Genomic DNA, 258764 nt, shown 5'->3' on the forward strand with positions numbered 1-258764 from the left:
AAGGGGTGGAAAATCATTGGGATCAGGCAACTTACAGCTCTTGGTACCCACAGGCCAGCTCTATGGTACCAGCCTGGCCCATCGTCTGACAGTGGGTCCCCTCCCCGAGACACCATTGCCATCCAACACGTGATGCGTGGCCACAGATCCCACAGAGAGCAGCTCATTCCTGTGCACTCCTGCTTGGGGTTGGGCTGCTCCTGTCCCCATGTCCTCTTCTCCCTGCTGGCTGCTGCCAACCAACATACAGAGAAAGCTTCGGAAGGAGGCAGCCGGTCTCCTGGCCATGCCATTGGCACGGGGTGGGAAGGACACGCAACACTTCCAACGCCGCTCAAACCACTGTGCCTGGCCTGGCAATGGCTCGTGAGCAAATGCTCACGAAGCAAAGCTTCTCAGGTCACCCCCAAACATCCAGCTGTCACCCCCAAACGTCCAGCTGCCACTCATGCTGCCGCCGCTGGGATTACACAGGAGCATCGTCCTGATGCTCGAAGGCCCAGGAGAACGGGATTTAACAACCCTGGTGCTGTCGATGTAGGGGGAGTTGTGCTGAGGGGACCTGGAGACCACAGAGCAGATCCTCAGGGTCTCATTCACAGCCTCCCTCCACGCACGGGCTGTGAACGGAGCAGCAGCTCTTGCACTGGGGCAGTGTTGTAGACCCCCATCCCTGTGCTACTGCTGGGCTGTGGTGGACACAACCAAAATGACCCCTGTGCAGCCCCTGTGCTGGCTGCACCCTCTGCCCCGCACCTCAGCCTTGTGCAGCGCGGCCAGGGCGTCCCCAGGCCACCCATGCCCTCTAGGTCCCTGCTCTGCCACACTCTGGGCTGCGGAGAGGGCAGGGACCCCCTTCCCTGGGGAGTGACGAGGCCTTCCCGTGCCCACCTGCCCGCTGCGGTCCGAAGGGCAGCACTGCGCTGAAAGGGCGAAAGCGGGATGCGTTGGGCAGGGACGATGGTGGGATGTGTTGAGCAGCAGAGCGGGGCACGTGGTGTCAGGGCACGATGGGGACGTCTCACCTACCTGCTCTGCCGGCGGGAGGGGAAGGAGCCGAGAGCGCCGTCTCCTCCGCGGGGAGAGGGAACCCCACGTGCTCGGCCGGCGCTGCCCCCACACGAAGCAATGTGGGCGGCCGCCGGGGACGCGCTCATCCGTAGAGGTGAAAGGGAGCAGCAGGCTGGAGAACCGGCATTTTCAGGAGCTTTTCTTCCCTCTCAGCAGAGACGAAGCAGCGCCCTCGTTTCATCTATCACTCCAGCGCTGCTGCACAAGCCGTAGGCACCGTGTTATGTCCTTGAGACACAGACCGATGCCATCTGGGCAAAATGCCACAAGGTCCCTGGAGAGCGGGGAGTATCGCGCTGCATCTGAGAGCCGTGCAGAGCACCGAGCACGCTGCCGCGATCAACAAATATTAACTGCTTTGTGGCTGGGGCGAAGCGTGGGAGCAGGGGGGAGCGTGGGAGGACGGCCGGGCTGGGAGATGCGGGTCTTCAGCGAGGGCAGCTCCCATGTGTGGGCTGGGGGCAGGACACGGAGCAACAACGCGCCTTGGGGCTGTGGGATGCATGTGCTCGGAGGGCTCTGTAGCCTCTTCGGCATGAGGAACGCTCAGGGATGCTGTGCCCTGTAGGGTTTCAGAGCTCCTGCGAGCCCACCCAGGCTCTCTGGGTGGCCTGAGATCCCCTCCCCACAGGCAGTGGCCATGGGACCACCACGGAGGAGAAGTCACCCATGCGACATGAACCGGCTCCGATCCCCGCCAGCTGGCTGAGGGTCTGGCAAAGCCGAGCGAACGGGGCCACAGTGAAAGCCAGGACCCGGGTGAGCTGTGGGATCATCCTGCGCTCCCTCCTGTGCACCAGCACAAAGCACCCCAGATCAGCTCCAGGTCACAGCAACCGCACGTTCAGCCTCTCCAGGGCCAACCCTTGGTCACCGCTGGCATCCACCGAGGAGCCGCAGTCGCCGAATGGGGAGACCAGAGGTGAAAAGGCCTCTGCCACTGAGCCACCAAGGCACCTTTCACCACACTGCCACAGTGGTGCCGGGCACAGACCCCCCTCACCGGCTCCCACCATCACAGCTGAGCTCAGATGTCCGTCTGTCCATCTGGAGACCCTGCTCCAGCATCTTCCCAAGGCAGGGGTGCTCCTCGGTGAACTCAGCATGCAGATGATTCACTGCAGCCCAGGAAAGAACCACCGCCTTTAATTAAAATGCACATCCAGTTAATTGCTGATAATTATGTATTTCCCTCTCCAATACAAGCTCTAGCAAAGCTTTTTGCTGAGGAAAGCAAAGAATAAGGCTTTGTTTCCTGAGTTTTTTAAACTGAAAAAGCCCAATTCGTCTTAACGTGACACCGAAAGCGAGTAAAACAGCGCTGGCTGCAGCACACGCTCACGGAGTGTAGCTCGGCCATCACATACTGAGGAGATTCAATTATCTGCAGAACATGTCCCAAAGGCATTTAGATAATTGCAAACATAAGTACAAAATCTGCCACTAATTATTAAAGAAATACCAAATAAGGAGACCAAATGATATAAAAGTCGCGGTGTTGGGTACAGAATGCACTCAGCTACACTGGAAGGGCCGGTGTTGGCCCAGGGGTGACGCTGGGGAAGCCCAGATCCTGCTGGGGACAACATCCCTGGCATCCCTGGCAACATCCCCAGCATCACCGGCTGGGTCTGTCCCGAACAGCAGGATGGTGAAACATCAGCAATAGGTGGAACATCACAGGTCTTGGGAGCCAGTGTTTCCAGCAGCAAAGACAGTTCAGATGCTGTTTAACACGGCTTTACCAAAAAATAAAAGTAAAAATATACACTCCCTCCCTGAAAGGAACAAAACCCAAGACCACACTATGATTTGAAATGAGAACGTGTCTGCTCATAACAGAGCTGGGTATTGGCAACAGTTGTGGACTGCACTTCACCCCTTGAAGTTCAGCTTTCTTCCCACCGGACTCCTCAATTCAGACATTTCACCACAGACTCATTGGATTGGAAGGGACCTTAAAGCCCATCCAGTTCCACCCACTGCCACGGGCAGGGACACCTCCCACTGGATCAGGGGCTCCAAGCCCCATCCAACCTGGCCTTGAACACCTCCAGGGATGGGGCAGCCACCACTGCTCTGGGCAACCTGGGTCAGGGCCTCCCTATCCTCACAGCAAAACATTTCTCCCTAAGGTTTCATCTCAATCTCCCCTCTTTCAGCTGAAAACCATTCCCCCTCACCCTATCCCTGGCCTCCCTGACCAAAAGCCCCTCCTCAGCTTTTCTGGAGCCCCTTTCAGCACCGGAAGCTGCTCTAAGGTCTCCCCAGAGCCTTCTCTTCTCCAGGCTGAAGAACCCCAACTCTCTCAGCCTCTCCTCGTACGGGAGGTGCTCCAGCCCTCAGATCATCTCTGTGGCCTCCTCTGGACTCGCCCCAACAGCTCCATGTCCTCCCTGTGCTGAGAACTCCAGAACTGGACAAGGGGATCAGGTAGGGTCTCACCAGAGCAGAGCAGAGCAGAGGGGCAGAATCCCCTCCTGTGCTCGGCTAGTTATACTTCCCACATTTAGGAAGCATAAGAGCCTTTGGGATCTGTTTTCCTTCCACCTCACAAACTCCTCCAGGCCACCAGGGTCTGACTGGCTGCAGGACCTGGTCAGCCAAGACCTTCAGCCCTGCCAGGTTCCAAAACAAAGTCCTAAAGGTACGTTTGGAAGCAGCAAAAAAACCCCACTCTGCCCGCTTCGCTGCCAGCCCACTGTACAGCCAGGAGAGCCATCCCTTAGCATGGAGCCGCGCGCCTGGCCAGGGAAGGAGCAGGAGCACTAGTGCTGATGCTCCACATGCCGCCAAGCCGAGGGGCTTGGAAGGCAGCCCAAGTTTGAGGGCTCCTGAAGGGAAAGCAGCTTCTCTGTGACAGCGTTTTGGCAAAAACACTGTTATTTAAATACAACAGTTTCTTCAGTCAAAGTAAATAATAATTAAGTAAATCCAATTAAAATCAACACTCCAAAGTATTCTCAGAAGAGCCCAAGCGTTGGACTCTACTCAGGGAAGCGCAAGCTTCTCTCAGAGCCGGAGGAATCTGGTGCCAGGGATGTGGCCGATGGCTGCCAGCACAGGGATGGGCATGGGGGCACAGGGTGGCGCTGCGAGTGGACAGGATGGGGGTACCCCTGCCTTCCCTTTGGCTCTGCTTCCAAGTGCAGTTTGCTCCTGACCCTCAGGGTCAAGGACACAAACTCTCAAGAGCAGCCTGAGGGTAACGGGCAGCCGGCGGCTCAGGGTGCAGCCCAGCCCTAGCACTCAGCTCCGGGGCTTCAGAGAATCATAGAATCACCAGGTTGGAAAGGACCCTCTGGATCATCAAGTCCAACCATGGACTTCCACGCCTCCACGGGGCTGGAGGGGTCCCCACCTGCCCAGATCAGGATCAGCTCGGGGACATCTACAGCACTCAGCTAAATCAGCCGGGAGGAAAGCCAGATGGACCCGTGTGCGTCCATCCCTGCTGGCTCGGGGCTGCAGAGCAGCGCAGGGACTGCTGCAAGAGTGCGTCTATGAGGCGCTCAGCGCCGAGCAGGATGGATGCCGCACAGAACATAATTATATCTCTGCCGCGACTACTTTTTCTCGATGTCCTCATTTCCACGCCATCCTTAAAGCAGCGCTGAGTGTTTTCATCTGCGATGCAGAGCATCTCATTTGTGCCGGCATCCTTTTGTAGAAAGGGCTCTCGCCTTTGATCAGGGTAATAATAATGATAATGAAAATAATGAAATCAAGCTCTTTTTGAGAATGTCCTTAAAAAGCCCAGCATTTTGGAGAGATGCCAGGGCGCTCCCAGTGCGGCACGTGGAGCAGGGCTGCGGGCAGGGAGCCTCCTGCCTCCTTCAGTCTCTGCTTTGGTTCTCAGCTTGCAAAAAATTGATGAAGGCTGCTGGCTTGGGAAGTGCAGACGTCAGAGATGCTCGCAGACATCTCTATTTATTTCCCTGCTTAAACATCACAATGTGTCTATGCTGATGGCAACACTGAAAAAAAAACCAAACCAAATTCCAGCTCCAACAGACCCAAAGCGAGGAGCCACGGGGTGATGCAGGGGCTGATGAGCGGGCAGGGAGTACCAAGGGTGGGGGCGAGCCTTGAGCAGCAGCCGGGGAGGGCAGGGACCACTCGTGTGAAGGCAGCTCACCCTTACACCTTGCCTGCTCCGATCAACAGTCAGCCAGCATGACAAACAACTGCAGCTGTCATTAGCTGAAAACAAGGCAAATCTGCATATGCTTAATCTTAATTAGGCAAACTTGGCAAGGAGCCCTTGCTCATTGCTATCAAACAACCATTTTGCTCACAAAAGGGTGACAAAAGCCCAGGCGTGCGTGCGTGCACACACAAAACATGGGTGGAAAACCCGCCTGTAAGAGCCCCGTCCTGCCCCGGCCCCGCGGAGGGGCGATGGTGGGAAGTTGTGCAGCCAGAGCTGTCCCAACCACCAGCGTGAATGCGACGCATGATAGCCGAGCCGATAGAAATGGAAGCCGTGCCATTCCACCACCGACTGTGTCATTGCTAATTATCCAACCCTGATTTACCTCCCGAAGAAGCAGGTGTTGCCGTGGAGGCATTTCCACTCGAGGAGGAGGAGGGGACATTCGGAGGGACCTGTCGTGGTGGGCTCTGCACAGCCTGGCCCCAGATTACAGCTGGGAATTTGTGAGTGAAGCCCTCCCTGCGTGGGGAGGGAAAGCAGATCACGGGCTCAGCAGTGAGTGCGTTCGACCCTCATGCCCAGTGGCAACAACGCTGGCACCAGGCATCCCCCACAGTTCAGCAAATGCAACAAAAGCCCCAGAGTCCTCTGGGCACCTCATCCTCATCACCATCGTCCTCCTCCAAAACCCTCCCATCACCTCCCCTGCCCAGAAGAGCCTGGCTCGACCCAACGTGGCACGATTTGCATTGCACAGATAATGAAGGCAGTGTGATGAGTTTGGAACAGCACCAGCAGCCCCCACTCACCGTGGAGCCGGGACCGCCTACAAGGGCATCGCCGTTCGCCTGGCACCGGCACTGCCAGCACACAGGCACCGTGCAACCCACACACCAGCCCGGGGTGGGGCACTGCCCATGCATCCATTGCACGCACCGAGCCGAGGAGGACGAAAGCTGCATGAGCCCATGTGCAAAACACCAGCGCCAGGTCGGTGCCCTGAGTCCACAAACCCTTACCCGGGAGCCGGCGAGTGGCAGAGTGCACAGAGGCAACCACACCGTGTCCTCACCACACGCCAAGCAGGGAGATGCTCACCAGTGGAAGGAAGCCAAGCGGCCAAGATGGATAAAAGGCATTGGTGCACAGCATCTGGGTAAAAACAAGATGTAAATTTAGGGCAGGAATGGGAAAATGTATTTCCTGCAAAGAAAGACTGATGGAAAACAAAGAAGATGCCCCAGAGTGGAGCTGGGGGAGAATCCCCTGAGATGGACCGACTGAACCTGAGACCTGGGCTCTGCACCTCCACTGCCCCACATTCCTGTTTGCCTTTCCAGCCCTGGCTGGGTGGGAAGGGGGTGCCGGGCCAGTGCTGTTGCCTTGTTCACTGGTTCGGGTTTGTGCCGGGGCAGGACCAACAGCCCCAGGCACTGAACGGTGCCAGGGAAGCGGGGAGGCACTGGGGTGGCTGCAGGTCAGTGCCAGGAGAGCCACAACGTCATCAAAGAATGATAGAATGCGTTGGGCTGGAAGGTCATCCAGTTCCAACACCCATTATTTCGCAAAAAAAAACCAATGAAGCAGGTTTTGGACAAAACCAAGCCTGTTATTGTTCAAACTGGTGCCCCCTGGCCAAGGCAGTGAAAGCACCTGCTCTGCAGCCTCGTTTCGTGCTTTATCCATTCACAGCTTATTCTACACAGAAGGGAATTAAAGTGAGGCTGAGAATCATCAAAACATTTCACTTTTAATTGAAATTGCCTCCAAGATTATGCATTAGGGAGGCTGGAGGAAGACTTTACACCCAAGCAAACGACTCTGCCTGCTGTCTTTAAGGAAACACCAGCACATGCCCGGCTGCAGGCAGAGCGCGCAGAGATGCTGGCAGAGCCTCACCAACTGCTTTAGTTCAGCAAAAAGCACAGGGGTCTGCGTGGTGAAAGCAGGAACCTCTCAGTGCTTTAAATAACTGTAATTAATATATTCAATGCGAGTGGTATAAAAAACTGCGTGGTGACAGAGACGGAGGAGCCCGTGGCTTCCCCTGTTTGGCATCCAGAGAGAAATCCACCCGCAGACATTTAAAACATTAAATGTATTTTGGAAGAGATGACGACTGCTGTGTGATTCTATTCTGCCCTCATGTGTAAAGCAATTTTCAGCTAGAGAGGAGCAGATAAAGCTAAACGCAAGAGCATGTTGTACAGAGCCCAGCCTGGCTGCAGGGACCGCAGATGCGGTAGAAAACAAACAAGAGATAAGGAAGAGGTTTTATCTTCATAAAATATTTCCTGCCAGATTACATTGACATATAATTTGAGCACTCCGATGGCGTCTGTGTGATAGAAAGCGAGAGGTGAAATGGAAAACAAGATGTGAAATCCATAACTGGAAGAAAAGAGTTTGTCCTTTCTGAGGTTAAAGGCATGAAGTGCCGGCCCCTCTCAGGACAGTGGGGGAATGGGGGCTTCTGAGCTCTTTCTCCTGGTTTACCTGTATTCGATTCTCTGACATTATCACAAAAGATTTCATCAATATCATTGCTGAAAATTGTGTTACAAAAAAGAATGTTAAACCAGGACCACCCATCTCCATGCCTCCAGACACCGGCTCTGCTCCTTGATGCTACCCCAGCCGCACCTCCCTGGAGCTGGGAGCACAGCCCCCTGGAGCCCAGCTCCTCCATGCAAGACCCGGATTGATCACCTTTGAGCTGGAGAGCAGGTGAATTTGTCCTGAGCTTTACTGTGTGTTTCTGGAATGAGTTAATTATTTGTCAGCCCTGGGCAGAGTCCAGCACAGATCCCCTGCCCCAGCTGCACCACGACCCTCGCTGCCATCACACAGCAGAGCAGCTGGGCAAGGGCGAAGCAAGGGCAAAGTGAGGGTGATGCGGGGGCGATGCTCCCAAAGCCGGCAGAGCCCTAACAGCTTCCACCACCCCTCCCCACCGAGCACTGCTCGCCCTTTTTAATTAGGGAGCCTCCTGCCCCGAAAGCCACGCTCCCCCACCAGCTCACCCGGCATCCCCCAGCCCAGTGGGACTCCTGAAAGCTCCAGGTCTTGATTAGCTCTTCCTTTTAATTAGTCTCATTCAGAGGTATTGCCTCCTTCAACCTTGGGCTGCCTTTGCTTTCTCTCCCTGCCCTGTTAACCAAACCTGGGGACAGCAGCTGCCTCCCCTGCGATGGTGACCTTTCCTGCCAGGTCCCGTCCTCAACAGCCCCCAGAGCCGTCCTGGGGTGCCATCAACTCCCAGACCCTGCTCCGCGCCCCCCCAACCTGCTCCCAGAGCCGTTCTAGCCCAGAGCTGCCCCATCTCCGGATGGGTTTGCACACAGAACAGCCTGACGGCTGCTGGAGCCGGGATGAGCAGAGAGCCAGGCTCACAACAGGATTATGATGAGAGTTGGGGTTGTTCAGCCTGGAGGAGACTCTGAAGAGACCTTAAAGCAGCTTCCAGTACTGAAAGGGACTCCAGGAAAGCTGGGGAGGGGCTTTTGATCAGGGAGTGTAGGGGGAGGACAAGGGGAATGGTTTTCAGCTGAAAGACAGGAGATTGAGATGAGATCTTAGGGAGAACATCGGGGTTCTGTGGCTCAGACCCTTGAAAGCGGGTCTTTCTCCTTTCTCAGCGTCAGGGCTGCTTCACAGCTCACGAGGGCCCATGGACCAACAGCACAAAGCAGCAGCGCGAGCACCATGGAGCCTCTCCATGCCCCTCACTAACTGTGGCGACCTGAGATTTTGCACCTTACTAGTTCTTTTTCTGTGATCCCGTCAGCCATGGATTCAAGCTACCGGCTTCATCCTTCATTCTGGCACAGAGCAGATGCCCAACACTGCCATGCTGGCCTGGGGGTTCTCTGCAGACAGACACTGTGACCCCCTTTGTGGAACGGGCCACACTCTCTGTGGCAGATGGCCCAGCAGCAGAACGTGTTCCTTCTGTGACAACTTCAACTACCAACCCGGCATCTGCCTCACATCCGAACGAGGCAGCCAGCACCCCCCTCCCTCTGCCAGCTGCCTCCCCTCACCGAGGTTAAAGCCACCTTTGCTGCATTTCACCACCTGATATCAAATGCGTTTGATACACCCCTGCTCAGAAACCCTGTTCGCATCCCTTCATCCGATGGCAGACGCCACAGAGAAACCTCAGCAGCTCGGTCTGGACTGCAGCCGGATTATCTCCTCGGGCTGGAGCAGACCTGCGTTCCAGGCGTCTGCAGCCCAAAAACTGGGAAAAAAACAATCATAAAACTCCATGTGAAGAGTAAACCGAATTCACAGGAGACTGACAAATCATCGGTGATGCTGCAGTGCTCTGACATGGGAGTTGAACTGGGCGTTAGGACAGCCGTCGATTACAGCTTTTTCAGCACAAGATTATTTAAAAATACAGTTTTGCCTGGTTTTATGGACCTATTCCATAAAGAAACATCCAAAATGTTACTTCTAGCCAAGCTTACCCATTATTCTGAACCTTGATAAGAAAGCAGAATTAATATATTCCAGCTCTGGTCACACCACCTCACCGAGTCCTGAGTTCTCTGTATGAGGCCAAAGTCATTAACAGAGCAGGTGTAAAACACATTGCTTGTCTCCCACAGCCCCCACCACACAGACAGGGCATCCCAGCCTCCCCGCAGCCCCCAGACATCACCAGTACCCCGGAGACTGGAGCTTCCCAGACCACACCTGGGCAATGCTGGATGTGCACCTTTAATGACCATCGCAAACACGTGCCTTTTGATTCTGGTAAGCAAGAACCTGAGTGGCTTCCTGGGAAAGCCTGCTCTGCTTGTGCAGAAACACCCCAAACCCTCCAGGAATGCCTTGACACGGAAAGGCACGGTCTGCTGCAAGCGCAACCCAGTACTAATCCTGGTTTGTTCTTTTAACCATCAGAAGAGTGGCATGCCCAGTCGCAACCCAGCATTTACGATGGGAGCACCCACCAGAACACGAGGCGAGCGACGGCTTCATGGCGCCTGTGCTGTTGAGCACCCAGCGACAGCGCCTAAACATCACCACTTTGAACAGAATGGTCTCAGCAGGAAGCCCTGAAATGCCGCTTCTATTTACAGCGCTTCCCCACAGAACCTTCTGGAGCGATCCCACGGCCTGTCATACGAGGGCTTCCATTGCTGAGCCCAGGAGATGCCAGCACCACCCACAGCCACCTTGGATATATTACAGCCATCTTAAAGTTCTCATAGATTCAAAGGTTGGAAAAGACCTCTGCGACCATCAAGCCCAACTGCCAGCCCAACACCACCGTGCTTGCTCAGCCCAGCTGATGATGGTTCCCTTTCACGGTTCAGAGCAGTATGAAGAAGAAGCTTGCCTTTCCGGTGGGCTTTCCTCTGCACCCTCACCTGCCCAAGCCCACACCGCATGGAAGGGTTGGTTCTGCATCACCGGACACCTCTGTATTGCAATAGTAGTAATCATCTTCTGTACAAACCCCACAAACGCCCTGGAGATGAGCAGTGCTCAGAGGAAACAGAGGTAACAGGGTATCTTACTGCATCTGGGAATCACGGAATCACTTGGTTGGAAAAGACCTTTAGGATCACCCGAGTCCAACTGTCCCTGCCCACTACTGAACCACCCTGAGCATCTTGTCCGCCCAGCTTTTGAACCCCTCCAGGGACAGGGACTCCACCCCCGCCCTGGGCAGCCTCTGCCAGTGCCCGAGAACCCTTTTGGTGAAGAAATTGTTCCCGATGACCAACTTGAACCTGCCCTGGTGCAACTCCAGACCATTAATGTTTGCTGGCAAATGGTAACAGCTTCCTAAACGAACCAAACAAGGTGGAAACGCGACAGCTATATATATACTGATATTTTAGAGCAGCTGGTACGGGCTGTCAACAGCAGCTGCGTTTTTAGGGCCATATACCACTTTTACAACATCGACCCAAGCCCTCTGGGCACATGAAGACGTGCCATCTTGGCAGCACTTCCCCGTGTCACAGCCCTGCAGGACACAGGGTCTCGCCAGGCTTTTCAGGACAAAGCCCACTAACCTGCTATTTTCCACACGTACTTTGCGCTGGTAGCTTTTTTCTGCCACTGCTCTGTTCTCTGTCACCACTGGAAATCTCATCACATTGGATAGTTTACTGAAAACTGGTTTTATTGTAATCAAAAAGTGACATAACAGGGCTGTAACGTATTCTGCCAACCATTCTGCTGATATTGTATAACTGATACCAGCTGCTTCTGCAGGCAATTAAAAAAAAACTCAAATGTGAAGATCTTCACAGTACAGTAAACTCCACCCAAACTAATTACCGGTGGGTAAAAATAAGATGCCCCAGCAAAACCTTTCATGTTACATGGTCACAACTCACAATTCTGTACAAAATGTTCACTTTTTATAAAGCTCTGATGTAAAAATCAAATAATCAAGCAGCAATATTTTAAGTGCAGCGCAGGGTCTTTCATGTCATTATTTACAACGCTTGAATTCGTTTACATTTTAACAAAATTTAATACAGATGACTTAGGAATTAAGTCATTTTTAATTATCTGCCGTCCTATGTAGTGGCAGATTTCACTTTTTGGTCATCTTTCTCCTTATCTTTGCTCTTCTTCGATTTTTTCTTCTTGTGTTTGTGTTTTTGGCTCTTTTCCAATTCTGTTTCATTTCCGATGTGTTTCTTATGTTTCTTGTGTTTCTTATGCTTCTTGTGCTTCTTTTTCTCTTTTTTCTTTTTCTTTTTCTTGCTGTCCTGGCTCTCTCCTGAGCTGGCACTGCTGCTGTGGCTCCGGGTCTGGCTCTCGGACGGGCTCTGACTGCGGCTGTGGCTCACGCTGGGGCTGCTCTGGCTTTGACTCCTGCTCGCTTCGGGCTGGTCAGCTGCGGCAGCAGGCACTGCAGTCTCCTCTTTCGCCTTCTCCACAGCTTTCTCCTTCGGTTCTTTAGGAGTCTTGCCCACAGCCTCCTCCTCTTTTGCTGATACATTACTCTCGCTGTCACTTTCATTGTAGTCAGGTACGAACGCAGCCTCATCTGTCTCTCGAGTCAGATCAGAAGAGAGCCGTGAGGAGCTGCTTACCTGCGGCTTGGGCTTGACAATGCTCTTATCGCTTTGCCCAGTTACATTCTCTTTCTCATTTTTTACATCTGGTGACTCTTGTCTCAAAGGTGGTTTGTTACCAGCTGGCTCTTTCTCTTTATTGCTCTTCACTTCTGGGATAAGCTTCTCTTTTTCCTTCTCCTTCTCTTTTTCTTTCTCCTTTTCTTTCTCTTTTTCCTTTTCCTTTTCTTTTTCCTTTTCTTTTTCTTTTTCCTTTTCTTTTTCTTTCTCCTTTTCTTTCTCTTTTTCCTTCTCCTTTTCTTTTTCCTTTTCTTTCTCCTTTTCTTTTTCTTTCTCCTTTTCTTTCTCTTTCTCCTTTTCTTTCTCCTTTTCTTTTTCTTTTTCTTTCTCCTTTTCTTTTTCTTTCTCTTTATCTTTCTCTTTTTCTTTGTCCTTATCTTTTCCTGTATTTTTATCTAGAGGTTTGTGTTCCTCCAATGTACGCTTGGAATCGTGAGCAGCTTTGTGATCAGACTGCTTCCGCTCACGTGAAGGACTGTAGCTGCTCCTTTTGGCATCTCCAGCACCCTTTTTGGACGGATCTGTTCGTTCCTCTCTTGGCTTACTCTTCTGTACCGATGTAGATTCTCTGTTTCGTGAAGGGGAGTCTTTTCTCCTTGCTAATTCACTCTTATCATCTCGACGCTTGGAACTAGAATGATCTCTGTTGCCATCATGGTCAGACGACTTCTTGTCGCGGTTTGGAGTGAAGTCTTTTACAGTGGATCCGCGGCCAACATCGTGTTTCTCTGAAGATCTGCTGTCTTTGGAAGACTGAGAAGTACTTTTTCCATTTCCTTGCTCAGCTGCACGTTCCGAGTGGTCTTTTTCTACCTGAACACTGCTCTTCCTCTTCTCAGAAGTGTCCTTGTCTGACAAAGAATGATCCCGGTCTTTGGTTTTTCCTTTTTCACTCAGCATTGAGCTTTTTGAACTTTTTGCATCATGCTGGGAGCTTTCACAACTCGCCTCTTTTGTAGTTTTCTGTGTTTTCTCCAAAGGCTCCGTCTCTTTTTCAATATGTTTTACTGGGTTTGGTGGCTTAGCGCTCACATTTTTTACAACGCTAGCAGGTTTTCCTATGCTTGTGGGCACCTGGGTGGATTTAATGTCTTCCTCTTCAGACTCAAAGTCGTCTTTATCCCACTTCGACTGAGGGACCTGGATCATAATAATCACATCTTCAGCTGGGGCTGTTATATCGTTATTATATTCCTCCATGGTCTTAATGACAGTTCGTTTGGTATCTGTTTTTTCTGGCTTTTCTTCCATCTTTCGAACAGGGCTTCCTCCAGTAGAACTGGTGCTAAGAGGGGAAAAAAGTGTACATGAATACCATATGACAAACTCACCGCCACCTTCTGTAACACTTTATAAAGTGTCTTTTGTTTCAATTCTAAATCTTCAGCATTTTCTCAAAAGATGTTTGATTATGGGAACAGACATGTCCCAGGCTTCTACTTAGTATGGTTTAAACACTTTTTAGAATATCAAGGCACTATCTTAAGTCTCCAGTTTTGAGTTTGCTCAGTCCTGCTCCTGTGTGCACTGAAACCTAAGAACAGCTCCACACTAAATCCCTTTTTTCTCCCCACGTCACACAATGGAATATAGAAGAGAGATCACCAAGGTGAGCGCCAAAGAAGTCAGCACTGAGCAGGGAACAGTGTAGCCATGTCAGCGTGGCACCGTGCTCAAAGCCAACAGCAGTACAACGGAGTGGCAACCATGCTGCTATTTCTGCAAGGGATAATTTCAGGTCATACTGACAAAAACTGATCATTACAGTACCTTGCAATTTTTAAAATGCAAAATACTGCATGGTATTTTGCTTGCCCTTAGCAGCAAGTGGGATTGGAAGGAACACACAAAGGGGACACCTCAGAGAGTCAACATGCAATGAATAAGAAGAAGGGAAGAAAAGTCTCAGCAGTAAGGGTGAAACCCATCACCCATGAGCTGACCTTATCGCCTCTCTGTGCAGTGCAGACCGCTCATTCTCTTTAATGCAATTTGATTTTGATTCAAGCACAGTTTAGAAACATAGAAGCATGGAATGGTTTGGTTGGAAGGGACCTCAAAGCCTGTCCAGTTCAAACCTCCTGCCCTGGGCATGGACACCTCCCACCGGATCCAGTTGCTCAAAGGCCATTCCAGCCTGGCCTTGAACACCTCCAGGGAGAGGGCAGCCACAAATTCTCTGGGTAACCCGTGCCAAGTTTAACAGAGAAGATCACAGGTTATTCCCTCGCTTGGCACAAGTTTAACTGTTCCCTTCACTGATCAACATAAAAAAATCCACCACTTTGTTTGGAGGAGGAGGAAAGACAGAACAGGAAAAGCAATGCTGCGGTACCTGGTGTAGTCGACGAGAGTTGAACTGGATCCATCAGCTGCTGTCACTTTTCTTCTTGCTTTTCCCTTTGCTTTGTCTTGTTTGACTTTGCTGCTGCTCGGCTCTGGTTTCTCAGAAGGCTCTTTAGCAGCTGGCACGTTCTCTCCACTCACGATCTTCTTGCCAGTTTCTCGGTTCAGTTTAATCTTTTTTGCAGGGTTGTTAAGAGCAGATTTGTCCTTTTCGGGAGTTCTCTCTCCTTTTTCACCATCAGGCTCAGTCTTCCCCTTTGGCGATGTTTTTGATTCAGCAGTTTCTGGTTTAGAGGCCTTTATGGAAGTGCCTTCATGTTCTTTATCGGCCTTTTCATCTGCTTTTCTTTTTCTTTTTTCAGGTTTGGCATCAGAAGGTTTGCTTTTGTCAGCAGGTTTTTTTGACTTGTCCTCTTTGTTGGAGGTCTTCTCTGACTTGGTTTCTTTTGGATGGTCTTTCTTTGCCTTTTCCTCCTTGGCTGGTCTGGTTTCTCCGTGATCTTTTGTCACTTTTGGGTGAGCTTTCCGTGGGGTACCAAGAGCCTTCTCCTCCTTTTGAGAGGAGGATGTTTTAACACTGTCTGTCTTTGGCAGCTCTTCCTTCACTTTTTTCACAGGAGGTTCTGTTCGAGGAGACTTTTCACGATCAGCGTCCACCTTCTCTTGTGAAGCTTTAGCTGGTTTTACTACATTGTCTTTCTTGGGAGCAACAGCCGCTTCTGTTTTCCGCTTTGTCTTGTCAACTTTTGCTTTTGGTTTCTCTTTCTCTTTTTTCTCCTTTTCAGACACTGGTTTGAAAGCAATCGAATCGGCTTCCATAGGCTCATCTCTCACAGGGGTGGCATCATCTCTGCTTGGAACCATGAAGAGAGAGTCCGTTTTAGCATCTTCAGTTGTAACTGGCTCTCTTGGTTTTCTCGCACCTTCTAACAACTCGGTGCTGGGAAATCCTTCATTCTCATCCCCTTTCCTTCTCTTCCGGTGTTTTTTATGCTTATTTCCTTTGCCATCTCCCAGTGGGTTTTCCACCTCCTTCTCTTTTGATTTTGTAGGGTCCTTGATGCCATGGCTCTCTCTTCCAGAAGGTTTTTCAGGATAGCTTCCAGCTACACTACGATTTCTGTGGCTCTGCCCACCAGGATAATCTTCTCTGCGTCCCCGAGCATATGGCGAAGTCTCTCGTCTGGTCCCGGGGGGAACAAATCTATCTGGAGAGAAGTTCTCTCTATTTACCGGAGGTCGGGCACCAACAGCATAGCCCTTGTAAAACTTTTCATACCATTCTCTATAGTTCCGTTCCCACTCCCTGTACCTTTCCTTTTCAAAAGGGTCTCTAAAGTCAACAGATCTGCCATAGTAAGCTTTCATGTCGTATGGTGGAACTTCTCTATATCTGTTAAAATACTCCCTCTCTCCTTCGCCTTGAGGTACAGTCCGCTTAGTGGGAGACTGGCCTCTAAATACGGGAGACCTTGACCGTGAATGGTATCGTCTGTATGGGGGCGACCTGGACCGTGACCGGTGATAACCATGCGACCTCGACCTAGAGCGATAGTTACGACTCTTCCCTTTGCCTCTTCTTGGGTACGGCGGTGACCGTGAGTAGGAGCGAGAATGGGAACGACTAAACGATCGAGAGTAGGAGCGAGAGCGGGAAGAACCTGATCTTGACTTTGAGTAGGTATAGGAACTTCTAGAGTAGGATGAAGCACTATAGGGAGACTTTGACCTTAAAAAAAAAACACAACACAAAAACAAATAAATGAAGTTAATTCAAAACAGTCAGTCTCCCCAGTTTTTTCCTCCCAAATTTGGTTTGTTTTTTTTTTTCCTCTCCATACGCTTACGTCAAAGCTTCTCTCAGCTGCTGACATAACACTACTGCAAATTGAAGAACCTCATAACACGTAAAGGTTTCTGCTTACAAGACAGAACGGCTGCTGCTTTGTTAGTGTAAAAACATACAGGAAGGTAAGTGCCTTTCCACTCACTTCTATCACATGAAGCACCACTCTATTGATTGATCGAAGGTGGTGCACACTGGCCTCTGCTGGTACCTGAACGCACACGTTTTTCACTACTCAGCAACTACATGCAGTGCAAATCATTTCTGTTGCAGTAAGATGCAAAAAGAGCAAGTCTCAACACTACAGTGCGGTATCAAACAGCAAGAAAACACAATTTAGCCTCAAGACAGCAAAGCTCTATTTTAAACTGCCAGCTTAGCCTTTTTAGCTTCACTACTGATCTGGCAATCTCTACAGGATGCAAAACACTTGTACTGCAATCTTACATTCAGGACTGTTTAATCAACTCTTCCAGCCTGATATCCTAGCAGATTTTGCCCAAACCTTGAACCCAGCCTCGAACCAAGGCTGGTGACCGCATTTCAGGAAGAATCCTATCTAAAAACTTCTAACTGCAGCCTCCAGTGATACGACTCAACACCACTACTCTGGAAAAGACACTGCCAGCTTTACTACTAATTGAGAGCTACTCGGACTCCTGCCCAAGGGATCTTTTGTGGTAGAAAGCATCAGCTGCTTTGAGTATTTTCTCCACAAGATTTTCTTTGATTATTTCTTACAGAGCCATTTCATGTTAATCTGCACATGCTCATTAGCACCATTCTGCCGCTCAAAGCCCTTAATCAATTTACTATTTCCTTAAAATGAAGGCTGACCTTTTAATTGCTAAGGAAAATTTAACAATGTCAACAAAACACTAGCAAGAGCCACCAGTCTGCAGTCCAGATTATAATCTCGCTATGTATCCACACAAGACAAACAACAGAGGAAGTGAATTTCTCTCACGTCTCCTCCTCAGTGCTGCGAGGTATTGGTTACAATCAGAAGAGGGAGATGCAGAACATCCAGCACCTGCCTCTATCCCGGTTCCAGCCTCCTGCTGGCTCTCGGGAGGGGAAGGTGCCATTACAGACAAGCTTCAGCAGAGACGCCCGCTCCTTAATAACGGCTGCCAAACCCTAACTATCCATCAGCTGTCATCCCTGCCCTATTTGAGCTGGTAACCTAAGCACAGAACTCCTGTTCCTGCTAATCCCTGGAATCATCCAATCCATCTAACGATAGAGAGGTGGAGTGGAACTCCTCCTGATTCTTCTAGACAATCTGCTTCTCCGTTACGGACATGTAAAGCAGTTACCTGGAAAACGAACGCCTACGCTCCTTTTGAATCTTTTTATATTCCATCAATTCCTTAGCAAAATCATTTGTAAACTCATCAAGTTTGGACTTTTTCTTTTCCCTGTTAAAATAAGTTTGACCTTTATTACAATTATAGTTTGACCTTTATTACAAAAAGACATCAAGAAACAAAACATGGCCAATATGAGATAATGTATACTGCATGCAAATGTGAAAGGTGAACATCCTATTTAAGCAAAAACAGTTCAGAATTCCTACAAGTTTTAGGAAAGCTTTAGAATTACATTTGTCTTTGTTTAGTTTTGCACGTTTACCATCTGCAACGAAATGGCATATTGGGAAAAACACTACGTCATTTTTGCTTATGTCAGATGCACTTTAGTGTAACTGCAGTCCGATACGCTACCACAACACAAGAATGAACAACAACGCAGGGTCACTGAGCCAAATACTTACTCCTCTTTAAGTCTCCGCTGTTCTCGGTAAAACTCCTCCCTAGATAAGGGAGGAGCCTGTGTCGTTGGGATGGTATTTGAATGAGCCGCTGGTACTGCTGTTGGGACCCAAGCTGATGAGATGTTTGCAGGAGCTGGGGGGTATCCTGGAGGGGGGACAGCGTACCCAGCAGATGGAGGCTGGCCCGGTGGAAACTGAGGAGGAAACTGTGGTGGTGGCACCCCCGGTGGAAGAGGAAGTGCGTGGGGTGGTGGAGGGTACAAGGGAGGTGGAGGCACAGGCACAAAGACTGGTGCTGATGCTGGTAGTGATGGGGCCTGGCTCCTTTGGGAACGTTCACTATGCAGGCGTCCTCGATTTGAACTAAAGAAACCCAAAAACACGTGTCACTTTGTTACACTCCGCCCTGATTTTAAGGACGAAAGCCAACGAAGTGGGAACATGGAGCAAGCACTTCTTGTTCTCAAGTGTTTCTCTCCTTGCTTTCTGTTCATTTGAGACTACGCGCATTTCTTGATCCTCAAACTTGCCTTCCACATCCTCACCCCAACAGCTCCCTCTGTCTTCTCTCCTCATCCTCAGCTTCGCGACTGTGGGTGGGGGCTGCTCAGGTGTACAAGAAGCTCCCATCTCCCACGTGCCAAGTGCCCACCGCTCCTCTGCCCCTCCTCGATACCCTTCACACTGCAACACTTCTGACGTCAGAGCACTGCACAAACATTAACTCATCTTCTCTCCAACTTCTTTGAACTCCTCCCACAGACACTTCCTGTGTCTTTGACTCACGATGATGCATTTGGCCTGTTTTGGCCACTGAACTATTATTTTCTTGCTTACTGAACTTGAGATTTTAGACCATCTGTGGGATTGATCCTGTGTTTTATTTTTAACATTTTATAAACACAACATACCCTTACAATCCATCTCAAACAAAAGGGAAGCTAACTTGACGCTGTAATAATTCCAAATTGTCATAAAACAACAGTGCTGACTTTTCCAATAATTTGCTCAATCAGCACCAACTTGGTAGCTAACAAAAGAAATACAGAGGCTGATTTCTATGGGGAAATCTATTTCTCCAGTCCTATTCAGCTGGTAATCAAAAGGGTGGCTTTCCATCCCATCTTTTAATTATACTTAATTTTTATATGTAATTATGATTTCCTCAAAAAGTGTTCATTTTTCAGAGTCCTCTTTTCAATTAGGTACTGGAGTTTTATTTATAATAACATTACTGTCAGCACAGATCTCCTCCATCAAAGCTATTTCAAATTAAGCCATTTAAAAATTAATTACCGCTTGTATTCTCCGCAACTATCTGTGCATACTTCCTTTAGTATAAATCTGCTGTTGTATCAGTGATGTCTTATGGCCTGATTTAACTGGGTACAAGTATTAACGTATTGAATTTCTACAGAATACTTACAGTTCCCAGCCTGGTCTGCCTCCCAGTGAGCGAATTGCCCCGGCTCTCATTGGGTGACCTTTTGGAGTGGGGAAAAAGAGTAAGAAAAAGAACCCATTTAGTTTCATAGAATCATAGAAGGGCTTGGGTTGGAAGGGACCTCCAAGCCCATCCAGTTCAAACCCCCTGCCACGGGCAGGGACACCTCCCACTGGATCAGGTTGCTCCAAGCCCCATCCAGTCTGGCCTTGAATCCCTCCAGGGATGGGGCAGCTACGACTTCTCTGAGCAACCTGAGAAGCCCTCATCATGAACAATTTCTTGCTAATGTCTAATCTAAATCTTGCCGCTTCCAATTCAGAACTATTTCCCCTCATCCTATCACTACAGGTCCTTATAAAAAGCCCCTCTCCAACTTTCTTGTGGCCCTATTCAGGTACTGGGAAGCGGCTACGTGGCCTCCTCTGGACCCATTCCAACAGAAAGAATCCTTCTTATGTTGGGGATTCCAGAACTGGACACAGGACTCCAAGTGGAGTCTCACCAGAGCAGAGATATCTTCAGTTTCTCTGAAGATAACTTCTTAGAAAAAATTCTGGAGCTGCAGTCACTCACCAGTCGTGGGTATAGATTGTCCTTGAGGGCCCAGGAGACTCGGCAATGCTGGCTGTCTTAGGACAGGAACCTGATAGCCCTTGAGAAGAAACGCAAATGGTTAGAAAACAGAAAATAATACACAAGAATCATTGCGTATATTGAGACAAAATTTACCTTCTCTTCCAACAAGCTGCTGATAGACAGCGAGGCAGACTTGGTAATCTCAGCAGACATCAAAGCAGGAGGCAAAACAGTATCGGGATCACTACAACGAAAACCAGGGGATCTGTTACTCAAATATTGCTCCCAAAAACTATTTGAAATAACGTCCAAGGTGAGGTAATGCTGACTACCGTAAACAGAAAAAAACAATTAGAAATAATCTTCCCCAGATTCACAAACGTGAAGTTGGCTGACGCCAGATGAAGCACTGACAAGAGGTCACTTTGGCCTACACTGCCATTTAAAGAGGAAGCTGACAGGGAGAATACTGTGTCACACCATCGGCACGTGAAAAGACTAGAGCACATCTAACGACACACTGAACCTCAAGTTTGGAAGACACAAGAACTGAAATATATTAAATCTCCTTTCAGTGCAAGCTTGTAGGCTGCCAAAGAGGTTCTTGGGAACTGTGATCCTTCGAATTTACAGAATTTTAATGTTTATGATGCATTACTGTAGGAAAAAGTAACGTGAAAACACCTGTCAGTTTTACCTATAATCATGCTTTTACGCTGTTCATGGAAATTATTTCTTCAAGGCTAAAGGGAACTGAATGCACTCAAGGTCTGACAGAACAAAGCAGTTCCTTTAGGAACTTTAGGAATTGCCAGCCATCGAAAAATCAAAGGGTCTTGGGGAAAAAAAAGCCCTCTTTCAGGGTCATCCTGTCCTGAATGGCCAATAGGGGAACCAGCCAAGAAATACTTCTGAGAAAACTCCTACATGAGGCACCTTCTAACTTATCAAAATGTCCTTGTTCGAACCCAAACCCCTAGAACTTCCACAATTATCTGGAACTGGCACTAATGATACATAAACCACTGGCTGAGAAGCTCCAGAAGAACAGTCCAACTTAAGCAGTTTGTTGTCTTTTATATTCACACTGATTTACAGATTTACTCACCGAAAAGGTCCGTCTGGCTTTTCACGGAGAGACAGGGACATCGCTGGAGGGAGATCAGAGACAACAACAGAAGAAGGATTTACTGGCAGCCCAGCTGCCATAGGTGATTGACCAGGGCCCAGCGATGACAAAGCAGAACGAGAAGCCAGAGAAGCTAAGGGTATCATGAGTGGATCCTGCTGCCTGGAAATGGCTGGCCGGAGCAGAGGCTGCAGGTTGCGTGTTATTGTTTGTCTCATGAGGGGTGGTGGAGGTGGTGGCGGCGGTGGTGGTGGTGGCTGCTGCTGCTGTTGCTGTTGCTGCTGAACCTGCTTACGGAGTCTTTTTGTGTAGCCGGTTTCATTTTTGAAGTTGTTCACAGCCTACAAGCAGAGAAACATTTCCAGAAGGTAATACAAACCTCAGTAGATTTGCAAACAAAAGCGTCCACAGAGAAAAATTACTTGTGCATTCCTGCAAGTGCCATCAATCCTACAATAAATCAACACACAGATACACAAACATCACATTAAACACTGATATTGATGAATGCTAACCCAGAGTATCTGTATTTGAAGTACTTCGGTGTTAACACCTCATGTGAAAGCAAGGCAAGCACGTTAAACAAAAGTGTGACCTGAATTTGCCAGACTGTCTCTAAAGAGCTGTAAGCTTCTCTAACAACAGATAATGTATTTGAAAAGGAATTTAGCTTTATTCAATTTGGCCTTAAAGAGATGTAAATTAGCATTTTCTTCCCTTTCAGCTTCTCAAAAATAGACTTTTCTCACAGTTCTGACATAAAAGTCATCCTGTTACCTGGCGCAGGAATTTGTTGGCAATTAATGCATCGGGAGAAACATCTGTCTGATGACACGTGGGGCACGTATGTTCCTCAGATTCCAGTAATGCTGTTCTAATACCTGTGAAGGATTACAATCATCAAGAGTTTTAGCCACACCAAGGGAATTATCTGGGTTCTCATCAGTTATAAAAACATGCACGAGTGAGTGTTGCCTTGAACTGAGAGCATGAAGCTCTAAGTGTTCAACAGGGGAAAATACTTCCAGTATTCAGCAAACAATAATATGGTTTTGTCATTTCACAGCTGTAAGATTTGAAGATGCAGAGCAGGCTGTGTCTTGATGTTTCAACTATTCTCTCTTCCACTGTCTAGCACAGTGAGAAGCCAACAACGCCAAAGGTAATGAATAAAGCATGTTTCAAAAGATCATGAGTAGGTTTGAGTTCTGGAGGCTGTACCTAAGCTGCTGGTGGAGAAGAACGTGGATTAAGTGCCTCCCTATCCATTTACTGCAGACCACTGTAAACCCTCAGAGCTGGATATACAACTTTGTATGAGAGAAAGGGCAGCAGGCAAACCAAATGCATTCAAATCTAATGCTGTAATCACCTGCACAATTATGAACATCGTCCTTCCGCACCTAACCAGGATTTAACCAGATGTGGAAAGCGGGAGAGAAGCTTCCTGCCTCTTTTTTTCCCCTTTATACAAGGAAAAGTCCTTTCCCATTCAGGGTACACTTAAGGACTAAATAGACCTGGTAACAAAGCAATTCCCTCATCTCCAATTTCTGCTATCAGCAGCTGAGATTTGGTGTTTTGAATTAACTAATGCAGGACTAACACTTACATTCATCACAGTAACTGTTTCCACAGCACGGAATAACAACGGCATCGGTCATTATATCTTTACAAATGAGACACAACAACTCATCTGGAATAGGATCATCTTCTTCCGAGGAGGAGGATGGATCCTCTGGTAAAAAAGGAGGCTTTTCCTTCTTTCCTATAGCATAAGCTTCCCTAGAAGGAGCGTAGGGAAGGAAAAAGAAAAGTTAAAGATGGATAATGGGAATTTTTTCCAAGCTTAGGATTTTATCAAAGGAAGAAAATAGATGGAATTCTTTTCACTCCACATTAGCCTTTTGAAACAAAGGCAGTTGGCTTCAACTATTCTTCTATAGCCACAGCACTAGAAGACAGAGGGGGAAACAATCTTCCTTCTGCAGAACTCTCCCATTCACTGTATAAACTACGAAATAAGCTCAGACTAGAAAACGATTTTTTTTTGAAGCTAGAATTCAGATGAAATGAATCCCACCTCTCCTTCACCAGAGGATAAACATACATTGCAGACTCAGGACGAAGCGAGTCTGCAAGCAATTACAGCTATAAGTGAAAGAAGTCTATGTTACAGCTTCTACAAAAGGAGATCCAGGACAGAAAATCAGAAGCGCTACCAAGCGCATTTGAAAACAGCCACTGTTCTCAGCACACAGTAGCATTTTCTTAAGTTTAAAGCCACAGGAAACCTTCAGCCACTTCACACATGGAATTTGCTAAGTGTCAGAGGGGGAGAAAGTCTCAGCCCAACAACTACTAGTTTAATTTTGCAAGAAGCCTTTGAAACAAACAGAAGCGAAAGGAGCTTTCAAAGAGAGCGATTCCAGCTACAAACACTACCGACATGCTTTGCAGAAATACAGATTTTCAGCATACCGCGAGTTTAACCAGGTCCCAAGGGTGTGAACAACAGGCCCGCCCTATTTTGATGAGAAAGCATCACATTCCAGGCTAAGATATAACAACAGTACTTCCTCCCCCTAATTACAGACACGAGCCAGCGTGGTTGCACTGCCACTCAGACATCTGTGCACAGCTTCTCTCATTCAAGTTTTGGCCAGCCTGGTTAATTCTACACTTACGCATCAATAGTTGGTATTGCGTATTTTCCTGTGTTGGTCAGCATCGCACCCTTTGTATTGGGATCTTTCACCTCCATCATGAAACTCCTTGGAATTCCCGTGCTCTTTTTAATTCTGGGAACGGACTCAAAATTTTTGTCCTGTTAAGAAAGGTAGACAGATCTTGTCTTAAAACCCACACTTAGAATGAGATTTCAGTGATTGTTTTAAATAGAAAAAGCCTGTAATCCTCTCCTTCTACCTACCGTAAAGGTTACTTGACTAAAACACTTCTTTCCCTAAAGGAATACTGCCAGAATGTCCCAAGGCTTTTGAGTTTTGAACTCAATCGACTTTCTTTGGCTGCAGGTTCCCCAAGGGTGAAACATCCCTTAGGTCACCATGCACTCAGAACACAGACACAACCTGCCACAGCGCAGTTCAGAGTGAGAGTTCAGCTCAGCACACAGAATCACTCACTGGAGAACTACAGAATCATGGGATGATTTGGGTTGGAAGGGACCTCAAAGCCCATCCAGTTCCACATCCCTGCCATGGGCAGGGACACTTCCTACTGGGTCAGGGGGCTCAAAGGCCCATCCAGCCTGTTCTGGAACACCTCCAGGGAGGGGGAATCCCAGACACCATCCACAGATGAAGGCCAAGTTCATGCCTTGCACACATACATTCAGTGACTATTGTTCATTCACACTCAGATGTGTGCAATTAAACCACATAAACATTCAGCAGATGGGGTCAACAGAAACATTTCCTTCTTTTATGACATCCTAAAAACTGTGAACTATCATAAAAAAAGAGTTAAAAACAGAAAAAAAAATCCTTTTTTAATGCCTATGACCTAGAAAAAAGAAAGCTTTATTATTATTTCCACATTTCCCTTGAATTTGGAGGGCTTTGCCACACTGCAGCATAACCTCTGTATTTCAGCCCAAGAGAAACAACCCTTCATGCAAATATTAATGCATTCGTTACATAATCACTAATGTAAAAGCATTTAAAACTAAGCAATATGACCCATCTCCCACAATCTTACCCCATTTGTCGGGCAGTTCTTTATGTAGTGGCCAGGTTTGCCGCAACGAAAGCACGTGTACGATGGGGGAGGTGGACCCAAGGGTTTCTTCATGTAACTAAAGGGGTTTGGGGAAGAGAAGAAAGAGGTACACATGTGTCTCTCGTTAAAACAAACACCTCTACAAATTGTTCATCATCTTCAAAGAACAAATTTGATATGATCAACACTTACTTGACTGGATCATATTCATGGCCAGACTGTGTCATCATAGCTTTTATTTTATCCTCCTCGGAAGCATTGGCTTCAGCCAGATTGGCAGTCTGTTTAACAGGTAATTATTTGACACACACATTAGAAACACATTTAAGCCCACACAGCCAAAGACAACACCACTCATCCAATCCTGTAAAGAGCAGCACAGCGCTAGCAGCTGTTTTCATGCAACCTCAGCTTATATAAAACATATTTGACCTGAAGATGTTCTGGGGAGTCCTTACGCCATTACATGATGTTTATGTGCCTGTTCACCTACTTGAAAAGAGCATTCTTGGGCACTCAAAACCTTAGGCTCTGTTTGTACCTTGCAGAAAGACTTGTGTAACCAATCCAATTTTCTTCAAAGTGAGCTGAAGCTACGTGTAAAATAAAATAGAATATCCAGTACTTTTAAACTGTTAAGCTCCAGGAGAAACCCACTGCACATCGAACTGAGAAACAGGTAGGCAAGTATCACTATTTACATTTTGCAGCATTAAAAGGACACACAACTGAAGAGTTGGGGAAGATGTTTTTGCTTGCTGAAAAAGCAGTTTCTGTCAGAGCAGCATTAAAAGGAACCAAGTTTTTTACAATTTCTCAGCAACGAAAGATTCTTTTCAGTGGGTATTTGACCACCGTGTGTTGCAGGCAGTCCAAATCGCATGTTTCCCCCACGAATTTCTTCGTATCTAGTAATTTAACTACAGTCAGCAAAACCTTTGTTTTTTTCCAGTTGATTGTGTCCTTTTAACATGCAAAGTGCAACATAAACCTTACGCAGAACTAGATCTTCCAATTAGTGAAGCCAGCTGATTTTTTCAGGTAGCATTTGTTAAAAAGTTTAATTACACACTAGTCCAGATACAAGCAGGGTCTAAGGGAGTGACTGTAACTTATTCAGACCTTCAAGCACCTATCATTCAGATCAATCACCCGTGTTTTTGTTTTTATATGCATTCATTCACAAAAGCAACCAACTAGTTTCAACATTTTATTAAATGGTTGTTTCATATACACAGGTTTTTCTCAACAGTAACAGCATCCGGATTGACAGCTATAAAATAATTGCCAGTAACATTTACAGAAAGCTTTACAGATATTCGACTAATTTGTTTGAACCCAAACGGTTTACAGCGCACACCCAAACCCCGCAAAACATTAGTAGGAATAGACCAAAATTCAAATATGGCGTTTAATACATCAGAATAATAAACCAGAAAACTGTTAACACATTGCCTCCATGCTAAGCCATTTGGCACTGAAGAGGTCAGAGGACGTAACAGTTTTGAGCTGCTTTACGTTATCTTCCTGCATTTTCTGAAATAGTTAACCTTTCTCAAAAGCTGAATCGTGTACAACACTCACACAGCTTTTCACACCTTAGAGCAGAGCTTCACATGAGTTTACAGACCCGAGGATACGGTTAGGGACAGCACTAATGGAGACCAATGCCTTCCGGTGTCTGCCTTCCAAACTATTTTTTTCCCTTCCCCCCTCCCTCCAAGTGTACCCAATTTAATTTCTGCAGCGAGAGGGGGAAGGAGTTACCACTGGGGAGAGATTTCTCTTTCTCGGAAATGAACTCCAGGCTTAAATTCAGCAACTCCCCCTACCTACTCTTCATTGAGCCCTGCCTTCTCTGATCTTTGTCAGAATTTAGCATGCTAGCCCTCTACCTTGTCACGCAGTGCGATCACTAGTGCTTTCCCAGACAAAAGTACACATTGTTGAGCAAAAAAACGCAAGCAGTTCCACAGCAAAACATGGCATTACAACAGTTCCAGCAGGTCACATCTGCTACTGTGCCACACATACACATTGGTATATTCCTATGAACAATGAGGAACAGTTACACAATTTACAGTCTGCGTTCAAACAAATTAGGTTGTGGTGTCCACTACGTGTGCTACAAGTTATGAGGCTGTGCAGCATTCCAAGAATGGATCTAGAACTATAATGACTAGGAATTCAAAGAGCCATGCAATTGTCCATGGTACAGAAACGCTTCTAGTTTGGCTGTTCAAACCCCCCTGGAATGTCCGTAACTTACAGCCAATTAAATTCTTCTGTAAAAATTGTGTTAGTTTCCACTGCAAAATTAACGAAACGTATGAAAAACGGTAAACAGCTTCTGAAGGGCTTCTTCTTTGTGTCTTGAGGATGAGTAACACCGCAACATTATGTTGAGGCTGATAAGGTACTCCCCTTCTATCTTCCCAAACTGGGAACTACTCTTTACAGGATAGTATCAAAATATACACACAGTTTCAAGTGAAATAAATACTTTGAATTATTAAAAATTAAAGTTTTGATCAAATTACAACAGTTATCCAGCTATAGGTCACAGTATAAGACTTAAAAATAGGAAGCAAACACTTGTTTAAGTATTTGACAAGAATATATATATATATATACCTTAGTAAGCTGGGCCAGAGAAATAGATGCAGAAGAGTCATCAATCTGTTCACAAAAAATTAAACACATATTCAAGTTCTTCAATCAAAACATAGCAATAGTTAACCTCTACTGTAGTCTGAAAGTCTGCAATACACCCTCCTAATGTCACTGAAAGACACTTCCAGACTAGTGTAATTTGTATTGGTCCAAAACAAAGCCCAAACCCAGGACAGCTTAAGAGGGTGCCTGCGTGGTTAATGAGAAGAGACTGAAATAACCAAACCCACCCGACACCAACTTATTGCCTCAGAATATCTCAGGGAGGGAGCCTTCCCAAATTCTCAGAAGCTGAAGGGGGGAAAGGAAGCTGCCAATTTTCAGCTAAAAAGGATGTTAAACAAAAACATTTCAGTTTATTTGAGAAGGATACATCACTACAGGAACCTTATTTTCAGTGGGGTTTGTGAACTCATCAGTTAACAGCTCGTGATTTATAAACACACACGGTTATGCTTTTTTAAACTCAATAGCTGCCTGGGAGAATAAAGCGCAGGCACCTCAGCCCCAAAACAGGAGCTGTGCCTCGTCGGCAATAAGTTTCAAAATTTCCAAGTCGCCATACCCAAAACCCCAAATAAAAGCAGCAATCTAAACTATCAGCCATATAATGAAAGGAACCCACCACTCTTGTCTAGAAAAAATCAACTGCTGAAATGATTTAACTACAGGCGTTTATCATGATGGAACAGCTATCAAAACCGAGAAAACTGAACTCCTGTATTATACTAGCCTGCGCTATCCCAATCAGTTGGGTAAGTGTAAGAATTTAACACTTTCCTGGCTATTAGACCACAAACACCTTTCAACAGCAGCCCAGTACTAAATGAACAAAAGCAAGAAAGTGTAAAGCCTACTCTTGATGATGAAAACATGGATTCGGAGCTCAATCCTGTACGTTTTCCCTCCACTGTGACTGCACTCCTCCCTGCCAGCTACACCAGGACAGCTTGCCGGAATGTAGTCCTCGGGCCACAGGTTAGCGATGGGCTGCAGCATTCACAGAAAACTTGCACTGAAGGGCAGCTTTTCCACAAGTCACAAGGATAACTCCTATCGTGTTCCTTTTCCAGTATATGGAATTCTATCATGCCATAAGCAGCAGTTACGCTTGCACTAGAAACACATAATCATGGAGTCGCTGCTCATTGTGTCTTAGTCTGTTCAAAAACATAGCATAAAATTTCGCAACCTAAACGGAACAGCTCTCCTCAAGAGGCCACTAAATTGACTGGTAGAGAGATTAAAACCCTTCCTTAGACAAAGCTCCTGTCCTTCACTAGCTAATGTAGTGGAAGAGTTCAAGGGAGCAGTTTTAGCACACCTGGGGCAAAAAAACCAACTACTTGCAGAAGAAGATTCTTCACTCCAACTCATCATCCATTCTCTATTGTCTGTGTTTAGGGAAGCCCGCACAATATTTCTGTGCTACTAACTGAAAATCTGTGGCTAGAGAAGAACCCAGATCAGGAAAAAGACCCTCTCTCTTGCAAAGCTTACCAGAAGGTTCAACTTGCCCATCCCTGAAGGTGTTCAAGGCCAGGTTGGATGGGGTTTTGAGCAGCCTGATCCAGCGGAAACTTCTGAAGCTTCATGCTCCACGTGACACACTTATGTGTGGAAAACCAGGTCTGTGCTCTTTCAGGGTGCACAACCACCATAATTTTGTGGATTTTCAGAAGCAAACAAGAATTCAGGGAAGCTCTCTACTGGAGTCTGGCATTAAACAGTCCAGTACTGACCAATAACTGAAATCTAACAGCTAATAAACGCTTTGTTAGGTCTTGCATTATTTTAGGAAACAGTTGTTATATGGCCTGCAGGCACCAGTCCTGTTTCTTAAAGGAAGTGACAGCCTCCTTTCCACTGAAGAGTTATCAAAAGCAGCAAACAGAATTACTGCACCACTCCATACACCTGCCCAAAGGCCATCCCCCAATGATCCCCAGTCTTGGGTCTTTTTTCCTTTAAATTTCTACTGAAGAATCTCCTGCCAGTCTCTCCAATCAATCAGTCCAGTAGCAACAACTCCATGAAACATGTACACAACCCTAAAATAAGACTGTAGAAGAAATTAAAAGAACCAACCCCTAAACCCAGAATCAACAGGTGATGCATTAACTCCCATTCCACATATAAAACTGAACAGATGCTAACATAATATAAGCGGGAAAGGGAACAGAAAACAGGAGGAAGAGGCCGATCTCGCTGCTGGAGTGCTACATTGAAGTTATTGTGGCTTTCTAAGACCTGATAGCCTGGCTAAACTGAAAATGCATCCAGGAAGGATCACAGTTGTGCCTGATGGTGCTCAGACAAGAGGCCTGACTTGTCTGCCCTTCTGCAGCCTCTACAAACACCACTGAAAGATGGTGCAGGCAATGAACTGGTAACACTACAACAAGAGATTCGCTTCCTTGCCTTGGCTGTGGAAACAGCAGCACACATGCGCAAGTGTGGAATGATGGCTACCATAAGAGCAAGGTAATGGGGAGACAGAGAATAAACCTCTGTGCACTCTTAACTAATGTTAATTTTGCTGCTTTACTGTTCGCCAATAACTGGCAAGCTTGCCAGGGATTTTTCCTGCCACCCTACGATCCAGGTTCTGTTTTGAAATACAGAAATATATGTATATAATAAAACCCACAAACAAGCCCCCTCACACTTTAGGCCAAGCCCCCAGTTAGCTTTAAGAACAAAGCTCACAGTACCTCCAACACAAGAAACACCTGAGGCTGCAGAGCTGCTATAGTGAGAGGGTACTTGTCCAGAGAGGAGGAAGGCTGCAGCCCTCCCTATGGTACCCACAACCCAAATCAGGTATGGCCAGAGCGAGAAGGAGGGGAATGGTTTTACTCTGCCTTTTGTTCACGGTAACCATTTCTAACTATCACAAAGGCTTCCCTCCCACTCCAGGACTTTTCCTTCTCTGAGACATCTATGTTAGCTTATGGTAAGCTGCTGCTTAGCAATGCAGTACAGACATGCCAGGGAACACACGAGGCTAAAGAACGTTAACTTTATTTATGAACATGTGATTTGGGTTCATACACATGCTAGTAAACAAAAAGAAAAAGAACTGTTTTTCAAGAAATAAAAACCCAGCTGAATTAGATCAAACACTAGCAACGTGGTTTACAGGAATGCATTACATTAACTGCTAGGGTCACTGGGCCAGTTCAACTAACTCAGACTCACAATGAGAGGTATTCAGCTCCAGAAAGGAATTCCAATCAATCAGCAACAGAATTACGGATGCAGGTTTAGACTTAGTGGTTTAGACCTACACACAAAATGTGTTCAATTTAGAGTTGATTGTCTACCACCCCCCGAGAATCAGAGTCTGTATTCATCCCTGAACACGGCCCCATGGTTCATGAATTTCTAGATTCTGTTATCCTAAAGCTCCTCAAAGCTCAGAGCCAATGATCCAGGGTTAGTGTAATGCCTTGCACCAGCCTAGTGAAGAAAACGCAGTTATACTTAAAAAAAGATGAAAAACAAAAAACACCGAATAGCAATTTTGGTACCATAAGGGCTATTTTGAATTGCGCAGTTACACACAGCATTCGACCCGAGTGGCAAATCAAGATCTAGACCATAACCAGGCACATATTTCTGTGTGTCACTCATTTATATTCTAGCAGCAGAATGACAGTGTTTGCAAACCCGAAGGGAAACGCTGCCCCTTTTCCCAACGCCAATCCAAAGCGGTGGTAAACTAAAGACAGGCTCAGCCTTTGGGGGCAGATAAAGCAGCAGCCAACCCTGAAGTCACCCATGTCCAAAAATGCAGGCAGAAGTTACAAAAAAATGACATGGATCGTACCCACAAATGCAGCAGGCTCTGACCTTGTGCCAAAATTTGTATGCTGGGTTTTAGATACTTTAATTTGCAAACTATCAACTAAACTGCTTCATCAGATAAGGCAGACAGATCAAATGCAAACTTTAGAACACCACGTGTAGCAATGGTATTTAAATTCATGTCAACCTCTTAAAGACATTTATGTATCAGAGGGGCCCAAACAATATCACTTTAATTACACAGTGTTAGGGACAAACACCGAAGAATTTAAGGACACGAAGAAGAATCATTTGGCTGCACAGAACTGTCCTCAAACGTAGGGGAGATAGTGGTCTCAGTATTTGTTTGAACCCCCAAAGTAAGGAACAGCACCAAGTTTAACAATAACGGTTTCTCTGGTTTTTGACAACATTTTCAAAAACCATAAGGCAAAAAAAGTATTTAAAACCAAAAGCTAAGTGATACAATGTGAAAATGGCAAAAAATACACTCCAAACAATTTTTATTGCAAGAAACAAAAAGCACACAACAACCTATACAAACATACAGATTACTGGCTATAGACAGACAGATGGCACCGTGTCCGGCTGTGCATACCTCGAACCTACGTGATCTGAAAGCGATCGTACATTGTCTGTACAACACAGAGTCATACAGGGGATATTCTAGCAGATTCAATATGAAATACAACACGTTACTATGCACAAATACCAATATTCACATCAGAACTGTGCATTACTCAGTTTTTACTGTGCTGAATCAAATACATTGTATTTACAACATACGCTATGTTTTACTGGAAAATATATTAAGTTAAGGTTTGGCAAATTAATAAAAGGCTACATTGTTTAGCATTAAGTGCAGTGTGTAGAAAAAAGTGTGAGATTGTGTTTTTACATACTGCTTTTGATGTTCCACTCACTGGCTCAGTTCGACTTCTAGAAGAAGAAATAAAGGTGATTAGAATTTAAAATCAAGCACTTGTACCCAACATACAGCAGCGAAAACAGATTATAAACCCAAGCAGCAAAACATTATGTTCTGATAGTCTATGAATAGGGAAATTTATTCGTACAGAAACTGTTCTCTCTTGGTGCACTGACTGCAACTGGAAAAAAAACCCCAAACATCACATTTCCGCTTTGTCACAAACACTCAGATACAGAACACAACACTGCAAGAGGAAGCCCCCAGGTATTTTCTCTCTGCTATGTATCAAAAATACGAACTCTGTACCAAAATTTTGTGTTCTTAAACAATCAACCATCAAAATATAAAGGTTGCTTTACCCAACCTGTACAACCCTCCTACTACAAATAGCTACCAGGTACTTTAGTTTCCGACAAGAGCGATGGTGTAGAAACTTCAAAGTGCAAGTCTACTTCAGTGAAAAACCTCGGTCATCTACCAAAGAAACACCAAAATGGCAAGCACAGAGCCTGTAGAACAGTGGTTCTTTGTGGGAGCCCAAGTACCGTGACCAGGTATCTACTGCACTGAGCCACGAGAGTGTCAAATACTGAGCATGTTACATATGCTATATTGACTAAAAATAGTAGTAGAAATGTCACCTGAGAGCAGTTTCTAGGATTTTGTGCGATTTAGGAGTCCTGTGACAAAAAAAAAGGTCTTAATTGCCAGAATTTGCTTTAGATAATCTTGAAAATGCTACAATATTTTAGGAAGTATGCATTACATTTGAAAACTTGCTGAGATTCCACATACTCATGGATCTGTATCTGCATGCTACTCATCATGAACCAGACATGCAACCATTGATGTAGTTAAACAGTTCAGGCACCACCCAGGTGCCCCATAAGAACAGGCTATTCCAAGGCTGCTGTGGAATTCAGGTACAAATAGGCTTGTGCGCCTTGCCAATGCTATAAAGGCACCAAGCTCGCACTCATAGCCACATGCCTCCTGAAGGCAAGGAAGTACCACGACACCACTTAAGAGTGCCACGCAATGGCTTCTTCACCCCCTCAGCCTGAAGAACGTACTGCAAGGCAGGGAACACATTTCTGAAGGACTCTGTCATTAGAGCTCTCATTCAGAATTCCCCAGCATTAGCCCCTCTACCAACTGTTCTCGCGGCACTTCCAGCAAGAGGAACACAAAGCTGATCTGCCCGGTTCATTTTTAACCTCAGAAGAGCAGTGCTGTCCTTTCTGTACCCCCCCCCCCCCCCCCCCCGAGTCCCCAGGGCATTCCTGTGAGCTTTGATGCTGCAGTATCAATCCCCTCATTTAAGGGCAGCACTAGAGAACCAGGAGAAGTGACATCCAAACAGAAGATGTGCTGACATGACAGCACTACGCATACACATTTAAATTAACCCCTAAACAAAGCCATGTTCATAAGCACAATGCTACAGCATTCAGAATTATGGGGCAGTGTGTGAAAGCACTGCAGCAACTACTGAAGGAACGGGCCCAATGTTTACACACAGAGCTAAGTAAGTTCCAGTTTTGGCTTGAATATGCTTCATGGGTACCAAGATGCTGCTGTACTGTTTGTTCCAGAAATGCTGTAACTCATCAGTACACTTTATTTTTTGAAAAACAACATGAGAAAGACATGGCAAAACCACAGGCTAACAATATCTCCTAACTGTGGTGGAGAGGCATGTCTAAGGCAGCTGGAAAACAGGACCATTCCAGCAATGCCAGTGTAGCAAATACAGAACCAGTCTATACAAATACATAAATGCCAGCAATAACCCTATAGCCAGGACTGCACTTGGATATCTCTTATTTTGATCAATACATCTAACTCTGTCCTCCGTAGATCTTTGGAATGAAGATTTAGAACGTGGAGAACAGACACGTTCTAGATTTAGAACGTGGAGAACAGCTTAGGGTAAAACCGGACTGAGAAAGATCACCAGAAACATTTGGTAATGTGCTCTACTGCTTACTCAGTTTCAAGTTCAGAAACTGTTAGCTCTTCCTTCATCCTGCTGGCACAAATGGCAATACACTTAAGAAAGTATTTCTTTTTCTCTTGTCTTAAACTGATGTTGCCTTTAGGAAACTCAGAGGACTTGCTTAGAACGGAGCTTCCTGTCTGCACGGTTTGCCAGCTGGCGACCCTTGCTCCTTTCTCTCTAGGCAGTACAGAAATCCCCAGCATTGGGGTGCAGGAATACCTGCCACATCCCACCCCAAAGGCAAGAAACAGGCAAACACTGAGAATCAGGCTCTTCTGAGAGGGGAGCGAATGACAAGGTCACACTACAATGCCCTCTGTCTGTACTGCAAACACAATAAAAGCAAACACAAATTATAACGAATCTCTCCACGGACAGGAAGCAGGATCCGTAGTCTGGGTCTCGGAACAACCAACCCAAGAACAAACCCAGGAGAATCATCTCAAAAGTTACTACTGCTGGAGTTTTGCACCTCCTTTCCCAGCAGGCCTAAAAACCTAAGTCAAACCTAACCCTGTTTCACAATAGAAACATTAAAACCTACCCCTTGTCAACTAAAACTGACAATAGCTTCACAAGAAAGGGAATCTGAATGCCTCTGTAAACCAGTACCCACAACAAAAATTACCACAGGGAAACCCCTCAAAATGAAACCAATGCTTTAGGGATACTTACATAACATAAGTTTTGCTGGTAGCTTTAACTCCTCCAATAGGGATTCTTCTAACAATTACTGAAGAATTCTTCGGAATCAGAGCAGTATCATCCGTGTATTCTGAAAACACCACCAATATAGAAAAAAATCAGTCAAGTCATAGGAAGATATATTAATATGCAACTATATAGCACTGTGGAGACTCCTTGTACAGATATAAAAAGCTAAACTGTACGGGTAACATTGGACTTTTATTGTCCAAACAAACCAATGGCACATTGCCAGAAATCCTCAGGTTTGATAATCAAACACAAGCAAAAATATCCTTTGATTTTTTTTTTGAAACAGTTTGAATTCCAACACAAAAACGGTCTCATAGACCACGGAAGAACAATCTGCCAGAGCTTCATTTGCGTTTTCTTCTGTTGATCTACGGAACCAACAGATCTTTGGAGAACAAATCGCCTCACCTGCACAAGCCAGACTTGCCCCACATCAGAACAGGCCCTGGGCCAAAGCATGAGCATCCTGTGCCACAGCTCCACAGCTGTGAGCTAAGCCCGATTCACCCATGCTGCCAGTGCTCAGGGCTGGCAGAACACAGAAGAGAGCCTGCCACCTCAGTCAAGTTCTTGGAGCTTGATCTGTCAACCACCACACTGTTCAGCTGCTCAGGACTTTACACTGAAACGGAAATGGAACTGGCAGCACTAAAATTGGTATCGCAGAGATCTGGGGGATTGTTACTGAGGTTGCTTTCACAAGCAGGGCAGAACTGACTCAAACTGAAGGGGCATCTCCCCCCCTAAGCTCATCATCTCTTTCAAATTCACCAAAGGGATGTGAACTCTTTTGATTTGCTTTTTGTAGAGACTCAAACAAAATTACTGATGCGGACAGCCTTTAAAAATCATTAGGGAACAGTGTGTGTCTGAAGCTCCCCACGCTTTGCAGTGGCTCACCCCACATTAGGCTTCTGAAGAGGAGGAAAGCTTTCCAACCTTTTGCATAAGGCCCAAACAAAGAAACCAACTACCTGAGACACTTGGACTGAGTAAGCTTAAAACACAAAGCTGTCTCCAGGAGAATGAGTTTTATGTTGACTTGCACAAGCTGGATACAACTGAATATTTTAAAGCTTTATCAGCAGCTGTTCCCTGTGATCTGCCTACAGTTTGAAATATTAAAAACCTTTACCTTCGCAGATGCTGTCTATCTAGTGAAGTTCCGTCAGGGAGTTTTGCTCACTGACCACACACAAAACTGGAATATTTAACTGGAATATTTTTAGTTTTAATAACTGCATGTATGATTAGTTTTAATGTCACATATATGATCTGAACAAGTTACTGATAAAAGGCCCTATTCTCTTTATGTCTCACTCTAATCCACTAGTTTGAGCCTGACCGCACTGCAAAGCATGGCTTGGAGCAGTATCTGGACAAGTTGCTTCATCCAGATAACAGACAGAAGCTTATCAGAACAGATGCCATCAGAAGCCAAGCCTACATGCAAGATGACAAAGGGAAGTCTTTACTAGGCTTAGATGCCTCACTAACCAGCTATCCTGCTACTGGGGAAGGATCTGCAGAGCAGGAGATTACAATGACTGAATGACCCAGACTGTCTCTCCCAGAAGACAGGCTAACTCCCAAGGACACATTTTCTTCCTGGCACTTCAAAAGATGCTTTCTCATTATGTGACTTTTAACTGTTCTGATCAACACCACTCGCACACTTTGTGACAAATCACTGGTGTGGCTGGTACTGAAAGTGCTGCCTGGAAACACACTGAGTAACAGACTGGGCTGCTACTTCGGGATTTTCAGCTTCCACCAGCATCAGTATCAATGATCTCATCTACAACAAGCATGTCATCATTTCTTGAGTGAGATGGTTCAGTAGGCCAAACGCTCATGGAACTGTCACTGGCATCATTATTATACAGTACTGCACTCCCAAAGAGTGCTCTATGCTGCTCTGAAAGGAGGAGTCAATCAAATCCAACACGCTCACAATCATTAATCTGATCACACAGACTGCCTGATGCCTTCGTGCCTTACTGACACGGCTTGCCATTCTAGCATGACTGGGAAAGGCAACATGGAAATGAGCCAAAGGGAGAAGAACCCAGCTGGGAGTACAGCCCCCGAGGTCCCAAGCCTGCCAGTGATGAAGTCAAAGACTCCAAGACAGCATGTACTACCAAGGGCTTTTGAGCAGGTATGTGGCTTGCCCTCAGCTCAGCCAGGGAAACAAGGAACTCCATAGGCTTTCCGACAGCTCTGCATAACAATGCTGTTGCGAGCCCACCAATATACCCTGAGGTGAAACCAATGTAACCCCCACACTGGCCGCTACAACACAAACCGGCAGAGTGAGGGGTAAGGTTTAAAAGCTGCTGAGATGCCTTCTCTGACACGCTGAGTTTGCACAGCATTGGAGACATTCCAGCAGATAGATAAGTCATCAGCTGGGAGGCCAAGGGATTTCATTCAGAGTTACCGTGCGTTTGTTCTGCAGGCATTGCACCCTGGCATCAGAAACAGTCAAGTGCCCCCTGCAATGCTGAACCACACTAAGCCCTGAGTTCAAGAGACAGGCTTGTAAGAGCAACATTCTCCTTTAATGCTATGACCAGTTCAGAGCAATACTCTCACGTTTATAGTTTTGCATTTAGCCAGACACGCAGAACAGCACGTTCTCCCAGTGCTGTGTCAGACTGCCACAGGGCAGGAATGAGCACTCAAACCCAAGTTCTGGAGTTTGCAGCTCTGCAACTGTGCTGTGAGAACCCTTATTATAAAAGGCAGGTCTAGAAATTTAGACCAGTTCAAAAGGAGGCAAATTTAAATCTTGAGTACAGGTTTTTTGAAGGGAATTTTGCCTCCACAGAACATGCCCCTATAGCAAGCAGGGAAAAAGACACCCCCGCCCCTTTTAAAACATGTCCCAACTATCCATTTTGCCTTCTCAGCATCTTAAAGAGTCTGTCATATAATTTTTTTCCCCACTGATATTTAAAATCCAGTTTACTTTCAGCTTGTATTAGCATTGCTTCCATTAGCAGATTTCCATCAGGAAAAGTGACAGTTACTGCTGTAAAAGATAGACAAGTCTGACCAAGCAGGCCATCGTCCATCCCTCAAGCTTCCCTTTGTGCTTCCCAAGATCATTTTAACATCCAGCCTGGCCTCCAGCCCAGACAGTTAGAAAGCTCCATACTTTACATCCCCAGATAAGGAATCCAAACACTCTGCTTGGGCAGAATATCCTGGTCTAGAGTTTTCTTTTATCTTTGGAAGGTGAGTTTAAGCATCTACATCCAATTAATAAGCACTAAAATTCATGGTTATGCATAGAAACCAACAATCTGACAGATCTATATACACACTGAAATGTCTTTTCCAGCTTTCCCCTGAAAACCACTGAGGCATTTCTGTGTTTTCACATGGCGAACATTCTTAGGAAACTTCAGTAGGCATCTGTGTCACTCATATTAATTTAATATTTTATAATCCTTTTACAAAGGTGCAAGTGCAGCACAACCGACCTAGAGGAGAATCCTGGCCCTGTTTAACAAGGGTGATGCTCTTTAAAGTATAAAAGTTTCCTTCTTTAATCTCCCCCTTAGGCAACACCACATTTAAGTGGATGAAGAAAATACCTTTTCTTCCCTGGATTCTGATTATGCATGAAAACAAAGCAACACACTTGATAAAACTGGTGTCACATACATCTGACTGACACTTTATGGGGTAACGTGTTCGTGAGCATCATTTTGCCTTCTAAAAACTTCACTTTCTGCTCCTCACCGATACACCAGAATCCATGTACCTGGCCTACTCCAGAACATTTTTCCCTTCGGAGACAACAATCCGGCTCCCTTGCAGTTTACTGCCCATTAACATCCCGGTTTCAAGGCTCTGGTTCACACAGACCCCGCCACCAGAGCAATGACGTCAACCAGCTGGCCACTCTGCCTGGCAGCATTAAAGCTGAAAGTACAGCAGCAACTGCGGATAAAACTCAAGGACCCTTCCACAGCAAAGCAGATTAAACATTTTTCCAAAGCTTTTGACAGTTTGATTCAATACTACTAGAAAAATCCAAAACTTCTGAAATGTCTCTGCCTGTGTGGAACCCTAAGCCCTGGACACGATGTTATTAAGCTCTTCCCAGACACCATCCTGAAAACACTCTGAATGCCTGCAAATAAACAGCAAGCTCTCTCCAACCACTTTAAAGGCAAGGGCTGGCGTTACAGTTACCGCAGCGCGCACACTCTGCTGAAGTTTTAATACATGAAACAGGAAGTGGAAAACACACTTCAAAGAGAAGGCTGGTGTGTGTGTCACAGAATCACATGGAGAAAAAAATGTTTGAAGAATGAAAACACTGTACAACTCTTTTTTTATTTCTGGAAAGTCACATCCCAAAGTCTTTAATCACATGCAAACTTATTAAGACAGCAGATTGTACCACACTAAGCAACATGAAACTGTTATCATCAGTGGGAACCAAGCACTATTTACTAGATTTAAAAGCATTCGACTTCTTAGGTATATTCACCATTAACCTGCCACAAAACTTCAGTGTTGCCCTGTTAACACACAGGACCAACGAAAAGAAAAAGGTTAGAAGTGAACGATGCTCAACAGCAGGGGAATGACAATCTTCTGTGTGGAAAATAAGTTACATTGACAAGAAATTCCAAAGTATCATTTTGATACTGGGAACACCCACACGCAAGGTAGCTTTAATGGGTCTGCAGGTAATACAACTCTGATACACTCTAAATACAAAATGCTGCTGGGGAGTGATTTCTGCAATGGGCACAAAACCAGTTTTGCAATAGGGTAAAAGAAGTTGAATACAATAAAGTCACAAAACCCACTTTTTTTCCTTATATCTGTTCTGTTTCACCACTTTCAGCTTTCTCTACCAGATTCCCAAGAAATTCAGCAAGTTTGTTATAAGAAATAATGCCACATTTCTTTATCATTTTACTAGAAGAATTCCAGGAGGGTCAAACTTTAGCACACATTGTGCACTGCACATCAACCATAGTCTGTGCTACGAGGACAGGCTGAAGGAACTGCGGTTCTTCAGCCTGAAGAAGAGAACGCTGCTCTAGAAGAAACCATAGAGTACAGAGAGGGGCTCCAGGAAAGCTGGGGAGGCGCTCTTGATTAGGGAGTGCAGGGATAGGACGAGATGGAACGGTTTTAAGTTGAAAGAGGTTTAAGGTCAAGTTTTAAGAAGAAATAATTTTATGTGAAGGTGTGGAGGTCCTGGCCCAGGTTGCCCAGAGCAGTAGTGGCTGCCCCATCCCTGGAGGTGTTCAAGGCCAGGCTGGATGGGACTTGGAAGCAACCGGATCCTGTGGGATGTGGCTGGATCCAGGCAGGTGGAACTGGATGGGCTTTGGGGTCCCTTCCAACCCAAACCATTCAGTGATTCGGGCACTGCAGCCAGAGCTCCGCACCTTCCCCCCGCCCCACCCCGTGCCGAGCCGCCTCCCGGCCCCCCGCACCTTCTTTGGTCTGCGCGTTGGTGATCTGCAGGTCGCAGTCAGCCGCCTTCAGCTTCTCGCGGCCCATGATCTGGCGCTTCAGGTCGCACAGCGAGATGTGGAGCCCGTCGAACGTGACCGTGTCATAGTTGAGCTTCGACGAGAACTTGTAATGCACGCACGACATGGCCGGGCCCGGGCGGGGCCGACCCCGCGGCGCCCGGGGACGCGGCCTCGGCGCGGGGCAGGCCCGGGCGACGCAAGGGAAGCCCGAAGGCCGCTCGGAGGCGGCGGGGAGGCGCTCGGCGGCGGTGGGGAAGCGCTCGGAGGCGCGGGCGGCGCGGGGGAGGCGCGGACGGCGCGGGGAAGGGCCCGCGGGCGCTGAGGAAGCGCCGGGAAGGCCCGCGCGGCGCTCAGAGGCGGCGGCGCTGCGCCATGGCCAGGCCGCGCCGAGGCCTCAGGGCTCCACGGCCGCAAGGCCCCGGCCCCGGCCTTCACCGAGCGAGCTGGGCCGCGGCAGGCGCTGCCGGTCACGGCTCGGCCCCGGCTCGGCCCCGCGCGGTGCAGGCCCCGCCGCTCGCGATGGCGACTCGGCCCGAGGGGTTTCCCGGCCGCCAACCGCACGGGCCGCGCGCACGCGTAGCGCCCGCGTCACGTGACAAGGTGCCCGGCACAAAGCGCCTCGCGTCACGTGGGAGCGGCCGCCTCGCCCCTCCCCTCCTCCTCCCCCCGCGACACAGCGGCCCCTGGCGGCGAGGCGGCACCGCGCACTCCCCGAGCTGTCACGGGTCGTGCCGCGCCGCGTCCTTTCCCCCCTGGCTGCCACTACCCCGTGTCCTGTCCCCTCCCAGGCTGTCACCCCCAGGTCCTCTCCCCCCAGGGTGTCACTGCCCTGTATCCTGTCCCCCCCTGGCTGCCACCACCCCGTATCCCGTCTCCCCCGGGCTGTCTCCCCATGGGCTGTCACCCTGGGCTGTCACCCCAGGCTGTCATTGCCCATGTCCTGTCCCACCCAGGCTGTCTCCCCCGGGCTGTCCCCCCCGTGTCCTGTCCCCATCGAGCTGTCCTGTGTCCTGTCCCTTCCAGGCTGCTACCACCCTGGGTCCTGCCCCTCCCCGGGCTATCCTCCTGGGCTATCACTGCCCAAGTCATGTCACGCTGGGCTCTCACCCCAGGCTGTCATTGCCCCATGTCCTGTCCCCCCCAGGCTGTCCCCCCCAAGCTGCCACCACCCTGTGTCCTGTCCCCCCATGTCCTGTCCTGCTGGGCTGTCCCCCTGGGCTTCCACCCCCATGCTATCATACCATGTGCATTTCTCTCTGAATCCTCATTTTCCCTTTCCCAATTATTTGCCCACTAATACACCACAGAAAATTAAATTATGCAATTAGTATTAGTCACCGTCTTATGGATTTCATATTTTTATTAATGCCATGCTTAAACTGTTTGAAGTTCTATACCAGTTGTACATTACATTTGTCAGTAAACAGTTTCAAACTTGCAAAGCACAATCTTTCACTTTGAAAATATTTATTGCTGATCATAGAATCATAGAACAGTTTGGTTTGGAAGGGACCTTAAAGATCATCTAGTTCCAAACCCCTGCCATGGGCAGGGACACCTCCCACTGGATCAGGCTGCCCAACGCCCCATCCAACCTGGCCTGGAACACCTCCAGGGATGGGGCAGCCACAGCTTCCCTGGGCAACCTGTGCCAGTGTCTCACCACTCTCATGGTGAAGAAAATCTTCCTAATGTCCAGTCTAAATCTGCCCCTCTCTGGTTTATACCCGTTCCCCCTCGTCCTATCCCCACAAGCCTTTATGAATAGCCCCTCTCCAGCTTTCCTGTAGCCCCTTCAGGTACTGAAGGTCACTATAAGATCTCCTCTGAGCCTTCTTTTCTCCAGGCTGAACAACTCCAACTCTCTCAGCCTGTCCTCGGATGGGAGGTGCTCCAGCTGCAGCTCATATCCCCGCAGTGGCCGATGGCTCTGTGCCTCCCAGCTCCCCGCAGCCCTGCCCACGGATCGTCGGGCTCCTGCACCCAGCAGAACCTGCTCACGTGCTCCCCGCAGCATCCCAGCCAAAGTGGACTGACGTGGTGACGGCCGGAGCTGGGACCAAGTGAGCTAACACTGACCGACAACAGCAGGATCAGCAATGCTCTCATGAGCAGATGAGAAGCAGGATCAGAGGAATAACCTCTGGTGGGAGGGTGGTGGAATCAGTTAAAGACAATAATCTGGGCAGTAGCCACCAGCTGCATCCAGAGAAGGACGTGGGGCCGGATCCTGACTGCCCAGGAATGGTGCTGTATCCTTACCGAGACACATTCCTCTTAGAGAACAGGTCTGACACCTGTGAAACGCTGTTTACCACACTCCACAGAAGCGCTCACGTCACAGCAAACCCTGTGTTGCAGCACATGAGGAAGAATTCTCTGTTGCCCAAGTTTGTAACGTTAAAAAACAAATCAGGAACCTCCTGGGGAGGTCATGAAATGCCCCAGGGCTGTTAGGGGCAGCTGGGTTGCATTCTGAAAGTCACCCAAGACAGAGAGGCTCAGTACTCTCTACACATCTGTTGGCAGCCAGACTATTCTTGAAGCTTTAAGTTACTTGTGCAACTTTTGACTCTTCTGCTTTCAAATGTATCCAGGAGCAAATTGTTCTCAAAGTTCTGCAAAACAACCTAAAGTGCAGGTTACCCAAGCACTGTCGCCACTCTTTCAGGTTACGCTCATGCAGTGGCTAAAAAAGAACAATAAAATGGAACTATTTGCTTTAAAATGTGGTTTCAGTCGTTTCCATTACAGCTTATTAGGAGCTGTGTAGGGAACTTAATCTCATTTACCACTTTATTAATTTAGAAACAGTTGATCTGTGTGCAGTTCCGCTGAGCCAGCCCTACCACTGGCTGTGCCATCAGTAGGCTCCAGAGTCACCGTGGCACCAAGCAAACAGCCAGTCCCAGCTGGCAGTGCCATCAGTAGGCTCCAGAGTCACCGTGGCACCGAGCAAACAGCCAGTCCCAGCTGGCAGTGCCATCAGTAGGCTCCAGAGTCACCATGGCACCAAAGCAAACAGCCACCCCTACCACTGGCAGTGCCATCAGTAGGCTCCAGAGTCACCGTGGCACCAAAGCAAACAGCCAGTCCCAGCTGGCAGTGCCATCAGTAGGCTCCAGAGTCACCATGGCACCAAAGCAAACAGCCACCCCTACCACTGGCAGTGCCATCAGTAGGCTCCAGAGTCACCGTGGCACCAAAGCAAACAGCCACCCCTACCACTGGCAGTGCCATCAGTAGGCTCCAGAGTCACCGTGGCACCGAGCAAACAGCCACCCCTACCACTGGCAGTGCCATCAGTAGGCTCCAGAGTCACCGTGGCACCAAGCAAACAGCCACCCCTACCACTGGCTCTGCCATCAGTAGGCTCCAGAGTCACCGTGGCACCAAAGCAAACAGCCACCCCTACCACTGGCAGTGCCATCAGTAGGCTCCAGAGTCACCGTGGCACCAAGCAAACAGCCAGTCCCAGCTGGCAGTGCCATCAGTAGGCTCCAGAGTTACCGTGGAGAATGAGGAGCGGTTCGCGGAGCCGGTGCTCCTGCAGGGTCCCAAGCCTGGGCAGCAGGAGTTCCTGGAAGGCAACTTTGGAAAGAGGGGACACTTTGCAGGTTTGTTTTCCTAAGGACACGGACTTCCCTCCCATCGGCCCCCGCCGGCCACTAGAGGTCATTTTAGCACCAGGATAGGGACCGGGGAGGCGGAAGGGAGCAGCCCCGGTGTCTCGGGGCTCAGCATCATCTCAGGGTCAGCGCTCTTTAACGCCTTCACCAAGGACCTGGATGCAGGATGCGGAGGTTTAATGACGAGGTTTGCAGATGACACGGAACTGGGGGAGCTGTTGTCACTCCTGAGGGCAGAGAGGATCTGGACAGACGGGAGAGCCGGGCAGTCGCCAACTGCACGGGCTTTAACGAGGGCAAGTGTCGGAATTTGCACCTTGGACACAGTAACCCTGGCTGAACAGACAGACCGTGGAGCGAGAGGCTGAAGAGCGGCCCTGCGGAAAAGGATCAGGGGTTCTGCTCGATGGCGAGTTGACCATGAGCCCCCAGTGCCCTGGAGCCAAGAGGAATGGGGTCCTGGAGTCATCCAGCACGGGCAAGGGAGGGGATTGTCCTGCTCTGCTCCTCACTGGCCCCATCTCAAGCACTGGCAGCAGTTCTGGGTACCACGGGGTAAAAAAGATCTCAGGCTGCTGGAGAGGAAGGCACGGAGTGAAGGGTTTAGAGAGGAAGCCGTGTGAGAAGCAGCTGAAGTCGTTTGGTCTGTCCAGCTTGGACAAGAGAAGACTGAGGGGAGACCTCATTGTGGTTACAGCTTCCCCACTGCAGGGCGCTGAGCTCTTCCCTCTGGTGACCAATGACAGGACCCAAGGGAATGGCAGGAAGATGTGCCAGGGGAGGGTTAGATTGGCCATTAGGGAAAGGCTTTTCCCCCCCGAAGGTGGTGGAGCACTGGAACAGCTCCCCAGGGAAGCCATCATGGCCCCAAGCCTGACAATATTCCAGAAGCATTTGGCTGATGTCCTCTGACCCATGGTGCAAACGCTGGGGTTGTCCTGTGCAGGGACAGGAGTTGGACTCAATGATCCTTGTGGGTCCCTTCCAGCTCAGAGCATTTTCCGATTCTCCGATCCAGCAAAGCACTGATTTCCACTACAGAAGCCCCAAGCTCCATGTGGGTTTGCTCCTAATGACCTGCAGGATTTTCAGGCTGACATGACAGGGCTGAGGGTGGTGGGGCTGCAGCTGCCAGTGTCCCAGCCAGCAGCCCTGGTGTTACCACTGCCAAAGGTGCTGCTGCCTGCCACGGTGGCCACTTGCCTTGGGAAGGGTGGGAAACATCCCCTTGTTGACACACCTGGTCACATCTCACAGCCAGTAACAGGCTATGCACAACGCAACCGTGCACACAAAGCCTTTCCCGGAGCCAGGGTTCAACACGGGAGTCCCGTCAGCACGGGGATGCCCTGGCTTTGCTGCAGCATTGCAGCCCTCTGCTCGGAGAGCAAATGATGCCGGGCAACAACCGAGCAGCCCAGCAGCTTCTGCCCCGTTCCCCGGCGCCAGCACGCTCCTCCAGAGGATGGAGCACCAACATCTCTGCCCCCATGGGCACTCATCACCCTGCTCTGCTCGCAGGTCCTTGCTTCAAAACTTTCCTGCTTGCCCTACGCTGCCCTCTGTGCAGCCTCTTGGCCACATCCACCCACACACATCAAAGCAACCCCGGATTTCCTCCTGCTTCTTAGCTTCACAATGCATTTTAACTTAGAGTTAATTAGAGGGATCAAAGGCCCTTCTCTCTATCCTCCCGAGACCTTCTTTGTCAGCCTGGCCAGCCCTGCCTGTCTGTGCACGGCCGCTATCACAAGATACAGACGCCAAATGTCAGGAGATGGAGAGCCAAAATGAAGCAGTTTTTCTCCGCAAACTCCCTGTGCGGTTGTGCTAATCACTCAGGAGACGGTGCTGAGTCTGTGGAATTGGCTGATGATAGGGCTGTGGTGGTTGACTTTATCCCTTGGATGCTGCCTTTCTTTGAGTCATCTTAGTTCTGAGTCACCGGCAGCCGTTAATCCCTTAGAGATAACGGCCTCATCCAGCTCTTTCTATGCAGGTACTTTTCCCTCTGCACTTATGCTTCAAAAGAGGGAATAAATGTGTGCGCGCTGTCGTCCTGGTGGGAGCACCTGGGGACTCGTTGCAGGGTCACCCGTCACACTAGCGCTCCTGTCACCTTGAGGAGCCAGCACTGCCCGAGCAGGGCTTCCAGCCACCCCTGCTCAGCGGACTCGGCTCCCCCAGCACCGCTGCTGGGTAAACCCTGCAGGGATCCTTCCTCCCCGCACGGCTCTGCCAGAAGCAAGATCCCACCGTGTGGACCAAGAGCCTCCTGCTGCCACACCACTCTCCGCAGGGCAAGTGAAATCAAGCACGATTTGTAGCCTTCCCTGCAAAACCTTCAGCGCCTCCTTTGGTGCATTATTCCCAGATTAATCCCCCACTTTGGTAAAATGCATGCTTTATTTCCACCTTAAATCTGTCTTGGTTAAACAACTCCATATGCCATCCATTAGCAAAAATTCCTACAGACTGGCACTTGAAGACCATAGCTAAGTGACTTTTAACCCCCTCTTTGACAAGGCACAGGCTCACCTCTTCAGTCTCTCTCTGTGGCAGATTCTCAGCCCTCCAGTGGCTCTCATCACTCCTGCCAGGACTCTGCAGGTTTCCAACACCTTGCTGGGAGAGCAGACACCAGCAGTGTCCACTGGCAATCACTGGTCGCACTGGTGCTATGCAGAGAGAACATCCTCTCTTGGATATTACCTTGATACTTCCCTGTTTGCACCCAGGAATCCCATTAGCTGCAGCATCCCACTGGGATCGCGTCCAGCTGACGCCTTTCACAGAGCCACCTCTTCCCAGGCCGTGCTCACCTTTGCTCAGCCCCTCTGTCCTGGTGCCTTCATCTCTCTCTGCACCGCAGCGCGCAGCCTGGCTTTGGTTCTCTCCTTTCTTTTTGGTACCTGCAGGTATGCACGAACATTCTGCTGTTCCCAGGAGAAACACCTCTTTCCACTCACCTGAGACCCATATGTGGGGAAAAAGGCTGCATTCTTTGCTGGTGCATCTGAGCATCTCATGCTGCCTGCTCTGCTCCCGGCCCATCCACGGCACCCGCTCCTGGCAGTGGGCTCAGCATCCCAGTGATGCTGCTCTGCCAGCCCCCAGCCTTTCTGACCAGCCTGGGGGCTGGGGAAACCTCCCTCACTGGGGCTGCCCCAAAACGGGCTTCCTGGAGCTCAGCCGGGCTGCATTGGCCTCGCCCGTTCCTCAGGGCTGGTTTTCTCCTGTGTCGTTCTCTGCAGTCCAGAGAGTGGAAGGCACATTTGTATGCAAAGTTGAAGAGCTACCGGGCAATTAAATTGAATTCTAATTATTGTATATCACATATTAGCAATTTCTACCGTGCTAATACTAATTGCTAACAAGATGATAAGACATATCAGGCAGTGATGATGGAGCATGCGTTTGCTTGCTTGCGAGTGATGTGCGGAAGCAGAGCGTCTGGAGTGAGAAGGAGGAATCCCTGCAGACATGGATAACCAACTGCTGGGAGCCGTCACTGGGAGTGCTGGGCTTTGGCATAAGGCTGGAGTTTGAGGTAGGCTGAAATTTCCAGTTCTCAGGCCCGAGTTCCTCCCGAAACAGGAACATTTGCAAGGCCACGCTATATACAACTACAGTCTTGTTGGAGATGTGCACAGACCCTCCTCTCCATCTCAGGGGCTTGAGTGCGTCTTGTTGTACTCAAGGAAAGTTCAGCTGAAGATGCCCGTGGCTGCTTGGTTCTTAAGATGCAGCTCTCCATCCCCTATCCACAGTTGCTTTCTTGAGCCCTCTCCAAGATATTCCTTCAGACAGCGACAGTGATGGTGGGATGGGGACGGGGCAGGGAACTGAGTTCTTTGTCCCAGTGCCATCATAGTTGTCACATTTGAGGCAGCCGCTGTAGTGACCTTCGCCTCGGCCAGGCTGGTGTAACGAGTAAATGGCCACTGGTGGCTCTTGGCGTGGACACGGATGTCCAGCTTCGGTAGAGCACTGTGGCTACTGTCCTGGCTTGGCAGAACCTGCTCTGAACTTGCCACATGCTCTCTGGCAGTTGCCGGACTGCCGGAAAGTCCTCGCCCCCTCACAGCCAATGTGTTAAACAACCTTGTATCATGCAGGGAAAAACAAAGAGATCAAAGCTGAGGCGGCTGGAACAGCCTCTGTGGATAAGCACATCCCCTTGGAGAGCTCTTCAAGGCCAGGATGAGCCCCAGCAGCTGTGAAATTAACCCAAACAGAAGACTTGAAAGGGCCTGTGGGAACAGAGAGCTGACGGCTTTGCGAGGAAACCCTTCCCAAGGAGGGCTCGGCTGCTGCTGCAAGGGCTGGTCCCTCAGTGGCCCTGGGGCTGGGCTTGGGGGGCTTCGGGGAGGAAAGCTATTCAGCTGGGAGAGCAGGGATGTCCCCGACCGCTGGAGCAGCAGCTGGGATAAAATTGTCCGCGTGTTTCCGTGCCAGGAGGGAGGAGCACTCTGAAGGCAGATGGTGAGGGCTGTCGTGCAGAAGAGGCTGCCAGCACACGTGCGGTGCTGCGGCGATGGCGCGGGCTCCTCTGAGCATCCCCTCCAGGACCTGTGTTTCCGCAGCATGCAGCCCAGGTCCCTCCTGACCCGGGATGTGGGCAGCTGCCAGAGCGGCCCTGTTCACCTGGAGCAATTGTGATTTAGCACCAGCTTCCTTGCAATGAGGTAATTTTGTCCCAAGGGTTATTTATTCGTCTATTGAAGAAAAATGAAGCCCTGTGTGAGTCAGGCAGTCTGCACTACGAACCTGCAATAAATTACACTTGGACAGATGCTAAATGACATTTACCAATGAATTTATGCAGATTTCTCCTGTAATCCTTCTCCTCCATCAAAAGTAGTAAGACTTTCTTTGATGCAAATACACTGCCAGAGCCTCACCACATCAAATAGGAGCTGGGCTGAATTGTGAAGAACTCTACCTCCTGATCTGCATTGTGCTCATGAATAATCATTTCTTACAGATGATTATTTAACAGCGCCCTGGAAGAGCCGGACGCCTCGCTCCGGAGCCTCCTTCAAGGTACTGCTATGCCGGCCGCCTGGGTCCATCAGCTCTGACGAACCTTGCAATTGGATTTCATGCTCATTTCCCTCCTTGCTTCATACATTACTTGTGTAGCGTAAGATTTAATGGGCTCCACTAATGAGCCCAGAGTGGGAGCGGAGCAGCGTGTGTGCTGCTGCAGCAGATTTGCCCTCACCGTGGGTCCTTCTCTCCATCCAGCTGTGGCTGCAGCCCCCTTTACTAAAACCTTCCCGTGTCAGCCCAGAACAGCTTGCGAGGCTCCATGATGGGATCACACGGTAATTAAGAGTGGGAAGGTCCAACACGCGGCTCAGACTGCAACCATCCATGTTCTGGACCAAAGCTTCTGACTTTTCCTGAAGACCCTGCAGAAATGTGGCAGCTACTGCTTCTTCAGCTTCTAACCCGATCATGTCCTAATCAGTCTGGTTACAAGGAAAAGCTCCTGCTCTCCAGTCCCTTCTTGGAGTTACCTCTCTGGGGAGGGTAGGAGAAAGTAAGTGGAAAGGTCAGAGTACCAGATAAGGTCCAGAGGCTTGGTGACATCTCCGACATCCAGGGCTGAAAGCAATTACCCAGTAAAGCTGCCTGCGAGCTGGACAGACCCGAGGTCCCAGAGAAAACCTCAGGGTGCCAGCGGGTGGCATGGTGAAATGAAAAGCCTTTTGCTACTTCTTATCAATGGGGTTAATATTTTTAATCATTTTAATAGATGATTCTGTTTCTAGCAGCGATGATCTCGGCCACTGCGCAGCCTGCCACTCTGTGGCTCGGCAGGAAAAGTTGTATTGCGGGAGTTGTGGGGTTTTTTAGTTCAATCCAGAACACAGACATTACCAAAATAAACAACTTCTTTTCACCGTTGTTTAATATAATTTTCTCTGTGCTGAGTTTTATGAGATGCTGCAGCTCATTAAAATAATGATCAGATGTAGGAATAAGGTACAGGCGATGAACAGCAGCTGCTGCAAGTCCTGTCTGGCATGGAGAGGTTACAGGAAGGCTTTGGCTCTCTTGGCGCTTAGTGCTTGTGCCCTCAGAGCCCTCCTCCATCCCCAGGGGATGCTGCAGGGTCCGGCTGGGGCACGGGCAGCAGCGTTCCCTGCACTCCAAGGGATGGGCGTGCTGGCCGCAGCCTTGCTGGAGGGCACACATTCCTTCTTCCCTCCCTAGGATAATATAAACTGACCCCAAGGTGCCTTTTGTGTCCAGCAGCACAGACTGCAGATCCACCTGCTGCTTGAATTCCGCTCTCATTTCTAGGATAAGTAGGACTTCTGCAGTCCTTGCTGTCTGGAATGCTTCAGAAAACGCATTTCATCTCTCCTTTTAGGATGCTTAACCAGCTCCAGAGGTGCTCCTGCATCCCTAGGCAGCCTGCGCTGAGGGTTTGCAGATTGTTGTTGGGGTGTGAGACGCTTAAAGACCTCATGGCAGTGAGACAAAGAGTTCCTGCAGGGTTTCCATGATCTGAGAGGTTAAAAGGCTCTTGAACTCCAAGGTGAAAGCCTCTGGGATGCACTCTGAGAGTGATTTATTGCCTTTCCACCTGCCCAGAGCGAGCTTGCTTCCCTTCTATTTATTTTTCTTGTTATCCTGTGAATAAAATATGAAGAGGATTTACAATCTGGAGCCTTGCCCCAGCCCTTCCTGCCACAGGGCAAGCCACAAAGCACAAGCAGGCTCAGGTTCTCACAATTTTACAACTTCCCAAACCAGGAGGTATTTTCATCCTGTCTGCTCTGCAAGGAAAGCTCCTCCCTGTCATAACGGGGTGAAAAATAAGCCTTGAAAGGTGCAAAACCACCCCAGAAAAGGGCTGGAAAAGGCAAAGCCTGGCAGGAACTTGCATTCTCTCAAAGAATTTTGTGAGTTTGGAAGCTTGGCTTCCATCTCCACTCCCATGGTGGGGGTGCAGGGGGAGTAAACCCCCAAAAGGGCCAGGGCTGGGACAGCCGTGCGGCAGAGGGGAACAGGCGGTGGTGTCCGTCCTGGCTCTGCAGGCAGCGGGATGCATGGGCAGAGGGATGCCAGCCCCAGTGTTGCATGATGAGGCAGATGCTTGGCTACCTGGGCACTGGTTTCCATTCCCTCGCCAGCCATGGATGAGGGGTCCCAGTAAAGCAGAGCTCCCCCAGAGCCAAATTCTGTAGCTGTGGCTGCAGCGTACTCAGCTCTGGTATCAACTTTGCCCCTTTCAGCCTTCTCCTGCTGCTCCTGGGATGTGGGGTGAGTGGCCAGGGCTGCACTGGCCGGGGCTGGGGTCACCCCTGTGCCTGGGGCACCCACAGAGCACTGGGGAAAGCCAAGAGCAGACCTCAATAGCAGTAAACACAGAACACAAAAAAAAAACAACAATAAAGGCAAAAAGCCCTCTGAAAGCAGCAGGACGAATCACCGGCTTTGGGAGCAGCGCTGCAGTGAGTTTGCAGAGGAGCAGAGCTTGTACGGATCAAAGCAGCTCTCAGAGCACTTTGAACTGGCCAAGCACACATCTCTGGAGTTCAGCCAAGCCCTGCTCCTCTGGGAGCTGGGGCGAGCGCTGTACCTGGCCTGACTGGCCCTCAAGGTCTCCCACTGCAGATTTACTACTGCTCAGGCAAGAAACAATCCCCCGCATCCCCAGAGCTCCCAGAGCATCCCTGGGGTGAGTGTCCCCCAGCACCGAGCCCACCACCCCAGGACGCGCTGGCTGCCCTCGGGGGCAGCTCCAGTGGACCCTTGTGTCTGGAGCAGTGCTGGGAGTATGTTGCCAGCCCCACAGAGGTGGCAGCAAATGTCTGAGGGACAACAGGGAGCTGGAGCACATCCCAGCATCATGCCGGTGATGGGTTATTTCTCCCTCATGCGGCATCTGCACAAGCCTAGGTTGTCTTGGCCAGGAGCCATCCCCAGTGCCTTGACCTGGGAGAAGCTGTGGTGCCCAACGCTGTCCTGCATCCTCTGGGCTCAATATCTGGGCAAAGGCTTTCATGCTACCGAGATTGTGGGGCTGCTTGGAGTGCTCCAGCCTCCCGTGAGTGGCTCTGGCGTACCAGGACATGGTGCCCCACCATCCTGCGACCATCCCGGGTCCTCAGTACCCCAAGAGCCTCGGGCAGCATCTCTCCAGCCACAGTGCAAGCCCTGCTATTGCCATCTTCAGAGAGGAAGTTTCTAAAGATGCAGGCTATGAAGTCTTGGCCTTTGTATAAACATTTTAATTACGAGTTTCCAGGACTTCTTTCCTAAGATAAACACATTTAAATTGCAAATTCCTTCTGCTGTCTTTAACCATTCCCTGACACCGTGAGCAGCCAGTTGGTTTCAACTTGCAAGGAAATTGTCTTTGGGCTGGGCTGCAGCAGCCCCACTCTGCTGGCACGGGGAGCCGGGTGACACCAGTGTCCTGAGGCTGCTCTGGGTGAACCAAGGTGACAATCAGGGATGCAGGAGAGGGGCAATTCCTTCATCCTGCAGAGCCATCCATTGCCGGGCAGCGACCCTGGCACAGGACACCCAGCTTGGTGCCCCCGCCGAAGGGACAGGGACACCTGCAGCAGGTGAGATCCCACCCACCAGGGCTCGAGGGCTACTCTGCTCCCAAAACCCATCAGCAGCATTTCTGCCCCTACCTTGTCAGGCAGGAGCTCATACTCCTCATGCTCCTCCAGCGCTAGGAAGGTCTTTCCAGCCGGATACACACATGGATGTGGACAGAGCAGGGCAGAGTTACCAGCTTGAGCCTTAACACCCAGCTGGCTCCTGGGGGGCTCCAGGGCCATGGTTCCCCTGCGCTGTGAGCAGCTCATGGGCTCAACCGTGGCCACCCATGGCTGATGCCTCCTCAGTCCCTTCCTGTGAGTGGCATCACAGTGGCAGGGAAGCAGCCTCGAGCGGAGGCACTGCATCCCATGTGCCAGTGCTGCTCGTTCGCAGAGCCACCAGGGAACGCGGCAGCTCACCTGGCACCAGCTGCAGGGGCAGGTCTCTGCGGTGTGAGGCTCAGCCTGCCCGAGCCAGGCCCTAATTCTCATGTGTCGCAGCCATCAGATTAGCACAGAAAATTGCTGTGGTGAGGACAAGGGCTGTGCTGGCTTGGGCGGTGGAAAAATTCATTTTTAAGCACTATACTTGCACAGGAGACGTGCTCTAGGCATGGGCAGGGTGCTCCTCCTCGCCTGCGCCAGCACCAGGGTTGCCTGTCCCCATGCTTGTCCCCATCTTGTCCCCTCCAAGGACAAGGATTCCAAGATAATAATTCAATAACAACTGGATAGTCATTATTAAGCAGGTATTCCCTTTATTATTAGCAGTGCTGGATGCGTGGAGGATTGATCCTCCAAAAACACGCATGCCAAGCAAGAAAACTGCATCTTTTATAGTACAGATCTATGCATATTCATGTCATCACTCGAAAAGGCATTACATATTCATTCCCTTTCGAAGGGTCATTAACATATCTTCACACCGCACCGTGTTTGTGTGTGCAGACAGTCCGTTGGGTGGTCTGAGGACCCCCTCCTGAGGTCCAAAGATGAAGGCTAGAAGTAAAGGGGATGCAGCCCAAACTTTGAGAAAAAACAGTCCTTCTTCTGCTGGCCCGGCAGTGTGGATAAGGAAGGCTTCTTATCTTGTCTGGGGGATGCCTGTTCCTTGCACAGTAGGTCCCCCTTCGGATAAACATCCCTCAAGGCACATACCACTATAGGGCATGCAAGCTTAGACTTTTGCTACAGATCAAGACACAAGCTCAGACATTTGCCATTCACCAGCCCCTCTCTAGAAAAAAACATTTCTCAAGACACATACCACTATAAGACATACTAACTTAGACAATTACTAATACACAAGCTTAAAAATTTGCCCCTTATCAACACCAAACCTGTCCCCAAATCCCTGGGGCTGCAGTGTGCCAGGACAGGGATGGAGCAGAACACGCTGGGGCTGTTCCCACGATGAGGACAAGGGACATCACTGTGGTCAGAGCGACCGACAGCAAAGGACGGGAGGAAGGTGTTGCCTTTGCAGCACTGCCCGGGCGGTGAGGACACTGACAGCAACAAAAAGTAATTAGACCGCTCATATTGCTGACCAGGGGCAGGAAATAGAGGCTAATTAAGACTGGGAAGCAAAAGGAAATCACCTGCCTGCTCAGAGCTCGAGGCTGCAGCGATTAAAAAAGAAAGGTTAAGAAAAAAATAAAAGAGGCTGCAGTTTTAAATATTTGCTGTTTGCTTGGAGGTTAGAGAACGCTCGTTAGCCTTTTCAATTATTGTTGCCAGTTTGCTGCTAGGTTAACTGGCTTGCAATTCTCTGTGAAGATCTATGATGCATTTAAAGAGGCTGCAAAGCTCATCTCCGCTCCCCGGGGGCGCTGGGGATGGTGCTCCTCATCCATCCCAGCTGGGGCTGCTCATTGTATCGTGCTCTCTCCCTGCTTTTATGGGTTCAAACAGCAACCCTTTACCTGCTGCGATGTCTTCCTTGTCTGGTTTTCTTGCCCTTTTGCAGGGGCACCCAAGGGGGTGGAGGAAGGGGGATCCCACGCCAGGCTGTGGTGCTGGAGCAGGTCTGTGTGCGCTTGGTCCACCTGCAGCTGCCCAAGCCCCTCGGAGCAGCTGCAGCCGATGCTGCGCCAATCACCCCTGGCATCCTGAGGGTCAGGATGGTGCTGCCGGGCCAGGGGGACACCTGTATGGTCCTGCCACGGTTTGGTTGCTAGAGCATCCCACCTGCAGCCCTTCCCATGGCCGGTGGCCGTGCTGCAGCCGTGAGCGTCGCACAGGGCAAACCAGCCCCGCTCCAGACACTGCAGGATGCCCAGAGCAGTGGTGGCTGCCCCATCCCTGGAGGTGTTCCAGGCCAGATTGGATGGGGCTTGGGGCACCCTGATCCAGTGGGAGGTGTCCCTGCCCACGGCAGGGGGTGGAACTGGGTGGGCTTTGAGGTCCCTTCCAATGCAAACCAGTCCATGACTCTATGAAACTGCCCATCAGCAGCTGGTGTGCCTCTGCCCGGCTGCTTTCTGGGGACAGCCGTGCCCAGAGCTGCTGAGACAAGCACTTACCCCATCTGCCCAGCTGCTGCCCTTCTCCCTGGCTGGAGTTGGGGTTTTCCCTGGTGCTGCCTTTTCCCACTGGCTGTGGGATCGCTGCTCAGCTCCCATTCAGCCGCAGAATTGATGCGAGAGCGCCGGAATGCCCTGCCAAGTCCCATTACTAACTGTGCTCTTTCTTAAGGCTGGTAATAAACCACAGCGGTCACAGTTTCCATCGATATGCAGAGGACATCCCTGCCACACGGAACTGGGCTCCTGGGGAGCTCTTCTCAGCTGTTTTATCTGTTCCTCTGTGCTGTTAACGAGGAGCTGCAGCTGGAGCCAGCGGGATGGCTCTGTCCCCGCAGGCTGCCGGCGTGAGCAGAGGGACGTGCAGCGTTCGCACACTCAGCAGCACAGCCCTGGCTCCCCGAGCAGCCCCCCGGCATTCTCTCAGGGAATGAATGGTCCGCGGGTACCCAGCAACACCCCAGACCCTGGCGAGGAGCAGGTGATGAGGCTTTAAAGACTGGTTGGAGTATTTACTCTTGGTTTTAATTGGTGAGAATGGATGAGGCCAAGCACAGAGCTCGGGTGGCACTTTTCCAAGCTTATTTTTCCTAACACACCAGCAGGCCACGGCTCTGCCCATCAGAGTGGGATTTGACTCCATTGCAGCACACTCTCCCTGGGATGCGCGATCAGCCCTTGCTCGCTCTGGCTACCCAGGTCCCGGCTTTTCTTGTTTGCTCTAAACCAAACCCACCTTATGCAGCCTCGTGGGTGCTGGGATGGGGTGGAATCCCACTGAGTGCTCCCAACAGCTCCGCTCTGAAGCAGTGGCAGCACGCTGCCTTTTTTGCCTTTGCCTTTCTTTTCTTTCTTCCCATCTTCCTTTGAAACCCAAACTTCCTGCAGTTTGAAATGGACAATCAGGCCGCTCCGGCAGCTGCAGCCCTAGAGCTTCATCTCTTGGCAGGAGGATCAGAACTACAAAACTATTTCTTTGAGGCAAATTATGCATTCATCTAGCTCATTTGAAACAAAATATGATTTGCAATTTAACTTTCCATAATGAGCTCCTGCTATTATACCGTTTCCATAATGGCTGGTTTCGTTGGAACAGATTGTTGGTGCACATGGTTTACAAAACATTTTCAATGCAAGACCCGTTTTTTCTTATTTTAAATAGCAACAGCTGCTAAGCATAATAATTATTGTATTTCATCAAAATAAACTTACCGAGTTGCTCCTTAATGCTATTCGTTGCAGTTTTGCTATGGACCTATGGGTTATTAAAGAAACCGAAACTTTAGTTCTGCAAAGAGAGTGGCACTGCAGATGGGAACTCAGCGTCTGAAGGGTCGGAGTGGGAATTCCTGCAGGAATGGCAGGGTCCTGCTTCACGGCCCCGTCCCCATCCTTTGCTCCCAGCCCAGCCTGTCTCTGCAGCGCTGCCTCCAGACCCAAGAGCTGCTGCCCCTGCCGGGGTTTTCTTGTCCCGGTGACATCCCCACGGTGGCCTTGCTCGCCTGCACCGAGTACCCGATGTGGTACGACATCCCAACCCACTGCTGACTCATGTGAATTGCCACCCCCGCCTGTCCCTGTCACAGCCAATGGTGCCAGCACAGGCATCTGCCACCACACAAGCCGACACCTTGTCATCGCCTGCTGCGCTGCCGTGGCCCTGGGCTGCTCATCCCTTTGCCTGCAGATTCCACAGCTCAGTCCCTGCCCACCAGCGAGGCTGCTTTGCTCCACATCCATCACCACCAGGCTGGGAGCCCTGGGCTCATCCAGCGCACGCTGCTTCCATCCCATCCGTGTGCTTGTTCCTGGCCCCGGGCTGCTGTTGCTGCTCTGGTGGCCACTGCTGCAGAGCTGAACCTCTCTTTTCTCCTCTGCTTCCAAATGGCTCTCAGCTCTCAGGAGAACTGCACCCCTGCCCCAGTCACAGGGAGCCAGAAACCCAGTCATTAGCTCCTGGCTGCTGGAGCCATCAGCACAACAGGGTGCTGGTGCCACAAAGCCCCAGAGTGTCCCACGTTCCCAGGAGCAGCAACCAGCCCTGCCTGCCCGCAGAACCCACATTGCTGGGGGGGAACACACAGAAAGCTGTGGCACCACGGGCTCTGCCCAGTTGGGGTTCACTGAAACGTTGCATTTGCACAGGCAGCAAAGCCAAGCCAGGGCAGAGCCTTGTGTCCATGTCCCAGCCACCACCGAGCAGCGGGCACAGCCGCCCTCGCCGAGGGGCAGAGCACAGACCCATGGAGATGGAGGCTTGGCAACGCAGCTGGAGGCGCAGGTTGGGGGAGAGCACCCCACACCCCAGGCTTTTTGTGAAGCCCTTCCATCCCCAGGGTAGGTTTGCAGCAAGGGCACGCTTGGCCCTCGGTGTCTCAGGAGGTCAGTTGGCAGGTGAGGGCACACGGAGGGCTGGCATTGGCCACGCCTGCAGGGTCCGCGTGCCCACGCGTGGCTGCTGGCACCGCCCGAGCCTCTGCCGGCGCGGGAGGCAGCCAGAGCGGTGACAGTGGTGTGAATGCTGATGAGGCTGGAAGGGACGAGAGTAACTAAGGAAACCAAAGAGGATGTGAAGAAAGTTGCTTAATAAGAGAGCTAAACCCCACTGCAAAAGGACAGAAAGAGAGCAGAAAGGTGCAGCCAATTGGCCTCAGGGAGGAGGTTCATGCAAGCGAAGACAAGGAGGCTTCCACTCCCTTCAGCAAATTGGATCTTCCATTCATTTTGACACAAATTTTGCAAATCAGATCATCTACACTGTAGACGATGCAAATTCTTGTCCTTCCCGGCACCTATGGCTCAGTCTGTGGTGGCTTCAGGCCGATGGCCCTGGATGCTGCCGAGCTGCTGAGCTGACAGAGACCATCCAAGAACTGTGATGACAAACCCCCAGGAAGACAGAAGGGAGGACAGTTTGTACAATCCTGGCGCTATTTGCTGTCAGCCGTGTCCTGCACTGGACAGGGAGAGTGAGCCTACCACAATTTATATCCTTGGCAGCTGCTTTTGACCAGTGACAGCACTGGCTCGTCAAGAGAAAGGGAAGACTGTGCTTGATTTAAAAGAAATCTCAGCTGGCATCTCTGCAAGGTGAAGCAGCACAGACAAACGCACCCATAAATCTTCTCCCTTTGATGCTGTCGGAGACCTGTCAGCAGGGACCTGCCAAACCTTGCCTCGCCCTGCTGGGAGCCCAGTGGAGGCGATTGCAGAACAGAGACAACGTACTGAAGCTCCTGGTGTTGGTGTCCCTGGTGACAGCACCAGCTGACAAGAGACCAGACTGTTTTTCCTCTCTGAGAGAGCACACCCATGTTCGTGGGACCCCGAGGGGGTTCCTGCACCAGCCTGGCACCCTCTGCATCAGCCTGGGGGACTGGTGCTTTAATTTGGGGCTGTTCCTCAAAGATTTGAATTCCTGGAAGCGCCCAAGACCGTGAACAAGACCTGCACAAGGGCTGCAGCGCTGAATGCTCTCACAAGCCATCGAGCCCGCGTTAGGCTTTACCATAGCTTAAGACTTGCTGGTCCACCCCAAACCTGAGCTGCCCTCCCCAAGCACAGGGGCTGCTGCCACCACCGGCAGCAGGCAAGGAGAACCACCAATTGCTAACTGCACTTCCCTGCATCCCTCTTTCCCAGGGTCATCCCAGGGTATCCATCAGGAATTGCCGAGGGGGCTCCCCTGGCTCCAATGACCTTCTCCAACACAGACCCAGGTGGGTCAAGGTAGCTTTTCTGCACTGGTGACTGGAGGAACGTTAAAGACTGAGGCACAAGGTCATTAGGAAGGAGATTTTACCGAGAAAGCAGGAGAAAATTTGTTGAAAAATTTCTGGGAAACTTCTAAGAGCCGGACTTAGCGGCCGTGGTCAGCTGAAGATTTACGGGTGCGTCGGCACTCCTGGTGGATGATAATGATGCTGGCAAAGCTATTCCAGCCCCTGGATGAAAGGCTGCACTTTAAAGCACCTCAGCATTTGGATTTAGATGACATGTAGTAATGGTATCACAGAAACCATTACTGTCCATCAAGTAAATAATAAACATGCGGTATAAATTGCTTGGACTTACCTAGGCTTTCGTGAGTGATTGCAAACAGTGAAACAACCCCAACAAATCAAAGCAAGAGAGGGCAAAGGACAACCTCGAGAAAGGAGCAACCAAAGCAGTGGCAGGAAACGGACCCAGGGAGCTTCCCTTGCAGCAAACCCCGGCGGAGTCTGTGCATGGATCTTGGTATAGGTTTGGACAAAAGGGTGCAAAGAAAAGCTTTCTGCTGCGAACACGACCCAGCTGACATCCGCCCTCCGTGGCTCTTGTTGTGTACGGCAGTGTCTGCAGGCTGGTAGCGGGCAATTCTTGGCGGGGATTGTCTGTTATACCATCAAATCAGCAATTCAAATGCTCCCGAGGGAAACGAAAGCCCCAGTAAGGGCTGGAGAGCCATCTCCAGTTCCCCTTTGCACCCAGCCGTGCCCATGTCCTTGGGATGTGGAGCCTCTGCTTTACCCACAGGCAGCTCTGAGCAACCCCTGGGACAGCCACCACTGGACCCAACACCGGAACTCTCAGGGCTGACCTCAGCGGGCACCTTCGCTGTGGCACTGTAACCGGATAGACGGTCCCCGTCTGTCCGTCCAGCGGGATCGTTCCAAGGGCAACCACTGAATTACCTGAAGTCTCTTGCTCTGGCCAGGCGAGCCCACAAGCTGTGCTCATTTTGTACTATTTACAGTGATCACACGATGATCTAAAACTGCATAAAGGCATTGTAGGATAAGTAGAGAGTTGCTCCTGAGCTTTGCAGCACCCCTAAATCAAGCTGCTCGGAAGCAAGCGGGGAATTGGGCTCATTTGTCTGCTGTGGATCCACTGGGACCTGGAGAAGGGGGAGTGGGAGCATCTGCACATGGCACCCTGACCCCTCGTCACCACCCTGGGCTGTCCTGCCCGCGATGCAGGTGGCTCTGGGCATCGGCATCCGTGTCATCCAGGTTGCCCTTGCTTGCGGGTCAGCGTGGGATGGCACAGCTGGTGTCGGGAACAGTCCTGGACAAGGTGCCATGAGCCACGCGACGGCGATGGGCTATCAGACAGTTTAGCAAGGTCTGGTGGAAAGAAAACAAGGTAATGGGGCAATTGCTGATTCAATTCTTTGAATTTGAACAAATCTTTTTAATCTTCCTCCCCGAAGGACTGGAAAGGTCAGGAAATAGGCGGAATGTGCACTTTCAGGTATTGAAATTAAACTTGTTAAGAAATCCATATTGATTTGCACTTCTCTGAAAAATATTGAAGCCTCCAGATTTAGCCTGGGTATTGATTTTCTCTTCCAGGGGAAAGGCATCCGCACGAAGGAAAGATATTACACGTGGCAGTAAACACCGTCAATCACCGCCTGCTCTCCCTTCATAAACAAACGGCTCGGCTCGCCCGTGAGGCTGCAGCCTGGCCCCGGCACTGCGACACGGGCAGCTCTGCAGCTGCAGCCGCAGGTGCCACAGTGCTGCCAGCCTGGTGCCCCTGCTCCCTCCCCTCTCGCCATCCCAACGTGTCACGCTTTGCCTGGCTTGGCCGTGTGCCGTCATGGAACCAGATGACGATGAGTGCTGCGGTCCCAGCCGGGTATTGCCCCGTCCCCTCTGTGCACAGGACCGTGGGTCTCTGCAGCTCCCCGAGGAGGGGATGTGGAGAGGGAGGTGCTGGTCTTTTCTCCCTGGGATCCAGGACCAGGATGTGTGGGAATGGTGCAAAGCTGCACCGGGAGAGGCACAGACTGGGCACAAGGAAGGATTTATTTACTGAGAGGGTGGCCAGACCCTGGAACATGCTTCCTAGGGAGGCACTCAATGCCCCAAGCCTGCCAGTGTTTCAGAAGCATTTGGCCAACGCCCCTGATGCCATGCTTTAACTTCTGGTCAGCCCTGAATGGGTCAGGGAGTTGGAGCAGATGAGCATTGTGATCCCTTCCAGCTGAAACGTTCTATTCTGCACTGTTTTATTCTACCCTACCAGTCGCGTTGAGGAGCTCCTCACACAGGTGCTGTACAGGTGGCCCAACACCAAAGGCAGCACTGATGCAGCAGCCCTAGAGGTCTTCTCCCCACTCATCTGAGCAGCTCCAGAGCTGCTTTACACCACCAGCCCCACTGTGAACGAGCTGTGGGACTGAGGCAAGTTGTGGAGGTTGGAAACAAAGTGGAAAGGCACCAGCACGAGCAGTGGCCAGACACACAGCCTCAGAAACAAACAATTCCAGGTCATATTTAGCCTCGAGTAAGAGCAAGTTGCCCGCTGCCCGACTCTCCGGCCCCGGCACGGAGGAAGGCAACAGCCTGCACACATCCTGCGGCACCACCTGCTTCTTCTCAATGACTTAGGGGATAACTTTGTTAGCTTGAGAAAATCAATCCACCCTTTGAAACAAATCAAAATCCTTTCGCAGCCGATCTCCCGCCTCACTGCCCCTCAGGAAAAGCACTGACACCACAAATGGTCCTGCGTGTGGCTTTAACCACACCTGAAGGCAACCGAGCATCCCGCGTGTGCACAGGACACGGCACAGCAGCATCCTCGCCCCTGACAAAGTCGCTGTGATTTACTGACACAACGGCAATAAATACATAATGACAGCAGTGCTGATAACGATAACACCACTTTTGGTTATACGATCACCACTCACCGTGCTGCAGGAGTTAATCCATCTGCAGCCCGTCAGGCGTTTTCCTGGCACACACCGCACCCCTGCGCATGGGCCAGCCCTGTCCTGGGGACGGGGACAACCACCCATCCTGCCAAAAAGAGCTCAAACTGTGCAGGCACCGCACTGCTGTGGGGGAAAGCCCACTGTCAGGGAAGGGATTAATTAAGAAATGATGCTGTTTGCAGGCTTGGCTTTGCCTGATCAAGACAAACAGGGTTTCTTACCTGCAGCAGCCGGTGACTCAGCCGGAGCCTGCTTCCTGGAGATGTAATTCTGAAAGAAAAATACATCTTTCCTTTAAGCCACAAAGCGTGCGCGTGTGTAAAATCCAGAGCCTGATGATGTGACCACGGTGTCAGAGTAGATGGACAGAGGCTTCTGCTCACGGCACCATAACCCATCCTTGTGTTGGCATCGCTGTGGCCAACCCTGCCAGCACAGGAGGGTGGGAAAGGAAGGTCCTGGTGTGGCTTTCAACCCATGTTTCCATGATTGGTTTCTAAGGACCTGCCTAAATGTGCTGCTCTATGTGCCTTGATCCTGGCAGTCACCCCACCAGCCTCCCTTCCGAGCATTCCTCCTTCCCCTTGCCGAGAGCCATCAGTCCCAGCCAGGTTCCACCGCTCCCCCCGGGGGCTGCAGGGCTGGGGGCTCCAGTTCAGCGCAAAGACCTTCCTAGCAAGACTGGTTATTATCCATAAGGATTTAATATCAGATTAAAGCTGGGGAGGGGCTCTTGATCAGGGAATGCAGGGATAGGATAAGGAGAATGTTTTACAGCTGAAAGAGGGGAGATTGAGATGAGATTTTAGGAAGAAATGTTTTGCTGTGAGGGTGGGGAGGCCCTGGCCCAGGTTGCCCAGAGCAGTGGTGGCTGCCCCATCCCTGGAGGTGTTCCAGGCCAGGTTGGATGGGGCTTGGAGCCCCTGATCCAGTGGGAGGTGTCCCTGCCCGTGGCAGGCGGTGGGACTGGGTCCCTTTGAGGTCCCTTCCAATCCAAACCATACCATGATTCAGATCTTTGTCAAGGACAGCCACAGCCCAGGGGTGCTTTAATACATTAATAAAGCAACCCTGTATACCCTCAGACGCCGTTTTTGCAGGGCAGCCTGGTGGCAACAGCGGCTGCGGGAGCTGGGCAGTCCTGCAGCCACACGCCAGGGAGGATGAACCGCAGCTCATTCCACGTTCCGCACTGCCAGCTCTTTCACTACTTTGTTTTTAAATATGTCCCTAAGATCAGAGTGCTACGCTTCCTCAACTGTTTTTAATAAATGCAATCAGCAACTACGGCAATTAAGAGGTCTAATTAGCATCTGAATCCGTCTTCTCACACAACCCCTTTCACAATAGCAATAAGAAACGTTGGAGATGCAGAACGTGTGCACACAGGGACCTGCCAAGGGGCACAGCCCCTGCCAGGGCATTTGTGGTGCTCTAGGAGGGATTTAGCTCCGGCACAGCTCCCAGGCCAGACTTCCCAAACCCACCTGCATATCATACCTGGGAAGAACTAGTATGGCCCTACACTCGGCCATACTCCAGCTTTGGGCAGGAGACCCAGGTCAAGGCTGCTCAAAGAAATGCACCCCAGGCACCAGATGTTTCCCTTCTGCAGAGAGTACGAGTTAAGTAAGAGCTCTGCTGGCCCCAAATTATCTAATAAGCCCCCTCAGGGCCTCCCTGGGAATCCATCACTTTTGTCGGAAGGTTAAATGAGATTTCAATTAAGTGACACGTCAAATTGTAAGGCCATCTGCTTCAAAACCACCTCCGTTCAGATGAGCTCTGCTCTGGCAAGAGAAGGCGGCTTCGCGTTTCCAGCCAAACCCGGGGCTGCACACACACGCCTTGGCATTTCAAGCCTCAGCTCCTCTGTGCCAGCGAGCGCTGGCCCCCGGCTGTCGCAGGCAGCTGGCACAGCCCCACCGAGCAGCTTGGAGGGCACAGGCTCATGCTGACACCCCGCAGGTGACAGCGAGCACAGCCCAGAGAGGTGCTCCCCAAGGAGATCTTGCAGTTGGCTCCCAGCTTGGCATTTCCCTGGGAGAGGGATCTTGCCGTAACTGCCTTGGGATGCCCATGGGGAGGGGACATCACTCCACCACAGCACCTTTTCATAGCATCATAGAATCACTTGGTTGGGAAAGACCTTTTAAAAAAAAAAAGGAAAAAAGGGAAAAAGGGAAAAGACTCTGTGAGCTGCCACTGCCCATCTGATTTACCCCCAAGCAAACCTGAGCAGGGGCTGCGCCCCGAGACCTCCTGCAGCCAGGGAGCCCCAACCCCGCGCACCCCACGCAGCCGCAGGAAAGCTTGAGGCTGCTGTCGGGCGCTTGTGAGACAGCGCATGCCTTCCAGCTGCCTGCAGCAGGGTCAGCGCGACCTATTCAGCCAAGTAACTCGCCAAAATGGACAATTTTATTGTTCTTTTTCTCATGGATCTCCCAGCCATTGCGCAATCGTACGCCACCCACACGCAGACCGCGGCCGGCAGCCCAGTCACCCAGCTCCTTCTTCAACACCGCCACACCAAGCGCTGGTTGTGCCCAGACAGTAATTTGTGACTGCGTGTGTATTAATTTTAGGGAATTAATTCATTTTCTTGCAACATTAGAGGTTAATTAAACGCTGGCTACTTGCTACCAGTCATTGGAGGAATTCTGCTCCTGAGTCCTTTCATGGCCTGAATGCACCAAAGGAAGAAAAAAGGAAAGGAAGAACGAAGGAAAGAAAGAAGCCCTTTCAAGACCTCAGAAAACTGCAAAAGGATGTTTCTTCCAACCCGACATGACAAAATTGAATTCCAAGCTATTTAATGCATGCACGAAACGCCATAGAGAAACCCAGCCCGAGCGCTGCATCCATCGCAACAGGGAAAGGGGTTGGTGACACCAGCACTCGCTACGGCACCGACTCCGTGCTTCAAACTCAGGGCTTCCAGGCGATTTCGCTTAAATGTAACTACCAGATTAAGGATTCTCACAGACAGGGCTATCGCCAGCATTTCCATGGGACATACAGCTACAGTAACACTGCGATTATGAGCAACATTAACGATGGAGACCTCGGGAAGCCACTGTCCCAGGTGGGGATGGAGGTCCTGCTCAGTCTGCAGGGGCACCACGGCCAGGGTCACGGTGCAGCCCCATCCCCTCCTCGTCGGGATAGGAGGGACGTGGGGGTCCCGGTCCCACCATGGCCTGGCCCGGCCAGGGGCATTTTGGGAGTGAAAAACCATCCCTGTGGCTCAGGGCACGGGCAGCCATCTGGGTTTGTCCTTAAAAACAGGATCTCATGGGTTACACCGTTGTGAGGATGATGTCATGCAGCCTGACGAGACGCCCCTGTCCGCCTCAGACCGGCGTGGTTCGTCTGTTGGCCGGGTTGTTGTGCAAAGACTCCTTGAACTCTTTGGGGATGGAGTTATGGACCTGTAAAAAACCGTGGTCCCGCTCCGAGTTGAGCAGCGTCCCCATGGTGACTTTGGAGGGATCCCTGGAGAGGGTGAACATGGAGATGTCGGTGGAAGGGATGGTGCTGAACGCCTTGCTGACGGGCGACATGTCCCGGGACCGGGGCTCGGTGGAGCGGGAGCTGGACCGCCGGCGGAAGCGATACCTGTAGGGGGGGAGGCGGGTGAAGGCTGACTTCTTCAGCAGCTCCGAGTGGGACTTGGCACGGATCTGGCGGTGCTTCTCAATGTACATGTGCACGGCGATCACCCCCACCATCTCGGCGATGATGAAGGACAGGGCTCCGAAGTAGAAGGACCAGCCATAGGAGTAACTCTTCTTGGAGTCGCTTTGCCCTGGGTCCCCCGTGTTGGCCGAGATGTAGACGATGATCCCGATGATGTTGCTGAGACCTTTAGGGAAGGATGAGAGTGAGAAGCTCTCGCTTGAGCAGCCAGAAAGGGACAAGGGATGGCAGCGTCCCAATCCCCTCCTGGCTGCGGCGTGGGGCAGGCTGGAGGAGCCTCTCCCTTCTCCTGCCCCCATGACCCACGGGTGCCCGGCAGGCTGGGAGGGTTCTGGAGGCACATCCCCATAGGCACCAACCCACCCACACTGGGGCCAAAGCCCCTTGCAGATGTCCCCCAGCACACATCTGTACCCACAGGCACCCGGTGCCTAAGTGCATCGAAGAAGACCGAGGGGCAGGAGCAACTACTGCTAATTTCTTTCGGAAAGGGACATTTCCAGAGTCAGTTTTGCTCTGCAGAGCTGCTCGCCCAACACTGGGGCTGCAGGAGCTTGACCAGCGCCGGGCGCTGTGGCTGTGGCTGGAGCAGAGCCAGCCCATAGGGCACGGAGGGGATCCCTCCAGCACAAACCCATCATGCTGGGAGGGGGAAATAGCTCCATCTCTTTTCATTTCTAGTGGAGCCCAGGGGCTTTATTTGGGATCCGGGCAGTTTTGCACTGCCAGCAGCACCGCGGGACTGTGTGCAGGGCTGGGGAGCAGCTGATTGATTCCTGGATTTACTTAATGAATCAATTATGTTCTTTCTGTTGTTTTCTCATCTGCATCAGCAGCTCCTGCCAGCCGAAGGAGGGAGAGCAATTTGTCTCTTTGTGGGGAGAAGAAAAACACAAAATAGAGCAGTTCCTTGAGACAAAGACATTGTCATAAGATAATCAGTGCAAGCGCTGGGGAACAGCGCACAGAGGAATGAATAATCCAGAAGGAATGGCTCTCGAGAGAGTGATTTTCCTTGGAGGACTGCACCAGCACAGCGCCTGCCCTCGCCTGGCCCCACAACCCGCTGCGTGGTGGCAATGGAGGGCAGAGCCCCCCAGCCCTGCGCCGGGGTCGGGTGCTCCCTCCGTGGGGTGGCTGCACTTCAGGAGCCCCTCCTGGGCCGCAGCGCCTGCCTCGAGACTGGTCAGGGCAAAGCAAAGCGGACACTTAAAGTGGACCACGGTGACCACTTGTCAGAAACCTCTACTGTTTTCTCCCCTATGATAAGGGTTTTTCCACCAGGACAGCTCACAAACCCCAGAATCCCTCTGTGCTGACAGCCCAGGAGGAGCCCCAAACCATCTGCAGCTCCCCTGTGTCTTCCCACTCTTCCACACCAGGATTGCTGCCCCGATCCCAACCCGCCAGGCAGCTCCTACCTGCAGAGACGAAGAAGATTCCGGCGCTGAGGATGACGTTGTGTTTGCTCTTGTAGAACTCGCTGGCTGCCACGCACAGGCCCCCGAAGAACAGCAGACCCACGCTGAGGATGGGGAAGATGCTGGACGCTCTTACTGCACCTGCGGGACAGGGAGCAGGGCAGGGTTTGATCCCACCATCGCCGGCTGCCGGCACCTCCCGTGCCAGTGCCCAGGAAGAGCTGCTGCAAAGCCAGGCGGGGTTGCTGCCAAGGGATAGGGGAGACCCTGCACCAGTTCCCTCTGTGCATCCTCTGCTTCTCCCTGAGCTGCTCTGCTCCGAGCTTGCTCTGGAGCCCAGCACCAGCCCTGCAAGCCCTGCAATTCAGGCTTCCCATCACAAAAATAGCTTAAAACCTGAATTTACTTTTTTCCTCCAAGGCTATTTCAAGGAATTCTTTCTTGTCATACAGTCAGCACCAGCAATGTACCTTCCCCTTACCAAACACACCACCCACGGGTTCAGGCTACAGACATGACTGTGGAGCCCGGGGACTGCAGAACCCCCAGGTCCCACCAGCCTGGCAAGGAAAGGAGCAGTTCTGCCAACCTCAAGGGCCAGGAACCCTTTTTTCTTGGGTTCCCAAACTATCCTAGTTCCTTTAAAAGGCAAGAAGTTGCAAATTCACACACCTGAAGTTCAACAAAAAGTCATTTTCTGATGCAAGGGAGGAGCATTACCAAAATGAACAAGAAGCCCAAGATGCTAATCCCACCATGTGCGATGCTGTGGCCCCAGCACGTGGCTCCATCCCCAAGGGGCTGAGCTCTGGCAGGAACCATCTCTGCAGGCGCAGGAGTTGCTGGCTGAGAGCTGCACAGAGAAGGGTCTTTTCTACTTGGCCTATCAGAAGTTCAGCTTCCAAAATGACAGTAAAGAGTAATTAATGCAGCAAATCACTACCTGCCGCACTGAAAATACACTGTGCCTTGGTTTGGGCTCTCATCCCTCTATTAGGGCCTTTATTAAAAGCACAGAGATGCAGAGAAGCCCCATTAAAATGCCATTCTGGGGTCTTTAAAATAGACTTTTTATTTTAAATGCGGGAGGAGGTGGGAGAAGAACTTAAATGCTAATCTACTAAAATTGCAAACCTCTTCCATTAGACACATTCCCCTCTTAGAAGGGTGAGCAGAGCTGATGGCTCCCTGCAGAGCTGGGAGACAGGGAGTTCAGAGCAACATCTGGATGAGCAGCAGCTGCATCAGGCAGGAGACAAGCAGGATGGGTGCCAGGGGTCTCGTCATCCTTGGGGATTCCTCCCAGCCCCAGTAGCTCAGAGCTCAGCGATGCCAGCACCTCTGAGGCTGCTGTGCACCACTGCTACCTCAATGTTCTTATTTGCCTGGAAATTCACGTCTTCAAATGGACTTTTTGCTGTGCAGGCTTTGCAGGCGGTCACACCCACGTGTGTGTGTGCTGATGTGCCGCGTGGTGCACGTCTGTGTGGGTCAGGGTGTGCATCGTTTAGGTCTGACATCTCTCAGCCTGCGCCCGGGTGCCCCAGCACCCACCTGCCCAGTGTGGGGGGACATTGTCCCTCCTCTGCAGGGTCAGCATCACCTCACCCTCACGTTCCTGATGCAAAAACCTCATGGGTCTCTGCCAGCTCCCAAGCCAGGAACACCACCAGCTCCCTGCACTCAGCTGCTGCTGGCAGGGGACATGGAAAACACCCATCGCACTCTCCTGGCAAATCCTGCCTGGGTGCAGAGCCCTGGGAACAGGGAGACTGACAGGAACACAGCACCCCTGCGGTGCCACGCCAGCGACCTGCAGGGTCCTGGTCCCCAGTGGCCCTCACACCCTGACAAGCTCGACACAGGATGTGGGAACAGCGTGGCCACATGTATGGAACCCCGAGTTACTGCTGCTGCACAGGGAGCCGGGGGTGCTCAGGCCCATCAGCCCGGTGCCAGTAGTGGAGGGGACCCCCTGGGTGAAGCCCTGGGATATGGGGAAGGGGGTGCCAGCACAGCGCCGGGTGAGGGGTCCCCGGGAAGCACACGCAGCTCTGACATGCACAGGAAAGCAAACTCACGGAGGAGATACTCAGCCGTGTCTTGTTCGTAATCTGCATCCTCGGGGAAGTGGTCGATTTTCTTGCACACTCCTCGGAAAGTTCCTGTGAAGACAGAAGCCAGGAAACCTTCAAACCTCTCTGTGCTGGCAGGAGCTGCACAGGGCCAGCACGGCAGCAGCCCAGCAGCCGCTCCTCACTGCTTGGCATGGAGCTGGCAGCGACCCCAAACGCTGCCCTCAGCCCCCAGGGATGCTTTGGTCCTCCGCTACTCCTGCATCCTCCAAGCACTGCTTGTGCCCTCCGGTGGGGCTGCATGTTTATATCTCAAACCAAGTCCTGCCATTAGCAGCGGTGCTGAGCCGGGAGGAGAAGCCCAAGCTGCCCTGCTCCCCTCGCAGCCCCACGGGCAGAGCCTCTCCAGCTGCATGGTGCTGCGAGGACATGCTGGGAGCTCAGAGGTGCTCAGCACGGCACTGCCTCTGTCTGGCTGTGGCCAAGCTTTCCACTGCTCCTTGGAAGTACCCGTGGACACAGCAAGGCTCGCCTGGCCCCTGTTTTCTCCAGTGAAGGCGAAGCAAAGCAGAGCAGGCACACTCTGGCTCCCAGAACCCACTCTACCAACCCCCTCATTGGTTTTGACAGAGAATTGATGTGGCTGTAAATAAACACTGCTGGCCTTCAGGTCCCAGCACCACCTTATTCAGATGCATCAGAGAAAATGCTGTGTGGCTGCAGCCCAGGGCTCACTCTGGCATCTCAGGGTCATCTGCTTTCATGTCAAATTCCTGCTGGAATGACAACAGCACTGGAGTCAGAGCAGCTGCTCGAGCAGCCCCGGGTCTGTGCAGCACCAAGACACCAGCGCAGTGCTCCCAGTTTGGCTGCACTGCCCTGGCCCACGGCTGTGCAAAGAGCAGCTGCGATTAAATGCTGACGTACAAACACAGGGCACAGGCTGCTGCGTGGACGAGGATCCTCAGCACGTTTGCTAAAGAAACCACTGGGCTGCAGCTTAACTTCTGAGTTGCAATTTTTTTGGAGACACAGGTAAGTTTATTTAAATGACTACAAAGAACTTCTGGCCTGCTTACCCCTCCCTGCCCCTTCTCAGCCCTGCTTCATGCCAGGGATGTGGCAGCTGGGGCAGAGGAGGCAGAAAGCTGCCCAGATGACCTGCCCAGACCCCATTTCCAGCCTGCTTTCACATGTGCCCCCGCACACGCATGCGCACCCATACGCAGCGGTGACAGCGCCCAACACCGCAGGTGGGCATCGCAACGGAGCCTGGCGTGGGCAGGAGTGCCACCTGCCCCATGACGCCTTCCCCTCCTGCTCGTGGGTCCCCTGGCACAACTGTGGAGCGGGGGCGAGAGCAGCCCCAGCGCAGTGGGCACCGGCAGTGCCTCCTGGAAGGCTGGGGAAGGAGGCAGATGCTCTGGCATCTGCTGGCCTCCCACTTCACGTTTGGGAAAAAAAAGGCTCTTTTTCTATGGCATTTCCCCCCTCCTTCTGCCTTTGAAGCAAAACAAACGCTTTTTGCTTTTCAACGCGTGCCTGTTTGCCTTGGCTTCCTCCTCTCTGCACTTGCGGGCTCAGCGCTCTCCTGCGCCAAGGCCGTGCAATTGTGCCGTGAGAGGAAAAAGCCAAGGGCAGAGCAGGCTCGGGCAGGTGATGTCCTGGGGACTCAGTTGTGTGCTGTGAGACACAGCTGTGTCCACAGTGGGGGACGTTTATGGGACAAACAGGGGAAGGGACTGGCTGCGAACGGGCTCTTGCCTCTTCTCATCCACCCACCAGCCCGGTCCATGAGCTACTGATGTACAGGCAGAGAGAAATTACAGGCATTAGAAAATAATAAAAAGAAACCCCTGTCTATGCACAGTTGCGCTTATGGCTTTGTCGTGATGGATGCAGCCCATCACCTCCTGCGGATGCTACAAGCCGGCTCCTCAGGGCAGCCCGCCAAGGCGCCGTGCACCGCACTCGCTGTCTGCTGGGGATGGCTCCGAGCTCGGCTCGTGCCACGGTGCTGGATGGGGACACAGCTCCTCCAGGAGCTGAGGCAGCAGCAGCCACTTCTGCCTGCAGGATTCACAGAGCCGCCTTCTCCAAAGCAAGTAGCAAACGCTAATGCAAGAGTGTGCACGAAGCTTCCTCTGCAAGGCGGACAAATAAAATCATGGAATGGTTTGGGTTGGAAGGGACCTCAAAGCCCATCCAGTTCCACCCCCTGCCATGTGCAAGGACACCTCCCACTGGATGAAGGGGCTCAAAGCCCCATCCAACGTGGCCTTGAACACCTCCAGGGATGGGGCAGCCACCACTGCTCTGGGCAACCAACACTGTCCTTGATGATAAATGGGGAAACTGAGGCATGGAGTGTGGCTTTTCTGCAGCGACAAGGGGCGGAGTGAGGAATTGCTGCAGTGTCTCCCTACAGGAAGGACAGCCCCTCACGACACCAGTGCTGGAGCACTGGTCAAGTCACACTGGCTCTGTCTCTTCTCCCATAGGACCAGAAAGGACTTGATGCCAGTGGACAGGGCTCCAGGCAAGAGAAGCCAACCTGCACAGTGCCCCACACAGCGGCACGCTGCCAGTCTGCGCTTAGTCTATGGGCTCGGGGGAGCTGAGCAGCGTGACAGGCATCAATTAAAACAGGAGATGAAGCTCTGGAGGTGGCAAGCTGTCATCCGAACGGGAGACACGGCATCCAAGGGAGAACTGCCTGCTCCCGTTGCTTTGGGAACTGCGGGCGAAGGGGATGCTGAGAATGGGCACCACGAGCGGATCTGGTGAGGTACCAGGAGGATGGCAGCTGCACAGCACAGCCCCCATTCTCCTCCTCCTCCTCTTCTCAGCTCTTGGGTATTCACCCACCTTCTCTGACCTTCCTCCTGTGCCCGCCAGCAGGGCTCTGCCCCATGCATCCCAGAATCACCCTCACCTTTGTCTTTTTGCTCTCCAGTCATCGCCTTGCGCTGCCAGAGTGGATCGTGCCAACCTGTAGCACCCCAAGACACTTCTACACTCTGCTGGACCCAGAAGAATGCACTGAGCCAGTCTGTGCCCAGACACACTGGGTCCACCCGGACACATCTCCAGCCTCACCCAGCGCTGAAGCTTCTGTTTCCAGTTGTCTCCAAACGCCTGGGTCCTCACTCTGCCTCAGAGTCCTGAAGCCCCGACCTGCTCTGCTGGGACAGATCCACCCTCTTGGCTTTCAATGGCCGCAAAGCTGCTGTCAGCCAGGATGCCCGGGCAGGGCTTTGCAAGAGCTTCTCCTGCAGCACCAGCTTCCGGGATTTGCAATGTCTAAGGTAAATCCAAAACCACGAGGAACAAGGGCGAGCCCTGCAGGAGGCACCTGCGAGGGCAGAGGATGCCCTGTTCGGATGCAAACACCCCCTGCCCTGTGGGCTGCCAGGGCCAGGGCACAGAGCTCACCTGGGGTGCAATGCTCGCCCATCCACTCATCCCTCCCTCCCTCTGCAGCAGTCAGGACCACATGCAGCTCTGCTGCAGCCTCTCTGCCCCACCAGGATCTGTGATGTCCCCGCTTCCCCCAGCCCCTTCTCTGGGCAGAGGCACAGCCTTTGCTCAGCATCACTGCTGCAGGACCCAGCACCAACTCCCTCCTGCTGCGGAGGGGAGCACCAAGCAGCCCTGGCCGAGCGGCAGGAGTGGGAAACCACAGCAGCATTGCTCATATTTGCTCCGATGCTGCAGTAGGCATGGAGCATCATGTCCCTGCAGGTGCCCGGTGGACTGGGAGAACCCCATGGAGGCTGTACGTTTCGAGCCAGGGCTCACTATGTTGCTCACTCGTTGACGCTTCACCCTGCAGGTGGCTTAGCAAAACCTGCCCCCGCACAAGGCAAAGGGAGCCCCAGCCCCGCGGGGGACAAGCAGGATGGCACATAGTGCGGGGAAGGGGCAGCCCCGCTGCCTGCCCGGCTCCATGGCATCCATTTCACGCTCTGACATTTATTTTGGCTCCTTTGCTCCCTCTGTTCATTAACTGATGCTCGTCACCATGGTGACCGCTGAGTCACCTGACACACCATTTCCGAGCCTCCAAACAAATATGACAACAAAGCTTAAATCACAAAAAGCCCCTTCTGACCCCCAAGCCCCTCCCTGAGCCCTGGCCTGGGGAGGTGCGGCTGGAAAGGGCTCCGGGGAAGGATGGGGTGGCTGCGCCCAGCTCTGGCAGGAGGCTCAGGCCCCACACTCATGCCTGGCACATCCTGAGCCATCGCATCCCCGGTGACAGCAGACACAACTCTGGGCTTTCCTCTCCTGGCTTTATAGCTGGACCCTGGTCAAGGCAGTGTTAAAACATCACGCACATAAAGGAAGTAGGTTTGGTCCGATTTGCTAACATCTGGAGCCTTCTTCCCGTGTCCACATTTTCTTAGCAAGGACTCGAGGCAGAGGTGATGCCAGATCGCCAGCTCTGTGCCATCCCTGCCCTGCTGCCAGAACTGAGGCTGGGAGCTCAGGCACACAAATGCTCCGCTCCTGGACCTCAAGCCCTGCCCAGTGCCAGGGTTGCCTGCATGTGGAAAACAGCTGGGGAGGAATGGTCAGCGTGGAACTCGGCAAGACGCTGCCCAGCCTCAGACGCTTGCTCCAGGCACTCACAGCCTCAGCCCCTGCCAACACCTCACCTGGGTGGCTCGTGTCCCGTGCCAGATCCCACTCTGTGAGACCCTAACACCTCGCCTGGGTGGCTCGTGTCCCGTGCCAGATCCCGCTCTGTGAGCCCCCAACACCTCACCTGGGTGGCTCGTGTCCCCTGCCAGATCCTGCTCTGGGAGCCCCCAACACCTCACCTGGGTGGCTCGTGTCCCTTGCCAGATCCTGCTCTGGGAGCCCCCAACACCTCACCTGGGTGGCTCGTGTCCCCTGCCAGATCCCGCTCTGGGAGCCCCTGTCCTGCACACAGCTCGCAGAGCACCTCGCGCTGTGCAGACGGGATCAGGATGCTGCCTCCCACCGCAACCACCGCTCATTCAGAGCCGGTGGTCGGACTCCTCTCCTGCCGCCGGGAGCATGCAGGGCTGCCAGAGGCTGCTGCTTTCTGCACATCGCAGCCTGCTCGCGAGTAATTTCCCCAGCTGCTGCCCATGCCCGTGATGTGACTACGCGCTGCGTGCATGACTCACACCACCTTGGGTTTAATTCATCTGCCGGCCGGGAGAGCGCCAGCAAAGGCAGCGTACTGCTGCGGTTATTCATTCCCCGCTCAGCTCTCTCTGTGGTACATCTGGGTAATTTTCTCTCCCTATTAGTGTGAATCCTGATTAGCCAACTTCGCTTATCGCTGCACTTCCCTGCCCGGCGCATCAGCAGGCAGTTCTGCTCACGGCAGATCGTGCAGCTCTGCTTCGGAGCCTCCTGGCTGGGAATGGGGAGCCCCGGCTAGCTGGCACTGCCCCCCTCGCCCACCCCAGCACAGGACAGCTTTTCCCTTTGCCTTTTTCTGTACAGAGGAATCACCCGCACCCCCCCCTGCTCCAGCACGGTCCTGCTCAAGAACACACAGAATGCCCCCAGCTCAGCCTCCCCACACCAGCACATGCTCCCGAGGTCCCCTCAGATGCACAAACAGGCATGAAGGTGTCTGGCCAACAGGGTCCAGCAAGGAGCCATGGAAACAAGGGTTTGAGGGAGCAGGATGAGTGCTAGCCACAACGCCTTTGTCATAGAATCACAGAATGGTCTGAGTTGGAAGGGACCTTAAAGATCATCTAATTCCTCCCCCTGCCATGGGCAGGGACACCTCCCACTGGATCAGGGGCTCCAAGCCCCATCCAACCTGGCCTGGAACACCTCCAGGGATGCAGCAGCCACCACTGCTCTGGGCAACCTGGGCCAGGGCCTCCCCACCTTCATTGTGAAGAATTTCCTCCTAATATCTAATCTAAATCTTCCCCAATTTAAAGCCATTACCCCTCGAACTGTCACTTCATGCCTTTGTAAAAGGTCCCTCCCCAGCTTTCTTGCATGCCCACGTTACACAGCCCTCCTGTTTCGCTGTTCTTCCCTGGAGAAGCTTTTGTGGACACACAACCTGCTGCCACCCCGGAGCTCTCCTGCAGCCGCCGTTGCCGCCAGCCCCAGAGGCAGGAGCTGCAGGGCTGCAGCCGGGCATGCCGAGCCACCAGCAGCACGAAACACTGCTGCTGTGCCCAGCGAGGGGAGGCACAGCCCCACGGGCTGGTGCGTTCAAGTCCTGTAGTTCAGCCAACGGAGCAGTACCATCAGCAAGGGGGAAGCTGGGGCGCTGGGGATGAGCCACGCTGTCTGCAGATGAGGCACTCACAGCCAGCCAGGACGAGTGTGTCCTTCAAACGCTCGGCTGTGCAGCACGGCACTGCACTCCCTGCCCAGGCTGTATTAAAACCTCTGCCACGTAGCTGAGCACAGAGCAGCTCTCAGCTCCTCCTGCAGCCCAGGCACTTCCAAACAGCACAGAAGAGCAGCCAGCATGCTGGAAGAGCAGCCAAGGAGCCCAGCCAGGCGATGAGCAGCCCTAATCTTGGTGCCGGGCCATGACAGACCCATCAGGGTGGGCAGCAGCACGCAGAGCTGCGAGAACATCCCGCATCCCTCTCCTCCGCTGCAGCAAGAACAGAGCCCAGTACCAGACACACGAACCTCAGGGCCAGGGGAAGTCTCCCTCTCTCTGTCCTCCTGCTCAGAGGTGTGAGGGGGCACCAGGACATGGTCAGTGTGGGTGCCCCCAGCACTGCTGTTGGTTAGACCTCTCCCGAGGTGCTTGCTCCACCCTTGTCCTCCACAGCTGACCCCAAGCCCTCATCAGGCAGCAGAGCAGCGTCTCTCATGGCTCTGCACCAGTCCCAGCCAGGTTTGGCTCAAGGCTTCGATCTAATGGTCTCACTTCCACACAGGGCCACCCTCTGGCAAGCGACCAGCCTGGAGGCACCCCGAGCATCCCCAGGCACTGCAGGGGAGGCCTCTCCAGCTGGCAAATCATCCAGGGCATCTTCCCTGTGTAAGCACTGTCCTGGCACTGGGAGCATCGGCTGCAGGGGGTGTCCCTGCCCGGCAGCTCCCGACTCACTGCAGTTTTAGGTAATATTGGATTTAATTTGGACGAGATGAACCCCTAACAGATTTTGTATTCACTGCTTTTGCAAAGGCATCCCTTCCCCTCCCGCGAGGCTGTTTTGTATCCCGCAGGCCATGTGATTGTTTGATCCCTCTCATCCCCACCAGATCAGAGCATCCTCAGCTGCACGTTAAACAACGTGACCAACGCCAGCCTCCCGTGATTCCCCCCTCTCCCCTGGGCCAGGGCTGCCTCACACAGGGAGACGGTTCATTTCAGTAGGGTTTCATCACTGCTGCTTTAGTTCTTTTCTGTTTCAATGTACACACACTCTGCACTGCATTTACTGGAGAATGCAAAGGCAATTAATTGATTTGATCTCAGGTCTTTTTGCTCTCAAAGCCCTTTTCCCGAGGGAGGGCAGTGTGGGAGGGGCGAGGGAGTGCAACGTTCCTGATGGTGGAAGCACAGCTGAGAATATCGATCCTAACCCACAGAGCCAGAAGACTAAAGAGCTCTGGTTCTGGTTCTAAAAATCTCATAACTTCTATCCAGCGGAACACTTTTCCAGGGACTATTCTGGCTGTCACTGCTCAGCGTGCAAACTAAGACTCAGGCTGGGGAAGATGAGCTAACACTCCTCGGGAGGAGGAAATTCCTCTCTCCCCTCAAGCTGCCTGGCTCAGGAGGAGGAGATGTCCCAGGCAAGGTCACGTTCCAGCCTCAGCTCTCCACACCTCCCAGGGAATTCAAGCAATTTATCTCCTAAGTTGTGGTTTGCTGTAATGGCCTTCCTAAAGGCCCCTCATCACGCTAAATCCATCTGGAGGAGGTAGTGAGGTCATTATGGTTTAAGTTCTCTGAAAATTCGTATTCGCTGGAGAATCAGAGGTCTAAGCTAAGCTGGCAAGCGCTGGGGTATGAGCCTGCGGCACATCCTCAGGGATGCTCAGGCTCTGCACTCCCTTGAGTAACAAGAGCAGGATACTTAAATATCTCCAAGGAATTAAACTTCAGGGCTCATCTTTTTTTACCTCCCACCCACCTCCCAGATGCTTGGAGAGACAGAAAGAAATTCATCTTTACTGTTCCCCAGCTTCACGCTCTACAAGCCACCCTGAGGCTCTTTGCATAAGGTCCCCGGTGTGAGATCGCAAAGCTGAGGTTTCAGGTCTCTATCACCCAGAGACCAGCGGTCACTATGGGAGCGCTGGCACCACACAGCTCCCACACGCCAGCACCTGTCCCACACCCCTGGGAAGGGCTGCTGGGTCCTGGCCACCCCCAAAGCATCTTGGTCACCTTCCACATGGCAAAGTCTTCGATACAGCCTGGTTTCAAAGACACCACAAACAGCTAAGAAAAGCATCCGGGAAGGGTGGCGGGATGGCTCTGGACACCCTAGTCCCAAGGCTCAGAGCAACCCAGCTGGAAGAGCTGCTTGAGCCAAGGATGCTGCCCAGTGCAGCGGCTGCGGGAAGATGTCTGCTGTCCTCCCAAAGCCAGGGAAGATGCGGGGAGACAGGTGAGCACCAGGCCTCACCATCAAATTGGTTTGGTGATCCTCGAGCCTGTGACTGTCACCACTTTACACAGCCATCTGCTTAAACTCCACCAGAGAGCAGCTAAATACCCTGTTCGTTGGTATAAAGAAAGCCCCCGCTCTGTATTACTCTGCAGCCAGCAGCTCTCTCCTCCTTGGGACAGATGCTGGGCTCCCCAGAGAGAGCCAGCGGGATGAATCCTCCTGCCCAGGACTGACATCTCCCCTGGGTACATCCCCTTTGCTCCAGCAGCCCACGACTAAGACCTGCTGTGGGCTCACCCTCATCACTCCGCATGCCCATCATCCCAGCAGCCCAGGACCAAGATCCGCCTCTGGCAGCCCCACGCCAGCTTCCCACTGGGGTAGCATCACAATCCAGCTCCATCCCCACTTCACACTCTCTCCCCCTCTCTGCGATGGTGGTTGGTGGCTGAGCAGAGTCACCTACACAGAGATGCCTTTTCTGAAGGATTTTTAGCCTGTTGTAGGAAAAAAAGTAAACCACAGTGGAAAAAACCCGAGGCAACTGAAGCGAGCGCAGCAGCGAGGAGGTGGCAGAGGTGGGCTCTGCCGTGACGGCGTGGCTGGACGCTGAGGACAGCGCAAGCACATGCACAGCAACACAAGAACTGAGCTCCCTCGTGTGTTCCCAACAGCTTGGCAGGGTTTGGGGAGCAGCCAGTGCTGGGCATCCCCAGGGGTCCCGTCGGGGCAGTCGTGGGCACAGCCCAGGCACTCACACCCAGCAGTGGGCTGGGAGCTTCTGCCAGTTTTAGCCTGTGAGGTGCCGGCGACCGACGTGTGTCACTGGGACTTCACTCCCTCAGCATCGCTAAAGGGGAAAAAAGAAAAAAAATCAATCTACATTTTGACAGTGACTCATCATCTCCCATTCTGGAATCTGTGGGGTTGCTGCAACCTACACAAGGCAGTTGAGAAAAGCAAAACAATTCTGAATAATAGAGGAGGAAAAAAAGTTTGAAACCGATGGGTTATTTCCAGCACTGCACTTCAAGGGCTTCGCTTTGGTTTTCTCATTATAGAAGTAATCAGGTAATGCACCAGAGCCGCCTTCCAGGGTCTCCCCCCGGTGCCCTCCAGGGTTTTCTCCCTCCCTCCCATCAGTGGATCCCATGGCAGGGAAGAGCCCCACTACAAAGCCGGCTTGTGGGAAGGTGCTGGGCTTTCCCAGACAGGATGAGGTTGGAAGGCAGAGGGGGAGCTGCCAGCGTGGGGGCCAGAGCGCTGCCGTCCCCTCCGGGGCTCACGGGGCGAGGGGCAGCAGCGCCAGAGCCCCAGATAGGGCTGGGGAGCAGAGCACTCAGCAGCGCAGCCAAGGAAAGCGCTTCATGCTTTATCTTTGACAGTGAATAAACATTGATTTGTGTTTTAAAAGGTAATCGACGTTCCTGTGATAGCAAACTGAGGGCCAGAGAAGCCAGACCCAGTGTAAATAAGCCATGTGCTAGAAATTAATGAGCTCCACTGATTAAGTTTATCCGTTTAGGTTAATACAATTCTAGTAATTAAAAAAATAACTTTTGCTCATTTGCCTGCTTGCAGACGTTGATGGTGAGAGATGGGGCTGGAGCCCTGGTCCTGGCTGAGCATCCCATGCCTGAGGCACCAGGAGCTCCCTCAGCACAGACGCAGCCAGCACAGGATCTGGCTCTCGCTCCTTTAATGATCATTTTGGATTCACTTGGGTTCACTGATGAGGTTCTGGGAAGGGTTTGCCTTCCAGCCTTGTCTTCAGCTATCAGTGACAGAGGTGGCCAGCCCAGCCCCAGGGCGATTCCTGGATCACAAAGGCTTTTACTAAGATGACATGGGGAAGGGGGTCTGCATGGGAGCTCTGTGCCCATTGGGGAAGGAGGGCTTGGGATGATCCCTGTCCTCCCTTTTCCATTTCCTTTCACTGCTCAGAACTGGAGCATCTGGAAGCTCTCTAAAGGGTTTCCACCATACTGCCCCACTCCAGCGGTCTCTTCCCTGCATGCATCCCCATCCTCATCCGCAGCAAATGGCATTGGCCACTTTTCCCCAGCCAGGCTGCTGTGTGATCCCTGCTGCAGACCACACTGTGTAACCCTATCCTCCCCCAGCCCTGTGCACCTCCGAGGGGCTCAAGAGGGTTTGAGGCAGAGCACTGGTAGCCCTGCTGGCATCCCCTGCCAGCACTGACTGGTTCATCCAGCCCCCAACATCACCCGCTGTGGAACCCCGCAGCTGCACACGCCTGGCTGCAGGCACTGCGATGGCACCTGGAGGACAGCAACATGGACTGCTCCATCCTGGGACCTTCCCAAACTGCACTTTTGCTGCCTGCAGAGAGGTCTGGAAATATCCACCAGGTAAAAAAATTCCCCTGTTTTCCCACAGGGAGCCATCGCTCCCCAAGCCACAGCTGCCAGACACCCGCCCTGCAGCAGCTGGGGATGCGTTCGAGAGCAAAGGTTTCATTATTGCTTTTTATGCCTTCAGCAAGCTGTCCTTCACGATAATTTCTGCCTGCCTTGTAACGGCTCTTCATTTAACTTGTTGAAATTCATGCCCCTTTCCATTTCTCTTCTTTGGACACAACTTCCGTGGATCAAAGGATGTCTTTTTCTCTCCTTTGCCCTTCCATTATCACAGAATAGTTTGGGTTGGAAGGGCCCTTAAAGATCAGCCAGTTCCAGCCCCCTGCAACGGGCAGGCACACCTCCCGCTGGATCAGGCTGCCCAAGGCCCATCCAACCTGGCCTTGATTATAATGGCTTTTTGGTCTTGACTGCTGGTGCACCTCCAGTCTGTCTCTGTTGCACCTCACCAGCCCCCTCTGGTCACTGAATAATCCCACAGATGTGGCTAAACCAAGACTCATGCCCCTTGTTGCGGATCAGCTCCTCCAAAAAAGCATCATTTGCAGTGTCTATAACTTCTATTTCTGCATCGCATCTCAGGGTGCCCTTTCTACAGGCTGGGGAATAACCAGAGCTTTAGGTTAACATGGTCCCTCCTTGGCCACCCCAGCATCTCCAGCACAGCACCCTGCCTCGTGTCAAACCTTTCCTGGGCAGCGACAGCTCCTGAATCCACCCCAAGAAGGCTGGAGGTCACCGCTCCCGGAGTGGTCAGCAATGTGATGGCATTAAACCAGCAGCAAAAGGAGGGAGGAAGCAGGGAACAACCAAGCCCTCCTTCAGCACAACATCAAGATGGTGAGAACAGAACTCACCAAGAAAGCAAGAGGCAGCCCCTCGGCTGCCTGCACACCCCAGCCACAAGCTGGGGTAACAAACCGAAGGATCCAAACTGGATCCTGGAGCAAGTTTGACCCATTGCTTAGCCCCACAGTGACACCTGAACAGCCAGAACACGGAAAATTGATGGTGACACCTGCCCCAAAAAGGGTCCAGGTGGGAAAAACAAGGATCAAGAGTGTGAAAACCTGGGATATCCTCTGGTTGAACAACCTGCCAGTAATTCAGATGTGATCTACAGGCACAGAGCGCTCCAGTGTCTGCTCCGACCCCGAGCTAAGCTTGGGCCAGCCCAGCCCAGAGGCTGCTTAAACTCCTGTTTATAATAAGTAGGAGAGAAAGCTGCATTATGATGGGAAGCTGGAGGTTTCACTCCGCCGGTATTAAAATGTCCTCTGAATTTCTCAAAACCTATAAATGATAATTTCATAGCTCTGAAGCGTGGCATCCAGCACAGGGGAGTGCTATTTTAGACTCCGTGTTGACAGCTGAAGGGGAATGGATCGCAGAATTAAAAACTAGTTGCTGCTCAAGTCCAAGCAATCATGACTTGATTACACTGCTGATGGGCAAACAGAGGCGAGTCCAAGGCACCACCGTGTATTCTTGGTGCTCTGAAAGGTCAGTTCACAGAGCAGAAAACAATTATAAGCCAAATCAGTTAGGAGAATGGATTTAAGCATAAAAGTATGGCTGTGAATAGAGAATAATTTAAGTGTTTTACCTCGAACCTCATAACAGAAACAAGAGTTTGCATCAGTTTAAAACCTGCGTGGCTAATAAGTAAACAGCTATATAAATAAAAACAAGCTCAACAAAAAGAAGAAGGGAAATATTTATAACTCTGAATACAAATCAGCAATGAGAAATTGTAAAGCGCAGAGAAAGGACGCAAACAAACAGGAGAAAACCCATCAAAGCATCTTTGCCCGATGCATTAGAATGAACAGCAGCAGCAGAAAGGAGCAGTCCTATCACTCGTTCCCAAACACGAGCGGCAGAAGCGTTAGTCACAGGACCGAGAAATGTTAAATAACTGTTATTAGAACTGCGACATTTCATATTCAGCATATTCGCATCCCAGAGCTTGAAGAGACACGCGGAAGAAGCTGATGGAACGATTAACAGTGATGCTTACTGCCTGGCCGGGAAGGTCCCCATGAGGGTGAGGATGGCAATGCTCCACACAGGGCAGCAGTGGCTGTGGCTGTCCCCCTCCACGGGCATCCGATGGGGACCGGGAACAAGGGGACAGGCCACAGGGTGATGAGGTCACTGGTTACCAAACCTGCTTTGCGAGCACTGGAGAGACAGGGGCTCCAAGCACGGAGCCCGGGACACAAGCGGGAGATGAGTGCGATGACCAAAGGTGCTACCCTGGTGCTTTGATGCATGGAAAAACAGCTTCAAAGGCTCCTTCTAGTAGTGTTCCAGTGCTGAAAGGGGCTCCAGGAAAGCTGGGGAGGGGCTCTTGATCCCCTGAGTGCAGGGATAGAACGAGGGGAAACAGTTTTCAGCTGAAAGAGGGGAGATTGAGATGAGATCTTAGGAAGAAATGTTTTGCTGTGAGGGTGGGGAGGCCCTGGCCCAGGTTGCCCAGAGCAGTGGTGGCTGTTCTATCCGTGGAGGTGTTCAAAGACAGGTTGGATGGAGCTTGGAGCCCCTGATCCAGCGGGAGGTGTCCCTGCCAGTGGCAGGGGAGTGGTACTGGATGGGCTTCAAGATCCCTTCCAACCCAAACCGCTCCACGATTCTATGAGAGGTTTTATTCCCTATTCCAAAGGGAAGCAGCTGCTCATATCTGTGACTGACAGCATGGCCTGTTTCCCAAGGAGGATGTCAACAAGAGCCGGGAGGGCTCACAGAGGCAGCCAGCTCAGGGATGTGCTGCAAGGAGCCCACCAGGCAAGCCAGTGGACCCCTCTGCGCAGCCCGATCTCAACCGAGCGCTGCAGAGGCCAAACTGCAGCCTTAGGGCTGCAAAAACCAAATCATTTTCCAGAGGAGCCCCACAGTGCAGAATATCAAGGCTAAAAATATGTAAATCGCTGTGGAAAGCACTGTCAGAGCTTCAGCCAGACGAGCGAGTTGCCAAAAGGCAATTTTGAATCTCCGAGCTCACTGCACGAGGCATTAAAAAGGTCACTATTTCTGAAATCGGGATCTTTACAAATAAACACATTTGCTGAGGACTCGGTGAGTCATGCTGGAGCGCAGCACAGAGCATTTCCAACCTAATGCTTCTGACAGGCCACGAGCAGGGCGATCTTTTCATGTTTACAGTTCATCAATAGTTTTTACAGCTGCACAGTCAATCTTTAAAGCGCATTTAGCCTGGGAGGAGGCTCGGCGGGTTGTTTTCCTTGCAAAAGTGATATTAAATTCATTTTTTTTCTTCTTTTATAGCATTGATTTGAAGGTAAGCATTTGAACTTCAAATATGGGGCTGCCACTCAAGCACCCGCCTTTTTTATATATATATACAGATACACACACACTTCTGTCACATCTCCCTAACGATATAAATATTTGAAGCTTTCAGCTGATGCACTAGAAGGGACTTGATCCATCAAAGCCTACTTATTTCAGGGGGTTCAGTGGGCATCGTGCTGCACATTTGCCGGTGCTGGAGCCGGGGGTGCTGGCACCCTGCAAGCTTCAGGCTCTCCCTCCCTTTCCCTCGCCCAGCTGGCACCAGGCTTGCTCAGGGCAACCCAGGATCAGGGTCCGGCCACCCCTGTTTGCTATCGCGGGTACCAGAGCACATCCAGTGCCGATGGATTTAGCTTGCTGCCTGCTGGAGGCAGAGCCACCTCCTCACCATCTGCGGGAGGGGAAGAGAGCCCAAGGAAGGTGGTTCCAACGTCCCAGATGGGGAAAAGCAATATTGAAGAGTAGCACCATTGTTTCGCTCTTGACTTTTTTTGGAAGGGACCATCCATAGATGAGCATTAGGAGCAGACTTTGTTGGTGAATGAGCGATACCAACCTTGCCTTCCCCCCAAGAAATCAAAGCAGGCTACCCATGCCCTGGGAGGCTTTCCAGGCATTTAGAGCCATATACATCACCCAGCACTCGCTCTGCCCTGCTGCCTTCGGGAGGGCTTTGCTGCCACAGACTCCTCTGCGCTGCCGGACAGGCAGTGTGCTCCCTGCCTGGGGCAGCTATGGAAGGGAGGATGTTGCATCCTCTCTATCATCCACCACTTTGGGATTCCACAGCACTGAGACCCCAACACAGTGCAACCAGCTCCCCTGGGACCTTGAAACACTCTCCTGCCCACAGGCAGAAGGTGGGACTCCCCGATTTAAGGCTCTTGCTTCCCCTGCTCACACTGCAGCCCCAGCACTGCAGACACTGCATTTGGATAGCCTTAAGATAGGGAAGAGGACCACACTGCCAGCTACAAATCCGCTCTGCTTTCACATGTGTAAGACCCAGGCAAACTGCCCCACAGGTTCCCGAGCAGCTCCCACCATTGTCTTGGCCATAAACCAGTCTAACCTTCCCAAATCTGACTCAAAGCACAAACCATTTCACTAGAATAACTTCTGGGCTTCAAAACAACCCCAGCTCCCACATGGCTTCTCCCTTCAAGAAGGCAACAGGAGGGGAATAGAAATTTGAAGGGGGATAGAAGGCAAACAGAAAAAAACCCCAGAGAAGGATGGGCAAGCAGATAGCTTCACAGCTCATAGTAGCGCTTGCTATCTCCTTCCTGTTTGCATGAAATAAAGCAGAAATGCTCACCCTGCTGCTGCTGAAGCCAGGTGATGTTTTGCCCTCGACTTTGAGGACGGCAGAGCTGTGCCCCACAGCGCAGCATGGGCAGCGAGAGGGGCTGTGCCTGCCAGAGGCATGAGATTCCCCCAAGCACGCAGTGTCCCAGGACACACGCCGTGCAGCACAGGCAGCTCACACTGCCCTGGCTCTGCCAGCACCAGCACGCGAGCACTTACCCGGGGCTGCCCCAAAGGTTTCCTCCCCCAGGTTCAGCTCCGGCTCACAGCCAGAGCCCATCACCCCTGCCTCAGCACCCCCAGCCCTTTTAAAGGGTCTGGCCCGGTTGCAGCCCTGCAGTTTGGGCGCTGGTTAAACGCTCACAGCCCACACCTGCCTCACTCCTCATGATGCACCTGCAGATCTGGCCAAGGGAGAGGAGGGATGGGACAGCCTCTGACCAGCCCATGCATGTGTGGGGTTACAGCTCTGTGTGTGCTCCTCACCCCCTGCCCGCTCCCACCTCCGTCAGCTCCCTCAGGGCACAGCGCTTTCTGCTGGAGCTGTGCTCCTTATCTGCCCTCGGCGCTCAGCACGCGGCCCCCAGACTCCTTCACCTCGCCCGCTGCCAAGAGGGAACGATTCCCCCTCCGCGGGCTCCCTGCTCAGCTCCAGCAGCACAGGAATGTCTCAGAGGCTCCTCTGGCTCCCGCACAGAGATGGGGCAGGTGATGTTATCCCAAATTTACAGATGGGGAGCGCAGGGCTGGGGAGATGCAGCTCACAAGCGTCTGTTCATATTGGGTGTTCAGCTGGAGCTGTGCAGAGCCAGGGATTTCACAGCCCTCAGCACAGCCCTGGAAATAGGCTCTGTGCGGGAGGTGACAGCGCTGCCAGCAGGGCTAATGACGATGAAACCTGGACCCTGAGGAACAAAGCTCCAGGAGGCCAATGGGACGTTCCACTTCTCCTATTTTCTGGATGACTTTTCCTCATCCGGGGGGGGCAATCCGTCCACATCAACAATGCCAATAATTTCTAAGCGAGTGACTGAATTTGTGTACCCTAAAAAGCCCTTCCCTAAGGCTCAGGGCTGGTTCCGAGATCCTCCGGTGAGCGGCACAGACGCTATACCCAACGTACACACCGGGCTGCTGCAGCTTTCCAGACACTGCGCTCGTACTGAGCAGCGGGTGATGGAGAGCATCTCATGTGTTCCCAACACCCGCGACAGATGAGGCCACTGCGGGTTTGAATGGGCAGAGAGGGCCATTCTGCCCACGTCTTAGCATGCTGTACTGCACCACACCACATCACACACCACCACACACACTCTATTGCATCACACCTTACGGTACCGCACCGCTATTCCCCCCGGGGCCGAGCGCTTGCTGCCTGCAGACGGGCTGTGCTATGGGAGCACGGCTCAGGAGTGGAGGCGCTGCCACGTCTGTCTCTCACTTCAGCCGCGAGCGAGCAAGGACAAACAGGAATGCCATACGGCCCTCATCTACAGGGATGCACGGAGGCATCGAGGGGATGCACTGGTGGCCACAGCTCAGGAGCAAGGTCTTGCCCTTCTCCTGCTGCCGGCTGAGGCTGGGAAGCAGCAGCAGCTCTCCTGCATCCCATTGAATTCGGAAAGGTTGGGGCAATATGCAGAGAAGATATTATTTAAATCTATATTATTATTTAAAATTATTTAAATCATGCACGTACCACCCCCCGCCTTGGCATCCCTGTCGCCCCCGTGTCCTCCCCGGGGGTTCTCCTGCTGGGTGACTGCAGAAGCCCCAGTGTTCACCTATCCCCCCGCTAAGAGCTCTTGCATCCCAGGCTGCAGCTTTCCCGCTTCCTACCAAAGGTGCAGTCACTCCTGTCCCTCTTCAGCCTCTCACGTTGGAGGGAAGGACAAAGACTAATGTACAGAAAGCACTTTCATCCTTGGCTGAAGCATGCTGAGGAATGACAAGAGATTCTCCGGGCACATAGAGAAGGAGCCTCAGGGCAGCGAGAGGCTTCCAGACACCATCCTGCTGGCTTGGTGCTGTGCCGGGGGCTGGCAGGGGGGAGCGACGGGTCCCCAGCTGGAGGGGATCCTGCTCCACTGCCTCATGGGGCCCCCGTTTCCTCAGCCGGTTCGGTGGCAGCGTTGTGCCTGCTCGGCGGTGAAGCCGTGCGGCACAGCTGCTGCGCCGCGATAAGGTTTGCTCAGCTGAGCGAGGCTGTGCAGGCAAATGGAGGATTTGGCAAGGATGCTGTGCGGCCTGGCAGGACTGCCTGCCGGGGCAAAGCCGGAGCTGCTGCAGGCTCTGGGCAGAAGGGAAAGTCAACACGAGCTCACAGTCCGTCTCGTGAGGTGATAGTGACCTTCCCTGGCCGGACAAGCAGCCCCAGGGTCGGGTCAGGCAGGAGGAAACGCAGAGGGACAATAGTCGTCAACTCTCACAGCCCCTTGCAATTGCTCATGTGATGACGTTGTGTGATGCAGTTGATGATGCTGATGCATCAAAGCACTCCTCCAGCTGCAAAAAATAATTGTAAGTTGGTCTAACATCCAGCTGAGCATCAGGCAGCCTGTCCCGAGGGGCTCCTGCTCCCTCGCTGAGAGAGCCCAGCCTTGCCAGGGGGACAGAGGTGTCATCCCAGGTGCAGCTCTGCAGGGCATGAGCGGCTTGATGACGCAGCAGCACAAGCCAACACCGATTTCAGTAAGTTAAAATCAGGAATACTTTAAAAGGGCAGTTGCTTGCTGGTAGCCTCTCTGGGGGTTGCTTTCTCCTACCCTTGTGATACCAGGCACAAATGGAGAGTAAAGGTATAATTAGGGGCCAATTACCACATCATCAGCAAAACTGGAAAGAGGCACAAACACAAATGTCACCCTCAAATGCCACCTTTCACCAGCGCTTTCCCCTGCCAAGTCCCACAGGGTGTATTCCCAACGCCAGCAGCCCCCAGGCTCCCAGCAGCCCCCTGAGAACGAGGGGGTCCAACATCCCCATCCGCTCCTTCTGCCCACCTGGGGGCTCCTGTCCCAGCCAATTCTCCTCTTTCAATACAAACCACTTGGCAAAAGGCAAGAGCACAAAGCCCCCAGTGTGGGCAGAGGGATGGCAGGAGAGGCTGCTCCTCTGCCCCCCCCTTGCCGGCCTTATTTCCTTACGACCCTGTTCATCTTGGTGCGATAAAACAACACAGCTCCTAATAACCTGACGAGGGAGTGGCTGAGCCATCCTCTGCAGCCCGACAGCGCCGGGTCTGTCTATAGATTGTGGTGTCAAAAGATAAGAAACAGGCAATATCTGAGCAAATCATCACGCAGTATCACCTGTCCAGAAGCCACAATCATTTTTCCTGCCTCTCCCTGTGATGGCGATGAAAAACCCTGATGTTTTCAAGCTGTCAAATGCAGTCACTCACCCCGAGCGCAAGTCAATTTTCGCAAGGGTTAGGGAGACGAGCAAAGCCCGGGTATCTCACCGCAGGTTCCAAAATGGAGCAAATTCCTGTTGTGAGGAGACCGTTCCACCCGTTCTCCTTTGGGCAATTGAGCCGTGGGGCGGTGACAGCATCAGTGCTGGAAGGGCAGAAAAAGCACAGCTGAGGCAATGGGGGAAAGTGGGATGGAGGAATGGCCCACGGCAGCTGTAGCATCCTCGGACATCTTTGGAACTGAGATGGTGGTAAACGATGGTGAATCAGCCCTGAGGCTGCCTGCCATGGAGCACAGCGAGGATGGGAAAGTCACTGGCACGATGGGAGCGGCAGCAGCACTGCCCATCGCTGCCAGGCACCACCACTGCCCATCGCTGCCGGGTACCATCGCTGCCTCACGCTGGCCCTGAGTCCCCACGGGGCAGTGCAGGGCGATGGCTGCAGCTTCCCTCGACCGCAGCACGCACCCGCCTCTGGGAACCTGATTACCAACGATGTGCAAAACCTTAACGATGCGAAACCTTAAGTTGCTGTAAGAGCAACTCAATTATGATCTGGCCCTTTTGCCAGCGTTGGCCCAGAGGCAGAGCTGCTAAGGGAGACCAGCCAGGTTTTCTGCTCTTGCCAAAGGCAGCTGGCTCTCCTCTGGCTGTAGAATGTGAGCAAACCTGAATGCAGAACCCCCAGAACACTCTGTCCTCATATTTCTCTGGAGACCACAGATCACGCAGACATTTGTTCGTGCCCGCTCTCCTCCAACTTCTGTTCTGCATCCCTTTGCATCCCTCCCCACCTCAGACATGCGAGGGACTGGGCTAGGTAAGCGAAGCCATCGCTCAACAGCTTTACGTAGGGAAGCCCATCACGCAGCGTGCCTCTGGTCCAAAGAGTGACCTGGAGAGCCAAAGAGCTTCTGTCTCCAACAGAATCGTTCCAAAGGACACTGGACAGCTTAAAGCATGAAGCATACCCTGGCCTGAACTTTTTATTTTGAAGATACTGTTAAACACCCGTTCAAAGGAGATGTTAAAGGATAACACAAAGTTAATATAAGAACAGTTCAGGAAGCATCCCCGAGTGCCTCAGCTGACTCCCCAGCTTAGGACACAAGCGGTGTTCTCCACCAGGGGTTGGGGAACAGAGCTGCCACGCGGCGATGTGGCTGCTGCTCCTCCTCAGCACTGGTGGGAACCTCCTGGCGCTGCCGCAGAGCTGTCAGCACGCACCAGCCGAGGGAGAAGACACCAGTTGTCACCCCGGCAGTCATTCTTTATTACGGCAGGACTCTTCCTAATCAAAGGTGTATCTCGAGATGCCCACTGCTGTGAGGCCCCCAGGCAACCCACGGCTCATTACAGCGTGAGCAGAGAGACTGCACAGCGCCAACAGCAAGGGACATGTTCCTGGGGTGCCTCATCCTGGAGAAAAGCAAACAAAATGCTTGGATGCTGAGCTTGAAGGGTCAGCCAACGTGGACCTGCCCATGAAACCTCAGGAAGGGATGTGAAACCATCCTTGCCACACCAAGCCAAAATGCAGTCAAACGCCAGCTTGAAGGAAGCTGCTTCCAAGCACCATTTAAAAAAGTAAAGGGTGTTTTAGGCATTGTAGCACAGCTGCAGCCCTTCCTGAGGGGGGAGCAGGGCAGCAGGTGGGCAGGAGCCCTCCCTGGTCCCTCAACATAGCAGGAAACCCTTGCCAAGCACGCAGCCCCGCTCACACCCCGCTGCGCTCCCCTCTCGCTCCCTGTCTCTCTGTGGGTGCCTCGCAGTGACTCGGGAATGGGGTGAGCCCCTTCCCCTCGATGTTGATGACTATGGCAGCCTCGGCACCTGTCAGCAGTGCTGTGCCCTAATGGCAGCGGCTGTCCTGCAGCTGCAGCTGCCAGCGCAGGGCCACGGGTCAGCCAGCGGTGCTCATTGCCAACGGGAGCCAGGGATCAACGCTCCTTGCCAAGCAGGGCAGCGGCAGAGCAAGCCCCCTCCAATTATGGGTTAGCACGTTTATATCATTTTAAGAGCAATTTTGATTTTCCTGCAAAAGGAGGTTAATGTCTATTTATGAAGCGCACATTGTGTTCATTAAAAATCCATGGTGAAATCCATGGGAAAAGTAACCACTGAGATGCAAGAAGCACTGAGCAAGTTCACTCTCAGGCTGTTTCACCTCGTCTCATCCCACACAGCACAGGCAAGTGAAGAGCATCCCAGGTCTGGCCACCGGACCGTTACCTGAACCACTGAGCCAGAGAGCACCGCGGGGTCCTGCTGGGGTTGCTGGTGGGCTGGGAGGGGTCTTCACCCTACAGACCAGCAAAACCAGTGAATCATAGAATCGCTTGGTTGGAAAAGATCTTTGAGATCAGCAAGTCCAACTGTACCTGTCCACTACTAAACCATCCCCGAGCAACTCATCTATCCATCTTTTAAACCCCTTCAGGGATGGGGACTCCACACCCTCCCTGAGCAGCTGCTCCAGCGTCTGAGAATCTTTTTGGTATGTGCCTTTCCAGGAGCTGTATAAGAGATGAACATTAAAGAATCTTCACATTATAGAAGGCAAAACTCATGCAGAGAGTGCTTTACCAAAGGCCACGTAACTTGGCAGCGCAGCCACGCATCTCTCCCTGGTCCCTGGCTGCTCTCAGCAAACACCACCCACTGGCACCTCCTGGCCAGCCCGCGCCAGCACCCCAGCTCCTCGGGGACTGGGAGAGGAGGATCCGACATCAATCAGTGGGGCATCCTCCCCCAGACCACAGCTACGCATCACGGCTTGCAGCCTTCATTAACCATCCCTAATTATTTACAGCCATAATGGAGATAGTGACCTTGCATGGGAATAAAACCCACTGGAGCCTCATTCAAATTCTGACTTCCACCTCTATTAAACAGTAACAGCTCTTGAGATGACAGACTCTGCACCACGCCTATGCAGCAATAAAATGCCTCTTTCTGAGCTGTTCACAGCATACATTTTGCTCATCACGTGCCGCTCCCAGGCAGTGTGGGAAACAGCTCCCTACACCACCCCAGAAGATAGGATTTTTTTTGCCTGGATAAACGCTGCAGCATCCCAAGAGGGGAAATTCTGCACACCCTGTTGGAAGCGCTGGTTTCTCAAAGCAGAGCTGGTGGCAGTGAGCTGAAGCCGAACTCCTCTCCGGACACCTTCCAAAGAGCAGTGAGATCCCGGCTGCGCCGGCTGGCAGCGGCCACGGCTCCCTCTCTGTCCAGAAGGATTTTGATGGCTCTTGCCATTTGGCCACATGCCACAAGAACATAGATCTGGAGCCGGCCGAGGGTCCAGCCAGCCTGATTTCCATCTCTAACAGGGGACAGCAATTGACACTTATCATTTACATCCACCAAGCCCAGGTTTGGGGATTTCCAAAGTCAGATGTTATGCCTGAGACATCGGTCATGACACCTGCAGAGCCCCATGACTGAAGCACTTGTTCCACCTTGCTTTGACCCCAGGGTGGTGGGTGGGCTGTCCCTCTGCAGCGCTGCCGGCTGGGGAGGCTGTGTGGGTGCGGGGAAGGGCTGGCAAACCTGCAGTGTGGTGAATACATCAGGTGTTCTCAAATGGGGAACTGGGCCCTCCTCACCTTCACCAATCACTGCCACCTGAGATGCCTCCACCATCTACTTTCCATCACACAAGCTAACGTGACACCCCCTTGCTCTCAAATAACCCCTCCCAGTTCATCTCCCAACATCTCCCTCGCTGATACAGACCCGACCTGTCTCCCTCCCCATCACCTCCAGCCCACGCTGGTCCTCTCCGCACAGCCATCACGCCAGGACTGTCCTCACCAGCAGTGCCGGAGCTGGTTGGCATCCCCAGGACAGAGCCACGTGTAGGGGCTGCCAGATCGGGGGGCTGGGGCAGGGGGGGCAGCCTGGATCCCTACAGAGAGCTTGGCAGCTGTGGCAGAGAGAGCATCACCGCAGAGCTGGACCAAGAGCACCGTGGAGAAGTGCTCAATTGCGAGACGGGCTGTTGATGAGAATCTATTACAGACACCAACCAGACAGAGGAACAGGATGAGCAGCTTCTTAAATACCCACCTATAATGAGTAGCGAGAAAAAGTGCTCTATCATGGATGATTGCAATCTCAGGGACATTTGCTTGGCGCTTTTAAAAATTAAAGATAATAACTTTCTAACAGAAACAATATTGCTGTCACCTTGGGGAAATTCTCTGCTTGGCCTCATGCAGAAGGGCTGCGAGGAGCTGAAAACAGGGGAAGAGCTGGTGGCTGTCCAGGGGCAGCTGCTTCCAGCCTGGTTTAATGCCTTTGGTGCGAGCGAGCTCAGCTCAGCGGAGCCAAAAGCAACCACAGACAAAACCAACAGGAGGAAAATGTAAATGCAGGAGCACGACTGCTACTCCGGAGCAAGGGCAGAGTGCTTCCCTGGCACACCAGGCTCCTGCCAGGCCTGCCGGAAGGGCAACCGAAACCGGCAACTAAAGAAATAAAAATGAGGGCTTTTGATACTGGAAGAAGCAGTTGGGACACGTACGTGGCTGAAGGGAGAAGCTACTGGGATAATTTAAAATGAACCTGCACTGGACAGGTTTGAGCAAGACAAGGAGGAATTCTTTAGTCACACTAGAAGAAAGGAGCTTCACCGCTGGTACAAATCACTACCAGATCATGACGGTGCGAGTGTCAGTCATGAAGCGGCAGTGACGCACAATTATTTATTCATCAGCTACCTCTGTTCTGTGCTCGGAGACAAATAGACTCCTGTATTCCACCAGGAGTTCGGGAGGATGCTAAACAGCGACTATCACATGTAAACACGAAACTGGTAGGACCAGAGAGCTTTCTCCCCAGAGCACCCAGAGAATGGGCTGAGAAGACTTCTGAAGATCAAAATTGGGTTTCAATAAACGTTAGCGTTCGGTTAGATTTCTAGAAGAGAGGAAAAGCTGGTTGAATGCCACGAGGGATGGTGCTGGGCAGTGGAAGGAGATGCAGCCCCCAGCATCGCCTGGGCATGAGGTGGGCAGCAGCAGGAGGAGCCGCGGATGAGGTAAATGTCAGCAGCCTTGCGGAAAATGGATTTAACAAACTTCATAAATTCTTCTTGATATGGTTACAAATTCAGTTGATAAAGGAAATAGGTAACATAATACATTGAGAGCTCCACAGAGTATTTGATTTAGCTCTCCTGAAGAAGTATAAGACCAGTATCATGTAGAATCAACAGCGCTTTATTAAAGGGACTGAAGCAGATTGCAGAGGTCGTACACTGTCAGCCAGAGGGATGTTTCTACATGGGAGTGCCTGTTACCAGAACAGCGTTGAGCTATAACGACATCTTTATCAAGAGTATTAAAGAAAACATGAAATAATTGTGGGTTAAAGAGGTAAACGGCAGAGAGAAGACTGACTGCAATGTTAATGATGGAGATGGAGCAGGGACACAGGCAAATCCACTCAACCCAGGGCGAGGGGATCATTTAGTCACGGTCATTTTTATAGGCAAGGCTGAGGTTTTACAGTTAGGGACCGGGACAGTGAGTCATTTCGGTGCAGGAGATGATACCCTGACACCCGGCAGAACAAGAGGGTCTGGGGGTCACGGTGGATCACCACGTGTGGGAGCTCCCTGGGGTGCTGTAGCTCAGAGGGCTAAGGTGACCCACGGGTGTGAAACCAGATTACCAACACGCAGACAAAAGGAAAACCAGCTTGCGTGGTGATGCGAGACAAGTATTAGAGATTATTTCTCACGTTCAAAGGGAGTTTGAGGGGTTCATTCCTCTTTCAGGTGCAACAACTGGCCTGGGGACAAAGCAGATTCACCCTCAGCTCAAGCCTCTAGGACTGACCATCTACCTACAGCGCACCAGGAGCCAAGCAGCGTTTGCAGGTCAGGTGTAGAAATGGCCCAGAAGGGCCCTCTGGGCTGTAGGGCTCAGCTGACAACACTCACAGTATCAGGGGTTAACCTAGACAGCATCCCCACAAAAAAGAACAAGACTCAAGCAAAGCTCTCCAGGTCTGGCAGGGAGGAATTATCCCCACGGTGAAGGCTGTGTCGATGCTGCTGGGGAGGACTGGAGGCAGGGGGCTGGGATAGGTCTGAATGGGAGAGCTTGGCTGAGGAACGGCCTTGGGTCCCTGTGTCCTTGGGCAGCCACGGGCAGATGTGTCCTCTGCAAACTGCCCTGCGTCCCCTGCAAACCACCCCGCATCCCATCCCAGCAGCGGACACCCCCAAGGGATGGCAGGACACCCCGCGTCCTCCAGGAGGGAGCCAGGCAGAGCAACACTTGTGGTCTGCCAGAAATGCCAGAGCACTTCATTCTGATGAGGGAAACGAAGGAGGAAAGGAAAAGTACCACATTGCCTCAAACCATGATATTTCAAGCAGCCTTGGCCAAATCCTCCCTCTACTTCTGCCTGTTTCGGCTCCGCATGATGCCATGGAGCCAGTCCCAATCTATACCACGCAGCAGGGAGGACAAGGAGGCTCCCTGCATTTAATGATGCTGAATTTAATTATGTTTGATGAAAACCAAAGTTCTTTTACTTGCCGACAACCAACACATGCCTAAGCAGCCTATTTCTCAACTTTAGCTTTCTCCTCAAAGTGCCGTGCATTTCTCTACCTTTTATATTAACAAAGAAGGCACAGAGGAAACCAACTGACAGAAAAGAGCCCCAGAGGAGACACGCCGATAAACACCAGCCACACCTCACCGGGGAGGACAGGACACCACCTCCTAAATGCTCACACGATGTAAAAGCTATAACTGGCATTCAGACATTGTGATGTAAAGCAGTGGCTATCCCAGCACAGCAGCCTGGGCTCCAGATGTTGAGGCAACCACGACTTTGTGTTTTCCAGCGTGGGTGTCTCTTACATCGGTCTGCGGCGGCTTCATTCAAGATTTATCCGCTCTCGCCTATGGGCTTCTGCCGCTCACGTGGTGCGAGCGGCTCCCACGCAGGCGCTGCGCGTGTGTGACTGACATGGATTTAAAGAGCATCTGCGACGGAGTGTGTACCCAGCGCTCACGTCGGTCATTTTAATAATCTGCCGCGTATGCTCAGCCAGACGAGCAGCTGGAGCTCGCCGCTTCGCCCCCTGACCCCCCATCAGCACACACCCCAAACCCTCTCTGGCAGTGGAAAGTTCAAGGCTGCGGTGCTCGCGGTGGTCTGAGCGCACTGCCTGGTGCCAAGAGCATCTTCTGCGCCACGGGAGAACCAGCCCTTTTGACTAACCGCGTCCATTCCCAGCACAGGATGGTAAAGGGCAACCTTTGTCTGGTTTTCAAGCCAGATACAAAAAGTGCACAGAAATCAGAGGCACTACAAGGCCCTGCCAGCAGGAATCAGACATAAAAGTACTGGATGCAGGGGCTCAGCACCCAGCACTGCCCCAGCAGAGCAGCCACAGCACCCATTCTCAGCTCCAAGGGGGACTTGGTCCAGGCTGCAGCTCTGTCCTTCCTCCGTGGCGAAATGTGTTTGAGTTCAGCACAGCTCAGCTAGCGGGAAGTTTTCCCTTCCTGGCATCGCATCAGTTAACAGCCTGTGAGACACCAGCTCGCTTCCCCAGCAAAATTCAGGAGGGTGGTGAGCAGCACCGTCGCAGCCCCCAGCACCGTCGCAGCCCCACGTGCTCACCCCGAGCACCGGCTGGGACCCTCCCCACCCAGCCAGCGACTGGGTGCCGCGTTCCCCCGCAGCCCCACTGCCCACGCACACACGGCGTGATGGAGCCAGTGCCCAGCGCGAGGCCTCGACTGTGCCACAGGTACAGCCAAGCAGCACCGGCACCGCACTGTGCCGAGCTCCCACCTGGGCAGCGTGGCAATACCGTCCCAAAGGAGAAGGTGCAGTGGGAAGGGATGAGCCCCACGGCAAGGCTGTGCCCCGCTGCTCCCAGCCCCGCGCCTGAGCTCAGCGCAAGGGGCTGTGATTCAGCTCGGAGCTCTGGCACGGCACCGTTTAAGCCCTTTCCCCAGTGCGCTGTGCCCAGGAGACCGGGGCCTCTCCAGCTCCTTCCCAAGCAGTGATTTATCACAGTGAGGGAAACATAAAACACTCGCTGAAAAAAAAATACAGCCAGCAAAACCAAGAATTTTGGAAATTACTCATGCCTCCAGCGATCCCATCGTTCACAGCCCTGGCTGCTGCCTCCTTGGCTCCCTCAGCCCGAGAGGGGAGATAGATTATCTCAAATTATTTATTATGGAATTAGAGCATGATCCAAACCCCTCCTTGAATCAATAAGAAAGCTCCGACTGACTTCGACGTGTTTAAGACTGAGCACCAGGAACAGGCAGGGCAGCTCTGCATCTGTGGCCGTGACTCACCGAGAACTTTCTAACGTGGAGGGAGCAGCTCGGCCGCCACGGCTCGCTTGCCCCCACCAGCAGAGGCGTCGCTCCCAGGCTGGGGGGAGCCTGACGCCCCAGGACAGTGGGGCAGGACCCCTCGATACGCAGCACACCGACTGCTCCCATTGATTTTCAAAGTTACAGCCCGGTGTGATTCCATCAACTGTGGTTTTGCTGCGCAGGTACGAGCACCTGGCTGTGCTCAAGCTCACGTTTAAGCACACCCTGTGGATGCCCAGAGAAATTCCAATGAGCAGTTTTGGGTCAAAACTACCCCCAAAGCTTGGCCTGGGCTGCAGGAGGGCAGCAGCCACCGTGGCCTCTCCAGTGAAGCTGCAGGAGCGAAGCAACGGGGCGAAGCGGGAAGGCCGGACAGGCAGGAGTCCAGCCGTGGAGCTGCCATGGTGAGGCAGCTCGGCCGTGGGGCAGGCTGTGGGGCTGCTGTGGGGGAGCAGCCTGGCTGTGGGGCAGGCTATGGGGCTGCTGTCAGGGAGTAGTGTGGTGGTGGGGCTGCCGTGGTGAAGCATCCTGGCAGGCTGTGGGGCTGCTGTAGGGGAGCAGCCCAGCCGTGGGGCTGCTGTGGGGCTGCTATGGTGTAGCAGCCCGGCTGTGGGGCTGCTGTGGGGCTGCTGTAGGGGAGCAGCCCAGCCGTGGGGCTGCTGTGGGGCTGCTATGGTGGAGCAGCCCAGCTGTGGGGCTGCTGTGGGGCTGCTGTGGGGCTGCTGTGGGGCGCATCCCCGCGGGAGAAGCCGCGATGGGGCAGCCCCAGTGCACCTCGCTGCCGTTCGGTGGGGAAGGGCTGGCACCAGGGACACGGTGCCCGCGGCCCTCGGGAACCGGGGAAAGCTGCGGGGCTCCGAGGGGTTAAACGGAGGACCTGTGGCCGCTATGCCCGGAGCGGTGCGGGGATGCTCAGCGCGGAGCCTCCGCAGGGCTCCCGCGGCCGGACCTGGCCGGGAGGGGACCGGGGAGGGACAGGAAGGGGTGAGCGGAGCGGAGCAGCCGGGAGAGAACAGGAGGGGATGGCACGGGGGGGAAGAAGGGGGAGACACGGCGGGGCAGCCAGGAGGGGACATGGGGGGGGGTGGTGGTGGTAATGGTGGGTCAGCCCGGGGAGAAGGGACAGGAAGGGATAAAAAGGTGGGGCAGCCCCGAGAGGGGACAGGAGGGGATGGCATGGAGGGGAAGCAGAGGGGGGCACGGTGGGGCAGCCCAGCCAGGAGGGGACAGCAGGGGAAGCGCCCCGGGGAACACGCTGTGGCCGGCGCTGGGCTGGGGTCCCCCCCCTTAACTCCGGGGCAGGACCCCCCCGGCGGGGCTGTCGGTACCTTCGAGGCAGCACGTCCTCCAGAGCCCCGAGTGGGTCATCACCTCCTCGTTCTTGCGGCTCGTATCGTTGTCGCCCGCGGACTTAGTCCTGCACACGCCGCGCGAGTAGAGCCAGTAGTCGGTGCCCACGGCGATGGTCATGAGGCTGAAGGCTGCGAAGGCTCCCACCGTGGTGACGAGCATCTGGACGCCTCTGTCACACATCCTCATGCTGCTTCATCCTCCGGCGGCGGCTCGCTGGGGACGGGCCGAGCCGCCGCCCGCCGCGCTCCCTGCCCGGCTCCTCATGCCCGCCGCCCGCCGGGGCCCCCCCGCGCCCAGCGGGGCCGCCCAGCCCCGGGGCGCCCGGCCCGCACCGCCCGCCGCGGGCAGCGCCGGCTCCGCCTCGACCGGCACCTCCCCCGGGGGGCGGAGGCGGCCCCGGGACGGGACGGAGGGCGGGGGAGGGGAGCCCACCCGGGGGTGGGGGGATCGCGGTGGGACGGGGACCGGGAATGGGGAGGGATGGGGAGCCCACCCCGGGGGACGGGAATGAGGATTGGGGATGCTCCGGGGAGGCGGGGGTGGGGGAATAGGGAGTACCACCCCGGGATGCCGGGACTGGGGGGGGGGGACGACTGCGGCTGCCTGAGGGGACCGGGAAGGGGGAGCCCACCCTGGGATGCCGGGAGGGGACTGGGGCTGCTCCAGGGGAGCCGCGGATGGGGAATCCACCCAGGAGACCGAGAGGCAATGGGGAGGGGGAGAGCACCCCAGGATGCTGGGAGGGAACGGGGACCGGGACTGCCCCGGGATGGGGAGCCCACCCGGGGATGCCGGGACTGGGTGCGGAGAGGGACTGGAACTGGGACTGCCCCGGGGGGGGGGGGGGGGGGGAGGGAAGCGGCACCCGGTGGTGAGGAGGAATGGGGAGCCCACCCCGGGGTACCGGGAGGGGATGGGAACCAGGGTGACCCGGGGGAAGGAGGGCCCCCCCCGGGGGCTGGGACAGGGCAGGGGACTCCTGCACAGGAGTAGGGGCCGGGACTGCCCCGAGGGGGGGGTCAGGCAGGGGACCCCTACCCCGGGGTGCCCCAGGGGACCCAGAACCAACAGGGGCCCCTGGGTGCTGGGACCGGGACCCTCAGCCCCACCGCTGCCCCCCTGTACCGGGGCTGCTTCTCCAGATCAGGGCACCCCCAGAGCCGGGGCAGCGGGGGCACGGCAGTGCTGGGGCTGCCCCAGCTCCTGCCCCGCTGCCAGGAGCCTTCGGGCACTGCCTGCCCCGGGACAGCTGGTTTTGTCACCAAAGCCAGCCCGGGTGCCAGCAAGCAGCTGCTGCACCTTGGGGTGTTCTCCATCTACGTTGCGCATCCGAAGCTTTTGCCACCCGCTAAGCCCTCACTCTCTCCCTGTGCCTCTGCTGTCTCCTCGTCTCAAACATTTTTGCAGCCAGTTGGATGAGCTTATGACTCATGCGACCTTTTGAATAAGTCCCATAATATACCTACCTCTTAAATTAAGTCTTTTAAGGGCTACGGGTGAGACAGGAAAGCAAATCATTTACCAGATAGCTTGTGCTTCCACAGTTCTCATCTGTATGCACGCACAGGTAGGTGCCAGTTATTTACTCCCAAAAATGTAAACAGAAAATTACGAAGGTTACAAAGAAATCCGGTACTGAGAAATTAAGAAATGTGGAAATTAAGCACACTTCTCAACCTTAAATCACCTCCTTTGTGCATCTCATTAGGCTGAGCATGCTGATTGCAACGCTGCGCTGCGTCTCACCCAGTTCCCAGCCCCGGCTCACGCCGCTTTCTTCCGTGGGCTCTGCTCAGAGCTCGGGTGGGGGCAGAGCCCGGGCTGTCCTGGCTGCACAGCACCAGCTCCTACCGTTCCAGTGTTCCCACCCAGAAAGCCGTGGTGCCCTGCGCACTGGTGGCCCACGGCCCTCTCTGATGAGGGCAAGAATGGAGACTCGGGGTTGTGGCCAGCAGCGCAGAACCATGGAATGTATTGGGTTGGAAGAGACCTCAAAGCCCACCCAGTTCCACCTAAATGGATGAAAAGGCTTTTAGGTCTTCATAGAATCATAGAATGGTTTGGGTCTGAAGGGACATCATAGTCCATCCAGTCTCACCCCCTGCCATGGACAGGGACACCTCCCACTGGATCAGAGGCTCCAAGCCCCATCCAACCTCTCCTGGAACATCTCCAGGGATGGGGCAGCCACCACTGCTCTGGGCACCCTGGGCCAGGGCCTCCCCACCTTCATTGTGAAAAATTTCTTCCTAATGTCTAATCTAAATCTTTCCCCTTCCAATGTTAAAACTTTCCCCCCTCATCCTGTCACACCAAGCCCCTATAAAACCCCCTCCCCAGCTTTCCCGCAGCCCCTTTCAGTGCTGGAAGCTGCTCTAAGGTCTCCCCGGAGCTTTCTCTTCTCCAGGCTGAACAACTCAACTCTCTCAGCCTGTCCTCCTACGAGAGGCGCTCCAGCCCTCGGATCATCTTTGTGGGCCTCCTTTGATCCCATTCCAGCAGATCCAAAGCTGTGTCACAGGGGTGTTTTTTGGTGCATTTTTTGAGGAGGGGCTGTAGTTCCCAGTTTCTGGTGTCACACCCGACAGTCACACCTTGGCGTCACATCAAGGTGAGCCCCGCCTGCGGCTGCACCTGGGGGATTTTCCCGAGCGACCGATGGGTACCACGCTGGTGGCACAGGGCGTGGAGAGCCCACGCTTCTCAGGGACAGCCGCCTCTGCCGCGGCATTACTCTGCCTGGTCCTGCCACCCCCCGCGCTCCCACCGCCTGTCACCCAGCGCCCGCGGCGCGTGGGGCAGAGCTTGACGCCAGCACCATGCCCGGCCCCCATCCTGCGCAGAGGCAGGCGGCCGGGGGGGAAGGCAGCAAAGATATCTCACACCTACAGCGAAGGGGCTGCAAATTGCATTCTGAGTGGGGGATTTTGCAGCCTTAATTGTGTTATTTTAACACAGTGTGCGTAGGTGTGTACGGAGTGCACATGTACCATTTCCTAGGCTTTTAACAAAGTAAACTCAAACAGATTCAAAGTCCACGTTGGATCGTGTTGGCCCTCACACGGGCTGGTGGCGGGGGCACCGCTTATACCCCTTTTCCACTTGTTGCACGGAGCAGGCAGTCCCAGGAGTGAGCCTGGAGCTGCTGCTCCAGGGGATGTACCTGGAGTCACTAAGGTTTCCAGCCAACAAAAAACTGAGGATGTTGCCATCCCGCTTTGAAGCTCAGCCCCTGGAAGCAGCGTGCGCACAGCCTGGCACCCTGCTTTGCAGCCAGCTCCAACCCCAGCCGCCTCTCGCTGTTCCCTGCCTTATCCATCACCACCCACCCGCTCATGGACCTGGGCCCTTCCGAGCTGGGCAAAGTAGGAAGAAATAATAGAAATCAGCCCATGCTGATTTTACAACTTGTGCAAAAAAATAAAAAAAAAGAGCTGTCCTTGCAGGCAGAAATGTCCTAAACTCAGATCTGTTGGGTTTTGTCCTTTCAAATCCAGCGATGAAAGCTCTGCTGCATTTAAATTGGCAAAGTGACAGAAAGTAAGTAGTCAGAAATAATCCCTCGCTGGATTAGGTTTTTTCCTTGAAGGAAGAGAGGCTCTGATACAAGGCGAGTTTAGGTCATTAGCAATGCAGGGAGATGCTGAGCCCCAGCCTTGCCTAGTCTTCACTTCATCTCCCTGCTCCCGGGGGCTGTGAGGGGATAAGGACTCCCGAGAACACGTGTTCATCCTTCCCCACTCCTACGAGGGGATTATTTATATCTGCACATGCTTTGGAAATGCTGGTTGCGATCTGCTGGCTTGAACGGGTCTCCAGTGGTGAGGCTGGTGTGTCCTTACGCGAGCGCAGGGATGTTCTCCTGGCTGTGACACCAGCGCGCGATGCCGTAGCTGCCACCAGCCCGAGCGCTCGAGGCACGAGCTCCCTCGGTGTGAGCCCGTGCAGGACTTACACAGTTCAGTAGCAACAGGAATAGCAGCAGAGAAACAGAAATCCATTCTTATCAAGCCTCTGCTCTCTGGGAAGATGGCGAGGGAGCACAGGGGTGGTCATGCGTGGGCTAGCGGGCAGCACGCAGCCTCGCAGGAGGCCCAGGTGAGTGTGCTCACAGCAGCCGCACGCTAAAGCCCGAGCGACTTTGCCCACACTTCTGCCTTCGCAGGCACCGGCTGCACACTCTGCTGCGTCCCTCCATCGCATCTGCTTTTTTTTCCCACTGTAGCGATACCCCGCGTCGACGAGACAAGCCCAGGAGGATGGGGATGGCGCTGGGCAGCAAACGTCACAGCAGTGCCACAGGGTTCCACCCCGTTGCTCCATGCTGGCTCCAAGGGCGCAGGGTGCTGTGTGTGGTTCGGCACCTCACCAGCTCAGCGGCTCTGCCGGCGATGGTCCCATCCTGACCCCGGGCTGCCAAGGGAACCCCTTCCCCAAGGTCAGGCAGGGACCAGCCTCCACATGGAGCACGTCTTCATGGGATGGAGGGAAAGGAGGAAGCTTCTCCCAGGCATTCTACGAGGCACCAGTACTCCAGAAGTGATAAAAGAACAAATAACAGTAGATTTAAAGATATTTTGCTGTCCAAGTCCAGCCGGACCATGCTGAGGCACTGTAAAAGGTTTACTGCTGCTCTGACCCACCACAATTAAATTGATTTGATTTAAATTCTTTGAAGAAGAAGTGGATAACAAATAATGAGGCAAACAGGATTGTAATGCAAATGAGAGAGATGAAAGATGGCTTCAGGGAGACAGCTCTTGAAGGTCAGAGCCTAACGCAGAGCTGCTTCTGGTCACTCACTCAAACATTAATGAGGCTGTGTTCCTCCCGAAGCCTTTGATGGATGGAGGAACGGCCACGGCGCAAACACTGGGCTGAGGACTGGCCTTTATCCTCTCTCCAAGCGAATTGTCCCCACACAGCGCTGGGGAGGATTTCACCCGGCATAGCGCGGGGCTTTGGTTTCTGCTGCCCATGCGGTGCTGGGGATGCGGACTTCTTAATTGGGTTTTTCCAGATACTCCAAGGGAGACTCTAACTTCAGAATTAATTAACTTCTCTATCAAAAGCTGAGTCATTTGTCACAATGGTTTTGTCATTAGCTCCCATAATTAAGGAAAGTGTCACAAAACCAAATGTTTCACTTACACAAGCCAGGATAATTGAAGCACAGAAGCATTTCCGACGTGCTGGGAACGGCCACGTCAACGAAGCTGGGGAAGGGCCCAACCAACCCCACCAAACGCTGTGCTGGGAATGTGAGAGACCTTCCCGGCACAGCCCACGGCGGGGGCTCAGAGGGCAGGGGCAGCAGTGCCAGCAGCAGGGCTGCTGCTCAGGGGGGAAGGGGACAGACGGACACAGCAGGACCGTCCGGTGTTGGAGGAGAGATGCCACAGTTGAGCCCTGTGGTTTTCCCACTCCCAGGGAAAAGGCAGTAACTGGTGACCACCAGCCATACCAGCTGGGACAGATGAAGACATCTTCTTGCTGAAGCCCCCAAAGGGAGAAGGAAATGCCCTTCCTCACTTGCTCATGAGCTTTCACAAGGGCGTTTTGTAGAAAAACAGATTTCTTCACTGCTCAAAAGCAGGGATGTGCCATGCAGCTCTCCATGCCAGCAAGAAGAAAGCCACATAACAGCATGCTCAGCCAGGAAACCCTTTGCAGCCTCACTAGGAGCACATGCAGGCACAGGGAATGTTGCAGAGCCTTGACGCTCCGAGCATTCTGCTCCCGTCCTCACTGCAGGGCAAGGCTGTGCTAAGCACCCACAGAGGCTCCACAGCACCCAACCCTGCCTGAGACAGGGGGACTGGGAACCTGTGTTCTCAGGGTGGTGGGAGGAATATCTGCAATAGTGTTAATTGACTCAATTAGCAATCAGCCGAAGATCCAAACAAGCACCACCTTCCCTCCCAGTTGGTCTCCACTGTGCCTGTAAGCCCAGGCACAGCTGTGGGTCTCCAAACTGGCCCGGCTCTCAGGCAGGCTCTCTTTGGCAATGTTCTCCAGGTGCACAGAGAGGCATCTTTGCCACAGAAAAGCTGCACCATTCCAGCGTTCACTGCCGTATCTGTGCTCGGCAGGACCCCTTGGGGTGACCACGCAAGTGGCCAACAGCCAAACCAGCTCCCGATGGCCAGGACCCTGCAGGATGCCCAGCCCACCAGCTGCCCCCCACACCATCGGAGCCGCGTGGGCAAAGGAAATCCAGGGCTCAAGGCTTCTTTAAAATTATATATTTTATTTTCCTCATACATGCAGCAAATAGAATAAAGAGTATATGCCCATCTAAAAGGAGGTCTTTATGATAATCCTTTGACAACACGTAGCAGGGAGTCTAGGATGTAGAAAAGTCATCAAATACTTGCAGGTGAAATCAAATTCACAAACACAAACTGTTCAACAATAAACATTTGCTTTTTTTTTTTTTCTTTGTTTTAATTGCCACTTTGATCAGAAATAAACAGGTTGGATGACACTTCCATGCATGGAGCAAGATGCTTGTCACTTCTTTTGCTGCTGCAGGCTCAGTCCCTCGCCTGCTTCTGCAAAAGCCGAGAAGCTGCAGCACTCGGTTGTGTGAGCGAGTTCCACCCCCAGATGTAAGCCCTGCCTTTTGAACAGCCAGATCCTTGTACTCTGCGCTAGGAAGCACCCTGAGTCTTCATTTGAATTAGAGCTCCTGGGTTTAATAATCATCAGAGTGTTATCTACTGCCCTCACTCCTTTTCCCGTCTTTGAGACAATCTACACAGGTTGGCCACTATGCAAACTCGCATTTATTTATTAAATGGATTAAATGGATCAATAACTCCTTCGGTGATGGCTCTCTTATCACAAGAAGGCTGCTCAGCTGTCCAGTTAGGGGACACAGGAGCTGCAGCAGCAGCAGGTCCCCCCGCCACGTGCCAACGGCACCGCACCGGGGCAGCCCCCGAGCCTGCCCTGGCTGGAGGACAGGGATGTTTGGGCAGTGCAGCAGTGCTGGCAGCCCTGGCACAGGCTCATCCTCAACTGCTGTGTAATGAATGGCTGGGTCAGGACTGGCTGTGTCCCAAACAGCCACCTGCAGCTACAGGACAGTGGAGTCGGAGTGGATCAGGGTTTCCTTTCCCTCCTCGCCTGCCTGGAGCTCCCAGCTCTCAGTAATGCCCTGCGCACCGCGAGAACCAGGCGATCCCTCAGGCTGAGCCCGAGCAGCCAACCCAGGCTCTGCCCTGGCTCAGGTTCCCCATTCCTTTCCCTCCCACTGTCCCCGTGTGCCATGCAGGCTCTCCAGCCGTGCTCCACCAGTGCCAGCACCCAGCAGGCTCCCCCACGGCTGCGGAAGGCCCCGACAAACAGCCACAGTCCTCCTTTTCTTTGGCATATCGTCCAAGTGAAAGACTTGGGCACACCCAGGCAGCACAGGCGTTTGCTGCTCTATATCCGTGCAGACAGGAGTGGGGATCTGCTCCCACTCCAAGGGATCCTGGCATGTTTCCAGATGCCAGCACTGGGAAAGAAATCCTTACCCAGTGGGTAAAGGCAAGCAGGTATTTCTTTGCCTCCAGGAGCCTCAGCCCTCCTCCCTTGTGTCTCCCTCACCCAGCACATATTTTCCCTTGCAAAGCCTGGGCTGCGGCTCAGCCCCTGCTGGGTGCAGGAGCCGTGCAGGTTCTGCTGCCGGGAGCACAGCAAAGGGGCAGCAAAGCCCCTGCATCATCCATCCCTCCCCACGGGCAAACCACCCGAGGAGCCTGAACTCCACTTACCTGCAGCTTTCAGGTGTAATCCAGCCTGGGAGAGAAAGCCAGGACCTGCCACCCTTTGCGGCGGGGTGGCTGTTTGTCCTGCCGCTAAGGTCCCTCCTGCCTCACCTGGGGAGCTGTGGGGCTCTGGGTGCCACCGCAGCCCCACCGCCAGGTGTGAGACACCAGAAGCACAGCTGAACCCCCTCTGGCAGGAAGGCCAGCGGTCGGGACGCACCCCTCCAGCCCTGGGGGATCTTTCCCCCCGCTCTGTCACTGCAGGTGTGTCCACAGTGTACCGCGTGCTGGCAGTGTGCACATATTGTCTTACTGGGCTTTATCCGTGCATCAGAGCACCCAGAGACTGACGGGGCTCTCCGGGAGCCTCTCAGCTCGGAGCATCTTCCCAAAGCGCTGCTTTCCCCATCCGATAGTGAAGATTAAATCACGGCAGAGTCAGCCGCTTTCACTCAGCCCTTCCTTGGAAGAGTTCATACAGATCTCAACGGCTGCGCAGGGCCAGGAGTAGCTCATTTTCCATTTCTCCAGAGGAGAAAAAGGTCACCTGGAAATAAGCCTTGAAAGAAGAGTTTAGCAAGTAGCAGGACGGACAACACCAGAAACACTGGAGGTATGAGTCCTGCAAACAGGACCTGGCCTTTGCTAAGCTCTCCCTGGAGCACAGCCCTCAGCCCTACAGATCCCAAAGACGGGCACAAGCTTCCCCCACGGCACCGGAGCTGCCTGGCAGCGCGGCTGAGCACGCCGTGTGCCAGGCTGGCTTCCCCACGGGCCCCCAGCTCTGCTCCATGCATTAGTGTCACCCCAAAACACACAGAAGTCCCAAACAGAAAAGACGTGACTCCCCTGCACAGCCCCTGCGTCCAACCGTGGCCCCCGGCGCCCCGCGGAGCTCTGGCAGCAGCATCCTGGACACAGCCGCTTCGGAGCCGCAGCGACGGCAAGTAAAGATAGTCACCACGGAAGTAATACTGATTGTGCAGCGACAGGTTTGGAAGTTACAGGAACGCACATGCTCTGAACATCAGCTGTGGCCAGGTGAGACGCCCTCGGAAACGCGTGCTGGGGTTACGAGCACCCTCACCAGAACCCAGCCCAGGTGCCAGGGTGCCCCGGGCTCCCTCGGGTGCAGGGTGACTCCTAACCCTCTCCTCCATCTGGCACAATTTGCAGTTTTTCTGGGGTTTGCTTTGTTTCCTCCAGCCCAGGTCGGCACCCGAAGCCGCGGGCTTGCAGCACACCAAGGGCACTGCCTGCAGTTTAATAACAGGGTGAGCATCCCCAGCCGGCGCTCCCCGGCAGGCGGGATGGTAGCCGGACCTTCTAGCAGCCTCTTTTCCTCAGCGAATCATTAAAAGAAGAAAAAATAATCCAAAAGATAGAGATTGATGTTTATAAAAGATCTACAAACCAGAATTGCCTATATAGGATTCCTTGTGATTCATAAAATTCCACCCCCGTTTTCCCCTATGGGCATGGAGTGATGTGTATTTACATTAGAACTGGTTCAGAAAATATACATATGGGTGGTTGGTTGGGTTTTTTTTTGGCAAACCAACCAAACTGGTGTGTAATGCGAGAGGGGCAACAGCCAGGGACTCAAAGGGTGCTCAGGCTTGGGGCTCACCCTGCCATGAGAGCCCCTGCCCTCGTGCCCACAGCTTGGACTGTCTCCCGCGATTCAGAACTTCGGAAATGATGTAGAAAGTCCTGGATTACTGAATAAAACCCCCAGGAATTTGGGCTGAAATCAGGTAAATCGAGATGCCTGTAAAATTCATGGGTTCAGAGCCTTTCAGATAAGAGCGGAGGGTGTAAAGTAGAAAAGTTACCTTTATAAATAGCCCTCAGTACAGCCCTTTTGTCGCGGACTTGTTTTCAGTTGGTAAATTGTAAACTGAGACTATAAATGTGTTTCGTTTTGGCAGAATATTAATATCCTTTACAGAGCTGTTAAATTTCGACAGCGTCTGTGCAAAAAACAGGAGCGGGATTTATGAGAGCGCTGGCAGAGCGTATCAAAACTGCAAACTGTCCCAGATGTTAGAAGAAAAAAAGAAAAGATCCCACCTTTCGCTTAGAAAAAGAATTGCCTTTGATTTACAAGAACTGGCATGGGATTCGTCTGGAGTCGTAATGCCTGAGTGTAGGAAAGGCCGTGTGGCGAGGCGCGGGCTTTGGGGGAGGAAGATGGCTCCAGGGAGCCGGGCTGACGGGGTAGGCAATGCATTTAAAAATACGTGTCTATAAGCAGACTTTTCCACACTGATCAAACGTATCCATGTCTCGAACAAAAAGGCTCCTCTAAGACAAGCTCACAGTCATCGCAAGCTTCAGCACAACGGTTTAAGATATCAACCATGCTTAGCATTCAACAGAAATGGTTTGTGAGTAGCTAGGGTCACTGGAATCTCAGCATCCTAGTTCAAAAATTACAAAGACTGTAGCAATTTGGTATATTTCTGTTTAAAAACTCTATTATAGTCACCACCAACTACAGTTCCTAGAAGTAGCACTGACTGTTAACTCGAACCCCAAACATCTCCAGCTAGGGAAACCAAGCTAGCGAGTGACACAGACATAGAAAGGCCTCCTAAACCAAGCGGTCGGCGTGTTTCGCGTGAGGGTGTGTATGTCTGCACTGCTAATCCCGGAAGACTAGTGTCGGTATGTACAAGGCGCTCTGGAGCTCGGGGCTGCGCGGAGAGGGAGGGCGGCGCCACCGCGACTACACGTTAATGACAAACTCGGGGTTAGTGTAGGAGAATCCAGCAAACTCGTTCTGGTCCAAGTTCATGATGAAGAGTTTGTCTGTGGGCGTGAGCTCCACCGGCTGCCGGGTGAACTCTTTGTCGAAGTTGGAAGTGTCTCGTTTGTCTTTCTGTTAAACGGAAAGCACAGAGTTAAACTCAGCAAAAGCACAAGCGAGCACGAACGAGGATGCGGGGCCGGGAGAGCTCCGCATCTCCACACTGGTTTCAGACGAGGACCGCACCTCCAGGCACGCAGCACAGCCCCTGTATGACAGAAACAACCCCACACTGTGATCAAGAACAGAAGAATGCAAGTTTAACACTCTCAAAACACACAACCGGAAAGTAAAGAGGCATGACGAGAGCCCAGGCTGTCGGGGAGGACCACGGCGCTCCCAGGCTGAGCATCCCTCCTCTCCTGGCTGCTGTAAGAGAGAGTGACAGAGCAGTTTCTCAGCATGCAAAACCATCACCGCAAACAAGAGACTCGCAGTGTGTAGAAGGAAGGACCTGGAGGAAGCAACATGCCTCAAAATGGAAGTAAACATTTAATACGATTTCAATATTTGTGCAAAATAATCAGCTGGAAGAGGTCCTTGTGCTTTAACTTGATTTTTTATAATAATGCTATGATATGGCATTGACCAACACCGTGTTTTAGTGATGGGAGGATGTAAATTGCTCCAGGGCTGTGTATAGAAAATAGACAGGAGTTCAGAACCTCGAAAAATGAAAATACCATGTACGCAACATCTTATAGGTTGAATTCCATAAGAAAACTTCGCAGCTGCATCCAACCCAAAAAAAGAACAAAACAGAAAGTGATTGTGTCGTTTCAAGCTGGTTCCCTGCTCGTGGCGCCGCAGAGCCCGTTGGGTGGAAGTGCTGGGGCTGCTGTTATAACGTGTGCACATCAGAGACTGCCCAATTAAGGGATATCTTGGTTGCTGGCGGTGACGATGCCTCAGCTGAATGGGAAACCGGAGGACTGAAAATACAATCTGAGCTCCCAGTATTCTTCATCAGTGAAAATCCTATGGAGGGACGCCCTGCTCCCTGCAGCGCGGCAGCTGCGGGCTGGGAACCTGCTCTGCTTTGCCTCATTATTAAAGCAAGCAGGGACAAAAGATTTTTCTATCTCTTCTTCCATGCCTCTGCGTAGAGGCTGGAATGGGATGGAAGCGCAGGCATTCGCAGCCCTCTCCCCGTGTTTCTAACAGCCTGTAAAGGCCGCGCAGCGGGCACAGGGCTGGGATGCTGCGGGGTGATGGGTGGGAGATCCACAGCAGTGCTCTGGGGCTGGATGAGCCTCACCGGAGAGCACTGCACTTCCCACCATGTGTTTGCACAGCCACCCCGATGCCCCACAGCACTGGAGGTGTCCAGGTCACAGTTGTGGTGCTTTGCAGAAAACAGCAAAATGCCCTTTATTTTTTTTTTTGGACTGAGGCCCCTGCAGTGCCGGGAGCTCACCTGCGCTCTGCTGCTGGAGATTTCCAACTCCAGCTTGTTTGCTGCCAGTGGGCACTGAGGGGTGACTGCAGGGGGACCCACTGCCCTCACCCCCCTGCTGCTCCACCGTCGCAGACACACATGCTGCCGGCTGCAGGAGGGACCACGCCGGCTGCTCCCTCCTAATGAAGCACCCGGCGGGTGGCACGATGTGTCCTCGCTGCAGCACCTCTCCTCCTGATAGCACTGCTGACTGCCGCTCCCCAGGGATGCTGGGGCAGAGCCGTCAACTCCTTCATGCCTCAAGCAGGAGCACGGCCAGGATACAGCCAAGAGCCAGGTCCTCCCTGCCCTCCTCCTGCGTGTGCAGCCGCAGCCGGCCTGAGCCTGTGGAAGATGAGCACCAACGCCAGCAGCAGCCCAGGAGCTCCCCAGGTGCTCAGAGATTCCACTTGCTGTAGGAGGCAACCCATGAGGAGAGCTTCAGCCTTGGGGGAGGAAGACCAGAGCAGAAAGAGAGCCAAGAACAGCCGAGAGGAGACAAGGTGGGAAGAAAAACACAGATGGAGCTCAAGGTGCAGAGACAAAGCCCAGGAAAAGAGCCAGGATGTGGCCGTGCTGTCAAGCCAGAGAAGCTTTGAACATGCAGTGGTGCGCAGGGCACTGACATCCCAAGCAGCCAGTGCCTGCGGGTCCCAGCTCATCCGGAGCAGGAGCTGCGCGTTTGCCTTCGCTCTTGGACAGGTGACACTCAGGAGGTGACAGACCCGGCAGGGCTTCTGTCCCCAGCACAGAGAAGGAAGAAAAGGCAGTTTGGGGTGCACAGAGTAGAAGTGGGTAAGGGCAGATGGGGTGAAGGAGCCAACTTCAGGTGCAAAGTTCTGCCAGGCAAAGGATGAAGTGGTTGAAAGTCAAGTGTAAGCCCATCTCGATGGAAGGCAGCATCCCCATGGAGGAGAGGGGCTGGCATGGAGCTATGGAAGAGCAGAGGCACTGCCCTTTGCTGCAAAGAAGCTACTCATGTCCTGCTCTCGGAGGGATGTTGAGCTGACCACGTGCTTCCTGAAGGCTACATCCATCTGAACCAACGTGTGTCGAGACAACTCCATTCTGCTGAGCCAGGAGCTTCACCTGAGCAGGAACATGTGGGATGCTGCAAAAGGGGAACGAAATATCCACATTTGCTGCTGGTGCAAATCGCCACCAGCGTCCCCAGCCCTTCGGAGTGGCCTCTGCTGTTGGCAGCAGAAAGGGCAAGTGCTCAGCCTGTGAGCCCTCAGGTGAGCAGAACCGCCTGCTGCTTTTCAGCAGCAGAAAGCTCTGGCAAAGGCTGCGATGTGCCTGGGAGGGGGCTCAGGGCAGCTCACCCCCTGCACAGCGTCCTCCGGCAGCTTCCCCCTTTCACTCCTCCAGGGGTTTGGCAGGAACGCGCAGCACCAGTAAAGTCCCGCCGTGATCGCAGAAAGTGGGGTTTGCCGATCCCTTACCTTTACTTTCATCTGAAATTGGTAGAAATTTGGCTTTGTCAAAGATGATGAATGGACTGGGAGTGGGTAGGGAGCGGCTACGTGGATCTGGTAAAGAGAGAGAGGGAAAGGCTGAGGAAGCTCAAGGCTGAAAATACCTGCAGCAAAGGGGTGCTTCACTCTGGGAGGTGACAAGGACCACAGTGGGATGGTGTGGCAGAGGCACCAAGGCTCCACACGTCTTGGGCCGTTCGCTGCAGGGCATGCCTGGCCCACAACAGCATTTGTGCTGGACCCTAGAGGATGGGCATCCTCCCAGCCGCCACAGAACCCCTTCCCTGTGGCGGAGCTCCAGGGCGGCGTGGCAGAGGAAGCTGGGCAGGAGCCGATGCCATTCGGTGTCCTTCCGAACGATCCCGCAGAGTCCAGAACCGCAGCAGTTCAGCAGAAGCGGATTTCCAAAGGCAGAAGGGAAATTCTGTGTGCGCTGGAGAGAAGGGAGGTTAACAGGAACCTGTAATCCCTCTTTAGCTGAAGCTGCCAATTGCTTTTAACAACTGCTCCTGGGAGAGCGCAGGCAGGGCGATGAGTCACCGACACACAGCACTGCCTTGCCGAGAGTCTTGTCTCTGCAGTCTCCAGAAATCCAAGCGCATACCGCAGCTGTCCCTATTTGAGGCATTTCAAGAGCTCTGCTCGCCTCGGCAGTGGCTTGCGAGATGCCCCAGACCATCCTTCCTCCAAGAGACATCGGAAAGAAGCTCCTTTTCCCATCCACACTTGAGCAGGAGGAGTGAGCAGGGTTGCAGGCTGCGCAGCGCCATCCGATGCAGAGGACATGCAGGTGTTTACTCTCCGCTGGAGAGACTCTTCCAGTACGTTGCACCTCATGTTGGAGACGAATGCTGCAGAAGACGAAAATGCCGTAACTCCGCCGGCGATGCAGGAGGTGGCATTGGGATGTGGGGTTCCTGCCTGCGCTGCAACCCCGGGCATCTCGAGGACTCGCCGTGCCGCCAGCCGGCGCCCCCGAGCAGTCGGGCAGCTTCCAGCCCCCGACCCACGGCGCTGCTGGCATCTCTGAGCTCAGAACTGTAGAAACTCATCATTGCCAAACACACGTAGGTTTCTTTGACATGATTTCTCATTTTTTTATTTTATAATCAGTATCGAGGGGGAAATAATTGGCACATTACACCGGAAGCAGATTGATACAGTGAGAGCCCACAAACATCGGCAGGACAGTGTAAAAGGAAGCTGCACGATCGTTATCGTTTCAAGAGAGATTCATCCCTCCTGAAACGTTTTCTTTGATGCCAGAAACAAAACATAGGCCATTTAAATATCTATTTTTTTTTTAAAGTAGGACTATTACTTGAAACAAGTTTCTTTACAAGCTTCATACCAGAGTTCACAATACTGTTCAAAGTTAAATAGCATCCCGTTTGTGTTAATATCATTTTTTTGACACATTTAAAGCGCAGGTAACAAACTCAATGGTTTTGGCATTTGAAAAAAAAGAACAAGTTTTGCTATGAGAACCGATGTCGTGTGGTATTTACTAGGGTGACCATGGATTCGAAAGCATCTGCAACAGCTCTTTCTAATTCCCCATTTACACCTGGATATGTTTATTTTGATTTAAAAAACACTGCTTAAGAACTGCACAATCAGGAGAAATCTCTGCACAGAGCAGACCTGGCTCCCCCAAGAATTCTTCGCTGCTGCTGCCCCAGCGCAGGGACCCACGCCTGCCCGCAGCCGTGTCCGTGCGAGGGGTGTGCTGAGGTTCCCACCGAGCTGCAAAAGGAGCCGGAATCAGCGTTTCAGCTCCTGGGAGCAAGTGCTGGGGTTTGGGAGGAGCAGAGAGGCTCAGCCGGCAGCAGCCGCGCGGCGGGGTGTGCACTCACGCTGGGGAAAGGTTTCCTTAAAAACACTTACTTGTTAAAAAGGCTAAATATTAAATTTTCATTATTATATTAAAAGACTAGAAAAAGGGAAGAGCAGGAATCAGAGCACAGGCTGAAGAGATTTCTCCTGACTGCTGTGGCCTGCACCTCTCCATTTTCCTGGTTCACCAATGAACCGTCCTCATTTTCTGCAAATAAACTGCCATAAGAGCACATTCTCAGTGCTTACTGCACATCTCCTGCCCCTCAGGCATGCCCCGAATCGTGTGAGGACACTTCTGGCTTTGAAACATGGTCACTCTAGCAGCAGTACTAAAGAAAAACCATGAATGAGAGTTTTGCAATGGAAAATGTCACCACAACAGCAGCTGGGACTGGATGATAGAGATGCAGGGATGAGATCTACACGGCCACTTAGCTCTTGGCTTCAGGTTTAAAAAACTCAGAGTTAACAAAGGAAAATCCTTCGAATTCTGACTGGTCAATGTTCCTGATGACTTCCTGGTCAGGAGGTGTTAGGACGGGTGGATGGCGAGTGAAAAATCGGTCGAAGTTTTCAGCACTGCGTCCACACTATGAGAGGGGAAGAAAAGAACGCATGGTGGGTGGAAAAGGAAGCGTGCGGGGAGCGGCTGCAGCCTCCCGCCCAGCCTCACCGTGCGCTGCCGCTCAGCTCAGCGCAGCCATGGCAGCAAAGAAAAAGGTGCAAAATATGAATGAGGTTTGTCAGCCACAAGGCGATGTTATCTCATGGCACAGGCAGCGAACAGCAAAACCCTCCGGCTGCGCCATAGCAAGTAATTGCAGGAGAGGCACGGGATGGAAGCGCAATTACTTGCTGTTGGTCCCTGCCTACGCGCAGCTCTGCACCCTCTCTCAGGCTATGCCACACACATGGCAGCTTCTTCTGAAAGCCCCCTGTGGCTTTACCCTCTCGGCCACCCTTCCTTTCCCAGGAATGGGGAGTTCTCATCATGCCTGGACTGTTGAGACGCTCAAGGAGAGAGCGTCTCCTCTCCTGCAGAGCTTGTGCAAACTGCTGCTGGCCGAATGCTTCACGAAGGCACTTGTGCTGGGAATTTCCAGGGCTGTTCTGTCCCTTCCCAACATGCCCATCAGACTCTGATGGTCCACGCCAGTTCCTGATGTGCATCTCAGCCAAGGCAGCCAAAGCTGGGGGACCAGAGTGCTCCTGGCCACCAACTTTCTTCTGCACGGCAGCCAGGTGCCTTGCACGGCGTCCCTGCAGCTCTCCACCGCGGCTGGGCAGAGCTGGCTGTCCCTAAAAGCGATGTTTTCCTCTCTCAGCTTTGAAGGCCACTAACAACTGCCCTTGGATCAGGGTGCTGCTCAAAGGCTCATCAGGTGAGGCAGCAGCCAGAGAGCACCGAGCTCTCCGCAGCCAGCAAAGCCAGGCAAGAGAAGAACCCAAAAGCTCTGCAGTCTGGGCAACCATGGGCACTGTGGAGCAGGAAAACACAGGGCGTGGAAAGAACCCGAGAACCCTGACCCTCATCAGGGGCTGTCAGCATCCATCGGCCCTGGGCTGCGGCACAGGAGCCGGCTGCGCTGCGGGAGCACGGAGGACAGGAGCAGGGAGATGTGCCAAATGCCTTGTTTAATTCTCTTAGCAATCAAAACAAGGGTCCTGTAACTTCCTGTGCTTTAAGCCATGATTTAATACAATAATGCCAGCAATAGCTGATACCGGTGGATCCCAGGGCACGGCAGCCACTACCAATTGTGCTCAATTTCTGCCTCTCACACGCGTCCCAGCCCCACCAACTGCACGCAGTGATTCGCCCCAGCGGCTGGCAAAGCCCCTGTCAGAGCTGCCACAGCCGATGCTCTCCTGTCCCTGTTTTCTCTAACAAACGCAGAAGCCAGCAGCTCCTGGTCCCTCAGTTCTCTCCTCTCGTTTCCTCATGGAGAACACCCACTCCAAGTGCTGGGACAATTTTTCCTGGCTTTTTTTAACTTTCACTTGCTATGAAAACAGATTTATATTTTTAATAAAGATCAGGCTAAATACAACAAAATATTAAGGAAAAATACATGCAAACATCAATGTTTCCCAGTTCCTTCCTCTGCCACAGAGGTTGCAGGGAAGACAACGTGAACATCCATCAGCATCCAATGGTTTGGAGCTCTCTGGCAGCTCTTACGTCCTGACAGTGCCAAGGGAGACACTTATTACACTCTAGTTTCCAGCGGGTAATGCTGAAATCACAGAATCTTGGAATGGTTTTGGGTAGAGGGGACCTCAAAGTCCATCCAGTCCCATCCCCTGCCACAAGCAGGGACACCTTCCACTGGATCAGGTTGCTCCAAGCCCCATCCCACCTGGCCTGGAACACCTCCAGGGATGGGGCAGCCACCACTGCTCTGGGCAACCTGGGCCAGAGGCTCCCCACTCTCACAGGGAAACTTTTCTTCCTAAAATCTCATCTCAATCTCCTCTCTTTCAGCTGAAAATTGTTCCTCCTTGACCTATCCCTGCACTCTCTGATCAAGAGCCCCTCCACAGCTTTCCTGGAGCCCCTTTCAGTACTGGAAGCTGCTCTAAGGTCTCCCCAGAGCCTTCCCCAGGCTGAACAACTCCAAATTTAACTCCAGCTACAGCCACACAGAACACCAGCGCCTCAGCCTCTGAGCCCATCCTGCCACACTGCTGTATTTCTCACATTTTGTAGGGCCGCGTCTCAACCTACAGCACATTTCTAATCTGGATTTTTTAAGCTTCTGCTCCCAATCACACCTCCTGTCCGTGACCATGAGCTCAGCAGGGTTTCTAACTCAGCGTTCAAACCTGCTCACTGACTTTGGAGGCATTTTTCCCCTCGTGCATCTCTCCTGGGCTGCTGTGGTCACACGCCCTGCAGCTCCAGCCCTGGTGAACACAGCTCCTGCCTCCGGCCTCAGCCGAGCCCTGTACTGAGCCCCAGCAAGGGCAGATGCTGCTCTTGCTGTGGTAGGTTACAACATAGGTTGTTCTTTTTTAAGCATTTTGAAGCAAGAATGAGTTGGTGAAGTCGAGGGGAGGAATTAGGCAAAAAAATCCCAAAAGATCCAAAGCCAAAATCCCCCCAAACCAAACATGCAAACCAGTTCACCAGGGGGGGACTGAAGACAAAGCCTTCCCAAAATGATCCCGAGAAGCCTTTTCACGTAGCCTCTGAAGACCTCTGTGTTGGTGGGGGAGAACCTGCCTCAGTGCCCGTGGTCCCAGCACAATGCTGTCACCACCGCGGAACAACTTTTCGGAAACCCCTGATTTCAAGCACAGAGACTCAAATGGGAAACGACCTCTCCAAAGAAAGCGTAAGGATCCTTGCAGCAGAAAACACAGAGCCAGAGCAAACCAACAGCAGCAACCCAGGCAGGAGATGGAGGATGAAGGCATGAGCACAGCGAGCAGACTGGTGGACACACAGCTCGTTACCTGCTCTCTGTAAAAAAAACAAGTTCTTGCATCTTGCCAATCCCTGACTGCTGTACGGACCCCATCCCAAGGCAATTCTCTGCATCTTTTCTTCTCTCCAAGCACCTTATTCCTGAGAGCAGGAGGTGGGTGCACACTAATGGGGATGTGCCCATCTCCTGGGCAGGTGGAGGCTCCGCATCCCATGAAGAAATGGCCAAATGGGTTCTCCTGGTGGCCTTTCCCTCTTGGTTACTCCAGCTGTACCTGCGTTCCCCGTCTGCAGCTCACGTCTTGTCCCAGCCCGCTGTCTCTGCCGAGGCCGGGAGCAGCTGGGAAGCCCCATCCCAGGTGCGGAGCCCCTCGAGCCTCCCCTGGTGAGGGCTCAAGGGCTGGCAGATGCCCCCTCTCCAGCACAGCATAACAGCGGCGAGGTTCATAGATGTGCGAAAACGATTAGCGAGGTCATCTCCTGACGAGCTGACAATTCCCACCATAAGGAATTTCAACAGGAGCTGCCCCAGGAAGAGCTGGTTGCTGCTCCAGACCATGAAAACAAGCACAGCTTTAAGAGTCTTGCAGAAGTCTGGTTTAGACGCTTGACAAGGCGGCATCAGCCAAACGCTCTCCCAAAAGCCATCACATTAACGTTGCCACAGAAAATAAATCCCCCAAATTGAAGTTGCCAGCTCCACAAAGCCTGGAACTGAAGGAGTGAAACAAAGAGACAGGGGCTTTTCTAGGCCACGCTGTCGCTCCTCTTCCCCCTCAGCGCCAAGGTAAAACAAACCAGGAGTGAGATTACCAGGGGAGTGTGCGGTGCTTAAGGTTATCAGCACAGTAACACCGACCGTAGCAGGGCTTACCTGCTAACGAGCCGCTCGCCCGCGGGTTCTCTCAACCTGACACGCAGGGGATGCTGCGCGGTGCCCGGCAGCAGCTCTCCCTGCCTGCCAGCATCACCTCAGTGCAGACAGCTCGTGTGAAACCTCTGACAACACGATTGCCTTTTTTGCTATAAAGAAATGTGCTGCCCCTTCAAAGAAAATAAATCAAACAAGAGCAACCCCATCAGAAAACCTGGGAAATGCTTCCAGTTATTGGGAAAGAAAACACAAACATATATTTAATATGGCTATTGGCAAAGAATAATTGTCATTGTGGTGCAATAAGGCAAGGATACATGGACGGCAAATGTTAAAAGTCGCATCTATCCCGAGTATTTCATGCCCAGCTCGGGGAATTTTGCTTTTATTCCTGCAGACTATCTGTTTGGATGCATGAGAACACAGCCTGGTCAGCAAACCAATGAGTACACCCTCCGCTTTGGGAGCTTTCACACGGATGAAATAAAGACTTTCAGGATGGAAATGGTGTTTGGGTTTACAGAAACCACATCCAAGCCCATACCCATGGTCTAAAGGCTGTGGCTGTGCACCTGTGCTGTCCTGCGCCTGCAGCCCAAGCCACTCCCACGATGCTCCAGGCACCGCTCGGCTCTTGGAAGGGTGGGAGGTTTCATCCCAGTGGCCAAGGCACAGCACCGCTGGAGTTCATAGAACCAAGGAATCACCGAGGTTGGAAAAGACCTCTTAGCTCATCCAGCTCAACTGTCAGACCAACCCCACCATGCCGACCAAACCATGTCTCTGAGCACCACATCTACATACTTCGAAACAAGTTCCTTGTTAAAGGGTGGGAGACGCTGTATGAACTTTTGCATTTATCCAAAGCTACATTGTGAAAAAAACTGCCTCATTTGAGTACTAAACCAATGTAGAGGCACCACTCCATCCCAAACAGAGAAGGGGGGAGGGTGGGGATTTATCTTACATAAATCCCCGATGTGTCCTCTCTAATATTTATAGCCAGCGCAGAATGCCTTTTTCTCCTAGCTGCAGAAATAAAACTGTCAGCTGAGAAGATAGCCTTTTTATTTTATCAGTTTCTACCTTGATTTCAAATAGAGACAAAAGGCATAATAAAATATTTTCCACTGATCCCCAAGATGCAATCAAAGATCATAAAAAGCCAAGGGTGGCTGTTCTCCTGCTGCGACAAAGTCCTCATCCCAGTGCCGAGGAGCCGCAGAGGGCTGAAAACACCCTCCATTTCCTGGGGTTTTGCCCCAAAAACAGTGTTATAGCTCCAATCCTGCCAGTCTTGGCCAGTCTGAGCTTCCTGGTGCTGCTTCAGGTTAGAAACCTGGCTCCTTGCCACGTGAGGGAGGATGAGAGCTCTCAGGCGCTTCTGGCAAGAGATGTGTCATGTTTAGGGGGATGTGGGTGACAGATTGAACCTGCAGCCACACCAAGGGCCCCTTTGCGCTGCTCAGGGGGTCGATGGTGCTTTTCATTCCCAAGTGCCTGGTTAAAAACCACGGACCTCAGCCTAGGATGGTGCAGCACGTGTTCATCCTTGCTCCAGGTAAGGCTGGGAGCATTTACTGGGGTTTCTGATGTAGGACCCTGGCTTTCACCTCTCTCCTCCGAACAAAGCCAAGTTGCTTCCCAAAATACTGAAAACATTGGCTGCATAATCAGAGAGGAATTTCAGAGCAAGCCTTTACGGGGCCCTGAGGGTGCCAGAGCAAATCTTCACTCAAGGACATGAGGAGATGTTTAACCACAATGCGTTGGTCCACCTCCCCACACCACTCTCCTGTCCACTGTGGCCCCCCTCAATCCTTACATCTCATTTAATTAGGAAATTAGTTCTGCAAACATCTGAACTCACCTCGTAAAGCCTGAAACCAAGGCTACAAAAACACACATGCAGGGGAACCGGAGTTTTTACAAATCCAGGTTCGATATTAATTAATTCAAAGCAGTTAGAGGAAAATTAATTTATGTAATTAAAAATTATTAGATTAAAAGCATTTTTTTCCACTACCGTGCTGCTGTGAGTAATCCTGCACTCTGCCATGTGATTTCAATGCTTTCAAAATGAGAAGACTTTTCAAATCGCTAGGCTTTATGTAAAGTAAAGGAGTAATTAGATACCAAAAACAATAATTATCTCAATAAGAGACAGGGAAAGCAGGCAAGCATAAATACACTTCTCAGGGTAAATGCAGTCCCGCGAAAGGAATTGTTATGCACAAGCCAAACCACGGAGCAGCCAAGCAGAGCCCCATGTCAAAATCGCCGAGTCTCTGCACACCAAAGACAACCCAGATCCTGATCTGTCTCGTTACCGTCTCTGTGATAAAGGTTAATCAAGCACAAAGCAGGCAGCAACACAGCAGCTCTGGGAATTTATTTCAGCGCTGGGTACGTCACACTGAGCCAGGCAGAGGTTGAAGGGTCCATTTACCTGGCAGTGTGAAAGGATGCAGGCGCTGGGAAGCACTTCCCGGCAAGGAGAGCCCTTCCTTGCACCCACGCTCTCTGCCTGCAGAGGGGTTATAAAACCACAGGGATGTGGTGCACAAGCTGTGGGTGCTGCAGCAGAGAGCCCTGGCAAAGACACCTCTGCGGCTGGGATCGCCCACGAGGAGATCAGCACCCAGCTCCCACCCGGCTGCTCCGGAGTGGGACCTTCCCCGAGAGCTCCGTTCACCTGCACCCGCCTGTGCCACAGCACCGGCACACGCAAGAGGGGGCTTTGTGCTATCTGAGCAACGAGCAAACATGAATTAATGGTACCTTCCGATCTGCAGAATCCACCAACGTGAAGCTAAGGACAATCTGGCCACGGCTTTGCTCACCCCTGCCTCATGTCCATGGGGTTGAAGCGCTCCGGCACCACGCAGTGCTGGAGCACAGGGAGGCTGCGGGCATTTGTGCACAGATACTGAGCTCATATTTGTGTATTATTGCATATTCTGACACTTTGGCTTGCAGAAAATCTCTGTAACTTTATCTTTCCAGAAGCTAACAAGAAAAGGGAGAGGAAAAGGAAAAAAAGCCCAAGACTTCAGCCAAAGTAAAGAGCCAGGCTAGCACAAATCACTGGTCTAGCAGGCGCTTGAGCCCTGCGTGAACACCTGAAGGTCAGAAGCAGTGAGCAGCATCTTTCCTCGTGACCCACTCGAGTATATTGTGAAGGTGCCCAAACCCAGATTTCCATTTCTGTGCTGCTCTGATCTGCTCTCGCAGCTGGCATGAAAGGAGCAGCATTTTCCAGCACAGATGCACTGCCGTTCAAATATCAGCTATCAGCAGGTACCTCAGTCGTCTTAATCCTACCTAAATCCTAAACCTACTGCGCCTGCCTTTCCATTAATCTCCCTGTCCTATCAAACGGTGAATTCTTCCTGCCCCAGCCTTAGGTGAGACGCAACAGACGCGAATCCCCCTTCCAAGGGGGGCATCAAAAGGATTTTTAAGGAAACAAGACATTTAAGAAGGACAGAGTTTGCACATTTTAAAAGATAAAAACAGCAAGAAAGCACTTTTGGCAAAATTCAATTGTGTTTAAATGTAAAACACCTAACAATAACGCTATGGCACAACCCAGCGCCCAGAGAATCCCTGGGGATCTGCTCAGGAAGAAAGGGCAGATGTAGAGGAGAGATGCAGCAATACCTTCGTTAGCAAATGAACACAGAGAGGGAAACAGCTGGAGCTATTATTTAGGAGAAACAAGCTCTTGCAAAATAAGCCCTGGTGCTGGCTGAGCCCTCCCGATGGGCTCCGGGTACGGAGCTGTGTCCCCCCACGGCTGGAGCTCATGGACCACCCACCTCACGCCTCAGCATCCTTTGCACCAAGGTCGGATCCCACTCTAAGCCAAAACCCCTGGTGTGCACAAAGAGCCCCAAACACCTTCGCACTATTACACTTTGGTATCAAAGTTAATGCCTTCCCAGTAACATCTTTTCCAAATGGGCCAAGGGCTTGAAGGTTCCATTCCTTGAGAGAGAAAGGAAAGAAGGCAGCAATTCAGATCTCTGCTAACCGTCACCTGCTGCTTAAAAGCAACTGGGGTCTCTCCGCTTCTGAGAAAAGCAAGGAGAATGGGACACTTTTTTCCTTGCTGATGCAGAGACCACGCTGCATGGAAGCAGCTCTCAGCTGGGAAGCGAAAGGCTCCAAGGACAGGACCCCACAGAGTTTCCTGCAAAGGCACCACTGCACAGGAGTTACGTTTGTAAAGCATTTGCCGGAAACTAAGCCACGCAGCGCTGAATGCAGGCAGGGCACCGCTGGGGCCAGGAGCAGACCTCCCTGTCGGCAGCCGCTGCTACATCCGTACTGGGTGCCAGGAGGGAGACGAGGCTGCGGAGGCTCCTGCTAGGCCCAGGGAATGGGTGGTTTATTCCTATTTGATCAGTCAAGCAAGGAGCTGTAGAGAGGAAAAAGCTCATGGAGCAGAAAGGCATTTAGAGGCAGGAGTGCTAAAGAAGTCCCACTCCACGATTTCCCTGAAAGCAGAGTTTTCCCAAGCACTGAAGAGGCACCTTCAAAATAACAGGTTTACTGTAAAGCAGAGGAAAAGCAGATGCATCCAAGGCTGTTAAGGGCAATGGGGCAGGGGAGGGCTCAGTCAAATACATGGAGCATCTTTGAACTCCCAGTTGTGACCCAGGGTGATGAGTTAAGACAGCAATGTCCCACCTTGATCACTGGGCATGAATATCAGTCCATAGCAACCGTGCAAATCAGATTTAAGTTTGGATTCACAGTTTTCTGTAAAACACCAGTGCCCAACCAGAGCACAGCAGCCAACAGGCGCGCAGGAGGTAGAAACACGTGAATAAGCCTGTGCCTTAAGGACCAAGACCACCGGAGAGACACTTGGGCGTAGCAACAGTTCCAACAGTGAGAATAGAGAAATTCAGGGAGAGATGTCCCTGTCCCTGTATCTACGTGGTCACTGCTGGTGTGCATCCTCTCTGGGCAAGGGCAGACAGACCACAGGCAGAGAGATGCAGCAAACCAGCGGGCTTGAGGTTGGACAGAAAAGCCCGAGCACCACAGCTTGCACGCTCATGCCTTCATGCTGCTTTAGCATGAGCCCCGTACGCAGTAGGCGATGAAACCTGTGCTGTGGCTCAGGCTGCACCCCTGTATGGGCATCACCCAGGCAGATGTCACTGCAAAGACAGCCAAACCAAGGAGCAGTCGGGTTGTCTCGTCTTTTGTGACAAAGAGCTTTCAGATTACTCCACCTCAGTTTTGCTGATGGCAGCTTATTCCCCACCCCAGCCTCGTGCTCCCAGCACGCACAGCATTTCTCTCAATAGCAGAACCCATCTTAAAGCAAGGCAGAGAGCAGAGAGAGCAGCCAGGATCTCCTCGCTGCAGAGCTCCTCTCCACCAGCGCCCGCGCGTGAGAGCCAGGCTCCAGCCTTCCGCCGCTTCACCTTGGAGAGAAACTGTGGAGTGAAACACAGCGCCATTGCCGATTCAGGCAGACTGTGGTGCTGAGCTGGGTGTTGGAATAAAGTTTAGATTAAAAGAAACCAGAGACCAGTTCAGCTTAAGGAGAAAGGACGAAAAGAACAACACAAAGACTGAGCCCTGCGATTACAACCAGACGGTATCACAACGCAATTAAATCCGTGCACTCAACGCATGGTGTTCCTACCCCTGCAAGGCAGAGCGAGACAAGGAATTCCAGAGTTACTCTTTCACAGGAGACGCGATGTTCTAAGCAGACAGAGAACTGGTGCCTCCCCACTATGGGCAGGATGAGTAGTGCCTGCGCACACGCCTGTGCACGTGCATGCACGGGCGGGAGAGAACCATTGTGTGGGGGGAGAGTGGGGGGACAACGCGCTGGACGCTGCCATACTTACAGCTTTTGGCTTGAATGGAGGCTGGATCTCCTTCCGCTCCAGCTTGTCCCAGTCGATATAGCGGAAGAACGCGTGCTCCTTGATGTCCCGCTCCCCTTCTGGGCCACATCCCAGTCGCTTGGCAGGGTGCTTGGTCATCAGCTTGGGGAGAGAAAGAGGAGAAAGTCATTCAGAGTGTCCAACTACTTCCCAAAATCTCCCTGCTGAGCAGCCCCAGCATGCCCCCACCAGTGCCCAGACGCCAAGAGGGGCTCTCATCCACTCCACCAGCTTCTGGTGCTCCAAGCAGAGGACAAAGGGAGAAGCCGGAGCAGCTCCAGGGACAGGGGAGGTTGACAACGGCTTATGACAGCAGATTGAGCAGATCAGAGGTACATAAGCACTGGGTGGGATGAGCACACCGCCTTTTCCTCTAGGTATGAAATTAGTTCTCCAAGAAACAACCTCAGGGTGCTGGTAGAGCTTCCCGCACCACAGCAGTCTCACCACTCACCACAACAGGGGTGCACGCAAAGGAGCTCAAGAGTCCCTTTGCTGAGTAGCAAACTTCACAGCATCTGCATAATGAATTGTAAAGGCTGCTGCCCATTCAAGATGAACAATCTGCCCTCAAAAACTCCGATAGCTCTAGAATAGAAACCCCACTTCTCTGGAGCACATACAAGAGGCACATTTCTAATCAGGGTGTCAGTCTGGAGAACAAAAGCACGAACGGTCCATTAATGTTGTTTATCATCTAAACTTCTCCTCTTCACTGGCTCAATAAGAGAAGTGAAAGGGGCCACAGGAATTAAGGGCGGCCATACAAACATTAATATCCTGGGGGCATTGTCGTGTTTGGGGATCAGATGGAGATTCCAGAGACTGGTAAGAACTTGATAAGCACAGAGAATATGAGCTGCACACCTGCAACAAAAGGACTGCTTTATTAACAGACGGGCATTGAAAATGGATCCCAGGGCTGTGCAGAGGTTATAGCAAAGCTGGCTGTCTCTGGGGACCATGGGTCTGTACGAGACCCCCACTACCTCCCCGGCAGAAGGAACAGTGTACACACAGCTCTTTGGAGGTGCTAATGCTGTGGCCCGAGAGCCAAGGAACCTTCCCACCATTCTGCTGAGACTGACCACTCCAGAGAGACAAACTTTCCATAAGCAAGCATTTTCTGGCAAACCCAAGCCGAGCAGCTCAAGCCGCGGGTGGCAGGCGGCCCCCCTGTGCCCCACGGAGCCCCCATCAGCTCCCAGAGCTCCTCTCCACCAGGGTGTAAGATCTTTAAAAGCAACACTACAACAGAGAGCTGAAAGCAAAGAAAAGCCTCCAAAGCCACATCCCAAAATAAAGAACCCCTGTACAAATGCACAGGAAGAGCAAAGCCGCTAACCCCTCTGCTAGCACACGGCGCTCAGCCACAGCCAGCCAGCTGCAAAGGCAACCCGCAGCTCAGAGACTGATGGAGCGAAGCTTCCCTGGAGCAGCATCACCTCCTGGGAAGCCCATCTGTGAACATCCTAGGCCCACCAGGCTTCCCAGGCTGGACAAGCAATTTTCCAGATGGTGCTATCTGCCTCTCCGCGGGGCATGGATGCGACTGGCATTGGCATCGGTCTTGCAGAGCCTGTCACCGTGTGAGGCGATGCGCTGGAGCCGCTGTCGGTGGGTAAGGGAGGGCATGGGGTGTGAGGTGGCAGCAAGAATGAAAGCGGGATGTTCTTCTTACCCTTGTCTTACATATTTTTGTAAACAGCGCAGTTTCCCTTGGCATTGCAGCACACAGACCTTTATGGAAAACCCAAACCCCAGTGGAAGAAGCCTGGCACAGATGTTTGGTGTCTCGGTCTCCTGCGTGAGTGGGCAGCAGCGCGGATGAGCAGGTGCGGCTGGATCCACTCCACTGTCCGTGCTGGCAGAGAGGAGCAGGGGCCACTCAGTGCTGTGGGCAGGTGGCCCTGGAGGGCAGGGAGCCCACCGTGAGCTGTGGTGCTCCCGCTGCCACGGCAGCACAGCGAGTTGTGTGACCCACCAGCCCCTCAGTGCCACTGGGCAGCTTTCCCAGCCCTCGCGGCCCCCCGGCTGCTGTCTGTCCGCCCCGGCGGTGGGCAGGGCGATGCCATGCCCCGCAGAACCTCGCCATCTCAGGGCTTACTGCATCCACTTCAAGCTGACTTGGGTTCAGCTAAACAGGAGGATCTTTGCATCTCCTCACCAGGCTCAGGAGAGGATTTTGACAACTCAATTGGGTCCCTCTTAGCTGTGCTAAAGCAGGAGAATGAAAAGCATCCTGTGACTCAATAAGGTTGTTGTCCCCAACAACAATGTGAGAGCTTGAAATGCACTAATAAACTGATTTAGTGATTTGGCTGTCGCGTCAAATAGCTTAGTTTGCTTTCAGGAGACATGAAAAGAAATCCGTTTGTGGGTCTTTCTGCAAAGAGCTGATCCTGAGCACACGGCACCTCTGGCTTTGACTGCCAGAGATCGCTCGGAGCAAGGCGGGACAGCAGGTCTCTGTCTGAGGGATCCGTACCTCCCTCAGCACTGGAGCTCACAGATGCCTGTGCACAAAGTTCAGCTGTGAAAGCATGAGCTGGACAGATCAGACAATCAGAGAATCATGGAATCACTGATGTTGGAAAAGACTCTAAGCTCATCTGGTCCAACTGTCAGCCCAATCCCACTGTGCTGACTAAACCATGTCCCCAAGTGCCACGTCCACACAGTTCTTGACATCTCCGACATCCCCTCTACTAGACACAGCCTGTGCTCTTTTACTGACAGGCTCTCCCAGCCACAGCCCAGGTTCCTACTGGCTGCTTTGGGCTGGAAGATGTTTGACACACTCACAGTCCCTCAAATCAGTGTCGTGGTTAACCCCCCAGCTTCCTCAGCATTACACAAAAGCACACCAAGTTCAGAGCAGCTCAGCCAATTAATGAATCATAGAAGGTTTCTACTTCACAAACCTGCAGCAAGGCTGAACGGAGCTGTACTACAGTGCAGTTATCCGGTATTTTCAACATATGCACCCAGAAACTAAATGTTCTTGTTTTCCTAGTATGCTTTTACATGTGTGAGCATGAAGGTACAATCTGTTATTGATATATAGGACCCCATAAACCTGCAGATTGATTTTCCTGGCTTATATAGGATAATCACTTAGCTTTGTTTGAATTCAAAAGGAACAAGTAGATTTAATCCCCATACAAACACAGTGAAAACCCTTCAGGCTTCTGTAGATAAGGAATGATGCTTCACACCAAACTACCCGCAATAGGTGTGTCTGCCATTTGCAGCTCTAATACAGGAAATTCCAAGCCTGGACTCAAGTCCTTTGCTAAACTACACCTTATTTTTTGTCCCTGGAAGGCAAGGGGATGCTGTGTGTTCCTGGGCTCCATTAAACAGTGGCACATTTACCGCAGCTGATGCAGAAGATCTTTGTCCAACATTCGATGAGACCACATGGCTCACAGCCACCGCTGAGACCTCCCTGCGCAGCGGCGGTCCCTCCACCATCCCGGCACACAGCCTGGGCACACAGCATGGCACGGCCACGCCACCTTGGCACAGCACATCCCGGCCCCGTCCTAACCACAGCCCAGCATTTCAGCTGGAGCCAGAAGCAGCAAACTCCTCACACCCCAGAGCACTCGCCATGCACCCTCCAGAACACTCCCACCTCCCAGCCGGGATCCCCTCTCTGACCCACGGCCACTGAGACACGAGCACATCTGCACGCTGCGGCGCTAGGAGCTACGATGTGCTTTTCTCAGGCAACAGCATCAGTGGAAATACAACCCAAAATCAACTTTCCCGCGGCAAACTGACACGTTTGATGGCGTGCAGAAATTGAAGAGGGAGCTGCTGCTTGCAGGCAATTGGTTCACCTGGAAAGGGCTGCTTTGCTCAGGCACAGTCAAACCCCTCCATATGGGATGGAAAATGGGTGTCGGTTGTGCTAGTGCCCGTGCACACGCACACAGAGCCGCTCCATGGGTCTGAGACAGGAGCCTGATAGCCAAACGGAGAGAGCACCGCTAAGCACCTGCACCACCGAAACAGCAGCTCCAACCACCAGCAGCCAGAGAAGAAACCCGAGTTGACAGCAGAGGAGGGCAGGCTCCATTTGATCTGCTAAAGGATGCCGACTGCCGAGTCAAAGAGCTGTGTTCTGGTTAACTCTCTGGTTTGCTTCCCAGCCAACCACCTCTGATTAATGCCTGTTTCTTGGCTCGGGCCAACGGAAGGCTTTCAGGATCAAATGCTTTTCATCTCCGAGCAGTACAACAGTAAGTCATGACTGGCACCAGCATGCCAGAGTGAAACCACGTGGGAACGACAGAATTGTTGTGGAGAGCCTGGCAGTGAAATACCAAACCCTTTACATGTAAGAGCAGAGGTTTGTCCACTTGTTTGTGCTCTGCACTGATCCAAGGCTGGGTTTGTGCCCTCCTGGAAGGCTGACCACATACCCATACAACCAGCACGGCCTCGCTGCCCCTGCAACTCACAGGGACAGATTTTCCAGGGAAAATGCAAATACTTTGTTTCGCTTACTGACACTTCTTGAATGCCGCACGCATTTCTAGTTCAATTTTCTGGCGTAGTGGTTTGGTGGCAGCACAGAACATCAGGAGGTTTTGCGCACACCCCTCAAACAACAGTTGCACAAAGGGAGCCACCACTTTGCTGTAAAAATTCCCAAGAGCGTATAAAGGACCAAGCCCCGCATGCCTGGCTGAACATCTTCCCAGCATCCACAAGTGAGAAAAGCCATTACAGCTACACCCAGCAGACGGATCTCATGGAATCCTCTCGCCTACTTACAGCACTCGCATTCTGACTGCTGCAAGAGCAAACAAAGCCAATGGCGAGTTCCTGTTCCAGTCACTGTGCCCTCGGACACCATGGGGATAAGGACATTTAGCACCATAAAGTGTCTCCCTTCCCTCCTGCCCATTTGGGACACAGTGGACTTTTCTCTTATGTCCGAGCCAATAACAGCCAGAGGAATGTGGAAATCCCCCCTTCTATTCCTGGTTTGGTTTCTGGAATAAGAACTGGATTTCAGCTGTGTCTGCAGGTCGCCTGAACAGCATCCCCTCCCGGGTGGGAGCACCTGCTGCAGCTTTTTCCCTTGGGACAAGCGAATTCTCCTCTTTAACACCAGCTCCGAATCCTGGCAATGCTGGGAAGAAGCTCTGAAATGCCACAGTGGGAGCGTGAAGCGCAAGATGTGTCATTTGTAGATAGAAACACTATTTTGAGATAGGGAACATTCCGATATTTAAAATATTAACTATTAAAAGCAAACATTTTTTAAATTCCTACACAAACAGGTATTTATAGCGCTGTTTGACACTGGCTGGCGGAGAGAAGGCTCAGGCCCAAGCAGTAACCACATGCACAGCATCAGAACTGAGCCAGCTCATCAAATTCATCTCAATTTGAATTAATTTGGACTGCGTTGAAGTCCCGCCTGAGCCCAACCTACAGGGAGCTCAGGACACAGGGCAAAGCAGAGCCGCGCGGCAATTTAATAGATCCGATAATGACAATGCTGCCCCGGCCCAACAGAGAGGCACACCAGCGCTGAACTTCAGATGCCCTTAAAGGGCGACTCATCAGCGCTAACTGGAAGCCTCTGCAGGATGAAGGCTCTGCATCTGATCTTAGGAGAACTATGGAGCAATCACATCCATTTCTCTGAGCATCATTTTTAGTTTCAGGCAAAGAGGCCCAAAGCTCCCCTGTTGGCACCTCACAGGGAGAAGGTGTCTCTGAACAGATTTCTTCAGCTTCCACAACCCACTCAGGGCTCGATTCCCTCCTGCTCCTCACCTGAGCATAGACCCACCAGCCTTCAAGTCCTCCGTGTGCCTCTGCTCAGGGTAATGGAAGGGCACAGCAAGGATCGAGGTGTTATTGTTAACTGGTTTTAATTATATACACATGAAGCAGCATACGTTGTAGCTCCAGGAGCAGAGAGTGTGGGCACCAGAACATAACCGAGTTTTGCCCCACTGCACTCATGCTGGGACCCTACAGTCTGGACCAGAGCGGGGCGGACAAGGAGAGGCTGGACCCCAGTGCGTGTAGGATGCCAGAGGTGCACGGGCAGCTCTGTGCCCACCAGCTCCGCTTCTCACCCCTCCCAGGAACCCAGCGCCAGCCCTTACCCCTTTGCAGATTGCCACTGCCTCCTTGGACATGGACTTGGGGTAGGCTACGTTGTGCTCCATTATGGACTGGAAGAGCTCGTCTTCATCTTCTCCCTCAAAGGGAGCCTAAAACAAAGCAAACAGAGGTTCAGCAGCATTTCTTGATCTTTGAGCTTCCGTTTTGCCGCTGTGATCCTCTGCCATCAAACCAGCCCGGCTGCACCACGTGTCGACCTGTGTCTCAGCATCGCAGTCCCCGGGGCTGCATCCACAGCTCCATCTCCAGCACCGAGGAGACGGCTCCCCGCCGTTTGCCAGCAACAAAACAAATGACATGTCAGCACATGCTCACAATGGAATTCAACACAATCCCATAGGAATCAATTAAAATTCAATTACCTGGCCAGCTAACATCTCGTAGAGCAGGACTCCAAATGCCCACCAATCCACGGACTTCCCATAGGGCTGATAAGCAATTATCTGAAAGCAACGCAAACAGCAGGATTACGCTCCTGTTTTTAACCTGCTGGCACAATGCAAACTAATTGCAAGCTGCAGTCGCGGCCAGAAGGACAGGGTTGTCTACCAAGATCCCGTTCCCTGAATCGGGGGAAGCTGCAATCATAACCAGGACACAGGCAAAGCGCTCAGCAACCTCAAAAAATCATCAGCCCTCAAATGAGCACTAAATATCGGAAAATAAACAGAATATTCACTGTGATTTGAGACAGATTCGTTCCGATTCAGATGAAAATTCAGCATATTTGTTGTGCTCTTTCCGACCCATCGCAGCCAGGCGCGGTGCAGCCGGAGCAGCAGCCGCTCTTGCACACCCGGATGCTCTTTGGGATTGTTTTTCCGCTGACTTCAGTGCAGTTGGTTTGAAATAACAGCATAAGTCTGGCCCTCTGTGGATGGTACCCTTTAAAACAGACTTGCAGCATATGGGCCATCAACATCCTCTGCATCCCAAGCTGCCAGTTTGCTTTCTATTATTTACTGCAGAACACGCCTCACAAAATACCCTAAAAGCCAGTGGCCCTACTCTTACCTGAGCAACGTGACTGTTTTGGAGTTAAGATGAACATTGATACAACTTTGAGGTTTGGGTTGGCTTTTATTTAATTCACAAATAACAACACTTCTTCTGGATAAGGCACCCAAACATGAATTTTTGTATTTTTTCCACAATTCCCTCTGCAAAATCTGAAAGGAGGTTGTGGTGAGGTGGGTGCTGGTCCCTTCTCCCAGGTAACAATGGACAGGATGAGAGGAAATGGCTTCAAGTTGTGCAAGGGCTGGTTGAGATTGGATAGTAGGAAAAATTCCTTTACTGACAGAGTGGTGAAGCCCTGGCAGAGGTGTCTCCATCCATGGAGGGCTTCAAAAAATGTGCAGACAAGGCACTTGGGGACCTGGCTTTTTTGGCATGGTGGGGTTGAGCTGATGGTTAGACTGGATGAGCTGAGAGGTCTTTTCAAACCTTATCAATTCTCAGTCCATCCTCCCTTCCAGCACGAGGGTCTGCCCTCCAGCAGCGCCAGGTCCAGCAGGAGCCGGGCTGCCGCAGTCACCTCTCTGCTCCAAAGGGTCTCTCAAGCTCAGTTTATTTGCTGGGTGGCTGCTGCTGGGCATCATTTCCGCACCAGGGGTTTGACAGGCCTTGGGCTCTGCCATCTGTTACTTAATGCAAAACAATTACACAATTTATTCATCCTAATTACAGACTCCTATGCCGCAAAGATGCCTATACTCAAATGTAGATGCAAATCGTATGCTAATCACTGGAGAACGAACACAACAACCCAGCCCCAAAGGTCTGCTCCTGTCATCACTACCCCTGCTCCCGAGCAAGGATCCAGTCCCGCAGCTGCTGGAGTCCTGTTCAGCCACCCCGCTCTTGTGAAAGACCTCTGTGGTGTCCAATGGGATCTGACCAGGAGGTACGGCAGGATGCAGGTCAGGTGCTGCCACCTCGCCTAAGCAGAGACAAGTTCCATCCCACAAAGGCACCAGCACCAAGGCACAACTAGAGAACAAGAGCAACACCAGTCTTCTCCTCTGTCCTCGTCTCGGTCCAGCCACATGTCCCAGCATGGTGACACCCAGAGTTCTGCCTTCAGTTCTGGAGTCCTCAGCACAGGAAGGACATGGAGCTGTGGGAGTGAGTCCAGAGGAGGCCACGAAGATGATCCGAAGGCTGGAGCACCTCCCTTATGAGGACAGGCTGAGAGAGTTGGGGTTGTTCAGCCTGGAAAAGAGAAGGCTCTGGGGAAACCTTAGAGCAGCTTCCAGTACTGAAAGGCACTCCAGGAAAGCTGAGGAGGGGCTCTTGATCAGGGAGGGCAGGGGGAGTATGAGGGGGAAGGGTTTTGAGCTGAAAGAAGGGAGATGAAGATGAGATCTTGGGAAGAAATGTTTTGCTGTGAGGGTGTGAAGGCCCTGGCCCAGGTTGCCCAGAGCAGTGGTGGCTGCCCCATCCCTGGAGGTGTTCAAGGCCAGGTTGGATGGGGCTTGGAGCCCCTGATCCAGTGGGAGGTGTCCCTGCCCATGGCAGGGGGTGGAACTGGCTTTGAGGTCCCTTCCAACCCACATCACTCCACGGTCTGTGACGTGACTCCACACGTTCTAACAGCATCCTGGGGTCAGGCCTGACCCTTCCCCCTGTCAGCAAACATCAAGTTTCAGCTCTGAAATTCCTGGACTGAGGGCACTCAGTGCAACAAGTTCCTCTCTCTTGTTCTTTAGATGATTTACGAGTGCTCTGGGAAATTTAGGTGTGAACTGTTCACACCATAAAGGCCTTTAAAAGAAAACAGCGCTTAGAAGAAAAGCACTGGCAGAAAAGCAGTCTCTGTAAATTGAATTTGCTGACTGCACTTTAGGGAAGGTCAAACCCCAGCGGCTGAAGAACACATTTTGTTCAGAGGGAATCACACATGCGGGGTCACCTGCACTCAGTACCTGTCCCCTGGGCACACAGGGCTGTGCCTTGGAACAAAAAAAGCACTTAAAATGGGTCAAGCAGACACAGGACATGTTTGCCCTGAAGATATGTTGGCTTGAGAACTCTGCAGCTTCCTAACTGGGGGGAGGAGAAGCCCACCCAGAACTGCATCCCCCCTTCCCTTTGCCGAACAGGATGTGCATAATGACTCTCTGAGCCCCACTGGCCGCAGGCTTTACTCCCTTTCTGGGTATTGTAGTGATTCGCATCCTAATTTCCCACTTTCCGTTTTTCTTTTGGGGAAAAAAATTAAAGCAAAGAGAATAAAGTAAGAGTTTAAGTGTTAATGCTCAGGCAAATACCAAGGGAACCGGTCATTTGTCCTGCTTTGAAAGAGCATTAATCTCACACAGCAACTGTGCTATGAACCGACAGAGCACCAATATCAGCCCTGGTAGATGAGGATATGTTATACATGTTTAAATGAGTAATTAAAAACCTCTCTGGCTGCAGCAAAACACAACGTAGTTCAGCACACAAGCACATCTAACTATATCCTAGAGAAAAGCACCTCTTTCTCTGAAATATTTAAATGAATCAGTATCAATCTCATCATTGAAAATTCAGCAGAGTGAGAGGATTTTAGGGGATATTTTTATGTTAAGAGAATAGACATTTGGGACTTTCACAAGTCTGACATTCAAAGGCACCCGTATAGCACTTTGTGTGAGCGCCACGAGTGCCTCCATCCCATAAATAAAAACCAAATGCAAAGTGCTTGTGTGGTGACACAGAGCTGTATGGAGGGAGCCTCCCCCCATCACACCCACCTCGATGCCACTACCAAATTGGAGAGATCTAAAGGTTTCCACTTCACATGGAAATACAATCCATTGATAATCCCATTTTTCCCACTGCTCACGTTGGGCTGTGCCTGGCAGGGGCACAGCTGAGCTCCTGGGCTCATCTTCACCAGGAGCAAGGAAGCATGCGAGGAGCAACCCTTGGTGGGTTTGTGTGTGCCAAGGAGCAGACAGGCATGGTGACACCAGTGGCACAGACATGGGAAAAGCACTGAGAGAGGGAAAAACACTACAGGAAGACCAGCATGGAGGATCTTCTGTCCTTTGAGGCAGAAGCAAGGCATGCAGCTCAATGGAGAGGCAGATCCAATATCGCTGCTTCCCTACAGGCAGCCGTAGCCTTTGGAAGGAAGGACAGTGCTGAGGGGGTGAACTCTCCAGGCTGAGAATAAATTCACTAACGGCTCTGTTTCCACCAGAAAGCTGCCCAAAGCACAGCCATCCCATGGAAAAGAGCATCAGACCAGCTGCCGAAACACACTGGAATATCAGCTGCCCTTCTGCATCTCCTACCTCGGGTGCAATGTAGTCTGGAGTGCCGCAGAAGGTCTTGGTGGTCACCCCGTCCCAGATGTTCTCCTTGCACATGCCAAAGTCTGCGATCTTTATGTGCCCCTCGCTGTCCAGCATCACGTTGTCCAGCTTTAGGTCTCTACAAAGAGAAAACAAAACGATGACTCAAAAGACCACACATGAAGTCACCCAGCAAAGAGCCAAGGCTCCTGACTCCAGGTGCTCTGCTGCGAGTGAGCCCTGCTTTCGTCTCACTCGCAGACTCTTTGTAGGACAATGTTTGGGGCAACGAGTGAAAATAACTCAGAGGTCTGCCAGGATGAAGTGTTTACTCCACCTTTAACCCACAGGAACACCACATTGGGCAAATCGCTTTTAAGTGTGTGATGGAAAAGACTCTCCTAGCAGGAGGACAGAGTTACTAGATGGGTTTTTAGCACCGATAAAAATCAAAGTGCACTTAGAGCCCATCAGCAATGAAAAACACCTGCTCAGCAGCCCCCATACCATGCTCCCCCACAAAATCAAACATGTTTCTCTCTTATCCGCAGTGTATCCGTTAGTTGTTCCCAGCCCTGCAGGACCTTTGCTCTTCAGCAGGTTCAGCTGCAGAGCTCCTGATCCGATCCTGGCCCTGACAAACCCCCGCCAAGGTGGAGCTCCAGCCTGAAGGACAGCTTTGCAGCCAACACCCAGTATTCCAGGTGCGATTTATACATCACCAGGCTCACAAATTCCACATGGTTCTGCGATCTGTGCCATTTCTGGCTTATTCCTGTTCTGTGCTGGGTGTCACCTGGAGGTCTCCATAGCAATATTGGAGCATGTCTGCAAGATTCCCCTTTCCCAAAGACTACTGTGACCTGGCAGGGGACGGAGCAGCACCCTGGTGCCCTGCCCACCTCTTGGCTCTGTCGGCCAGGGCTCTGCCGATGGTGGTGAAGGGCAAATGCACCGCACGACGCCGGAGCTGGCGCAGCAGCTGGTCTGTGCGAGCCTTCTTCCTACAGACCCCGGCCACGGGTCCCCTTTGGGAAGGGCCTGCTCAGCAGAGCCCTGGGGCTGCATGAGGCTGAACTTCATTAAGTAAAGGCCCAATAAAGTGAACAGCATCATTTATAACTCTTTGCTGTTTTTTAAGCCTGCGTTTTCCAACTATTGTGTCAGTGCTTGGAACCCTGGTGGACCAAAGGCAGAGGGACATGAGCCTGGAATCAGATTCAGAGGAAGGAAGGAAGGGCACTGGGGATGAGCAGCTCTAGAAGCTCTCTGTAGTGGCTGATGGCAAAAAAATACCCTTCATGTCAGGTTTGCTTCACTTCTTTCATCTTCATAACAGTCTTCGGCATCTCATAACTTCAGTAGCACAGCTGGCATTCCTTTTTGCAAAGCAGCTAATGGTATCTGACACTCATTAGGATGCTCTGCTCTACCCTGGGCTCTGGGAATGCTCCTGGAGCAGGAAAGAGCAGTGGAACACTAGTTTCAGTGCTTAACCAGCAGCCTCAGTGCCCCGTCTGGTGCTTGGCAGTAACCTGGCTCATTCGGGTTGTTATGATCATACAGCAAACAGAAAAGAAGTTTTTGTATCTGAACCAGAAGTGACAGACTTCCACTGCAGATCTTGGAATAAGCCACTCATAAGCACTCACTCCAGTGTAAATGGTAAGAAAATAGTGCCCTGCAGCAAAATACGTGGTTCGGAACTGGACCGTGCTGCCAGTGAGCATTTGTGTCATGTGGAGAGATGCACGAAATGGAGACAAGAGAGGAACCAAAGCTGCCTCCCTATAAATTGAGAAAAAGAGCAGAATCTTCTCAAAACCCAATGATGCTACGAGGCTCCCAGCTCCGTTCTGGGTGTGCCAGACCCATCTGTGGCACAAGCAGGGCCAGAGCCCCGCAGAGCATCACAGGGCTGCAGCTGCACTCTCAGGGGAAGAGAGGAAAGAGGAACTCGCTCACCTACCGATAAATGATGCCTTTGCTCTGCAGGAAGAAGAGGCCAATGGCTATTTCTGCTGCGTAGAATCTGAAATGAAAGAGTCAAAAGGAAGACTGATAATTAAAGGAGAAGAATCAGAATGAAAACCCTTCAAACCCGATCACACCAGATGAAATATTTTGGGCATTCATGACCAAAGGACAAAGACAGCCACAACATAAAAATACCAGACAAGTGTCACATAAGAGTGACCCAGCACTCCCTCGACTCAGGGAGGTATGGGAGCAGGCTGCTGTGGGCTAGCAGGGGGTTGTCACTCCTTGTTACACAAATTCTCATTAAGCGAGAGCTGGGAATTATGCTGTTCCTTACTGTGTGCTGGCAGTGCGGCTTGAAACGTTATCTGTCATCTGGGGGAGGGCGAGGAGATAACACGTGCTGCCACCGCTCTCTTTAAATTATATTCTGGGTCTCCAAGGACTCTCAGAGCGCACAACACCCGCTCAAACCCATCCAGGCTCTGCTCGCTGTTTGTGGTGTTTATTTAAGCATATGAAGGCTTTCATGAATGCATTCTGCTCCATCCAGGCTACAGGCAGCAGGAGCCAAAAGCTACCAGCCAAGACTCATGTTAGCGACCCCCGCAGAGGAGTCAAAGAGCCAACATCCCTTATATCCTGGGAAGGGCACAGGGCAGAACACTGGAGCTCCCAGGAAGCTTCCAACCTCCCTGCCTGGAGCTCTTCTGAAGGTCGATTATTTACAAGTGCCACACATCCCAAAGATGAGCTGGGGCACGTTGGCACCAGGCAAAGAATCATCCTGCATCTTCCAGTTCCTGCTGTCCTTCCTTTCTCCTCCCTTTCTGCCCAGGGCTTGCACCACAAAAGCCTGCAGCTCGGCCTATATTTCCAGCTGGATGACAAATGTACATCAAATACCTACCCTGAAGGTACCCAACGCAGGCTACTGAACTTACACAGCATGCGGCTCTTTAAACCTTCCAACCTGCTGGATCTGGTACATTAAGTCCCCACCATTCACGTATTCCATCACAAAATACAAGCGATCCTAAAAAAAAAAAAAAAGCAAAAAGCAAATAATTAGCAGCCAAATTATTAGAGTAGGGAATCTGCAGGGGTCAGAAATATGGGCCAGGGCAACTGGCTGCTCCAGTCTAGATTTCTCATGGCAACAGAGTTATCATCGCTGCCCTCCCTCAGGGCTGCAGGCACTGCTCACGTTCACATGGAGTCTGTAAGACAGGGGTACGAACTCCTTTGCAGATAGATCCGATAGAGAAGACAAGGGGAGGAACTCCCAAAACAGAGTTTTCACTTCCCATTAACAAATCTGCTCTCGTTTTTCACCAAAGCTGTTTTGCAGGGTGTTTCGTCATAGAATCACAGAACAGTTTGAGTTGTTCCACCCCCTGCCATGGGCAGGGACACCTCCCACTGGATCACAGGCTTCAAGCCCCATCCAACCTGGCCTTGAACACCTCCAGGGATGGGGCAACCTGGGCCAGGGCCTCCCCACCCTCACAGCAAAACATTTCTTCCTAAGATCTTATCTCAATCTCCCCTCTTTCAGCCGAAAACCATTCACTTTCATCCTGTCCCTGCCCACCCTGATCAAGAGCCCCTCCTCAGCTTTCCTGGAGCTCTTTTTAGCACTGGAAGCTGCTCTACAATCTTCCCTGAGCCTTCTCTTCTCCAGGCCGAACAACCCCAACTCTCCCAGCCTGTGCTCGTCCAGGAGGTGCTCCAGCCCTGGGATCATCTATTCATAATTGATATTTCCCATTCTTTATTTCCTCCCTAAATGAACTTTGCTCTGCTTTTAAGACACTAAGGACGAGAAGCCCAGAAGATCTGCAGATGTGAGCGCTACCACAATGAGGGCCATGGGGCAACTCGGGTCAGTGGCTCCTGCACGCTCGTGGGCAACACGCAGCCCCTCTGACCGCAGGGCAGCCTCAACAGGAATGAAATACGCTACTGAAGGGGCAATGAGGCTATGTAACACATGCAGCACTGATGGGATAGAGAAGAAATTTTGGTCTGTCACACACTTGGAATCTGGGAGCATCCACCTATGTAACTGCCGCCCCTGCCAAGGCGCTGGGCCGGTTCAGCAGTGAGGCACAGGCAGGCAAAGTCACCTTCAGCAGCCGCTGCCGTGCCAGTCATTCTGCAACGGGAGAGCAAAGCAGCACTGTGCTCGCTTGCAGCTGCTTCCTAAATATATCGATCAGCTTCAAGAAGGAAGAGTATTAAAAAGACGATCTCTTGAAGCAGCCAGCTGAGCTCTAAAAGCAGGATTTGAGCTTTCCTCATTTGGGTGGAGAAGAGAATGCTTGGTGCTTCAGAGAAAAAAAATGCCCTGCACAAAGCAGCCAGATGGCCGGCCAGCCTACAGAACGGGCACGGAAAGCTGTCCTGGCTCATGTCTACTGCAGAAAAGGACGCGGTCTGTCCAAGTGTGGAGCATCCAACCTCACTGAGCAACAGCAAGTTACAGATGCATAAATAACCCCCCCACGGCTTTGTATAAAGAGGGTAAAACACGCATATCTCTCCCTTAGGCAGCCATGGCGCAATACCCAGGGCTCCTTTCTGTGCCCTCCATCTCCTAATGAACCCCTGGCTGGGTCCTCCTCCTGCCTGGCTCCCCACTGGGAGCAAGAGTGAAAGCCAGGACCACAGCTGAGCTCCCCATCCACCCGTTATTTATCATTTCAGACGTCCCTGCTGCTGTGCCCTTCACTGCTGAGCCCCAGAGGGAGGGGAGGTCATCAGCAAAGGCACAGCTCACCTGGGGACACCCCAGGTCACCCAGGTCACCCCTGGTGCCCAGGCTTCACCCACAACCACTCTGGGGCACAGCACCCCAAGATCCCTCAGCCGGCCCAGCCCAGCTTCTCGCCCTTCAGACCCATGCAGGAGCTCTCTCATTGCTCATCTTTGCTTACTCTTTAAAATGCAGATTTGGGGCTTTTCTCTCTCCCACCAGCCGCCGAGCTAACAGCCCCGGCTGAGGAGAGCACTCAGGACTGTGCTCCCAGAAATCAAAGTGCTTTGTGCCAGCATTTGATAATACACCCTGCTATACATTTTGATTACATTACAAATACGATTACTATTAAGCTACTATCGGTCTGCCAGGAATAATCCCGCGCTGACTCACTTCAGATGCCAGGGAGATGCTGTGTGAAATAGCTTCTCCTGCCACATTTTGATTACTGCGCTGCAAAGGCTTTAAATACATGGAATGTGTTTGGGAAATGAAAGTTCTGGGATAACATTAAAATGTAATCCTCCTGGACAGCATCGTCACCATTCTGAAGGACTCTGCTGACTCCTCTCCCCGCTCTTGCTGCCATGTACCCGGGCCGTTTCATTCACAGGTTGCCTGACTGCTGGGCAGAGATTGCTTGGAAGGTCCCTGTCCTCTGCCCCACACCTCCTCCCCATTTCTGATTTGGGCAAACTTAAACACACGCCCATTCAAAATGGAATTTCCTGCAGTTTGTACCAGGTTTTGCTCTCTACTCAGATTTTTAATCACAAGAATGAATCCTGATAACAAGCACAGCACTTTGCTGTCGAATCAGCAGGGACATTAGGGGCAGGGGACGCTTCTGAGGGGCTGGAGATCATGGGCTAATGCCAGCTGCAGCTCCTGGGGAAAACATCTCAGGGGTGCACATACAGAACATTGCCCCCTCCGGTTTGATGCACTCACATTTTGCTCATGCACACATTTTTGTAAGCAAACTGGATGAGTTGTAGGGTTTCCAAGGCAGAAAATACATGGCTGCTTTTGCAAGTGTAAGTGATGTACATCCAGAAAGGAACCTATGTGTTAGAGAAGCTCAAATGTGTGATCAGGGCAGAATTCCCCATGGCTCCATCCAAACAGCTCCTGGGCACCCTGCAGCCACTCAGGAAGGCACTGATCACGGACAGCTCGTGACACTGGGTCTCTCAGGGTTTCTGCCCACTAACTCTAGTGCCAAAAATGAATAAAAATGACACAAGTGACCAAAATCCATAACACGCTGCCAGGGTACTGGCACATACCATTGTCTGGAAGCAAGAGTGGAGCTGGGTTAGGAATGGAGGCTTCCCGGAGAGAGCCAGGACGCGTTTTTCAACCATCGTACACTCGACGTCATCGTCCTGGATAACAACATCCTTCTTCAAGATCTTGACGGCATAGAGCTCATCGGTGCCCTTCCTCTCTGCCAGCATCACCTGCATGAGGGAGAAGAGACACGCAGGATAAAGGAAAACATGGATCTGCAATGCTTCTAGCTTGCCACAGTCAAAAATAACAACTCCCTTACCATCCTGCGGCTCACACTGTAACCCTGAAAAGGAATTCAGGTGCCAAATGGTGCAGGAAGCTACCAGTGGCATTTCCAAAGTTCTTTAGGAATCCTAAGTCTAGCACGTGCCACATCTACTTTCTTGCCTCCTTATCCCCTTCAAGGAACATGGTCCAAGGGGTTTGTTGAGTTCCAAGCCATGGATCGCCCTCCATCAGCTTCCACCTCCAGGCTGGGCCCTGGTTCAGCACCCTCAGGGTGCCAGCAGCAGCGGGGAAGGGTGTCCAGAGCTTGAACAGAGCCCATCAAGTTATAAAATGGTAAAAACAAAGTGGAATAGAGTTTACAGACAATGGTAAGAAAAAACGGGAAGGTTTTCTCTGCCTTGCACAGCCCTTCCACAATGTACCCAGTGATCAAAGCCCACCCATCACCCAGCCAAAGCCTCTCTCATGCAGACAAATCCATTCAACCTCCCATTTTAAACCAGTTTCACCCATTTGCAGGTTTATTTATTACAATAAATAGAAGCAGTGCTGCTGCTGGTGCAAACTGCCCTCGTTAATCCCATCAGCCCAGGGAGGATCCCAAACCGTTCCGCCATGCTTCATCAGCATAAGCTGCTCCTTGGGCTGCCAACAAATTAAGTGGACTCTGAAACCACACTTTGCTTCCTATTTTCCCTTCCCTCTCTCTCATCGCATTAAAGCCGAGCACTCAGTGGGAATGAACGGCTTCCCATTTGCCCGAGTCGGCTGAAATCCTCCGAGTGCATCGGGAACAGGAGCTCAAGTGTTTGGAAAACACATCACAAACCTCAACAGCAACAGTGTGCGAGTGAGAAGCATTCTGGCTTTGCAGAGGAAATGCGAGCGAGGCTCACAGCTTCTGACACACTAAGGACAGCGGGGTTAACCCCCTTGTTGGCCCCAAGGAGATGACAGGGGTCTGGCACCCCACGCTCCCCACAGCAACGTACCTGGGTGCCCTGAGCACCGAGTCTTGGAGCTGCGGCAGAGCCTGGCCCGGGCAGGGCAGCACCCATCAGGGTCTGGGGACAGGGCAGCAGGGCGCCAGCCCAGGGGGGACAATGCAGGCGACACAGCCTGAGGGCCAGGGGAGAAAGGTGAAGGACACAGCACAAGGGACGGAGAGGACAAGGCTGGGGACACAGCCTGAGGACTGTGGGGAAAGCCATGGAATGGAGGGGACAAGGCTGGGGACACAGCCCAAGAGATGAGGGAACAAGGATGGGGACACATCCCAGGGAGTTGGGGACAAGGCAGGGGACACAGCACCACAGCTGAGGAGTTCCATCCCCCCCGCCCCGGGTTACGGTAAAGAGCACAGGACAACTGGCAGAGTCTTTCTGAAAGCCCGTGGCTCTGGCTCGTTGCAGCGCTTGGCTGCGGCTGTCCTAGACGTGCTGCTTGTCAGGATTAGCTGGGAAAGGCACCGAGCTCCTAAGCCAAGTGCTTTGGAAATCCACTGGCATTTCCATTTCCATCAGTGAGCAGGATTGCAGCAGCCACACGCTGCACTCATCCCTCAGCAGCGCTGAAAAGCAGGCTGACAGCATGTCAGTGACTTCAGTAACCGGTTTATTTAGTCGATGATGATTGAAGAAAGTTGAGAACCCAGAGCAGCTCGGTGTGCTGCTGTGATGCGGTCCAGCAAGGCACAGGCGCTGGCACCAGGTTTGTCCCTGCAGTCCCCAGGACAGCCCTGTGCACAAGGACAGAGCGGTGCCCTGCATGGGGTGCAAGGGCAGCAGGCACAGCCGCTCCATGTGGAGCCGGCACCTCTGGCCTCTCTTGTGATTTGGCACAAACTGAGTCATTTCAGTTCATTGCCTCTGTTTAACATCACCATTTTTATGCAAGTTGGGATTTACAAGTCTCCGTGTGCAGGTGCTAAAAATGGGGCTGATTTGTAAGTGATAAAAGCAGACAAGCTTTGGCAGCTCAAAGCTGGTGGAAAAGAGAAGTGACCACTCCAAGGACACAGTGTGGGGGAAGACAAAGGCAGTTACCTGGGAGTAAGTGCATTACACGCAATATCAATTATGAGCAGAACTACCCTGCTGTTGTAGAATCATAGAATCATTACGGTGGGAAAAGATCTTTAAGCTTATCCAGTCCAACTGTCAGCCCAACCCCACCGTGCTGACCAAACCATGTCCCACCACATCAAGCCAATCAGCCTTGTACTGAAACGGAAAAGGCAAAAGGACTTCACAGCTGCCTAAACCTCAGCTGCACCGCACCCACAGCAAAGAGGCTGAGTTTGCCCACATCTAGGTGACAGCAGAGGGATGCTGAGAACCACATGTTCCTGAATTTCTCCCTCACACCTGGGCTGGCAGAGCGAGCAGCTCCAGAAGTGCATGTGGGGACTAACTCTGGTCAGGATGCTGCAGTTGCTGTGAATTTGCACATACAGGAGAGATCGCAGGCTCTGGCCTGTGGCCAATCGAGAAAATACCTTCTGCACCCTGCACGACAGGCACAAAGTCTGCACCAGCATTAGCAGACTTGTCCCATTCTCCGAGCAGGAGACAGGGCGGTGAGCAGCCTCTGGGGCTGAGGTTACCATCTCCAACAGCACCTCCCTCTGCCCCTGCCTGCGGCAGCTCCGTGCTGCAGTGGCAGCGTGGCAGCTTGCTGTGCGGAGCCCCAGCTCATCCAGCTCCGCAGAGGAGCCTGCTCCGAGCTCCGTGCTCGTGGTGGGCAAGGGGCTGGCTCCAAGCTTGCATCGTGGTTCCTATGGTGACTGTAGAACAGCTAGAGCGGAAAACTCAGGAGAAGGACAGGCGCTGATGACCAGGCTTCAGCAAGGGCTGAGAATGACAAAGATAAAGGTTGGAACCCATCACACTGTAAAGACAAAGAGATCCAAACAAGCAAATGCATTTGGTAGCACCCTACATGGAGCCGCGCGCAGGATGCACGCGGGTAAAGTGGGAAGCGTGCACCCAAACCTCACCATGTCATAGAGGCTACAGAACATCTCTGCAAATCCCAGACCGAGTCCCTGCCCGAGTGCGCCAACTGCCAGTCCTTCTGCCACGTTTCATACCAAGAGAGGAGAGGAAAGCATTTTACAACTGCAAGATTATCATTGGATGTGAAAACGGTCTCCCACTGCACTATCATCCATAATCATAGAGGCAGAAGAATCAGCCCCACTCAGAAAAAGACCATAAAACCCCCCGAGAAGATTGACAGCTTGATAGCACGACAGATTGATTAGCTGCAAAAATATCAGCAAGCCACATAATTTAACTCTCCTCTATTTATATTGCAGCAAAGCAACCCCCGGGCGGGCTGTGCCAAGTGCTGCCTTCTCCAGCCAGAAACACCTCCTTCCTCATGCCAGCCCAGGCCTGGCACCAGTGCCAGCTCCCAGAGACACGCTGCCACTCCCAAGAAGATCTGAGACCACCCAGGAGTGCAAGAGTCACCCTGAACCCCAGGGCTGCACATGCCGAGCCAGGACCGTGCACATCCAAGCTCTGGGCACCTCCCTCTCTGGAAAGCAGGCTGCATCCTTCTATTTATTTTTTCTGTTCAGAAAAAGGTGATATTTGACTTGATTTATTCTTGTAATACAGCGTGTTTGTCTGGGAATGCTCCAGCATAATAACTGTAGATATTCTGATGCTGTTGGTAGAGGAAGCAGGTTTATCACAGCCCACCGAAGCCGACACACAGGTGCTCCTGACCCTGGAGAGCAGGAGCGGTGGAGAGAGAAAAGTGCTAAGCAGTAAATCACAGCCACTGATGCCAAAGGGTTAACAAGCTTGAGACACAGACTCCCTAAAACAGTGCAATTATGCTCAAAGAGCATTCCGAGCCTGCTTGAGCCACAGCCTGGGAGGAGGGAGGCTGCAGCGCTGGCCAAGCACCGGAGCAGGCGGTGCCAGCCGTGGAGAAGGATGCAGCTGTCATGGGCACCACCGGGCATGGCGAGGGCTGGGAACAGGCTGAGTGCTGGCACAGCGTGGACCTGCACACCTCTGCCCAGCTCTTCCCGTGTACGTGTGAAGCAAGCAGGTGGTGCCGTGCCGCCTCGCTGTGCCGGGATGGGCAGCGGCATGCTGGGGCACTAGGAGAGCCGGGGGAAGTGCATCCCAGCGAGGCGCAGGCACACGTGAGGGTGAGGCTGCATCCAACCCAAGAAACCAACGTGCTGTTTTAATAAGCACTAATTAGCATATTTATAACATTCTGTTCCAGGGAACAGTTTCTGTCACACATTCCCTTACATAAGCCGTGATGCCGACTGAAGAGTTTGCTAATGGTTCTCAAATTAAAGAAGGAGGGGGGAAAAAACATACAACAACATTTTCCAGATGCCAGGCATAGCCTTTAAAAGGGACTAGGTGCTGGGAGGGAGACAAAAGGGAGCAAAACTGACATGGAGACTGGGATATCTCTATGCTACTGAGAGCAGCATGGGGCTTTCCTGCTTCCCCAGGCTGGCAACCCACAGTAAAGGTGTAAAACAGAGCAACGGCAGCCTCCTCCCCAGCAGCATCGACAGCTGCTGCTCTGGATGCTGGGGACCAGCAGGAACTCCCTGTCTTCTTCCCATCACAGATGTTTCAGTGGATCTCTAAGCCCTCCACCTTCAGAAAGGGAGCAAACACGTGTTTAGAGACAGCGGGATGTCCCCAAGCTCAAACATCAGTGGTAAAAGGTCGGGAGGGGAAAGGCCAGCAGCTGTAAGAAGCACGTTCGCCCCTCATGCTCAGCAGGTGATGGGTGAGCATCGCTGGCATTCCCTTCGCTGCCCGCCCAAGAGATGTGCCCAAAAGCAAAGCAATATTCCCTGCAATTAAGGCAATTCACTAATCAGAGGAGCGTTGGGCCATCCGTCACCAGCAAACGCTGCCCACCTTCCTGCCTGCTCTGAGCAGCACCCGCGGACTGGGAATTCTAATGGAAATCGTGACAAAGTTGGCAAGACCCCAAGGAAAATGAAAGCTCCAAGACACATAATTACTAGAAGAATGAAATTCTGTTACCACTCATAAACGGTCTGGAAAGTTAATTAAAATGTTCATCTATATCTGTAATTATTAGAGGAAAAAAATTGGCCAATTAAAAACAAGCTTTAAAGACACAGAGCACACTCTGCTTTGCAAAAGAGAGCACCTGATTTCTGTGATCTGATCGGACATCTCGGATGTTCATCGCTGTGACACAGCTGTCATGACACCCAGAAGGAGACAGTGAACTGGGTTCCCAGTACTGGGACACCAGTGCTCCCAGGCAGAGCCAGGACGGATAGCACTGGAGCAGCCACTCGGCCACAGCTCAGAAATGCTAAACTGGTTAAGTGCAAAAGTGTAAAGGCATATATTTGTACCACACCTTCCCAAAGCTGCCTTTTCCGAGCACCATCAGGAAATTGAAATCCGAAAGTTTCATCCGATCTCTGCTCCCGTTGTTGTCGAATTTGGAAATGGCATTTGTGGTCTTCTCATCTGCAGCCTTGGACCCGGTCCCAATCTTGGCTCTCTGTGAAGACAGAGATGGAATGGGGAGAAAAGAGTCAAAAATACTGAGAACAGATTGGAGAAAGGTGATTATAAAATCAGGAGTGCTCCTGAAATCCTATGTTCAGCAGCTCTTTTCCAGGCCAAACGGGAGCTACGGGAACCTTTTCTGTAAGCAGTACAGGGACAGCACCAAGAAGGGCACTGGAGATGTTACCAGCCCAAACACGCCGCACTGTTGGGCTGGTTCCCAGTTGCTCTTGCAGAGATCAGCTGGGAACCAGCCAGAGATCCACTGGGAACGACATCTCCCTGTTCTGTGCTACCCCTCTTCCGTGTGCCTGAAGAGTGGCCCCGTGACATCCTCTGGTCATCCAAAGGATAGAACAAAGGCTTAAAAAAGCTCTATCTCCTCAAAGCTAGCTTCTGTCTCTCACCTCACCAGAAAAGGACAGGTGAATATAAATATATTAAGATAAAATACAGGACTTTTTATCCAGCTCCACCTCCATTCCCATTTGATATTTAGCAGAATTGCACTCCTGTGCCAGTTCAAGCTGAACGTAGGAAGCTACAAATCCATTTTGAACAAACCAGAATAGAAAGCACCCCTCCTGCATCCCCAAGCCGCCGTGCGAGCTCCTGCAATCACAATTGCTTATTAGGGAGCCTCACAAATCCCCCACGTTCTTAAACACAAAATCTCCTCAGAGGCTCGGGGCCTCCTCCCTGGTTCGGGGGCTTCTCTACCTAATGTGCTGAACCACCATTTGCAAAAGCTATTGCACAATTCATTCGCTTTTAATTTTTAGAACTATGCGACAGTGTAAGGCTTGCACTGAGCTCAGTCTAGCATGAAATTCCATTAACCCGATTCCAGCAGTTCAATTTGGCTGCTGCTCGCAGCTCCTCCAGATAGGAGCTGCACAAGTAATCTCCAAGATTTTGCCGCTGCTAATTGGTTCTCGTAAGGCTATCCATGATGTAAAATTCTCCATTCAAGGTCATCTGCAACACCTAGAAATGTCTGAAAAACTCCTGCGCTGAAAACTAAAGGAATGCTCTCCAGGATTTGCAAAGATTATGACTGCAAACGCGGGTCTGCCCAGGGAAAAGGCTGGGATCGTCCAGCAGCCACCAGCACCCACCACCGCTGCGAGCGGAGCCACACACACTGCATGTCTGCTTTCCAAGGGTTCAGTTTTCCTCACTGGCTTGATGCTCCCCCCACCGCAAGGAGCTCCACCGGACACACCAAGGGTGAAACGATGACTGCACCATTTGGTTCAATCTCCCAGATGTCACCCAAGTGAAAACTGGCATCATCTCCGGTGAGAAGAGCGCACAGCCGGGCACTCACCCCTCGACCCTTCGCTGCTCATGAAGCTGAAGCTTTTGGCTCTGGCACCAACTGAAAGTTGCTCGTTGACCTTGGCCAAAGAGGGATCCAAACGTGGGCGACCGAACAAGAGCAGCCTCTGTGTCTCCACAAAGCCACTGCGTTGTGTTATGTGCCTTCAGCAACCCTCACCCCACTGTATTTCAAAGCTATCTCCAACAGAAACGTGTATTTAGCAGCAGGCAAAACAGTCATATTCTGTGAAAGCTTCCCAAATACTCTCTCACAGCTGAAAACAGTCTTGTCAGATCAGATTTGACACTAAATTAACCTCCGTGAAAACAAGCTGTAATAAAATTCAAGGGCAATATGATGCTTCCCTGAAACGCCACCCCACAGCACACCTCTGTGCTCCAGCTGAGCCCACGTCCTCCCGCGCTTGCAGCCCAGGGGACTCGATGGAACACTGGCCAAAGCAGGGGAAGGCTTTCAGTCCTAAATGGAGCGGAAAAGAGCAACACAAAGAGTGGGAAAGGAAGAGGATTTCCATTTGCTTCATCCCACCAAACCTGGCAGCTATAGGCACAGCATGACCAGCAGTGCTGGCGGACACGCAGCGAGCACCCGGCACCCAAGAGCAAGAGTGACTGCAGGTCCCTGCTGTTGCCTACAGCTGCTCCCGAGCCTGCATTTGAAGAGGGGCTGCTTCAGTCGCAGTCAGTCTGGCACTTGACCTGAATTTGCAGCATCACAGTCTGCCCGCAGGAGACACCGTAAGGATACAAACACAGCGTGACCTCCCTGCTGGCACAGGCTCAGCACACAGCTTGGCCAGGAGGAGAAAGGTCTTTCTAGAAAGAGCCCAAAGTAAGAGTTGAGGAGATGTGAAGGTAGTCGTCCCCACGTGAAGTGTCTTGCTTTTGCTATTGCGTCTTTAATGTCTATCTCTGAGTACAAAGGTCCTTTCACTTGTTTCTAATATACCCCTAAGTACTCTCAGTCTCGAGACCTCTGCACGGTTTTACAGCTGGCGCTGCCAAATATTGCTCGCAAAATTCTTTAAAATAAGCACTTGACCTTCGTTATCCAGCTCCATTTGTCACAGTTAATTTACTACATCTGAATTTATGCAATAGCAGCTGACGTTCACATCTATCAAGCTGTCCCAGCAAGCGGCTGATAAAGACCGAGCAGAATTGGCAGGCGATGCAGCGCAAGGCTTCACGCTGTGCTTTTGTCTCCGGACGCTCTCTTGGACGTCTCAGGACGTGCCCACTGCAGACAGAAGGTTGTGGGAAGCGCAGCAGCAGGACCTTGGCCAAGCACGGCCCCGCAGGCTGCCAGAAAGGGGCACAGCTCCAGGCGGCAGCTCTGCGAGCACCCCCCTGTCTTCTGCATCACCAGGCTGACGCCTGGTCCTTTCAGCTGGGGGCTTTCGCAAGGTGACGTCCACTCAAAATATAAACCTATCCTACACGTCTTAACTTTGTCCTGTTGATCTGCGCCGCCCAGGAACAGGCAGGATCAAGCAGCGCTAATGCAGAGCGACTGGAGGGTTCTTTTTAGTCCTTATCATCTGAAATGCCGTGACAGCCCTCTGGCTGCTGCATCCCAGCCCAGCTCCAGTGCAGTCCTCGCCCCACAAGCCATCACTCAGCTGGCCAGGGATTTTATCCATCATAACAGCCACTTGCTCAGAAAGGAGGATGCACAGCAAGGTGAGGGTACAGATGCAGTCTGGCGGAGTGGAATGACACCTCCGGACAATTATTTTCTAAGCTGTAGGCAATTCATCATCCGACTTCCAACATATGCACCCTTTTAACACCACTGGAACATCGAGAAATGCAATAAAAGCAGGTAGTTAGTTCTTTATAGAGCTGACAGCCACTGATTGTACGCCAGCTGTTGTATTAGAACTGTCTCATTTTCTTGGCTGTTCAGGAAAGTTATATATAAATGAGATAAATGAGAGATTGAAAAAAAGAAAGGAGAAAAAAGAACCAACTCTCCAGTCCCGTGCTACAATTACGGAGTTCACGCTGACAGCCAGAAGGGCAGCTCTGTTATTTTGTGTATGGCTCATGGAAGTCTCCAGATGTACCACAGTCATTCACAGGGTTCTGGGAAGATGTTAGCTGCACTGAAAAACGCAAAGAGCTATTAGTTCCATAATGTCCGGATCAATCATTCCGGCAAGATCTCCTATGGCTAATTGAGCAGCAAATAGACATTTCTCCTTGAAGCCCTTGGGGAGTTGGACCCAAGCATCACTGAAGTCTTTCAGAGGCCGGCATGGAAATCTCAGCAGCTTCAGTTCCCCTCCGTGCAGATCCCAGAGCACAAAGCCCTGGTACTCTCTGACAGCAGCTCAGCCGGACCAGCTCCTCGGGGAAGCCCCAGTGCGACGAGGCTCCCTGAAGACTCTCAGCCACCCTGAAATCCATCGCCACAGTCACTCAGAAAAGCCTATGGCTTTTATGTCTTTGCTTTTCAGAGGCACCACCATTGCTTTCCCCAAGTGTCTGTTCTGCCCTTCCAGCTGCATGGAGCGGAGCTGGCAGCCACACCAAGCCCCCGTTGCCTCCCTCTGAGTGCTCTGCTGGCGTTCTCCTCTCTTCAGACACAGCACTGTCGCTCATCTCAGCGTTGCTGTCACTTGGCCAGATCAATTAGCCCACGGTTCTGTTAGCACAGACTCCACTCTTGGTTCACCCAGCTGCCCCCGAGTGGGGCTGGGCGCAGCGCTCCCTACCACGGGAAGGACGGAGCACTTTGGTTATTGAAGGCAAATCCTCTGGCCCCTACGTATTGCTTACACCTCCAGCAGCCCCAGCAGCTTTTCGCTGGCACCACCTCAGCGCCCAGCGCCGTTAGGGATTGCCAATACCAGGCACCGGCTCACCCAGCTGTCACCCTCTTCCAAAGCCAGCCCAGCCTCAGGGCACGAGGCAGGGTACGGAGGCTGCCACAAAATCCAGCGGCTAAGGAAGGGTTGCTTTCTGAGATTAGCTCCAAATCCAATTATACTAATATCTTAATTTATCTTAATTATATTAATTCATAATCAGCAGCATGACAGAAAAAAAACAAATAAATCCCATTACATGGCACCTCAGAGGAGGGCAGGACCCCTGCACCGACAGACAGCTTGAGCTGCATCACGAGCACAGTTACACGGGGTTATCCTGGGACATTTCAGGATCTTCGTCCCTCTTTAATTGGAAGAAAGTGTTGGAAAGAAATTAAATTAATTACCTCCTTATTTAGCTACGCGATACTCATTTTGGCAACACAAATTGTGAATTATGATACCCTAACAGGAAGACATCGACCGAACAATGTGGATGAAATGTTTGCTAATAAATATTAATTCACCTCAAATTTCTGCCTCAGTTCCTCATTTCCTTCTTCTCCTTCCGGAGGCACCGGGACGTTGAAATACTCCCCCTCCTCCTGGCTGAGCAGCTTAAACCTGGAGGGACACAGTGAGAACGGCAGGTCAGGATGGCAGAGAGGACCGCGGGGAGGCAGGACCATGTGCTGGTAGGACCGTGACTGGATTTGGGGGGAAAGGACAGTTTCCCTCTGTTTTCCAGAAGAGAAGCTGTGTCAGCCAGAGGCTGATGGGTGACAAATGAGGCTCCTGGGTTGAGCCCAGCCGTACCCGTGTGATAACCCGCCTTCCCTGGAGGTGTTTAAGGAACGGGTGGATGAAGTGCTGAGGGACATGGTTTAGGGAGTGTAAGGAATGGTTGGACTCGATGATCCAATGGGTCCTTTCCAACCTTGTGATTCTGTGATTCTGTGATAACACTGCCAGCACTGCCTGCATGGGCCAGTTTTCCCTGCGAGATGGCACACGTTGCCTGTGGGCTCCCACTGGGCAGGATGGCGGTGGGGAGCAGCCCCAGCTCTGCCCCACAGTCTGGCTGTGCGGTGAGTGCCCCGCGTGCTGCCAGCCCTCCTGCCCACATCCCTGCGCAGGAGACGAACGACCAAGCACTGGGCAGGCAGGACAGCCCGGCTGCTAATTCCTCCAGAGATCTGCTTTGGAGGTGGACAGGTATAGTTGGACTCAATGATCTCAAGAGTCTTTTCAAACCAAATTCTATGATTCTTCCTCTCTGTTCCCTGCTCCAAGGGAGACACACGCAGCTTCCACAGTGGAAAAGACAGAGTCTGGGGGGGTTTGCTCAATTCATGGAATACAAATTAAGAGCATGCAGGCTTTGGTTGCCAAAAGACATATAATATCTATTTTCAATTATTGCACTGCATACAGAGAGGTAACAGTGCTCAGGCATCTGCGGAAAAATAGGGAAATAAGGCGGAATGTGTCCTGCTGGGGGAGATAAAATGGAAATGGAGAGGCCTGTTCAGCACGGGTGTTACAGACCCAGTGTGCTCAGCTTTCACGTGGTAATGAGCGATAGCAATTACACACTCGGGTCGCATTCTTGCTTGTCCTGAGCTGTACCCTCAGCACTGCTCCTGCTGCTCTGTGTGTTAAAAAGCGGCTGCCCCTAGCACACAGCGCAGTGCAAAGCGCATTTCCCTCCACCCGCACACAGTCCTGCTCTCCTGCACACCTTGTGCAGCCGTGGAGCCTCCTCAGCACAGGAATCAGGAGCAGCTGACCAGTAAATGCCAGGAAACACTTGCTGTCCCGGCAGGTAATGCTCTCTCCTCCTAAAGCCTATGCGGAGCACTGGTCTCCTGGCCATGAACAGCAGGCAGAGCAGCCTCGTGTCTGCGTGTACCCGTGGGAAGAAAAGCTGGGCTCCTCGAGCAACCCAGCAAGATGCAGGAGGACACAGCAGAGGTGACACAAGGCCAGCCCAGACAGGGCACTCACATCATGTCCTGGCACTTCTGGCCATCCTGTGGGACACCCCATAGCCACCTCTGGCCATCCCATGGGACACCCCACAGCCACCCCAGCACCAGTGATTCTCACCAGTCTGAGTGGTGGAGCCAAACCAGCTGGTGGTCCTTGGACAGAGGACACTGGCGAAGCATGACGGGCTGCCCCATCTCCCATTGCGTACAAAGGATCAGCACTGCTTTTTTTGCCCATAGCCTTTTTAAAACAATCGCAACTCTTACCATCCATCGACCCCTGACTTCTGCAGCTCAGAAATCCCGAAGGACAAGGAGCCCATGAAATCATTCCTGCTGGTCAGATCCCAGTCCCAGATCTCCACAGACAACCGCCTGTCTTTGTCTGCCTCTTTCAGTTGGCTGGAAGAGATAAAGGATGGCTTTATTTTGGAGGCTGTCAGTACCCCACCGTGCTCTCCACACTCCACAATGCAAATTGAAGGGATGCTCCTCAATGAACTGTTCAGGACTCTAATATTTCATTTCCCAACCACATCCATTTCAAACACAGAAAGCAGAGTTCCTGCCCTGAAACGTCCGGCTTTGATCCAGGGTCAGGGCAGAGCTTTGAGCATTTCTGAGTCACTCTTACAGGACCGAAACTAATTATTTCTCAGCTGAATCAGCTTAATGTCTCTGAATAATTAAACCAGAGCAAATACAACCCCGTTAATTCTTAGGGGTGAGAAAAATTAGTTCACAAGTTTAAACATTTTTCTTGTACTTACAATTTAAATGTCTCGTTCCACTCAGGATTCAGGGAGCACTTGATAGTTTTGGTCTTCTGTTTGCTTTCATTTTTGGGGTCAGGGATTAGTTTAAGCTTCACGTAGGGATCTGACAAGCCATTGGGGTCCATAGGAACTAGGTTTTTAGCATCTCTTACTGGGGAGGAGAAAAGGATTCAGTTCAGTAGTCAGACTACAAAAACACTCAACAATAGGCAACTGCCTCATGTGCAAATCAGTGTGAAAATAGCGATTAAATACTGAAAACATGCAAACACAGATATGTCATGAGGACCAACACAGAGTTATCAATGCAAATCCAGCTTCAAGAGACAGCAAGGCTGAAGGATCCGCTCAGGAGAGGATTTCCACTTTCCGACACGATGATTTGTTGTTTGCTCTCAGTTTTAAACAGTTTAAAGCTGCTTTGTTTCCTCTTGCACATTGGTATGCAGAATCACATTGATTCACATCTTAGATGAGATCTTAGGAAGAAACGTTTTGCTGTGAGGATAGGGAGGCCCTGGCCCAGGTTGCCCAGAGCAGTGGTGGCTGCCCCATCCCTGAGGGTGTTCCAGGCCAGGTTGGATGGGGCTCGGAGCCCCTGATCCAGTGGGAGGTGTCCCTGCCCATAGCAGGGGTTGAGACTGGATGGGCTTTGAGGTCCCTTCCAACCCAAACCATTCCATGATTCCATGATTCCATGACCTTTCTTTCGGGCAAGGTGGGAGCATGGGGACTGTGCTTCCCACAGAGAGGGGAAGCAGCAACGCAACAGCCGTGAACAGGGGAGAGCAGGCACCAGAAAGCATCAGGACAGTGGGTGGATCCAGTGCCGAGCTCTCCCTTTGGGTCCCCTAGGGCTCAGCTGCCATAGCCTGGAGGGACCAGAGTGGATGGAAGGGGGGATGCCTGTAGGGAGCACCCCAGCTCCGGGAGCCAGATCATCTCCTGGGGGAGCAGGAGCAGAACAAGGAGCAGAAGAGGAGAGAGCAAACCTGCAGGTGACCTTGACTACTTGTAATTGGTTTGCAGCCTTGACAAATTAATCAGGCTGATCTAAGTCTCTTTCCCCAGCTTAAGTCAAAATGGGTCTGTCTTCTGGGAGAAGAGCCTTATCTTCCCTCCAGCCCAAGCAAAGATATCAGAGATGAAAAAGTCTGATGGGACACAATGGAGCACAGTGGTAACTAGGGTAAAAGCTGCTTGCAAGGAAGTCCAGAGCCAAAACTCCCCTCCCCTGCGCTGCAGCCAGCAGACACAGCTCCCTCGGGTGCTCTTGCAGGCTCTCCCACCCTGTAAGCAGCAGCAGGGGCTTCCTTCCTGCCCAAGCTCTGTGGTTACAGAGCCCCCAGCCCTTCCTCGGCTGCTGGCACGGTGCCCGCTGGCAGCCCCTCGGCACAGCCTGCTGTCACCTCCCCAGGACCCAACCTCAGCGGTTGGGCACGGAGGGTCACGTTGTGTCAGGAACAGGGAACTCGGTGCTGCTTGAAATCTTGTGGGATCACACCAGCAGCTCCGCTGTGAGGTTCACCGGAGCGCAGCTTCACCCCACACATCCCAATCCTGATGAGCTGCAGGTGCAGTGTTGCAGGACATGAGAAGACACTTTTTAGAAGAGTAAACCCAACCACTCAGTTCCCACATAACCAGCAAGGTGTTCCTGATGTGAAGCTAGGAGCAAGATAACTTTGAAAAGCACATTAAGGCTCCAAAATCTGCAATCTACGGCTGTCCTCCTGAAGCATTGTCCAATTTCTGCCTCCTTGGGATAAAACACAGCCCAAATTCAAGTCTGCGTTTATAAACTAGCTCATTTATCAAACGGGACACCCTTGACAGCGGCTTGTGAGGCAGGAACAGGTTACAGTTCCAATCTAGGTATTCTCCAACTCCTGGGATGAAGCAGCCACAGGAACCAGAGCCACCTCTGGCAGAAAGGGAAGGAATGACCTCATCACTGCCAGTGATGCTGCTTTGGGGGCTGGCAGTGATGAAGTCATTCCTCATTGTGGATGTCAGGGTGCCCAGGACAGGCAAGATCTCCTTGCTGGGAGGCTGCGGTGGGGTCAGTGACTGCAGGACTTCATTTCTATAAAGCCCTGACAATTCTCCTCATGTGCCACCTCATGAATGAATCACCTTCTTTTTTACAGCTTGGGCACCAGTCCCAGCTCTGCCCTTGGGAGGATGCACAAAAGTTATTCTGTGCCTTCCTCTCAGTCCAAATCTTCTGTGCAAAGCCATGCACCATCCCAGCAGGCAGGCTTGCAATCGGTTGGGTGAAATCTTTAAGTAATGAGTTTAATTTCCACGGCCCCGCCAAGGCACTGCACTGAGACAGCCGGAATGCCTTCCTCTTCCCCATCCCTTATCAGAGGAGAAGAATACGCATTTTCTCATCACCGTTATAAGCTTTTATCTGTGCCTTTGTGACAGGAAAAAAAGGCAATCTGTATCACCATGTTCTTGAATTATAAAACATAGAATGCATTGGAGAAAAGCCTCATACCAATTCTCACCTGACCGGGAAGGAGCCTGCAGGGAACACAGTCTCCACAGGTATAAGGAATAAGCAGCAGGAATGGCCTTTCCTGCTTGCAGATGCGGGAAGGGCCCAGAATGGGGAGTGCAGCACTCCTGCCCTCAGACATGCCCCCACCCCATACTCTTCGCACAGCTCCAACCCTAACTCCTCAACCACAGGTCCATTGCAACCTTCACAGCTGCACACAAATCTCCTGCTCTTCCACAGGCTCCAACCTTCACCCAAGTGCAGGGACCAGGACTCCCTGCCTGCATCCCCTGTGCTGAGTGACGCTCCCAGAGCCCTGCTGAACCAGGGCTGCTTAATAGCCCTCTTCAAACTGCTGAGTTTTTACTGCTTTTTATTACCTTCTTGGCTTAAAATTATTATGACAACTTATATTCAGTGACCCTGGCCATCTGCAGCCGAGGGGGATGGAACAGTGGCGGAGTCTCCATCCCTGGAGGGGCTCAAAAAACATGTAGATGTGGCACCTGGGGACATGGTTTAGTAGTCATGGTGGGGTTATGTTGATGGTTGGACTTGATCTTAGAAGTCTTTCCCTCCCATAATGATTCTATGAGATGTCAGAGCCTCGGGGGAAGATCCCTCCACACCAAAAGTGGGCAGCCCACTGTTGCACAGGACCACTCAGCCTGGGGGTCATGGGCACTGGATGGCACCACCCCAGCCCCAGTGCAGGTCCCACACCAAACAGCCACGTCCACGCTGGTCACCACCACTCTCCATCCGTGCCAGGGTACACAGAAATGCCCAGGGCTCCACACACCCCGAGACAGATGGCAACAGCCACTGTGCACCCAACAGGACTGACCCAAGGGTGGGGAGGAGCTGCTCGCTTTTGGAGCACAAAGCGGACAACGTTCCCCTACAGAGAGAGGATGCAAAATCACATCACACTGAATCAACTTGGCTTGATGTTTCACTGCCTGAACGGCCAGCGTAATGACCTCTGGAGACAAATGAACAGGCCTTCATCATTTATCAGCCCATTGTTCACTTTAAGGAACAGGGAAAAACAATTCCTGACCCTCAGAGTCAATCAGTTCATGCCCTGAAGCACGGGATTTGATTACCTCATGCTATTTTTCTCAGCACACAGGCCTAAGAATTTCATTAATGGAAATAATTTTATCTATTCATTTAGAAACCCAAAATGTTTCTGCTTGACCTTAAGTAACTTTCTGACTTTTCAAGCAGAAATCAACAATTATGTGAAAGAAAAATAAAAGCCTTGAGACGTGCAGTAGTGATTCCTCATGTCGGGAGAAATGTGCTGCTCTCCAAGCCTTTATGGCACTTCTTTGACAATTAAATTTGATGTTAAAGAGTTTTATATCTGTCATATTCTGACAGTTTTGTGCATCATTAAGAAGTAGTAACATCATTATTAATAGTGATGAGTAAGAATATTACGATCCCATTTAAAGCAGCCAGTCTTAAATCCCACTGGTTACCCAGCCCAGCAACGGCTCCTGGTGCTGGCGGAGGAGGAATCATGGAATCATTAAGGTTGGAAAAGACCTCTTGGCTCATCCAGTCAATCCGTCAGCCCAACCCCACCGTGCCAACTAAACCATGTCCCCAAATGCCACATTCTCACGGCTTTTGAACCCCTCCAGGGATGGGGACTCCCTCACTGCCCTGGGCAGCCTCTGCCAGGGCTTCACCACTGTCAATGAAGAAAAGTCTCCTAATACCCAATGCAAACCTCCCCTGGTGCAACTTGAGGCCATTTTCGAGGCATGGGCAAGCCCAGGACTTTGCTGGATCTGGGGACTGACTGGGGCACTGGCAGCGTCCCCATCCTCCGTGCACAGCGGGTGCCTGCGTACGCCCACACTCGGACGGACATGTGGGTGCACGTGCATGGCGCAGCTGTGGCTCCACAGCACCCAGCGTGGGTCATGCGGGGAGCATCGCTGCTGCACACCAGGGCTGGCCCATGCACCCAAATAAACCTGATTTTGAACCAGTTCCTCCCACTTCTCCCCCTCCAGATGTGTTTGCAGAACACACTGCCTGTGACTCGGCGCCCTGGAGAGCCTCAGCAGAGCAAGAGCAGCAGCCACAGCTCTGCAGCTCAGCCCAGGCTCTGCAGGGAGAGGAATGGAGAGGGTGTTCAGGGAGGAATTCTGTCAGGAAGAGCTTCACCTATGCCTGGGACACCACATAGAGGTGGAGAGCTGGCCTGGGGACACCACTCCACTGCCATAGGAACGAGATGTCACCCACTCCGCCTGACAGGGCCAGGGCAGGTAGAGCTGGCTGAATGATATTTGAATAACTATTCTGCCAAATTTGCAAGAGCTTCCAAATAAATTATTCAGACAACGTCTTTTAATTCCTCAGCCAGCTGTAACTGCAGGAACAGGCTTAGGAAAGAGACACTTATTCCAGACGCCCACATCTCCAAGAGAAAACATGGGGAAAACTATCACTGTTTTGTGATATGAATGCTCAAGGCAGGAGGAACTAGGCAGCTTGTTCTGGCCATGGAGGTCACAGCCAGGAGCTGCCAGCGGCTGTGAGAGCAGGGCAAGGCCCTTCCTCCAGCTCCTCTGAGAGCTTTGCCCTGGAGAAGTGGATTAGGCAGCTCCAGAGTGGCCGAGTGCTGCAGGGCCAGGGAGGGATGCAGCGCATCATGGCCCTCTCCCAGTGACGGGGAGGACTCCTGCAGGTCTCCACCAAGAAGCCACTTCCCTGCCAGCCCCACCACTGTGAGCCGTGGTCCTGCCAAGCTCCACGGCTGGTAAAAGCGGTGGGTGGCATGAGAGGACAGTTTCTGACTCCCTGCTCCCAGGACTGTGTTTCACCTAGAGCGATATGAAAGGACTGGGGCCCCATCGCCGGGGCCGTGGATCTGCTCGGGGCTGGTACCCAGGCTTCTTCAGGACAGCAAAATTCAGCTGCTGGGTAAATAAAGACCAGAAAGTTCTTTGCTAAATATGCAGTGCCAGATGGGGGCTCACTTTTATGTTAAAAAGAAAGATTATAACAAAACCCACTCTTATCCAGCTTTTAAAGACAGCTCCCACTGGCTGCCAAATCCTTTACCTTCATCTCTGAGTAAGCGAGGCCACTACAACGTACCCAGTGCAGAAAATTCTGCTTCTCCTTGCCCACTAAAGACAAAAACCCTTCTGAAAGCACAAGGAGAGGTCACAGCTCCACCACGTCAAGCCAGCCCCATCACCTCACCAGAGCCTTGGCCAGCGGCACCTCCTTTTTCCCACCTCTTGGCCAGGAGTTTGGAGAGGGGAAGGCACTGGGGCTGACCTGCAGCACTCATCTTCCTTCCTCCAGCAGCACACACCATCCCTGGCTGAGAGCAGCCGCATCCCAGAGAGCACCCAGCGCTCAGATTAACACCCTCGTGCATTAAAACATTTAATTAATGCTGTGCAGAAGAATATATTTGCGCATAGTTATACAATAGGAAAGGCACAGGGCTCATTATGACTGCATCTTCCTGGGCTGGTGATTATTAATTAATGCACTTCCAGCTCGTTTATCTAATCACAGCATAATTGGTTTCAGTTTTGGTCAATGTTTTACTTCATCAGCGCGGTAAATAGCAAGGCTCCGCTCCTGGCAGCCTCTGCCAACGCTGGCTGCAGGTGCAACAGGGCTGTGGCTGCAACTCTCAGCCGGCGCCGCCTTCCCACGGTGCAGGATATTAACACACAGGGCCTCCCAGGGCTCTTGCATTCTCAGGAGCCACTGTGGCAGCAGCAGGGTGGGAACCCAGCATCGTCCCCACGCACCACAGGCCTTTGTGTGAGGACAGGGCAGGCTCTGCTTTCACACCCAGATGGGTCAAAGTCACCTAAACACATCGGATGGTCTCTTGTCTCCCACGTATATCCCCTACAAACAAACCTAGCATGTTTCTGCTGCACTTTAGTTCCTGTAGAGCACTGCATTCCTGGGAGAAGCGATGGAGCTTCCCGCTGGGCCACACTGACACACCGACACACGACAGGACACACCGGCATGGGACAGGCTGCAACTCCCGCCTGTGCAGAGCAGCAGGACCGGGCAGCTCTCAGCCGCAGGAGAGGAGCGATGCATAAGCAGAGCCCTCCATCCACCTCACCAACTCACCATCTCAGAGGAGCAAGACATTTAACAGTCTTCAAGCCCAGACTTCACATTCCCTTGCTCCTCCATTCCCCAAACTCAAACATTCACGCCTCTTAATACGACAGGCTCAGAATAATCTGCATCAGGAAGCGTTTCTATAACCGAAGCAAAAATATTCAATGCTTGATGACATTTTAATTTGCTATGATTTCCCACTTTATTCAGCAGTCTTTTCCTGCTAATAAAACACTCGATCAAAGCCCAGACTGAATATACATTTGCTCTCATCCAATGGAAGCTGGACGATGCCCTGCCATGCTCCACCACTTGTGGAATCACTGCTTTTCACTCCAGCCTGTCCAAATGTACAGAACTGCCGGACATCCAAATGCATTCCTCCTGCTGCTCAAACCCATCTTGGCCAATTAGGCTCGGAGCCAAATCCTGCCTCCTACCAGGATGCTGCACAGGACGCCAAGCACAGCCGAAGCCAGTCTTTGCCAGGAACTAAGAGCCAGAGCAGCCCCACAGAGGAGCGCGACTGAGCCAGGGACGTCACCTGCAGCTGGTTCTGCCTCATACACAGCAAAACTCCTAATGTCCCAAAGCACAGAGCACACGGTCACAGCCATCCCAGGCTGATCCATCTCAGGTCTCGCTCGTACCCCTGAGCTCTCGATCCGAGCCCGGGGATGCTGATTACACAGTTCCCATGCAGCTCCATTGATGCCTAAGAAGAGAAGTGCTTGCCAAGAGTGCGTATCTAAGTGCTTCGCTAGATGAGACGCAGATTGTTTTGTGCCCTCATTAACAAGGCCCTTAGAAACCTCCTGAATTTTGGAAACCACCTTTGGCTGATGGAGCCACAAGTCCTGGCCCCAGCACAGAATAGGGGGACACCTCACTGAGCCAAGGGCACAATGCCACAGGCATTAGGAAGGTGCCATTTATTTGTCCAGACACCCTGTTATTAGACAAAGCCACGCATTTTGAATCCTTGGGAATACCAGCAAATCCCAGTGCTTGAGCAGCCACCGAGCAGGCTGTGATTGTGGCATGCAAAGCTGCAGTCTCGGGTGCGCCCATTAAACAATTATGTTCAGTGTGCAGCGTGAAAGGAGCTGTAACAGAGCCGCTCTCCGAACACAAAGGAATGATTGGCACCACAGACCCAAGAGCTGCGGAGCTAACTAGAAGGGGCAGCTCCACAGGTTCCCCTGGCTGCTGCTCCGGGCACAGACTTGAACACGGGGGCAAAGCTGCAGCTGCTCCAGACCCCAGCACAGATCCTGTAAGATGGAAAGAAATCCTTTGTAGCGCTGCAGACTTGAGTTCTGCACTTTTGCAGACAGATCCGATGGAGAAGGTAAGTGGAGGCACTCTCAAAACAGAGAGCTTTCACTTCCCATTAATACATTTGCTCTCATTTTTTTAACCAAAGCCATTTTGCAGGGCGTTTGATCATAGAATCACAGAACGGTTTCACTTGGAAGGGATCTCAAAGCCCACCCAGTTCCACCCCCCGCCATGGGCAGGGACACCTCCCACTGAATCAGAGGCTCCAAGCCCCATCCAACCTGGCCTTGAACACCTCCAGGGATGGGGCAGCCACCACTGCTCTGGGCAACCTGGGCCAGGGCCTCCCCACCCTCATAGCAAAATGTCTCTTCCTAAGAGCTCATCTCAATCTCCCCTCTTTCAGCTGAAAACCTTTCCCCTCATCCTGTCTGTGCCCTCCCTGATCGAGAGCCCCTCCCCAGCTTTCCTGGAGGCCCTCTCCGCACTAGAAGCTGCTCTCAGGTCTCCCCAGAGCCTTCTCTTCTCCAGGCTGAAGAACCCCAACTCTCTCAGCCTGTTCTTGGACGTGAGGTGCTCCAGCCCTAGGTTTTCCTTTGCCTGAAAAAGGATGGGTTTGCAAAGAGAAAAGGAAATAGGAAAGACAGAAGGGGAGAAGAAGAAGAGAAGGGGATAAGAAGAAGAGAAGGGGATAAGAAGAAGAGAAGGGGATAAGAAGAAGAGAAGGGGATAAGAAGAAGAGAAGGGGAGGAAGGAGGGAGGGAGGAATAAAGGGAGCAGAAGAAGAGAAAAAGGGAGAAGAAGAAGAGGAAAAGGTGAGAAATGGAGAGGAGACGGAGAGGAGGAAGGCAGAGAGGAAGGTAGCGCATGAGGCCGCCCAGGGAGCAGCCACGGCTGTTGCTCTGCTGCCGCCTGCCGGCCGCGCGCCGAGCTGCACCCACCCAGGCCCCGCCCCTTCCGGCAACGGCACCTTGTGGCCGCGCCCACTCGCACGCAGATCCCGCCCCCGCGGCTCCAACTGTGGCCACGCCCACAGGGTCCCGCCTAACCCCGCCCCTCCCCTGCGCTGTAGCTATGGGAACGCTGCTCCGGCGCCGGGGAGGGAAGGCGGTGGGTACCAGTCCCTCCTCATCCACAGGGAAGGCGCTGGGTAAGGACCCGGACAGGCTGGAGAAGTGGGCCTCTGAGAACATCATGAGGTTCAACAAGGCCAAGTTGTGCACCTGGGTCGGGGCAATCCCTGGTTTCAGTACAGGACAGGGGATGATGTGATTGAGAGCACCTCCTGCAGAGGAGGACGTGGGGGTGCTGGTCAATGAGAAGCTCCACATGAGCCGGCAACGTGCACTCGCAGCCCAGAAGGCCAACTGCATCCTGGGCTGCATCAAAAGAAGCGTGGCCAGCAGGGCGAGGGAAATGATTCTGCCCCTCTATTCCTCCCATGTGAGACCTCATCTGGAACACTGTGTCCAGTTCTGGAATCCTCAATGTAAGAAGGAGATAGAACTGTTGTAATGGGTCCAGAGGAGGGTTACAAAGATGATGGGAGGGCTGGAGCACCTTCCCTACAAGGACAGGCTGAGAGAGTCGGGGTTGTTCAGCCTGGAGAAGGCTCAGAGATCTCATAGCGACCTTCTGGTACCTGAAGGGACTACAGGAAAGCTGGAGAGGGGCTATTCATAAAGGCTTGTGGTGATAGGACGAGGGGGAATGGGTATAAACTAGAGAGGGGCAAGTTTAGACTGGACATTAGGAAGAATTTCTTCACCATAAGAGTGGTGAGACACTGGCACAGGTTGCCCAGGGAAGTTGTGGTTGCCCCATCCCTGGAGGTGTTCAAGGCCAGGCTGGATGGGGCCTTGTGCAGCCTGATCCAGTGGGATGTCCCTGCCCATGGCAGGGGTGTAGGGACTAGATGATCTTTAAGGTCCCTTCCAACCCTGACTATTCTATGATTCTACCAGTCCCTCGTCATCCACGGGGGAGGTGCTGAGTACCAGTCCCATCCTCAGGGAAGGCGCTGGGTACCAGTCCCACAGGAGCTGCTGTGCCCAGCATGAACCATCACTCCCCTTGGTTCTCCTGTCACCCTGCGGGACCAGCTCGGGCCACCCCTCACTGACGCAAAGAAGGGGCAGGTGGGGATGGAGCCACCCCACTGGGATCACCCATTGTAGCTGTCTCTGTTGGATGCGCTCTGCTGAGCCTGCCTGCCCTAGCAAGAAGGAGCCAGCTCCGAGCTGCGACACCTTGACAGCTCCACGCTCTCCCTGGGGACCAAAGCACCCGTTGGGATGAGCTGACCTCATCCCAACAAAGCAAACCCCTCAGCATCTGCTGCTGCCAGCCTGGCCGCACTGCAGGGTGCTGGGACCCAGATTTCTCATGGAGGAGCAGCCAAAGCTGCTGGGACAATGCAGAAGGATCCGGTCCTTGTTAGCAGTGTCATCAGCCTGGCACCCCCCAGGGCCCACTCAGAGGGGAGCTGATATTTGCAGCGTGGGCAGGAGGTGGCATTTTACACCCTGCAGGCTTAGCTCATGCTGTGAATAACCGTGCAGAGCGCGGCAGCCCCCTGCAGCGACCGCAGCCGCCCGGAGCTGCCTGGTTACCCAGCGTGGGCAGAAACCGCCTGCCTCAGCACAGCACCGGGTTCAGCCTTCGTCAGACAAACCCCAGTTCTTCCACAAGCCGCCTGCTTTGCCCATCGAGGGCTCTCTGGGCCTCCTAACCCTGCCGACACCTGTATCACGAGAGGCTGTCGCCACATCTTCAGCCTGAGCTCTCCGTGCAGGGAACAAGAGGCTGGACAAGAACACGACTGGTGTTTCATGAGATGCTCATGGGTTATAGGGGAAACAATGCCTTCTAGGAACTCAAAATCCAGGTGGCAAAAGCCTTTAGAGATAGGATAATCCTGCTTCCTTCCATAAACAGAATGGAGGAGTTCTAGGACAGAGGAAACTGGGATGGGGGACAAGGGGTTTTGCTAGGCTGGCCCTGGGGCCTGTGGGATGCTCAGGGCAGGGCAGGAGCCTCTGTTGAGCCTGATGAGGCCCAGCTGTCTGCAGTCTCCTCCAGCCTTGTCTCCCACCACCTGGTGCATCCCTGGAAGGAGGCACCATGAGATGGCACTGCCACTTTACTCCTCCCCTGTGGTATACCCGCACGGGATGGCTCCTGCCCACTGCCAATCCACGCTCCGGGTGTCCTGCACAGAGCTGCAGCAGCCTTCCCTGCAAGCCCTACACCGTGCTCCAGGTCTCCATCGGGGCTGGAGAACAGCAAGGAAACATGAAAAACAACAGCTACCCTCCCGACGGCAGCGTAGAGGGGCTGATGTCTGTCCCAGCAGCCTCTGAGCACCAAGTGGGAAGGCAGCACATGCCTTGCATAGATGGAGGCCACGGAGTCTCCAAATCAGTGGAATAACATTGCAAAGTTCAGGTCAGATGGAAGAACCACCCAAGATTCCCACCAAGGCCTAGGTACCGTTAAGGACATGGCAAGAACAGCAGTTCATCACCATACAGATAGCACAACGCACACTTTTTCACACAGCATAGCTAAAGGCACAACTTTCCATCCCACCTCCCCAGGATGCTGGAATTTTACGTGATTGAAAACCAGTTTGAAATCTTTAACTGAAAAGCTCTTTAGCACAGACAGCCCTGGAGCCCCGGCCAGTGCTTGCTGGAGGGCAGGAGCGGGCCTGGAGCAGGATCAAACCCTTGTCCTGCCTTGCCCGGACCCGTTCTGACCCATCAGACGCTGGGCACTGCAGCCTGGACACGCCATGGCAGGCACTGCTGTCAGCACGGCACACACCCGCAGCGAGGGGCAAGTGGGTGACCCCATGCACGGGGTTTGTACTTGGTCGTGCACCTACCTACGACGGTGAGCACGTCCTTCTCGATGTCAGCCCGGATGTATATCCGCCCCCGCCGCTCGGTGTGGTCCGTCCCGCACAGGCTGGGGACGTTCATCACGCAGCGCTTGTGCACGTTCATCATACAGGCTGCGGGGAGAGAGAGAAAGGGACACTCAGCACCGCTGCCAAAGGTCAGGGGCTGATCCCAGGGGACACGAGGGGATGAACTCGTCCTCTTTTAAAATGGGGATGTTAGTGAGGGATTCTGGGATAAATGTGCAACAAATGAACCTTTAAATCCAGCCGGAGACTCCAGCAGAGCCCTGCCCAGACAAAGGGACCCATCAGCAGTACTGGGTCCTGCCTAAATGGATGAAAAGGCTTTTAGGTCTTCATAGAATGGTTTGGATCTGAAGGGACATCAAAGCCCATCGAGTCTCACCCCCTGCCATGGGCAGGGACACCTCCCACTGGATCAGGGGCTCCAAGCCCCATCCAACCTGGCCTGGAACACCTCCACAGATGGGACAGCCACCACTGCTCTGGGCAACCTGGGCCAGGGCCATCCCACCCTCACAGGGAAACATTTCTCCCTAAGATCTCATCTCAATCTCCCCTCTTTCAGCTGAAAACCATTCCTTTCATCCTGTCCCTGCCCTTCCTGATCAGAGCCCCTCCACGACTTTCCAGCAGCCCCTTTCAGTACTGGAAGATGCTCTAAGGTCTCCCTGGAGCCTTCTCTTCTCCAGGCTGAACAATCCCAACTCTTTCACCCCGGCCTTGTACAGGAGGTGCTCTAATTACTTGAGTTTTGCTGTTTTACTGAACTTCTCCTCCATCACTCCCATGGTGCAATGCTGGGTGTTCAGGCAGATGCACCAGGAGCTGATGCAGAGCCTTAAATGTTACCTCTGTGTGTGTGTACACACACACATGCATAAAAATCCCTATACATAAAATGCATATATATAAAAATTTATATTTTAAATTCATTTCCACTTGGTAACATTTTAAGGGTGATAATGAATACACTGTTCCCACAACAGGCAGCCAGCTTCTATATTTGTGAGGAAGCCAGCACATGGCGAGCAGCAGAGGATGCTGTTCTCACAGAGAGCACAAGCATGTAAGCAAACGCTGTATGTTCACAGTCCTTTTAAATAGGAACATACAAGATTAACTTGGAAAAGAACTGATCTCTTTCTCAATCCCTTCCCTCCCCTTTCATCTCCTGTTTTCTCCTTTCTGTAAAATAATTCCCCAGCTTGCAGAGCCAAGAGTTCATGTTTAGTGTTGCTGCAGCAGGCGCCGCCACGGCCACAGGGTGTCAGTCAGAGCCAGTGCTGCGAGCTGGCGGGCACTGCTGCAGGGGGGACGCAGGCGATGCTGCTGCTGCAGGGGGGTTGCAGGTGACGCTGCTGCAGGCGGGATGCAGGCGATGCTGCTGCTGCAGGGGGGATGCAGGCGATGCTGCTGTGGGTGGTGGGATGTGGGTGATGCTGCTGCGGGGATAAAGGAGGTACTGCTGCAGCGAGGGAGGGGGACGGGAATGACGCTGCTGCTGCATGGGGGGATGTGGGCAGTGCTGCTGCTGCGAGGCAGATGCATGTGATGCTGTTGCTGTGGTGAGGGGATGTGGGCAATGCTGCTGCAGCTGCTGCGAGGTGGATGCATGCGATGCTGCTGAAGGGGGACAGAGGCAGGATCCCTCCAAGCAGAAGCCTTTCCCTCCCCTCTCCCTGCAGCAGCCCTGGGGGCTTCCCACAACAGGCAGGCAGTTGCCCACTTGTGCCCAGCCCTCGGGCACCAGGTCCATGCTCTGCATCCGTGGCAGAGGGGACAGGCTCTTGGTCACAACACAGGCGGCTAGGAGCCCCTGCCCAGAACCTCGAGGTGCCAGAGCCCCTCACTGCCACAACAGCAGCCACCGATTCCATCACTTACTGTCGCATTTCATCCCCTGGTGAATGAGCCCGTAGAGCAAGGACCCGCAGTGGTCACAGAAGGTGGGGCTGGAGTATGTGTGGATTTTAAATTTGTGTTTGCTCCGGGGATCCTAGGAGAAAAACAAAAGATTAAGATTATAAACTTGCATCAAACGCTGGTGAGGAACTGCCGCTCTCTGTGTTTCACGTGCCAGCTGGCTTCAGAGGTTCCACTAATGGACTGCAGTCAGCTGCCACCAACTGATGTGGACCTTTTCCAGCAGTTGCCAACATCCAGAGTTATTATTCTTTATGTGTGTTGCCATAACGATGAAAAAGCAATACATTGGCTTTTCTGGGGATTTATTGTTTTTAAATCGCTTGGTCTCAGCACAGAAAACACCAGGTGACATTGGTACGTAAAGAACCCACATAAGGGCTGGATGCTACTCAATGTCCACGTCAACCCAGTGGGGAAAAGGACAAAAACCCACCCATGATTTCCATCTCTATTAAGCCGCCCCAATAAAAATCTTTGTGCTGTGGTGCCAACCTCTCCCCAGCACGCTCTGAGGAAATCAAGATGCTTAGGAGTATTTGGAGCTTTCTTAAAACAAACCACAGACCCTTCTACATCAGCAGAGCTTGCAAAACCAGGAGAACCCAGGTTATTGTGGACGCTGTTGGCAGTCTTACACGGGCACCTTGCAAACAGGGCTTCTGACTCCAACAGGGTCTACAGAAGTTAAAGCCAAACAAACTCAGATGAGAAACAACTTCTTAACAAACAGACAGATCAAGTACAGAGACCACTGGATTAGGGCAGACTAAGGATTTGGTATCTCGTAGAATAACAGAACGGTTTGGGCAGTAAGGGACCTCAAAGCCCCTCCAGTTCCAACCCCCTGCTGGGGGGCAGTGGGCAGGGACACCCCCCACTGGATCAGGGTGGTCAAAGGCCCATCCAACCTGGCCTCAAACACCTCCAGGGATGGGGCAGCCACCACTGCTCTGGGCAACCTGGGCCAGGGCCTCCTCACCCTCACAGCAAAACATTTCTTCCTAAGATCTCATCTCAATCTCCCTCTTTCAGCTGAAAACCGTTACACCTCATCCTGTACCACTCCCTGACCACGAGCCCTTCCCCAGCTTCCCTGGAGCTCCTTTCAGCACTGGAAGCTGCTCTAAGGTCTCCCCTGAGACTTCTCTTAGTATCATCCATGCAAGACAAGACAATTCTGAGGTCAAACCTTAGTTACTCAGCCCATTGTAGCACAGCTTTAAGCCAACACATAGTTATGCAGGAGAGAGGACAACAGGATCTCCTGCTGCCTCAAAGCAGCTCAGGCAGTGCCGGCTGAAGTCGCTGTGAGAGCAAAGGCAGCGCCCTGGCAGCTCGGGGATCCCTAGGAGCTGAGGAACCCCAGCAGAGGAGCGGGGCCATCACCACTGGGACACCTTGTGGGCACAACGAGGCAGGGCAAAGGCAGAGGTGGGCAGTGTCATCCTGCCAGGAGAGCCCAGAGCAGCACGGCTTTGCAGAGGAGGATGCTTGGGCAGCTGGCCCTGATGCTGGGGAGCAGCAGGCACACGGGTGAACGAGAAGACTATGGCAAGTGGCAGCTGGCTTAATTTCATCTCAGGTTAATTGCTTAAAGGCTAGGGATGAGGCAGAGCTCCTGCTCGGTCATTTGAGCCGACTGGCTTCTTGATGGCCTGGAAAGGAGCCCGGGCATTAGGAAAGACATCTTTTCAGGGCACTGTGAGCTAAGTAAATAAATAAAGAGTGGAGTCAGAACTGAGCTATAACATATCTGCCAATGCATTACCTTCCCCTGAAATTAATCTCCCCACCACTGCTGCACTAGGGATTTCCTTGATTTAATCACTAATATTGTGCATTATTTCACAGCATCCCAGATACCTTCAGTGATACCAGCAAGGTGGGCAAGTAATGGAGCTTCATTTAATTCAATCTGTTAAGAGCAAGGGATTAGGTAAATGCTTCAGTAAATGTATTGTACTCGAAAAGATCTCACATTTAACCCTAAGCAAAGCAGTTCCAGACACAGAGCGCAAGGAGCCTCTGGTAGCTCAGGTGTCAGCTGTGTCACAGGAAGCCTGAGAGGATGAGGGTTCACAATTAACCTGTCTTTTGCTACCAAAAAGACAATTTATTAAGTGACCTCATGCATTTGAAAGCCTTCTGCATTTCCCTGTGATGTAAGAGAGCACAGAAAACCAAAGTCTGGATTCCAGCCTGGCAGAGGAGGCAGAGGGGAATTTCCCCACCGTGGAAGCTTCGGGCAAGCAGCTGGGGCTCGAGCTGGGCAGCTGACGGGCAGCGCGGCACTGCAGGCAGGGGAGCACCACACACTGCTGCCCAACGCACAAACAGACACCCCAATAGACCCACACCCCTCTGAAAGAGGCAGCAGGGTTAGTCCGATTCTTCCAGGGGACACGCCAGCCCTTACAGACTCACTCTCCTTGATCTGATAACCTGAGTGGTGTTGGTACAGCAGCTCAGGACCAACCATGCAGAACACAGAGCTCTTTCGTTGGTGTGAACCAGCTGCCTGCATCCGCGGGGACCTGCGGGCACCACGCCAGTGCCCACCAGCACGCATGCAGGAACGGCTCGGGATGCCTCCCTGGACACGAGGCAAGCAAGAAAATGAAAAACTTTCTTTTACCACCATCCCAGGAGCAAGGAGGTCTCTGGCTGGCTGGTTGGACACCAAACCACTCATCCTGCAGAGCTCCCGGCCACAGCGCCCATAGCCCTCGCCACAGATGCTCGGGTACCACGGTGCCCACCAGCGCTGCCCCACTGCCGGCAGCAGGATGGGGCACGGGGCAACTCGAGGAGAAACCATGTGCCAGTCAACCCCCAGCATGTGACACGGGGAGGAATCGCCCCCAAGCGCTCCAGTTTCTGTGTTCCCTTCTAGAAACAGATATTCCTGTTTAGGCAAATGGAAGCTTTAGTCATTCATAACAAACAGAAGCTCTGTTCAAAATGAGACAATTTCCACTTCATGTGAAGGCTGTTAAATTCCCACTGGAACCGAGAGTTAAAAAAGCCAGAGCTAGAAAAGCAAAGCATGCACCGAGCAGTGCTGCGGCGGTGAGAGCGTGCTGGCACAGGAACGGCTGCAGCTTTCCAAACGGCTCCCGCAGCATCCCACCCTCCGCTCGGGGGGAGCTGGATCCCTCACAGGGGCATTTCAGGCTTCAAAGCCTGCTCCCAGCCCTGAGGGGCTGCTTTGGAGAGAGACAGAGCCCCAGGGGTGTCAGGGTGATGGAGGCAGCCATGCGTGGGGAGGCAGAGCTGCTTCCCTGGCTGTTGGGGCTGAGAGGGGACCCATTTCACCTTGACTGGTGCTTTAGAAGGTGCCAGAAACTGGAAATTGTGGCTATCATTTTTGAAGGAGGCTGAAGTCGTTTTACAAAGAGACTATTTTTGTTCCGCAGAGACAGGGATGACGAGATCACTGCGCAGGCAGATGCTGAAAGACTTAAAACAAGAATGGTTAAAAAGAAGTTTGCCAAGAAAAGACAAGGCACTCCTCCTCCCCTCTCCCAGCGCAGAACCCTCCCGAAGAACAGGGCAGAATGCGCTTCCTCTAGAGAAGAACTGAAAAATGCCACTAGGAGTGTTTTAATGCACGGAGAGGCTCTGACCTTTCTAATCAGCACTGCCACAGAAACGTCATCCTCCAAGCGGAGTGGGATGTGCGTGTGCTGTAGATGTGAGCCCAAATGAGTGAGGGGGAATAGGAGCCAGGGAGGAGAGGAGATGCTCTTGGCTTTGACCTGGTACCCTGCAAGCACCAATAAGAGGCGTCTGGCTTCTGCTTCTCAACATGACAGCAGGTTTCTGGTCTGAAAGGAGCCAGTGCAAGATTGCATCCCTGACTTATTGCATCCTTGACTTCCTATTGCATCCCCAGCCAGCAGAGCAAACCTCACAGCTCCTGGCTCCCCCCAGGACTGCATGCAGCTCTATCTGCTCCCACCTGAGCTGGCGCCAGCCATCCCACCATGGGCACAGGCAGCTGCGTGCACTCTGCAGCTCTGCGGGCCAGGGGGGACAGCAGCCCGAGCTCTCCTGCTCCCCTAGGAATGCAATAAATTTGATTTAGAAGTGAGTAATCGTCTCGTGGCCTTCAAGGCACTCTGAGTGCAGCCCAGCCAGCCCCTTATTCAGGCTCGGCAGTCACCTCTGCCTTTCTTCAGGGTCATACCCACTGCCGAGCTCGCTGAATGACCGCGACAATGTAATGCGCGCTCTCCCGCTGAACCCTGATGGAGATGCTGATGCAGGAGCCACTGCTTCCCAATTACGTGCAGGCAGGCAGCTGGTGGCATTGATCAGCCTGACAACGTATTCACTGCTCGCAGTAGTCAGGAATCTGTTTGCTCTTTTGCAGCAGCCTGTCAGGACGGCAGCGGCTGCTCAGAGAGCGGCAAGCCGAGCTGGGAGAGCAGAGCACCAGGGCAGCACTGACTGGCGAGCAAGGGCGTTTTGCTTCAGCTGTTTCTCATGCAAAGTCCGTGTCCTGGCAAGGACAGCAGCCCTGTCGTACCCAGAAGGGCAAGCACTGCACTGAGTACTGTCTGGGCTTTTATTTATAACGCCTCTCGGCCAGTTCAGCTCTGCCTGGCTCAGAGGGAGCGCAGCCATCACCTCTCCGTGGGGTAGGGAGGAGGTGGGAGGCAGAGGGGCAAGAAACCCCTTTCCTAAGCGCAGCGCTCTGAGACATAACACATCTTCAAAACACTTCTAGCTGTCTTAGATTCATCTCTAAAATAAATGATATAAGAAGGGCACTCAGGTTTCTCCTGCGGGCCCCAGCTCCCATCGCCCTCTCCCCGTGCACCGCATCACTTGTCCATCAGCAGAGGAAGAAGGGGCAGCCCAGACCTACCGCCGCGGCTGTGCCGTTTAATCCTTGTACTGTCAAAATTCCTGGACTCTACAGAGCAGACACAGGGGTTTGGTTCAAAGTTAGGCACTGCTGCTTTTTCTACCACATTACAGAGAACGCTTTAAATCATCTCTTCCCAAGAAGAATTAATAAGGCTCATGTGAAGAGAGTATTTTAAAGTGAATTCCATAGAAATTTAAGCAGCGCAATTGCAGAGCGAACACAGCACAGCAACAGCCTCCTGGCTGCACAGAATGAAACCCAGGCAGGGGACATGAAACCAAAACCTTCATGCTTTGGTTCTCATACTTCCCTTGGGGAAAATCCCTCCAGTATGCAGGGAACAACACACAGAGAAGCCAGAGGGGGCCTGGCAGTGGCTCTAAAGGTGATGCTGCAGAGAAAAACCTATTGTTCCCTCCAGGGAAATGCAGGTTTGTAAGAGGCTGAGGCAGGGACAGCGCTGGGCAGCACCCTCTCACTGCACACCTTCTGCTTACTGACACCAGCAGGTGGTGGGGAAGGTGAACTGGAGACAAGCGTGGCCATCAGAGATGGGGACCCCTGCTTTCTGCAAGGACAGGCTTTGGACTACACTCACCCACCCCATCCTGTTCAGGATCTGCAGCTGGAAGCTGCTGCTCTGAGAGCCACCTCCCGCACCTTCACACCCGCTTGCACAGGGCTAAAAAAAAAGCCTTTGGTGAGAATCAGCTCCAAGTTCCAGCCAAAACCAAGGAAGGAAGTTAAAGGACCACTGAACAAGAGCAAAGGGTCTTTGTTTCAATGAAAAGAGCCACGATAAACCATAGAGGCTCCACTGAAAGCAAGTTACACACAAGTTTACTCCCTGAAGGTGTTCCAAGCCAGGTTGGATGGGGCTTGGAGCCCCCTGATCCAGTGGGAGGTGTCCCTGCCCATGGCAGAGGGTGGAACTGGATGGGCTTTGAGGTCCCTTCCAACCCAAACCATTCCATGATGATTCTAAGAGAAAAACACAGGTCCTTGCTGGGCAAGATGGCAAAGGTCTGGGGCTCAATCACTGGAGCATCTTTTCTACCAGTACTGCAACTCCTGCCTGCTCCAGTCGGCCACATTGTAAAGACAGTTTGGCGCTGCTGCACAGTGACACCAAAATAATTTTTCTACTGTTTACAGTATTACAGCCACGCAAAACCTCACAGAGCGCAAGCAGCAGGACACAGGCAGCTCCTCTGCCCAGATTTTGGCTGCGGAAGGGTAAGGTGTCCCCACGCAGGGCCAGTAGCTCACCTGTCAGTGGGCGCGAGCATCACGGCTGGGGCTGCTGCCACGGCAAACCCAGGGCCACAGACAGAACCTGCTCTGACAGCTTTCCTTGACAGCTTCCAGCAAGTTAATACCATTTTATTGACAAAAGATCTCATCTGCTAGTCAGACAACAGCAGAGGGACAGGGATGACAGTTGTTCTTCTCTTGCTGCTGCCGACACTGAGTAAAATACAATCCCTGACCAAGCAGTAAAAAAAACCCAGCTCAGCTTTTTTCCCCTGAGCAGTGTTAGCATCCCAACATCTTTTAGAAATGTTTGCTATCTTTCACGTGCCTGAAGAGTCATTTTTGTGTCAGCTCTCTGTGAGAACAGGGCTCTCACACCCCTTTCCCCGTGCTCTGCACCCTCCTGGTTGCTCAAACCAGCCCTGACCCCCCTCCTGCCTGCAGGACGCTTTGGTTCCAGACCCTCCAACTGCTGCCACTTGGGTGGGCACAGGCTGCAGCCTCACCCCACTGCCCTCCTGTTAGCTCTGCTCCGCACAAACCCCGCTGGGACCCAGCCCCAAGTCTCCAGAGCCACAGGCAGGGCACAGACCCAACCGCCCTCTCCACTCGCTCCGTGAACCAGAGAGGCTGCAATCCCAACAGGCACAACACGCGCCAAGAAAAGGAGAGAGGAGTTTTTCAATTACAGGGCTGAAGGCACGGGGAAGGCTGGCAGGAGAAAGAGTTGGGCTCTGGCAGAGCCAGAGAAGCACCAGAAGGTGCTTGGAGGGAGCAAGGCAGATACATCTTCATCCCACGGGAAGCATCACCAGCAGGAGCAGCGAGCATGTGCCCTCGCGCAAGGGGCAGATGGCAAACCACAAGAGCCGGAGAAGTTAATTAGCGAGACAAGAAAAAGCAGTGAGTCGCAACAAGGCTGTGAAGATCTGCTCACGTGCCGGACATGGGGCACCCCAGATATACGTGAGATGTGAGGAGAGATCGGGGTCCTGTTCTCTAAGGCAGGATTTGGGCAAGAGGGTGCTTGGTGCCTTTAGGAAGATTCTGGCTCAACATTAGGATGCTCTCCTGCACAAAGGGGCAACCCAGCAGCAGGCGTTCCTTCCCACCAGAGAGGATCCCAGAACAGAGCAACTTGAAGGACCTGCTAATTTTTAGGTAGTACCAACAGCATCTTCGTTTGCTCTGCTGCTGAAACATCATTGCTAATTGCTCGCCCAAACACTGTAGAGAGCAACCCAAACTTGTCAAAGCGCAGTGACCCCCTTTGTGCCCTGCTACACGTGTCAGCGTGGGATCTGGTGATGCTGTGCATGAAGAGGCGATGACCTTGTGCTGATGCTGCCAAGACAGCTTCTCTCTCGGATTCACCTGTGCAACCCGCACCCATTGAAGTTCCTTGTTCTAAAAGAGCAGCAGCAACGCTTCGCTCAAACACTCAGCTCTGCAGCTTGTCGAGAAAGGAGGAGCCCAAGACAAAGGTGAAAAGATTCTGCCTCAAGCAAACAAAGTGTGGAGAGACCAAAGGTGCCGTGGTGACAGCATTACAGAAACCTCTCCTAAAGCCACAAAGAGCAGAAAAACAAAATGCAAAATCCAGATGAAGCTGCATTGGCCTGTCACCTTCCTAGAGCAACTCTGGTATTTATTCATGCACCCTTTAACAGGATAATGCAAAGAAGGTCATTTTAATGATTATTTTCTCTACCATTTAAATAATCATGCATTCTACTAATAGCTCTGACTATAATTAGGTTTGCCAACTGCATTACATTACACATGCCTGACTTCAGCTCCTGAAGAACTTACCTTATTTCAGAAATCTTCAGCTTGAATGGTCACTCTGGCTCTGCTGCCTGCGACCAGGAGAGCGCAGAAGCACGCAAGCTGGTGATGAAAATCAGCAGGGCTTGATACTGGACCTGGTGGCTTTGGGCTGGCCAAAGTCCTGCACCTGGTCGGGGCAATCCCAACACAGATCCAGACTGGGCAGAGAATGAATTGGGAGCAGCCCTGAGGAGAGGCAACGTTCCCTGTGAGGGTGGGGAGGTCCTGGCCCAGGTTGCCCAGAGCAGTGGTGGCTGCCCCATCCCTGGAGGTGTTCCAGGCCAGGTTGGATGGGGCTTGGAGCCCCTGATCCAGCGGGAGATGTCCCTGCCCATGGCAGGAGCAGAACTGGATGGGCTTTGAGGTCCCAAACCAATCCATGATTCTGAGATGACGCCTGCTGGCATGGCTCGCCACTTTTTGCTTTGGGGCTGCAGGGGATGGACCACATCTTGACAGCTCATTAATGTGGAAGCCAAGGTGGAGCTCAGCCCTTTGGAGGAACGCCCGCCTGCAGCCGTGGGAGCCCAGCCATGGCGTGGAGCCCTCGCCAGTTGTGCTTCAACACTCACTGCAGCACACGTTGGGATCGAGGGAGAGAAGTAAACAGTAAAGCCACCACCGCCTCCAAGAGCCGGTGCTGTGTGTGCATGCTGTCCTGCCCAAAGCACAGCCTCGCTATTGCATCTTCAGCCACCAAAGAATCCTGCCACGATCCTCCAAAGAGCACGAGAGCAGCCCTGGCGCCTTCAGTGTCAGCATCCTCGGCTACAGCTTCATTCTCTACTGTGAGAAGTGATTAATTTCTTTAACTTTGAGGCCCTATCACGCTGTATAATTACTCCTCCTCTCCTAGATGGAAGAGTCCTACTTGTCAGGCTTTGCAAGGTTAAACACGCACAGAGGTTTTGTCGCCTCGAGGTTCAAACTCAACCAGAGCAAACAGCAAACTGCTTGGAAGCCACACCAGTCAGCAGTAACCGAGACTGGGACATTTCACTGCTCTCCAGTTATTCTGTTCTGTCCAGAAAAGTGTGAAATGCAAGACTGCCCCAGGGTTATCTGCTCGATACAGGCACGGCCACCATCCCAGAAAGCGCTTCGGCACATGCTTAACTTTAGACAGAATTTTATTTAAGTATTACTCAGACACTTAAAATTAAGCATCCATAAGCACTTCATAGGATGCAAAGTGTTTTCCTCCTTGGTTCCCAAGTAACGCTGAAGTGCTACACGACACAGAGACCGAGGAGCAGAGTTAGAACACTTTTCCTTTTAATACACGTTGTTCCCCTGGGCTCCGTGACTGGCAATCAGAACAGAGCAGCTCCAGGGATGCAAACCAGCAGCGGGCCGGTGCTCAGAGCTCCAGGCTGGGACCTGGCTGCCCCTGCAGAGTCCCCCATCACAGCTCCGCGCAGAGCAGCCTGCAGGGCTGGCCCTGGGGATGCTGCCTCCCTGCACAAACCCCTTCCCTCTCCGTCCCGCTGTAACAGCACACACGCTGCAAGATTTGAACAGATGCAACAAATTAAACTCTTCCTTTCTGCCAGACTTGACTGGATGTTAATATTTGTGAAAGGAAAGACAGTTACCAGATTGCTGCGCCGACTGACAAAATGCATCGCCGTCCTTGTTACACCCTGCCAGTGCCTGACATAATCACAGGTCACTCTGCACTCCTGCCATGGTTGTTAGCAACAGCAGAGCAGGGGGAAGCTTGCTTTGCATCCCTTCTAAATGAAGCCCCTGTCTTCAGCTCATTCCCAAAGCAGACGGGGCGCTGCTGTTCGATGAAGTGGTTTTCCATCCCCTGGTTCAAAGCTTGTTAAGTATTGTATTGCTGTGAGAAGCCTGATTACCAGTGCAAAGGAACAAGGTTTGCCCTGCATGCATCCCTGCGGTTACAGTGCCCAGGGTACAAACTGGAGCTCTCCCAGAGGGCTTTGATAAATGGCAAAAATCAGCCACAAAGGGTCATTTTCACTCCCTGCTTTCAGTCTCAAGCATCTGCATCCCTTTCTCCATTATCAGAAATAATATATTAAAAAGTAATTAACACCAATGGAGCAGCTTTTACCTGCCTGCTTGATGAGCCACAGTGGCAATTCTCACCCAGCAATAACAGCCAGCAAGAGAGAATTTGATCGAGGGCCTTTATGCACGCTCTGATATCAAGTGACACCTCTTAAAACGCGATGACTTTGATTTAATTTAGACTTTTCCCTACTCAGACAGAAGCTGCCCACAGCAACCAAGAGCTGCAGGGTGGGAGGAGACTGTGGGAGAGCCCTGCTGGTCCGGGGCCACGGAGCTGTGCTTGGGGAGCAGGACTGGGCTGTCCAAGGGCTGCTAGGAGAAAGAGCAAAGCACTGAGTCCACTTCAGCCAAACCTCTGTGCAGATACAGGTGAATCATCTCCCTGGTACCTGCTGTGAGCTGCTGCCCAGCTGATGAGCAAGGCTGAGAAAGCAGTGCCGGGGCGGGCAGGCTGCCCATGCAAAGCTCCGGAGGGGGCATCTGGCTGACAGCTGTCCCCGCTTTCCCACCACCAAACCTCATTTTCCTTCAGCAAGGTTAAGTGGTTTCAGCGTTCCCATCTCCCTCTGCCCTGACCGCCTCCATGGCACCTCTCCGCTGTTCCCGCAGGACAGTTTCCAGCTCTGCCACCTGTGGGGCACCCGCAGCACCTGCCCAGCCACAGCAAGGGGCCACTCGCAGCCCCTCACCCGCTGCCATCACCCCCTCTGGGTGCCCACAGCCACCAGCCCTCGCAGCCCAGGCAGGGACCGGAGCCCGGGGCTCTGCTCAGCTCCTCCTCCAGCTACACTGCACCTAAAGCAACCTCATCAGTGAGATTTCTGCATGCACAAATAGCTAAATAAATACCTAACCGTGTGTATTTTTGGATCTGTGGCAGACCTCTTGTAGCCTGGATTAGGTCTGCAGGGTGCAGGACTCACTGCCTTTGTCTTTACATGTTTCAGATGAGAGGGAATAGAGGAGAGAAAGCGTGTATGCCAGAGCTAAACCCACATGGCCAGAAGGAATCTCACAGCGTGACACTGTGGAGCAGCAAAGGTCGTTGTAAAACCTCCCACTCCGCTGGTCACTCTGCCCTGTCACTCACACCCTGAGCGCTGGCGCTGTGCACAGGCAGCACGGGGAGCAGGACCCAGGCTGCTGCATTGACCTGGGTGAGCTGGAAGACACCTACCAAGGCAGCTCAGCCCGGGGGAAACAGCCAAAAGCTTCTTTACCACCTGGTTCAAAGTAACGCTGTGCCAGGTATCCCCTCCGGAGGCGGAGGAGCGCTGTCAGGTCAGCTGCAGCACACTGGAGGCATCGTGCTGTGCAGTCGGAGCCTGTGAGCCCGCGTGCCCTGAGGAATCAGGGGCTCCGGGTTCCGTACAGGCGGGTCCCTTGATCAGCCACAAGCTGGGCACTGGGATAAAGTCACCGTTTTGCTGGGGCCAGACTAGTGACCAGGTTCAATGTTGGCTCTGGGGATGGGCGGGTGGGTGTCAGGTACCATCTCCCCTGTCCTGCCTGGGGTCCCCAGCAGCTCTGCGGTGGAGCTGTCTGGATGGTCTTTGGAACCAAAGCCCAGCCAGGTTTCTCAGATCCAGACCAGAAATCCAACACACTCATACAGAAGGTAAAAACAGACAAAAATATAAGCCAGCAAGCCTGGTTCAGCTGGAAAATAAATGCAGTTTTGGCAAAGGATCCCAGATCCCTGTGAGCCACACTCAGCCTTTCCCCTCCAAACCTCTCAGTCTGCCCTTGCAGCTCCAGCCCACAGCTCACTGCCCCGGACAGGGCTGAGCCCCAGCTCTGCCCATACCCTGCAAGCAGCAGCCCCCTCCCATAAAGCTCCCACTGATCCCAGTGACGGCACAGCCCGCTCGGGCAGGGTGGTTGACAGCATGTGTTGAGCCTCCGTCTGTTACACCGCCTGCTCCCACTGGTGCTATTTTTAGGGGTGAGAGTTGTGGTGCACCGCCGTTTCCCTAATTCGAGCTCTTTTCTCCCAGCAGTTCCCCGAATTAGCCAGTTTCCACGGTAAAACACAAAACCTGCCAGACGGACCCGAGAGGCGCTGGCAGAACCATGCTGAGGAGCCTAAGCCAGCTTTCCTTTGCTCCCTCGCCCCCGAAAGCCCAGGGATTCACCAAGAAATTAAGGATGGGGACTTCATCAGCAGGCATTTGGGGCTTTAGATTTTAAAATACAGCAACATTACTTTCCAGAAGTCACACCTAAACTGCTATTCCCCAGCCATTCTGTTGTCCTTGAGGTCAGTTCCGTGTTTCCTGAGCAAACACGACAACACGGACCACGCAAATCATAAGCAAGCATCAAATGCGGGTTCTTTTTCCCTTGGGAAGACCAAACGTATACCATGGTTTAATTAAACCTGCAAGATGATACAAAACAGACTTGGAAAAACTGTGCCTGCTTTGAGCGAGGTCCCCGGGGTGAGGAGCAGGGATGCTGCAGGTGAGCAGCCGAGAGCCTCGACCCCAGGTAACAAGCGATGAGCTGAGAAGGAGCAAGGACAGGCACATTCCCCAGGGCTGACTCCTCTCCACCTTTTAAAGGACAGTTAATTCCTTCAGGCACTTCACTGTGGCAAAAGGAATCGATGAGGATGTTGAACCCAACCCTGCCAGAAGATAGGGCTCAGAGCATGCTGACCAAAGCCTTACGCCAGCTCTTTAGCACTCAGTGCATCATGTGTGTTAATTAACCCCAAACCTAAATCCTCAGTTCAGGCGGCAGAGCCTGGAAATGTCACTTTACCAATGGGGAAACTGAGGCTGAGACTCAAGGGACAGAAGGGAGATGGGACAAGGCTGCTGACTTCAACCCAAACAGAAGCGTCTCTGCATCCCCGTCCGTTCTCCCTGCTCTGCGGAAAGGAAGTTATGGGATGATTTGAAAGTGGTTTGAGCACACAAAAAATATATGAGATATGAGATCCCACACAACCACAAATAACAGCAAACTAGAGATGCCCATGAAATAATGGCACAGAAGCATCCTCAGCCAAGACAGCCAGAGGAACAGCATCTCCAAAGTGCTGTGAAACAAAGGGATACACCAAACACGGCGCTGTGCCGTCACTCGCAGCGTTGGAGCAGGTACTTACATCCGAGGCAGGGCCTTTATCAGCACCGGGGCAGGAGAACGTAACGAACTCATGGCACCGCTTGTGCACGACGAAGCAGCAAACTGTGAAGAGAAGAGAGCAAACAGCGTTAGGGCTGTGTTAAGGGACGGGCACGACGCAAATCCAGTGAATAAAATGCTACTATATCTGATTTATAAGACAACTTTATTTTAACTGAGCCTATGGCAGATTTATAAATTGTATTGAACATCATCAACCAGACCAGGCATTTCAATAAAACTAAGCAGAAGCAAATTGTTGAACAAACGTCAAAGGAGGGCTGGGAGCCCTTCTGTTCGCTTTGAGCTCATTGTCACTTGTGGCACATGCTCTGAGGTCACCGCCGGGTATAAAAAGAGGGAAATCTGGCAGTCGTGGGTATCTGAGCCGAAAAGTGCATGTGTCCAAAAATGGAAGATTGTTCCGATGGGAACAGGTGGGCAACGTTCCTCCCACAGCTCTGCTTTTCTTCAGCAACGCCGCAGCCTCCAGCTCCCGGACCAGAAGACACGTACGTCTTCCTCTCTGCGCGCACGCCTGGTGATGATAAAGTCACCCTTCTGGGAACAGCGCAGGAGAACTAATCCCAACACGCCACTACCCAGGCTTTCAAGCATAAGTATCCAGAGCTAAATCTGCATCCCTTAAACCACCGAGCCCTTGCAGCAAAGCTAATCCGAAGCTGCCGGCAGTAGTTTTGCAGTCTGTGCACTCAAAGAGCTGTACTTTAAGACAGTTTTTTCCCCCTTAAATGCCAAATAAGCACCTTACTTCTGGCAATAGACCTTAAAAAGGCACTCGGCGCTGTAGATACCTTCAACTGACGGCCCAGGTCCTTCTCTGAAGGTCTCAGCCCACCTCATCCTGCAACTGGAGTGGGTACCACTGCTTTGGACTGGGGACCCCCAAGTCCAGGGAACAGAGGCTCCACCTTGCGTCCCACGTCACCTTCTCCTGGGTGCCAGCCCCAGCAGAGCCAACTGTGCCCCATCACTCCACCCACCCCATGCCCCATCCCGAGGGATGAGACCTCAGCTCCAAGGCAACACCATGCAGGAAAGGAGCCCACGCAGGAATGGAGCAAAGGAAATGAGCGCTGATTTTGTTCCCAAAGCAAAGCTGTGCAAAGGCTGCCTTCTTCCAGGGAAAACTTGGGCACCAAACTTGTCTCTGTCTCAGGGGTCTCTTATTTGCCATATCCTTTTCCCAAGAGCTGTAAGCACACTAAGTGAAGGAGCAGCTGGAAGAGGAGATACAGTCTAGAGGGATTTAGAGAAACCGAGCACATAAAACAACTCGAGCAGCGCACAAATGAAGAGGATTTCAATTGCATTAACACTGGACTCTTCTTAAAGAACAAGGAAAAGGCAAGTGATGTTTGCCATTAAACTCACAGTCCCCTATTGGGCCCTGCCACATCCAGCTTTAAACTCATTTTCCTTTTCACGTTTTTCTAGTTCCTCCAGCTGGGTGGAACTGGATGGGCTTTAAGGTCTCTTCCAACCCAAAACATTCTATGATTCTATGACTTTTCACTATGAAAAACCACAAACACACAAGGTTTCAGAGGCACCACAACTGCCAAGGGTGCTCTCCTCCCAGGACCTCTCGCTTGCTTTTCCAAGTCTGGCAAACAAATGGTTTCTTGAAGCCATTGTTCACCGTCTCTGCCGTTTGTATCCAGAGACAGCAGCATCTGGGAGGCAGGAAGGAAGAAATCAGAATTCTATTAGCAAAGATTCGTCCTGAAGTGTGAGTACAAACTCAATAAGGCTCCACAAGACGCTGAGCGCAGGCGCTGTTGGGAGGCTGCACGCTGATGCCAACATCCAGGCTGCGGTGAGAGGTTCCCAGCTGGAATCATTTCAGTTCAACAGAAGAAACAAGACTGCTGCTAGGCTGCACTTCCTAATGACATTCCTCCATGCCACAGCAAAAGGCAGCTCAATGCAGACCTGACTCTGAGGAAAGAAAAGTGGGTCCTTTGGTACTTTTGAAGCTCTTAAGAAGCTTTTGCACTTTCAGAACAGTGATATTTGTTCCTCTTTGGGGAAAACGACCTTTCTGTCTTTGGGGTGACGGAAGTTGGAGGTGGGAAGAATCAGGAGTTGTTCATGCTGCTCTTCCTACCAGCCCCAATCACCCCCAGGTAACAGGGGACCGCCTGGATCTAGGCGCAGAGCATCCCGCTGGCTCTGCCCCTGCTGGAGCCTCCCTCCTACTGGATGCATCCAGGGATACCACTGCGTGCGAGCCAGGCTTCGCTCTGCGGGGCTTTGGAGAGCAAAGTCTCCTGATAGAGACAAAAAGCTGATCGCCTTCCTCTTCCACCACACAACCTGCCTGGCACTACACCAGCTCACTTCACCACACTCTTCCAAACTCCAGACCGCTCCTTCTTTCTCTCAGCAGACCCATGCGATGCCGTGCGCTCCCTGTTTGCTAAGCTGATCCCCACGGCAGCTCCGTGCAAAGCCCCTCCGGGACAGAGCAGCCCTGCCAGCGCCCACCCAATGCCAGCCCTGCCGAGCACGACGACAAACCGCCTGCGATTCCAGAGCCCGCAGAGCAAAGCAGCCTCCCCCAGACACTGCGACCGGTGCACAGAGCGCTTGAGGTACCACAGGGATTAAAAAAGCTTCATTTCTCTCCCTTGAAATTGCAGCTGCATCACTTTGGCTATCTCTGTGCACGCTCACTGCTTCACTTCCCGTACACACCTCCCCTGCACAGGGCAAGGGCGTGCTGTCAGTTTGGCTTTACTTTATGGAAAGCTGGGAATGTGACCTTTCTATTTTTGCTGCCACAGAAAGCCATGACGCTTTGGTTTCCAAACGCAACGCTCCTGCATCCCCTCTGCGCCAGGCAGGCAAGAGCAGGACCCTGCTCTTCCAGGACATTGCTCCGCTCCCCGGAGTCTGCATTGCACAGCCAGGGCGCAGCCCCGCGGCAGAGCCGAGGCTCTCATGTACATTTGATTGAATTAATAATAATAATAATAATAATAATCATCATCATCATCATCAGAGTCAAGCTCTGCCGTGCATGAGAAGAATCTGCAGCAGCTTTCTATACTCTGCTCATTACACATTTAATTTGCCAGGCAGATATTTGGTGAGAAGGAGAAACAAAAGGGGGAATCTGAAGCAACAAAGGGAAGGAGAACCCAGGACTGATCCTCACCGATGTGCGGGAGAGTGGCTGAAGCAACACATGTGTGCACGCACACCAACGCTGCCTGGCTCTTGCCTCTCTAAGGACACTGCAAGCAGAAAGCACTCAGTTCCCATGTTCACTTGCATAAGCAGGAGAAGGGAAATGCCAGATTCTCGTGGCAAGAGAGACCAGAAAGGCCACAGTCTGAGCAGCTAAAAAACATCCCAGATTTTTATTGCAGCCTCTCCCCCATCCCCTTTAAGGTTTCATTGAAGAGTTTAATTATTAAAGACAGCATTAAATATATATGCACACGGTCACACCTCCTGCCCTTTGAGGGCAGATCCAAAGCATACACTAGAAATGCAATATTTTCTCTTTAAACGGAAAAATAACAGCCACATGGTCAAAACTTCCACATTACAGCTCAATTAAGCCAATGACAGCCAAGTCACTGTAAGTCATCTTTGTCGGGACTGAATATTTAGGAGGAATAGCAAGTTCTCCAGTAGTGATAACACAGGCTGCAAGAACAAAGATGAGGAAGCATATCCCTTCCCTGTGCATCCAAAGCAAACGAGGGTCTCTGCTGACTGCACGCTTCGCATCCAACACTTCAAAGGAAGCCCACGAGCCTCGGCAAGATCCATTCACAGGTTTCATGCACACTTCGGTGAACAGTCAATCCATGCAAAGAAACAGCCAATAGATAAATCGGATAGAGGAGCTTCGGGCAGTAATCCTGCCTCAACTCCTAACGGTGCATCCACTCAGCAGATGCAAGAAGATTCCATAGACCTTTCCTCCTGTACCTAATCCAGTGCGTTATGCTGGGAAGAGCTTGCTCGCTTCCTATCCTGTGGAGTGGACGTCAGGCTCTGTCTCTCCACGGGCACAGCACCACAACAGGCACCCAGGTAGCTCCATGCCCAGGCTCGGTTTCCTCACACTCCAGCATTTTAAGACTGTCTCTTTGTCAGTTTGAAAAGTACAGCACAGGCAGCAGCTTTCCCAGGTTGCTAATTAGACAGTTAATTTGTAAATCTTATTACATGGATAATAAAGTAATCAAATCCCACTGGTGAGCTGCAACGTCCTGCGTCATTTATATACAACAAAAATGAAACATTAACCTTTACCATTCGTTATTGCATAATGCAAGAATGTTTACCAGCCATAAATTCTCCTTCAGAGCCATCTCCACTGCAGGCACTTGGGGAGACATCTCTGCCTCGGGGGAAGCAAAGGTACAAAACCTAACAACAGGCAAGCGGGAGCTCATGAGATTCCTGGAACGCACATGTTTAATAGCTGCCCAGCAGTATCTTCCCCTCATTTCTGGGGAAACTTGCACCAATGTGTCAGGGCAAGATCACCCATCTTCATCCCTTGTGATCCTGATGCAGATTTGGGAAGAAAGTTCTCCGAGAAGGTTGGGTTTCTGACTTAATAAACCACAATAGCAGCACAGCGCCAGAAAATTTTCAAAGTCTGGGAACTAGCCTATTTTTGAAGGAAGAAAAGAGAGAAAAATGCTAATGATATTGCTTAAATATATATATACACACACACTTAAAGGCTCCTTAGCTTAAACCACCACTCAAAAATCCTTGAGCAGAACCATAAAACAGCTTCCCAGAGAGATCACAGAACCTGCCAACGAGAAAAACCTCATCAAAATGCATTCCAAGGGTATGAACATTGCAGAGCACGTGTCCAGCTGCACCTCCAGCATGGGAAGGGACCTCCTGTGGAATTGAGGGCTGCAAGCACAGCTATGCAGCGGGCACGACATCCATCAGCCCCAGGCTGCTGACAGCCAGCCAAGGCGGGCTGCTGAACGCAGGGAGACAGGCCAGCAAATGAAACCTTTATTCAACAGCGTGCAGTCAGGAGAGTCATATGTTTACATGTTTTGGAACAATGCTCCAAATTACTGCAGCAGGCAGAAGCCCCTGGTAAGTCCTCAGCTAGAGCAGCAGGGACAAACCCCGTTCTTGCCTGCACCACACAGAAAAGAAGCCAGGCAGAAGTCCATAAACTGCTGAAGACTTTGTCATCCCATAGCCACTGCCGGTGACCAAGATCATCTTGGAGCTGAACCCTTCAGCATCAGAAGAGGCTGCCCAGGGCAGTGGTGGAGTCTCCATCCACATGGGGGTTCAAAAATCACGTAGCTATGGCACTTCAGGACATGGTTTAGTCAAAACTGTGGTGTTAGGCTGGGTGTTGGACTGAATGAGCTGAGAGGTCTTTTCCAACCTTAGTGATGCTGTGACTTTAAGTCAACTGCTCCGTTTCGTAAAGTCACAGTAACTTCAGAGTTTGTTCCCTCTTCCAAGATCACCCTCGCCAAGCCCAGGCAAGCTGTTGTAGCACACACTGTCTGCATGCATCCCAGTTTCCAGGTGAGCCCTGATCTTGGTGCAAACCCCTCCAGTACCACCTGCAAAGTCTCATCCCTGCACCAGCACCCCAGCAGTTGTTCTGTGAGGTCAACCAGAAAGAGGGCATAAAAATCCTCAGTGAAAGTAAGAGAGGACAGATCCAGACACCAGTCAAAGCGTGGTTAGAGAAGAGTGGGTGCTTTCAGCATTGTGAAGCAGCTCTGGGAGCAGCCAGAAAGGTTTCAAGGTGCATCACCTTGCTGTAGGGGAGAGCTGAAGGGAACAGGCAGCGCCCCACACTCAAAGAGCTGCACAGAGCTCCAGCACACCAAGATATCAGGCAAGGGCTGCCTAACGCACAGGGGCCCATCAGCTCGAACACTAAAACTAGAACAGTAAAGCACCGAGCAGAGCCAGGAACAAGGAATTTCCTTGCCACCACTGTGGTTTGTCTCTATGATGTATCCAGTCCTGCAGAAATGGGGAGTCTCCTCATGCCTCCGATGCTCCCAGCAAAAAAACTCTTTGTGGGAGAGGACAGGGAGACACATCACAGCACGACAGGGAAGATTTTATGCCAATCAAGGCTTGCAGGGCAGGCTGGCAGCTTGCAGCCCTGGGCAGGATGATGCTGCCATCCCCTTGCGCTCTTGGGGGCTGCAAAGGAGCGTGGTCCCCTCCTGGTCCTGCCGCTCCTGTGCAAGGAGCAGCCCCAGCCCCAAAAAGTCTCCAAGACCAACAGCCCAGGGCTCTACTCTGCTTCCCTGCAGCAGCCCAGGAGGAGCCGGAGCAGCCCTGATCTCCCCCACTGATGAGCGACGCAGGTCTCACTGCCTCCATCTCACCAGGTTTGTGTATCATGAACACAGAGCTTATTTGCTGTGCATCGCCCGTGTGGGTACCTTCCCTCTCCTTCACAGTTATTTTCCTTTTCTTCTGTTTACAAAATGTAAACAAATGCAAAAGAGTTTTCCCACCATATGGACCAGAACTCACCTCGCACGCTCCGTCTCCATTCAGGCGCTCTCCCAAAAGCAGACAGCTGGGCAGTTTGCCCAAAGACACAACAATGCTGAAAGATTTGCTCTTAGAATACAAAATCCTTCGCAGTCCAGTGGCTTCTGCCCAGGAAAAGCTTTTTATCAAAGCTCTAAGCTTCTTACAGTGGCGTTCAGGCTACCCAAGGCATCAGCCCAACAGGAGCACAGATGCTCCTACAAATATGAAAGCCCAGAAAAGTCTTGGGTCAGTGTTTTATTTGCAAGCGACTCCAAGTGCCTGAGGCTGCTGAGCCCATCCTGGTCAGCAGCAGCGAGCGCTGGAGCTGCACCTCTGCCCACTCTGTCGCTGCCAGGACACACATCTCTTATCTCAAAGCGGCTCTTTCGGGGCCCCCTTTCTCCAGCATACCCTGACCTTGCTCTGGATCAGAGTTTTGGGATGCCAGAAGCATGATCTGGAGGGAATACACCCTGTCCCTGACGCACAGATTCACCCTGCGCAAGGGGCTGGATGACAGTGAAGGGTTGTGGATGCTGGAGAGAAAGCAGTGGCGTTGTACCACTCGAAACACCTCATCTCCACACAGCCCAGAAAAGCCAGGAGAGTCCCAAAGTTGTCTCAACCTTGACGAGCTCTTGGCCATCCGCACGGGGCCCCGGCACCAGCCCACAGCTGTGGAAAGCCAGGAGGGCACAAACCTTGTCCCCTACCTGGCAGGCAGAGCAAGGCTGGCTCGAGATAAATCATTCCCTGATCCCTGCACACTATCAGCTTGGAGCCTGCCACATGAGATCTGATTAGCCTCATCTTCCATACAAAACGTCGTTAGCTGGCAGGAAGGTATCCAGCCCTCCTCAAAAACCCAGACTCTGTGACAAATGGCTTCCTGCAGGAATGAACCCTGCCTAGCAACTCCACGCTGCATAAAGCAGCGCTGCCTTTTATTTGCTCTCTGTTTGTTGCTCTAATTTCATTGCATGAACTCCTTGTCCTGATGTTCCGAAGAAGTGGGTAATCAATTTTCCCCGAGTCCTCCATGAAATGAATAATTCAGGAACGTCACCTCTAATGCTTCACCCTCCAAGTACATCTCTTCCCAGAACACACGTTCCTGCTGCAGCGAAGTCCTTTGTCTACCTTGGCTGGGCAAGGGAGAGGTCTGGGGCGCCAGGAGCAGGCTCAGATACCTCAAATAAGAAAGATGGGGAGTTGACAGAGACAGAAGAAGGTTCAAGCAAGATTCATCTAAAACTCAGACCCAGGCAGGAGTTAAACCCTCCCCAGTGAGCTGATGGAGCCAAGATTCAGCAGATGGTTCCAACACAAAGCTCAAAGATGATTTCCAGCATATCTCAGTGTGTAGCTGCTCCCTTACAACCCGTGGAAATTCCCATTTGGATAACGTTCCTGCTTCCCAAATAACAAGAGATTCAGGGAACAGCTTGGAATGTGGATTATCAAAAACCGGAGAAAACAAAATAACAGCAAAAAGGTTTTTAGTGGAGCTTTGTGTTGATCCACCTACACTGGGCAAAGCCCTGGGGTCGGACGCGTTGGCCCGGCTTTGCCCCAGCGATGTACTGAAATGCTCCCCAGCTGGCAGTTGCCCACAATTTCCCATTCTCACGTTAAAAAAAAAAGACTCGTTCCATCAAACAAAATCAGTGAAGCATGGTAATCATAAAATAAGGGGAAAGAAGGTCTCCAAGAGGGGAAGACCTGAGTTTCTGACAGCGCTTTACAGCTTTTAATCACTGACAGCACAGAGAGAGAAGCTGAGCTAAGATTTGTACCCTTTGGATTAATCTCCAGCTTTGGTTAAAAGCTTTCTGGAGTTCTCGCTACACAACAAATACCTTCAGCTCCCCATCAACCACAGCGGTTTTCCCCTTGTCAGCTCCAGAGAAAGTGAAAACAACCGTGCTCTGGGATTTCTGCACCACAGTTCTCTACAGAAACCTACTAGGGAAGAGCTCTGGGGGTTGGGATGCTGGGGGTCACGGGGGGTCCAGGCTGACGCCCTAGTTCTGTGCATGTTAGTTTGGACCAGAAAATGGAACAGGAGCCACAACCCCCACTCCCCCATCCTCACTCGCTCGGTCCGTGCCTGCCTCCACCACAGCACGTCGACCCCAAGGAGTGACAAGCAACCTTCATTCATCCTTGGGAGCCACTGGGGTTGTGCTGATTTGCACCGCCGGGCGCTCAGCGCCGCACAGCTGCATCCCAGAGTCGGGATGAAGTAGAAGGTTTAGGGCAGGGAGCGAGGTCCCTGGGGAGCAGGGGCAGAGGGAGACAGGGAGATGCCACTGAGGTAAGCGCTGGATAAAGAGAGGTGCAGGAGGCAAGGAGTATATGGACCTGTTTCAGTATGGTTCGGGTTTCTGACAGAGCTTTTTCTCAAGCAAGAGAGGAAAAGAAGGGAGTGGGACACCAGACGCCCCTCCTGTGAGGTCTCACCAGCCTCCTTTCTCTAGGAGACTGTGACTGCCTGGACAGTTATGAGGATTCTCAACCCAAGAAAGTGATTCCTACTCCGACCAGTTAATTCTGCCCTAAGGGTACAAAGAAACCTTCGTTACAGACTTCAGGAGGCCCCAGCCTTGCAGATCATTGTGGAGAAAGCTGTCAATCGGTACCAGGAAGATAAAACGGCATTTCGTGGTATTTCAGCAGCAAAAGCAGCAGGATGTATTTTTTTTAAAGCTACACAATCTCCCAGCTGTTAGAAAAACAATCGGCACCATCCATTCTGCTCCTCAGCAGATCCCATCAGCAGCTCCTGAAGCAGGGACCAGGCGAGACCCTGCACCCACAGGCAGGGCGTGCACTCATCGCTACTCCTCCCAGGCTGGCTGCTGGGAAGGGACAGAGTGTGGACAAAAATGTGTGCAGGGTCAGGGCCAGGCATGGGCTCTGAGAGCCATCCTTGAGCAAGCAGCCCATTAGCGATGCACCTTCCCCTTTCCGCAGGGAGAGGAGATGCTCCTGCTCCTCGTAGCACCCAGGGCCCTTTCCCAGCACTGCAAGGAGGGCTGAGCCTCCCAGACAAGTGCTCAGAGACTGGGGTTACACCCCTGAAGACCAGGAATCCTCTGTTTTGTGCAAATCCCTGTTAGAGAAAGGGCAGGCTGAACCATCCTCATCGATTTAGGCTCCTTGCCTGCCCACTCATCTGGCACCAGCTCCGGGCTTTTTGCTCCCATCCCCTCTTCACTCCAGAGTTCCCACCTCTCCAAGAACACCAATCCTTCACTCTTCTGCTTGTTCACTGTTTGGGAGGGGAAGCGGGGCAATATTTGCTTTTGAATACAGCTGTTCCTGAAGAGATCCAGGCTCCTGCGGGAAGAGCCGCTCTCCAGAGCCTGCAATGCCAACTGCCCGCAGCGCCAGCCTCTCCGCGCAGCCACACCACGGCTCCAGCTGTTTCCAGAGACACAAAGACATTAATTTTACATTAGAGAGTCTTGTCCCAGCTCAGAGAAAAACAGATCAGAATTTAAATACTTCATCAGTATCTCTCCTGGACCAGGCTGTAACAGAGATTCACTTTCAGGCTGAATAATTCAGTCCCACACATGCGCTGCGCTGGCGCGACGCTCGAAGCGGCACCGCAGCTCTGCCTGCTGTGCCGGTGGGAACCAGCGGTGCCAGAACCAGCTCGGGGCATCCCACTGAGTCCCCAGTCCTGCCTGCATGGCCACAGCCTGAGGCACTGGGCAGCAGAGACAGTTGGGCAAGAGCCCAGGCTGTGTCAACCCAGCTGTATCCCAGTCCTGATTCATAGAACCATGGAATCATAGAATCACCAGGTTGGAAAGGACCCACTGGATCATCGAGTCCAACCATTCCTAACACTCCCTTAAACCATGTCCCTAAGTACTTCATCCACCCGTTCCCTAAACACCTCCAGGGAAGGCGACTCGACCACCTCCCTGGGCAGCTGTTCCAGTGCCCAATGACTCTTTCTGTGAAGAATTTTTTTCTGATATCCAACCTGAACCTCCCCTGGTGGAGCTTCAGGCCATTCCCCCTTGTCCTGTCCCCTGTCACTTGGGAGAAGAGCCCAGCTCCCTCCTCTCCACAACCTCCTTTCAGGTAGTTGTAGAGAGCAATGAGGTCTCCCCTCAGCCTCCTCTTCTCCAGGCTAAACACCCTCAGCTCTCTCAGCTGTTCCTCATAAGACTTGTTCTCCAGCCCCTCACCAGCTTCATTGCTCTTTGTTTGCTCTTTGATTCCTCCATGAATTGCAAGTTTGAGGGCATCTCAAGAACACTCCTGTGCTACCGATACCCAGGCCAGGGAGGAAAAGGCATTTAAGTGTCAAGGGGGGTCATGGGCAGAATTTGGGCTGCTCCTCCTGCTGGGTATTTTGGAAGGCTCCTGCAGATGCCATCGCCTCCTCCTCCCCTTTCTTCTCCTCCTGCAGTTCATGGATGACTGAGCCGTTCAGCTTGTGCTGTCTCCACGCTCTGGTGCTCATCTGCTTTTCCACAGCATCTCCCACCCATGGCTCAGCGCAGCAGCACCTGCCTAATTTCCAAGACCAGGCTGGCTCGGATGCAGCTGCCCAGCCCTTCCCCACCTCAGGCAGACGAGACTCTGCTGCCCGTGCCCCTCAGCACCCCATCTCCCACACTGCCACAATGCATGGGCAGAGAGCCCCGGACACATCCAGGCAGCAACGTAACTACCCCATCCCTCCCACAGACCCTGTGCTTACCATGTGCCTATCATTTATCTGTGCCCTTTCCTTAGAAGCCAGTTATGACTTGTTTGCTCTTTGAGCTCCTCTACACTCTGGTGTTTCGCACACTCAAGGCCAGATGAACTCAGCACATCCTAAAGCAAGTTCTTCACTAGCCATCACTTGTGTCACCCATCTTCAGGACTCGGGAGGGAGAGGATGAGGTGGGCAGAGGGGGTTCAGAGCACGCTCGGCTCTCTATGGTCACCATTCCACAGCTTTAACCCCCAGCACGGTCCCTGGACAGTCACAGCAGGACCCATGGCTCTATCAGGGAAACACACGGGTGCCCCTGGAGCAGCTGACTTTTCCACAAACTTGGTTTCCAGCCCCTGGAAGGCATATGTGGTTCAGATCTGCACCCTCCATCCCTGCCTGTCACTCCATTCAGTGCAAGCAACACTTCAGGGCATCCCCTTCCACCAGAATTTAGGAAAATGGTGAAGCCCTGGCAGAAGCTGCCCAGGGTCTTGATGGCATCTCCATCCCTGGAAGGGTTCAAAAAACATGCAGCCGTCGCATGTCAGGACATGGTTTAGTAGAGCTGCTCTCTCCTTCTGAGGAGCGCGCGAGCCCAGGCCAGTGACCATCACTGTCCAAGGAGCAGCATTCAGGTGCAGCTGGGGTAACAACTGGCATTTGTGGCTTCTCAGGGTGACTTACCAATAAAACCCAAGCCAATCCAGTGCCTGCAGAGTCCAGCACCCTCACAAAGACCACAGTGGATGTGATGAAGAGGAACAGGAGGAAGACTACGCTGCTCTTCACTTCTAGAAGAGATATCTTCAACATCTATTTCTTTTTTCTTTAAAGGGGTTAAATATTTTGAGCCCAGGCATGCACTTCTAGAAGGATTTGAGTACATATGAACAAAACATTCCAAGAAAGTCTGCAGCTTCTATAAGAAATACCAGTAACGAATCGACAACATCCTCTGCATGACGATGAATGCATTGAAGCCAGGCGGGATGAGGAACATCAATCACCCAGGGAAATATAATAGGTGTGGGCAGGGAAGGGGACGATGACAGCATTAGAGCTCAGATCAGGGAAAGATCTTCATTTCTCTAGCACATGCAGTGGGAGAAACATCTAAAATCATATCCAGGATGCAAGCGAAGGGGGGCTGCCCCGGCAGAGGATGCTGTGCTGGATGTGGGCAATGCCGCTGGCCTGGGTTCAGCAGCTCTCACTGGCACAGGGTAGGTCCCACCACCTGGGACACCACAAAAATCCAGCTCCTGCTTCCTCTCTGAACTGCTTGGGCTGAAAAAGCCGCTTGAGAGCCATAAGCAAAGCACCTCAGCAGCCTTGTTCACCTCTGGCATCCTAAAGAAAACCCACGGACACTGCTCCATGCTCCCCACTCCACATGCCTGTCCCTGGCCATGCAGGCAGGGATGCTCACGCAGGCACACACCCAAAGCCCACTGTTAAGAGACCAACAAAAGCCCCTGGCAGAACGGTTTGCCTGCAGGAACCTTTACAGCGAGGCTGTCTGCAGCAAGCAGAGGTGGCCACACAAACCACGCAATGTGCGGACCCCACGCTGCATCGCTCCAAACCCAGCCGCCTCCTGGGATGCCACCAGGGCCAACAGAGTCGTTCAAAGCAACAAGAACGAAGTAGTCAATGTTTCCCTGCATGAAGTGCACAGAAATCGCAGCCACCTTTCTTGTCTCCTCCTTTTCCCTGTGCCAGGCGCCGCTGCAGAGACCCACGCACAGAATCGAGGCACCTGCTGCGAAACTGCCAACACACCGGCCCTGGCAGGCGCCCTGAGCAAACGGGAGGGAAACCTGCCATTCCCTACTCTTTAATTACAGCCAGGTGACACGCTGGAGCAACACTAACAGGTAATCTTCCAAGTGGGAATTTCTTTCTTTCCATGTTAACACCACCTCTAACAAAGCCCAACTCACAAGCGCCGTGATCCTGCACGCAGGGTTCGGCACAGCAAGAAGGGAGAAGAATGGTGCTGGGTTGGAGCGGCGGACACAGGGCCATCCCGCGACAGTCGAGGCAAGCAGGGATGCTGATGTTTCAGTGGCTCTCTTGGGGATCACAGGCATGGGACAAAGAGCACCGGGGTGCTGGCCAAGGGCAGGCAGATGAGAGGCTGCTCAAGGTGGACGACTGACAGACAAACTTGGTTTCTACCCTAGACAAACAGGACGGGCAGCACCAAGGGAAGAGCTGCAGCCACCTCTGAGCCTGGTCCCTTGGCAAGGAACAGGGTTACAGAACGTTCCGAGTTGGAAGGGAGCCACTAGGACCATCAAGTCCAACTCCCGTCCCTGCACAGGACAACCTCAACATTCACATGGTGGGGCTGAGGGCATTGGGACAAACGCTTCTGGAATATCATCAGGTTTGGTGCCGTGACTCCTTTCCTGAGGAGCAGTTCCAGTGCTCCACCACCTTCTGTGGGAAGAAACTTTCTCTAATGTCCAACCTAACCCTTCCTTGGTGCATCTTCCTGCCATTCCCTCGGGTCCTGTCATTGATGACCAGAGAGAAGAGCTCAGCGCCTGCTCCTCCTCCTCCCCTTTTGAGGGATGAGGTCGCCCCTCAGCCTCCTCTTCTCTAGGATGAGCAGACCAAGGGACTTCAGCCACTCCTCATACGACCTCCTCTCCAAACCCTTCACCTGCTGGATCCCTGGGAGCATCCCTGGGAACACACAGGTGCCCGCGTCCAGCTCTGCTCACAAACACCCACACAACAGCTTCAGGATCCGCTCCAGCCCCCAACGACACCTTCAGCGTCTCCACCAGCGCGAGATGAAAAATAAGTACTCTGTGATTAATCAAGGCCCCCGGGGACCAGATTAAACAGTCTTGGCAATTAGTTCTGGATTTCTTCCGAAGGCGCTGGAAGGCAGTGGAAAGCTGCTGCAGTCCCTGGAGGATGAGCAGCACTGAGGCCTCTTAAAACCCTGCACCAGTTACACAACCCACCTCTCGCTCGCGCTGTTGTGATGTGTTAAATTACAGATGGGCTCAATTAAAAAAGCAGGGATAGAAAGGAGGCTTGGAAAAAAAAAAATACCCAACCTGCACATGACAGAGAGAGAAGATCATTAAAAACTTGGCAGCCTACTTTAACTCCGGTGACCCGGTAATTCAATATTGTAATTGAAACTGCAGGTCGGGCTCTTCAGAGGAGGCAGAAATATGGAAAGGGAGCCCTGCAGGATCAGCGCTGCCCACAGGAGGAGGCAGGCACGCAGAGGAGGGCAGCGCTGGGTGCAGATAACCCACCAGCACCCCAATTATTACACATCCATCTCAGAGCCCCAGAACACGGCTGCTAGCTGGCTTTGAATTCGCATTCTTTCTGTAACAGCATATTAATCCTATTCAAGGAAGATAAAAAACCCAGCCCCCAAAGTGCTGATAATGTAACTCAGTTAAAACTGAATTTTGCCACTTATCTCCAAGACAGAGAAGGGAATTTCACACCCATTTTCTTCCTCACATTCCCCCCCCACCTCTTAAATGTTAATATTCTGAACATTGTCTTATTTCCAATAGCAGAGAGCAGGGTGATTGTGAAGTAGGAATGCACAGAACATTGCCCTCACCTCCAAACAGGCCAGGAGGCATCAGGGACCCCAGGCTGGGGAAAGATCTTCCAGTGTTTCAGCAGTTCATGAGGGTGGGTTGCCCAGAGCAGTGGTGGCTGCCCCATCCCTGGAGGTGTTCAAGGCCAGGTTGGATGGGGCTTGGAACCCCTGGTCCAGTGGGAGGTGTCCCTGCCCATGGCAGGGGGTGGAACTGGATGAGCTTTGAGGTCCCTTCCAACCCCCAAACCTTTCTGTCATCCTATGGTTTATCTGCCTAAAAGATCTGGTATCACAGAAGCTCCCTTTGCAGCACCCAGGGAAAAGCCACTCCAAGCTCCGTACCCACTACTCACCACTCTCCGTTTCCTCCCCTGCTGGGTCTGCCTCAGGGCAATCGGACGGGTATTTCTGGTGATTTTAAAACTCCCACACTTGCCCAGTCCACTGGTTTGCGTCTCTGCCCACCAGCACTGCCAGACGCTCGCCCCAGCAGCAGCTCTGTCAGCTTTGTCTGACAGAACCAGGGTAACCTCCAGTGATGCTTTCGCAGAAGGGATTTAGAATTAATGACAGCTTCTCAAAAGATATCTTGGAGATGCTACAGACCCAGGATTAGCCGGTTGGGAGCACCAGAGTGTCAGACTGCAGCGAGGATCAGGAGACTCCTGCAGCGGCTGGAGGGAGGCGTGAGCTGGTTTCTGTAAGCTCCCTTCATGAACCCCAGCAGGAGCTGCTGCTGCCCAAAGTCCCACAAGGGCAACGGGATCCGCACAGACCCATTTCAGGGAGCCCCTAGCACAGGAAGGACATGGAGCTGCTGGAGCAAGTCCAGAGGAGACCATGGAAAATGGTCTGAGGGCTGGAGCACCTCCCGTATGAGGCCAGGCTGAGAGAGGTGGGGTTGTTCAGCCTGGAAAAGAAAAGGCTGTGAGGAGACCTCAGAGCAGCTTCCAGGACTGAAAGGGGCTCCAGGAAAGCTGTGGGGGAGCCCTCAGTGCTGCACCAGAAGCCGCGGACAGCTCCAGCCTGGGAACAGAGACACCTCGCTAAAGCAAACCGATTAAGGAGTCTTTCCTACAAATGGCATTAAATCAGCTTCTATATAAATCCTGGACTTTGCATACATTCAGAGCATCACAGTGTGACAGGATCGGGTGTCAGCCCCGTGCCCACGTTTCAGCAGGTGACCCCTCACCATCCTCTCCCCCTGCGCTCCCCACTACTCCGACTGCCCCAAGGCACCCCACTGTCTCAGGGTGTAGGTGTGCCCCAAAGCTGCTGTGTCCTCCTCCTAAACCTGTAGCACATCAAAACCAACAGATGGAAGTCAAAGATGAGTGAGAATCTCACTGTGCTCGTAAGCCGCTGGCCAAGACGCTTCATAATTCCAATATCCAAATTAAGTTTCCATGGCACTGGAGATCCAGAGAGAGACTGAATTGCTTTTAATTCCTGAAGACTACAGCAAGAGGAATTTATGCTGCACACGCACCACAAGATAAAGCCCTTGTTTCCTTTAGATGGTTTATTTAGGGTGCAGAGCCGAGCCCAGACATGGGTGAGAAGTTTCTCAAGCACCCTTAGCCAGAAGCGTTGTTTCTCTTTCCCCTCAGGAGCACTCATGAGCTCGTAACCAGGTGGGTCAAGCGCTGGAGGTCAACACCAGCCCTACAAATGTGAAGAGCTTAAGGTCTTCAACCAGACAACACCCAGACAAGGACAAAAACACAGAGCCGCTGCAGACTGAAGGTTAAGAGGTGTTTACACACTGCTAAAGAGACCGTCAGGGCTGCAAGCTTCCCTCTGTCCCCATGCATTTCTAAAACCAGGTTTACATAAATCAGACTAATCCATAGTTGGGAGACCTGTAAAGTAAATTATCCAGAATATTAGAAGAGTGCAGGTGCTTATTTCTCATCTCATTCAAGAAGCCGATCTTCTACGTATTCATCACACACCACTTCACATTCTGATCCAACACTCTGCCAGTCCGCAGCAGGGCTCGCCCCAGCTGTCAGGATCGGCTCCTGCTCAGCGCTGTACCTGTCCCACCGCTCGCTCTGCAACCCAGCGCTGCGGTGCAGGAGACACCGGGTGGGCGCCGGTTTAGAGCAGCACAGGGCTTATAACGTGGGCGTAATGCACCCGAGCTGCCCTGCAGGTGAGCTCCACGCTGCCCTCCCAACCCCGTGGAGGCACTGGGCACCTTCTGCCCTCACGTTGGCAGGGCTGCGCGGTCCCTTTGCTTTTCAGGAAGCACAGATGAAAAAAAGAAAACAAATCACAAATGCAATAGCAGCAATTCTTTTTTTGCCTGATACAAAGAGTAATGAGTTCCCTGCTGCTGCCTTTGGCTTATTTTGAGCACGAGGCATCTTGGGAGGTTTTGTTCCTTATATACCAGGTGATGTTTGAAGGGTTTCTTGAATACGCAGGAACGCCAGCAGATCAATTTAAGCTCAACCAAAAGCCGCAGTTACCAGGGTCCTCTGAAAGTGTAGCTTCCTACACAGGCTTTATTCCACGTTGCAATGCTGTCGTGTCATTGTGCCACAGCCCTGGGTTTCCTCCAGCAGAATGCTGGCCGTTCCTCTGCTCCGCTGCCTCCTCACCAGCAAAGCGCTTCCCCAAACAACTGAGTGTTGCCGACACCAGCCCATGGCAGAGGACAAGGGCTCAGGACAGGAACGTGCCCTGACAGCACCATTAAACCCAGGCTCCTAACATTAACGCACCTCCCACAACCACAACCCATCAACGGGAGCGTTTGAGACAATTCAAGGCGCTTCTAAGTCTATCCCTGTCCTTTCTCCTCTGCCGACTGCTGCGTGCCATGTTCTGCCCTCGTGCCAGCCACCGTCCCGCCGCTGGGCATCCCAGCCTCCAGCCACAGGCTCAGACCGCGGCAGCGCATGCTTCAGCACCTCCACTGCCACCAAGCCACCACACAGGTCTCCACCCCAGCTCATCCAGACGAGCACTAGCCAGCACATTTTGGAGCTTGAAGCTCGAAGAACCTGCCAGATGGCAAGAGAAGAAGCTCCATCCCATCTCCTGAGTGGTGGGAAGCCAAGAAGCTGCTCTCGTGAGTACGGTTTGCTCAGCCAGCGTGGATGCCACGGCCAGGCGGGGTCCCAGAGGCCCCAAGGATGTGGGATCACGCTGCTCTCCCCCAAGCCCCGCACCCCAGCCAGAGGAGAGCAGCCAGCTGGACTTTATCTTGCTACTTCAACCACTTCCTCCTGCAACCCACCAGCAGAAAGCAGGCCCGTTTTCAACATCTATGAAGCAGAGTAAGAGTTCCCTTCAGTTTTGGACACCCCCCTCCAGGGTGTCCCATCAGAGCAGAACGTGTCCGAAACCTCTGCACCAGATGAGGTTCAGCAGAGGGACCCGGGGCTGAATGCTGAGCACGGCAGCGCTGAACCTCGGCGTTGCCGAGCCTGCAGCAGCATTATCAAGGCAGCGGCTCCATCCGCACGGGTGGCTGCTGACTCACTTTCCCCCATGGTTTTCCCACCAACTCCTACGCTCTGCACCTTCCCACACCACCACCAAAGCACCAGCACCCAGCCAGGAGGAGGGTCCGAGGGGCTGAGCGGGGCTCAGCAAACACCTTCCACCAGCAACAGACCTGTCAGGAAGTTGTACCACATTCATTAAGTCTGTTTTAAAATAGGGAAAGTCAAGTATTATTTGGTCCTCACTGTTTTTCTGCTTTAAAAAGACCACTGCTATCGCAGCAGGAGCACCAAATGCCCCAGGAAGCCAAGGCAGTGCAGGGTATCCTGTGGTAGCAGGGATACTCCATCAGCAGCTCCCACTGAGCGACCACGCCAAAGAGCCAAGAAGCACCTATTTCCCCCCACCACAGTATCTTCAAACAGGCAAACAGTTGCCCATCTCCAAGTACAGGCAGCTCCAGGAGAAGTCTGGTCCCCAGGAAGAAGCAGCTGCCCACAGAACCACAACATCATTTAGATTGGAAAGGACTGAGGATCCTTGTTCAGGATCCCTGTTCGGGATCTGAACAGGCTGGACCGCTGGGCTGATACCAATGGCATGAGGTTCAACAAGGCCAAATGCCGGGTCCTGCACTTGGGGCACAACAACCCTATGGAGTGCTATAGACTAGGAGAAGTCTGGTTAGAAAGCTGCCTGGAGGAGAAGGACCTGGGGGTGTTGGTTGACAGCAACTGAACATGAGCCAGCAGTGTGCCCAGGTGGCCAAGAAGGCCAATGGCATCTTGGCTTGTATCACAAATGGCGTGACCAGCAGGTCCAGGGAGGTTATTCTGCCCCTGTACTTGGCACTGGTGAGACCACACCTTGAGTACTGTGTTCAGTTCTGGGCCCCTCATCACAAGAAGGATGTTGAGGCTCTGGAGCGTGTCCAGAGAAGAGCAACGAAGCTGGTGAGGGGCTGGAGAACAAGTCTTACGAGGAGCGGCTGAGAGAGCTGGGGTTGTTTAGCCTGGAGAAGAGGAGGCTGAGGGGAGACCTTATTGCTCTCTACAACTGCCTGAAAGGAGGTCATGGAGAGGAGGGAGCTGGGCTCTTCTCCCAAGTGACAGAGGACAGGACAAGGGGGAATGGCCTCAAGCTGTGCCAGGGGAGGTTCAGGTGTGACATCAGGAAAAAATTTTTCACGGAAAGGGTCATTGGGCACTGGAAAAGGCTGCCCAAGGACGGGTGGATGAGGTGCTGAGGGGCATGGTTTAGGGAGTGTTAGGAATGGTTGGACTCAATGACCCAGTGGATCCCTTCCAATCTAGTGATTCTATGACTTTTAAGATAATTGAGTCCAACTGTAAAGCCAGCACTGCCAACTCCACCACGAAACCATGTCCCTAAGCACCACATCCACATGGCTTTTAAATCCCTCCAGTGATCATAGAATGGTTTAGGTTGGTAGAACCTTAAAGATCATTCAGCCCAGCGGTCTGCCTAGTGGCAAAGAGGAGAGGAAGGCCAGGCAGCCCCGGGCACTCGCCGGCAGCTGCCCCTCTCAGGAGAGGCTCTGTAGGCGCAATGCTGGCTGCGTGACACGCGGTGCTGCCCCACCGAGGCGCCTCTGCAGACGCGCCAGACCGATGCGAGGTCGCAGACAGCAAGCGCAAATCTGGAGGACGTGTGCCCCCACCAAGAGTCAGCAGCCAGGTTTTCGGTTTGCAAAGGAGCAAGCGCCCAAGCGCTGGGCTCCAGCTGCAGATCAATTAGTGGTCGCCTCATTAAGGCCAACAAGCAGCCTAGGGTGTAGCTACTCCACCTGCAGCAAGCAGGGAAAGCCACACGGAGAGGATGCAGCAAGGAAAGTGCAAAGGCTGAGCTCTGCCGCCTCATTTCACTTTCCCTGCTGTCACGCCTTACCCGACACTGCTAATCCGATGAGCTGAATTCTCCGAGGCTGTTTCCAATCCCTCTCTTGATCTGCAGCAGGGGAGGCAGAGACAGCAACCCTCCTTGCCGTGGATGCTGGACAAGGTGGAGGTGAGGGGAGCCCTTGCCTGGGTTCCTCTGGGCACAGCCCCGTACTGCAGCTCCACCCAGCACGTGGATGCCCAAGTGCTCAAGGTGGGACCCAATTTCCACTCCCTTCACCTTCTCCATGTGGAGGGGACTCAGTCCTGAGAGATTCAAAACACCAGTTTTGCCCCAGCAACTCGCCCTCCCTACTGTCAGACCTCTCCAAAATGCACTCTGTGGATGAGGACTTGCACCAAGGGATGGAGCACCCAGTAGCAATGGCTGGAGCATCTGTAACCCGTGCTCCACCTTATCTCAAGTTGCCTCAGTCCCACACTCCATGAAGGAATTTTGGGAAGTCTCACAGGCTTCCTGCTCCGTGTACTCTGAAGCGGACGTGCTGATAAGAAACCTAGCCACTTCCCCTGCAGAAAACACCAGTTTTAGTGAAGGGAGGGTGAGAGCACAGCAGCTCCGGCAGCACACGGTGCCGGGGTGGAAAGCCTTTCACCATCAGAGAGGATCACAAAATCACCAGGTTAGAAAAGACCTTTGAGATCATCAAGTCCAACCGTACCTGTCCACCACTAAATCCTATCCCTAAGCACGTCACCTACCCACCTTCTGAATACCTCCAGGGATGGTGACTCAACCACCTCCCTGGGCAGCCTCTGCCAGTGCCTGAAAACCCTTTCTGTGAAGAAAGTTTTCCTAATGTCCAATCTGAACTTCCTCAGACGCAGCTTGAGGTCATGCCCTCTTGTCCCATCACCCATCACTTGGGAGAAGAGATCAACACCCACACCTCCACAATCTCCTTTCAGGTAGTTGCAGAGAGCAATAAGGCCTCCTCTCAGCCTCCTCTCCTCCAGGTTAAACAACTCTAGTTCCCTCAGCCGCTCCTCGTAAGACTTGTTTCTCCAGCCCCTTCACCAGCTTCATTCTTCTTCTCTGGACATGCTCCAGCCCCTCAATGTCTTTCTTCTAGTGAGGGGCCCAAAATAAAACATAGAATTTGAGGTGGCTTCACCAGTGCTGGTCACAAGGGCAGAATCATACTCAGCCTTGACTCCTGCCTGGGCTTTGCTCTCCCCGGTACCCCTCGTGCTCACCTGCCAGTGAAGCAGATCCTGGCTGAGCCAGGGCAGCAGGGACTGGCATGGCAGGACAGGGTTAATGCCGACTGAGGGTCCAACAGGGGTGCAAAGGTTTGCCCAGATCGTGGGGGGCTTTGGGACCACCCAACACCAGAGGGGCACGAAGCTGAGCCTCACTGGAGGGAGGCTGCTCGCCAAGGTGCCGAGGTTTTCTCCATCTCGCCTTGGCTGCAGCCTTGATCTCTCGGGGAGGCTCACCAGCAGCAGAGCCCCGCGGCGCTGATCCCCACGCTCCAGCCCCCCACACGCCGCAGCTCCCCCGCTGCAGGAAAGGACTCCGGTTACTCTAGTTTCTGTTGCTTCTCTTCCCTTGAAAACAGGCCATTATCTCACGACAGTTGGGAGCACTGTATGTTATTATATGGCAACGTTACTGCCTTGAAGACATTCAAAGGGCTGCAGCTGGCAAGATCTCCAGTGTACTTGGCACTCCCTTTGATGCTGTACACATAAGATATTAAAATAACATTTCCAACATGTAGATTTACTGTCTGCTCATTCCTCTCTCTCCACCAAAGCCATTTAGAACAAGATTTTTACAAATGCTACAGCGCAGGCTGCAGGAGTCACCTCGCTCCCAACCGAGGATGCCCCTGCCCCTGCTCCAGGCTTTCCCAAGGGGAGATCTGGGATGCAGCACCAGGCAGGACGCGCTCGGAAAGCTGGTTGACACGATGACCGCGGGGAGCCGGTGGCGCAGAGGGGCTCCAGCACTCAAGCAAGGTCAGCAGAGAAAGTGGGAGCCAAATGCTGTCTGCAGCATTACATCGAGGGAAGAGCCTTAAACGCTTTGGGGAAGGAGAATCCAGCCCTGTTCAGGTGTCTTTCGCTTCAGCTCTCAGCAGATGCTATGTTTGGCTTCTGCTTTGCTAACAAAACTTCATCAGGCCACAAATTAAATTTGCTCTTCTTGGGCAAGAGTCCTGTACAATTACACGCCCCTGTGCTCAATTAAAACATTATCGAGGCTGCCAGCTTTCAGAGGAGGAGAAGAGGGGAAAGAGGAGAGTTGGTTTATTTACATGGAGCTCTGCAAAGAGCTTTCTTGGCTCACCCTCCGCATCCACGTCCCTGCTGGCCAATATGGCTTTATTAATGTTTACGATACGGCCTACTTTTTAACACGCCTCCGTCCCGGTGAAATAATCCATTTGCATTTTGAATGGAACTTGGATAAGCAATTCTACCTGTCCCCAGCACGCCAGCTCCCACAGCCCTTGCCCTGAGCCGTGACACCAGCAGTGCCTCCAAGCAGCCTGCAGAGCTCATCCTCTGCTATCCTGACGGTGTCCAGAGCAGTGTCCTTGCTGGGTGCTGGCTCTCTGCACCAGCACAGCACCTGCACCACAAACATACGGGCCAGCCCCGGCCAGTCCAAAGGCAGCTTCACATTCGGGTTTTTAAATAAAGCAATAAAGGGAACAGCGCCGTACATAAGATACTTGATAGAATGATAAAAATCTTTAAACTGCAGAAACCCTGGGTGAGTTTTCCTTTCTCCAGCAAGTCTCTGCAGTTCACACCATCCTCATCTCCTGCTTTCCCTTTGCTACGGAGGATAAAAAGGAGAAACCTCTTTGCTGAGCCATAAGGTGTCGTCTGCCGAGCTGGGGGGGAAGAATAAACAGAAGCTTCCAGTAACTCTTGGAAGCTGCAGCACCGGCACAGGCAACAACCGCAGCCCGTAAACCTGTCTTCACCAGCCGGACCGATGCACGCCAGCTCCGGCACCGCGCTCAGCCAGCATTGCCACGGCAGCGTGACAAGATCTGCCAACCTCCAGGTTGTTTTTTGGAGTAAAAACCCTATCTCCAGCAGAAGAAAAGCTGCTCACCCTTTAACTGGGATGTGCTTCACAGGGGCAGGCCATCTCCACCAGGGCAGGCAAAGAGCTGCAGGAGCTGGATTGGAAATCCCACCCCACCTCCAGGTGGTCTCCCCTCAAGTCACACGAGTTTGCCCTTGCAAGAGAGAGCAGTGCAGTATCACGCCCTCCAACCCACCTGGTATATCCTGCAACACCTCCCAGCACCTGCAGAGCCTGGGGAAAGTCACAGAAACACCCCCAAAACTGCTTTGCTTAGCAGGCTCTTGCATGTCCCTGCAGGAACGTTCCTGGGAGCTTAAAGGCCACCCAGAACTGTTGGTGCCAAACGAGGAGGCACACACACAAACTCTGGTCACTGGTCAAGCTGGAGCTGGTGGGCAGAGGCCACCTCGAGGGGGGTCGGTGGAGGGAGCTGCTGCACGTGGCCCCATGGCCAGGGATGCTTGTCCCACCATTGCTGCCTTCAAAGCTCCCTGCAAAGCCACCCAAATGCCATCGCAAACACAAACCTGTGTCTGTTCAAAGCATCTTGTTTTAGAGCCCCCTTCACACTGCCTTCCAGTCTCCCCGTCACACCTGCACCACGCTGCTGTGCTTGGTGATCCCGAGGATCCTCAGCACGCGTGGGGCTGGGCTGGGGAAGCACCACCAGCCCGAGCGAGGCCGGGCTCAGCACCCTCCGCTGGCCCCAGCTGCTGGCTCCTGCCCTGCCACGTCAACTGCATCTCGGATTCAGCTTCATCCGAGATTGGCAGCTGCCTGGGGGCGGCTTTCCATTTCTGAATGCATGGCACCCGCTCCTCAGCACATGATATAGTAATAAATATTTGGGAAGATTCATTAATTTTATATAAACAGTAACAACACATCACAGAGGCTGGGTGAAAGAGCCTGCTCTTCACTGCAAAGCTCTGCAGGACCCGGCAGTGCAGCTCCAACCCTCGCAAAACCTGGGTGCAACGCAACACCCCGCTCCCCGAGAGGGAACAGCAAGGGATGCTGGATATGGGTCTTGCTCATCCCAAGCTGCAGAGGCTCCTGGTTCCTCACCCTGGGTCTCCAAGTCCTAAACAGCCTCTCTAAAGCCTCCTCAAAGTTATTCCAGAGCACAGCCGCCCCAGCAGACCTACAGCCGCCCCAGCTCCACTTTCCCTGCCCTCCTCTTGTCCCAGGAACCCTCTAAGGTGGGAAACCTCAGGCTCATCTCTCCAAGACCGCGTGCATCTCCTGGCTGCTCTCATCTCCAAACACCAGGCACTGTCACACACGCAAAGACTCACAGAGACCCTCGCACACAGCCCTTCAAGCAAGGATAAACCAGGGTCTCTCCATAAAACACTGCATGCCAAGCTGTTTATCTCTGGATTTACGGAGACTGGAGCTGCAGAAGAGGAAGCAGGTTCAGCCTAGGACAGCAAACTCATTTGCCAGCCGCCCCCAGGGAAGCACTTCTCTGCCCTTCAGACTCCAGGAACATGAAATGCACACCCACAAAAAGGTGTTTCCCAAAAAAAAAAAAATCAGCTGTTTTACACCCTACTGGGATTCTAATTCACTGCAAATGTGGTTGTCAAATAGAGCATATTTAGATGGCTGAATCCCCTTTCTTCACTATGTGTTGCTCTGTTTTACACACTCTTTCCTCCTTCAGCAGCTCCAGGATCTTCTTCCCCTTCCATCATTACCAGAGCACTGCTGCTTGGCCATGGCCCAACATGACACTGCCTGCGTCAGTCTCATTCCAACTTCAGCATCATTAATAATAATTACATTACAATTCTATTTCATTATAATATTATTTTGGACAGCAAAGGCTGAGCCCAGCACATCCACACCGCTAATGGAATTACCCCTCCTCCTGCAGCCCCAGAACCTGGAAAACAGGAGTGGCATGCTCCTCTCGTACAAAAGGAGCCCCAACTGCTCAACCTGCTTATCCCCACCTCCATGAGCCGTGGGGGACGAGAGCAGCAGGCTCTGGAGCCTTTGTCTTTGCTAAACAAACCACTATTCCCACCCACACTGCCTTGCTCTGGGCTCCGAACTTCACCCTGCAGCCAGGTGCTCTTGTGCTGTGCTCTAGTCATGTGCGTGCCCCTACAGCCACATTGCACGAGCACACAGGTAACCTCCCAGCCTGGTGCCTGAAACTGCCTAGCACACATTTAACCACCCACTGATCCCTAGTATCATAGAACCATGAATTGGTTTGGGTTGGAAGGGACCTCAAAGCTCATCCAGTTCCACCCCCTACCACAGGCAGGGACACCTCCCACTGGATCAGGGGCTCCAAGCCTCATCCAACCTGGCCTGGAACACCTCCAGTAGACAAGCTATGGCTTTGCACAACTACAGGCTTATATGGCCACCCAGAACCACCCAAAAGTAAGAAGGAGGAGACTAGAATAAGTCTTCAATGCTGCCCAAGCCTCTTCTCCTCTGAGGCTGGTCTTCACAATCCCTGTTCCCCGCCAGACCCCCAGCTGCTCCAGCCCCATGCTGCTCTCCTACTGCTGGTCCAGTTCCCATCTCAGGATGGACTGCAAGGAAAACATCCACAGGCAAGGACTGTCATTTCAGAGAAGTCTTTACTATGAAGTCACAACATAAATGCTTTTTGCCTTTTTGCTGCTGCTCCCTTCAGGTCTCCAAAGCAGCCAGAGCCAGTGGCTCATTCCCAGGACTGCAGAGCAGAAGTCTTGGGACAGGGCTCTGGAGCGGTGCTCCCAACACACGCATGATTTTCATCAACACCTAAGCAAGGCATTGCCACCACCAGTGGGTTTAGAAAGCAGGAGAAGGTAAGCAAGCTCCCCGGAGCAGAACCAAACAGCAGCTGGGCACTGGAGGTCAGCTCCTCTCACAGCATTCCTCTAATGCCACAGTGCCCTCTCACACGTGCCAAATGCACATAATCAATTAAGTTGGAAAAGACCTTTGAGATCATCAAGTCCAACCATAAGCCTCACACTGCCAACTCCAGCACTAAACCATGTCCCTAAGCAGCACATCTTTCAAATACCTCCAAGGATGGAGACTCAACCACACCCCTGGGCAATCTCTTCCAGTACCTGATAACATTTTCCACGTAAAACTATTTCCTAGTATCCAGTCTAAACCTCCCCTGGCACAACTTAGAATCACAGAACATCCTGAGTTGGAAGGGACCCACAAGGACCATCAAAATTCCAGCTCCTGTCCCTGCATAGGACAACCCCACAATTCACATTGTGGGTCTGAGGGCATTGTCCAAATGCTCCTGAGTTCAGGAAGGGGCCAGATTATTTTTCAGTTGGGCTTATGCAACTGAGGAACAATTCCTCTGAAGGCCCTTGACCCATTTTAGGGCCAGGATTTGGCCTATGTGAAACTCCATTCCTCCTCGAGGAGGCTGCTGCCTCCAGCAAGAAAAGAACATTCTGGACAACATTGGTTAAAAGCCCTAAAGGTAAAGGCATAGCTGGAGTTCTGATCGTCGCCTCCATCCTGCAAATTACAGGCCTTGCCAAAGCCCTCCTCTGCTGTACCTGCCACTGGAGCACCTCACAAAGACAGCATTCCCAGCTCTGGCGGTTTCAAAGAAAAATATCCCAAATATCAATTGATGCTGCACTGGAAGCCACAATGCTCTCTATGGCAACCTGAAAGGTCTTAATTATCCATGCAGGCAGCATCGCGTGCAGCCCCGAGGCACACGGAGCTTGTAAACTTTGCTTTTGATAGTAGGTATTGAGGGAAAAAAACTCATTCAACCCCTCGAGAGCTCAGGCAGCTCTTTCATTCGCAAGAGATATTCTTGAACTCCCTGCGCAACCTGAAAGACTATTATATTCACAACCTAAAATCCATCCCAGTGTCTTTAACTGGCAGGGAGTTGGGAGGAGAAGAACAAATTAAAGTTTCTAACCCAAGAACGCCCGTTCCCGTAGCAACGGCGGCGCTGGCTCTGCCGGAGCACGGGCGGATGGGAATGCCGCATGCAGATTTTTGCTAATAACCCATCACCCAGAGAACTCGAGAAGCATCCCCAGCACAGCTTAGGTTGCTCTCTGGGGTTTGTAGAGGTCTCCAGGAGAAAGCACAGCCTCCCCTTGTGGGAACTGCAGTGTAGGAATGGGCTCCTTCTTAAAGATGTGCTCTGGTGGCTCAGGATAAACAGAGGGGCCAGGGGCATCTGCAGAGAGGAGGAAGCATTTAACCACAGCCAAACGGCAATTTTCTCCTGGGCAAACACATCCAGATGGGTACACGGCAATGAAGAGCTCCCAGTGTATCGACATTTCCTCTGGGGAATTATCAGCTCTCCAGTGAATTCCTGACCACCCGGCGAGACGGTGCTTAGGCATCGTTATTTCTACACATAAAAAGACCAGAAAAAAACCCAAACCAATCTTAATCTCCAGCAGAATAAGCCTGAAGTCAGCTCCTAGGTGAAATGTGCCTCTGGAGCAGAAAAGGCTCTTTTTCAATCCAAAAGTGGGAATGAAATGCAGCTCCTCAGTCTCACCATTCCTCTCAGATTTAGGTACTCATTTGTCAACCAGCTCAACGCCGAGATTGACCCAACGGTATTGCACAGCAACACAGAGGCAATCTGCTCCCACCACCCTCGCTCTTTCAAAGCCCAACACACAAATCAGTGATTCTGCCCAATTTCTCTCAGTCATAAAAAGCAGACCTGGTAAAACACCAAGCTTCTAACAGAGTTAAGAAAGAAGAGCTCAGTTGTCCCCAAGTGACAAGGGCTGAGCACTATAAGGGTTTGCGGCAGTGAGGAGCTCGGTGGACCAGCAGGGTGGCTGCTGAACATGCAATGAGGGCGAGAGCTCACCATCATTTTAGCATGTGCTTCCCAAACGCGGTCAAGGGAGTTTCACCTCCGCACACTGCAGAGCAAGAACTGCACCATCAACCAGAGACCCTGGAGCAGTGGTGGCACCAGTGCCATGCTGGACCCCAGCCGCATCACACTGTCCCACTGGAGTTGCCTGCATAGGAAGCACCGAGCACCACCAGCAACCTGATGTCAAAGGACTTGGTAGCTTTGCTTCCCACAGCACAAATGCTTCCCACACTGCCAGAGACAGAGCTCTTTCAAAAGGATGTAAAGTTTGTGCCGTGAACGGTTGAGTTTGGGCACATCTCATTGCAAAGGGACAGGAGCTCAGCTCTGCTGTGCTACCCACAGCTCTGCAAAGACACAACACCTCAGGAGAACACCTCATCACCAACCTCCAGCTGCCAAAGAGGCCAAAGAACCTTGTTTCTAGGACCAACAGCAGCAGATTGAGGACTCCCAAGTTCATAGAAAAGCAAGTGCCAATCAGCCTAGCAGGAAAGAGTGCAGGCTTGGTGCAATCGCACACCACGTACAGCCACCCCTGCAGACAGGGGAGCTCCCCCTGTGCACCCCTGCACCTTCTACTAGAAAAAAAAACCTCCTCAGGTTTTATCATGAGTTCCAGCAGCAAGTCTGGAGCAAGGGTTTCTTTAAGCAACTAAAAAGAATATTCGAAAGGGCAGGCAGCTGTCAAAGCTGCCACCTCCATGGAGCTGCAGCAGAAACTTACTCTCAAGGGCAGCATTTTGACCTTCCTTGTCTAAAAAGGGTTCACCGCAAACTAGTGCTGCTCAGCTGACACACAGGAGCTCTAGAAAATAAGCTTCTCTTGCCCAGCACAGACAGCTTCTTGTCCTCAACAATTGAAACTTCAGCATCCACATCAAGATCTCTGTTTGAAAAGTGCAGCCTCGTGGGAGCAGAGGCAAACCCAGCACCGGTGCTCCCAACTCACATGTGGAGCCCTGGCTGCAGGGGAGAGGCCGAAGTGGGCAAAGGCACCCGATGCCTGGGGACCACATCTGCTCCTACGCCATCCCACTGCTCATCAGCTCCGATCGGAACAGTCTCGAGTGCTTCCCACCCCCGCTTGCGAGGTTTCACTACAGCCTTTGCATCCTCCACCATATCAAAAGGCAGATGGATCGCTCTCCCATCAAAGGGAAGACGGATCAAGTCAAAACAGAGAAGGATGCTTTTCAAATTGACCGACTGCGGGGAGGGTCCCGGTGCAGCTGCTGGGAACGACAGAACCAGTCAGCGTCCCCAGGGACGCAGCTCAAGACAGCTCTTCGCTCAAGTACAGAAGTGGGAGAGCAATTAGGAAGAACAGCAACGAGCTTCTCCCCCTTCCAGCCTTCCCACTCGAACGCCTTCCCTCGTGCCGCAGTGCTGGGGAACGGTTCCCTCCCGCAGGAGGGTCCCCACACCTCCCAGCACAGCCTCGACCCTCCGTGTCAACCCCAGCCCGAGGGGACTTGCTCCTTCGAGCATTGCAAGAGAGACGGCAACCAAGGAATTGATCAGGTTGCAGCTGCTGCCTGGTGTCTCCTATGGTCAGAGATGGGAAAAAGCTCTCGGTGCTAACAGAGAAGCGGCACAGCAACACCAGCAAAGCAGCTCTCCAGGCTCAGCTGCAGCTGCGGCTCAGCCTTGCAACCAACATCTCGCTTTTAAACAGAACAAGCGCAGAGCGGAGAGGAGAGGCTGTACAGCAGCAGGATGAGATACCAGCAGAGCGCAGGAGAGGGAAGGTGTGGAGCTCCTGCAGGCTGCCTCTGGGGTAGCAGCTATCACCGGGCCCTTAGACACATGCCATCGTGGCCTGCGTATCCTGAACCACGCTCACAGGAAGCCTTATCACAACAGTCTAAGTCTAACTTGGCCCCAGTGCTTCGGTTCAGAAAGCAAAGGAGGTGAACGCCACAGAGCTCTGAGGGGGAGGATCCAGTAAAACAGCACTCCAGGATGGAAGGAAGAGGATAGACAACTCAGAGCCAGAAACCACAGGTGGCAGCAAGGAGATGCTGAGCACAGCACAGAAGTCTTCTGCAAAGGGAAGGACCCTCACTGCTTGTCAGGGGAATAACCAGGGGCTTCAGTCCTCAGCCAGCCACCAAGGAGTGAACGCATGCCAACCGCTTCCCTTTTACTGCAGGATTTCCAGGAGCAAGATCAGAAAGCGCTGGGCACTGGGTGTCCAGGCTTCGCTGTGCATGCTGACCACAGCCGTTTGACACCTCCTCTGCAATCACCATCGGCCACTACTCCTGCCCTCAAAAACCCCTCCCTGGAGCAAGGATGGGGCCCTTGCAAGGCAGGCAGGATCACACCACGGCATTAGTGCTCGAGCTGTGCCAGATGCGAAGCAAGACTGAAGTTCAAGCTGGTTAGCGAGAAGCTCCAGGCTTCATAAATAGCTTTGGGGAAGCGATACTACAGATGATGCCTCAGGGCACACATGGGCACTTCTCAGGGTGCAGCTCCTGGCCCTGCTCTGCTGTGGTGGCTTCCTGCTCTCCCAACAGCAGGACTGTGGACCTGCATGCACTCAATGGGCAGCTCAGTCCCCAAAGCCCTCGCGTTTACCCAGCAGCTGGGGAAAGCCATGAGCACGCTGAACACTGCACTCCTGGGCTGGATGGAGACCAGGGGCCTTTCTCCACTGCTTTCCAAGCCTGGGGAGCAGAGATGCCTGCTGTAGCTGGATCTCCTTCACTCCAGCTCGGCTCTGCTAGCCCTCTGCCCCAAGCACAACCTGACCTCAGCTTCCCCAAAGCCAAGCGCACTGGAATAGCCTGCCCCAAGCCTGTGCTCTTCCATCTTCCCTTCTTCTAATTTCTGTTCTTCAGCCTTGATATGAAGTCATGTGTTGAAGTTATCAGAGAGCTGGAAGTGAGTCAGCACAGTAAACCACAGGCTTAGAATGTAACTAATTAAAACTATTCACTCAAGCCAGCATGTTCCAACACACTCAAGACCCTAAACAAAGCCAATTGCATCAGTGGGATGCAGCATACAACCCCACTATGTTGGCTCCCATCTTCTGCAGCAGATTGTACTAAAACTGAGTTGCATACCAATGCAAAACAGAGCTTCGCTACCCAGGGACCACATTCCTCAACAGAGATCATGAGATGCGTTTTGAGAGTGCTTTACTTCAGCCTTGGAGGCTGCAGAAGTCCTGCTTTGGTTGAGGGAGCATCTGATGCCATTCCCAACCAACCAAGGGGTGGAAGGCAGCGTTGTGTTTGTACAAGGCTGAACAAATGGTGACTTGGGCACAGCAAGTTAAACCAGCAGCATAAGTGACGCGTGACCCATCCCCAGGCTGTGCAGGAGGAGCGAGGATTAGATAAAACCAAATCCTGTGCTGCCTTTAACACATTTCTCCTCCCTTTCTCTTTTTGCAGAGGTAGGAGTGCAGTCGCTCACCAGGACTAAGAGACTTCAAGGTCACCCAGGCAGATTACAGCAGAACAGGGACCCGAGCCCACAGCATTTCCCACGTCCCAAAGCAATGTCCTACCCAGGTCTGCTGCAACTCCCAGCAACCAGTGAGGATGTAAACGCTTCACTGGCACTGACTGCAACTGCTAGTGCAAAGGAAATGCTATGCAAATTAACGCCAGAACATCCATTTGCAGTGACACCCACAGAGACAGGGCTCAAAGGCTGGGACAAGAAAGGCGAGTCGTCGTAAGTGTTCATGGGCATCCCACGGGCACAGCAGCCGGCAGGAACACGGCTGCCTCAGTTACCCCTGCGGTGAGCACAAATCAGGGAGATCCCCCCCACCGTGAACAACGCAAGATGAGCAGAGAAAGCGCTTCCCATACACCACACAGGCTGCCAGGTTGGGCTGGTGGCTCCTTATACACCAAAAAAAGGCTGAGAGAGTTGGTGTTGTTCAGCCTGGAGAAGAGAAGGCTCCGTCAAGACCTTAGAGCAGCTTTGACTAAAGAAAGGGGCTTCAGGAAAGCTGGGGAGGGGCTCCTGACCGGGGAGTGCAGGGATGGGATGAGGGGAATGGTTTTAAAGTAAGAAAGGGGAGATTTAGGTTGGATAGAAGGAAGAAATTCTTCATTATGAGGGTGGTGAGGCACTGGTCCAGGTTGCCCAGGGAGGTGGTAGGTGCCCCTACCCTGGAAACATTCAAGGTCAGGTTGGATGGGGCTCTGAGCAACCCGATCAAGCTAAAGATGCCCCTGCTCCTGCAGGGTGATTGGACTGGATGACCTGTAAAGGTCCCTTCCAACCCAAACAATTCTATGATTCCATGAAAACCACCTGCTATGGACCATGGCAGCAGAGCAGAGCAAAAGCATTTTAATCACTAGCTTACATGAATAAAAAGCATTTAGTTAAAGAGCTTTCTGCTGCAGAGAATGTTTCCTTTATGCAATTGAGATGGAGTATGAGAGCATGAAACCGAATCCAGCAAGCGCAACGGAGCTGCGGAGCCTGCCAGCAGGCATCAGCAACACCAGGTCCTCAGCGCAGCCTCACTGGGATGGAGACGCTCTCTGAACCCAGCAGTGCACACATGGCAACGGGGGGAGAAATTCAGAGGACTGATTTATGAGAACTCTGGAGCATTTCTTTGGTGTTAAAATAGAGATGCTGGGCGCTTAATCACACCACTTGTCTCCTCCCCCAACCAAATAAGAGAAAACAAAGATTCAAGACCTTATAATAGATCCATTATTTAATAAATACAAGTATGCAGTAAGACCTGGCTTATGCTAACAAACTTTGACAGCAGATAACTAACCATCCAGCCATGAAGGCTGCAAGAATAATATCAGACAATTAAACGGTACTTCTAAAAATAGACTACCTGACCCGCTACCACTTCTGACTATCAATCCAGCTTTCCCTGCAGAGAAGCTGCTAAAGTTGAGTCAAACCTCAAAATACTACCTCAAAATAGTTGTTCTCGCATCTGAAACGGTGCTGTGCCTGCAAGTGATCCACCCCTTCCTCAATTTAGATCACTCAGAAACCTTCACAGAAGGAAAAATCACTACGTGTCAAGGCAGGAGCAGGGAGAGACAGACCCTGATTGCAGTGACAACAAAAGCTGGGGGAAGGGGTGCAAACACCGGGGCTGCAGCCAGCTGGGGCTTTACAGCGAGATGCACTCACATCTTGGGGAGACATTGATGGGGAAGGAGGAGGCAGTGCTCAGGTACCAACACACAATTGCTAGTGAGCTTATAAGATTTGTTAGGAAATGAAGGGTTCAAAGCTTTTGAAGTTCACCTCCTATACAAGGACAGGCTGGGAGAGTTGGGGTTGTCCAGCCTGGAGAAGAGAAGGCTCTGGGGAGACCTTAGAGCAGCTTCCAGTACCTGAAAAGGCTACAAGGAAGCTGGGGAGGGACTTGTACAAAGGCATGTAGTGATGGGACAAAGGGAAACAGCTTTGAATTAGAGAGGGAAAGATTTAGACTAGACATAATGGGGAAATTCTTCACAATGAAGGTGGCGAGGCCCTGGCCCAGGTTGCCCAGAGAAACCATGGCTGCCCCATCCCTGGAGGTGTTCAAGACCAGGTTGGATGGGGTTTGGAGCCCCTGATCCAGTGGGAGGTGTCCCTGCCCATGGCAGGGGGCGTTGGAATTAGATGGTCTTTAAGGTCCCTTCCAACTTAAACCATTCTACGATTCTATAATTCATCTGTTTGCACTTCCTGTTACCTTTTGTCAGCCCAACACATGCAAACACCACACGGAGCAGCCCCAGCCGTCAGCACAGACTTGCTGCCCTCAAAGGCAAGCAGGGCTCTGCCTGTACCCCCCATCCTACAGCCTCCCCCTTGGCTTGGCTGACTTTGAGCTCAGCCCGGGTTTTGTAGTTGCTGCACTGCGTTGCTTCAGCCAAAAGACTGCACGCCTCGACGCTTGCCTTCTGGCTTATACGGGAATGGAGGAGGCTGTGCTTGAAGGAGCATGTGAAGGACATGGCAGCGCCACGTGAAGTAGGGAGTAGATCCTCCTGAGCTCACACAGCCTGCCGTGAGCCACACTCCTGCAGGGAGGCAGGGCAGGCTGTGGAATGGAGCTAAACTACAAAGAAGGGGTGTTGCACTGGGTATGAAGACACCGGACAGGCTGGGTGTCACCTCCCCAGCCAGGCAGAGGAGCTACCCCCAACCCAGTTGGCCATGTAACAGCACAGGCTCCTGCATCCACCATGTACATGCAGATAAACTCAATAAATGAATGTTTCACACTCTTTCCAAATACCTGAAATGCATGGCATGAGTCTTCAGTTAAGCCTTTAGGGTTTTTCTCAAAGACTGCTCTAAAATCTAAAAGGTGAAGAATCAAAGTGGAAACTCAAGTTCTCGATCTGGCTGGGAGCAGGACAGGGAGAAACCAGAGAAACCTCTCATCCAGAGAAACCAGAGCAGGAAAGCCGCAGTTGTGCAGAGGCTTTTAGGCAGCTCCTCCAGGGCTACTCCAGCGCTCCCGAACCTGAAACTCTCCCAGATCCCGTTCTTTAACTTTTCTGCTCATAACTCTCCCTCCTCTGCCAGCGAAAGTCATTTACAGGAAATTACTTCGGGGTTTCTGCATTACTTCAACACAGCCCCACTTGCAAAACCTCTGCCAGGGCCAGGGAGCTCCAAGATGCACCCAAGGAAGGGATCAACATCAACAGAACTGTACTGCCAGGATGTACCACATCTGTCCTGTTCACCAGTGTCCCCACAAGCCCTATACCACAGCTCCCAGTTGTGGCCATGCCGTGGAGCCCCAGACTGGTGCTGTTGCTGCTGTCAGAGGGCTGCCCCACGGACAGGGCCGGCTAGCAGTAACCACAGGCTGAAAGACAGAGAGAAATGAGGAGCATTCCCATCGCAGGGGTTGTGCTTCCCCGGCACAGCCCCTTACAAAGGGTTATCAAGCACTGGAGGCTGCCGGGGGGTACCAGGACTGGCAGTTCTGAAAAGAGGGGCAGCGTGGTGGGAGGCAGAGGCGTCGCAGGAGAAACAAGCGGCATCCTGAACTGCTCCCCAAGCTCTTCCACATGCAACAGGGTAATTATCACATCCTTCCTTCCCCTTCTGAAAACAGCCAAGGCAACAGTAAGGCAGTGGTGAGATGTTATCTGAGAGTGCAGCCGAGTGCGGCTCCTCAGGAGGAGAGACATCATGAGAACAGCATCGCAGTGCACAGCACCCAGCGCCAGCCGAGGAGCCCCGACTCGGCCACAGAGCCCAGAGGATTCAGCCAAGCTTCACTGTCATTGAATGCAAAGCAAACATGGACCTTAGCTGTCTAAGTCAGCTCTACCATCGCAAAATGGTTTGTGTTGGAAGGGACTTTAAAGCCCATCCAATTCCAACCCCCAGTGGGACACCTCCCACGGGATCAGGGGCTCCAAGCACCATCCAACCTGGCCTTGAACACCCCCAGGGATGGAGCAGCCACCACTGCTCTGGGCAACCTGGGCCAGGGCCTCCCCACCCCCCAGGAAGACATTTCTTCATAAGCTCTCATCTCAGTCTTCCCTCTTTCAGCTAAAACCCCTTCCCCCCCACCATCCTATTCCTGCCCTCCTTGATCAAAAGCCCCTCTCCAGCTTTCCTGGAGCCCCTTTCAGTACTGGAAGCTGCTCCAAGATCTCCCAGGAGCCTTCTCTTCTCCAGGCTGAACAAACCCAACTCTCTCAGCCTGTCCTCATATGGGAGGTGCTCCAGCCCTCGGATCATCTCTGTGGCCTCCTCTGGACTTGTTCCAACAGCTCCATGTCCTTCTTGTGCTGAGGACTCCAGAACCAGACACAGGGCTCCAGGTGGGGTCTCGTGAGAGCAGAACAGAGGGGCAGGGTCCCCTCTCTTGCTGCAGGCTGCCCCACTCACTCCCACAGGGAGCTCAAACCCCTCCAGCATTTGCTTCCCTCCATGGCTGCGGACAGAGGGCTGCTGGCTGCACCCCCCAACAAACATCAACAGCTTCAACAACAGAGAAAAAGTGGTTTTTTTCAGCCAAACTGCCACTCTCCTCAGCTGTGCCTGTACGAGTTTGCTACGGTCTCGTGTTGGGCACAAGCACCTCTCCCAGGCTGAGCAGGGGCAGCGGCACACACAGCAACACCAATGCTCCCAGCCGGCTCTGCTGGAGGACACACACGGCTCCCACTCCTGCCAACGTGATTAGCGATGCCGAGCCACGAGCCTTCACAATTAAGCTGCTCATTTTGGTGTAATGGCTTGGCAGTTCACACACAGCAGCGCCTGAACAACAAATAAACCCCAAGCAGGACAAGACCTGCATGTGCAATAACTGAATCAAAGGGGAATGGCTGTCCTGTCAGGCAGCCACCTCCAGAAGGCCACTGCAGAACAATTTGGAGTCCAGTGGTCTCCACAGCGGTGGACAGACGAGATACGAGTTCATTATTAGACATCCATTGGCCCTTGCTCATTAGGGGAAAAGCACATCAAACCCAGCAGCACTCGCTCTGGAGCTCCAACCACCCCAAGGATTCCCAGCACCCACACACTCCCTCCTGAGCTCTTCCAAGTCTCAAGGTCATGTACCTACCCAATAAATGTTATGAATAAGAGACTCAAAAAGTTTCTTTCAGCACTAGCTCCCCATAAAGTTCATATCTGGTCTTGTAGCAAGTGGACAGGTAATAACAGCCCCTCAACTCCCATGGGATGCTCTAACAGCTAGGAGATCATGATCTGGAGAGCGACCACCTCAAAGCATGTGCCCTGCAAAAAGGCCCACCAGCACTTTTGTTTGTTTGATGTAATTCCTAAAGTCAAAAGCTTCAGCGCCCCATACAAGTCAGCAGTGAGCTGACAGCTATTATTTTAGGAGTCTCCATATGGACCCATTGCAGCATCTTGCAGCTCTAATTTAGGACACAGACTGACTCGGAGGGGATAGCGGTTCCCACTCCCCAGGTCCGCTGAACAACAGAGCATTTCCCAGCCAGATCCCACGTTGCGGTGCTGCAAGAGCTCCAGACCCTGCCTGCCCCTTTTATTAAACACAAGTGGTTGCAGAAAGAAAACGGGAGAAGAAAAACACTGCCTAAGCATGTATATCCCAAAGATATATTCAAGGAATGAGTTTCTCTAGAGAGGGGAGAAATCAGCTTCCCTTCATGCTGCCAAGGAGGCTGAGGGGACTGTCCTGGGGAACTCGATTTCATCTCCCGCACGGGGCCCTTTTGGAGGGAGAAAGTGCTTCTTGCAGGCTGCAGTCACACACATCGCCCATCCCGAGAGCAGGAGGGGGAATAGAAAGGGCTCTGGCACTGTGCAAGTGCTCACCACACAGTGGTAGAACCTCCCTCTGCAGGCCTGCACGTGCAAAGAGAGAAGCACCACGAGCAGACTGAAAGTTTTGAGCCCATTGTGTTCCCACAGCCCAGAGCAGGTCTGCCAGACGTTCATGAGATGCAGCATGTGTGTACAGATGCAGCAGCCAAGACCCTGGCTGGCATCCCCCGTAAAGGCTCACATCAGTGCTCCTGCGTCGAGGATGTTGATCAGCAAGGGACAAGCATCACTCACTGCTTGATGTTGAGAAGGGACAAAGAGAGCCACAGCCACTCAGCCAGCCCAACAGCCCCGAGGAGCTCTCAGCGGCACCATGGAACCCAGGAGATACCAAACACCACCACCTTGCCCTGCCTCAGCGGTGCTGAGCACCGAGCGATGCAAACCGGTCCCACAGTCCTGCTGGGTGCCAGCTCCCGTGCTGCTGCCGCCCACCCCAGCCAATGGGCCCCCAGCCTCCAACTCCCCACCCCAGGGCTGCTTTCCACACTAACCAGTCGCAGCCAACACCACCATTACCACCACCCAACTGGGCCCACTGTGTCTTCCCAAGCATCCTGGTTGAGGGGCTCGGTCGACAGCACAGCCCTTGGCTCCCCCCTTGGGAAGTGACCAGCCCAGCCACGTTATTTTGAAGCCCCAAAGTGCTGACATGCCACTGCTTAATCACATGTTTTTCCTCTTGCTTTTTAAAGAAGTATTCTTGTTTCGCTCTGACACAGTGGAAGAAAAATTACAGCCAAGAGGCAGCGATAAGGGAGGAACTTAGAGCAGAGCTGCAGAGGCTGAGGCACCCAGCTGCCCGATTCAGGAATAAGATAAGGTGCTGCACCCCACAGCTCGGAAGGGGCCCCCGCTGCTGCCAGGCAGCCCGGTCCAAGGGGGATGCTCCAGGGACGGGGGATGCAGGGCAGCCTCTCCACCTGCATCGGTAAAGCAGAACTGCCTTTGAATCCCCACAGACCAGAAAAGGTCTAGAAAAGGGCAAGGTGATCAAAATTTGGAGGTTGTTTGCATATGGGGAATGGTGGGTGGGCTGCAAGCCCCCAGCCTGGAGGTACGACAGGTGATGGAGAACACGGTAAAGGCTGTCAAAGCCCAGCTGGCAGTGCAGGGGTGAGGACCGCTGTGCCAGGGTGAGAGCTACAGGCTGTCAAACACAGCCAGCAACACAGCAAGGGCAAAAACAAACAAGAGAATGTGGTTGTCGAGGTTGTGGGAGCCTCCCTCGTGCAGGTCACCCTGCAGCCCTTGGGCCACAGGAGCAGCAGGGGCACGGCACGAGCAGCACCAGCCACCAAAGACAAGCCATACAGTGTTTTGGTGGCTCTGGAGTGGAGCATGACGGGCAGCTCGTGGGTAACTGCTAGATTCTGCATTCCTTTACAAGAATCGCAGCCTTGTAATTTCTGCAATTAGAACGGGAGTTCTTCTACCGTGATCTAAAATAGAAGTTTTTGTCACAAATTACTGGCTTTCACTCCTCTCGTACCTGAGCTTAAACCGAAACTTAAATGGAAATTTACAGGAAAATGAGAAAGTGAGTCAGTCTGCCCTTCCCAACAGCCACTTATTTTCATCCCCTTGGACTCAGTTAATCGCAGCACCACAGAAATTAAATTTATTCCAATTTTACAAAGCCCAGAAATGGGGAGGTGGTTCTGGCAGGGAACTCTGCCATGCCACAGACCATCGGCAGCGCCGCGATCTGCCAGTGGCCAGAGGTGCCGTGCCTGGGTCTCCATCCCACTCCAGGCAGGCACCCCGAGAGGCAGGGAGAGCTTCCTGGCCCATGCCACCTCCTGCACGACCTGCCTCAAACCCCACAGCAAGGAGGCACAGGCAGCACATCATCTCACAGCACTATTATCCCATTTTTCCTGCCCACACAAGTAAGCAACTCTCACACCAGCATGAGGAAAGGACTAAAACCAGCCTAAAGGATAAGCCCAGTAATTTGGGTTCTGGCCAAACTGCAGCCAGGTGAAGGCAGAAGGAACTTTGTCTTCTGAAGCATGGCACACCGAGGCCACAACAGCTGGAGCTTTCCAACTTGCATTTGCAAAAAGAACAGGAACCACTTGCATCAAAGCCTTAGATCAAAGAAAAACAATGCTCAAGCAATGCAGAGCAGAAAGATCTGTGCAGAAAGCCTTCCCAGCAAGCTGACCAGCCCCTCATGAGGAAAACCAGCCCTGGGTTCTCCACAGTCCAGCTGAGCTGATGCCCTCCGTAGAGGCACATCACTGCAGAGACGGCCACTGCATCACCTGGGCATGGAGCATCACCTCCAACCCCCAGCCCGGGAAAGCCAGCTTGCTGTCCCCATCTGTTGGGCAACACGGATACAGGGTCTGGAGCAACAGCAGCCCACGGTTATGGAGCTTTGTTCTTGTTTTGTACTGGCAATGCTCAGCAGGGTCTCGTACCAGCTGACGACACAGGCAGAAACTAAAGTTTCCAGAATGCCTTTCAAAGCATCTGATTTCCAACTAGCAAGAGCTGAGACTCAGAGAATATGCTGCAAAGCTTCCACCTGGTCTGTGTCTCCCGAGGATTTGGGTCAATAGAGAGACTGCCGTTAGAGAGGGGGAAAAAAAATGCTTTTTAGTATATAATAAGGTAGAATTTAATTCTGGTGCAAGGCTGAGGGAAGCAAGCCATTTGTCATGCAGGATTTGATGACAGTGCTTGTCCACAACTCAGACAAGCACTCACTTCTCTTGTTTTCCTTGAATTCCCCTCACTCACACAACAGAGCGAGAGCTGCAGACAAAGGAACTCAAAACTCCAAACTGTTTGGCACCAGGACAGATATACCCATACAGATTCAGAGACGGAAGAAATTTGAACTGTAGCTTGAAGTTATTTTAGAAAAATTCTCTACCAGGGTTCAGTACTCAACCAAAATGCAAATCACCATCACGGCTTCCTAAGCAAATGAGCTATTGTTACATTTTTTCCAGTCCAGCAGCATCTTGCTCTGAAGATCTAATAGCAGCCCTACCGAGCAGCAGCTAATTAAAGCCTCTCCTCCTGCCAAAACCCCAGATTCAGAGTCTCTAAATGACCCAGTAAGTGACACTTTTTCCACCTCAGAAGCCCTAGGAGACTCTAGGTCAGAAGCTCTACTCTTACCACTGCTGCAGTGGTACATCTGCCGTGTCCTGCCCACCATGGGTATCCAAGCTGGAGCACAGCTTGGTACCCAACTGCTCTCCCTGCTGCTCCCAGCCACATGGCAGAGAAGCATGGGTTAAAAACCATTTCCCCAGCCAGCATCCCACCTCCTACAGCTTCCCCTACAAGCCTGGTCAAGGCTGTGGACAGAACGGACACCTCTCCCCAGCGCAGACCTTGCTGCCAGCACAGCTCACCCTGCTCCACATGGACCTTGCATAGGCCCAAGATGCAGGTCTGAAGGTGGCCATTCCCCCATCCTCCCACATCTCTGTTCCCAGCGCCCCAGACGCACGCCCCAGGCTGACGTACATCCTTCAGCCCACCCCAAGTGTGGTGGCATGGAGCGGTGGCACCTGGTGAGACCTGGAGGACAATGGGCAGCCCCAGGAGACTTGGCAGCTAAACAAGACCTTCACTGTTTCAGGTCAAGGTCTTCCTCTAGCCAGCTCCTCCAACTGGAGCGAGACACCATCAAGGAGGGGACACCATGGTAGAAGGCTTCTGGGATAGAGATGTGTCAGGCTCCCAAGAGGACGGCGCACAGGATGAACTGCCCAGCTACAGGCGTGTAGATACGGACACCCCGGGGCAGGGAAAACCCCCAGAAGCAAACTCTGAGCAAACTCAGCTTCTCATCTGTCACAAAGGTCACTTTGTTTTACCCAGGAGAATAACTCGCTGCTGTTACAGACCTACAAGCCTCATTTCCAGAAGACTCTGGCCCCGAGGCACCTCTCCATCAAAGATAAACGAATAAGACAAATTTGGGAGTTAATGGACTGAGCTATTGGAGACAGTCCTTAGTCGCATGAGCACACAAATGTGAATTAGCTTTGTTTTACAGCCATTCCTGGGGTAGCAAACAGAACGCAGCAGAATCTCCCATGACAGGATGGAAGGGACAGGCAGGCAGCGGAGGTGCCCTACTCAGCCCCCTCTCCCCTTGCACACAGGGATGTCCCCTCCCAGCAGCTCCACCATCCTCAGAAACTCTGTCCGCTGGCAATTACAGCTGCTGCATGAATCATGGAAAGGTTTGAATGTGGAAGGACCTTAAAGTCCATCCACGTTCCACCCCCTGCCATGGGCAGGGACACCTCCCACTGCATCAAGGGCTCCAATCCCCATCCAACCTGGCCTGGAACACCTCCAGGATCAGGGCATCAACCGCTTCTCTGGGCAACCTCTTTTTTGCTCTGGTCAGACCTCCCAAAAGGCAGGTTATTCCATCAAACTCTTCAGAAATCAAGTGAACACAGATATGTTGACAACTTCCACCAAGACAGCTGTTTTCCCAAATAAGTCCATGAAAAGGCTGAAGCAGGCAACAAGAAACGAAGCCTGTAACAATGCCCATCTCCATCATGACAACAGAGCAAAGGTTGTTCGGCAGCACAAAGGTGTCAGGCTCCAGAGTCTGTTACCAGCTGGGGGATGACTTCAGGCTGTGCATAGATCTTCCATTAGTATGGGAAAGATAACAATGCACTGACTTATCCCCGGTGATAGTGACTGCTGGGGATGGAGAGGCTCCAGCGCCATGGCTGGGGCTGATAAGTGGCGGAACCCACGCTGCTGCAAGCTCACCGGCACGACTCAGCTGTACCTCCTGCTCCTGGGAGGGGAAGGCACATCTGTCTGAGACCAGGGACACAGGTTGCACAGTTTTTATCCCTTAAGCAGTCTTCCTCCTCTTGGCTACTCCAAGTTAGGAGCTGGATGATCTTTAAGGTCCCTTCCAACCCAAACCATTCTGATTCTATGATTCTGTTTCCAAATATTTTCCCTAAGCCAAGGTAAAGCTGGAGCAGTCAATGTAACGAATGCAAAGGAAGAAAAAAAAAACCCTTAAACCAAATTACTCAGCCTCTTGGGGCAGACACACTATTAACAACCTTGACAAGCGCCAGCGTTTTGCTTACAAGGCAAGCGTTAACAGTCCCCTGGCAAGTAAAGCACCACGTTGTAATGATCAGTGAATCAGCCTCCCTCCAGCCCCTTGCACTGACAAAGGCAACAGATATGGAGAAGAGGTAAATAATGACTTTGCACTGCGTCAGGAGCTAATCCACTCAATGATGCAAATTAAATTCGTGGGCCACTTCCCCCTCACTCCAGCTTCTCACTGATATTATAAAACAATCTTCGCACGGACTCCTGACTTCATGGCTATGTCACCGGCAAAGTTGCATTAAGCCATTGAGGAAAGCCAAGACAACTTTCACTCCTCTTCACAACCGCACTCTCCCATTCTTCTGCTATAATTGGAAATCATGAAAATGCATTTGTTCACGCGCTAAGAATGTCAGCTATTAAATGGGCTTGCTGTTCAGACCATCAGAATAAAGGTATTTAACTGTTCTCTCCAAAGGTGAAGCTATTACTGTTGCATCATTTCACATGGCAACGGAAGATAGGGAGGAATCTACCAGCACGATCAGCTCAAATGCACCGGCGTCACAGCACGAGGAAGAAGAGGAGCAGCTGAAGGTTGAGATTTAGGTATCAGAGTCTTTTTTAGCTTCCCTGCTGCTGACTCAACACCGAACGTAGGAAGACCAGACCATAACTATATTTTTTGGACGTGACCCCTAACCGCAAGCAGAGGCAGAGCCACTCAAGCAGCGAGCGGTGGCCACTGCCCTCAAGCACAGCGTGCACAGCCCCGCTGACCCTGCCTGTGTCAGCACCCCTGGTCAAGCCCAGCTGCTCCCAGCATCTTCCTGCAGAGCCACGAATCATCCCCCCATTTCCCCAACCACCCCAAAACCCATTCACCTAATTTTTCTCCTATTTGGAGCTGGATTTCCGTGCTTAGAAGATCACCCTGTGGAACAAGTGCTCCCACCTGAAGAGGAGAGCTCACAATAGAGGGACCCTCTGAAAAACAAAGACTCAGCTGGATGCAAAAGAGCCAATTTAAAGGGAGTGGTACCTTAACGAGTCTCAGATTGGCCATCTCAGTAACTTCCATGTCCTGGAGCCTACTAATAGGGGGTCTTTTGCCAGGCATTGCCTGTCCAGCTGGGATTAGCAGTGACCACATTCTGCTTGTCAGATTTAAACAAGATGTATAAATTTGGCACAAAAGCCAGGCCAAATATGGAAGCAAATTATTTAAACCAAGACGATGTAGCTCAAATGCATTAGATATTCAGCAATGGATGCCCTTCAGCTGGGGCAGGAAGCTCTTGGGCTACAGAACTTGATCCTGAAGGCGAGGGGCTACCAAGGCTACCGGTGCTCACCCCAAACACTTGCTGGCTCAAGTACACCCTTAGTACTGTTTGTTTTCCAAGATGGAATGAGCAAGAGAGCTCTAACCAGCTGAGGAAGCCAGGCCAAATCCCTCAAAAGCAAACAGCTCAAGCAGAGACACAGTTCTGCCTTGGGTCGATTCAGAGGCACAACGACGTGGCTGGCCAACGTGCCTGGCTGGCCGCACGTGCCACCCCAGCAGCCTGCGAGCATCCCCCTCGCAGCGGGCACCCACCAGCAGACACGCTCAGCAGGCACCTCGGGAGTGCTGGAGCAGCAGCAAGGGAGAGAATCACATCTTCATCTAAACAGCATTTATCAGCATCCAACAGCAGAGCAACACCTGCCCCAGCCCAGGTCTGCCCAGCCTTGGAAAGCTTCCAGAACAAGAGGTGCTTTGTAAACAAGAAGAGAAAGTATCTGGCTTCCAGTAACCTCTTCTTCAGAGGATGACATTGAATCCTATTCCAGTTTGCATTAAACTAACGATAGTTGCAGGGGACCCGTCCTGAAGCGCTTTGCGTGCCGCAGACCAGCGCGTGGCCGGCAGACAACGGCCATCGCTGCCAGCAGATGCCGAGCTGCACAGCAGTGGCAGCACTCAGCTTCGTCTGCACGGTGGTGCTGCAGACACAGGGCTGTCATGCCTCATGAAATGCGTTTCCTTTTACAGGGAGCCAGGATCAGCTGTCAGAATATACTGTACAACACGGGACCCTGCGAGGACCAGTCCTGCTTTGTCCCCTGTCACCGAACGGTTAAATAATCCTGAAAAGGGAAAAGGGCTGCCGCTTGCCAGTCACCGGTTTAATTACACAGGATTCAGGTGGCCTACTCACAAGGAGAACATTTTAATTTATGTTATTTTTCCACTGGAGGCTGGCCTGAGAACAGGACAGATAAATCACCCGCAGCCTATATTAAGGCAATCAGAACAGAGTGCGTGGTGGTGCTAACCCAGAAGAGCCACCGAGACCCCCCTCTCTGAGGCATCCACCGCCCCAGCACAGCGCTGGGCACCCCCTGACTCCTGCTGCTCCCCTGGAGAGGAAGAGGTTTGTTCCCCACCCTTCTCACCAGTTATAAACCCACAGAAGTTCTTTCCCCACGGGGCAGCAGCTGTTTGAGGAAACAACAGCTTCCAACCATCTCTGTGCATAGCATCGAGGCCAACTGGGACTGAACAGACAGAAAAGCCAAGCGAGTGATCTCCAAAGGGGAAAGAAGCTCCATCGCTTCAGCTGCTCCAGCGCAGCCCCAGCCTGGGAGCCAGCACTGGGCTCCGCAGCGCAGGCGGCTCAGCTCAGCAGCAGTCACTCGCCGTTTGCCACCCTGCAGTCCTTGGGATAAGACCAAGGGCGAACACAGCAACACCCCCTGGCAGGGACCCCACAGCCCGCAGGAATCCCTGTGCCCCCTGGGAAAGGGAGCCAAGCGCTCAGCTGCTTCTGCCCCCGCACAGCGCTGGGTGCAGCTCCTGGCTGGGAAACACTGCCTTCCCAGGAAGAGTTACAGCCACTTCTGGGAATTGCTTCTGCTTCATAGGAAGTATTTGGCTGCTACTGAGCACTGCACAACTGGAGCTTTCTTCCCATCTACCCCACCCCTCCTGTGGCTTTCGTGGAAAACCTGACTGCTCGGTGACGCTGCTCCAGGGTGGCAGGATAGGGCCAGCCAGGGTCAAGTCTCTCCCTGTGAAAGCCCCTTCTCTGCTGGATCAACAACTCCTGGTTTGAGGGAAGAGCCCATAACACGTGCTCTGATAGGCTGAAAAGCTCCAGAGCTGTTTCCACCTTCATCCATGGGGCGACTGGACATCTAGAGCATTTACTGCACCCATTGTACACCTCTGCCAGTGCTGTCACCTCTCTGCCTCAAGGGACTCCTGGCCAAGGCACAGTGGCCACCAACACCAACCCGGCCGTGCCTGACTGCTGGAACTGATTCGGAGAGGGCAAGCAGCAGCCCATAGTTGTCCTTTCCCAGGGGAACTGGAAAACCCAGGGACTGCACGTGTTTCCTGTTGCACTGGGGTCAAGACACCCTCATCCCACATCAAAGTACAAGATTTAAGCGCAGTGTCTCACTCCGAGGAGCCCTTGCAGGGGTCCTGCTCCAAGGAGCTCAGTGCCTCAGGCTCTGGTAAGAGCTCCTGCTACAACTTGAGGTACGAGACACCAACCCAGAGGATTAACAAGTCCTCTGCCACACTTTGTTTCCTAAAGCATCATTTGAAAAGCCTGGAAGCTCTTCGGAGCGCTTTGGGCTCGCTTCCCTCTCCCCTTGCTCAGCTATCAGGGCCAGCGTGTACACCGCTCATACAGAGCAAAGGGTATTCGTGCCAGCAACACACAAGGCAGTGTGAGAACTCAACAACGGAAGTCCAAGGCTGCATCCAGGACTTCTGAACAAGGACTCCTGCATTTCTGGCTTCGTTTCTATCGCCTTTCTCAAAGGGCTTGTTCTCAGCACTCTGCCTTGGCTGTGGCCCTTGAAGAACACAAGGAACATGCTGCCAGAAGACCTACAGTCACCCCTCTCCTACGGGGAGCTCGTTACTCACCTCTTCTAAATGGCTCTAATGACTTTCAGAATAATGATTCATGAAGCCACACTTGAGGAATTAACTGCACATTAGCTGCCAATGCCCTCCACCTCTGTTCTGTCCTTCACACCTGAGCCTTTCCACATGCGCAAATCATGCCCAAGGTGGGACCCTGGTGGGCCCAGAGTTCTGTTTGTGTTAATGTACAGCACCAATCCTCTGCACAGCTGGCCTCAGCAGGAAAAAGCCACCCAAACATTTCTCTTGGGCGAAACCCCATTCCACCCAGCCTTATACGCATTTCTTCTCGTTTGCCACACACACATTCAATTCAGACCAGGGCACAGCACTTGTGATTGTCCACTCCGTAACGATGTGCTCCAAGCAGTTCTGCCCTGAACTACGTGGGGCACCGCTAGAAGTTCATTTCTGAGTCACTGGGATCAAGCAACTTATTTGCTGATAAACACAAAGCGGGACCAGATGGCATTGCTGAGCCTTTCGACCGTGTTCAGATTCTTGCCTTTCCAAACACAGCACGGAGAACGAGGAGCCACACTCGGTGGTTGGGAGGGCAGCAGCACACCAGAAGGGCTTGCGCAACTCCTCTAGCATGAGTTTCTAGATAAAACCCCCATCAGTTAACAGAATTCACACCGAGTTTCGAGAGCAGATTCAACCTCACCTCCTGTTCTACACCAGCTATCAAACCCTCAAGGTCTTGCTCTGTTTTGCAGCCCCAGCATCTTCTGCTGGCGCTGAGACAGGTAAGCATCCACCCACAAGGTGCTGCCAGTGCAGAGATGACCTATACATCCTTCCAGGAGCCCGTGCGCTGCAGAAATTTGTTGGATGACACGCGAGTGAGCTAGCAGGCGTACAGAAACGCCTGTACTTTTTGCTGAGAAGTCTCCTTAGAGACAGCCCAGGCATTAAATGCCCCTGGAAGGCTCAATACCTGGAGAATAATCGTGTCAGAGGCTCATATACCAATGTGGTTTAAACTCTGCAGCAGAGTCACAGCTGACAGACACCAGCCATAAGTGATGCAATCCCTCCTGCTGTTCCCAAAGCCCTTGAGACTCTCCCAGGGCCAGCTCCAAGACCCCTGCCCAGCTTCTTATTGCTGACACTGGTCAGGGACACCAACTCCGGGAAGGAAGCAGACCACCCCATGACCTAAGGCTGAGATCATTTTGGGATGAGAGCTATCTTGGGAGATAAAAAAGAAAAATCAACCACATGAACTGCAAAGGGGGGAGGGAAAAGAGAAACCACTTCCACTGAGAACCTCAAACAAACCTTCTCTGCACTGTAAGGAGATGCTAATGGGACTTAACATATCGAGTGATCCCTTCTGAACCTGAGAGTCCCAGACCCCGCACTGCAAGAGGCTTCTGCAAGCCCAGGTTTCCTTCCAAAGCAGATCATCATAGAATCACAGAATGGTTTGGGTTGAAAGGGACTCCAACGCCCATCCAGTTCCACCCCCTACCATGGGTAGCGACACCTCCCGCTGGATCAAGGTGCTCAAAGCCCCATCCAACCTGGCCTGGAACACCTCCAGGGACGGGCTAGCCACAGCTCCTCTGGGCAACCTGTGCCAGGGCCACCCCTTCCTTCCCCAGGGGCTCCAAGCTGCAGGTACCCCGCACAGGTGAGGGCAGGATCCAGGAAACCAGCTCAGACGGGCTTCAAACCTGACTATTTGAAGGAGCCTGGATCCTTTGACTGAAACGAAGGGGCACATCTTCCCATTTTCTCTCTCGACACTGGTTTTTTTTTCAGTTCTGCAGAACCCCAGACCATCTGGTGCCACGCTGGGGACCAGACCAACTTCCTTTTTCCATTTCCACCTGTGCCAGCAGCCAGAGGATGGGGCTCCTGCTGCCCCGGGCGCCACGGCTGCACCACCCAGAATTGTTTCACCACTGCAAGGCGCACAAAAAAAAAACCCTCCAAAATTATGTTTCCAATTTCTGCAGCATTATATAATTAGCATCATTTGTGTTGCAAAAGTAATTGCAGTAACATTTTTAATTACTCTATTTGAACACCAACATTTCTCCAGTGTGCATAATATGTTGACACGAAATTATGGGGTTTGAGGCAACTCTGAATGATTGGAGTTTCTTTTGCTTTTGTTTCTCACTCGCTTAATACAGTCAATAAAAACGGGCACTGGATGCCTGCACCACGTTAATGGCGACAACCCAAAAGGCAGCAGGAGCTGCCGTCAAGCCCTGAGCTGTGACGGGTTTCGCTTCCGTCTGGAGGGCAGCGAGGAGGTGGGGGAAGGAAGGGTGGGTTTTGAAGGCAGATAGCAAGAAAGAAATGCTTCTTTGAAAGGTAAGGCCGGTCTGATATTTTCCAGCTGCTTGGTTTTGGTATCAAGCGTTGAACTGTGAGAAGACAAAACAAACGAGATTTGGAGGATGGTGAGAAGAAAACCTGGAAGGAGGAATGCCATTTGGTATGAAGTTGGGAAGGAGATTAAATCTGAAGAGCATCTTTGCTTACCAAGGCACAACCAGGGATAAGAAGTAAACATTTCCTCCAGTATTGCATAAGATCGAAGCATCCATTGCTAAATGATGCTTTCCTTTTTTCCCCTTTTCCTCTTAAGGAATTAAGACTCTTCTTTCCAAGATGTTTCCCGCTTACTCCGTACACGTGAAGGCAGTAACAGATGCAGGTTATTTTTGCTCTAAAGTGAGAATCACGTTACACGGCTCCTCACCTCTACGTGAGCACCTCTTCCCAAGTTCCCAAGGTGAAAGCCCAGCCCAGGCGCTGCGATAGCAACTCCGGGTTAAGCAAAGCTGCCTCTCGGTGAGGTGCTCCACTCACGAAACCTCCAACACAATCCATGCCCTTGACCTGCAGGGGGGCAAGAGCTGCCTGGACTACAGGAGAAAGGCACCCCAAGGGTGGCAAGGAGGGAGCACTAGCAGAAAAGACGAGAAGAAAGCTGCCAGTTCCCAGAATTTGCACATTCTGAGAACGAGACCAAGCATTTCACTCTCAGCTTTCAAACCAGTTCCCTTTCCTTACCATCTTCAAAGCACTTCTTAAGCTAGGAGAACCAAGACAGCAAAGCTGTAACTTAGCCACACATCGTTCCCTCGCCAGGAGAGGCTGCAGATAAGAAGATGCTGCTCATGCTCCTCGTGTATTCCCTGGTAATGGTATCAGGCAGATGGATCTCAAACCCGGGAAGGGGAGAACACGGGAAGGAGAGAACGCATACACCCTTTCTCTTTGTTATTTATGAGTTCACACAAGAGCTCACATACCTTCCAGCTACAACAGATCACTATAACAGAGTCTGAAAGTCCCCTCCGCGCTGCGGGCTGACACCCAGCCAGTGCACATCAAGCTTCTCCCAGGAAGAGTTTGTCTTTCTGGCAGCTTCAGGCACATCCACAGCACTTCAGTCTTCCAACACCCACAATACAGCGACATCTTTCCTCAACCTGCAAAAGCCAGCCCTAGGGACCTCTCCCCATCCAGCACAGAAGCACTTTCTGGTTTTGGAGAAAGCCGTTAGCCCAGAAAGTCTTAAGATGCATAAGAGGATAAGGAGGAGATCATATACGAGGATAAGCAGCAGATTAGCAAGCAATTAAGTGGCATTTGTGGTATCCATTAGTATTTCAAGCTACAAAGAGTCAGTTTCTGCTAACTTCCTGCCAAAAGTCACAAGTAATGAGCTAATTAACAATCTAATTATTGCAAATGCCCTAGAAAGAAATCAGGGCACAGGTGAAAACCTACTTAAAGCAAGCATGGCAGGAGGAAACAGCTGAGAAACGAGACAGGCATGTGCCTGAGCTACATTTCCAACCATCCTCACTGAACAACAGGATTAAACAGTTGGGGAAGTTGTTAAAGCTGAATTAAAACTGCATTCAACAAAGGGAAAACCAAACGCTACAGTCCAAGCTGGCTGCAAGCCCTGTAGAGCTGAAGAAAAAACTCTAAATAAAAGCTTTCCCAGAGGTTTTCCCCTTCCAAGAAAACACAACTTATTTTCCAAGTTCAACACCAGCCACAGCACAACCTGTGGGGCACAAACCCCAAGCCCCAGTGCCCTTCGCCTACAGAAGCGGTGCCCGGCACAACCTGGCATAACAATAGCTCTGGTGCAATAGGAGCCTGATCTGCTTCGGGGGCAGGAGTGGTGCACGGTGCCAGCCCTGGCACTCCGAATTCTTCCTCTTGCCACAGAAGTGCCGCTCTCCCTCCCGGAGCCTCCCGGGGTAGCTGTGATTTCCAAGCAGATGGCTGGCAGAAGCTACTTCTAGCTCGTGCTTGACTTTCCAACCTGGAAGTGTTCTGCACGGAGACACGGCGTGCCTTCCATCACGGGGCACCAACCACACGGAGCCTTCGCTGTAATGAGGATCCCACCCACAGGCTCAGCGGCAGCTCACTCGACAACGGGAGCACCTTAACCAGGGATCCTCACAGGAAAACCACAGGAGATCATTGATTTGGGGAAGGAATTTGGGGTAAAGATTGGTCTGCGCCGCATACTGCCACCTGCAAAATTTCCTAATGCAACACAGTAATGTCTGTAACACCAGAATAACCTGGAAAGTGGTTTCCTAAGGCAGAAAGGTATGTTATAGAGCGGTCACGCACCTTTGGAGACATCACTGAGCACAGCGTGGTACTGGGAATCCTGCAGCCTCGCAAGGGCTCCTGCCCCAAGAACACCAGGGCAGGACGGAGCTCCCTCACCTCTGCCAGCTGCAGGAGGGTCTCCATCTGGGGGCCAATTACTCCCCATTAGTGAGTCCAGGTGACTATCATTGGTCCCATTTACCAAGCTTGTGCTGAAGAGTGATTTAATACCGGCTAAAAACATGTAAGGATAAACCCTGAAGCAAGCGCGCAGTTCCAGGTTCAGACAACAGTTCCTAACGGCTGGAAAAGAGACTTGAAAAGGCTCAAATTATCTGATGCTGAAGGGCACAGATAGTAGTGAGCAAAGCACTAGAAATGATAGAGGAAACACCCTGCCCCACAGCCCCTGATTCTCAATAGCTTTTGTAGCACACCTCAAATTTCAGAGGCGTTGGGGGTGCACAAATACATCTGACGTGATTCTGCCCTCACCATAAGCAAAGTCAGAGAAACAACAGCTGGGCAAGCCCTGGAAGACACAGACATAATAATGCACAGACGTAATGTGACTGAAGCACTCAGGTATCAAACCTCAGGTACTGGGGGAAGCCGTGACCTTGAGTAGCACCACTAGGAAGGACAGGTTTCAGCCTCCACATCTGTTCTCCTCTGCTCACCAACACCAGCCCGGCCTTCAGGTAGGGGTTTGGAAGGTGGCCAGGAGATGCTGTTGGTAGTTTAAAGGTTCTATTCTGACAGCAAATGCTAAGGATGAGCCGCAGCGCTGTTCAGACTGGGCTGGGCTCACACCACTTGTACGAGCGCCCGCAGAGCTGCTCCTGAGAGCACCCAGGATGAAGCCCTCCCATTCACAACTGCCCCAGCCAGCGGGCACCGCGCAGGCAGAGCCGCCCTCAGCCCCACCACGAACCGGGATTGTGTGCCACACCGTAACGGGGGGGTGCCTTCTGCTTCAGATACGATGAGGGCTGCCAAGAGGAGCTGCTCTTGAGATATTAGAGCTCCACAGCAGTTTAACTTTCATGCTAAATACCTCATCTTGGGATCCAGACACCCGCCTAAATAAAAATATACGTAAGAACAAAATTCCACCGCCAGCCTGCAAGCACCAGCCCTGTTTGAATCCCGAGCCCAGGCTTTAACCTCGCACCGCCGCGGCCAGGATTAGCCAGGCTGCCTGCGAGCATGTGCAACCTGCTGTTCAGCCGGCTAAAAGAGCACCAAGCAACGGCTAAAAGAGCAACCCACCCTGGGTAATTCACCCTAATTTCCTGAGGGGACATCATAAATTCCCGAAGAGCCCCTCCAGAACCCAGCATTATGAGAACAAAGAATTCCGATTGTAGTAACCCAGAAGCTATTGCAACACGTTTCATTATAAAGCCTCATTTTTCCCCAGCAACACAAGCGAGCCATTCAAGCTCCTCCAGACCGCAGCTACAGCATCCGACTGCCGCCCTGCCAGCGTGCAGCCCACTTGCCATTCACACACATTTTCATGTGCAGTGCACTCAAAACAATAAACCTCCCTCTGCCTTTTTGGGGGGATTTATCTGAAGTCTCAGGCACTTATAAGGAAACCCAATCAGCTTAAAAGCACCAGCAGATTAAAGGAAATGCCTAAACTGCTTCCCTGGCCTGGGCACAGCGGTTCCGATGGGCATGCTGCCCGCCAGCCCCACCGGCAACCAGCACAGCGGTCCCACGGGGATGTTGCCCACAGGTAACGGGCAGTGATGGGTATGGTGGGACCCACAGGGATGCTGCCCACCAGCCGTGGTGATGATGGGTATGGTGGGTCCCATAGGGATACTGCCCACCGGCGATGGGCACGGCAGGTCCTACAGGGATGCTGCTCACCGGCGATGGGCACGGCAGGTCCTACAGGGATGCTGCTCACCGGCGATGGGCACGGCATGATGGTGCCTACGAGCCCTGGCAGCGATGGGTATGGTGGTCCTGCCAGGATGCTGCCCACCAGCCATAGTGATGATGGGCACAGTGGTCCCACAGAGACTCTATCCACCAGCAATGGGCACAGTGGGTCCCACAGGGACTTTGCCCACCAGCGATGCCTGGTCCCGGGGAGGGGGGTGACAGTGCCAGCCCCCCCAGCAGCGCAACACTCACCTTGACACTGGAAGCCCTGCTTGCCGAAGCCCCTGCAGAGAGAGAGGCAACGTGAGACTCCAGTACTGGAAAGACAAAGCCCCTTCCCTGCGGTGGGAAGGGGGAGCAGGGGAAGGGGGACACTGCGGGGGCTGAGGGCAGCGGAGCTGGGATGGGGGTCCCCATCCCAGAGCAAGTGGAGAGGAGGGAGGTCCTGCCAGGTGAGGGGATCCTGGAGCCAGTGAAGAGGGGAGAAAAGAGGGATAGGGTGGAAAAGGGGAGGGGTAAGAAAGGGGGGGGGGGGGGGGGAAAGGGAGGGGGGGGTTGGTCCTGCCAGGCTGGGGGTCCCAGAGCGGATGGTTACGAGGGGGGGTCCCACCGCGTGAGGGGGTCCCGGAGCAGGTGAAGGGGTACGGGGGGGTTCCCGGTACCGGTCAAGTTGAGGCGAGGAGACCCGGAGGGGGTGAAGGGGAGGGTTCCGCCTGACCGGGGGTGCCGGAACTGCTGAATAAGGGGTCCCGGAGAGGCGAAAAGGAGACGCGGGGAATCTGCCGCTTCGAAGGAAGGGGGGGGTCCCGGTGCCTGCCAAGCGAGGGGTGTCCCGGAGAGGGTGAAGGGAGGCTCCCGGCAGACGGGGCGTCCCGCAGCGAGTTAGGGATTCCGGGATTCCTGCCGGGCGGGGTGAGGGGAGTCCCGGTGCTGGTCAGGTGTATGGTGGAGGGTTCCAGGTGCCGGCCAGGTGAAGGAGGGGGGATGTCTCACCAGATGAAGTCGGTGCAGTGGCTGCAGAAGGTGGGCTGCTTGAAGAACCGCGCCGTGAACTTGTGGTTCTTCACCTCGTGGACGTTCTTCTGCCGCAGGGCGCCTTTGCGGGCGAAGCGCACGGGTCCCTCCTCGCCCTCGGGGCCCGGCGCGGCCGGCGGCTCGGCCATGCTGTGCTCGGGCTGCCGGCCGCCGCCTCGGCTCGCTCCGGTTGGGTTCGGTGCAGCCGCTCCGGTGCAGCCGTGGCCGGGGCTGGCGGCGCGCGGCACCTCTGGCTGCAGCTGGCGGGGGCGCCCGCACTCACCCGCTGCGCCACGCCCCCCTCATCTGCATACCGGGCCCGCCCTCTCATCTGCATAGGGATCCGCGCCCCTTGACGTGCACGGGGAGCCACGCCCCCGAGCTGCGCAGCGAACCACGCCCTCTCATCTGCATATAGGGACGAGCCGCCCAATCTACATACAGAGCCACGCCCCCTCACCCCTACAGAGCCGCGCGCCTTTATCTGCACTGCGAGCCACGCCCCCTTTGCTCCATAGCAACCGCAGCCCCTCATCTTCACAGCGAGCCCCGCCACCTCATCTGCATAATAAGCCCCGCCTCCCTTGCGCCTCGAGACCCCTCCTGGGCATGCTCATTTGCATAGCACCGCGCGGGCGGGGGGGCTTGAGCTGTCGCGAGGCGCAGTGGGCGGTGCCATCTGAGGCTCCGCCCACATCACATTTGCATACGGCACCGGCGCTGCCGTTACCCGCGGGGACACCGGGGGTGCCTGCAAAGGGTGGACATGGGGACCAGGACCGGGTGGGTAATGGGTGGGCAGGGGCACCGGCAACGGGACCGGCAACAGGACCAGGGTGGGCAACGGGCGGGCAGGGGGAGCAGGGAACCGGGAACGAGTGAGAAGTGGGTGAGCAGTAGCCATCCCCCTCTCCCATGCAAGAGGAGGGGAACGAGTAGGAGATGGATAAGTGATAATAATGGTGATGGCGGCAAAACCAGCCCAGGAAATCCTGACTTCGAGTCGGTTAAGAGGGCACCTGCCGGGAACGGGAGATGCTGGCTGCTGGGCTGGCACGGGGAACGATGGAGACGGCTTCCCTAAACCTCCACCACGCTTCCCTGAACTGCCTTTAGGCTTTCCCGAATTTCTGCTAGGCTTCCTCAAACTCCCGCTTTCCCAATCTCTCTTAGGCTTTCCCCAAACTCCCACCACACTTTCCCCATCTCCCTTTAGGCTTTCCCAAAACCCCTTTTGGCTTTCCCAATCCCTCTTTAGGCTTTTCCAAAACCCCTTTTGGCTTTTCCAATCCCCCTTTAGACTTTCCCAAAACCCCTTTTCGCTTTCCCAATCCCTCTTTAGGCTTTTCCAAACCCTTTCCAGGCTTTTCCAATCCCCGTTTAGGCTTTCCCCAAACCCCCTCCACGCTTTCCAGTTCTCTGTTTCTGCCCCGGTTCTGTGCCCCACACGAGGATAGGCGCAGTCCAAGGGGCTCCGGGCTGGAGCTCAGCAGAGCTGGGGCGCAGCCCCCGGCGTGGCCGAACACAGGGGTGGCCACAGCACAGCCACGAGTAGCCCAGGCAGCGGCACCCTCCCGAGACAGGACGGGGCGCACACTGGGAGTGCGAAGCCACGGCTCCGAGCTCCTCTCAGAATGTTGGTTTTAAACTTAGAATTCAAATAATGACTTTCTTTTACCCAATTCACTGGAAACCTCTCAGCCGACTGGCACAGAGGAGAGTTCAAACCTCTTTCCCTATCCATCTTTCTTGCACCTGAAATTCAGATCTGTCGGCATCCTCCGATGGCCACCCCAGTGCCTGGTTTGCGAGCAGAGGCAATGAGCATTCAAATCAAACCAGAAGACAACTTCAATTGAAACATAATAATGAAACCGTTTTTAGCGAGCAGCAATTCTTTCTGAGTTCTCCACTGTGGGAGTTAATTCTGGCTCTGCAGCCGTGCGATCGCTTCCCTTCTGCGGACTGCGAGCATCCCTGCTCCGCTCGGCTCCAGCCCTCCATCCCACGAGCTCTTTCTCTGAAGAAAGCCCCTCGAGCTCGAGGGAATTAAACCCCAGGAGCCGTACCAGAAATAGGCAGAGCTGTTATTACGTGGCTGCTTTGAAAGGTTCATTGCAATAACAAGAAGTAGCTGCCCCGTTCTGCTGATGCCGGTGTTCCCTGAACAGACAGCCGTGTTACCAACCCCCAGCTCCGTGCCGTTCTAGAGCTAAAAAAAGGGGAATAAGCGGCAGGCAGCCCTCCCGGCACTGTGAGGCATGAAGGGACCCTTCCCGCGCTTTCCTGGGGACACGGGGGCCAAGGGGCTGCGCAGGGTCTCGGCTGCCCTGCTGGGCTGCACAGAAACCGCCACCACCGAAAGAAGTCCTTTGGCGTGCAAAGGAATGGGAGCAATAATGGAAATAATAACAGGTCATTTTGATTCCTTTCCTGTGTACTTTTGCGAAGGAAGGTACTGTATCAGCCTAAGCGCTCGCTGTACTCAACTAGGCTGAGTTCTTCTCGTTTTAATGGTAAGCTCTGGGCGTTGTTCCTCCCTCGTTGTTCTTTTGCTGCCTGTGCCCATTTTCCAAACGCAGCTGCTGCAGAAACCCAGCGGCAGCAGAAACCCCTGAGAATATGTCTTTAATTTCCCCTAAGTGTTGATAAACCTGTTAGTATTCGCACGCAAGCTTTCTTCACTCCGCAGGGCCAAGAAGCACAAAAGCCGGGTACAGTCCCTGCACTCGGAGGGTGGTTTCTTTTTCCCTTGTTTTACTGTTTTCACTCTTGAGCACGCTCAGAGTCGTGGCACATCAAAGGCAGGGTTTCCAACACCGTGTTGGTTTTGATGGGAGCTGGGTACCCAGAGCCCCTCAGTGCCTTGTGATGTCAGGCTGAGCATCCCAGCAGCTCCTTCCTCTGAGGAAACTGTCAGAGTTATCAGTGTAAGCGGAGTCCCCCCAGATGTGATGAGAGGACGAACACACAAATAACTCCAAACTCTCAGGGGAGCGCAGTGTGCGCAGCAGAGGGGAAATCAGCCCATTTTATTCCTGTTTCCATAAAAGTGCAGGTTCTGTATCACATTTCCCCCTCCATCTGCTCCTGCCATCAGATAGAGGAGCGCACCAAAAATCCAAACGGAGTCCTCAGCACAGGAAGGGCATGGAGCTGTTGGAGTGAGCCCAGAGGAGGCCACGGAGATGATCCAAAGGCTGGAGCACCTCTGCTATGAGAACAGGCTGAGAGAGTTGGGGTTGTTCAGCCTGGAGAAGAGAAGGCTGTGGGGAGACCTTAGAGCAGCTTCCAGTACTGAAAGGGGCTCCAGGAAAGCTGAGGAAGGGCTCTTGATCAGGGCGTGCAGGGATAGGATGAGGGGAAGGGTTTTCAGCTGAAAGATGGGAAATTGAGATAGATCTTAGGGAGAAATGTTTCCCTGTGAGGGTGGTGAGGCCCTGGCCCAGGTTGCCCAGAGCAGTGGTGGCTGCCCCATCCCTGGAGGTGTTCCAGGCCAGGTTGGATGGGGCTTGGAGCCTCTGTGGGAGGCATCCCTGCCCATGGCAGGGGGTGGAACTGGATGGGCTTTGAGGTCCCTTCCAACCCAACCATTCCATGATTCTGTGATTCCCTGCCTGCAACTGCAGGCACCTCCATGGAGCGCAGCACTGGAAAATCCAGGCTCACTTTTGCCCATGGGCTCTGCTGCCATGGGAGTGGGAGAGCAGCCCCGCAGCTGCAGGAGCCGCACAGACAACTGGTGCAGGAGGAGGCTCCCATAGAGACATGAGTCACATCCTGAGGAAGGGACCTCATCCTCCCACCAGGCAACTGAGGAGCTGCTTTGTGGAAGGGAAGGCACAGAGCATGCAGCAGGGCTGCCATTTGCTACGGGAAATGTGTGAGCAGAAGAGCCTGGCGTGAGGCCATGGGGTCAGGTTTGCAGGAGGAGAGTAACACAAACCCTTTCCTACAAATACCCTGAATCACGACTAAAAACCTGCAGGGGTTCAAGTCAGAAACCCGCCGGGATGGCACAGCGTGCTGTGCTGCTCCAAGGCATGCTGCACCGTGCCCACAGTGCCGGCCGGCTCCAGCCCTGCAGCCGGGATGGGGAGAGCCAGCCCTGAAGTCCGGCAGAGAGGTAGAATCCCAGAAGACTAGGTAAAATCTCCCCATTTCCTAAGCAAGCTCTGCTTCCACACATGCAGGAGACCCTAACGCTGCTGCGGATGGGACACATGCAGGAGCTCCATCCCGGAGCAGTAGCTTAGGTGGGATGGCATGCGAGCTCCTGGCAAGTGCCCTGCAGCCTCCAGCCCTGCGTTGCTGTAGGGGTGCTGCTCCCAGTAGCCCACAGCAGCTTTCTCTACAGAATTCAAAGATGCTGAAAAACAGATTTTTCTCTTTTTTTTTTTTTTTTTTCAGTGTTTGTTTCTTAGGGACCTAAATCCGCCACAGGAAACAGGTGGAGGGAGAGTCAAACTCTAATTAAATACAAAGGTGTCTCAACAGTGCTCAGCGGCCTCCGCCTCTGTTTGCAGGTGCTGTCTCAGCCCCCCGCGTGCCAGGAGGGCTGACACAAGGACAAGGGGACCCTGGAGCCAGGACCTGCTGCGCTCTCCCTGCATCACTCCCTGAGCAGCAAGTCTTAGCTCTAGCTCTTACTTTGTGCATCTCTGTGTGCCTCCTTGCAGCTCGGCAGAGCTCAGGAGAATTTTTCTGACGATGCGCTCAAAGCCCCCAGGAGCAGCAGGCTGGGTGGTGGGCTCCTAGGAGGGGTCTCCAGTGCTGGAGGTGCCCACAGAGGCACTCTGGTCCAGGGGACTGAAGTTTTAAGAGCTTTCACACATAATGTTCTTGCAGGGAAAGGGCATATCGCCATGCACACCCATTGTCTTCTTTCTTTGGAAGAAAGCTCTGGTCCCACCAACCTTTGGAGACCTCCTTGTGGCTCACAGCAGTTGAGTCCTCAGCCCCCGTGGCAGAAGCTGCCGGGTGGCACCCTGAGGACAGCGTGGCCTCAGTGACACCACACTGGGCCAAGGGCCCATGGGGCAGCACTGGGGCATCCCTGGCTGCTCTAGAAAGATCCGGTCCCACCAGTCACCCCCTGGGGAGGGAGGTTCTGCCTCGGGCCACGCAGCGACGCTGAGGTGGAGGGGGTGATGGGCAGCCCCCCGCAGTGAGGCGACGTCAGCTGCACTGGTTTTTCCCTTTCTGCTTTCACAGTTTTTGCATGTTTCACGTCCTCCATGCAGAGAGGATGGGGCGAGGAAGAGAGAAGCTGCGTTCGTGTGAGGAGAGCCCTAGTTACCCACCCACCAGAGGAGAGAGCATCCTTCACAGCCAGCCGCCCAGAGCAGCCCAAATGCTGGTGCCTCGGGGTTACATAAACCCCCAGGAGCTGCCAGTGATGGGGAGAGCCGCAGAGCCACAATCCGGCAGTGATGCTCAGCTGAACAGCCGCTGCTCCTGTCTTGGTCATGAAAAGCAATTGTTTTCATTTACCTCCACTAGACTTTTGTAGCAGCCTTGGTTTGATCCAGCAGTGCAGGTGCCGAAGAGCTCTGTGCGGCTCTCTGCCACCCTGCAGAACACTTGTGTCACCCAGAGGAGGCTTCAAACACAGGGAGCAGAGACACCCGAGTGTGTTGGGCAGAAAGGAGGAAACCCAGGCAAAGAAAGCGAGGAAATGTTATATCTAATGGTCCCAAGAGTGTAGGTTACTCAGCTGGCAGAGAGCTGGTGTGTGCTGACCCTCCACGCAGCCACCTCAGGGCAGGAGGGCACGAGCAAGCAAAGGGAGTGCAATACAGAGTGGTGGTTAAAGAGGGCTCCTTCCACCCCAGGTCCACCTGCCCAGTGCAGAGCAGGCAGGACAGCATCTCCCACCTCTTCAAGGAGCAAAATTCCCTGCAGAAGCAGAGCTTGTGCCTGTTTCCAGGCTCTCAGCTGCTCTGTGCTCCTTTGCGCGGGACTCACAGGCATCCAAGAGCAAGACGGGGTGTGAGGACAGCCTGGGGTGCAATTCCCAGTGTGGAGCTGCCAGGCTGTGAGGAGCCGGAGAAGTAAGCTGATTCCTGGCTCAGCGCGCAGACTGGCAAGTCTTGCTGTTCAGGGCTTGTGTAAATGCATTGCTGTTTTTCAGGCCCATCAACATTTCTCCCACCCCTCCTGAAGGCAAAGTGCATTGCGGAGGAATAAACGAGATGAGGAGCCCGTGTCTCGCGCTGCCCTGTGGTGATACACCCTCCGCTTGCTCCGGCGAGGGGCACAGGCACCAACCCTGCCAAAGAGCTGCAGGAACCGCCGCTCCAAACCAGCATGCGGGGAAAGCGCTGTCACACGTTGGGTACTTGTGTGGTTCGGCGCTTCACAAACGTGGTGAGGCTATTTAAATATTTCATATTCCTGGCTGCTGGCTTTTCAGGGAGAACAAATTAATTCTGTTTCATGTACCCAGAGATGGCCCACATCAAAGCGTCTGCCTGCTCCGTTGGTTAAACAAAGTCAGCAGTAAAATCCTTGGGGTTTTGCTGCTTGTTTCCGTAACCATTTGATGGGTAAGTGACTTTCATGTCCTATGACTCTACACTGGGAAGTGGTCATTACTTTTTACTATTGATCCAAGCCGGTGGGGATTTCTCGCTGCCTTCCAAGTGGGGTTGGAAGCGAGGGCAGCACTGCCATCTCCGCTGGTGTGCCAAGGGCATAGGAGCTCAGGATGGCAAGGAGTGGAGTTAAGGAGAGCTCTTAAATTTTCTGCTGGATTATAAAAGCAGGACCCAAACTGAACAGCAAGCCCAAGTCGTAAGCAATGGGCTCGAGCTGGTGTGTGGCCACTTGCCCGTTCAGCTGCACTAATGCTGTCCCTGCATCCATGCCTGCACCCCTGAACGCCTGGCACACTCTTGGCACTCCAGTGCTGTTCTCAGGGTCAGTCAGGGACTGAGCCGCTCTCTGGAGGCAGAGACAGGGGGAGCAAAGTGCCACCCACCAGTGTCAGCGGTGCCGCCAAGCCCCTGCTACCCTCTCCTGTCCCTTGGCTGGAGCTGCTCCTGCCTCCTCCGGGGTGCAAAATCATTCTGCTTGTGCCATGGCAAACGCCAGCTGCCACCCCCCAGGAGCTGAGTGTCTCTGCAGCGCTCCTCCTCGCCATCCTCCTCGCCAGGGATGGCTCGGTCTGTACACATCGTTCATCACACCGCTCAGAAAAATGATCTGATCATGGAGTTATTCACCCAGCCCTCGAGGAGCTCCATTTAAATAACAATGAGGCTCAGTTACAGGCAGCAGGGCTGAGCTGGGTGCACAATGACTTCTTCATTAAGATTTGCCTCCCAGGGCTTTCCTCCCAGCTGAGCCTCTTGCCTCCCAGCCGCTGCCTCTGAATCAGCAAACCTTCATCCCACAGAGGCCAAACGGCCCCTGCTGTGGGTCAGGGGGATGTGGTGGTCCCTAAGCGATGCTCCAAAGTCTGTTTCTTCAAGAACGCTGTCGCCTGGGTGCCTTAAATCCTGAGAGGAAGGAATCCTCACATAGATATTGTATATGATGATGGCTTTGGCCTTTGTCCACCCCCAGCTTACCCTGGCACGGCTGCTGGCGCGCCCTCAGTGCGGAAATCCCTTCACACAGATGCTTCACAGAAAATCCTGTGGCTCTTCCCTGCCTGTTCGCCTCAAGCGAGTACAGGTCTGGCTCGGCTCATGCCACCGAAGCATCATCCTCGCACCCTGCTCCCTTTCCCCTGGCAGCTCTGCTCCGGCGCTGCCGTCTCTCCAGCTGCTCTGCTCATTTCCCAGCAAAACCCACACCTGAGATAAAGCAAAGATCTCCATCAGCACAGGGTGGGATTTGCCTTTTCTCACTGCTTTTATCTCATGTTATATTCCATTGGAGATTATTGCAACCAGGTTCCCTCCAGCAGCATCACGGCAGGCGAGTGAGCTCCTGTTTGCGATGGCTTTGGGACTCCAGCGCCGGAGCTGCAGCCAAACCGGATTGCTCTGCGCAGCGTGGGGCATCGCAGGACCTCAGAGTAACTCTCAGACCACAAACACTTAAAGTCAGACCAAGCTGGGGAGGAAAAGCTGTGAAAACCAAAACTGAGAACAGAGAACACCCAACCTGCTGCTGGATCTCCAGAAATAATCGAGAATGTTTCATCAAAAATAAAACTGAAAAAAAAAAATCCCCCAGAAAGTTTCGCTGCTTTATTAATTTAGAAATCAAAAGGATTTTTGAATGGAAAACATTTGCATGAGGGTTTCGCTCCTCTCTGACTGAATGACTCATTTGGGCTTTTGCACAGCAGTGCCTTGGCTGCTCATGGTTTCGTTCACTACAAGGGCATCTCCCAGGCGCAGGTAGGAGGGATGCGAGTGCTGAGCTGCCCCAGAGCATCCCCTGGCTCCCAGGACCCTGCCCAGTGCAGGGCAGGGAGCTCAGCACGGGCCAAGCTGGATTTTTTCTGCTGGAAAACACAGCGGGCTGTTTTACCCGGTGAGCTTTGTTTATCCCTCCCTCACTCTTGCTCATCTGTGTGCGTTAGCCAGATCACATCAGTTGCCATCTGGAGGAAGCTATAAGCTGTTTTCTGGCTTTTCCTTACTGACTGTGGCGCCTCAGGCTCCTTCCTGCCCCTCTCGGAGCCCGGAGCCGTGCAGCACCTGCACAGACATTGGCTCTGCAATGCACAACCCAACCCTTGCCCAGGGAGGCTGGAAGGGCCACGGAGACCTTCCAGCAGCAACAGGTTCAGGGGTAAAGCAACGCAGGAACTCCTGTTTCCAGGGAAATTCTTAACTCCTTGGTGCATGTGCATGCTGGGCCGTGGCTGATGCACTCACTGCACCCAGCCTAGGAGCTGCCGGAGTGTGCTCAGGTGACAATAACCCTCACCACTCGCAGTGGTCACATCTGCAGTGACAGAGGAGGAAGGTCCGTGCTCCACCAGCTCTCCAGCTGGATTTCCCTTCCCAGCCTCGCCAGGAAATCCAGTTGCTTCTGTATCCCTGGGGATGGAATACAGCTTGTGAGGTGTCACACGGGCTTTCCCAGGCATCTCTCCTGCTCCTGGAACAAATAAAAAGTGAAACCCTCAGCGCTCCCAGCTCAGCCTGGACCACATCCATCCCCTCCCGTGAGCTCCTCTCTAAAGGAACATTTGGCATCTGAAGGGCCATCCTGCCTTTCCACCTCCCCGATTCATTTGAGGTGGAATCTCCTCTCGTGAAACAACTCACTGGCCTGGCAGCAGGTGTCTGAACATAATTAAATCCCGCTGCTTTTCCAAATGTCCTTGGAAGCCTTCAGCCTGACCCAGTTCTGATACATCCCAGCAATGACAGTGCCTGCAGGGTGCCCTGCCTGCTCTCCAGACCCCACTGCCCACGGGATCCCCCACCCATGGGATTCCCCTCCGGTGTCTGGGGTGCTGCTGTCAGACGAGAGCTCTCTCCACACTGCCCAGTAGCTTCACAGGACTCGGGATGCCACTGTTCCCATGGCAACGGGAATGCTGGAAAAAAAAAAAGGGGGGGGGGAAAGAACAGGAAAGGAGCTGAGGAAAGTGTGAGGAAGGGAGGTGGGATGGGATGGGATGGGATGGGATGGGATGGGATGGGATGGGATGGGATGGGGGGAAACTCTGCTCCACCCCATGCCCCTCTGTGGCTGCAGTTTGAGATTTTTTTTTCTCCCTGTCACCATTTTTTTCTTAAATTGAGACTTAATCCCAAATCACCATGTGATCCCAGGACCAGTGGCTTGGGAAATAATGTGAGGGGAAGGACAGGAAAGCAGCAAAGCTGGGGCAGCTCCCAGCTAGCGGTGCCAAGAGGCAGGGCAGACACACGGCTACGAGAAACATCCGTGTGGCAGGCATTTGCAGCTTAGCATAGAAACACAGAATGGTTTGGGTTGCAAGGGACTTCAAAGCCCATCCAGTTCCACCCCATGCCGTGGACAAGGACACCTCCCACTGGATCTGATTGCTCCAAGCCCCATCCAACCTGGCCTTGAACATCTCCAGGGATGGGGCAGCCACCACTGCTCTGGGCAACCTGGGTCAGAGCATCCCCACACTCACAGGGAAACATTTCTCCCTAAAACCTCATCTCAATCTCCTTTCTGCCCACCCTTCACGTGTCCTCTTTTTGGAGAGGCCAATCTGCTGCAGCCCCTGGTCCTGCCCCCTCCCCCTGCCGGCCTGGGCGCTCCAGCCGGGCAGGGATGCCCTTTCCCTTCATCCATGCTGTGGCCGTGAAGAAGAGGAGGAAGCCCCGCCAGCACCAAGGTACCAATTACTCTTCCATTAGCAGCCAATGTATTTCTTTATCAGCCCTCTGCTTCTCTGTACAATGTTGATCATTTTGACGGAGCATTTGTTTTAATTTCCCAAATGAGGAAGCAATCTTGTAAATATTGTGCGGTAATTAAAATGGCTATTTATTCTGCAGCATTCTGGCTGCTGCCAGCACAGATCCCCATCAGCACTCCCCTTCCGACGAGCCTTTGCTCCAGCCTGCCTTGCTGCTCCCGTGAGCTCCTTCGCCCTCGCCCCGATGTCGGCACGGCCGGCCAACGCAGCTCCATGCCCGCAAGTCCTGCTGCTCGGATTCCCCACTGCTCAAACCCCAGAGTTTGATACCCTCCAGAAAATTCAGAAACCCAGTGGCAGCAGAGCGATAGAAACTCTGCTTTCCAAAGCAAAACCCATTCCCTGGGGTCCTGCCGGCAGCATCAGCCACCGTGGGCAGATCTCCGTGCTGGGGCAATGGATATCATGGGGGCTGGTGGAGAAAGGCCATGTCTTGGGGCAGCAATGGCTTTGCCAGCTGTGACTCAGGTTTGGGGGACCCTACCTGCTCTCTGCTTGGCCCAGGGATGAGCTGCTGCCCAAAAGCTCGTGGTGGTCCTGCAGTGCAGGGACAACAAGTGCTCCTGACCCACCCCATCACCATGGGAGAAGGGCACTTTAAATGGCTTTAAACTGAAAGGAGGAAGGTTTAGATCAGACATTAGGAAGAAATGCTTCACAACGAGAATGAGGAGGCCCTGGCCCAGGTTGCCCAGAGCAGTGGTGGCTGCCCCATCCCTGGAGGTGTTCCAGTCCAGGTTGGATGGGGCTTGGAGCAATCAGTGGGAGGTGTCCCTGCCCATGGCAGCAGGTGGAACTGGATGGGCTTTGAGATCCCTTCCAACCCAACAATTCCATGATTCTGTGATCCAGGCAGAAGTCCTGGAAAGGGACGGAAGTGTCCTGGGAACTGCCCCCCTGCCTGGGCTCACAGCCCCATCATGGGAGGTGGCTTTAGCCCATTTCCAGATCCCGTGCCTGCATCTCAGCAGGGATTGCTGTCCCAAGGACGGCACATGTCGGCGGTGGGCTTGACAGCACCCACTCACAGCAGAGCCCGTGGGTCAGCACCAGTGACCGACATTGTGGCTGAGCCTGGAGGAGCAGGGAGATGGGGATGGGGACAGAAATGGGGCACACGGATGCGTGTGCAGTCACACAATCATCTGCGCATCTGCTGCACGGGCCCGGGCAGCAGGAAGGTTCAGCCTGGCAACATAACATGCTGTGCATGGCTGGGGGGGCAGAAATTTCTCTAAGATGGTTCAAAATCCTTCTCCTGGGTCTCCATGGTGACCAGGAGCCTGTGCTGGCTCCAGCGCTGGGTGCAGGGCAGGCGGGGGCCGTGCCTCAGGGGAGCAGAGAGTCTTCCCACCAAGGACCATCGTGTGCGGGGGCTGAGCCGTGGGGTGGAGAGGGACCCCGTGGCTCAGGGAGAAGGACCACAGGCTGCTCCAACACCTCTAGCACCGAGCCCAGTGGCGAGGGGCAGGAGTTATGTGTCTGAACCTGGCCTTTCTCTCTCATCACATTTGCACAAGCACAAATGAGTTACGCGAGGCTTTGCCTGGTGCCGTTTCTGGTCGTTGTCGCCTCTCAACATTTGCAGCGGTAAAAGCTGAATTAAAAAAAAAATATATTTCTTGGAAATCAACATCTATCCAAATCCACTTGAAAAAAAAAACCTTTAAAATGTAAATCCTTCCAGCTCGAGCGATGCCGGGTAAAGAATCGTTTTGGTGCTGGAGGAAGCGAGGCGGAATGGCAGCGGGTGTGCAGGGAGGGGTGCAGCCCCCGCTTGGCTCCTCCACCAGCCAGGGGCAAGTGGGGCTCAGGGGTCCCATCCCCCCCATCCCCTGGGACCCTCTCAGCAGGCACAGCTCGGTGCCTGCTCCTCTCCGGGGAGCCCGAGTGGGCTGCCGATGACAGCGAAAAGAGATTAAAGATCAATAAAATGAGGAGTTGAAGAAGAAACAGGGAGTGGGAAGTGGAGGGAGGGATAAGCCCATCTCCCACAGGCCTTTCCCGCTCTGCTGAGGGGGCTGGGACCACTCGGTTGAGCCCCCAAAGCCAAGCTGGGGCTGTCCCTCCACCTGCCCTCTGTAAAACACCCCTATTCCTCTGCTGCCGGTGTTCACAGGAGCCCCAGAGCTTCGCGTGCGGCGGTGATGCTCGTTAGTGCTCTTTGCATATGTCTATGCTAATCAGCAGGGAGGCTGCTCTGGCATTTGTGTCTTGTTCGCAGGCTGCAGAGTAAATATAGCAGCGCAGGCTGGCGCAGCACTCCGGGCTGGCACGGGGATGTGGCACGGCAGCGAGGGAAGCTGCCCAGCCTCCAGGTGTGTCCCCCAGCCCCGTGGGTACCATCCAGCACAGGAGGGCGCGAGCCTGTCCCCACCCCTGCGTTGCCTGGACCCCGCTAATGGCTCTAAAAGCTTCCTAGAATACATTTAGACTCCCACTCCCTTCAGCATCGCTCTTCGTCTCCTACAAACAGATGCCAGCTAATGTGCGGCATCGGCTCCACACGTCATCTCCCACCTCCGCTGTCCCCCGCGTGCCCATGCTGGTGCCCACACAACCACCGCGGCGGGCACCCATGGGAGCTCCCTGGGACACCGGCACCTTGGGTGGCAAGCGGGGTGCTCCGAGGGCTTACGCAGAGGGCCGGGAGGGGAGCGCGGGGTAGGTTGGAAGAGATGTGTCAGCCACACTGTGAGCTGCCCTGGGAGCCTTGTGGGTGCAGCACCCGCTCTGCGCGCTCCCCTGGGATGCCGGCGGCACCAGGGATGCAGAGCCTGCACTGCTCCCCGCTCCCATGCACCCCGATTTTAGTGCAATTCACAGGTTTGAGGGTTTTTTTTCGCATTGCCTGGGGCCAGTTTGCTCCCACAGGAGGGGTCCAGGAGGCTGAGGAGCAGGTTGGTGCCGTGGGAGTCAATCCAGCCTTGACTGGTGGGCACTGGTGAGGGACAGAGCATCCCACTGCCTCCAGCCATCCCCACTCAAAGCTGCCTGCATCCACATTCCACAGCCACTGCAGTTCCACCCGGGGGCCAAAATGAGCTAAAACAATTAAATGACCTTTTCTTTTGAAGGCTGTGATTTCTCCAGCTGCAAAGTGGCAAAGAAAAACCTTTACAGCAGAGCAAAGTGAGAATTCCCAGATGCTCTCATGTGGCATGTTCCAAAAAGCATTCATCCATCATTCCTTGCTGCAGCCACACTCCTGGCATCTTGCGCTGCCTCTGCTCGAGGATGCTGCTATTTTGAGGAGGCTTTGGAGGATCCACACTGCCAGCCGCCTCCAATCCTTCTGAGCGGAGAACTGGGAAGGAAAATGTCTGGGGGCTCCTCCTTTCCTGGATGGTGGGGTCAGGGGTGGCGGGTGCCAGTGGAGGGAACAGCAAGGCGTTGTTCTGCCTGTGAATGAAAAGCATTTTGTGAGCCCAGCGCAGTGCGGGGAGGGAAACATCTCTCAGTGAGGCTCCAGCGCTGAGCAAACAACCACTGCAGAGCCAACACCGCTCAGCACCCATCTGAGCTGTGGCCCCAGTGATTTCTTCATGTTGGGAGTGCTGTTGCCTGATTAGTGCTATCACACAGAGTTATTGCTCCTTCAGCCGGCTCTTCCCCACTGCCTGGACTGTTGTCGCATGTCCTGCTCCTGGAGGTGAGCTCAGGGGCATCGGTGCAGCGATGGAGCTGGGTTTCCTGCACTCAGTCCTGCAGCATTGATGTTTGGGATCCATGGCAGGGAATTGGAACTGGATGGGCTTTAAAGTCCCTTCCAACCCAAACCATTCTATTATTCTATCCCGGACAGGGGCCCAGGAGAACAGAGCTCGCTCCTGGCTGGCTCATCCCTCTAGCACGCAGCAGGGAGGAGAAGTCACCTCCACTCTTGCAGACAGCGCAGAAGAGCTGCTGCCTCCCAGCAGGGACCAAGCTGCTGCGGCAGGGCTGCGCTTACAGCTGTGGCCACGCAAAAACATGGCCATGGGGTGTCTGCAGGCAGGGAAAGGGGCTGCATCCCCACTCCAGCTCTGCGGAACAGCAGGGAGGCAGCGGACCATCCCCAGACCAGCCTTGGCCCCGCGTCACTGGGCACAGGGCTGAGCTGTGCTGCCCTGTGCATGGGCAGCAGGTGGGCAACGTCCCACCAAGGGTATCCTGCGCCGGGCTGCCTCCCCTCCGCAGCACGGGTACTGCCTGACCACGGTGAATTCCCTGTTCGCCGAGGGGCTGCTGGGCAGGTCTGCAAGCTGGGAAAGGAGAGACACTCAGCCAAATTAACCGACTCATTAATCCACATGTTTGCATGCTGCAGATCAGCTATTTCCAGCGTGAAGCTGCTGCCAGCGGCCGCGTCCCGCGCAGCCACCAGCCAGGGTGGGCAGAGCCACGCTGGCAGCGAGCGAGGGCATCGGCTGTGGGTTGAGGTGGGGGCCATCGGCATGAAATGTGGCTGCTGTGTGGTGGGGGTCGCGCGGGCTGTGCAGGGCACGGCTCGGTCGGGTTCATCTGCTGCTGGACACGGGCGAGCCCAGGTCGGTGGCCACGCCGTGGCTGTTGGGGCTTCAGCAGGAGCCTCCCGCCCTGGACAAACACGCGGTGTCCTACGGGTGGGCTGGCATCGGGGAGCCTGACCGCAAGCAGCAGCACCGCTTTCTTCACGAGTCAATATTTAACCAGGATATTTATCCAGAGTGAAAGAGCTGTTGTGTGAAGGCTGGAGGGGCTCGGGCAGGCACAGGATGAGACAAACATCCTTCTGATGCTGTTCCCAGAGCCCACCCTGATGGTTTTCCCTGTGTCCCCCAAAGTGCTGGCATCAGCCACAGCCGATAGCGCCCAGGCAAGTGCACATGCAACACCTGCAGAGCCCTCGTTGAGGACCAGGCGATGCCCTGGGCTCCCCCAGGCTTTCTACAACACAGGGTAGCAAGCATTGGTGTCCTTGCCAGCCCTAAACCTCAGCAATTATCATCCTGCTGGGTGCCCTGCTCCGGAGCGGCACCTCCATCCCAGTGGGTGCAAAGAACAGGGAAAGCGCCAGGTGATGTCCCGACTCTGAGGCAGATCCATGTGCTGACAAAAAAGCGGTGCCGATCCATGGCCAGGCCTGATGCAAATCTAATTGAACGGGAATGAGATGTGGTTTATGTCCTTAAAGCACATTAAGTGCTTGGAAGTTAATTGGTATTTAATTAGCATAAATTAAGCTCTTTAATAATACTTGAGGAAAAACAACACGGTATTACAGATGCTTTATTAAAAGTCACCCTAACGAATTAAAAATGAATGTGCTGAACACATCAGCAGCGAAACATGTGGCCGTGCGTGGGCCAGTCCCCACCTCCTGCCCCCCTCGCCTGCGTCCCGGCACCACGAGCAGCGGTCACCAGTGTCACACACCCAGTGGAACCGGACCCTCATCCACCACCCACACCAGCGGGGAGAAGAGCCCTGGGGCCGGGCTACAGGGGGGGACTGAGGTGCTGGAGGGAGTTGAGGTGCTGAAGCGAGGCAGGATTCAGGAGGCATCAGGATGCAGGAGAGGCTGGGATGCGGGAGGAGATGGGATGCAGGAGGGAGCTGAGGTGTAGGAGAGTAGTGGGGTGCAGAAGGAGGTGGAGTGCAAGAGGAGCTGGGATGCAAGAGGCAACTGGGGTGCAGGAGGGAACTGGGGTGTTGGAGGAAGCCGGGGTGCAGGAGAGACCAGAGGTGCCAGAAGGAGCTGGGGCGCAGGAGGGACTCTGCCCCTGGCAGAGGCAGCTGCAGCCAGAAGCGTGTTTCCCGCAGGGTCGTGCTTCCTCTTGAAAGAGGAAGGTGGGTGCCCGAGCGCAGCAGCCGCCTGCAGCCCCACTCCCACAGAGATTTGGACCCCAAGCAGGGGCCGGGGCAGGTTGGGGCCCCCAGCTCGCACCAGCACCCACTTTCATGCCCTCCAGGGTCCCTCTGGGGAGAAAGCAGCCGCTTTGCTCCCTGTTTGGTTTGGCATTTATTGTGGCATTGCCATGACAACGGTCCCAGTGACATCTTCATGATATTTGTCTCCTTTTGTGGGTTGCACCATTCTCCTTCCTGCATGAGCATTAGCCTGTGCCCCACGGGCCTGCGCTGCCCATCGCAGGGTGCCGCGTCCCCCTGCCCAGCCTGGGAGAGCTGCAGACAAGCACGCACACCCTGAGCCATGGATGCTTTAATTCTGGCGGGTTTTCCTCACTTCATCATCTCTACAGCCTTGTCCTTCCCTAGAAGAGATTATATCTGTGTGCGTGCGTGTGTGGGTCACCTCCCGGGCTGGGAAGAAAGCAAGCCAGATGAAAATAGAGAGGTGACATTGTGCAGGGCTCTGCCAGCCCCACGGGGACAGCAGAAAGCCAGGAACGCCCTCCCTACCACAGCAACGCAGTTTCTGCCTCTATGGAGCAGCCCAGGAGGAGGAAACATCTGCTGCGCCCTGGGGTTTCCCACTGACAGCAGGAGAGGGGGAGCAGCCAGAGCCCAGCGCACCCATTCTGGCCCTGGGAGGGTCCCACTGCTCCCGCTTTCGGCATCCTGGCCCTTTCCCACCCACTGTGCCCTCCAAGCCCAGTTTCCAGCGTGGTGCTGCGGGTGCTGGGCAGGGTGTGCAGCCCTGCTGTGGGGTCACGCATCTCCCCAGCACAGCCCAACACGTGCCGAGCTGGGGAAGCATCAGACAGTCCCCAAATGAAGAGTTTGCCACTTTAGGAGTGACTCAACCCAGTAACGTGAGGGGTTCCCTGCTGGGGATGTGATGGGAGTTTGCACAACGACACCCATGTGCCGGTTTAGCGGCCAACAAGACCCCTGAGCAGTGGGGACGCGGTCCCTACACACCCCACGGCAGAGGCTGGGGAGCACAACTGAGTCAGGACGGGTACCCGGGTGATGTCAAGCTGCTGTACTCGCTCCTCTCCCCCTGCCCACACAGCTCCATCACCCTCCCTCTGCCAAGGCAGCCCCCTCCCCTCATCCCCTGACCCCCAACATTCACACCCTGGAAGGGAAGGGATGGACCCACCCTGAAATCTCAGCTGGTACCTCACCCCAGCCCTCCTGATGCGGAGAGGTGTCCCAGAAATCAGACTGTCACCAGAGCTCCATGCTCCCATCATCCCTCTGCGTGGCAGGCCACAGGCAAGAACCACTTGGCATCATCCTAGACTTGCACAAGGACCAGGAGCTGACCCATGGCACCAGCTGGAGGAGCATCCTGCTGTGCCGGGGTCACAGTCCCTCTGGGCTGGATGCTGAGGGAGGAGCCGGTGGAGAGAGCAGAGATGCTCAAATGGGAGACAAACACAGGAGCTGGTGTGGGGTTGGGCACGGAGCCTCACAGCCGCCTCCACCACGTTTGGGGCCAGGGAGCTCCCGCAGGTGCGTGCGGGGCGGAGGGAGCCGGCTGAATCATCGGAATTGATCAGGAAGAAGCTCAATATCAATTAGTGTCAGCGCTGGGGAGTGATGATGCAGAGTGTCCAGGCTCAGCTGCTTGACTCAGCCTCTCGCCACCTCAGTTGGGATCATGGCAGGTTCCTCATGGGGCATTTGGAACCAGCAGCTCTCACTGTCCACCCCTGGGAGGGGAACAGGCTCCTGTAGAGCAGCCCAGCATCCAGCCACACAGCCCAGAGCCCCGGGCACAGGGCACCAGTGCCCACCCTGGAGGGCACAGTCCTCCCCAGCACCGCAGGCACGGCGCTAGCGGGATGGATGCTGCGCCTGGCTGATGGTGGGGGAGGCTGCGATCTTGTGGGCGCCGTTGTCAGTCAGATGATGCTCCTGGCAAGCTGGTCCTGCAGCCGGGTCCAGCTGAGCGCTGGGAACTGGGGTGGGAGCGGTGCTGCCCAGCCCTGCTGCCAGCACAGGGGTGCCTGGTTGGGCTGCGCTGCTCCCCATTGTCCGTGCAGTACAAGTGAACCATCCCTTGAACATGGGCTGCCCGGGAGACACAGGGGGGAGGTGGGATGGCGAGGAACAGGAGTGGGGGGCTTCATGCTGAGCCACTCTGGCTGCCCAACGGCATGCACGTGGCCCCATACCCAGCATCACTTCAGGATCAGGCGGGTGTTCCGGTCGCCCAGCAGGAGCCTTTGGGGAGAAAAAACAGAGAGAAACTCCAGGTTAGTATTTTTGCCATTGTAAGCATACAATAGAAACCCAGCACCAGCCCAAGCCTGGATTCACCCCCCTGAGAAGCTCCTGGATGGAGCAAACATGGATTTGGGGACAGGTTGGACCTTTGCTGTCACCCTCTCCTCATGGGGAAGAGAAGGGAATCTCCAGCCTCTGGATACCCCTCCAGAAAGGCAGCTGCCTCCAGCCTTGCCCCAGGGTGCAGGGGGGCAGCGAGGGCAGAGCCCCGGGGAGGCAGCAGGGAAGGCATCAGCCTGTGCGACTCCACTCTCCTTCCCGCTGCCAGCACCACGTACCTCGCCAACGCGCTGACAAGGAGGGCAGCGATCACCGGTCCAACCCAGTAAACCCAGTGGTAGTCCCAGTAGTTCGCTACCACAGCCGGCCCGAAGGCTCTGGCAGGATTCGTACAGGCTCCGGACACAGTGCCTCTGCAAGAGGAACAAAGCGACTGCGTCAGCCCTGCGGGACGGGAGAGCGGCACCCGTGCCCTCGCTGCCCGAACAGGGCGATGCGCAGGGGGAGGCACATCCTTGCTGGTTTTGGACCACACCAGGCTCCATCAGTGCTCCAGGACAGTTTGCTTCTGCAGCACAGCCTGGTCTCAACAGCCGCCCTCCTGCAGGCATCGGCCGTCGCTCGCTGGTGTTTGCAAGTTGTCAGGTGAAACAACATAGAGAAGACATGGATCTGTTGGAGTGGGTCCAGAGGAGGCCATGAAGACGATCCAAGGGCTGGAGTACCTCTGCAATGAGGACAGGCTGAGAGAAATGGGGTTGTTCAGCCTGGAGAAGGAAGGGCTCCAAGGAGACCTTAGAGCAGCTTCAAGTATGGAAAGGGGCTCCAGGAAAGCTAGAGAGGGGCTCTGGATCAGGGAGTGCAGGGATAGTATGAGGGGGAATGGTTTTCACCTGGAAGACAGGAAATTGAGATGAGGTCTTAGGAAGAAACATTCTTCTGTGAGGGTGGGGAGGCCCTGGCCCAGGCTGCCCCATCCCTGGAGGGGTTCAAGGCAAGGTTGGATGGGGCTTGGAGCCCCTGATCCAGTGGGAGGTGTGGGGGTGGAACTGGATGGGCTTGGAGATCCCTTCCAACCCAAACCATTCCATGGTTCTATGAAAACCCCACATGGGGTGGAATCACGAGTGCCGAGTCTGTTTTGAGGCTGACTGGGAGCCGGGCTTTTAAAGAGGGAAAGCTCCATACCACGCATGGGTAGCAGAGAGGGGCAGGAGAGACAGCAGCGCTTACAGATTAAAGGAAACTGCAACAGATAAATATTTGCCCACGAGGTTTGTACAGTGTTTAAATGAGCGTCTGAATCCCGCTAGAGGGGGCGCTGCCTTAACTAAACAACCCATTAGCATTCATAATTGCGTGTGCTTTTTATCAGATTGCATGGCACAAGACCCAGGCTGCTTGCCCAAACCTCGCCTGTGCTGAGGCTGAGCTTGGCAGCGCTTCCAGCCGCCACGAGGGCACACGGCAAGAAACCCGTCTGGATAAACCCGCTCCTGTTTGCTCAGGGCTTCCTATGACAAATATCGCCCGTGCGGCCTTTCGGGTTTATCAGCCCATAACGAGTGCTTGTAAATGCTGCTGCGGCTGAAGGGCCACGTGCTGGGCTCGAGCCACCCGGCTGCGCTGTGCCCAGCGGCTCCCTCACAATGTCAAGGGGCAGTGGACTCATTGGCCACTGTCTTCAGAGTGCCCGGATCTCCTCAGCTGCCCTGGCCAGCAGGTCCTGTGCTGTGCTGCGAGGGGATGCATCCCATCCCATCCCATCCCATCCCATCCCATCCCATCCCATCCCATCCCATCCCAGGCATGGGCACTGCCCTCTCCCCGGTGCAGGATGCCGCACCTGCGGTGCTGGCTATGGACAGAGCAGTGGAGCCCTGGCGCTGGGTGCTTGGAGCTCTGCTCAGCCAGCACCGCAGGGAGCTCTGACACCAGCTCCATCCGCGCATCCCATGGTCCCATCCTGCCCTCCTGCTCAAGGTACCGTGCCCCGTGACAGCAGGTGCCAGAGCTGGTGGCACTGGGTGTCAAGTGGGAACACGCAGGGAGAAGACTCGTAAGCTCACCCCACCAGGACGTTCACTGTGACAACGAAAGCGATGCAGATGGGCACCAGCGTGGTCTTGGTCTTCTCATTGACAGCACCCATGAAGGCCACAAGGATCATGAAGGTTGTTATGATGATCTCGCACCCGAGGGCGGAGCCGATCTGATTGTCGTTCCTGATGATGCTGAAGGCTCCTCCAAAGGTACTCGCAAAACGCTGATTCGGCACCACCGCCTGCAGGAGGAGAGCCCTGTTTGTGCCATCCATGCTCCATATTGTGGGCTTGAGCAGGCATATGTGCTCACTGTCAGGACAGCGTGGGCGGGCGTAGCATCAGGGTAAAGAGGAGCTAATCTCATCACTTTCCTCCTGAAAGCCAGCCCTAAGCGTCTGGCAAATATAAACTCATTAGTGAAGGCTCTTAGCATCTCCTGAGATGATGAGCCAGCCTCCACGCTCGGAGCAGGATGAGGCTCACCCAGCCGAGGGCTTTGCAGTAGCCACGTAGCTCCGGGCTGCTGGGATGCTGGAAACAGGCAGCACCGAACAGAAATGAGCCTCACAGCACAGCGCCGTGAGGATTAGCACAGGCAAACACCGGGTGTGCAGTGGCTGGGGCTGCAGAGGCACTGTGCATCGCTCTGCACCTGCTCAGGGCACCACGGCTGATCTCCGTGGAGAGAAGAATTCAAGAATCACCAAGAATTCATCAGCCAAGCGCCGTGCGAGGTGGCACGCCCACATCCGCACAGCACTGCCAGACCCAAGACTGTGGCCACAGGCAAGTTGTCCACATCCTGCAGTCAGAGCTGGGAGGAGGAACTGGGAACCCTAGACCCGAGTGCCAGAAAAGCCCCACGTCCATGCAGCAAAACTGTGAGCTTCGTCATCATGTGAGAAATCCACGCTCTTAATTACCCACAGAATTGATGCATGGAGACCCATCGCCCTCCCCAACACACACAATGTCACTGGAGACCCTGGGGCCAGGCAGCAGGTTGGGGCAGAGCAGGGGGAGTCCCTGCACCCCAACATTAGCCCTGGGTAAAAAAACACCCCCAGTGTCCATACCTTTGCCAAGACGGCTCCAATCATCCCTCCACAGAGCTGGGAGATGCAGTAAGGAATGAGCATGGTGATGTTCAGCGCGCCAACCAGCCACATGGTCAAGGACACGGCCGGGTTCAAGTGGCTTCCACTGTGAAGGAGAGAGGAGCATCAGACAGGGGTCACCCTGGCGTAGAGACCCTCCCAAAGACTGAACTGCTGGAGCGTGACCAGAACGGGACTGGGGAAGGGGCTAAAGAACAAGGGTTATGAGAGGCGGCTGAGGGCCCTGGGGCTGTTTAGCCTGGAGAAAAGGAGGCTGAGGGGAGACCTCATTGCTCTCTGCAGCTCCAGGAGAGGAGGTTGGAGCCCGAGGGGGTGCTGGGCTCTGCTCCCAAGCAACAAGTGGTGAGACAAGAGGAAATGGCCTCAAGCTGTGCCAGGGGAGGTTTAGACAGGATGTCAGGAAACATTTCTTCACTGGCAGAGGCCGCCCAGGGCACAGGGAGAGGCTCCATCTCTGGAGGGGTTCAAAATCCGTGTGGCCATAGCACTTGGGCACAGGGTTTAGTTGGCACAACGGGGTTGGGCTGAATGAGCTTAGCAATGTTTTCCAACCTTAATGATTCTATGACTGTGCTCGCCCTAGGCCAGAGCCACAAATGCTTTTCCAGCCCTTCCTTGAGAAGATGCCATGTGCTGCAGGAGAGCAGAATCCAGCCGTTTCCTTTCTCTGCGGTTACTGCTCCAAAGCAGCAGCATCTTTACACCGATACCTCCCCGGTGCGCGGTGCTGGCGGGGCAGGAGCTGCCCTGGTGCAGTTTGAGGGAGGGGGTTTGGGGCCGGGTCTCCAGAGACCCTCGCGTGCCTCCAGGGGAGGTGTGGGGAGAAGGTCTCTCTGCCAGTGTGGTGGGTACTGCAGGCTGTGGAGCGCACCACAGCCCTGCCCAGGGCCCTGGAATGGGGGGTTCCACAGCCCAGCCACCAGCACTCCTGGATCCGGGGGCAAAAGCTCAGCGAGGAGCATCATCCCCTTCACACCCCACTGGCAGCCAGGCTGTGCTCGAGGCTGCGAGTGGCTCTGGCGGAGCAGGTACCCAGCCTGGAAGGACACACAGCCCTGGGAAGGCAGGGAATGGAACAAACGGGTCAGATACGGCTGAAGCCACCTCCCAGCTGGGCTCTGCTGGGGCTCTCGGGGTTTATCTGCCGCTGCTCACTGTACGTGCGAAGGCGCCCAGGTCTCTGCACATCCAGCCCACATGGCCCTGGGAATGCTGGCAGCGGCTGGTGTTCAACTCATTACCAGACCTAAATTGTTCATCTTGAGGACCACATGCAAGACAAACTCGGATACCTTCTAATTAAAACAGATTAACTACGAGACACACGTTAATGAACAAGTTTCATAACCAATCAGCCCTAATAATTGCTGGTGAAGGCAATGAGTAAGAGTGTCTAGGAACTATAATTACATCTTACTCTTCAGCTGTAATTAAAGACCCATCATATGAGAGCAAGAAGTTGTGTCATCTAGGCTAGGAAACGTCTCAGCAGGACGGGGCTCTGGCTGCAAACGCCCCTGCGAAGGTGGGAGCCTGGGATTTAAAGGAGGACCTGGCTGCAAGCAAAGTTCAGAGCAGGCTGCAGCGTGGATGACAGCCCGGCCAGCGAGCGCTCAGCCCGAGCCAGGCTGCTCTGGACACAAAGCTCTGAAAACCTGCATTTGGGCTAAAACACCTCCCTGCACGGGACCCTGACCCAGCTCCTCCTGCCTTCAGAGGTCATGGGGGACCTCCGAGATGCCTCCACAGCCCCTCATCACAGATCCCCCTGTGCTGCTCCCTCACCTGTGCCTTCACCACGCCGAGGGCTCGGGCTGCAGCAGGTGTCGGGCTTGGCTCCGGTTCGCCAAGTTCCCGTCATACCAGCCTTCTCCCTCCTACTCGTGCACTGCTAAATTCCCAGTTGGTTTGCCCTGGACTCCAGGTCTCCCATGTGAACCTGGCCAAGCCGCTTCCATGGCCTGGGGAGGGTTGGGGTTGTGTCCCAGCTCAGCGCATCATGGGAGGTGGCCCAGAGCCATCCCATCCCTGGGCTGCAACTGGAATGAGACTCTACAGGTATTGTTTCAGCTTCTTCCTTCAGGATAGATCTATATCTTGCCATCAAACACCACCATTTTCAACAAGCACGTTTGTCTAAATGTTGCTTTTGAGGAATAGAAACCGTTCGTAAACAGAATCCATTTTTTTTCACCTAGAAATACACAGGGGAGCAGCAAACTCAGGTCAAAATGTTTCATTCTGACAGCCTTTTAAAAGGAAACCTCTCAGCTTCCTAAAGGAATTGCTTCTATTGCAGCTGTGACCGTTTTTATTAAAAGAGGATGGAAATAAAACATTGTGATCAGAAGGCAAGCGAACTCCCTCAAAAGCAAGGTGTTAATGGACAACACCTCCTGAGCAGCTGTGCTGGCCGAGCAGCTCAGGACAGGTCCTACAGGTGGTGGAAGGGAGGACACGATCATCTCCACTCACCTGGAGATGATGCAGATGCTGCCGCAGGGACCGTGCCAACCCCAGGGAGAGGGTGCGGTGGGCAGAACCCATGCAGCCCCTGCCACCGCCCGTCCTTACCTGACGTCTCCCAGGGCGGCGACGATGACACCCGCGGCCAGTCCGTGCACCAGGGCGGGCTGCATCTTCCCCGTGACGGCCGTATCCTCCACCACGGAGAGGCAGCCGGCGAAGACGAAGAGTGCACTGCCCAGCAGCTCGGCCACGCAGGGCTGGACGTAGTGCTCATACCAGTGAGGCTGCGAGGGCTTGGACTTGACGTCGATGTCCATCATCGCCTCCATGGCCAGCGGGTGGCTGCGCTCGGCAGAGGCCATGAGCGGGGCTGGAACAACGCAGGCAGAGCTCTGGAGGATCGAAGAGATGCTGTGGAGCAGAGGGATTGGGAGACTGGAGAGGCAGGCTCAGATCCCTGAGGGGTCCTGGTGCAGGGATGAGGCCCCTGGAGGAGCACCCTCTTGTCCTCTGACAGGCTCCCTTCAACCCGTGTGAAGAGGGAGTGGATGGGAGGCTCTAAAATATGGATTGGGTTTGCATTGCTTAAAAAAAAAAAAGAGGCAATAAAAGTGGATAGGCCAGCCCCTAGGAATATAAAAGCTCTTTATCACCGCCTTTCCTGCGTTCAAGGCTTTGGGGTTTTTTTCCCCTACTTTTTGGGTTTTTTTTTTTGGTTTTTTTTTTTGGTTGT

The 258764-nt window shown here is 52.9% G+C and overlaps 4 protein-coding genes across 6 annotated transcripts; all 4 read right to left on the bottom strand.

Moving 5' to 3' along the window:
- Positions 1-10132: 10132 nt before the first annotated feature.
- Positions 10133-41458, bottom strand: RBBP6 (RB binding protein 6, ubiquitin ligase). 2 transcript variants are annotated; one of them, XM_054080215.1, is made up of 17 exons: positions 40812-41458; positions 35296-35395; positions 32590-32626; positions 27839-27883; positions 25397-25485; positions 25184-25280; positions 24151-24290; positions 23076-23248; positions 22241-22344; positions 21443-21804; positions 20488-20578; positions 20332-20410; positions 19738-19795; positions 18312-18674; positions 17854-17955; positions 14678-16417; positions 10133-13627 (listed from the first exon to the last, which is right to left on the bottom strand). In XM_054080215.1, the coding sequence occupies exons 1-17, from the start codon at positions 40975-40977 to the stop codon at positions 11779-11781; spliced, it is 5595 nt and encodes a 1864-aa protein (XP_053936190.1). In that variant the 5' UTR covers positions 40978-41458; the 3' UTR covers positions 10133-11778. The 2 variants fall into 2 exon arrangements, with proteins under 2 accessions (XP_053936190.1, XP_053936191.1); XM_054080216.1 differs by lacking the exon at positions 17854-17955.
- A 23236-nt stretch (positions 41459-64694) lies between these two features.
- Positions 64695-98544, bottom strand: CACNG3 (calcium voltage-gated channel auxiliary subunit gamma 3). The gene is made up of 4 exons (XM_054080792.1): positions 98206-98544; positions 69494-69577; positions 67413-67553; positions 64695-66157 (listed from the first exon to the last, which is right to left on the bottom strand). The coding sequence occupies exons 1-4, from the start codon at positions 98414-98416 to the stop codon at positions 65646-65648; spliced, it is 948 nt and encodes a 315-aa protein (XP_053936767.1). The 5' UTR covers positions 98417-98544; the 3' UTR covers positions 64695-65645.
- A 7367-nt stretch (positions 98545-105911) lies between these two features.
- PRKCB (protein kinase C beta) lies at positions 105912-234152 on the bottom strand. 2 transcript variants are annotated; one of them, XM_054080432.1, is made up of 17 exons: positions 233847-234150; positions 233106-233137; positions 179856-179938; positions 166699-166810; positions 164773-164901; positions 152954-153110; positions 152451-152585; positions 150720-150816; positions 145878-146024; positions 140252-140425; positions 137146-137237; positions 136191-136253; positions 134222-134360; positions 130298-130378; positions 129917-130024; positions 123738-123878; positions 105912-108871 (listed from the first exon to the last, which is right to left on the bottom strand). In XM_054080432.1, the coding sequence occupies exons 1-17, from the start codon at positions 234014-234016 to the stop codon at positions 108719-108721; spliced, it is 2013 nt and encodes a 670-aa protein (XP_053936407.1). In that variant the 5' UTR covers positions 234017-234150; the 3' UTR covers positions 105912-108718. The 2 variants fall into 2 exon arrangements, with proteins under 2 accessions (XP_053936407.1, XP_053936406.1); XM_054080431.1 differs by lacking the exon at positions 105912-108871 and adding an exon at positions 108882-114144 and having other exon boundaries at positions 233847-234152.
- Positions 234153-251313: 17161 nt separating this feature from the next.
- On the bottom strand, positions 251314-258478 carry AQP8 (aquaporin 8). Its single transcript, XM_054080789.1, has 5 exons — positions 258137-258478; positions 255521-255647; positions 254469-254683; positions 252678-252812; positions 251314-252336 (listed from the first exon to the last, which is right to left on the bottom strand). Exons 1-5 carry the CDS (start codon positions 258391-258393, stop codon positions 252294-252296), a joined length of 777 nt encoding a protein of 258 aa, XP_053936764.1. The 5' UTR covers positions 258394-258478; the 3' UTR covers positions 251314-252293.
- Positions 258479-258764: the final 286 nt, after the last annotated feature.

Source organism: Cuculus canorus, chromosome 15 (genome assembly GCF_017976375.1).
Source record: "Cuculus canorus isolate bCucCan1 chromosome 15, bCucCan1.pri, whole genome shotgun sequence".
NCBI lineage: Eukaryota > Metazoa > Chordata > Aves > Cuculiformes > Cuculidae > Cuculus > Cuculus canorus.

Bases quoted from the DNA above. Each gene is read 5' to 3' on its own strand.
- PRKCB (XM_054080431.1), bottom strand. From the start codon at position 234,016: ATGGCCGAGCCGCCGGCCGCGCCGGGCCCCGAGGGCGAGGAGGGACCC. The intron at 137,238-140,251 runs GTATGTGCCAGT...TTTTTTTTTTAG, and splicing joins ACTCTTGCTTCCAGACAATG to GATCGCTTGTATTTTGTGAT. The intron at 130,025-130,297 runs GTAATTGAATTT...GCTTTGTTTTAG, and splicing joins ACGAGATGTTAGCTGGCCAG to GCTCCCTTTGAGGGAGAAGA.
- AQP8 (XM_054080789.1), bottom strand. From the start codon at position 258,393: ATGGCCTCTGCCGAGCGCAGCCACCCGCTGGCCATGGAGGCGATGATG. The intron at 252,813-254,468 runs GTGAGCTTACGA...TTCCTCTTGCAG, and splicing joins ACAGTGAACGTCCTGGTGGG to AGGCACTGTGTCCGGAGCCT. The intron at 252,337-252,677 runs GTACGTGGTGCT...TTCTCCCCAAAG, and splicing joins CTTGTCAGCGCGTTGGCGAG to GCTCCTGCTGGGCGACCGGA.
- CACNG3 (XM_054080792.1), bottom strand. From the start codon at position 98,416: ATGAGGATGTGTGACAGAGGCGTCCAGATGCTCGTCACCACGGTGGGA. The intron at 67,554-69,493 runs GTGAGTTTGCTT...CCTGTCCCGCAG, and splicing joins CACGGCTGAGTATCTCCTCC to GTGCAGTAAGAGCGTCCAGC. The intron at 66,158-67,412 runs GTAGGAGCTGCC...CCTTCCCTAAAG, and splicing joins AATCTTCTTCGTCTCTGCAG to GTCTCAGCAACATCATCGGG.
- RBBP6 (XM_054080215.1), bottom strand. From the start codon at position 40,977: ATGTCGTGCGTGCATTACAAGTTCTCGTCGAAGCTCAACTATGACACG. The intron at 25,486-27,838 runs GTATATATATAT...CCTGTTAAACAG, and splicing joins CTCTGGCCCAGCTTACTAAG to ACTGCCAATCTGGCTGAAGC. The intron at 20,411-20,487 runs GTAAATTTTGTC...TTTCTTCTCAAG, and splicing joins GCAGCTTGTTGGAAGAGAAG to GGCTATCAGGTTCCTGTCCT.